Source organism: Sminthopsis crassicaudata, chromosome 3 (genome assembly GCF_048593235.1).
Source record: "Sminthopsis crassicaudata isolate SCR6 chromosome 3, ASM4859323v1, whole genome shotgun sequence".
NCBI lineage: Eukaryota > Metazoa > Chordata > Mammalia > Dasyuromorphia > Dasyuridae > Sminthopsis > Sminthopsis crassicaudata.
In genome coordinates, this window is record NC_133619.1 from 568,987,846 (window position 1) to 569,276,203 (window position 288,358).

The window sequence follows — 288,358 nt, forward strand, 5'->3', positions numbered from 1 at the left end:
AGGCTTTGAGCAAGTGGCCTAATAGTAGACCAAGTAATTGGTGGGGTTTTGTAACAAAATGGGCCCACATTCTCAGGGACACCACCCCTTACGCAACTTTGCAGATTGACTCTGGTTCCCCCTTCTGGATTCCCAATGTCACCACCGTTCCCCATTAGTTCTGAACCTACAAAAGGTAGACTTCTTTTTTCCTATGCCTTCCTCAGTAAAAATGCACTCCCACCTTCTTTTAGCAGTTTTTTGAGAAGTTTTTTCCTAAGCACTACATGCGAACGCTCAAGTTTACACAATTCTAATCCTACATATAATCCCAAATGGGTCCAGGTCTGAGGCCTTTAAAGCAGGTATGCTCTCAAAGGAAAGGCAGAAGACTCAGACAGGTTTGAAGGATTTGACTCGCCGTTGGCCATTATCTCCTGGAGTCCACGACTTAAATCTCCGTGTTGCTTATATAGACTCAGGAGACAAAACATGCGTTGGTGACCTTGTTCTAGGGAAACACACTTTGGAAAAATGCCTGAAGGCCTGCTGAAGGACTTCAAGGCAAAGAAAATAAACCAGAAGGAAGCAAATACAAGCTGACCCCGGTTTGTCTGGGTTAGATGTCAGATTTCTAAACTCTAGGAGATAATCAGATTGTTGAGTTTTCTGATGGGGGAGGATGAGGGAAGGGGACCAGCTTCTTTCTAAAACCCTCCCCCTTTACCAAAAAATTCCTCTTCTTGGTTTCCAGACTCCAAAGAGCCGGTAGATCAACTCCTGCTGCATAGAGGACTTTGGGAGGTCATGAGTGATATTGTTGTTATTGTTATTATTATCTTCTTAAGGTCACATACCTTGCAAAACGGCACACAAGGGAGCTAGATAGAGAGTAAAAGTGGACTGTGACCTTGAAAGAGTCCTGCCCTTGCCCTTGGCTCTCTGTATGAGAAAGGACCACTCCATCTCAGAAGAGGGAAGAAGGGATGTTCCATCTATTATTTCCATCTATAGTTAGGGAAACTGAATAAAGTGGAGGTTTGGGTTGTATTTGAACTCAAGTTTTCCTGACTCCATAGTGACCTTATCTCACAGAAGCAGAACTTGTTATTGATTTTTGTCCCTGATTCTGGAAGAGGACCAGGGCATCAGGGAGGTGATGAGTTGGAGTTAAGGACAGCTGCCTCACTTTCCCCTCCAGAGCCATCTGGGTCCAGCGGCCAGATGTAGATCAGGACGATTGGAAATGGCCTGGACCTTTTTAAGCTTCAACAAATCTCAGTTGGACTGAGGCTTCACCCATTCAGTGATTAAGTCTAGGTAGCAATGGAGACAAAGAATGGCCTCTTTCACCTAGTTTAAAAAAAAAAAAAAGAAAAAAGTAAATAAAAATAAATAAATTTAGGACAAGGAGACCCTGAGGGTTTCTGGCCAAAGCAGAAATGATTGCTATTTACATTCACTGAGTCAGTCAGGATCCAAACAGTGAAAGCTCCCAAGATACCTTGGGGTTTGCTGGCTGGATTTCTTTCTTAAGGTCTCACCTAGTTACCTCTGGGCAGATGCCTGTAGAAATGTCACTCCTTAGGTTTCAGTAAGAAGCTGCCATGGCCTCCTTAACCCTGAGAAACTTGATGTTCCAACTTCTAGGATGTCATTCTCTCTTGTCGTTAATAAGTTTCTTTTGCCCAAGTTTTTATTATATGCAAAATGTATATATCCAGATGCATATCCTTAGAAAATGAGGAAGGTTCTCAGAATATATCTGCCCTCATGGCTCAAGAGGAATTAGCAAGCCTGACTTTGGGATCCCAAACAGTGGAAGAATGCAAGATCTTCAAAAGACAGTGTATATATATACTCATTCCCCAGACCACATTTCTAGATAAGTAGCAGGAGTGCACAAACATAAACAGAAGGAAAACTTCCCATGGTAACTAGATAATCGTTGCCGCTTTCCTCATGCATGAGGATCTTACAAGGGTTTATTCCTCTAGCATGACAGAATTCTGTTTCATGGGTATAATCCTTCTAGAGTAACAGAGTAATCCCTCTCCTCCCCTCCCCCCAGACAACAGATTCTATATCCAGTCTACTAAATATTAGCAAGGGAAATAATTTCCTTCCCTTTTTAATTCACTGGCAATGGTGTTGGTGCAATTGAAATGGCCACAAAGCATCCCCATTTCCTCTTCCTGCTATTTCCACTACTCATGCTTTACTAGTTTTCCCTATTTCCAGTTGGATGCTTAAAGTCAATTTCTTTTTTTCAAATTAAATGTTATTTTTTTTTAATCAAGAAAATTTGTCTTTATTCCTTCCCAGCCTTAGATAGAAAACAACAATAACAATGACACAACCCATACAGAATATGTAGAATCAGGCAAAATAAATTTGCCCCATAGTCAAATCTAAAAATCTATGTCTCGATCTGTATTCTAAGTCCATCACCTCTTTGTCAGGAGGTAGGTAGTTTGTTTCATCAGTCACGATCAGCATTCCTAATATCCAAAACTTGTTTGTCTTTATAATATTATTATGATGATGTAAGTTATTCTCCTGGTTCTCATTTCATTCAGCAATAGTTCATACAAGTCTTAATGTCATATCCAAACTACCAGCAAGGCTATTCTGGTGCAGATGAATTCTCTCTCTTATAGCCACAGACTGATTGATATTCAGGCCTTGTCTTCTCTGATGATTCCAGTGAAAGTTACCATATTAATAATATCTGCTACGTGCAACTTCCATGTGAGATCTCTTTCTCATATTTGCTTTTTCTTTCAATTCAAACACAAGGTCCTGATGCCTTATTCTCTATACACAAACCTTTCCCATTCCACTTATTTCCTATTTACAGAATTCTACCTTTTAGCTCATTGATTGAGTTGGGAATAATAATAATAATTCATATTTAACCATGCTTTAAGGCCTTTGAAGAGGTTTTCTTAACCCAGTTTTATAGATGTGAAATCTGAGACTGAGAAGATTTGTGACTTACCTATAATCACACAGCTAGGAAGTGTTCTTTATACTTTTGGGTCATCACCTTTTGGAGCCTTCTTCTCCCTTTATCTTCTTCCCTGTATAAAGGTTGCTGAATCATAGATTATGTTCCTCCAATGAGAGTTAACTTTTTAAATTGTAGGTTTCACAATTTAAGAAAAAAATGCTTGTCACACAATAAATAATTGCAAACAATTCCCCCTAACAATAAGTATAGGGTATGGCACACGATTTTACTTGATTATATGAATCAACAGGGTGATTTGGTTGTCAGAAAAAACTAATGTGATTTTCTGCTACATGAATGAAAGTATATTGTCCAGAACAAGAGAAATTGTTTTCCTACTCTACTCTAAGCTGATCTGAAGCATTATGTCCAGTTCTGGTCATTTTGTTTTAGTAGAGAAAGAGCTAGGAAGTCATAGCTAAGCAAATTTTGGTTCAATATAAGAAAGAAATCTCTAACAATTAAGCTTTTCAGAGATGGAATGAGCTGCTTTGTGAGTCAAGGAGCTTTTCAAAACTGGAAGTATTCAAACTGAGCCTGGATTATCACTTGCTAAGGAAATTTTAGAGGGGGTCTCTGCATTGGGTACAAGGTGGAAGTGGATGACCACCAACGTTTTTTCTACTTTCAAGATTCATGAGTAGACAAACTCTGGTAGTACTATCTATTGTGGATATCACTGATTTATCATGTGCTGTCCTATATTGTTATTTCTTTTGTGTATTACGTATATAAAGCCTGAATGAACGCTGAGGATTCTAATTCTAAATTTTTCTTTCAGAGATGAGTTTTAGGGCCTAGTGTAGAGTTACATCTTTCCATTAGGGTTCTAGGGTGATCTTAAGAAGTCAAGAGTAGGGAAAGGGAAGGAGGGAAAGACATGATTCTCTAATGAGATTGGTTCAAGCCCCCATCCGATACTATCACAGTCAGCCAACCTTAAATACCTTTTAGAAATGGAGTATTTACTCAGATGGTTTAGTAGTAACAAGTAGTACAAAAACATCCATTCCTAAACTTGACCCACTTAATCATAAATACAATGTTGAGTCCAGGGGAAAGTAGACTTTGAGAGAGCACATGTAACAAAAGGGTAATTTACAATTCCTTATTGCTACAAGTCCTTTTCTTCCATTTTTAGGAATGTCAAGAAAATTCCTTTAACTATAGTGAATCTGTATCTAGTTTGTCCTTTGTTCCCAATGCAGACCCTACCAGCAGCTGATTAGGGGAATACTTCTAGGTCACCAGAGAAAAAATGGAAAGTTCAAATCCTTTGAAGCTTAAAAGTTTTGTAACTTCCCCTCTTCTCCCTCCCCAAAGAGCTTTTGTTTATATATGTTATGTGATATCAATGTTTATTTTATTAGAAATTAAAATATCTTAATATTATTATGAAAGTAGTTTTGACTTCAAAGACTTCTGGGAATTCACTTTATGAATTGTTGCTTTTAGAGTCTTATCGAGATGACTCTGTAAAATATTTCCTTGCTTAGGATTCTTATTATCTACCAAATTTCCCGTCTGTTTAGGTAACTAGCATTATCCTAAAGAAGGGAAATTTTCTGGGGGGAAGAAATTGGCTTTATTTATGTTTTTACATAAAATTTGCCAGGAAAGCAATTTTTTGATACTTGCAAAATCTTCAGATGCAGTTAAATCAAGAGAATAGGAGGCCTAGTTTTGTGAGATTTTGGTTTTTTCTCTTCGTGCTTCTTTCTTTGTTTTCATTTCCTCTTGCTACTTACCACACCCTTCTCTCAGCATTTCCTCTTGCTACTTCTGTAGAATCTTGCTACTTCAGTAGAACTCACTGAAGTTTTGTGGTAAGACCCAGCTGTTACCTGAAGTTTCTTGCTCCTAAGCATTTTACAGATGAGTAAACTGAGGTAAACAGGGTAAGTAACTTGCCCAGGGTCACACAATTAGGAAGTATCTGAGGGTGGATTTCAACTCAGGAAAATGAGTTTTCCTGATTGCAAACCCAATGCTCCATCTACCTAACCCAGAGATCAAAGGACCTGCTATTCATTATCAGTATGAACATGGGCAAGTGGTTTATGTCCCAGAACTTCAGGTACCACACTTATAAATAGAGGAGATGCTCTTTAAATTACCTTCTAGCTCTAAAGTTTTGCTTTTATGGATGCTGATTATGGAAATGATCACAAGTGATAAATATTGAGGTTGCTTGAAACAAGAGTAGGATGCTGCCAGTCAGGGCAAAAACTTCACTTCTAGGAAACCACACATGTTTTCCAAAGAGAAACCCAAATTATAAGACCTCCATTTCACTCTCAGTTAATAAATACCTTTAAAATTTGCTTTCAAGTTCTAAGATTTTTCAGTTTGAAGCAAGTGATTATAAAAAGTGCATATTTTTAAAACATGAAAAGCTGAAAGGATTCCTATTTTAGACTAAATTATGAAGTCCTGACTGATGAAAATCAAAAAAGATAGCAATCATTGGAATGTGTGAGGCAGTGCCAGCTTGGTGCCTACTCAATGTACATCTTCATTTCCTACTGAAGAATTTTAAATTCTAAATTCTTCAGGGGGAAAAATGCCAGGAATGTATGTGTGAGCAGTTGTGAAATATTTTGGAAAAAAAACCCTGATCTTCAAATTTTTGGTAATTCCAAAATCAAAATAGGTAAGGAAGAAAAAAATGTATATTTATGTATGTTTACAACATGCATAATGGAAGCTTTTTTTGATGATCTCTGATAACAGTTGAACAGGATCCTTCCAAAGTCATCTAAGTCAACTCCTTTTTATAAATGAGAAAGACAAAGGTCAGGAAAGTAAATGACTTACCTAAGATCACAAAGATAGTAAATGTAAATAGCAGAGCTGGGCTGGGTATTGAGCTCAAATCCTCTGACTGGTAAATACTATTATTATTACTATCCCCACTTTACAGATGAGGAAACTGAGGCACATGATGTTTGCCTAGAATAAGAAAAGAGGCAGGGTTTGAATAGAAAAATCTTACTATACCATTTTTGGCTTTTGCTAATATGAATGTCATTGTGATGAACTCAATGTATTAAATTAAAAAAAAAAGAATATAAGAGATGCTATATGTAGTTCTCATTTTTCTGTATTTCTATGAAATATATTTTTTCTTACATGGAGAATAAGCTTTAAATGAATATGCACTCATTGCCTTGACTAAGTAGAATTATAATAACTCTCTCTAAAAAATCCTGTGGACACATTTCCCCTCTGCCCTGGGTCTGCATTATTTTGAGGGGAAAGGTTAAATGAACTTTTTACCCTCTGTGTCTCAGAAGACTGCTGTACTTTGCCCTCAAAAGTGAACTCTCTAAGAGTTCTCCAAGCTTTACAATCTCACAGACTATAAGTAAAGATGTTTGAACTGATATATGCTTATTGATATAAATATTTATCTTTATGATATACATAGCTCAATGTCAGATTTATCTTGGTACTTGCTTTTAGTGACTGACTTATTAGGAAGAAAAATTCACAAAGATAAATAGTTCTTGATGGAAGTGCACTGTTGTCTGTATTTAATAAATCAAAATACTAATTTTCCAATCACATCTACCAATTATGCAAAGGATTTTGTTGAAATTTGGCTAGTAAATTTCCATCTTTCATGATGTCAATTAATTGTTCTTGCAAATTAATCCTGAGGTGTTGCATTTTTATGTGTTTAACAAATGGTTTTTAAAGTCACTAAAGTTTTATTTGGAAGATTTTTAAATAGGTTAGAAAATTCTGGTTTTGAGTATTTTTAAAAAGTATATAACTATGAGAGTTTTTATTAAGTGTCACACACATTTTTTGGCAATAAAATCATATGACATAATTTCACATGTGTCTTCTCGGTGGGGGGATGGGGAGGAAGGAAGGAAGAGAATCTGGAACTCAAAGTTTTAAAAACAAATGTAAAAAAATTGTTTTCACATGGAACTTGGAAAAAAATAAAATACACCCTACAACATGTCAGTTTCAATTTTGTTCAACTTAATCTGATGGGCTTAAAGAACCTCTATTTTTAGGGATTTAGAGCATTTTTCACATGGTTTCTGATAGCTTGAATTTCTGCCTCTGTAAAATGCCTGTTTATAACTTTTGACTATTTATCACTTGGGGAATGGTTTTTATTCTTATATAAAATTAGTTCTCTATACAAGGAGATTTCCCTTAGCAATAAAACTCTTATCAGATAAACTCCAAAGAATTGGTAACTGAGGAGGTACTGATCTATACAAATAGATCCAACCAACCACAGTCCCAAAGGATTTATGAGGAAATGTGCAAACTACTATCAGATTAAAAAGTGATATAATCAGATTTCTGGTGCCATATGTGTATGTACTGATATATATGCATATGTGTATGTGTATGTATGTACATATACATTTATAGATATATCATATCTATATATGTATATTATGAACACTGAATCCCTGAATCTATTATTTCTTTGTCAGGAAGTGGATAAGATCAAGTGATCATCTGCTCTTCAGAAATATGGTTGGTCATTATATCAATCAGAATTCTTATGTCTTTCAAAGATGTTTGTCTTTACAAATATTAATGTAATTGAATAAATTGTTTTCTGGTTCTGTTCATCTTGCTCTATGTCAGTTCATGCAAGTCTTCTGAGATTTCTCTTGAAACTATTTCCTTCATCATTTCCTATAAAAGTAGTATTCCATTATATTTTTATATGACAATGTATTGTTGTTTCCTAATTGGTAGTTATATTCTTAGCTTCCAGGTCTTTTTTATCATAAAAAAAACTGCTTTAAGTCTTTCTGTATATATGATCTATTTCATTTTGCTTTAGCTAAATCTTGAAAAAAAGTAAGAGATTTTAAGAGGCAAAAGTAAGGAGAGAGCATTGGAACATGGCGGATGGTCAATGCAAAGTGGCAGACATGTGAGATGGAGGAGGAGCCACAAGAAAACCAGTTTGGCTGGGCCATAGAGCAAAAGAATAAGACTTAATATATAATAACACTGAAATGCTAGTTGGGGCCAAGTTGCCACGGTTTTGAAATGCCAAACAGAAAAGTTTGTATTTGATCTTAGAGTCAATAGGAAATAATAGAAAACTTTATTATGTAAAGGAAAGCCATGTGCTTTGGGATGATCATTCTTAGTTGCTCTGGATATACTATTGATAGATTAGTTTTCCTTGGCTTAACTATTACTATTTTTTCTTTCTTACAAGAGAGAGTCATATTGATAGGGAGTAAGGTACAGAGTTATTGTGAAGTTTAAAAAAAATTAAATAAACAAATCCAAAGCATTAAGAACACTTAAAAAAAATGACCCTTCACCCAGAATAATTTGGAACTTGCCCCACTGGGTCGGTGTTTCAGTAAATCAGTCATCAGGAAATTGGGGGATAGAAATGGCTTTCCAACTAGTCCTACAACCAGCCCAGAAAGTACCAGCACAAAAATTAGAGGCAGTGTGGTGGATAAAGAGCTGGGCCTGGAGGGAAAATTTGGAATAGATGTGAGTGCAAGGGATAATGTTGTAAAAATTACCTATGCATATGTACTATCAAAAAAAGTTATAATTATAATTTTTTTTAAAAATAGAAAGAAAGAAACCAAAACTGAAAGATCTTAAAAAAAAAAAAAAAAAAAGAGCTGGGCCTGGAATCAGGAGGACCTGATTTCACATCTGGCCTGACACTTACCAGCTGTGCTACCTCTGGGAAATCACCTAGCTTCAGTTTCCTTATCTATAAAGTGGGGATAATAACAACATCTTACCTGGAAGGGTTGTTGTGAGAATCAGCTAAGGTAAACATTATAAAGTGCTCAGCACAGTACCTGGCATATAGTAATGTGATATAAATACAATGCTATTACTATTTATTATTATCCTATCATGAGACCATCCTTCCCCATATCTTTATATAGCATATACCTCATTAGGCCTCTGTGTTGTTCTTTTGTACTTTCTTTTCCCCCTAAAAGTCTACCCTTAATATTCACTTTAATCTAATTTCATCTGTGTCGCTTTAACTGGGGAATGAAGTGCAAATTGTCTCTTTGGGGGGATGGCCCTTGTCCCCCCATTCCTCTCAGGTTGGCCCCAAGTTCATTTGCTTGTGTAATCAGCAGCTCCTGCAATTATTGAAGTGATTTAGATTGACCCATAGACAACCCACACCTGTGGCAAAAGCACCTTTTCCTCCCTCCCCCTCAAATGTGGTTTGATTGTGGTTTAAAGAATGGCCCTAGAAAGTACAGCAGTGAATCAGTTGCCTGAAATAGCTGTGTACTTGAATTGACTCTGAGCATGAAGCATTAGCGGCCAGGACTGGGGACAGGGTGCTCCCGGGAAAGAGAAAGTGGAGAAGGCTGGGACATTCAGGACTCAGCCTCAAGAAGTAAAACCTTCCTGCTTTCCACCTTTCTGTGCAGGGCAGGAAAATAAAACTGATTGTTTTAAATCTTTCACATGTCTGTTCAGTCTTGATTTTTTTTCCTCATGCTCTTGTTTACATAATTACAGAGCTGCCCTTGTCAACAGAAATTTAAATATAGTTTACATTTAATATTTTTTTTAAATTAAAATAAGCTGTGGTGAACCAATAGTTGGTTAGGGGAGTTTTCTATCTAGGGGACAATCTTTTGGCTGTGTTCCATTTTCTTACAGCCGGGCTGATTACTCTCCATCTTTCAAGTTTATTACAAAGAGGCATAAGGCTATAATGGGAAAGAGCTCACCAGAATGGGCCAAGCCTGGGATCCTAGAAAGGAGGACTCCATAAAATATCGTAGGGCTAGAGAAACAAGAGACCATGTCCAGAAAACCAGCATAGTAGGGAAGAACAGGCAGACATCAAAAGCCTATGACCAAAGGATCCAAAGTCCAGGAAAGTAGGGTCACCAAAGGCTAAGCTACCAAATGGCATTAACTTTGATCCTAGAACAGAAGGTGTGTTTTCTCTGGCCCTGTTTTATGCTGCCTGCTGGGTTTCAGTGGTTCTTAGTACAATGTGGATCAGAATCAGAAGGAACTCAGAGATCTCTAGGTGAATCCTACTCCTGATTGAGGCAGGGACAGAATTGTTTTTGTTCCCCTTTCTTTGAATAATATTTCCTCCTTAATTATACATAAAAACAATATTTAGCATTCATTTTTAAAAATTTTGAGTTCTAAATTCTCTCTTTTTCTCTCTTCCCTCTTTCCTGAAACAGTAAGCAATTCAATTTGGTACACCTTATATATGGAAGGAAGGAAGGAAGGAAGGAAGGAAGGAAGGAAGGAAGGAAGGAAGGAAGGAAGGAAGGAAGGAAGGAAGGAAGGAAGGAAGGAAGGAAGGAAGGAAGGAAGGAAGGAAGGAAGGAAGGAAGGAAGGAAGGAAGGAAGGAAGGAAGGAAGGAAGGAAGGAAGGAAGGAAGGAAGGAAGGAAGGAAGGAAGGAAGGAAAGAAGGAAGGGGAAAAAAAGAAAAAGAAAGAAAGAGAAAAATAGTATGCTTCCATCTGCATTTAGACTCCATCAATTTTTTTGTCTGGAGGTAGATAGCATGTTTCATAATTTTTTTTAATGTACAACACTTTGAAATTGTGTGTTATGAAATTATGAAATCCTCAAGGATTGTATATCATAACTGGCAATCATTCTTTATATTTGAATAATTTCTCACTTTTCCCAATGTTACATGGAATTAACCATGCTTAAAATCCATCAGTGTCTCTTCATTGCCTTACTAATTTCAAATTCCTGCTGCTTAAGACTCTCCACAATTTGGCACCAAAGTACTTCTATAGATATGTTATACTACGGTCCTCTGGGTCACACTGGGCTTTTTGCCATCCCCTACATAAGCCCTGTGCTTCCTAGTTCTATGCTTTTGCTCCTAATGCATTTTTCCTTGAAATGCTCTCTCCTTACCCCATCTGCTAAATTCCTACTCATCCTCTGAAGCCCAGTTCAAAACAACCAATTTCTATAAAGCCTTTGTTGATCTCCTTTTTCCCTTATAAGATTTCATTATACTTTGCAGCCCTCTTAGGTACTTATTACATATCAGTCTATCTTATGATTACTTATGAATATATCACATTCTCTTCTAGAAAGTAAACATCATGAGGGCAGGAACCATTTTTACCAAAACCTGGAGTCTGGGCCATTGTTTAGCATCATACTCTGCAAACAGCAGGCGTTTAATAAATACTTGCTGCATCTGAATCCATCACCAGTGTAACTGTCCTTGGTCAGGACATGAATACTGAAATTCTCACAACCACCATTGTCATTCATCATTCCAGAAATGAGAGGAATAACAGACCTAGAAAAGAAAAAAGATTTAGGGAAACAAATAAGCAATGCAGACAAACAGCACATTGCTGCCCAAATCAATACATGTTCTAGGTGAATGAATCTATAATTAGTAGCAGCAATAGGAAAAATGAAGAAATTGTTAGAGCATAAGATATAGCTTCAGGTTATGGGCAGAAAAAAATTTTAAAAATTGAATGAGCCAGTCACTTTGTTAGATCTGAGAATATATAACTGTATACATCCTATTTGTTTTGGTAGCTGCAGTCATCCCACTCTATGTCTGAATTCAAAGCAACTCTGAAGTTAATCAGTAAGAGAGCTGGGAGTTTCATCCATGTAAACCAAAATGGTAAGGTTGGTAATAAAGGAAGATTCATCCAATGTTCCAGAATGCAAGGAAGTACATGGCCTATAAAAATAAGGAAATTATGATATTACCTCATTAGAATTCTATTTAACAAGCATTCATTGCGAGTGCTGACTGTGTGGAAAGCACTTTGCCAAGGTCCTGTGGGAGACAGAAAGTTTAGCTGAGATTGAACCCTCGTAGAACTTACATTTTAGCAATAGGGTATGACAAGAACATAAACTTATATATACAACAGTATATGGTAAGTGCACTGGAGAACTGCAAAACAACATGCTAAGTGAAGTTGAAATAGGAGAGGTGAATATAAAAAACAAGAGTTGCAGAAGCTTTGATGATGGGCGTCACTTTGCATAAAGAGCACACAAATATTTGTTGTGACCAGGACGGTGCTTTCAGCCTTCAATTAAATGTTCCAAGTCAAGTTCTTGGAATTTAAGTAGTTGAAAAGCTTTGATCGCCCCAGGAAATTTGAAACATATTTCAAATCCATTAGATAGCCACAAGATGAGAGGCAAAAAAAAAGATATCAACAAGAAAGATTTAAATTACCCAGAATTGGTGGCGTAATAGATAGAAAAAGAGTCTTCTTCCTAAGTTCAAATCTGGTCTCAGACACTTACTATCTGCATGACTCTGTGCAAGTCACTTAACTGTTTTACTTAGTTTCTTCATCTGTAAGATGAATTGGAAAAGGAAATGGCAAATCACTCTAGTATCCTTGCCAAGGAAACCCCAAGTGGGGTCATGAAGAATTAGCCATGATTGAAATTTCTGAACATACACACATGACATTATTATAGAAACCAAGGACAGAAATACGGTATAGGGCATTGGGGTAGAGTTTAGATAATATGCTCATCAACTTGTCCGATTACTCAAGGCATAGCTAACACATTCAGAAGCAATCAGGATAAATGTCCTTTTGATAAAGTAGCTCATATCATTCTCATAATGAAGATAGAAAGAATATGGATTAGATGATAATGCAATCAGAAAGATTCAGAAGTGATCCCATGGCCAGACTCAAGGAGTGTCAACCTGGCAGGAGGTCTCTAATGGAGCATCCCAGATATCTATACTTGACCCTATGCTCTATAACATTTTTATCAATGACTTGGATAAAGGTACAGATGTTATGTTCATCATATTTAACAATGGCACAAAGTTGGGAAGGAAAGCTAACACAATGGATGATAGAATGATAATTTAAAAGGATCTTGACAGGCTAATATTAATTAGAACATTAAATTTTTATTTTTTAAAGTTTTTTTTGCAAGGTAATTGGGGTTAAGTGACTTGCTCAGGTCACACAACTAGTAACTGTTAAAGGTCTGAAGCTGGATTTGAACACAGGTCCTCCTGACTTTAGGGCCAGTGCTCTAACCACTATGCCATCTAATTGCCTCAACATTAAATTTTAATAAGGTGAAATTCAATAGGAATAAATAAATTTCATCTTATACAAGGTACCAAAAAAAAATCAATTCTGCAAATGTAATATGGAATGAGAGACATAGACAGTGGTTGTTCTGAAAAGAATTTGGGGGTTTTAGTGGACTACAAGCATGATGAGACAGCCAAAAAATCCTAATGCAATCTTGAGCTATATTATAGAGGCTTTACTTCCAGGAATAAGTCTCCCCGTTGTCCATAGATTGAGTTCTAAACAACATGGTTTAAGAAGGACTCTGATAGTGCCATACCAATCAAACTCCCAAGAATATATATTTCTTGTATATATTTTGAAAATATAAAGCTTTAATTAAAAAAATAAATAAAAGTATATGTGAACTTAAAAAAAATAAGTGATAAACTAAACAGTGTCGAAAGGGGGGAATTAACAAGAATTCATTCATGGCAAATACAGATCGGTTCAAATTCAGCCTGGATAAAAGAATACTTAAGCAGAACATATTAACTGCTCTCAAGCATGTGAAATTCTTCAAGTATTTCATGTCAGAATGAATTAGATTTGTCCTGTTTCTTTCTGGATAGTAGAAACAGTATCAATGAGTGAAAATTGCAAAAATGTAGATTTAGGATGGATGCCAGAAAAAGAAAGAAAAAAAAAAAGAATTGTCCAGAAGGGAGATGTCTTACCTGGAGAGGTAGTGGGTTTCCCATCCTTGGAAGTCTCCCAAAAGAGCATATTATGGTAGAAATTACTTCATATTTGGGTTATACTAAATGACTGCTGAGATCACTTCCAATTTTCAAATTCTGTGATTTTGTGATTTCATTAATTCAAAAAGATCTTTACAGGTTAGACTGAGAATACTGGATTGAATTTCATTAAATGAAATTGAATCTGTTTTAGTGTAAGGGATAATGATAATAGACAACAGAGAAAAGACAACATTATCTTCTTATCTTTTGATTTGCTTATTTTTAAAATTTTATTTCTAATTTATGAAATAAGTATTTGTGTAATATAGTAGAAAAAGACTGTACATAAAACTGCAAATCTATTATGTACAACTTGTTATTCCTTTTAAATATATGATAAAGATATCATGTAAATTTCTTTTCCCCCCTCTTTTCTGTCTCCTGCTCCAGAGATGGCTACCATGAGACCCAAATATGTACATATGTGTGTGTGTATATGTGCAAAATCATTTGGTATAGATTTCTATTTATCAGTTCTTGCACTGGATACAGAAAACGTTTTCCTTCATATGTCCTTTGTGGTTAATTTGGATATTTATAATTGTCAAGATTCCTTAGTTGTTCAAAGTCATTCTCATACCAATATTGCTGTTTACTGTATACAACATTCTCTTGGTTCTGCTTATTTCACTTTTCATTATTTTGTACAAATCTATCCATGTTTTTCTAAGATCATTGAGCTCATTCTTACTACACAATAGAATTCTATTATAATGATGTACTACAACTTGCTTAGCCAACTAACAGGTTTCCCCCCAGCTTCCAGTTCTTTGCCACCACAAAGAGAGATGCTATAAATATTTTAGAATATAGAATATATAGGTTATTTTCTTTTTTTCTTACTCATCTTTGGAAACAGACCTAATGGGGTATTGCTAGATCAGAGTATAAGCAGTTTAATAAGTCTTTGAACCTAATTCCAGATTGCTCTCCAAAATGGATGATTCAGTTCACAATTCCAGGGGGAAAATTTATAGGAATATCATAGCCATGTGTCAAAACTCATAGATTAAAGAGAAAATTTAAAAAATTAAATATTTCAGAGATACAATCAGGATTTCACAAGATTTAGCAGATTCCATTCTAAAAGATTATAGGTCTTAGATTATTATTTTATATTTTGAAGAGCAAAAAAGCTGATAATGTGAGCAAGAATAATTTACCCAGCAAAGTTGAGTATGATCCTGAGAGGGTCTGAGGGAACAGCCATTTAATGAACTGAATGACTTTCAGATATTTGTAATAAAAAAACTAGAACTCAATGGAAGATTCAACATCCATCTGCTTCTAAAAAAAAAAAAAAACTGATATTGTTTGAATACAGACTGAAGCATATTATTTTTTACTTACTTTTATTCTTTTTATTAATATGGAAATGTTTTACATGATTGCACATTTATAATCTATATCTGATTATTTGCTGTTTCAGGGAACAGGGAAAGTAGGAAAGAATAAAATCTGGAACTCAAAACTTTAAAAACAACATAAAAATTGCTTTAACATATAATTGGGAAATAAGATTTCTATGAAAAAAGATTACATGGCTTCTTTTAAACATAATTAAACTATATAGCTATCTATTGAATGTATCTGCTAAACCTGTGAAAAGTACCTATTGAAGCTAGTGTTACAATAGAAAGAACTCTGATAATATGTAAATGAAAATACCTTCCCAGGATAGGAAAAATATCAGAATGGTAAGAAGTTTTTATACCAAATGAAAGCAAATTGAAAGAACTGGGAATGTTTAGCCCACAAAAGAGAATTGGGATAGGTATGTATTTGAAGGGCCATCATTTGAAGATAACAATTAGATTTGTCCTGCTATGTTCCAGAAAGGAGAATTGGGGGAAATGGGTATTTAATAAGCTAGATCTAACTCAGGCTGGATTCCTGATAGTTTAAGTCTGAAATTAGAGTGAAACATGTCATTTGTAATCCACATAAAACCAAAGGAAATGTTGTTATGTAGTCATATCAGTGGAAGAATGTTTAGAACAGGGAAAGGATTGACATCTATAATAAAGTCTTATTTATTTATTTTACTTTAATTTATTTCTGGGGGGGGGAGGCAATTGGGATTAAGTGACTTGCCCAGGGTCACAAAGCCAGGAAGTGTTAAGTGTCTGAGGCCAAACTTGAACTCAGGTCTTCTTGACTTCAGGGCTGGTGCTCTATCCACTGCACCACTTACCTGCCCCTTTTTATTTTATTTTATTTTATTTATTTATTTGTTCATTTGTCTATTGATTTATTTATGATAAAAGTCTTGAGGAAAACTTCCAAATTTTGCTGGTCTATTGTCTGAAACCTCAGTGACAGGCTCCAACCATACTGTTATGTCCTTACCTAGATGACCTGAGTCACTTACAAAATGAGGACAATTTTAAGGCCTTTTAAGAAAAAGTGGCCCAATTTGGGGGAAAGTAGTTAAAATGGTGTTCTCCTCCCCACTGGGTAGAAAGTTGCAAAGAAATAAATTTAGGCTTGACTTCACAGGAAAATTTCCTAGCAAATAGAGCTGTCCAAAAGTGAAATGAGATGCATTAAATCTTCAAGGTTTTTAAGCAAAGATTGAATTGCATTGAGGGAAAGAAAGTATAAGAATACTAGAAAATAGAAAAAGAGGACTCAAGTTGTGAAGGACATTAAATGCCAAATTGAGGAGTCTATATTTGATTGTAGAGGTAAGAAGGAACCACTGAAATTTATTATGTAGAAGGTCATCATGGTCAAACCTCATCATGGCAGATAAGTGGAAGATGGAATGGTATAGGAAGAGACTTGAGTCAGGGATACCTGGATAATGTTATAGACCAGGTGAGAGATGATGAGAGCCTGTACTAGCTTAGCAGCTGTGGGAGTGATGAGAAGGAGGAATGTTCAAGAGATGTTATAAAGGCAAAGATAGCAGGACTTCACAGGTGACTGGATATAGAGGGCAAGAGGGAATGAGGGATAAAGGATGACAAGAGGTGAAAAGCTAAGTGATTGCAAGCTTTGATAGTAACAGAAAAACTGGAAAGAAGGGAGAATTTGAAGAAAAAGCTAGTCTTCTGTTTGGAACATATCAGGTTTGAGACGTTTATAGAATATCCATTTTGAGATATCCAAAAGGAATTTGAGATTGAGAGAAACAAAGGCTGGAGATATAAATCTGGGGATCATTTGCACGGAGACAATAATCGAACTATAGGAGCTGATGAGATCACTAAATTTAAAGGGAGAAGTCCAGTTTAAAGCCTTAAGAGATACCTGATGAATGGGACTGAGATGGAGCAGGCTGACAGGTAGGAGGAGAACCAGTAAAGAAAATCTAGAGAGGATAAGGAGGAAGATTAGTTGTGACAAAGGCTATAGAGATTGTAGGGATTATTATGTTCAGACACAGATTGAATTAGATCAATCAATCAATAATCATTTAGCTGTCTACTATGTGCTACACATTGTGACAGGTGTTTCAAATACATAACAACACCATCCTCAAAGAGTTATCAGCCTAAACAGTAGGGATGCATATATAAGGCACATATTTCTGATCCAATTGACTAAAACTAGTATCTCCTAGATAGTACTTTATCAAGTTTAATGTTGTTTTATGGCTAAAGTCAGCCGCCTTCTAAAAATTCTGTTGGCCTGAAATGGTGGCCAACTCTAAGATTGTGATTCTATAGGAAAAATGTGTTCTATGTTTGATCTAGGGAATTTAATAAAATGTCTCTCTTATCTCTGAGTAACAAAGGCTTCCCATTCTCTAGAATGGATAGTATTAGCAAGAACTCCATAGGTCCAATAGCAGTCACATCGAGGTCCTTCTCATCCAGGGAAAGCCTGGCACTGAAGCCAGAATTCCCACTGGAACCTTATCTGTGGAGCTCTGACTTTCATACATAAACACTTTGTTGAATGGAGTTGTTCAGCAATAGTGATAAGGTTTTCCATCATCTTTATTATATAGTTATATGTACTCAATTGCTAATTCTTGGACATCCACCTCAAAGCCCCCAACTTAGGAAAAAAATAGATACCCATTAATTAGGGGAATGACTAAACAAATTATGGCTCACCAATGTAAAGAACTCTTATTGTGCTGGAAGAATTGATGAGCATAATGAAAATAGAATCAAGGAAGGACTTACAAGAACTGATGCAAAGTGAAGTAAGCAAAGTCAGGAAACAATATGCACAATGACTATTATGTCTGAGAGACATAATTTCTGGGCAAATACTCATTTTATTAATAATGTTAGCATTAGTGGCACTCTCATATTCCAAAGACCCTCATGGTAGAAGACTCATAGTTTATATCCCCTTGGAAGAGGAAAGGATGGATATTACAATGAGGGGCTAAACTTATTCTAGTAAACTTTGATTATGTCATTTATTTCTAAATTACCTAGCTTGAGGCCATCTATTCAGAGAGCTCAAAAGTGAATAGAAGGTTGGATAGGAGTGACCAAGAGTCAGTAATGTCTTTCAAGAGATTGGACTTTGAAATGAAGACTGTAGAAAAAGGGGAAACTCTGAATCTCCCTAAATCATTAGTTATTAATAATCATTTCTCTCAATATAGCGATATAAAAGTAAATAAGAGCAATCACAAAGCTGTCTAAAATCAGTGTTCTGAAATTGTCAAGAACAAGCGACTCCAAAGAAGAAAGAGCTTTGCTGAAGTAAAAATGGGGATAGGGATATGGGAAAGGATCAGTCCACAGGTATGGAATTTTGCCTTTAACATTAGATTTTTTAATGTAGTGATCATTTTTGCTTCTTACTTTTTGGGTTTTTTTAAAAAAATTCTTTGTTATAAAAAGTGATGTTTTGGAGATAGAAAAATAGAAGAAAATTTAGGAGATATAAAAAGCCCACAATAAAACCATTAAAAATAAATTAAGGTATATACATTTAAATAAGTGTTGGGTCATTTAATAATAACAAATCAGAATCATTTAGTTCAGTCCTATGTTATATAGAAGAAACCCAAGTCCTTTGGGCCTTGAAATTTTACCTTGAATTTAGTCATTTATACAGAAAAAACCTTGCCTGGAATTAATTTTTTTTTAAATTAATTCTGGTTCTAAGTCCTTGGGGGAAAAGACCAAATATCTTTGTCTTATGGGATTTTTAAAAATCTAATTTTAATTATGATCTGCAGTCCTTTCCCCTAGCCTGATAGCAAAATAAAGTGGTTTCTCTAAAATAATGAAAATAGTAGCAAGATGCATCACCATACTTTGGCTTGCAGAGAGAAAAAGCACATCACTTATCATTTGGCTTTAAAAAGCAAAAGGAATACAAGCAATGGAACACCTCACATCACCCATTAATATATTTTCAAGGCTTATTTGAAAGAGTGATGAACTCTGGCAAAGAAGGGACTTAGAGCAATGCAAGAGACAGCCTGCTGCCTTTGGTGGATTACAAATCTTAAACCCATCTACTGCAAGAAAAAAAAGGACATTAGATTCCAAAGGATTCCAGGTTGTTACTGATTTTGATTCTCCCAAAGATTGTACTTTTCCATGCAAAGAAATCTCCCATAAATAGCTAGACAATAATTCCCCAAATACTTTTGTTATGTACCTCATAGGAGGCATAATTTAAGAGATTCATTAGACCAATAAGTCCTTGTTGTTCTTGTTATATTGACCTCTCAAATATTTTCCACTGTTCTCAAGGACTTTTGCACCTGGATTACCTTCTTCCTCTCTATTTCATCCCCATCTCATCATCCATCATCCCCAAAGTCAATCTCCACAGAGATCATCTTTCTTATATCTTAGTCTCCTTAATTTCCTTAGCTTCCTTGTTTTCTCTCCCTTACCCATAGGATAATTACATCTTAGACTTTACCAGCACTTGAAGTTGATCCATTTTTGAAGTATTGAATTATCAAATTCACCTTTCTAACCACAACAACTTTTTTTTCCATCCTTTCCTTTTTTTTATCTGGGCCTCTGAATCATATCCCCAAGGTGTACTCTTAGAAAATTATCTTATTGAAGAAGCAAACTTGACTATTTAAAAAATGCTGTACCAGATAACTGAGCTCTCAGCCACATAGGGAGCTAGCAAGTATTCTACAGGACTTAAGATTCCTACAAAAGGGACATGCACACGCACAACTTATTCTTCCATTTTCTTCTCTGTTGGACACTATAATGAATAAGAGATACAGCCATACTATCTTCCTGCTGCTCCTCTATCTCCACACTAGCCACCAATTTAGGAACAAAGAAACGTTGAAGCACCCCCCCTTCCTGGAAAAGATAATCTACCTGCTTTAGAATGAATCTTGCAACTGATCTGACCTAGCTAAGAACTAGAGGGTTATACTACAAGCATGTACTCTTGTAAAACTGGCCAACTTCTTCACCTTTTGCTTGGACCATCATGCAGAATGAAATTACATTTTTTAAAAACTTTTTTATACCCATAATTTTTGCTTCCAGGACTCTGCTAAACTGCTGGATTCTGTAGTATAGCAACTAGCTCTAGCAGCAACAAATAGCTAGGTAGTGCAGTAAAATAGATCCCCTGGATCTTGAGTCAAAATAAATGTTGGTTCAAATCTGGCCTCAGATACTTCCTAATTGTGTAATCGTGGGGAAGTTGTTTAATTGGACTACTTCAGTTTTCTCAATTGTAAAATGAGCTTAACAATAGTACCTACATGAGTAAGCAACTTAGCCTCTGTTTACCAGTTTCCTCAACTATAAAATGGGAGTCTTATCAGTACCCACCTCATAGGATTATTATGAGGATCAAATGAAATAATATTTGTGGCACAGTGCCTGGCACATAGTGGGCATTTAATAAACGTTTGCTTTTCCCCTTCTTTTCTGCACAATCTTTTAATTTTTAAAAAAATTATTTTATTGCTTAATATTATAATTTTGCCAGTTACATGTACAACAATTTTAATATTTGTTTTTAAAATTCTGAGTTCCAAATTCTCTCCCTTATTCCCTTCCTGCCATGCATTGCTCATTGAAAAGGCACGTGAAGTCATGTAAAATATTTCCATAAAAGTCATTTGTGAAAGAAAACATGGACTTCTGTCCCCCCAAAAAAACTTCAAAATTAAATGTTCTATATTGTATTTAACTTATACTTTAATATATTTAACATGTATTTGTCAACCTACCATCTAGGGGAAGGGGTGGGGGGAAGGAGGGGAAAAGTTGGAACAAAAGGTTTTACAATTGTCAATGCTGAAAAATTACCCATGCATATATCTTGCAAATAAAAAAACTATAATAAAAATAAATAAATATAGTAAAAAAAAAAAGAAATTAAATATATGTTCAATCTGTATTCAGACACAATCAGTTCTTTCTCTGGGTATGGATAGCATTTTTCATCATAAGTCCTTCAGAGTTGTCTTGGATCATTGCACTGCTGAGAAAAGCAAAGTCATTCACAACTGATCATCTTACAATATTGCTGTTAATTTGTACTTAGTACACTTCACTTTGCATGAGCTCATGGAAATCTTTCCAGGTTTTTCTGAGAGTATCCTGCTCATCATTTCTTTTAGCATAATAATATTCCATCATAATCACATATCACAATTTGTTCAGCCATTCCACAATATATGTGTATCCCCTCAATTTCCAATTCTTTGCCCTGAGAAAAGAGCTGCTATAATTTTTTTTGTACATATAGGTCCTTTTCCTTTCTGTTTGTTTTTAATCTTTTTTTTTTTTTTTTTGAGATATATACCTAATAGTGTATTTCTAGGTTAAAGGGCATGCATGGTTTTATAACTCTTTGGGACTAGATCCAAATTGCTCTACAGAATAATTGAATTAGTTCATAACTCTAACAGTCTGCACAATTGCATTTAAAAGTCTTATCACCGGGAGATATAGCTTCCTTTTTTGCAAATATGATCCCTGGATTATTATGCTCATGGTGAGAAGACTTACTTGGGAGCTCTCCTTTCCTCTTTGGCTCTGGATGATAAAGTAGATTTTTGGGATATAAACACACCATTTTGTGCCAGGTTTAGGAAAGCATTTAGGAAAGAACCAATCATAATAAAAATGTTGCTTCTGGAGCCATTGCAGGACAAACACAATTCCTTAGGGAGACCATTTTAACCACACTCTCTTAGGTATGTCTTACAGTCATACTGCTATCATTCCTACCAAGTACGCTAGGTTATTTTATGCTCTGTCTCTCTCCCCCAGAAGACTGACTACACGACCTCAGAAGCCTGCTTTTCAATTAAAGATTTTCTTTTTTCTTTTTTTTTTTTTTTCCTGAGGCTGGGGTTAAGTGACTTGCCCAGGGTCACACAGCTAGGAAGTGTTAAGTGTCTGAGACCAGATTTGAACTCTGGTCCTCCTGAATTCAGGGCTGATGCTCTATCCACTGCCCCACCTCGCTGCCCCCCAACTAAAGATTTTCATCACAGAAGAAAGCCATATACACCCAAAGAGAGGCCTGTGGGAACTGAGTGCAGACCACAACATAGCATTTTCACACTTTCTGTTGATGTTTGCTTACATTTTGTTTTCCTTCTCAGGTTTTTTTTTTTGTCTTTCTAGATTTTTTTTTTTTTGTGCAGCAACATAACTGTATAAATATGTATATTTAACATGCATTGGACTACCTGCCATCTAGGGGATGGGGTGGGGGGAAGGAGGGGAAAATTTGGAACAGAAGATTTTGCAAGGGTCAATGTTGAAAAATTACCCATGCATATGTCTTGTAAATAAAAAGCTTTAATTAAAAAAAAAAAAAAAAGAATTTCATGACAGTCAAGTCAACAAGCATAATTAAGTACCTACTATGTGCCATGTACTATGCTATACTGGAGATACAAAGAAAGGAAAACAAAAACAAGCAAGCAAACAAATAAAACCCAACAGTACCTTTTTTCAAGGAGCTCACAGTCACCTAGGCTATCATAGTATCCACCATGCTTCCATCTCTAACCAGTGGGGTCATTGGGACCTAAAACACAGACCAATCACCTGTTCACCTACCAGCACCAAATTCCATTACAACCCCTGTCTTAATTGTTTCTCTAGTCCCAGTTTTTTAAAACTTCAAACTCAATCTCATTCAATGGTATAGAATGCTCCCTTGTTCTAGCTCTCCCCCACAGATACTTTTTACTCCACATCATACAAGAATAGTCAAAGCTCAAACTCTAGAAATTTTCTAATTATTTTTTTCCCATACTCTTCTTCTTTCTTACAATCTCATTCACATGACTGTTCTTCATTCCAACTGAAACATTTAGACCTAAATATAAGGTCTTGATCTACACTCCTGAATTCATTCTACTTTGAGAAAATTCCTGCCCCTGCCTCTCAAGAACATCACTGGATTTCTCTTAATGTTTTAAATATTTATCTGTGTGCTCCTGCTGCCAGCCATCTGTGTGCAATTAATTACTCTTTGTCCATTTTTTGGGTCTCTATCAACTCCCACAAATTAGGAGGCTCGGATGGTTTCCTACCACAACAGTCTTCCAGGGGTCTTCCTTTAGCTTTAATGATCTTTCTCTAGAGTGACAGTGATGCGGTTCGAGTGATCTCGATTCCTGGTGGTCAAGAGGTTAGTGGCCATAAGAGAGTTGTTAAGAATCCCCTTTAAATCGGTGGCAGGTTTAGAGTGAAAGAATTCACACATTCCTGAATTATTAGTTGCAAAATGAAAGTTTATTGTTGGATAGAAATCAGTTTACCAAGAGACTGACTTCTATAGTGGCAGATCTATGGAAAATGGGGTTTTGCACTGAGAGCGCTTTCTCAATGGGCAGAAGGGTCCTGACAGCTGAGTGAGCTACCTGGGTCCATCTGCTAAGACCTTAGTTGAAGGAAGCTGTTATATGAGTCTTAGTGGGGGCTGGGACAGCCAGGATCTCTTATTAGAAATAACACTTCAAAGGGGTGATTTTTGACCAGGATTTCTAATTGAATCAAAGGCCCTGGCATCCTGGAAAGATAAGTTGTCTAGGAAGGATATGCCCAGGAAGAATCTGAAAGGGCTCACAGAGCAAAAGGAAATACAGTTTCTTAAAGGGACCACAACCTGCTTCAACAGCACTCCAGTTTATGACCTTTGTTTCAGGAAATATAATTCTAAAAGACCTCAGGATTAATCAGGCTTTGTGTCCATTTGGTCTGCTCTGTCCCAGGCAAATCAAGTGAACATTCTTTGCATATAACATGAAAGGAACCATATTCTGGCGTTGTTGGTGGTAGTCTTTCTCATGCTGGACAGTTGGAAGGTCCAACCACAGTGAATTTGCTATGGCCCTATTATGGCCCATCGAAGATCTTTAATGAATCTCTTGTCCAGTGTGAGGGTTTTCAGGTCCTATCCTACCACATTAGCTTTACTGGACTAAATGGTGAGGATTATTACAACGGTATATTGACATGACAAGTCTCACTGTATTTCATCCCATGAGGAATTACAATCTCTGACTGACTCCCAGCTAAATATTCTTTTTTTGCCTTGAGTCCGCCCCTACTTCCTGTCCTTCAGATGGTCATTCAGTTGGGTAGAGACATCAAATAAGACTACCATATCTCTAGGAACTGCCTTGACCAACACTTCTCCTCAAGCCCAGATGGAAACAGTCCAGGAGCCTGAGCCCATCAATAGAAGCTCCCTGCCTACCTCAGACCATAAATCCTGCTCAGCCTCCAAGTCATCCTCCAGGGAACCAGTTCTTGAGGAGCTGCCTCTACTTTGTCAGATGCTTTAGCCCCAGATTATTCATCGGTCACAGCTAGGGAAATCTCAGGGATCAAAGTTCCCAAAATTCTTAGTACCATCAAATGGTCCAACATCAGAACTGGATAGGGCTTTATCAATGGTATTAACATGCTTTGTGGAAGTACCTTTTACACACCAAGGCACACAAGGCCTTTCCATTGACCTGCCTTTGAAATCTATGAGTTTTGTTCCCCATTAGAAACTAAACTCCTTGACAGCAGGAATTGTCTAGTTTTTTATTTTTCCATTTACATCCTCAGTGCTTAGCACAATGCTTGGGGGGAAAAAAGCAATGCTCAATAAATACACATTTATTCATTCATTCATTGCCCAGTTATTCTTTCAAGAGCTTACTGAAGCCCTTTCAAAACATCTCTGACTGATACTACCTCCTGAGCCCATTTGGTGGAACTCATTGATGTAGTCTTGTGATGAGCAGTTTCCCTGTTGGATTCCCAGTGTGGCTATAACTATATCTACTTGTAATGGAGATACTTCCCTGAAATGGGCAAGATTCTGCCTTGAACTGCTGATTGCTCCCCAGCAGGAAGTTTCCTTTCTTTATCAAATAAGCTGATTATTAGAAGGAGGGCCACTCCTTCTAATTTACTTATTACTAGTGCCTGATTTGCCAGAAAAATACAAAACTTTTTAAAATACAATTTTAGTTTCTGGGGATGATGAAAGAGTAGTGTTTGTCTACTCTCCTGATCCTTTAAAGGTTACTGTCAGGTGTTCAGGTTATTTCCACATACTTAGAGCTACCAGAATGACCTGTTTTTAAATCAACACACTAAGAGTGTGACTACAAAATCTTGAATTAACTAGAACAGCCCAGTTGTTCTGTGCACATGATGCCAAAAGACTAGTTAAGCTTTATCATTTGTTATTTTGTTGATCTATATATAGTATGTGTATAAATACATATTATGTATAGTAATAAGAAAAATAACAATAAGTAATTTTCTCCTTTGCTCCTTGAAAAGCCTAGATCTATTTTCAAAGATGAATAGGGAAAAGGGAAAAAAACCCTATATGTTCATAAATATGTATAGTGGCTCCTTTTGTGGTGGCAAAGAACTGGAAATTTCAAGGATGCCCATCAACTGGGGAATGGCCAAATGATCATGATGAAATACTACTTTGCAATAAAAAATAATGAACTCAACGATTATAGAAAAATATGGATAAGTGTACACAAAATGAGCACACCATTGTATACAGTAATGGCAATATTGTTTTAAAAACAATTTTGAATGAAAAAGTCATTTTGACTATTATAAATACCCAAATTAATTACAAAGGATACATAAAGGAAGACCCTAACTGCATCCAGAGAAAGAACTAGTAAGTAAAACTTATGTATGATTTTACATATATGTGCATATATTTGGGTCTAATAGTAGCCATTTCTGTAGTAGGGAGAAGGAAAGGGGAAAAATAAAAAAAAATTATTATGTGATAATTTTATTGTATATTTAAAAGGAATAACAAGTTGTTTATAATAGATTTACAGTGTACTATATTAAGGAAATGTTTGTTTTACTATAAATTAAAAATAAAATAAAAAAGAAGAAGCAAGACAGTGAGCAACCCAATCTTTGAAGCTCATATCTCATTCTATGGAGGATTGTCATCAGTCTGGTACAGGAAGTCAGAACTGAGAAAATTTCACTCACATGTAGAATCAAATGATTTCTAAATTTTCATGAGTTGGTTCTTTTCAAAGCTGCTTAATTATTTGGTTTGAGTATAGTGGATTCTTCAGCAAAGGAGGGCATACAGATTCTGAACAGCTAAAAATTTTCTAGTTTTTCCCTGGATGATGGTATTCTAAATTGGATTTATGCTAGAGAGGATGTAGCGAGAGCAGCAACCACACCCCTGTAAAACTGTATCAGTAGATGGGCTAAAGCAGGTTGAGGGTACCCAACAGTCATCAAACTCAAAGAATTAGGGAGTGTCCATCTCAAATACATGGTCAGAACAAATTGTTCTGCAAAGGTCATCCACTGCCACGCGGGCCATTGCCAATCATCCTACTGTTGTCCTGCCACTGGACTTTGATAACTGTAAGATAGTTTGTGCAACTCTGTCTCACTTAAATACAATTCATTTGCAAGTCATGATATCATCACATAATGCCATTGGTCCTCTTTGAAATGAAGGATAAACAACATATCAGAGTGTAACAGATGAGACATGGAGTTAAAAGTCTCAAAAGGCTTGAGTTTGAGCCCATATTTTGCCATGTAAAGTCATTTTAATCTCATGAGCTACAGATCTGGTTGCTCCAGGAGTTTCATCTGATATAAATCAGTTCTTTCTCCTTTTGGTATTCCTTGACCAAATAGATATCATACAGAAATGTGCTAGAAAAATATTTTAAGTAATCAAAAAGTTCATAAGTATTAAATTAAAATGATGTGTTGATTATTAGACTTCATTATAGGATGTGGAGGAAAAGAAACATTTTCTTTAAAAATAGATTTAAATCATTGAAGCTGGGGGAATTATATATGCAGTAAAATATAATTCAAAAAAGGTAAGCCTGAAGTAGTGGAAGATTTAAATAATGAAAAATTTTCAAAGAAGTATGAATTAATTATTTTCAAGCATATAGGGTAGTACCAACTTGGCTACCTTCTTCTTGGCAACCTTCCTTCTTGTCTCATTTATATTATTGAATTCTTAGCAAACTTTCTATTTACACATAAAGGATAAGTATAAACTTTTCTCAGTCCAGGGTGATCAGAATTATCTTGAATTATGATTTTTTATTTTATTTTTTAAAAATTCTGAATGGAAGAAAACAAGCATTTACATAACAAAATAGAATAGAAAAAAAAGGATTACACATGAAACTACAAAGCTATCATGTACAACTTGCTTTTTCTTTTAAATATATAATAAAGTTATTTCACAAGTTATGATTAATGGAATTGTCAGGCCCTCTATTCACTGATTGCTAAGGTCTTGAAACTGCTGATAACAGGCATAGTTGAGAGAATAGAGAGAGACCTCAGAAGAAGTTATTGGGAAAATATGGATTTTCTTGTGACAGAGTCAAAGATCATTGTCCCAATCAATGGTGTATTTTGAGTCTAACACCTCAAGCAGCTTACAGCACAGTATAACAAACAAGACCTTTTCCAGGGACCTCATACCATAGCTAGCAAAAATAGAGACACGTGGAGAGTCACCCAGGTAACCATTCTCCTCATAGCAACATGATTCTAAGTAGTCCCTCTTTGCTCTCCCTCCTGTAAACACATGCAGCTCTATGGGCCTAATATGTGGATCAGTTTATAGAACAACTCATAGTCCTGAGCTAACTTGACTTTCATAATTCACCACCGGCGTCTTTATAACAAAAAGCTAATGTCCTTCTGCCTTCCTGTTCTCACAGTCAAATGCCCTACTTTCCCAATTGTGGTAATAGTGTCTCCTCTTCCAAGGTCCTTCCTCCCTCGCTCGATTTGATCAATTTTCATTAATTTGATTGTTCAGTGGTCTTCCAATTAAGTCTTCCTCCGATTCCATGGAAATAACCAAGGGTTCCTGAAAGCTATGCAGACAGAGTACAAGCTCTAACACAACCTCTCGTTAGAGGGCAAGGAGATGGACCAGTGGATTTTTCTCCCAAGATTTCCCTCTATAGAGAGTTCAGATTTTCAAGCTAGCTTCATACACTGTCAGCTGCTCTGTTTGGTTTTGAATCCACTAATAAACATGGTCCAGCATCACGTCGCAGACCAGATACCCTCTAGGGTCACTTTCTCTCTCTCTCTCTCTCTCTCTCTCTCTCTCTCTCTCTCTCTCTCTCTCTCTCTCTCTGTCTCTCTCTCTCTCTGTCTCTCTCTCTCTCTCTCTCTCTCTCTCTCTCTCTCTCTGTCTGTCTCTCTCTCTCTCTCTCTCTCTTTTCAAGATATTGTTTCAAGTTTTCAAGATAAAAACCTCTACTTCATTCTACCAATTCTCTCTATGTGTCTCTGTCTTCCCTATTTCTCTCTTTATCTGTCTGGCTTTGTCTCTGTCTCTGTGTTTCTCTTTGTCTCTGTGTGTCTCTTTGTCTCTCTGTATCTCTGTCTCTTTCAGTCTATCTGTCTTTCTGTGTCTCTCTCTGTGCCTCTTCCTCTCTCTGTCTCTCTTATCTCTGTCTCTGTTTAATCTCTGTCTCTGTCTCTCTTCCTCTCTCTTTCGGTCTATCTTTCTCCCTGTCTCTCTCTCTCTGTCTCTCTCTCTGTCTCTGTCTTTTCCTGTCTCCTTGTCTCTGTCTCTCTTCCTCTCTCTATCTCTTTGTCTCTTTCTGCTTGTTTATCTCTCTCTGTCTCTTTCTCTGTCTCTGGTCTTTCTCTGTCTCTGTCTCTCTCTTACACACACACACACACATACACACACACAGAGGCAGTATTAGTTGCCTTCTGTGTGTTGCCTTTCCCTATTAAATTGCAAGCTCTGTGAGGTGTTTATTGTCTACTTTTTGGACTAAAAAGCCAAGTCTCCCTGCATCCAGGGCCATCTCCAGTCCTCCTGATCTAAATGGCCGCTGGACCCAGCTGGCTCTGGAGGAGAAGGAGCACTGGTTCCTTGCCCGGCCCTCCCTCACTTACATTCAACTCACTTGCATGCCATGCTCCCACCTCCCCTATGTCAGGGTCATCTCCGAGCCAAGGGACAAACACCAACAGAGCTGAGAATAGGGGGAAGAGGGGAGGCTGTCCTTTGGTTTCCTCGATCGCACCCAGGAGAACTGGCCCCTCGATTAAGTGTTTCCTGATGGACGCCCCCCTGCCATTGCTGTGCATTGTGGAGGCCAGGGCACTGAGCTGCCTGCAGTGGGTAGTGTCAGCCCTGCAGCCCAGGCTCGGGGCTCCCAGCCCAGTGTTCTGTACCCCTCTTCCAGAGAATCTTTCTCCTTGTCTTTCAAGAACTCGTTTGTGCTGATGGTTACTCCAGGGATTCCCTCTGAACTACAAGATCTTCAGGGCTCGGCCAGAAGCACAGACTGGGTCATAAACTGGCATTTCTTCTCCAGGCTTTTGGACATGAGACAGAGACTTGAATTCAAAAGCCTTCTCTCGTCAGGAGCTTCTCCCCATTCTTGTAAACAATTGTCCTGTTCCCAGAGCCTGCTTCTCAGAGCTGTTATCAGGAGCAAATGAAATAATAATTAGAGAGCACTTAGCCTAGTGCTTGGCACATACTAACTTCCTTTCCAAAACATCCATGTGCCCCCTGGCACTACTGGCTGCAAAGAGCACAGCGTCATGCACCCAGGCCATAGTGATGGCTAACACTACCACTTCTGAGGGGACGGCAGTTGTTCCAACATCTGAACCCGACCCTATTCCTGTCTTCTAAGAGGCCCTTCAGATCTTAACAATTAGCAGCCTGAGCTTCAGGGAATCTAAAGAACGCCAACCATAAGCGAACAACTAATTTATGAAAAGGCCAAGTGTAAAGCAACCTACACTTGAGTGCCAAGTGCCCAGGAGGATGATCTGCTAATCATTGCTTAGGTTCTCGTTTACATTCAACAAGCATGTGCTAAATGTCTACTCTGTGCCAGGAACTGTGGGAGATTCTGAGATACAAGGACAGAAAAATGACCTTTGAATTCTGCTGGGTGGGGAAGGAGAGAGGAATGAGGACAACATCAATGAATAAAGATTCACTAATTACCTACTACTTTGTAGTGGGAATACAAAACCAAATATTTCAAGACACCAGTTTATACTCTACTTGGGGGAGAGAATAACACAAGCACATAGATAAGTGTTTTTAAAATAGAAAGCCATGGGCGGAGGGAAGAGGAGTTTGGATCAGTTTAGAGTTTGTGAAGAGGGGTAGAGAGATTTGTCTACACGAGTAGATTCGAGATAGATTGTGAAAGATTTTAAATATTAAAGATATTTATATTTTAATCCTAGAGGCAATAAATAGTTACTGAATATTCATAATCAGGAAAGTGACACGGCCAAATCTGAGCTTTTGGAATGTCAATATAGTATCTTGAGTTGAGAGACCAGTTAGGAGAGTGTTACAATATGTCCCATGAGAGGCCATGAGAACCTAAACTAGACTAGTAGCCATGGAACTGGGGAGAAAAAGGGACTGAAGTGAGAGATAATATGGAGGTGGAATCAATCAAATTTGTCATATGGGGGCTGAGAAAGAGTGAAGGGTCAAAGATGACTCAAAGATAGTGAATCTGGGTGACAAAAAGATGAGATTGCCTTTGATAGAAACAGGGATATAAAGAATAGAAGAGGAGGGGAGAGAAGTTGGAAAACAGAGTAGGAAGAAGGCAATAAATTTTGTTTTGTATGTCTTTGAGTTCCAGAGGCCTATGGGCAGAGGTGTGTTGGAGCCATCTCAAACCAATGTTCAAGAGCCATGTTAAATTCTCAGGGTAAATATTACTACCTGAGAAATTGGCAAATGCTACAAATGAAGGCTTGATTTATTGTTTTTTTTTTTTTAATTGTCTAACCTTTAGAAAATGATGGAGAAAATGTTGATCATGCAGACTCAATTTAAAAATACATTATAAGTACTTACTTCCCTGCCCCCTCAGAGAGAACCAGTTGTTAAACATTTATTGGCACACCTATGGGATAAATGGTTAGAGATGTTCAAGGGGTAGTTGGCCAGGCGGAGATGGAGCTCAGGAGGGAAGTGAGAGCTAGATTTATTACTTTGAGAAAATCTGTGTAAAGATGTTAATTGAACCCGTGGGAACTTATGAGATCACCAAGATAGGTAATATAAGGAGAGAAGAGGCCTGGGATAGAGCCCTGGAGTACCACAACGTTTAGGAAGTGGGCATGAATGATGTGCTACCAAAGGTCCTTGAGACTTTATGATAAGAAAAATAAGGGAAGCTGGAAGCAGGAGCATCATGAAAACCTAGGAAGGCAAGGCTTTCTCAAATTTCCATGCATATCTTACTCTTCTACTACTTTTAACATTTACACATTATTTCCCTACCTCTTGTGGACCGTGCATCAGAAGTGACTTTCAAAGTAGTTGCCAAATTTCCTTTGCATCATTCCTCTTGCTGCTGTTGTTATTCAGTGTGTCCCACTCTGTGACCCTATTTGGGATTTTCTTGGTAGAGATACTGGAGTGGTCTGCCATTTCCTTTTCTGGCTCATTTTTTTTTTTTTTTTTTTTACAAAAATTTTATGGTAATTTTCCAGCATTGACAATTGCAAAACCTTTTGTTCCAACTTTTCCCCACCTTCCCCCCACCCCTTCCCCCAGATGGCAGGTTAACCGATACATGTTAAATATGTGAAAGTATAAGTTAAATACATTTAGCCTGTGAAGGAAATCAGAAATGCAGGCGGACAAAAACAGAGGGATTGGGGATTCTATGTAGTGGTTCATAGTCGTCTCCCAGAGTTCTTTCGCTGGGTGTAGCTGGTTCAGTTCATTACTGCTCTATTGGAACTGATTTGGTTCATCTCATTGTTGAATAGGGCCACGTCCATCAGAATTGATCATCTTATAGTACTGTTATTGAAGTATGTAATGATCTTCTGGTCCTGCTCATTTCACTCAGCATCAGTTCATGTAAGTCTCTCCAGACCTTTCTGAAATCACCCTGTTGGTCATTTCTTACAGAACAATAATATTCCATAACATTCATATACCACAATTTATTCAGCCATTCTCCAGTTGATGGGCATCCATCCAGTTTCTGGCCACTACAAAGAGGACTGTCTGGCTCATTTTTAAAGATGAGGAAACTGAGGCAAACAGGGTTAAATGACTTGCCTCGGGTTATACAACAAGTAAGAATGAAGTTTGAACTCAGAAAGATGAGTCTCCCTGATTCTAAGCCTAGTGCTCAATTTATTTCATCATCTAGCTCCTCTTACTTATCCTTTTGTTATCAATGTTCTATTGTATTATAATGTAAGAAGACTGATAACAGATCTATCTACCTATCTCTCTGTCTCTTTCTCTGTCTGTTTATATATGTGTGCCTTTCATTGTAATATTCTTCTCTAAAATTTAATGTTCTCTGGGAGCAGATTTCTTGGGGGGGCTTCTGGGAATTGTTCTAGTGTAAATTTTCTTAGTGTGCTGTTAAGCTAAATGTCTTTTAAAAAAATTGATCATGAACTCTGACTACAGTAAATAAGTAGATGGGGAATTATTAGTTATCATTTCAAGTGCATATGGACCCAGAGAGCAACTTGAGCCTGGGATAGTTGTTTTGGGGGTCTCAGCATGAGATAGGAGTATTCCAGCTGGTCCAATAAAACAAAAATAATGCATTAAAAGCCCTTTATGTAATCAAATAAGAGATATTCCAATATGTCACAAATCAGTAAGGTAGCTCACATTCATAAACTATTTAATTGTGCAATACACTGTGAAAATGTTGGTAGTTTTTATTACTAGTTCACATATATTTAGTTCTTAGCATGGTGATGTAATGGTTCTCTAGTTTACACATAATCAGTATGCTGTAATGATGTAATTGTAATAGGGTATTTAAGGGCTGAGAGGACTGGAAATGAGACATTCCATCTTTGACCATCATGGTGGTGGTTCTTCTGCCTTCGTCACTTCTCCACCTAAAGACCAAAGCCCATCTGAAGGAACCCCAAAAAGCTAGCCTGAACATTACATATCTGTATATAAATACATACACATACATACATGCATATACAAGTATGTCCATGCTTAATTGTAGCCTGCTTGGGGGAGATTGTGGGGAGAAAAGTGGGGAAAAAGGAATAAAATAAAAAATGGACAGAGAGAACAAAAAAAAACCTACAAGGAAGCAAAGATGGACAGTTATGAATACAATGTCCTTTATTATTATATATGCTTTCTTGAAATGGAAATTTATTGCTAAATATTTCAAATCCTCTCTTATATTCTGCTAGGCACATTACAATTTTTTCTATCTCCTTTTTTTCTTATTTTGCATTTAAATTTTAAATAAATAATTAATTAAAAACAATAGTGCTACAAATTTAAGAATAAAAACCAATATTTGCATATTGCTTTAAGATTTGTAAAGTGCTTATGTGTATGTGTGTGTATATGCACACACACACACACACACACACACACATATATATTTGTAAAGTGCTTTCACTTGATCTTCATAAAACCCTCTGAATATGAGGAGGGGCTGTCATTCCCACCTCGTATAAGAATTCCCTTTACCAAAACATCATACAGCAACTCTTTCAATAGACAAGACCTAGGGAGATTTCCAAGGTAAAAGGAGGCAATGACTTGTTCAGGAGTCATGGAAATGGCATTTAGCCCTTCTTGACTATAACCCCAATATTCTATATTTTGTACTAGGCTCTTCTGTAAGATAGTATGACAGACATCATTATTATTTCCATCTTACAGATGAGGAAACTGAGGCTCAGAAAGATCAAGTGGTGTGTCCATTTTCACAAGCTGATAAACACAAAAGGCACAATTCTAAGCCAGTTCTTCCTGACTAAATCCAGCCTCCTAGGCACTATGCCAATTAGAAATAGTCTGTGAATTTAATCTCTCCTAAAATCTCACTTTCTATAAGAAGCCTTTCCCAGTCTCCCTTAATGCTAGGGATTCCCCTTTGATATTACCTATAATTTTTTCGGTATATATCTTTAATGCACAGAGTCTGCCTGTTGTCTCTCCTATTAGGTTGTGAGCTCCTATAGGGCTTTCCTTTTCCCCTTCCTCCCTATGCCCCCCTTATATCCCTAGAGTTGAATACAATGCCTAGAATATTAGAGATGTTTACAACAACAAAACTCGGTTCTGCACATATATATTGTACCTAGGATATACTATAAGATATTTAATATGTATGGCAATGCCTGCCATCTAGGGGAGGGGGTGGAGGGAAGGAGGGGAAAAATTCGGAACAGAAGCGAGTGCAAGGGATAATGTTGTAAAAAATTACCCATGCATATGTACTGTAAAAAAATTATAATTATAAAATTAATTTTAAAAAAGAATATTAGAGATGTTTAATAAATGCTAATTGACTTGACTCATTTTCAATGTGTCTAAATGAACACAACTCCATATTAACATTTTGTCCAAGGACAGAATTGTTTTGGAAGTTGCATGAAGGAAAATGTTATTAAATTATAGTCATTTAAAAATAAATTTTTACTGATAGAACTGAGAAGCCACATTATAGGCAAACATGCACATGTTCTCCTGTAGGAATGTAATCAGTTGTCTTTAAATTGCATCAGTTCTCTTTTACAAAGCACTGGGGAGGAAGAATTCCGTAGAGGCACAATTATTTTATTAGATTTTTTGAAAATGCTCACGATAGCAAGAAATCTCTGTTAAAGTAATGAGTAAATTATTATCAAAGTCATTGAACGGTTCAGTTTGTTGTAATATATTACTGCCCCTGGCAAACTGGCTCCATGTTATCAGTACAGCCTCATCCCCTCCTGCCTACAGGGAAATGGCCTGTAGGAAGGAAATGGAATCTGTGTTCCTACAATCACCATTCCCCGGCATATTACAGCCTGTGCTGACAACTTGAAGAGTACTTACTGTTAGAGTGCTTTAGCATCCCTCTTACTGGAGGCAGAGAAATTATAGGAAGAAAGCTGTAGGTGACTCACCTCTATATATCCAGGGCACAAGAGAAATAAAGGAGTATTCATTCCTAAGCCTTAATGCTGAAATTTACTACAGACTGCTATTTTAAATAATTTAAATAAATTTGGTGAGAAGTGGGGGCCTGCACCACAGATCATTCAGAACAATTCTGATATTGTTTGCCTTGAGAAGCATGATGTTTTGGGCAACAGGTTTCCCTTCCTAATTACACTCTAGTTAGACTAATATTAAAACTATTCTGCCTTCTCTAAGCACACACCAGCTGCAACCTATGTAGCAAGGGAAATCAGTTGGGGATTAAAGTATTTATTTGTTCTGGATAATCCACAAACTGGATAATTCAGAAGTGGATAATTAAAGAGTTGATGATAGCTATATTTTCCTGGATTAACAAATTTAGGTACAATAATATTTCTCTTCCCTTCCAACTGGACTTCAATACAGGGCCCAAAATTGGTCACGTAGGAGCACATGCATATAAGCCCTATTATAACCTCTTCTTAGGAAAAAAATATGATAAACTCATTTACATTAAGGTATAAATAACTGATAAGGCTTAATAAAAGTGTCCTCATGATAGTATTTGCATTTTAATGGAAGATGAAATCCTTAGAGAATGCATCTCCAATGTTTTAATTTCAGGCATCAGCAAGCCAGAGAGAGAGATTTGGGGTGTGGGGGTGTGTGTTTGGAGGTGGGAGTCAGGGGAGCCTTCCCCTGGCCTTGAAATCACACCATAAGGGCAGCTGTTTACTCTGCCTACTCACAAGGCCGGCTCTGCTTCAAGCTGTGGCTTTCTTTTCAATAATGCTTCCATGTCTTTTCCTTCTTGAGCAAAATTTTTCAGAAGATTGAATGAAGTTAATGGCCCCTAAAAAAATCATGAACAAATGTCTTGCTTTGAGGAAAATTAGGATTAGGTAAGCATACTTTACCACATGGTGATGTTCCATTAAAATACTTCACATTAGGGGAATAGCTGACAGTTAAAATGGTCATAACTACCCCTCCCCATCCTAACCCCCCCAAAAAATCATAGGGAGAAAAGATGTGAGGATTTGGCAGTCTGTTTTGTTAAACAAAATGTTTCCTGAAAATTAGGGTTTAATCAAGTTTGGACAGGCCTGCCTTTGAAAGGGTTCCAGATTTTTTTTTTTTTTTTTTTTTAGGCTCTTCTGCCCCTTTTCATATTGTTTGCCATCAACTCTCCCTGCACAGAGGTTTTGAACTGAATCATCAACTTTTCTTTTTCAAGTATATTAAATTAGACTACAGCCTGAAACCAAACATTTGTTCTCACAAGCATTTTTTCCCCATGTCATCTATAGTAATGAAAACCAGAAATTCAGTAAGCAAGGCCTCATCTCCAACAAAGCAGGCATTTGAAGGCTGTCTAGGTCTGCACTTTTGCTGTCCTATGATTTGGTCAAATAATTTAAATCATTTGATTCCTTTCTTTTGGGCTTGAGGAATTACACTAATATTAGAAAAGACTAAATCACAAAGGAATAAATAGTAAAAGTTTTTAATAATTTAGTCCCCGATTATCCTATTTTTCAATTAAAAAATATTAAAAACAATTTCTCCTTGTGGTATTGGTTAACGTACATGACAATTAATTTCAAGGTCATACATGTCATGATGTTCTTTTGATATAATCTGTTTAGATCAAACCTCTTTCCTCAGAGGAAGGAAAGTGTATAGAGGTAGTCCAACTGATGAGTCCATTAATATAGTCAAAAGAATTCTACCAACCTTTTATCTAACCTTCGTGATTAGTGTATTCAAGATATTTGAAGTTCCCTTATCCTAGATTGGTGAATTAAACACTAACATTAGAAAAGACTAAATTACAAAGGCATTAATAAAAAAAAAACAAAACTTTTTGACAATTTAGTCTCAATTTTTCAGTTTAAAAAAAAGTTAATAATAATTTCTCCCTCTGGTCGGTTAGTGTATATGACCATTTCTTGAATTTCAGGGTCTTAGTTGATACACCTTTGATATAGTCTGGTTAGCTCAAACCTCTTTCCCCAGAGGAAGGAAAGGGGAAGGAGTAGATAGAGGAAGCACAATTGATGAGTCCATCAATATATAGTCAAAGGAATTTTACCAACCCTTTGTCTATCTTTATCTAACCTTCACGATTAGTGTATTCAAAGGTACCCAGAGTTCCCTTACTCTAGATGGGTGAATTATTAAGGACCTCCACCTTTTTATCTACTGGTGTATAAAACACCAAAGACCAGAGAGAATTTGGAGATAAATTAAAAAACTTTCTGCTTCTCTGAGGATGGGCTGTTGCTCTGATTTTAACTCTGTCCTTTTATGGATGTGTATCCTTTCATTGGTCTAAAGGTTGCATGAGTTGGATTAATCTTTCAAATCTCATGGCTCCATTAGCTTACTCTAGGAAAACTTCTCCCTTTCTTCTTGCTGCCAGTTATTTCCGATTGTTCCAGACCTCCATGTTTTGTTAAAACAAACATCTAATTAAAGTAATAAAAGCCATAATAAACAAGTTATCAACGAAGGCCATCATCACTTCTCTTTCACCCATTTATACAACTGCAATCTTAAATTTCACAACCTAAGGCACCTCATTCTGTTCCAAATAACAGCATTGATGGGAATAGTCAAGGTTTGGAAGACTCACTGATCTTTATTTCAGAGAATACACAACATCAACACAATGTGAGAATTCTGTCTGCTCATAAAGACTCCATCCCTGAGCATTCCTGATCCATTTCTGCTCCTAGCACAACTCTAGATTCAGCTCTGCTCCTCTTATCTCTTGCTGCATTCATTGCTTGCATTTGGATTTTCCTCATATCTTATATAAATGAAAGACAATAGGCAGAAGAGTTTTAGTTCTCATCTCCATTTTTATCTCTATATTCGTATTCAAAATTCAAAATAGAGTAATTTTAATGATCTCACACTCATGGGCATGAACCCTTCAAATTTCTCACCCTAATTTCTTCTATCATCCCACACAAGTGAGAATATGCTCATAGCCTTGGAGTTTTTACACCTGGAGGAATGTTATATTATTACTACATTTTCATCAATCCATACAAGTCTTCCCAAGATTCCCTAAAACATTTTTTTCATCATTTCTTATGGCACAATAGTACACCATTAAATTCAATTGCCATAATTTGTTAGCCATCCCCAACTGATGAGAAAGATTTTAGTATTCAGTTCTTTTTCTTTTTTCCTTTTAATCCCCTCTTTAGGATCAACCTTCCAAAGGAGAAGCTTCCTTTACTTATTAGTATTCCTTCCCTAGTATTACCCTTCTTCTAAATCCCACCCTTCCCTATCTCAAACTCTGGGTGCTTGTTCAATTCTCCTTTGTCCAATTCAAATAAGAGTCAAGCTTATCTGACTGATGCCTAATCCTTCCACACACCCTCCTTTGTTTGTGTACTTTTCTTTCACACCCCAATTTTGAGAAATAATAAATTCTATCCCATTCTTATGTTCTATGTTACTATGTTCTTTTCACTCTCCTTTTTGAGTAAACTAAGGGGAGCAGTGGATAGAACTCTGGGTCCGGCATTTGGAAGACTTTAAACTTACTGGTTGTGTGACCTTGAGCAAATCACTTAACTATTTGCCTCAGTTTCCCCAAATGTAAAATGGGGATAATAACAGTACCTACTTGGTTGGGTTGTTGAGAGAATCAAAAGAGATAAAGTGTAGAGTACAGTGCCTGACTTAAGGGATATGATATAAACAGTTAATTTCTGTGAATTTCAGGGTCTTACTTGATACACCTTCGATATAGTCTGGTTAGCTCAAACCTCTTTCCCCAGAAGAAGGAAAGGGGAAGGAGTAGATAGAGTTAGCACAATTAATGAGTCCATTCAATATAGGCAAAGGAATTTTACCAACCCTTTTGCCTATCTTTATCTAATCTTCATGATTAGTGTATTCAAAGGTACTCTAGATTGGTGAATTATTTAGGATCTCCATCTTTTTATCTACGGGTGTATAAAGCACCAAAGACCCTAACCCATTCTGGAGTACTCCAAATCAGCCGATTGTCTGAAGAGATAGCCCAAACTGGTTATGCATAAAGCCTCATTTCCGTAACCAGACCAAAATAAAGACCCCAAAGTGGCAGTGAGACCGACAAACATTTCTCCTCATATCTTTTTGGGGACAAGTGAATGCAGTTTATTGATCTTTACTGGGTCTGTTTGGAAAGTGGGAGGTTTGTCTTCATTTAGCTAAAAGTTCAGTATCATTTTTAAAGATGTCTTCCAGGATTATTTTATCCAGTTTTTTCCAATTCTTTTCATTATGTATAGGCATGGCATTTCACTATAGTCTATAAATAATCATCTTCATTTATCCTTTATTTCTGACATAATTCTCAGTATCCCCACCTATTTCTACTAAGAAATTTTTTTTATTAATTTTATAATTATAAAATTTTTGACAGTATATATGCATGAGTAATTTTTTATAACAATATCCCTTGTATTCATTTTTCCAAATTTTCCCCTCCCTCCCTTTACTCCCTCCCCTAGATAAAAGGCAATCATGGGATTTTACATGTGTTACAGTATAACCTAGATACAATATATGTGTGTAAATCCAATTTTCTTGTTGCACGTTAAGTATTGGATTCCAAAGGTATAAGTAACTTGGGTAGATAGACAATAGTGCTAACAATTTACATTCACTTCCCAGTGTTCCTTCTCTGGGTGTAGTTGTTTCTGTCCATCGTTGATCAACTGGAAGTGAGTTGGATTTTCTTTATGTTGAAGATATCCACTTCCATCAGAATACATCTTCATACAACATTGTTGTTGAAGTGTACAGTGATCTTCTGGTTCTGCTCATTTCACTCAGCATCAGTTGATGTAAGTCTCTCCAAGTCTCTCTGTATTTCTCCAGTTGGTCATTTCTTACAGAATAATATTCCATAACATTCATATACCATAATTTACCCAACCATTCTCCAATTGATGGGCATCCATTCATTTTCCAGTTTCTAGCCACTACGAAAAAAGCTGCCACAAACATTTTGGCACATACAGGTCCCTTTCCCTTCTTTAGTAGTTCCTTGGGATATAAGCACAATATCTACTATTAAATTGAAACCCATTGAACTTCATTGAACTTCAAAGGGTATATTGGTTTATTTTGGAGGGTTTTAGTAAATACTTTATTGAATTTCTTTATCTTTACATCTTCTGCAATAGATATTGGTGCATAGGCTGCCATTATTTTCATGGTTATCTTTTTGCCAAAAATAAACAAATAGGGAAAATCATGTGGACTGCAATATGAAATGACCAAATGTTCCCAAGATATGATCTTTCTTATTGTCTTTGGATATGTGATAAAAACCAACTCTCCCAATTTCCATATTTTCCCTTTTAAGAAATATTCATGTCATCTTTCTCTTTTGCTAAAACTTTTCTTTTTCTTCTAGTTTTGACATTAGGCCAAATGTCAAGATTGTTATATAACTTGCCTTAGAGGTGAAGATACTTTAAAACTGACTTTGATTTTCAAGCAGGAAGAAGGATCTTAGGACCTTGGTAGGCAGAAAGAAAAGACTTGAAAAACAAGTTGGAAATTCAGCAGCTGTTGAGAGATGGGCTATGGGAGCCTGTCAAAAGAATTAGACTAACCTGGTAGCAGAAATAGGAGTGATGGCTCCTGAAGCTCTGAATATTTAGAGCTGGCCCAATCATTGAAGCCACTTTGACTTTTTTTCCTCTGCAAGATCCTACGAAGTTCCTGGATACACAGTAAGTACTTAATAAATGCTTATTGTTTGATTGATATATAGGCTGATCTGGTGATTGGATGAAAAAGTCATACCTCTTAGTACATATATAAAAATTATAGTCCAGTGGCAATTTCAGCTAATTGATGGACAAGTCTAGTATTTAACATTTCAGTTGAGAGGTAATTGCTCTTTAGAACTCTCCCCTGCCCCCATACCAATCATTCTTTAAAAAATTAATTTATTTATAATATACATTGCTTTATGAATCATATTGGAAGAGAAAAATCAGAACAAAAGGGAGAGAAAAAAAAAACAGAAAAAAAAAGTGATCATAGCATGTGTTGATTTACATTCAATCTCCATAATTCTTTTTCTGGATGTTGATGGCATTTTCTATCCAAAGTCCATTGGGATTGCCTGGGATGACTGAAACACTGAGAAAAAACAAGCCTTTCATAGCTGATCAGAGCACAGTCTTGCTGTTATTGTGTACAATGTATTCCTGGTTCTGCTTCACTCAGCATCAGTTCATGTAAATCTTTCCAAACTTTTCTAAAATCAGCTTGTTCATCAATTTTACATAATAATAATATTCCATTGCCTTCATATACCTTAGCTTATTCAACCATTCCCCAATTAATGGGCATCCACTCAGTTTCCAATTCTTTGTTACCACAAAAAGAGCTGCCACAAAGATTTCTGAATATATGAGTCTTTTCCCTCCTTTATGATTTCCTTGGGATATAAACTCAGTAGTGGCACTGATGAGTCAAAGGGTGTGAACAGTTTTATAGTCATTTGGCATAGTTCCAGATTGCTCCCCAGAATGGTTGGATCATTTTACAACTCCACCAAAAATGCATTAATGTCTTAATTTTTCTTCATCCTCTTCAATATTTTATCATTGTCTTTTCCTGTCATCAGCCAGTTTGAGACGTGTGAGATGATACCTCAGAGCTGTTTTAATTTACATTTCTCTAGTCAATAATGATTTAGAGCATTTTTTTTCCCTGAGGCTGGGTTAAGTGACTTGCCCAGGGTCACACAGTTAGGAAGTGTTAAGTGTCTGAGACCAGATTTAAATTTGGATCCTCCTGAATTCAAGGCTGGTGCTCTATCCATAGAGCATTTTTTATATGACTATAAGTGGCTTTAATTTCATCATCTGAAAATTGTCTGTTCATATCTTTTGACCACTTATCAAGTGGGAAATGACTTGTATTCTTTTAAATTTGACACAGTTCTTTATATATTTTAGAAATAAGATCTTTATCAGAAATAGTGGCTGTGAAGATTTTTTCCCAGCTTTGTATTTCCCTTTTAATCTTGTTTCTGTTGGTTTGGTTTGTGCAAAAACTTAATTAAATGTAATCAAATTTTTTTGCTTTCATAATGTTCTCTAGTTCTTATTTGGTCATAAATTCCTCCTTTCTCCAAAGTCCCTTGCTCTCCTAATTTATTTATGGTATCATCCTTTATACCCGAATCATGCACCTATTTTGACCTTATTTGACAAATTATTAAGCATATTATAAAATAAACTGAAAGTAGGAGTCAAGGTAGGTGGATTAGGATACACTGAGGACACATTGGCAAAAAAGACAAAAAGAAATATAGAAATAAAGCTATCCAAGAAAAGAAGCAGCTTCAGGAAGTATAACCTCTTGTGGCAAAGAGAAAGGCCCACTATTTACTGTACAAGAGTATGGAGCCCAGAAGACAGTTATATATATATAAGGGGAACTTCACAAAGACTTTATAATAAAATACCTCAAGGAAAAAAACTTCCAGAAATCAAAAGTTATGAGTTACCCTTTGTCACAGGACCTATACCTCTCTATAATCACAGTTTAAATTTTAGTTCATTCTTCCCATATATCTTGAAGCAGAAAGTATCCCATAATTAATTTTTTTTTGGGGGGGGGTGAGTGAGGAAGGAAAAATAAAATTGTAACAATTTTTCCTACTCTACCAGCCTAAAAAATACCTTTGCCAAAAAAACTAATTGAATTTGGTTGGCCAATTGATTAATAAAGAGTACACTAGTGGGGGTTCATGAGTGATGGAACTAGATATTCAGATTTTTAAGGTTACCATCAAACCCTGAATAGTTGTAGTTAGCTACAAGCTGGGAATTGGACTCACCAAGAGTAGGAGTTGGGGGAAGTAGCCTCAGCAAAGATGCTATTTTTCCTCCTTCTGGTTAGCCAAATATACTAGCTTGTTTGTTTTGTATCTTGCTTTCAAATTAGATATAATTTAGTGACATAAAAAACCATATTGAATTGAAGAAATGCTAAGCTCTATGTGTATTTTATTGGGAGAAAGCATTCCTTATTTTAAGAAGTCAAAAAGTTTGGTCCTTAAGAGGTGAACCGGGGGACTAGGTCAAAATTGGAGCATGATACTAGTCTGTATAAATCTGTCATATAAATTCAGAATTCATATATCATTGAAATAAATTACAAGCTAGTGATAGTAGAAGGTTCTGAAGAAATAAGAGTAGATAAATTTTTAACTGATTCATCACTATTTGTAACATATAGTATCTAAACCACTCTTCCAAGGAGAAGGATGAAAACACTGTTTATACAAAGGAGGTCATTTTTTTCCTCTCCCTCAACTCACTAGCTCCACTTGTTGCCTGAAGATATAATTCATTTCCTCTAGTATTATGTAAAGTACAAAGTATCACAAAGATTTCATGTCTAAGGTACTGGCTCAATTAAAATATAGTGATAGTCTAAAACCTGTGTAATTGTTATCACCTTATATCTTCTTTTCATTTCTCTATCACTATCACTGCCAGAGTAGAACAGGTGCCACAGTACTGAGGACCATTTTGCATTTTGATAAAGACATTATTACCAAGTGGCCAGACTACTTCTAAGCTTTTGTTTTCAGTTAATCTGGCCCATAAAAAACTGATTCATCAAAAGTATATAGGTTTATGATATGCTATCATGTAGAATAGATCTTATCTGAATTAAATTTTTACTAGCTTTATTGCTTCATATACATATGTATTTATCTTATAATGTAAATCCTGAATTAAACAGTAATATAATTTCATATCTTTTTATAAAATTCTATAATTCAAAATTTTCTTTATGTCATATTGGTACCTAATTCTGTCTACCTCATTCTTATCCAAATATTCTAGTTTATTCCACTGAATTTTTATTACAGAATGTCCCCAAAGTCTTAGTTTCAAGCTAATAAAGCTTATAATTATTTAGCTATTAAAGTTTAAAAACCATACTAAGACTTTGAAGACATTCTTTCTACATAATATCAATTTTTTTGTGAAGATTTTTTTTTCACATAATGGCCTTTGGTTTCTTTAAGTCTTTTAGATCTAAATTTAAAGGTTAAGCATGTTTTGAGGAAGAATAACTAATTTAATCTTAAACTTTTTTGATTTATAGCATCTCAATAATGCACAGCTAAGTCTCACCAGTCATTCATATAAAGAGAGATATCATGGAATATATTCATATTTCATGATGGTCAAAGTAGGCTAGAAACTAGATTACTCTGTTTTTCCAAATGGTTTAATTTGGTGGGACAAATTGTTTGGATAGTTCAAATAAATTAGTGTCTGGCAACTCTCTAAAAACAATTTGAAGATTTCTTATTTGCTTCCCCCACTCTCCCTTATTTCTCTTTTTGAGAAAAGCTTACTCCTACTTACTGCCATATATTTTACCTTGCATACACATAGAATGACTTCCTTTAGAAACTGAGATTAAATCCAAGAACTAGTCCTTTTTTTTTTTTTTTGAAATTACTTCAGTTAAGGTTTCTTTTTGGAAAAAGTTCTTCCAAACTGAATAATAACAAAGGGTTTGTAACTCCACCAGAACAAAACATTTTGAAGACGTATGTAAATGGAAAGCTTATAAAGACTTTTATTTTTCTTTGTTTTTAAAAACAAAGTTTAAGTAGTTTTATGACATCCCTGGAGACTAGATTTCAAAGGAAAGTTTCAACATGCCCCCTTAGCTTTTATCATTACCATTAGAACACAGGAAGGATAAAGCCTTTTAGCAGCAATTGAGAGTAATTTATTGTATGTATATGCTTGTCTATGATTTATATTCTGCTTGTTTGCAACAAGGATTTGAGGTGGCTTACTGAATTAAATGTAATTTAAAACAGGACAGTTAAAAATAAAAACAGAAGAAGCATCAGTTAAGAATTGAGAAATAGATGTTATCTGGCACCTGGGATGAGTTAGTTTCTGAAGTTGAATTATTGTATTTAGCTCTGAGTTTCCTGAGATGAAGAAGGGAAGGATAGGAGAAAGAAGTAGAAGAAATTTAGGAATCAAGAATAGAAAGTATAGAAGTGATCACATTTTTAAAAATCCCTAAGATACAAATGTCCAGTACTTTAAAAAGATAAAAAACAAAAACAAAACCCTCTTCATTGTAAAAATAAATTACAATGGAGTAATATGAATCCTCTTAGCTGTTGTCAGCTGGAAAAAATAAAATATAGCATAATGAAATTAAACTGAACTAAAGAGGAGAGATTTGAATGGTAGGATTTCTGGTGAGTTCTTTTCCTTGGTGTACTCTTAAAAAAACAAAAAACAAAAAAAAAACTTTTTAATGGCCTTGGTGATAAAAATGTGAAGTTCTAAATAAAGTATAATGAAAGGAAATGAATGGGCAGCAAAAAGACTTATGGGTTAGAAACTGACAGGAGAGATATATGTGTGGTACACCAACCAAGCAAACAAAAGCATTTTTCAGAGGTCCCTGTAAAATCCTTATTGGAGAGTTCTTCTGGAATAGTACTAAACTAGTTGTTTCATTTTATTGTATTCTCATTGTTTCTTCCAAGAATAACTTGCCTAAAAATTGAGCTTCCTGTTGTTTTCCTTCTTCATATAGCAAAAATAAATTCTAAGATGATGGGACCAAACTTAAGAAACACTGAGAGATCAATTTTAATGAAAATAGATTTGCTATCTTGCCATAATCCAAAGCATGGGGAACTACAGAGACCAAATAGGAAATTATCCCTAACTCTCCTAATCTCATTATATGGAAGCTAGGAATGGGATTTTTGGCAATCTTTTACATTACAACAAAATATTACCATTGTGAAATGTGCCTTATAGTATTCCTATTTAATGGGGTTTGGTCTCTAGTCTTGATGAAGTATGGTGCAGGGCAGGGAGTTGTGGGAACCCCCTTCTGGCAGTGCAGGTCCTTCATAAATGAATTTACAAACCTGAAAAGTTAAACTGGCAAAAGAAGTTTATCATTAAAGATCTAGCAGAGAAATCCTCTGGCAGAGGTTTCTAGCAGAGAAATCCTGACAGAGAAGTGAATAAGGTATTGTTAAGGACAGGTGAGAGAGATAAAGAGGGAGTAACACTGAAAGAGAATGTCATTTCAGCAAGCAGAGGGGAGCTATGTCAAGGGGAGAGAGACGTTCCTTGGCATGGCATGTTAGGTCCTCTGCAAGGGATTGAGTTGAAGGAAGCTGGTTTTATGGGCAGCTTTTGGTGTGTCTGGGAGCAATTTGAGCTGGAATCAGAATAGAGAATATTGGAATTGAATTAGTATCTCTAGACTAATCTCCAACTCAAGAGAGTTGCATAGAAATCTGATCTCCAGCTCAGGCTAAGTAGGAGTCATCCTGGACTAAACTAGTCCCACCCAGATAACAGAATGAAACCATTTTCTCTTGCTTCCCTGGAGCGGGTCTCTCAGGGGAGAGCTTCTCTGAGAGAGTTCCCAAGCTTTCCCCCCAAAATCTGAGAGAGAGTTTCAGGCCTCCCCTCCACCGTCTCAGGAACTGTTTAAATCATGAAGGATCTAGGAAGGAGACATAGGGTATAAGAATAGAAGGAGAAGACAATGATCATTACTTAATAATCTAATATAGAAGATGATAGGACTAATGGAGAGGGATTGGGAAGGTGAGATGTCTTCTCAGGTGAAGTATTTTCAATGAATGAAGCTTTACTAAATACTTAGTATGTGTCAAGTACTATACTAAGCCCTAGAGATATATAAAAACAGGCAAGCATTTCTGTTCCTCAAAAAACTTATATTCTAAAAGAGGAAGACAACACTTAAAGGAGATCCAGAATGGAAAGGGGGTGGGGAGAGTGCAGGCAGCTTGGTGAGGAATTAGGAAGTGATGTAGTAGCCTGAGTCTAAGTAAGACAAAGTAAAAGCTCACTTATCAAAGACCAGCATTCTAAAAGCAGAATCCAAGTGCCCATGGTAAGAAGAGGGCCAGTTTTAGAATATTATTTTAGAAGTAAACTATTACTGACAATTAAACAAGATAACCCCCATGAAAGGCAAGAAAGATTTCCTCTGAGATATGAAAAAGCTTGTCAAAATAATGAATAAACAGATTAATAAATTTGGGAAGATTCAGGTAGGGGAGTGGAAAGAAAGAAAGAAAGAGAGAAAGGAAAGAAGGAAGGAAGGAAGAGAAAGAAAGAGAGAGAGAAAAATAAAGAAAGAAAGAAAAAAAGAAAGAGAAAAAAGGAGGGAAGGAAAGAAAGGAGGAAAGAATGAAGGAAGGAAAAGACCAGTTCCAATTGGGCTCCAGTGGTGCAGGTCTATTCACATTAAGTTGTTTGCTTTTCATTCTTGAAGAATACCATGACATCTGGGAGGTGATGCCATGAAAAACAAGTGAATTGGATTTAAGTGAGGGTGGGATGTGCAAAGCCACTAGCTTCACTTTCTCCTCCAGAGTCATCTGGGTCTAATAGCAAGATATAGATCAGGACAACTAGAGATAACTATTGCCATAGTTCAAGTGGGAGGTGATGAGAGTCTATCAGGGTGGTAAGGGAAAAGGAAGACACCAGCAACTTTGGTAATCAGAGAAATGATTCTTGAGCTTTTTCTTTTCCTTGAAGGAAACTAGGCATTCTGAGAAGTGAGGAAACAGTATGTTCCACGCATGGGGGAAGTCTTGTGCAAAGGCGGTAGAGAGAGGAAGGTGGAATTTCATAAGGAAAAAGCAACAAGTAAGCCAGTTTAGCTGAAACATAAAATATAAAGAAGAAAAGTAATCAGTTCTAAGTCTTGAAACCTAGGCTAGTACCAGATTGTGAAGAGTTTTAAATGCCAAGCAGAAGAATTTGTATACCCACACAAAAGGGCTTCCTGACCTCTGAATACCCATTCCAACTCCATCTGGCCATTCTCTCAAGCCACTTACAAAACTCACAGAGGGGGCTTTGCTCCCAGCTGATTACCCCATCCTCCCCATCTCTTTTCAGCTACACTTCTACCTGATTCCCTTGAAAAACTTCACCTGTAAATTCATATAAACAATGACAAACTATCTGAACTTATCCTTCAATGATTAACATACTTTCATCTCATCATAACCTCCCTACTCCAGCCCCCCAATGTCATAGTTCAAATACCTTCTTGGTCTTCTACTGACTGCTCCCTTGTCTCCCTCAACCCAAACCCACAAAGATCCCACTCTAAAGCTACCTGTCCCTTCCACTGTGCTCTTTGGAACGCCTGTTCCATGTAAGCAGCAAATTTGCTTTCATCTTAAATTTTTTCCTTTCTCACTTAGACCTGGCTAACTCCTGATGACACAAGTTCCATGGCCACCCTTTATGGCACTCATGGCACTTTTACTAATATTTCTTGTCTCATTGGTTATAAAAGGAGAATTAGAGTAATTCATCCTTGTTATTGCTTCCAATCTCTCCCTCTCTCACCATCACTCAGTAACCTCTAGTCCTCTGAGGGTCATTCAATGCACATTTGTCACCAAGCAAGATTCTTCTGGCTCTTGTCTATTGATTCTAGGACACCCCTTCTTTCCTCTATGAATTCAGTGTCTGGTTCACAGTCTTTCCTCCCCAACTCCAGTTTCTTAGTAGGTGACTTAAATGTGTATGGATGTATGTGTATTTGTATATATATATCCTAAGTTAACATATATGTGTATACATACATATTACATTCCATCCTGTCTTTACCAGCAGATTGCCCCCTTTTTATCAAAACATATATCTGTATGTATAGTTCCTTAACTTGTTCATGTCCCATAACCTACTTATTTACCCTATCTTTGCTACACGAAGTATGGGTCATACTTTTGATTTTGTCATTACACACAATGTGCACTTCCATGAACATCATGAACTCTGAAATTCCATTATGTGACCATAATCTATTTTCAGCCTTGCAACCCCATACCTATTCTTCGTGCTCCAATTTTGCCATCCCCCAGTTCTGTCCCAGGCCTTCACTTATTACATTCTCCTTTCTTCCCTGACTCCTTGGTGAACCAACTTAATTCCATACTATCTTTTCCTCAGTTTCTTTAACTCCCTATCTTAACACAGATCTTTCTCTGCCAAGGCTTGGCTTGCTCCTACTGCTCTGCCTTCATTCCTTCTCATATGTTAGTAAATAAAGATGGAGAAAAATGATGAAACCATGTTGAGTGGGTCTACTACAAATTTTGTTACATATGTCCAAAGTGCTATAAAACTGTTTATGCCCTTTGATCCAGCAGCACTACTACTTGTTATGTATCCCAAAGAAACCATAAAAAATGGAAAAGGATCTACATATACAAAAATATTTACAGCAGCTCTTATTATGGTGGCAAAGAATTATAAATTGCAGGGATGCCTATAATTGGGGAATGCCTGAACAAGTTGTGGCATATGGATGTAATGGAATACTCCTGTTCTATAAAAAATGATGAGCAGGCAGATTTCAGAAAAATCTTGAAAGATTTATGTGACTAGATGTTGAGTGAAATGAGCAGAACCAGAAAAACATAACAAGATTATGTGATGATCAATTGTGTGGACTTGTCTTTGATCATTGTATTGCTGAGAAAAGCTAATTTCAATAGATTTGGAAAGGAAAATGCCATCTGCATCTAGAAAGAGAACTATGGAGACTGAGTGTAGACTCATTTTTACTGAGCATATTATTTTTATTTTTTTGCTTCACCCACATATCCTTTATCATTCTCAGTCTTTCACTTATCTTACGTATCTCCTTGTCTATTGGCTGCTTCCCTATTGCTTACAAACAAGTCTCATAAAAAATCTCTCATCCTCAAAAATTCCTTATTTGATCCATCCATCATTTCTAGCTATCACCCTATGTCCCTTCTCACTTTTGTGGCTAACCTTGAGAGATTATCCTTTCCTCTCACTCCCTTCTAAGCTCTCTACCATTTGGCATCCAATCTCATTATTCAACTGAAATGGCTCTCTCCAAAGTTACCAATGATACCTTAGGTACTAAATTTAATGGCCTATTCTCCATCTTCAATCTTTGTGACTTCTCTATAGTCCTTGACATTGTCAATCCACCACTTTCTTCTTGATACTCTTCTTTCTCTAGGTTTTCTTGACATAGCTTTTTCCTAGTTTTTCTTCTACCTGTCAGACTGCTCCTTCTCACTTTCTTTTACTAAATCTGCATTCAGATCATGCCCTGTAATATTGAGTATCTCCTGAGATGCTCTTCTTTGCCCTTTATGTTTTTCTACTTGATAACCTCAGAGATTAGATTATTGCCTTTATGTAGATGATTGCTTTAATTTCTCTTTACTTCCTTAACATCTCCAACTGTCTGTTGTATCTTTTGAAGTGAATCTTTTTTTTTTTTTTTTTTTCCCTGAGGCTGGGGTTAAGTGATTTGCCCAGGGTCACACAGCTAGGAAGTGTTAAGTGTCTGAGACCAAATTTGAACTCCAGTCCTCCTGAATTCAAGGCTGGTGCTCTATCCACTGCGCCACCTAGCTGCCCCTGAAGTGAATCTTAAATTCAACATATCCAAAATATTTCCCCCAAAATTCTGACCTCTTTCTAACATTTTTATTGCTCTTAAGGGTATCACTATTCTCCCAATCATCCAGACTTACAACCTTGGTATCATGCTTGACTTCTCATTCTCCTTCACCCTTCCATATCCAATCAGTTGCCATGACCAGCCTTTATTTTTACCTTGGTATATCTCTTATACATTCACCCTTCTCTCCTCTGGCCCTGCCACATTCTTGATGCTGATCCTCAAGATTTCTTGCCTGGACTATTACAATGGCCTGCTAATTGTTCTATCTGCCACAAGTCTCTTTCCACTCCAGTCAATCAATCAATAGACATTTATGAAGCACCTACTATGTGCCACACACTGTGCCAAGGACGTTCTCTACCCAGATGTCAAATAAATCTTAAAATACAGATATGATCCTTTCCCTCTTCCTCCACACCCCTACTCTCACCCCACAGTTAACTCCATTGGCTTCCTTTTGCTTCTAGGATCAAATAAAAATACATCTGTCTGGTTTTAAAAGTCCCCTGTAACCTAGCCCCTTTCTACCTTTCTAATCTTCTTATTTATTATGTCACTCTATAATCTCTGTGTACTAGCCAGTGACATTGGCTTCCTTGCTATTTCTTGAATCAGAAACTGTCTCTGGATTCTGGGCATTTTCACTGATTAAACCCCATGCCTTCTCTCACTTCTCATTTCTAACTCTTAGTTTTTGTGACTTCTCTCTAGTTTCACCTGAAGTCCCACTGTCTTCAAGAAGCCTTCCCAGACCTACTTAATCTTAGTTTTTTTCTCTGAGATTATCTTCAAATCATCTTCTAGTATCCTGCTTGTATTTACTTGTTTTTGTAATATTTCTCCCATTAACTGTGTGATTCTTGAAAGCAGGGATTGTTTTTTTTGCCTTTTTTTGTATCCTCAGCACTTAACATAGTGTCTGACACATAAGAGGATTTTAATAAATGCTTGTTGACTAGCTAATCCTAGAAGCAAGTGGGAACCAATGGAGCTTCTTGAGTAAGATAATAACATGGCCAGACTTGAGTCTCAGGAATATATCACATTGGCAGCTTGGGAAAATATGTGGAAGACAGATTTGAGGAAGACAGAGCAATTAGGTTATTACAACAGTTCAGGCAAGAGGTGATGAGGGCTTTAAAGAGGGTGGTTGCCGTAGGAGAGAAACATGTGAGAAATATAGTGGAAGTAGAATCCACAAGCTTTGGAAAATGATTGGCCATTGAGAAGAAAGAGGATGAGGAAGTGAAAATTATTGCTAAATTCTGAAAGTTAGCAGTAACCATAAATATGGTGGCTTCCCATAAAAAAATGGCACCATACTTAAAGGGATAACAATGAAAGGATAAGTCTGATAGAAGACTTTCTAGTTACTAGTAATGACTTTCAATAAGAATTAATTGGTCAAAAGAACTGTATTGAGAATCTACTATGCGCAAGGCTCTGCTAATTGGATAAGACCTCTATGAGTCTCAGCTTCTTCTTATGTAAAATGGACTATGTGGCTTTTGAGGTCATTCATTCCTGGATCCTTTGATACTCTGGTACTTATACTGCTTCCCTTCCAGGGCTTTTCTAATGACAAAATGAAATCATGACAAATTTTGAGGGGCAGCTGTGAAGTCAAATGTCTTTGATGCATACTGGCTGTGTGACCTTGGGCAAACTACTCAATCCCTCAGGTTTTTGGACCAGAGGTTTTAAACACCCCATGAATATAACTGGAAAACTACTGAGTGCAGTGGAACCAAATTAAAAGATGGTTGGAAAGTATTTTACAAAATAAATAAAAGTACAACAGCACACAGATAATGTTAATATGTATTTTTCTAAGATAATATACACTTACAGAGATCCAGTTGAATAATTTAATGGCCCCTGGGCAAATCTCTAAAACTAATAAGTGCAAAAAAGTTCCCTATTGGTAGAAGGATAGTCTATGCCAATGAAATCATGGTTCCAGATCTTATTTCTTTTTTTTTTTTTGCTGGGGCAATTGGGGTTAAGTGACTTGCCCAGGGTCACAAAGCTAAGATGTTTTAAGTGTTTGAGGTCAAATTTGAACTCAGGTCCTCCTGACGTCAGGGTTGGTGCTCTATACACTGTGCCACCTAGCTGTTCCTCCAGTCCCTATTTCTACATAAATTTTAACTATTATTATTATTGTCAACTCTTTTTCTGCCATTTCCTGTATTCTCTTCTTTAGACACTGAAGTCAGCCCAGTGGAATAAGGCCTTGAATGTGAAACACTTGAGTTCAAATCTAGTCTCAGACACTTAATAGCTGTATGACCCTAAGCAAGTCACTTAAACTCTGACTCAGTTTCCTCAGCTGTAAAATGGGGATAATAATGTGTACCTCCCAGGGTTATTATGAGGATCAGCTGAGATATTTGTAAAGTACTTGGTACATAGTAGATACTATTTAAATGCTGGGTATTACTATTGTTATTGTTAAAATTAGCTTTTGAGAAATCTTATTCATGAAAGCAAGAAATCTTTTAAGATTACCTTTGAAATGTTGCAGATCTGGCATTTGCTACTAGTTTACTCTTGCTATTGGGAACTCCAATATTTAGAAACTCTAAATTCTCTACTCCTAATATATTTCCTCAAATTTCTAGCAAAAAAATAAACTTTCTAGCTCTTTCATTTTGTGCCAATATAAAAAAAATTTTTTTTCTTAAGTATTTAATCCTTTGCCTTATGACATAAATCTTCTAGCTCTTAAGCACTGGAAATGAAAATGTATACAATCTTAGAAGTTCAAATAATCCTTTAAGGATTTAGTGGGAAAGATCAATATTAAAAGTATGCAATTTGTATTATCAATAATATCTTTGACTTTCTTTTTAGGTCTTCAAATTATTTTGCTCTCCATCTGCCCTCTGCTTTTTAAAATTTTTTTTTGACAAGGCAATCCTTTTTATTCCGTGTTTGGTGCTTGGTTCCTTCTTTCAGGCACTGAATAGTAGTTGAAAAAAGAGAATAATACTGAGCTTTTCTAGTACAAAAGCACCTTTTTTTTATGGCATGTGCTGTTGCTAAAGGAAATTAACCTGGTTTTAACCAATTTCACTCAAAGGAAGGCTTCTTTAATAAAGGACATTTATATGGGATTACTCTTCTAGCACTGAGAAATGCTGCTGGACTCAAGGAGCTGGAGCTCCTAGTCCCACCCAGGCCTATAACTGCTCAAGACCTATGCAGGTGGTCTGGACCAGATTCAATCACCAAATATGTATTACTATGTGTCGGATGCAGTACTAAGCAGTGGGGTAAAAGAAACAAAAGACAGACCCTGCTTCTCAAGGAGTCTAATGGGGGAGAGACAAGAAGCAAATATATTCAACCAAGCTCTATGCAGGTGAATTGGATATACTGAGTGAAGACCTCTCATAAGAATGTGGCCTCCATCTATGCCCTAATTATAACTTGGGACTTTGCAATAATAACAAGTCGTACTATAAACCAAAGCTGTAGATGTTTGATTATCTTAAACATACATTTCCCTCCAGTTCCCCTGCCCTTTTTACCACAATTAGTATTAAGTTCCTAAAATGGCAAAGTGTGTCATTAGCTAGTCTTTGTCTCTAGGTGGATTTTTTTTTTTTTTTGTCTCTGGGTAGATTTTTAGACTCTGGGTAGATTTCTGAGTTTTATATTGTAAGCCTGGACTCCCCAGCCAAGGGGGGGAAAAGTCAGAAGTGGGGTGGGGGCTTCTGTGTTAGAGTCTATATAATCCTATGTTTTGCAGGTTGTGATTTGCACTCCTATACTGACACTGCTGTTGCTGGGACCTGCCCTTTCTTGCAAGATCATAATAAATCCTTTTTGCTTTTTACCTTGAAAGTCTCTGATTTTAATTTGGGAAAGGGTTGCTGTCCCACATGCAGGTATAGGACAGAAACAGCAAATGGTATATAAACAAATTCTCTTTAGTTTCAAGATTAAAGAATCAAATTTATTAAATTAAGTCAGAATTAGCTAGAAACCTCTAGATTTGGAAGCAGAGAAGCAGATACCTTGTTAAAGCTGTCCTGAGAAATAAAGCCTATTGTCCAAGAAATAATATCTAGGGACTAGATAACTACATGATTCTTCTGAGACTCAAAATGTGCTGATTGAATATGTATTGAAGATGGGTTATTAGAATACAAGGAGACTTGATTTTAGTTATATTTGTTTTCTTGGTTACTTTGGAGACATGTAAATCTCCCTTCTCAGAATTAATCCATTTTGAAACTTCTAAGTAGTTTGATCTTTACCTGATTTTTGTAATTATGCCATTTTGGGAATTGTAAGAAAAACTTTATTGAATTGTTTGAACCTAACCCTGTGTGACAAGGAAACTAGATCATCTCTATTTGTTATGTGGAGATTCTCTGGACCAGAAACTCAGATCTAAAGATTGATGCAAGTGTTCTTATCTGAAAATTGGTACCATTCTGATCAAGCAATCATTGTTTTTGAAGCCCCCTCCTAGTCCTTCTGACTACTCCCACTTCTGCCAAATTTGTGGGTGTGGACTCCTGGATCATCGGAAGAAAGCCCCTGCTCCTGAGTAGATGGCAGAACCCTTTGGAGACCTCAAAGTTCATTTAGTATGGACCCAGAAGCAGCTGATATCTAAATGACACAGCTGTCCCATGATTCCTAAAGAAAGCTGAGTACACTGTCCTAGGTTTTATTTTTCCATTTCCCTTCTGTTTACCAAGGCCCTAATTCTGTTGGCATTTTCTCCCTCTGCATTCTTAGCCCCTCTCTCTTTTCTGCTTGCAAACAAACAATGGCTAGCAATAATACATGGACACACACTTCCCATAGATTCCCCCCCCTCAAGGAATTGACCTCCTGGGATAACAATGCTCATTCTAACCAAACTTATCCCTCGTGGCATTTTGGCTTATACCTGCCTTTCCTTACTGGCCAAAATGGTAGGGATTCTTTCAGGTCCTCTCTCTTTGACCTAAAAGGGAAAATTTCAAGATATTAGGGAACACCCAGTTTTGCAGACTTAAAGCCCAGCAAGCAGACTGTGCCCTGAGCTTGACATAACAACAATCCTTTGCACTCACCCTTTCTAAATCCCATCCTCTGTTAAAATCATATAATTGTTGTATTGCTTTGACTAGCCTACTCTGTTCAGCTTTAGCCATCCACAGTTTAGAGGCTGGTTCCATCAGGATAACATGAGGAAATAATTAACACTAAAGATTACATTATGATTAAGGGGTTGGGAAAGGCTTTCCTGTAGAAGATGGGATTTTAGGGGGAACTTAAAGGAAGCCAGGAGACAAAGATGAGAAAGAAGAATCTCCTGGAATAGGGGGCACAGACTGAGAAAAAACCTAAAGCTAAGATATGATGTGTCTTGGTTGTGGAACTACAAGGAGTTCAGTGTCACTGGATTGAAGAATCATAGTGGGGAGTGGGAACATAAGATGTAAAAAAGTGTAGAATGGTCTTAAAACATGAAGATAGTGCTTTAAGGTTTGCAAAGCATTTTATAGATATTAGCTCATTTGATCTTCATATTTAATAATATTAATAACTAACATTTATATAGTACTTACATTATTTTTTTTTGCTTATTTATTTTTTAAATAGTGCTTACTTTATGCCAGGAGTGCCTTACACTTATATTTCACTTAAGTGTTTTACACTTATCTCATTTGATCCTCACAAAATCCTATGTGCTACATGCTATCATCATCCCCATTTTACAGATGAAGAAACTGAGAAGTTAATTGACTTGCCCAAAGTTACCCATCTAATAAGTATCTGAGGCTAAATTCAAACTTAGATCTTCCTGACTCCATGTATAACACTCTATCCATCAGACCATCCATCTAACCCCTAGGTAATTTTTCACTTTCATAGGTCGCATTCTATACTTTTATGTATTTAATCAAACATTATTTACTATACAAGTGTTAACAGCTACAATAATTATATGATTTTGGAAAAGATTCTGAGCAGATTAAAATATGGATCTTCATAGATGGGCTAAGAATTAAGTCATATAATGAATAAGGATTGGCAGTAGGAAAGCATGTAGTATATTCCAAAAATGATGATGGTGATATGTTCTTACCCAGATATTGGGGTAGGGGAATGAAAAGATAAAAGTAGTCCTATTTATTGTTAGTAATTATGGTTTTCTTTTTTTAAAGATGTCCAGGATTTACCTCCAGGTAGGAAGCACCAAACCCTGAGCCAGTGACTCAGAATCTTGAATTTAGAATTATGAGTGGATTCTATAGCTAGAAGAAAGTAAAAGTATTTGATGTTAATTAGTCTTAGTACACTAAGGCTAATTATCAGTTTAGCTCTGTCAATGAGTTGAAAGATGGAGCAGGGGCATAGCTGTGGCCCAAGTTCATAGAGAGAGGCTTTTATCAGCAGACAGGTTGTGCAGGTTGTACAGGGACAGAGGTTGGAGTCAGGAAGACCTGATTTCAGATTATATCTGATACATTTAACTAGCTGTATTATGGCCCTAGGCAAACCACTTAAATCTGTCCTCCTCAGTTTCTTCATTTGTAAAATGAGGATAATAATAGCATATACCTCCCAGGGCTGTTATAGGGATCAAATAAGTTAACAGACGTAAATCACTTTGCAAACCTCAAAGTGCTCTATAAATTACAGCTCTTATTATTTCTTGTTGTTCAGTCACTAAATTTTTTTCTACTCATGTCCAGCTCTTTGTGACCCCATTTGGCATTTTCTTGGCAAAAATGCTAGAGTGGTTAACCTTTTTTTTTTTTTTTCCTTCAGCTCATTTTACAGATGAGGACATTGAACAAATAGTAAAGTGATTTGCAAAGGGTCATATGGCTAGTAAGTGTCTGAATCCAGATTTAAACTCAGGAAGAGTAGTCTTCTTGAATCCACAAGTCCAGTCCTCTATGCACCTTTTTTAGAAGAAGTTATTTTGTGATCATCTTGGGATTGCCTAGGGGGACAGGCAGAAGCCCAGAAAGTGAAGATGGAAGAGATTTCACTATTAAGAACCAGAATAGTTCATTAAATTTGCTGTAGCTGAAGCAAACTGTACCTGAACAAAAAGTCCTACTACAATATACATGATAAGCAGTCTTCCAATCTTTTGATGAGTAGCTAGCTTATTTTAGAGGGCTGGACTTGGAAACAGGAAAATCAACAATTGAATCTTGCTTCAAACACTTACTAGCTGTGTAACCCTGTATAAGACACTTAACCTTTCTGTGCTGTGACAGTTTCCTCATCTGTAAAATGAGAAAAACAACACTTTCTAGAGCTGTTAAGAGAATCAGATGAGTTAATATAGGTAAAGTGCTTTACAAATCATAAAATGCTCCACAAAGGCTAGGACTGTTGTTATGTTAACCTCAGAGCACAATTTGTTTGCTGGGCCTTAGCCCTGGAAAACGGGATTTCTCCTAATATTTTGACAATATTATTTATTTCAATCATTCCCATAAGGGGAAATGCAGGGCTTTATGAAGCAACACTTACTTTCATATCATTCCAATTGTTAAGCTTTTCCTTTCCTTGAAACTAAGTCTTCCTCAGGGAAAGGGACCTGTATGTGCCAAAATATTTGTGGCAGCTCTTTTTGCTGTAGCTAGAAACTGGAAGTTGAATGGATGTCCATCAATTGGAGAATGGTTGGGTAAATTATGGTATATGAAGGTTATGGAATATTATTGCTCTGTAAGAAATGACCAGCAGGAGGAATACAGAGAGGCTTGGAGAGACTTACATCAACTGATGCTGAGTGAAATGAGCAGAACCAGAAGATCGCTGTACTCTTCAATGCTGTATGAAGAGGTATTCTGATGGAAGTGGATATCTTCAACATAAAGAAGATCCAACTCACTTCCAGTTGATCAATGATGGACAGAAATAACTACACCCAGAGAAGGAACACTGGGAAGTGAATGTAAATTGTTAGCACTATTGTCTATCTACCCAGGTTACTTATACCTTCGGAATCTAATACTTAATGTGCAACAAAAAAAATGGTATTTACACACATATATTGTATCTAGGTTTTATTGTAACACATGTAAAATGTATGGGATTGCCTTTTATCTAGGGGAGGGAGTAAAGGGAGGGGGGGGATAATTTGGAAAAATGAATACAAGGGATAATATTGTAAAAAAAAATTACTCATGCATATATACTGTGGGAAAAATATTCTAAATAATAAAAGAAAAAGAAACTAAGCCTTCCTCTTTGCCACTCTTTTCCTCTTAGTTACCTTCCAGGGCCAAGCAGAGTGTCTCCCTGCTTTCTAATCCCACTTCCATCTGTATTTGGTACCCTTCTAAATATTGAAAACAACCGTCATATCCCCCCCCCTCAGTTTTGTCTTATCCTAGCTAAAAACCTCTAGTTCTTCCAAATGAGTCTTATATAAAATGAAATTGAAGATTTTTATAGTTCTGGTAGTCTTACCATTTCCAGCTTATCCACATACACAATACTCCAGATATGCTCTGATTGATGTTTCATATTAAACTTGTAAGCCCCAGACTCCCTTATATTTTTTTCACATGAACTGATATCTAATCTTGACTTCTTTATTTTGTAGTTATGAAGTAGGTTTTTTAAAAAATGCAAATGTTACACTTTAGATTACTCTCTAGTATATATGATCATATTAGATTTGGCACACTACTATATCATATCAAGATCTTTTTAGATCCCAGAGTGTTAGTTATCCCTCCTAAATTTTTTGTTACCTGCTAATTATATCATGTAAGTTTTTATCAAAACCATTGATAAAATTGCTAACTAGGAAGTGATTAGCTACTTAAATATATAATGTCTAATTACAAGACTCTTTTAGGATTCTTGAGACTGAAACTATTTTCATGATAACACTAAGACATTTTAATTTAAAATATGGTAATTATTAAATTATTTGGAGAAGGGAATGGCAAACAACTTCTTTGCCAAGAAAATTCTATGGACAGAAAGGTTCACGAAATCATGAAGGGTCAGACATGACAGAACAAATGAACAAAATATTAGAATGATACTGACATGATATATCAAAGAATCCTATTTAAGCATGTTAATATACTATTAGGTAACATCTACATAAATAAAAGCTCTTGCTGGGTAGGAGAATTTTTAAGAGTATAAAGATCCTAAGACCAAAAAGTCTGAGAATTGTCACTGATCTAGCCCATATCTTTTCATCTTGCCAACATGAATAACATGAGAGGCTTTGTTGAAATGCATCATTAAAATCTAGGTAAGCTCTATCTCTAGAGCATTCTCTTGATCTCTCAGTCTAGTAATTCTGTCAAAAAAGGAAATGAGGTCATTCTGGCATGACCTGCTCTTAATGAAGCTATGTTGGCTCTTTGAGATCAACACTTCCATTTCTGATGGTCAGTACACATCCCTTTAATAATATATTCTAAAATGTTCCCTAGAATCTCTAAGTCAAGCTCATCGACTTAAGTTTTTAGATAGCACTGCTTTCTCTTTTTTGAAACCAGCACATTTGTTTCACTCCAATCTCACTGTATTTCTCCCACTTTACCATTTTTTCAAAGGTTGCTGAGAATAGTTTAACAATTGTATCTAACAATTCTTCCAATATTCTGAAATATAATGAATGCCTAGGTTTGTATCACAAATTCCAAGACTGAATGCTCACATTCTTCGAAGATTCCCACTTGTCTACTCTAGCAATCAGTCTCTCCTAGTTGTAAGAAAGATTGTTTCTGGTTTTGCTTCCATTGATTTTAACCTATCCTGAAGGGAAAAAAGAGCAAGAGAGTAGTTGCCAGGAGATCAGAGGTTAGAGATATCTAGATGAGGGTGAAGAAAGAACGTCAGGCATGGAATCTGGAGGCAACTAGTTCTGGATTCAGATAGGAAAGTATTTTCCTAGAAAGGAGTCAAAAGAGAGGACATGAAGGACTTCTAAAGACTAGAAGTCCAGGTAAAAAATTCCACGGAAAATACAGATCAGGATTAGGTACCATGGAGGTAAATTGTCTGGGTTCTACAACTTCCATAATTGAGGATATCCTGGACAGCCAAATTAATGGCAAGGAAATTAAAAATGAATTAATGTAAATTGTAACATGGTTGGAGATTGCCTGTGCCACTCTTTCAGGGTAGCTTTATCTATAGGAAGTTGAAGTTAGGAGACTATTAACAAACAGAAAGGAGAAAAATGGGATTTCAAGGCCCAGGGAGGATCATGGACTTGGAAGGTAGGGTTATAGATAAGATAAGTCACTTGTGGAGTTGTGTTTGAAAAAGAAAAAGAAGACAATTAATTAGGACTAGATATCCTCAAATTTAGTCCATTGGGACTAAGATGATTAATACAGAGTCAAGAACTTTCATTCTTTGTTCTTCTAATCCAAAGGACTTTCAGGAATAACCATAAAAACTGGGTGGCACCAGTCAATCAATCATCAAGCATTTACTGAATGCTAAACTTGTACCAGGTACAAAGTGCCAGGAATACGAAGGAAAAAGAAAAATCTACCCTCCCTTAAGGAGGTTATATTCTAAACAACTACATTCAATTTTGTGTGTTGCAAAGTGACTGTACCCTGTTGTCATGCTAGAGAATTAGAGAGATTGAAGGGAAATTAGCTTTAACTTTCCTGAACATGTAGGAAATCTGTACTTGAGTATAGGTATAGAAAACTCATAGGTACATAGATGCAGAGAAAAAAGGAATCCCAAGGTCCATCTGATTTAATATTCTCATTGAACAGATGAAAGCAGAGATATAGGGAAACTAAGTGACTCGACCAACATTACACAGTAATTAAATGTCACAGACTAGCTTTAAACACAGGTCTTCTCCCTCCAGCGTCAAGCTCTTTAACCTATACCATTTAGTCATTTACATTCCTTTCCTTGGTATTTTTCTGTTTTGTGATAGTGATGTTATTGAGATGGGAGATACCCCATCTAAGGTTCCCAGGTCAGTGTGGCAGGTACAGTGAAAGAAATTGAAAACTCAGTTCGTCTCCAAGTTGAGGGGCAAAGATTAATTTCACTGCTAGACAGCTGGCTAAAATTCCAAGGGAATTTAGCAAAGAGCCAAAAGCAAGAAGATAATTTTATTGAAAAGAAAAACAAAGATTAGGTCCAAGTCACTGATATGTTAATTTTGTGGCTAAGAAGTAAAATTGAGTAGTGGTAGGGGTGGGGTTGCACCCATTATTGAATTCTGGTAGATTGAACTGAGGCGGAGCTACTTCCATCCTTGAATTCTATGGCTTAGTGACCCTACTGGTTGTTCTGCCAGCATAATTAGTGGCATTCCCCAGGCTGGGTAGCCTTAAGAGTTCTCACAGTCTCCCTATGAGCCATACCTCATTCATATGACTAATAAGGCTGTGGTATTGTTTAGTCATTTTTCAGTTGTCTGGTTTTTTTTTGAGACTCCGTTTGGTATTTTCTTGCCAAAGATAATGGGGCTAGTTTGCCATTTCCCTCTCCAGCTCATTTTACAGATGAGAAAACTGTGGTAAGTGAAGTGATTTGCCCAGGGTCACACAGGTAGGTAGTATCTGAGGCTAGATTTGAGCTCAGGAATATGCATCTTCTTGACTTCAGGCCCCACACTCTGTCCACTAAGCCACTTAGCTGCCTTAGTAAGATATTAAATAAGATGTCTAGTAAGATGCTAATATGCTATTCTTATCTGAAAAAAAGCCCAGAAGCCCTGCTAAGGGTTTATTTGCCCACTGCTGCCCACTTGGTTTTGACATTACTAGCTTCATGTTCCTAGGGGCACACCTTTGGGTTGGAGTGCTTTCACCTTCCGTCTGAATGTAATCTTTAGCCATGAGATTGTAAACTGAAAGACAGGGACTTTCTTTTTCTTATTTCCATCACTCTAGCACTAATAGGTACTAAACACACCTGTACTGTATTTTACTGTATGGGAGCTCAATCTCAATCTATGTTGGATACTTATCTACTCAAAACAACCCAGATGAACCTGAGATTCATTATAAAATAGAAATAGGTCTGATCTAGGAAGACAGAAAAGGAAGGTTTAGTTTCCTTAATCAATCCATAAAAACTTTTACAATTTAGGGAACTTATATCTTTTTTATCTTGTAAAGTACTCCCTTACATGTTTCCACCTAAGTAAATTTCCTGAATTTGCTGTTAAATGGTTCAGAGGGAAGAGGGGACATCTTCCAGTTTGACAGTTCTCTTCCTTCTTTTCCCCAGACCTTAAAGGAAAGAAAGTTATGGAAAGTGATAATGAAAGAAAGGAACCCAGGAAAGGGCTGTTTTCTTTTTTGGGGGGGTGGGGGAGTGCTATAAAATTGAGTTGGTATAAGTGAAAGAGACGGGGCACCACCCCTTCCCGACGCACTTTTTCCAAGGCCAAGTGCCACCTGGTATCACATTTATAATATTATGCTATCTATACATTAAGCCTAATCTTCTAATGGTAAAATGACCTAAAAGTAGCAGATGTTAACTCTAGACACTGGAAGACAACCACATAAAAAAATGAGGTGTCATTAATAGAAAGGAAGGCTAATGCTAGACATACTGAAATGTACTTCAATGTACATTTCAGTATGTATTTCAAATACTTTACGAGTTATATAATCTTATATGGGGTTTGCCTTAGTTATCAACTAAACCATTGGTCAGATAATTAGTGGCATTCCCCAGGCTGGGTAGCCTTAAGAGTTCTCACAGTCTCCCTATGAGCCAACCACAGGTGACAGCTTTTAGCACCTCTCTTCCCAACATTGTATATAGTATATATTTCTGTATATAGTGAAAATAGTATTAAAATTGAAATAAACAATAAGGATGAATACTGAACAAGAAAATGAGTGATTGAACTTCTCAAACAACATACTCCAGGGAAGCAATATTGGAAGGGAGCAAACAGAAGAGATAATTGGGAAAATTTCAAGAGGTGAGTGATAGACAGAAATCCAATCCAACCGAGTATTGTTATTCAACCCTTTTGTCTATTACGTCATCTGTCTCTACCATCTAACCTTTCCCGAACCTTCCTTTCTTTGTCGTTCTAATTAATCACTTAAGCAAGAACTGCAGTAAAAGAATACTTGCATGTATACAATGGCCTCCCTAGGCTGGGAGTTCCAGAGCCTTCTCCCTCTTTCTACATCTAGAGTGCGGCGGGACAAGTAAATAAATATAGGTTATTTAAAAGAGTCAAGGAGAGGAAATACAATTATGGTTCACATTTGCCTTATGCTTTACAGGGTTAAAATAATTTTGTTGGAGAAGTAGGTGACAAAGCTCTTTATTTTAAAAGTCCTATGTAAATGTCAGCCGCTTCTGTTGCCCACGCAGGCTGACTTGCTCCATCCAGGTCCATTGCAACTGACTAAGGAAGTGCAACCACTTCCATTTTCTCACCAAGGTGCCCTGTCTAAATTCAAATGTCGAAACGTTAATAAACACGACTGGGAAGAGATGCAAGGTGGATTTCCAGCAACCAAAGTTTATCTAGCTCCCTTAGCTGTAACATCACCTCCTTCCCCCACCTGCTTCTTCCTTTTCTTGCGTTCCAATTAATCAGTTAATTAGGCGCATGACAGCCCTGGGCCCAGCTCTTACGGCGTAAGCTAGGTGAGCTGAATCAAAACTGGAAAGATGAAGGCGGAAACGGGAATTCCGCAGCGTAACTAATATCCTCACTCCCTCCCTACTCAGTAAAGTGGGCCTCTTTCCCTCCTCTCCTCGCCCCCACCAAGTCGGTTCCCGAAGTTGGCTTCCGCGCAGAAACCTTTGCGACAGCGAAGCCACGACACCGGAGACCCACACCGTAGGGATAGTCAGCGTAGCAGCAAGAATGCAGCACGGCAAGGCAGTACCCGGCCCCACATTACTGAAACTACAAATCCCAAGATGCAATTCGGTCACCGCCCCTTCTCCGCTAGTCCGAGACCGCGAGCACTCTAGGAATGTTCTCGTGCGCGCGCCTCCGGCGCACTGCGTCTAGCTAGCTCCAATTTCTTGGGGCGCCGATTGCTTCCGGCCCTTTCAGTTTCTTCCTATAATAGGGAGGGAGGAGTAGGCGGTGCCATAGGCTAGCATATCTTTTGCCTGAGCTCGGGAATACGCGTGTTCTTTCCACTGGAGGATAAAAAGGGCGGGGCCTGGAAGTTCCATTTGGAAAGCAGAGGAGTGAAAGAGAGGCGACATGGGAGGAGAAATGAGAGGGCATGCGCAGTTAGGGAAGCTGAGAGGAGACTTGAGCAGAAGGGAAGCCGTACAAAAGACGCCTGCGCACGAGGCTCCAGTTTTCTGGCTAGCAGATCCCGGTCCAATTTACCGGAAATGATGTTAATCACCCGTAATCCCGGGGCCCACGCTCCTCCCCCAGTCCATGGGCCCCGCCCTCGAGGGATGGCCCTTTCTCTTTTCCCTCCTCCCTCTCTCCCCCTCCCTTCTCTTGCTCTCCCGTTTGTCCCCTCCCCTCCTTTCCCTTTGGCTGTTGTGGCGCCTCGGACCGCCGCTGTCGCTGTCGCCGCCGGGCCCGCCAGCGCCACTGAGTTATCCCGGAGCCCAGCCGGGATATGACCTGTGTCTGCCGCTATTCCAGTCCCGCCGGCCCGCGCCCGTGTTGCAATCTCGAGCCCGCATCCGCGGGGCTGCGCATTCCAGAGTCTTCAGGTGTCCCTGCGCGGGCCCCGCAGCTGCTGCTGCGGTGCCCCCCAGCCTGCCCCCTCCTCCCATGGCGGCGGAGATCCAGCCCAAGGCGCTGACCCGCAAGCCGATCCTGCTGCAGCGGGTGGAGGGGTCCCAGGACGTGGTGAACATGGCAGTCCTTGTGCCCAAGGAGGAGGGAGTCATCAGCGTCTCCGAGGACAGGTACGGGACCCCGCGGGGATACCCCGGGTGGGCTGGGGAGCGCCGAGCCGGCGCAGGCTTTTCTTCTCCTGACACTCCCCCTCCGCGTCTCGCCTCGGGCGCTTTTGTTCTTGGGCTTCTACTTTTTTCACTCTTTCCTGGGGTCTCCCTCATCTCCTCACAGCGTGCATCTCCTAGCGCTCCGTGTGGCTTCTGCCGAGCAACGTCGCGCGCCGCCTCCTTGGGCTGCGTGTGTCTTGGACCGGCCGCTCGAGGCCGGGCACTCCCCCCAGGATGCCAGCCTCTCCGCCTCTCGGTGTCCCTGGGATAGGCCCCCAGCCGATGGCAGGATGGGGAAGAGGCTGCTGTCTAGACTTGGGTCCGCTTTGGGAGTGTCCGCACCTGTGCCGGCCCGCGTTGCTGATGCTGCCTTTGGGGCACCGCCCGGCAGGTGCCCGAAAGACGCGCTGAACTGCCCAATGGAGAGAACGAAAGTGGAGGCTACTTTGCAGTTGCAGCGTTTTCTGCCGGAATCCTCGGGCAATCTTCTTTCCCTCTGTCCACCATTCTTAGTAAATTTTGAAGTGGCACTCGGTAAACTTAAATTTTGGTTACTTCATTCTGAAAACGTTGCAAACCATTAATTTTACAAAATAATGTGGAGGGTTTCTTCACTCTTCCATCCTCTTCTCCTCCTCCCCCTCTTTGTCCCTTTTTTACTTTCAATGGGGAAGTGCCTAGAACATACAGAGAACCAAAAAACAACATCCCTATAAATAGCTTTAGAGTTCTCTCTTGCTGGCTTATTTGCTTGTAATTGCATACTGCTCGATTTGCAGAAGTGGAGTTGATGCGCAGACAAATAGCATATCAAATAAGCACAAACAGCTGACTAGGTTAGTTTCTAAAAGAATGCTGTTTGGATAGTTATCAAGATCAAAATTTAATTATAGTAGCTTATCATATATATCAATGGATATTTGAGCAGTTAATATAAAACTACTGGACAGTTTAAATATTAGGATACTATGTATTCGCTGTACAATATGTTTTATTAATAAGTAGGAAGAACGCCTTTGCAGATCCACTTGCACTGTTATTTGATTCAGTGAAGGAAGTGCTGGAAGGGGGGCTAAGTCATTATGTGTTTAGCATTGTTTATTTTCAGGTCCCAACTCAGCTTGCTGTGTCCCCTTTATAAATGCTTCTTGGCTTTTCAATAAATCATTGATTAAGTTCTTTATCATATCAGATGAACTACTTGTTCCAAAAGAAACCTGATCCATTTCCTCTGCAGTGTGATGGGACACAATGTAAATATACACCTCTGTCTGAACCTGGCAAGCAGTCTGCAATGAAATTCACTGTCCTAATTTAATATGGGTTTGTGGTAACTTTCCAAAATTTTTGAAGAAACTCTTTAATCTTTCTATAGAAGTAAAATTCCATTATTACAGTGGTGTTCCAAATTGTTTTATTATGTTAAAATGTTTTTCTAAGCGAACTGTTGGGAATGGGACTTTTTACTAGTCTGTAGATACTTGGAGAGGAAAAGTAGCTCATTTCAGCTTCTAATTAATAAATAATGAAAAATTTTTAGACTTTAAGAAAAAGAGAAAGATGACAAAACCTTCCCCTTATGTGTTAGACACTTTACTAAGCTTGGAATAAGACAAAACCAGCTCACAGTCAAATGAGAGAGACAACATGCAAGCAATTATTTTTAGGAACAAGATAGATACTGGATAAAATGGAGGTAATCTTAGAGAGAAGGCACTAATATTAAAGGGAGATAAAAAGTCTGTTTGCAAAGATGAGATTTTAACTCAGACTTAAAGTAGGAAATCCAGAAGGCAGTTTAGAAAGGAGTCCCTATTGAGTCCAAGAACCTGGGTTAGACTTTGCTACTCATGTGACTGGGAAACTGACAATCTCTTCACTTTTCTCTGTATAGTGAAGAGTTGAACTAATTGGTTTTCAAAACTTTTTCCAGTTCTGAATCCTTTGAGAATACTCAACTTTATTGGGGGAAGGGGGAGGGAGATTGAACCTTTGAAGTGATCTTCCCCCTCTCCACAATAAGGAAACTCCCATTACCCAGAGACCAGAATTTTTAGTTCCAAACCTTGTTTTTGTTCAGTCATTTTCTTACTCTCCCTACTTCATTTTTCTTGGCAGAGATTCTGGAGTAGTATCTCCTTCTCCAGTTCTTTTTACAGATGAGGAAACAGAGGCAAATAAAGTTAAGTGACTTGTCCAGGCTCACAATTCTAGTAAGTGTCCGAGGCCACATTTGAACTCTGGTCTTCCTGACTGACTGCAGGCCCTGAGTTCTATCCACTGCAGCACCTAAGGGCCTCATTTTCCCTGACTTCAATTAATATATAGAAAATATGAAGCCCAAAGAGATTGTGATGTGACTAAAGTTGTACAGCTAGTTGATGGCAGAGCTGGGACTCAGTTTACTTTCACTTCCAATCTAGTGTTCTTTCTCCTATATCATACTGCATCTTTAAATTTGTTTAGGATGTTTGAGGTGAGGAAATGGGAAAGGCTATGAAGGATTCTTGTTTATGCAGGACAAATCAATTCTTTGATGTTCTCCTATAGCTTAGTTTCTTTTTCCACTTCTGAGATACAAGTTTTACATTAGTTATTTAATTATAGAAAATAACTATTAGATGAACAGGGATCAGAGAACAGGTCTGTCTTTATACAGAATGAGTGTAACTAGAAATGTAACGCATAGCCAAGTTTTTGGTTGTCTTTGTCTTTTGTCTTTGAAACTTATGCATCAGTTTGTTTGTTTGTTGGTTGGTTTGGTAATGCTTTAATTGTGATAGGATTTATTCTATTTCTACTTTTCAAATACTTATTTGTATTGCCAGAATAATAATTGAGGCTGATAGCTGGCTCCTAGGAGTCAGGAAGACCAGTGTTTAAACCTAGCCTCAGATACTTCCTGGCTGTATGACCCTGGGTAAATTACTTAATGTGTGTCTTTCTCAGTTTCCTCCTCTGTAAATAAATTACTCTTTTGGAATAAGCCAGTTGACTCACAGGTTTGTTAAAAGATCAATTGAAATAATATTGAGAGAGCACTGAGTACAGTACCTAGCCTTTATAAATGTTTAAATGCTAGCTGTTAGTATTAATAGCTAACATAGCTTGTAGAGCACTTTACAGAAAACTCATTTTGATCTCACCATAATCCTGATAAGGAAGCTATTATTATTATCATCATCGCTCTCTTCTAGAGAGAATAAGAGGCAGACAGAGGTTAAGTGGCATGCCCAAGGTCACTAAGCTAGGAACAGGCAGAGGCTGGATCTTAACCCAGTTTCTCCTGCCTTTAGTTCTAATGGGCTCTGTCCATTGCAACCCCTAACTGCTTATAATCAAAAGTAGGAAGGAGTTATTTGTACTAAGATAATTTTGAAGGTTCTTTTCAGTTTTAAACTTCTGGCTTTATTCAGATTTTTTCCTTTTTGATGGAGGAACAGATGGATGTAATTTCATTGATTTGGAAATTTACCAGTGCAGATCCCAAGCCTAGCAGTTAATTGACTTGCTTTTGGTTATGCAGTTAATATATACTCCAGGTAGTTAGAGAACCCAGGCTTTCTAGACTCCAACACTAACCCTCTATCCACCAAATAACATTCCTCTACTAAGTTACATTGTCCCCCTCTCTTACTCTGCATTTAAGACACACAACCTGGTGGTCCCAATGGGGTTAGGATGGGATAGTGAGTTCTGTGAAATGGTCCCATAGATTCAAACTGGAACTCTTCAAAGACATAATTATATAACAGAGTAATTATAGGTAACTACTTCATAGGATTTATTATTTCCCCTAATTGGGAGCTACTTGTAGCATTCATTCACTCAATTGAATGAAATTTAGTTATTTTTTTGTTTGCCTTAGGAAGAGTCATATCAGATATTTTCTTTGATTGTAGGCAAAAATTTCCCTATAATTTATGATTTCTTTGCCTTTTACTGCAAAGACTGGAGAATGTTTCTTAAAAGTAATATGGAAATTGAATAGAGTCAAATTAATTTTTGAATATTTTTAGTCTTTTAATGATTTAACATAAATGAAATATCAGCTATGTTCAAAATTCAACAACTGACATACCCAGAAATAGTTATCAAGAGAAAAGGTTTATAAGTAAGTTGTAACCACAACTAGTTTTAAATCTTCAAAGATTAAATGTACTCTTACAAATGTTAAAATCCATATCCTTATGCTCTATTCAGAAAGCATGGCAACTGGTGTATGCCAGTAATCTGCCTGAAAGCATCTGTATGTCTTTTAAAGTTAGAATAGTTTTTTGTTTAAAAAAAAAATATTACTGGGAAAACTGATCAGAGGTTACTAAATTAAACACTTAGCTTAACCTGAAGTGGCCTAAAGAAGTGACTCCCAAAGAAATCGCAAAGTCATCAACTTCAGTTATGTAAGGAAACCAAATACTGTCTAATACCACAAGAATTTAGATCTCCCCAATCAGGATATGAAGATCCGGATATTGCACCACATTGGAAAGCGTAGTGCCAATGCTGACTCTTTTGGAGTTGGTAATATTTATCTAGTCAAAACCACTGAATTTCATTTTCCCTCATCTCTTCCTACCCCATTCTTTTTGCATTTTTCTGGAAACTTCCATTAGGATGGAAATTTAGGTATAATCATAGTTTTCTTTTCTTTTTGTGACTGGCCCAGGGTCACACAGCTAGGAAGTGTTAAATGTCTCATGATGGATTTGAACTTAGGTCCTCCTGATTTCAGGGCTGGTATGCTATCTACTATGCCATCTAACTGCCCCAGTTTTGGTTGTATTTTTTCCAAAGCTGAAAAGGGGAGATGAGATCACCTAGACTAATAGCCTTTTTCTTCCTGCTACATGATTGAATCATAAAAGAAACTACCAGTTTTTGCATATACATTTTCTGTAGGATATCTATCATACCTTGCACTTTCCTTATTTTTATTATTTTATTACAACTTTTCAGATGGCTCTAAATGATCATCTTCAATAATTCAGACAAACTAATAACATTTAGAAATCAACAATTTAATTGTGATTTGAGATTCCTATTAATAATTATAATTACTAATGGTTATTTAAGATTTCTATTTTCTTTAAACTGTGATTGGGGGATTGATGTGGCATTGAACTACATTATTACATTATATTATAGTACATACATGTTAAGAGAAAACTGGGTGCCAAGCCACTTTTTTTTCTCAATTTCACAGTTGGAAGAGACTAGAGAAGAGGCAACCTTTAAAAAAAAAAAAAAACTGCAAAAATTCCAAGAGTGCCCTGACTGGCAGAAATTCTCTAATAGGAAAAAAAAAAATCACATAGTTTCATTTATAATTTTATTTTCCTTTTGTTTAGGAAAGAGGTATCAAATATCTAGGTTTAATATCATTTAGGTAAGAATCTGAAAAGTATCTTTTGTGAAAAACACTTTAACAAATTAAAATCAAGACATTATACTCAATTATGGTACTTGTGAGGGAGTCTCTTATTTTCCTGTCCATCCTTTATTTAGGATAGTGGTTTTTAACCTTTTGTGTGAACCTTTCTCAGAATTTTGTTTTTAAATGCACAAAATACAATCTTGATCACAAAGAAAACCATGTGTTGCAAAATGTTTAGCAAAATATTTTCTTTTTTATTATAGCTTTTAATTTACAAGATATGTGCATAGGTAGTTTTTCATCATTGATAATTGCAAAACCCTTTGTTCCAACTTTTCCCCTTCTTCCCCCCACCCCCTCCCCCAGATGGCAGGTTGACCAATACATGTTAAATATGTTAAATACAATATATGTATATATATCAAAATAGTTATTTTGTTGTACAAAAAGAATCGGACTTTGAAATAGTGTACCATTAGTCCGTGAAGGAAATTAAAAATGCAGATGGACAAAAATAGAGGGACTGGGAATTCTATGTAGTGATTCAGTCATCTCCCAGAGTTCTTTCTCTGGGTGTAGCTGGTTCAGTTCATTACTGCTCTATTGGAATTGATTTGGTTCATCTCATTGTTAAAGAGGGCCACATCCATCAGAATTGATCATCATATAGTATTGTTGTAGAAGTGTATAATGATCTGCTGGTCCTGCTCATTTCACTCAGCATCAGTTCATGTAAGTGACTTCAGGCCTTTCTGAAATCATCCTGCTGGTCATTTTTTAAAAAATTTTATACATTTTTCATTTTTCTTTTCCATTTTCTATTTTTTTTTTTAATTTCTTTCTTTCTTTTTTTTCCCTGCGAATTGGGGTTACACAGCTAAGAAGTGTTATGTCTGAGACCACATTTGAACTTGGGTCCTCCTGAATTCAAGGCTGATGCTCTATCCACTGTGCCACCTAGCTGCCCCCCTGTATTTCTTACAGAATAATAATATTCCATAATATTCATATACCACAATTTATTCAGCCATTCTCCAGTTGATGAGCATCCACTTGGTTTCCAGTTTCTAGCTACTACAAAGAGGGCTGCCACAAACATTTTGGCACATACAGGTCCCTTTCCCTTCTTTAGTATTTCTTTGGGATATAATCCCAATAGAAACACTGTTGGATCAAAGGGTATGCACAATTTGATAACTTTTTGAGCATAGTTCCAACTGCTCTCCAGAATGGTTGGATTCTTTCACAACTCCACCAACAATGTATCAGTGTCCTTGCTTTCCCACATCCCCTCCAACATTCTGCATTACCTTTCCCTGTCATTCTAGCCAGTCTGACAGGTATGTAGTAGTAAAATATTTCCTTTTTAAAATTTTTACAGACGCCAATTTAAGAGCCTCAGATTTGGGACATGTTTACCCACAGAATTACTTAGTGATTCCATCTTCTTGAAGAAGACAGTCTTGATTCACACTAACCAACTCCTCAAATCCTGCTATTCATAGAAATACATCTGTGAGAATTCAGATATTAAAAAATATGCTGAATCACCATCATCTTTTAGAGAAATTGAAATCAAATAGCTATTCTGATGTGCTGCAATGATATTTATTTATTGGTGGCTTAGCTTTACAAAGGTATTTGTTTAGTATGGGAGCCCAGCACCTAGTTAAACTGGACTTACAACATTCTTAAGACTTGTCAGTTTTTAGATAATGTCTTTGGATTCCAATCTATAATAATTTGACTACAGGTGGAAAGTGTTGAATACATTCAATATCCATAGTTCTTTTTCTGGATGCAGATGGTGTATTCTTTCCAAAGTTTATTGGATCATTGAATACCACTAAGAAGAACTAAATCTTTCATAGTTGATCATAGCACATTATTGCTGTTACTGTGTACAATGTATTCCTAGTTCTACTTATTTCACTCAGCATTAGTTTATGAAAATCTTTTCAGGTCTTTGTAAAATCAACCAGTTGTGTGCTTGGTCTAAGACACTTTAAAAATATATATAGATACGTTTATTAATAATGAATAGGTATTTGTTAATGATATATTTTAATAGCCAAATTATTTGGATCTTTTTCATTCTACTCTCTCCTACATTTGCTTTCCTTTTATTAAAATTCCAAGAATCAGCTTAAAGCAGGCATTAAAAAGCAAAAACTAAAACTCTTGACTCTTTAGTAAATCTTTTTTTTGGGGGGGAGGAGTGAAGTGGGGTGAGGCAATTGAGATTAAGTGAATTACCTAGAGTTACACAGCCAGGAAGTGTTAAAATGTCTGTGGCTAAACTTGAATTCAGATCCTGACTTCAGGGTTGATACTCTATCCACTGTATCATTTAGCTATCCCTTCTTTGGTAAATCTTAAAATTAAACTCATTTAAAAAACAAACAAAATCCAGCCCTGGTCAGGAAAAATGCCTTTATATGAAGAAGTTAAAAGGACTTGTCTTATTCCCAGGAAGAAAATAGAAGATGGTGTACTTAAACTTTGAAGTGAAAGAATGGCACTTCTAGCTAAATCTTTTTACCTCATGGCTCCCACAGGTACTTATCAAGCAGGGGTTCTGATTCAGGAGTCTGTGAACTTAGTAAATTTTTTTTGGAAACTATCAGTATAATTAATTTTCTTTGTAACCTTCTGTATATGATTTCATGCATTTAAAAATAGTATTTTGAGAAGTAGTCTATAGGCTTCCCCAGACTTAGAAAGGCATTCAGAGCACAGAAAAAGATTTAAGAACTTTCCCTTTAGAGATGAATAAGCTGTGTTCTGTTGCTACTGCTTTGCATCCTCAAGACCTTGCTGGCAGTTCTGCCTTTTCTTGAATGTCTTTATCCATATCATTTGCTCCTCCCATCTCAAACTTGGAATTTAGTGGTCCTACTGTCGGGATGAGGACTAGAAAGGAAACTCATTGTTCTCTGCCCACTGCTCTGACTACTTCTATCCTCAGGAAAGGAGACAAGGCTGGTAAATCAGTTTGTGAGGCTAGAGAATGACTTGAAAATTTTGATTTTCCATATTGTCTTATAGCAGTTACCATATTTAACACTATCAGTGTAAATGACTACTATAGTGCAGAGACAGAGAAATTCTGCCCACAAGTCAGGTCCAGCTCTTTGTTTAAAGGTCACATAATTTGCAGGAGAACAGACTACTTGACTGATGGAACTATGTCTGAGGTTGCCAAGTACAATTTGTTTCTTAAACTTCTTTGATTTCGTTCCCCACCCCCTCTCTCCTTCCTACCAACTCCAAGACAGTATCTGTAAATGAATTTAGTCTTTTGTCTCTTCCATCAAATGAAATATTGGTAAAAGCTTATCCCTTTGTTCCTTTTCCCAACTTCTACCTGTAGATTATTTCTGTTCATCTCTTTTTATATGTGTCTCTGCATTTTTCTTAGCATTTTGCTCCTGAGAACTTGTTTTTATTTTCTCTTTATTCTTTTTTCTTGCACTTTCTGCTTGCCTTTCTTCTATATTTGTTCATATTAAAAAGCATCCTTTTGTATTTAATTGTATTAAATTTGTATTTAATTGGATGGAATTTTTAATATTCCCAGTAACTACTTTAAAGAGTGGATAGGTATACATTTTATTTCTTTAGGTAAACTATTTATTTACAAACAAAATTTCATAAATATACATTAGCTTGCTTTTTAGATTTAGGATGCTCTTGAGTTTTTTTTTTTTTTTTTCTGACAATGAATGTGAATGATTGAGAGGAAGGACAACCACTAAATGATGCCTGGAATATGAAGACATTGGAACAGTGGTGGCTCTCAAGGAATCCTCTCCTCCTCTAGAGGACAAGACAGTACATAGACAAGTAAATAAAAATATACACCAAGAAAATAGAAGATAATTTTGGAGTTAATAAGCATTGATAATGTAAATGCAAAGAATGAGACTCCCTACTCACAAAGACTTTGTATTTTAGAGGAAAAAAAAGTACACATATAAATATATACAGGATAAGTATAAAGAGAATAAATACAAAGTTGGCAAATAGAACTAACAACTCAACCACTGGGGAAATCTGTCAGAGGCTCTTCTAGGAAGGTACATTTGAACAGGAGCATTGTAGAGAGCTGGGGGATTTTAAGAGGCAGATGGAAGATGGGAGAGACAACTCTATTTAAAAGATGAGGAAACTGAGGCACAATCTACTGTCTGAGTCTGGATTTGAACTTATCTTGCTAACTTTAGAATTGGGGATCTATCCACTGCTCTATCAAATGCTAAAACAAACAAACAAAAAACATTTAAGGACCTCCTCCCTATCTTTACTATATACTACTTGAGTGTAGGCAACTCTGGCCTTGTTTCCTTATCTTTAAAAGGGAACATTTGGATTAAATGATCAATAAGGCTTGTTTTAGCTCAGAATCTTATGATTATATGATCTTATGATCATGTGAATTGGCTGAGTTTCTTTCAGTAGGTGCTGAGTTCACCCAAAGACATTATTTTATGGGAAAATTGGAAATCATTTCTTGGGAGTGATTGAGATAATAGAAAGCAAACAGATTAACATGAAGATAATTATAACTGTTATCAATAAAAAATAGAGAAAAAACAAATTAAAGCAATTCTTCAGCTTCTACCTCATGTTGATCAGTTTGGAAAAAGATGATAAAAAGGAAATGACAGCAAGTGTTGGAGGGGCTTCAAGAGAACTGGTGCTTTAAAATGTACCATTGGCAAAGCTGTCAATTAGTTCAACTGTTCTGGAAAACAATTTGGAATTGTGCCTCAAAAGTAACTAATCCACAAGTGTCTTTTGACCCTATATCCTCACTATTAGAACTGTATTCACCAAAAGATCAAAGAAAAAAGAATTAAGATGTATAAAAAATATTTATAATAGCTTTTTTGTAGTGACAAAGAAATAGAAATTAAAGGGATACCCATCAATTTGGAATAGCTAAATGAATTAGGTTATATTAATATAATAGAATATTGTGTGATCAGAAATGATAAGAGATGGGTTTAGAGAAAACTGGGTGGATATTTATGAACTGATACAGAGGGAAGCAATTTGATAATGATCACATGTAATTCATGAAGACTGATGATAACCCATGCTATCCATCTCCTATTAGAGAGATGATACATCAAGATGCAGAATGAAACACATTTTTTGGGGACATGAACAATACAAGAATTTGTTTTGCTTGATTAGACATATTTGTTTTTCTTTTTGATGGGGGAGATACAAGGGCCAGAAAATAAATTCTTATTAGTTGAAATAAGATAATTTTAGTTGGGTCAAGTAACTGGTAAAAATAGAGAACTTAACAAGATCTTCCAAGCTAGGTATACATATACAAAATGAAGGTGGAGACTAGCAAGGAATAGTTTGGAAAGCATGTTTTAGAATCAGGTATTGGAAAGGGATAAAGCTCGTAGACTAATTAACAGTATTAGTGTCTGCCAGAAGAGAATTGGAAGCTGGTTCTTAGTAGTCATTGACATAAAAAATGAAATTGTCTTTGCCTAAGAAGAAAGCCAGTAGTTATAGGTAGAAGATGAGTTACCAGATTAACAGATTAGTTAGAATAAAGGCTAAAAATAAATGACAAGGTAAGAGAGCTTGAAGAGAAGCAAAAAGATCTTCCCTGATTATAGCAGATCTAGCCTGACTAAATTTCTTAAAAGTTAGTAAATAGACAAAAATAAGGGCATTTATCTAGCAGTGATTAAAACTGGTAATCATACTGAGGGCACTAAAAGAGCCCCCTATTTCCTGAAATTGTTGCACCCTGTCCACATTTACTCTTAATCTTTGCTTGGCCAGAATACGAAATAAACAATTTTCTAAACCTCTCCCTTCCCTAATTCCTTTTTTTTTTTTTTTTTTAAAGCTTTTTATTTTCAAAACATATGCATAGATACTGTTCTACATTCACCCTTGCAAAATCTTTTGTTCCAAATTTTTCTCCTTCCCTTCCCCCCCACCCCTTCCCCTAGAGAGCAAATAATCCAATATATATTAAACATGTACAATTCATCTGTACATATTTCCACAATTATCATGCTGCCCAAGAAAAATCAAATCAAAAAGGAAAGAAAATGAGAAAGAAAACAAAATGTAAGCAAACAACCAAAAAAGTGTAAATACTATGTTATGCTCCACACTCAATCTCCACAGTCCTCTCTCTGTGTGTAGATGGCTCTCTCCATCACAAGACCATTGGAACTGACCTGAATCACCTCATTGTTGAAAAAAGCCATGTCTGTCAGAGTTGATCATCACATAATCTTGTTGCTGTGTACAATGATCTCTTGGTTCTATTCAATTCACTTAGCATCAGTTCATATAAGTCTCTCCAGGCTTTTCTGAAATCATCCTGATAGATTCTTATAGAACAATATATTCCATAACATTCATATCCCATAACTTATTCAGCCATTCTCCAACTGATGGGCATCCACTCAATTTCCAGTTTCTTGCCATTATGAAAAGGACTGCTACAATAATTTTGTATGTGTGAGTCCTTTCTCTTTTTTATGGTTTTTTGGCATATAAGCCCAGTAGAAACACTCCTGGAACAAAGGTTATACACAGTTTGATAGCCATTTGGGCAGAGCACCATATTGTTCTTCAGAATAGTTTGATTAGTTCACAACTCCACCAACAATATATTAATGTCCCAGTTTTCCCCCATTCCCTTCCCTAATTCTTAAGCAAAGCATTTTATATACAGTAGAAACTTAAAAAAATATTGATTGACTTGAAACCTAGCCATAAGGAAACCCAAAAACCACATTAGACTCTCAGGTTTACTTCATATAAAAATTAAGCTCTTGTACAATTCCCCCCCCCCCCCCCTGAAGCTGCGGTTAAGTGACTTGCCCAGGGTCACACAGCTAGGAAGTGTTAAGTGTCTGAGATCAGATTTGAACTCGGGTCCTCCTGAATTCAGGGCTGGTGCTCTATCCACTGCGCCACCTAGTTGCCCCTCTCTTATGCAAATTTGAAGGAAATTAATAGAAGACCATGAATTATTGAAGAGAACCTATACCTACCTAAAAAGGGCTTGGCAGAAGATCCAGCTAAGTCAGATCATCTTAAGGACATTTTTTGCAGATGCAAGAAGGGATATCAAATACAATGATAAATACGACAGATTTGCTTGTAGTTTTTTAATGATCAGCATTAATTGGTGATGATAGTGCATCAGTACGTTTTAACTTCCCCAATGTAGCATGTGAGGAAGTACCATTGTTTCATTCAGTGCTAGAGGCACTCTGAGATCAGTTTTCAAAATTTTTCAGAGGAAGGTTTCATAAGAATAGAAACATTTACAAATGCTTCTCCTCCCCCCCTCAAACAAACCCAACCAAACAACAACAGAAAATATTAATTACCATTAAGCATGCCTCATTAATCTTTATAAAATCTTTATGAGAATAGCCTAAAAATGTAAGGTTGGTCAAATTAAAGAATCTTTAAAACTATCTTTAGCCAAATTATAAAAAACTGACAAATGCAACTTTGATAATAACTTTGTTCAGTGATCTACGGAGTATTAATACAAAATGAAGTGCCAAACTGGGAGTCATATATTCTCCTAACATGTTTGCCATTGTCATGGAAGATAACTAGAAAAAAGAAAGATTCCTCCTTGATGTTAGTTATCTAACCATTAAAGGTTATCAAAAGATATCCCCTGTTTATACATGACTTTGTATTGATCAAATTGAACCTCAGTATATTACAAAAACCCCTATGGTATGTACAACAAGGTGAAAGAATTAGTTTTAACTCTATACTGATATCAAAAGTGGATTGGAAATGGCTTATTGCTTAAATTATAATATGCAACTCTGGGGGATCCCATTAAGATAAATCTCTGTATGTGTGTGTTTTTGTATGTATGTGTTTGTTATGTCACTAGGAATTGAAAATAAGGAATATACTGAGATAAGATATGCTTTTGAGAATTGGGGTCTTCTCTTATGTTCAAGATGGTATAGCTGGCCTATCATTCTGAATATGTTGGTACAGATTACTCACAAGGGCAGCAGCATTAGTGACTGTAGAGCAAGGGCCTCCAGCATTCCCTTCCTATCTTACCCTAGTCTGAAATGGCCTTTTATTGGGTTTTTCCTGGGATTCCTCTTCCCCTCTTTCCCAGACTTTTTTTTTTTTTTTTTTTTTTTGGATACTTTACCTCATACCAGAGTTCATTATACAAGTCAGACATTATGTAAAAAAAAAAAAAAAAAAAAAAAAAAAAAAGATGAGAATATCATTGCATCAATGCAGGAGTTATAGGCAAATGGTCATATGAGAAAATATTAATTTGCAGGGTTGGAACAACTTTGTAAATACTGTTTCTCCAGCAATATGTTTATGTTGATTGAGTAAGGAAGTGATAATAAAATGACAGCAAAAACTGGGGTTGTAGAATAGGAGGGTGAACAGAATTTTCAACTTTTTTGACAGTTTGTGGTTTTCTCTACTTCTCCAAACTGTTCATATAATAGTTATTATGTTCAGATATCCATTTATGTTTTATTGCTTTGTGTTCTAATTGGCACAATTGCTACTACTCTTGAGTATTAAAATGTGGGCATGCAGATATTACCACACATCATTTAAGGAGAAACAGAAAACCCTGGAGTTTGAAATATTTCCTCACCATTGGTGGGCAACTGTCTTCGAATCCCACAGTATAGTTAATGGAATCTTTGTCTCTGTCTTGCAGTTAAGTTTGTGAGCACAGCCCTTTTCTCATCTTGTTTCTATAAGGCCTGCCTTGGACCTAGTAGGCCTTTCTAAGGTTTCTTGGCACCCAAATTGAACCTTGTATTTGGGAGGTAGAAAGACCTACTTCTTTAAAAGTTGCCACTGACAAAAGTGACTTGGTCAGGTTTTGAGGCAGGTTGATGATTCAAAGGCAGTAATGTGACAGTTTTGTTTAGATTGGAAATCACAAAGCTTAGATTCCCATTTTAGCATTATCACTTAGTAGCCTTTACTTTACCTCTGTCCATATCTTATCAAATGAGGATTAAAAAAACACAGCTGAGTGGAAACTTTGGTTTGTTTTAAACTACATTGTAACTTAAAGTGCTATCTAAATGTGAATTATTTTTGAAATAAGCAGTCATCACAAATTGTCCTCAAAAACACTGGTGTAAGCAAATGTCTACGTGCTGGGGCAGCAGGACTCGTTTGAGCTGTGTCTGACTCTTTTTGGCCCCATTTGGGGTTGTCTTGGCAGAGATACTAGGATGGTTTGCCATTTTCTTCTCCACATGATTTTTACAGATGAAGAAACAGGGTAAATGACTTGCTATGGGTTATACAGCTAGTCAGTGTCTGAGTTGGATTTCGCACTCTAGGTCCAGCATCTTGTCTACTATAATGGCACCTGCCTGTGCCATTACTATAAGTATGCTGTACTTAAGTTTCTGCTGTTGAGAAGGAGGAGGTAGTTTCAGCCTGTTCAGGCCAACCTGTTTGTGAGTCATACAACTCCCAGGACAAGACTTCATTGGTTTTTAAAACTATAACAACTAAACCTTTTTAGGACTTGTGTGTGTGCATGAATCTGTATAATAGACTAGCTTGGGCCAATCTCTAGAGTTGTCTGCTCCTATCTTTACGTTCCAGTAGGATCTAAACATTTTGGATTTCTAGTACTGTCCTTCACAAGTCCTCACTGATTTATTCTCCACTAACCATCATACTGCCAGATTCAACTCATTTATTAAAAAAAATATTTACTAAACAGGTAGAGAGCAAGGATGTACAGTAGTATCTGGGGAATAGGTTTATACTTTAAGCACAAATGTCATTGAGCACATGTGAAGAAAACAAGTGTCAAAGGGGTACCTTGCAAATCTTGGTTACTGGCAGTCTCCCTGCCCCCCCCCCCTTTTTAATAGAATATTCATGAAGTTTCCAGAAGTAGCTTGGTGACCCAGTTGTTAGAGCCCTATGTTAGGGTTTTTAACTCTCCCTAACTAATGCTAATCTGTCCTTATTCTTAGGCCTATCAGAGAAAAATCTGGTAAATATACTATCAATAATGTCAATCTCACCACTGTTTTGAGGTCCTCAGAATCCTCCGGCTACTATCTCATATGGAATTAGTTGAAGCATAACAGAGCACCCAAGAGTTTAAATGAACAAACTTAGATTTTATTCCCATAAATCACATCTACTCTATGATCTCCTGCACATACCTTAGTAGCCACCTCCCAGTCCAGTCTCCAGGTGGTAAGAGGGGGAAAAAAGGGAAGAGAAAAAGGGAGGAGCTCTTTTTGTCCAGAGCTTAAATAGGGTCAATGAGGTCACAGACACAAGCCAATCAACGATGAAGGTTACATCTGGAGCTTGAGACTTCAGAGAGAGATCTAGGTTCCCGACATGGGTGGAGGTCCCACCCACCAAGGAAGACCCTAAGTACTCAACTCTTAAGCATGGGGATGTTTATGGGGATAAAGACCATTGGTCTACTTACATCTCAATTGCACTTGCTTGACCTTTCTTTGGACCCTTACAGCCCTGGACCTGGAATCGGGGAAATAGATCTGAGTTCTCCCTTGACCTCAGACACTTACTAGTTGGATTACACCGACAAGTCATTTAACTTCTGCCTGGGTTCCTCATCTTTAAAATGAGGATAATAATAGTTCTGTCCCCCAGAATCTTTGTGAGATCATTCATCCAACAAATGTTTTGAGTACCTGTTACTTGCCAGACGATGTGCTAAGTGCTAGGGATACAAAAAGAGGCTAAAGTAAGTCCTTGACTTCACTGAGCTCACTAGCTGTTAAGAAATCAAAAGAAGGGTTTGTAAAGCACTTATTTAGCACAATGTCTGGCAAGTTTTAGGAACTTCATTATGCTCCTTGCCTTCCCTATCAGGTATAGTTCTGTGCTGAGCCTTGAGAGTTGGGAGAGTCTAATTGGATTTGAAACCAGAGAAACTCCCTGGAATGGACTTCCTTTTCTTTTTTTTCCCCCTTATTTTTTCTTTCTAATAAACCTTGTGACTACTCATTTTGAATTTTTAGGATTTTTTTTGGGCCTGCAGAAGAATACCAACTTTCAGTGAGTTTGTCCAATTAAACTCTTATATTTAGAACAATTTGTTCATCTCCTAGGATCTGTGAGTGCAATACTGAGTGTACTTTATGACTAGTATTGTTTTTGAAAAAACAATTTTGATTCTGAACTTAATTTTTAAAAAAAGCATTTCCATATACAAGCAAAACATAAAAGGATTTTATATGAAACCATGAACTTCCATTTCATGTCACTTGTTTTTTAGACTATATAATAAATTCTTTACATTTCTTTCAAAACTTTCTTGATTGTTTTTTTCCTCTAACGTCTGTTAAAAAAATGTTACAGTGGTTCTTAATTTTTATTTAATTTTTTTTGGACATAACTTTATAGCAAGGATTTTCTCATTAAAGGCTTACTTTTGGTCATGAAATATCCTACTAACCTGCCACTTGAGAAGTAATAAATAAGTGTTCAGGCCAGACAGTTTGGTATTCTTCTCAATTGTCTTTAACAGCCAGAGGCCCAGATGTTCCTTTACTAGATGTTTGAGAACATAGATCACAGGTCATAATAGAGAGGCAGTTTTGTTATAAAAGGTGTCATTAGTAACTAACTGGGTGTGTTACATAGTTTCATGCATCCTGACCAATGTTCCCAGAAGAATTTGGCAAAGGTGGACATACCTAAGCTCAGGCATGTTATACTAAACATGACAGTTTTGCAATAATTCCTTTAAACCCAAAACTTCCAGTAGACTCTCTCTTTATTTAGGCTTTGGACTTGTGTGTTGCAGTCAGGATGGTCATGAAACACTGATAGTTTTACTACCTAGACCAATAGGGAAAGATTCAATTTTTTGTGTGGTTATTTCTCAGTCAAGTCATGTTTGATTCTTTGACCCCATTTGGAGTTTTCTTAGTAGAGATTCTGGACTAGTTTGCCATTTCCTTCTCTAGCTCATTTTACAGGTGAGGAAACTGAGGCAAATTGAGTTAAGTCACTTATCCAGAGTCATATATTAGGAAATATCTGAAGCCAGTTTTGAATTTAGGAAGATAAGCCTTCTTCATTCCAGGAGCAACACTTTTATCTACTGGGCAACTTAGCCTAACCCATTCAAATATAAATATTCTTTTTTGTTGTTGTTATTGCTGAGGCACTTGGGATTAAGTGACTTGCCCAAGGTTACACAGCTAGGAAGTGTTAAGTGTCTAGATTTGAACTCAGGTCTTCTTGACTTTAAGGCTGGTTCTCTATCCACTACACCACCTAGCTGCCCCTGCCCCATTCATATATATAAAGAACAGAAGAAAAGGATTGTATAAGAAACTGAAAACTTATGCACAGATTATTTTGTTTGAGTTTTTTGTTTGTTTTAAATGGTTAGGCAGCCAAGTATATAGAAAGTGGATGCTGGAATTAGGAAGGCCCAAATTCAAATCTACAAAAGAAAAAAAACTTAGCACTTACTTCCCAGGGTTGCTGTGAAAATCAAATGAGATAATAATTGTAAAGCACTTAAGCTAATGTTCTTAACACATAGAAAGTACCATGTAAATGCTAGTAATTATTAAGTTAAGTTGAACAAGGTAGTCATCACATTTTATTTGTGTCTGCTTCCATTCCTCTTTTTGTTTTCGATGAATTTTTAGAAAATGATATCTCTTTTCCCCATATTTTTCACTACCTTTTTTGCCTCAGTTTCTTTTGAAAAAATGAGCTGGAGAAGAAAATGACAAACAAGGTGAACTCCAAATAGGGTTACAAAGAGTTTAACACAACTGAACAACTGTTCTTAGATTCAGATGAAATAATGTATATGAAATGCTATATGAAAGTCAAAGGATTTTTTGTTGGTTAATTTTTATCTAGTTCTTAAACTTCTCTACAGATATAGGTTCCCAGCTTCTTAAACTGTTGCTCACAACTCCAAATGGGGTTCTCAACTGAATTGGAGAATCCTAAAAATATAATTTATTATCAGTAAATGTTTGTATATCTATTTTATAGACTTATATGCCAGGAACACACAAAATTTTCTCAGGCCAAAAGGGTTTGGTTTGCAAGTGGAGAAAAAGTTTAGGAAGACCTGAATTAGTTTACAGTTTGTAGTCTTATCAACTGTCTGGGGCTCTGAAAGATAGAGACTTATTCCAGATCTGGGGACTCTCTGTTCAGTCAGTACTTACACCCAGGGCTGCTTTTCTGCCCCTTAATCCATGCTGCCTCCTCATGGTAGCATTGTATTATATTAATCCCTTTCTCTCCCCCTCTCTGTCTCCCATAGGAGATTACAGAAATACTTGGTGGCTAGTTTTGGGGAAATTCTTATGAGTTTATATCCAAAGTTTTCCAATGAATGTGAATATCCTGGTTGTATTCATGGTATGAACTGTGCAGTAGGGTCAATCAACTCATTCATCAATCAGTAAACATTAAGTGCTTATTGGGTGCCAGGCATTGTGTTAAATAAGATCTGGGGGTACAAAAAGGGGCAAAGGACTGTTCCAACTCTCAAGGAGCTTACAGTCTAATGAAAATACTTCTGTCAGTTCTTCCCTTCTGTTTTATGGAGCTATTTTTAGGTGGAAGAGTTACTTAATTGCCTAATTATTATATTATCCTACTCCAGTTTGGGGATTTGTGATTTCTGACAGGAAGCTTGTGTTTCATTTACTGAAGTATGCTAACTCAGCAGGTGCCACTAGTTAGAGAGCTTTTCTATAGATCCCTTTATTTATTTATTTTACAACAGAGGCAATTGGGGCTAAGTGCCTTGCCCAGGGTCACACAGCTAGGAAGTGTTAAGTGTCTGAGGCCAGATTTGAACTCCGGTCCTCTTGACTTCAAAGCTGGTGCTCTATCCACTGAGCCACTTAGCTGCCTCTAGATCCCTTTATTACTGATCATTGAGCTGTCCTAAGTAGGGGAAATAATATGCAGATAGATATCCCCTAGAAAAACATAGGGAGATTAAACTAGAAGAAATGAAGAATGTTGAAGACATGAAAATTTAAGCAGAGCTTATCTAGAAGAAAGAAAAGTAGAGAGAGAGTTGGTCACCTCCTGACCAACAGATAAAAGACTAATATGCTGAATGGGACACATTTTTGAACATAGTTATTATGAGTGTGTGTGTGTGTGTGTGTGTGTGTGTATATGTATGTATGTATGTATATATATGTATGTATGTATGTATGTGTTAAATATTTGGTATTTGAAAATAAAATTTAATTTTAAAAAGGGAGTGAGGAAGGAGGTTAATGACTAGGAAATTAATTTCTATTCTTCTACTATATAATGGCCTTGCTATAATGGAGAAAAGACCAGGCTGCAGGAATCTAAGCCAGGTGCCAGCCCCAGCTCGACCACTGTTAGTAGGGTGACCTTGGGAAAAAAAAAAGTCACTGGAGTGTCCAAGCTTGACATTCCTCAGAGAATTCCAAAGTATTTGAATGAGAAGGGATTGAATACTTTGATAGATCCTTGATCTCATCCAGGAGGGCTATTCTCTCCTTTATTCGATTTCAACCTGCTTGAGTTCATCCACATCTTTTTTATTCTGTTTTATTTTTGTCCTTGTCCTTCACTAAATCCTTCAAAGAGGATCCACTCAGACCTCTGGTTTCCTTCCTCTGGATCTTTGTAAATATTCCATAGACAGTTCAGAGGAGAAACTGTAGCTGGATATATAAATATGGATAGACATGCTAATTAAACCCATGAGATCCCTAGTGTCAAAATATCCAGGAGAGAGTTCTAGGAGTGGAAAAAGAAAGGGTCCTAGGACAGAACTTTGTGGAATATCTGCCACGAAGAGACATGATATAGATGATGAACTAGCAGAGGAAACTGGGGGAAAAAAAAAAAAGGAGAGCGGGGTGTCACAGAAATTATAGGGGATAGAATATCTAGGTGGTGGTGTCAAATGCAATAGACATGTTGAGAAAGTTGAGGACTGAGAAAGGATCATCACAGAATTTCAGTTAAGAGATTATTAGTTGTTTTGAAGAAAGCAGCTTCAGTTGACAATGGCATCAGAAACCGGAAACTGATTTGAGTGAATGAGAAGAGAGGAAATGATGGTAAGTATAGGTGGTTTTCTCAAGAAGTTTGGAAAAGGGAGGGAGAGGCATAGGATATCAGCTTGAGAAATTGTGGTTCCAGGGAAATTCAATTATTAAGAATTGGGGAGACTAGGGACATCTTGATGGTATGGTGGATAGAACACCAGCCCTGGAGTCAGGAGGACCTGAGCTCAGATCTAGCCTCAGACACTTAACTAACTATTAAGTAAGTGTTATCCTGGGTGAGTCACTTAACCCTGATTGCATCCAAAAAAAGAAAACATTTGGGAGACTTGGGGATGCTTGAAGATCAAAAATACAGGAAGAGAGGTGAAAAAAGAGCAGGTCCACCATTTTGTCAGATTCTTGGGAAGATGGAGAGAGTTAGATATTATGTGAAGGAGTTTTGAGTTGAAGAGATTGGGAGAAGATAAGTTCGTGTTAAATGGCTTCTTTTTCCCCAAAAGACAAGGTCCTCAGAATGGTGGATGGAGGTAGGATCCTTAAGAAGGGAGGAGGTGTGAAATAGCTTCAGATTGAGAATCATTTTCGGAAGACTAAAGGAATTGTTTTACTATAGTGTGAGCCCAATTTTGAAGTTGGATTACATGCATTTATAATATAATATAATAATAGTTAGCACAATTGTGTTACTTCCTCTAAAGTTCAACAGTATATATAGGAGCAAAAAGGCATATGATGGAGTAAACTAAGGTTGAGGTTGGCAACAGATGACAAGAATAAGACAAGGGGGAATAGAAGTCATCATTGAGTTGAAATAGCCAATAATAGTCAAGATTAGAAAGAGGAAACTGAAATGAAGGGTGGAGAAGTTGGAGGTTCTTCTCATAGGAAATTTTTATGTAAATGTTAAAGCTTTCTAGTATAGGGGCAGGAACTGGGGAGGAGAGGAAGATGGCAAAGCAGATTTTGGATTCCTTGAGAAAGAAGGGAGAATGACTTGTGGGCAGGTATACTACAGGCCAAATACCTGAAGACATATCTTGTCCCTATAAGTCTTTTCCAAGTTAAACTACCTCCAGTTCCTTCAGGCAATTCTTAACTGGCATGAACTTGGAGATCTTGTTACCCTCCTTTAAATGCTCTCCAGCTTGGCAACAATAAACATTTATTAAGCTTTAGTATATGCTAGGTGAAGTTAGGTTTTAGGGATACAAAAACAAAATAAGCAGGTTCTGACTTCTCAAGCAAATGCACACATAAAAAACTCTTTACATAGCTTAATTAGCTCCAATAGCTTGGTGAAATAAGGAGACAAGGAAAATGAAATCTATTCTTATTCTTATTGTACATATGAGAAAACTGGCTTAGAGAGTTTAAGAAACTTAATCATAGCTTCATAGCTAGTAAATAGAGGAAGAATTTAAACTCATCTCTTCTTAATTACAAATCCAGTTCTATATCCAGTCTATAATGCCCATAAGAAAGAATATATTTAATCACTAAGGGGATGGAAAATGCATTAAGGACATGGTGACATACTAGCCCTTAAGAAAGCAGATCTAAATTCCAAGGGATTGGTCAGGAAGAAATGAACATTAAGCATCTACTATGTGTCAGGCACTTTGCTAAATGGCTTTATAAATATCCCATTGATCTTCACATCAATCCTGCAAGGTAGTTGCTATATTTTCACCAGGTTACAGTTGAAGAAACTGAAGTAAACAGGTTAAGTAACTTGCCCAGGCTTACACTAGTATTCGAAGCTGAATTTGAGCTCATCTTCTTGACTGCAGATTTTTTATTCACTATGCTTGCTTCCTAGCTGCCTCTAGGGTGGGAGACCCTGGACAAAGGCATCAAAATATCTTTTAACTAGTGGTCTTCTAGGGAGAGGGAATTCATTACTACCGGAGACAGCCCAGTTCTCTTTTGGATAGTTAGTTTTTCTTTATATCATTTAAATTCCTTATAACTTATATGTATTGCTTTAATTCAAATAAATGGTATTTTAACTCTATCTCACTTACTACAGCATTGCTTTAGAGGACTGTGGGTAGACTAAGTAAGGGCTATCCTGACTGTGAGAAATTCTTTCCCATGGAAAACCATTTTGCTTCTAGGCTTTCATCATAGTGGAAATAGATTATATAGATTAATTAACCTGTTCATATATTATCTTTTCCCAGAATATTCCAACCATAACCCAGTTACTCTATCCCACTGACTCAACTTTACTACAAGTCATTTGTCTTTTCACTCTGAACCATCTCATTTATCTTTTTGTCTTCTCAATCCAACATGAGAAATGATAAAATGTCCCCTTTTTGCCCAGCTCAGCTCAGAGAAGAGCTTGTCTACGGCAACAGGTTATTGAATTTATAATCTGAAAAGTACAGAGTTATTGGGCCATTAATTGGTACAAGTATTTGAAGTTGATACTAAAACACCACCTTTTGCTTAACCTTAACAAATTACAGAGAAAATTGAATTGGGGGAAGAGGGGGGAAATGTCTCAACTTATTTAAAAAACTCATTAGTTTGATTGGGAAACATACCTTCCCCCTAATTTAATTAATAGAGAATATTCCTTTGTACCAACAGCATAATCTAAAAATCAGTGTAATTAATTTTAGACAATAGAGAAAAATTGGGTGGGTAAATAAAGATAATATTCATATTAGTCATTCACCATAACTAGAGTCTAATAATCTTCTCTAACTCAGTTATGCTTGAAAATTAAGAATATCCCCCTTTCATCAGGAACTAGCTTGTGATAATCGAAATAACCCTTTTTTCTTTTGTAACAAAACATGACTTACTCGTGTCAGCCAATCTTCAGTAGGAAAGCCATAATTTGCTAGTAGATATACATACATTTGTGGTAAGACAAAAGGTAACTTTATGTTTTTTGGCTTAAAAAAAAAAAACACATTATTGTCACATCATTACAATGTCAGTAATCAGAGCAAGGAAGGATATTTTTTTCCCCTCTTGCTTACTGTCACTTTGCATAATCATCCTATTTTTCTCCCCAAATACATTTTTGCGTGAGTTTGGAATTTTAGGAATAACAAAGTATATCTAAATGACTATGTAATTATTACTCATCCCTTAGACTCTGGAATTTGACCCCATTTCTCCATTTATCTGGCTATAACCCTAATTTGATTTCTCATTCCTTCTTACTGGGAAGTAAATACTGAAGTAGCCTCCTTGGAGTCAATCCCTTCTTTTCAATTCATCCATCCCCTCTCTGATTCATCTATCCCCTTACACAGCTGCCAAAGTAATTTTCCTAAAATACAGATTTGACCATTTTCATTCACCTTATTAAAAATCTCCATCAGATCCTCTATAACAAAATATAAAATTCTCAACCTGGCATTAAAAACCCTTTACCATCTGGATCTTACAAACTTTTTGAGACTCATTTCACAATACTGCTCTATAAACACCATATGTTACAGCTAAACTAGCCTGCTAGCTGCTTCCTGAGCTCAGCATTCTATCCAGAATCTTTATGGTGTTTCTCAGGTCTTCCCCTCCCACCTTACCCCCACTAGCCTCTACCTCTAGACTATATTCTGCCTTCACTTCTGACTCTTAGTTCCTTTTCCTTAGTTTCCTTTAGTTCCTGGCTCAGCTCCAGTGGTGCTTAATAAATTGAGTGGTGCCATTTACTGAAAGCAGCAAGGTGTCAAGCTGAATAGACCCGTGGCCGAAAGTCAGGAATATGAGTCTTCCTGATTTCAACTCTGGCCACAGACACTTAACTAGCTGTGTGATTCTGCGCACGTTATTTAACCCGTTTGCTCATCTGTAAGATGAGCTGGAGAAGGAAATGACAAACTACTTCAGGATTTCAGCTGGCATCATGAAGAATCTAACATGATTGCAAAGACTGAACCAACAACTTTCTTAACTAAGATTTCTTGATTCCCCATTTACAGTGTCCTCTCCTCCCTAAAATTACCTTTTAAACTGATTTTCACACACACACACATGCACAGATCCTCTTCTTTCCCTCCCACAGAGGGAAGTTAGAACTTATATCAAAGTTAGAAACTTAAACCCAGTGCTTCCTAATTTTCTGATGTCAAGGGCAACTGTGCCATGCTGTCTCCTGAGTTGGTAGAGAAAGCTTCTTTCACCAGATGTTCTCCACACATATAAAATTTCAAGCCCAGAAAAGGATAAACTGAGTAAAATAATAACATCTTGAATGTCCCTTCTGGCTCCAAAATTTTATGGTTTTAATTTTGTTTGTTTTTTGAGAGAAGGGAGGCACTGTGCAAATAGAATTGCATTTTTTTGGCCATTCTTCCCAAACTAATCTGGCCTTCAGAAAGAGGGTTGGAACATTAATGGCTTATATGTAGAGACTGTACTATACTGAATCATCTGAGTGATTTTCATCAAGCAGTTGTGGTGCCTCATTCAATGGAAATGGCTCCATCTCTGTGACTAAGCAAAGGCATAGAAATGTCTGCGGGGTGTACATACTGCAAAGTGTCTCCACTGTATGGGATGCCTCCTTTTTCTCATAAGTGACTTTAGTGTTTTCTAGGTAGTGGGGATCTGGAGAGTAAACAGTTTTTAAATGGGAAAGTTAAGGATTGAGTAATGAAGTTTATTTGCAATATAGTACACATTTTTTGAAAAATATTGGGGTTGAAGAAATAGTTTTAATACCAAACAATTCTTGCATATTTGTGTTTGTAAATAGAATATTTTATTTTGTTTTTGTAAATAGACTGACACCCATAGAGCTTTAATTGAATAGCTTTGAGAGGTAATGTGGTACTTTTGGGAAGAACCCTGGCCTTGGCTGGAATCAGAAGTCCTCATCTGAGTCTTAATGCTGTTAGGCTCTGTGAGTAATCCACTTATTGGTCAGTTAGGAGAAAAATACTGTTAATCTTAAAACTTTATAGAAATGTGATAGTTATAATATAAGTTTTAATGAACAAAGCCTGTGTTTATGAAGGCCTGTGGTACAGTGTGGGGAAGAAAACCTCACGTGATTTGAAGCCAAAGAATTTGACTTTAATTCTTGGCTGTGCCGTTTGCCAGTTGTATAACTTTAGGCAACACTTAACCTCTCTGGGAATCAGTTTCCTCATCTGTAAAATTAGATTGAGCTAGGTGACCTCTAAACTCCTTCCAGCTCTGTCTGTGATTCCATGAACATTTAAAAGGGCATTGCTTCATCATTGCTCACCTATCCCTGTCTTATATTATACCTTCTTGTGACCCACCCAAGCAGCATTGCACAACTAGCCTGGCAAAGTACATCTACTGCCATGTGACAACAGCAGGAAAATGTTTCTCAGTTTGGAAGAGACCATTGTTGTTGCATGGGGCAGGAGAAACAGTGTGTGTAGGTGGCATGTAGGAAAAATATTGGGTAAATGTGAAATATCAAATATCTGAGAGGACTTGGAATAAGAATTAGAAATTAGTGTGATACAGTGGAAAAACCATACGGATATAAAATCCAACTCTGATATTATCTGTATTTTGGGGCAAGTAATGTCAGATTAGTTGACTGCAGAGAATGATTTTTTTGTGGTGAATGTGAGTGGGTATTAAAAAACTTTTTTTTTTAAGACAGACTTTATTAATGTCTTTCTAAGTCTGTCACCTAGATTTTCTCTTATATTTTCTATTCCCCCTCCCAGAGAGCTGTTATAAGTAACAAAGAATTTTTTAAAAAGAAAAAAAAAAAGAGGAAGAAGGGGAAAATAAGGCAAAATCTTTCAACATACTGAAAAAACAAACAGACCCTGCTCTTGATAGCAGTCTGCCCCAGTAGACTGTAATGTCTCATTTCTCTTTTGGGACCAAGTTTCTTTACAGTTTTGCATCATTCAATCTCAGTTATTTTGTTGTTGTTCTTTCCATTTTCATTGTTATAGGCATTATGTTATACTGTTTTTCTGGCTGCTTACTTCACTTAACATTGTTTCATGAAATTTCTAAGGTGTATTTTTGTAGCTAGAACCACAATGACAGATGCTTGATTAATTCAGTATAACTGATTTTTCCCCCAACTTTGAGCTTTTACTGATAGTTATCATCTGTCTTTTTTTTTTTTTTCCATTTTACAGATGGACAGAATGAATGAGGAAAAAATAATCTAATCTCTGTATAACTGGTTATTTATCCTCCCCCATGAGAATATGGTTCATTCATGAGACTAAGACACTACCACAAAATAGCAAGCCATCTTCATGCTGGATGTTATAGTGTTTAAGATAGAAAAAAATTCTTTACAATGGCTTTATCCTTGACTTTTCTGGTGCATGTTCTGTTTCCTAACTGCTGTTAGATTTGCATAAGGGACTTATTTAGTTATAGATATTAATGCTTTTGCAGGTATGTCCTTCATTGTCATATGCAGTCATGGCAAACGGAAAAGTTGGTATGCCTTTTGGCATTCACCTTGAAGTGGAACAAAATTAACAGAGAAGAATCTGGTTCCCTTTATGCTTTGCATAAGGGACACATGGAGCATGGAGCACATGACTGGCTACAAAAGATCATTTTCCATTCACATGGTTTCCATTTTGGTGAAAATGAAATAAAAAGGATACAAATACACTTAATTGATATGGGATTGTAAACAGATATTGTAAATATTTCTTTTTGATTTGAGCAATGTTCATCACGCAGATACTTGACTTTAGAAACATTTATTAAAATGTATCTTGGCTGGAAAGTGTGCCAGTGCCATATGTATATGTACTGAAAAGTTATTATGAAAGGTTATTAAAACATAGATCTTTCCTACTCCATTACCTTCTTTATGTTGTGTATATAAACCTGTTATCATGGTTACCATAGACTGCTTTTCTGTTTTTGCTTCTTTGGAATTTTATTTTTCTTTGGAAGAGGGAGTATAATTTTTTAAAAAAATTATTCCATTCTTGAATTCATTGAGATCTGGGAAATTTTCTGACATTTATGAGTCACTTGTCCTTCAATGCAGTATTCCATATTTTAACTACAATATTACTATTACCACCACTGTTTTTTGCTATTATATTTGCAAAGCACTTTGTATTTTGTATTTCTCTTTACAACAATTCAGTGAGACAGGTACTAACAGTCTTCTCTCCTTTGAAGAAACAATCTTAAGAAAGATCAAGTTACTTTGGTCAGTATCACACAGTTAGTAAACTAGATTTGGACCTGAGTCCAACCCTTTCTCTAAGACACCATTACACTCCAGCAACAATACCTTTGTACCTTGCATTTATTTAATGCTATAGATTTCAAAGCTCTTTCAAACATAACGTTATCCATTATCTTGTTGTATTTTCACCTCAGCCCTGTTAAAGTGATGAGAGATAGGAAAGGGGGAACCCGGTTTTAGTTGGCGCAAAGATCGTGATAGCGCAGTGTCCCCTGTAAATGAATTTACAGGCCCGAGAACCTAGATTGATAAAAAAGGTTTATTGTAGAAATTTGGAAGTAAAGTCAAAGGTAGAAAGACACCAGGGCCAAAGGTGGTCGCTGGGTGGACAGGAACCTTTACATGGCCGGAAGGATACCATGTTTGGGGGAAAGAGCTCCTACAAAGAGAGAGCTCCAGCTTGGCTCTTTTATACCTAAAAGGAACTTGTGGGCGATTCCCCAAGTTCTTGGCGGGCTTTTCAGATAAGGAAGAAACTGTGGGGGGTTGGGGAAATCTGAGCAGATAGTAGAAGCTGAAAAACCAAAGCCGGCTGGGCCCGGATATTCAAAAAGGTGCTTTTTGACCAGGATTTGTGAATCAAAGGTCAGCCATGGGGGTTGGGAAATCAGAAAGGAAATCTTAAAGGGACCTCAACCCCCATCAAAAGCTAGGGAACCCCCAGTTTAGAGATTAAGCAGTTGAGGCTCAGAACTAGGTAATTTTCTTCATGTCACATAGTCAGGAAGAATTGGAAATACTAGATCTAAATACCAAATTTCTTGATTTCTAGTTGCATTCTCTCTCTATGACACTGCCTCTCTATTTTATAGATTAAGAAAGAGATAAAGTGATTTGGCTAGTCACCTATGTGAGTGTTGTTGCTGGGGTTCAACCCTAGATCAGTAATTGTTTCACTCTTCTCTAGTTTTATTTTAGTTAATTAAATTGTTATTTCTATGTCTATAGACCTAAGGAAGTAATGAAAATTATTCTTCAGATTCTTAATAAAAGAGGGGAAATGTACTGAAAGTTTCTTCAGTTTGTCTTTATCCCTTAACTGAATATTGCTTTTGTAATTTGATTAATGTCATTGTTTCCATTAAGACTAATTATAGGCCTGTGACTGAAAAATAGGGCTTTCTTGTCTCTAGGGCATCCCCACCCCAAAGTTATTATTATGTGGTTTTTCATTCTCCCTTCTTTCTCTCTCTCTCTCTCTCTCTCTCTCTCTCTATCTCATCTTTCTTCAAACATTCTTGCCTTTTCTGCTTTTTTCTAGCTCCTATCTTTCCCATTTCTTGATCTCTCTCTTTTTTTTTTTTTTTTTAATTTCCAAACTATTTCTTCTGGTGAGAAGGATTGATGCAGTAATAATCCTTAGAATTCAATACGATCATCTACTTATCTGACTCAAGATGAGTCTGAGATTGAAGGGTAGGATGCTGATGCCCCTTGTCTCCTTACCTGTCCTTTACAATTACAGATAACGACAAAACTGAATCACACCAAGAATCCTTGGAGCAAAGTAGACAAATGATTCTTTTTTACTTAGTTTTCTTCCTAAAACTCAGGGAGGCATACTATACCAAATAAAAGTAATTGCATATCTATAGGACTTCTGTAGGGAAGTTCTCAACTCTGTGGGTGTCTCAAAACTAGACTCAAACTTGCAAGTTGATGACTTTGATAAATTAATGAATTACTGGTGTGGGTAGTCCTTAGCCCCCCCCCCCCAAAAAAAAATTCACATGATGGTCAAACAATAGGGAAGTAATGATAATGATTTTTTAGAAAGTCACATGAGTCCTTTTTCTTCTTTGTTCTATTTCTCATGGAAATACCCTTTGAGTTCTAAGCTTCCTTTTCACCTCTAAAAAGAATCTTGTTCTGCCTGATAATTGTCTGTAACTCGATGCTGAGATTAGCACAGGTGGCAGTTGGGTGTTGTTGATTACAAAGATCTCCTGAATTGTGTGAGTGAATGGATGAACTTACATTTGAAGATGGGGGCCAAGGACTTCCTGTTTCCTTTTGGCTTGGATTGCTGAGAGTAATGCCCGTGGCCTTCACAGGAGCACAGTTTTTCGTTAGGGGACATGGCAGTTAAAATCAATGAATCAATCAATCAATAAATGAATGAATAAATAAATAAACAAACAATACCTGGAGGCTGGTTGAACCATGTTCATTTGACTATTTTATTTTGAGCTGTTGTCTGCTGCCTGAGAAATTAGTGGGGATTGGGTATTTTAAAAGTTTCTTTTTTCACTAGCCTGTAAACTTCTTACAGAATATGGTGATTAATCCAAATTAATTGGGGTGGGGTGGAGGAGAGAACTGTACAGAATATTTAAAAGTAAATGCTATCAAAATAGCATGTCATACTTGACTTGGAATTTGCTTTTTTGGAACCCTTAAGGAAGATACTTTTATAAATAAATAAGAGCGCATCAATTGTTTATTATCAATTATGTTTCCCCCCACATCCCATTACATGGGGATGACTGGAAAGATTGCTTTTAAGTATTTGAAACTTTTTTTCCACTCTCTTCTTCAAACCTGCAGTAGGAAGTGGCTAATTAAGCAAAGGTTAAATTTTATTTCAGCTGAACTTCATGAATAAAGGCAGAATTAAAGAGGTTCTATTGTTTTTAGTAATAAATTCTTCTATCTTACCAGCAGTGATTCATTTGATGCTAATGAGCAACAGGAATCTGGGAAGAGATTAACTAATAAAGTAGGTTATTGCTTTGGTTTTGACTTTAATATAGTGATGTGGGATTTAATTATGTAGAATCCTCATCTTGATTTCTTTTCAGTATAGCTTAATGTTTTAGCTCTTGGATCTGTTTACAAGGACTAATATATATGGTTGTATCGTATGTCTTTTACTTTTCTAGCAATAAAACAAATAATTGTCATTGATACATATGGAGAAGCTTGAGTATTATAAAGGAAGAAAAGCTGTTCATGTATTTAGGTCCATTTTTCTGCTTGGTGTTGAACCTGTCATAATTCTTTTTTTAATTTTTAATTTTTAAAATTTTTAAAATTTTGTTTTTTATTAATTTTTATAATTATAACCTTTTCTTTGACAATACATATGCATAGGTAATTTTTTTTTTTTTTTTACATTATACCTTGTACTCCCTTCTGTTTCAAGTTTTTCCCCTCCTTCCCTCCATCCCTTCCCCTAGATGGCAGGCATTCCCATACATATTAAATATCTTATAGTATATCCTAGGTACAATATAAATGTGTAGGACCGAATTTTGTTGTTGTTGTTGCAAATATTCTGAAGGTCAAAATAATCTGGGAAGAGAAACAAAACAAAACAAAACAAAAAAAAAACAATGCTCACAGTTTACACTCATTTCCCAGTGTTCCTTTTCTGGATGTAGTTGATTCTGTCCATCATTGATCAATTGGAATTGGATTAGCTCTTCTCTATGTTGAAGATATCCACTTCCATCAGAATATATCCTCATACAGTATCATTGTTGAAGTGTATAATGATCCCCTAGTTCTGCTCGTTTCACTCAGCATCAGTTGATATAAATCTCTCCAAGCCTCTCTGTATTTCTCCTGTTGGTCATTTCTTACAGAACAATAATATTCCATAACCTTCATATACCATAATTTACCCAACCATTCTCCAATTGATGGACATCCATTCATCTTCCAGCTTCTAGCCACTATGAAAAGAGCTGCCACAAACATTTGGGCACATACAGATCCCTTTCCCTTCTTTAGTATTTCCTTGGGATATAAGCCCAGTAGTAGCACTGCTGGGTCAAAGGGTATGCACAGTTTGATAACTTTTTGGGCATAATTCCAGATTGCTCTCCAGAATGGTTGGATTCTTTCACAACTCCACCAACAATGCATCAGTGTCCCAGTTTTCCCACATCCCCTCCAACATTCATCATTATTAGTTCCTGTCGTCTTAGCCAATCTGATATCTCAGGGTGTAATGATATCTCAGAGTTGTCTTAATTTGCATTTCTCTGATCAATAGTGATTTGGAACACTTTCATATGAGTGGAAATAGTTTTAATTTCATCATCTGAAAATTGTCTATTCATATCCTTTGATCATTTATCAATTGGAGAATGGCTTGATTTCTTATAAATTAAAGTCAATTCTCTGTATATTTTGGAGATGAGGCCTTTATCAGAACCTTTAACTGTAAAAATGTTTTCTCAATTTGTTACTTCCCTTCTAATCGTGTTTGCATTAGTTTTGTTTGTGTAGAAACTTTTTAATTTGGTGTAATCAAAATTTTCTATTTTGTGATCAATAATGATCTCTAGTTCTCCTTTGGACACAAATTCCTTCCTCCACAAGTCTGAGAGGTAAACCATCCCATGTTCCTCCAATTTATTTATGATTTCATTCTTTATGCCTAAATCTTGGACCCATTTTGATCTTATCTTAGTATGTGATGTTAAATGTGGGTCCATGCCTAGTTTCTGCCATACTAATTTCCAGTTTTCCCAGCAGTTTTTGTCAAATAATGAATTCTTATCCCAAAAGTTGGGATCTTTGGGTTTGTCAAACACTAGATTGCTATTTTTATTAATTATCTTGCCCTGTGAACCTAACCTATGCCACTGATCATTTAGTCTATTTCTTAGCCAATACCAAATGGTTTTGGTGACTGTTGCTTTATAATATAGTTCTAGATCAGGTACAGGTAAGACCACCTTCACTTAATTTTTTTTTCATTACTTCCCTTGAAATTCTCGACTTTTTGTTCTTTCATATGAATTCTGTTGTTATTTTTTTCTAGTCATTAAAATAGTTTCTTGGGAGTCTGATTGGTATAGCACTAAATGAATAGATAAGTTTAGGGAGTATTGTCATCTTAATTATATTCGCTCGGCCTATTCAAGAGCACTGAATGTCTTTCCAATTATTTAAATCTGACTTTATTTTTGTGGCAAGTGTTTTGTAATTTTGCTCATATAATTCCTGACTCTCCTTTGGTAGATGGATTCCCAAATATTTTATACTATCGACCGTTATTTTGAATGGAATTTCTCTTTGTATCTCTTGCTGTTGAATTGTGTTGGTAATGTATAAAAATGCTGAGGATTTATGTGGATTTATTTTGTATCCTGCAATTTTGCTAAAATTCTGAATTATTTCTAACAGCTTTTTAGCAGAGTCTTTGGTGTTCTCTAAGTATACCATCATGTCATCGAACCTGTAATAATTCAAGAACAGTAGTTTCTGCTAAGTGGTAGAAAACTGTATTTGGAGTTATATCTGCCATGTGGACTAGTTTAGTTTTTCTTTAAAAAGTTTTCTTAAAAAAAAAGTTTTCTTTAAAACTTTAAATGTCTTAATTCATTCAGGGGACCAAGACTCCAACTAAAGATATAGTTTCCTAATGGGCATAGTGCAAAAGTCAGCATATAAGGAGCCAGGAGCTGCTTCCTGCACCAGTCTGGCCAGAGGACCACGCTGGTCACCAAAAAGACGGGGAAGCTCGCTGAATCTATGCGGCATCTTTAATAAAGATTCTTCCCCTATTATGACTAAGTAAACTTCCAACTGTTGGATGTATTTCATTTGATGCTAATTCCAAACGAAATACCAGAGGAGCCTGATTCAGGCCTAGCCTTCAACAATCTCCAGTCTGTGTTTTGACGAGCATAGTTTTACTGCTGTAGGAATATGTATGGTCGTTAGAATTTGGAATGTTGCTTAAGTGAATTTGGAAATACCCCTTTTGCACAATTCAGAGAAGTCAAGGCTTGCTGTATCCAAAGCTACTCTGATAATGTCACTAGGCTGAACATTGCATTTTGGCAGTGTTTCCTTTGCTGTCAGCAGTTTCTCATCCCAAGCATCTGTGTGAGAAGTGTGCTAAGTAGATGCTTTGGTTCCTGTCACTGGGAGCAGTATTTAAAAAAAAAACAAAAAACCTCATAAGGTAAATAATTTATATACATATATATATATATATATATATATATATATATATATATATATATATATATATATATATATATATATATATATATATATCTCCATCCATCCCATAGCTCCTGCCCTCTAGAAATTTACATTACATGTAAAAAGATACTAATCTTAAAAAAGTGTTTTTCAATGGCAGGTAGTGATTGGCATAAATTTAAAAATTTCAAACTCTCATAATACTTAGAATAAGAGAATTCATTGATTTCTAGCAAACTGAGAAAAATTACCAGGACTTGTGTCTCTACATTGTTCTCATAATCTTGACTGCAACAGGTTGCCCACAGAAGGACTTAGACCCCAGGAAGATGGGAAGCTTGCCAAAACAAGTGCCTCAATACTGCCTAGCACTCCTCCTCATAACTTTTAAAGAGTATTAGATGAAGTGGTGCTGAGTCAAGAATGTAATCCAGCAATGGAGATTTGAGCAGACCCATCTAATGGCATAAGACAAAAAGGTTGTGGTGCCCTTTGTATGTTCTTAAAAGTGACATTGTGGAAATGAAGCATTTACCTTATGTGGAATTAATGGAAAACAATCCTTTAGTTTGCTTCATGTAAAACTTGGAATGTATTTTCCCCCCAAACAATGAAAACCTGGAGCAAAGGTTTCAGATTAACCTCCTTTCTGAAGGTATTTAGAAACTGAAGTATTTCTACTTTGGCTAACATTTGTCTGGCTGAAGGCCCCCTCTTTTGTCTTATACCCAGAAATAAAGATGGTGATCGTTGTCAGTGAAATTGGCAAATAGCAAACAGACTAGAGAATTCTGCAATCTTCCCTTCTTCCCCCTTTCTTTAGACTGAAAAAAAAAATCTACTATCTTGTCTCTTCTTGTGGGAGATGATAAATACATTATTTGGCTCTGTAGTTTAAATGCAGAGGATATAACCAGTCAGCAATGTGGGAAGCTTTTATGTATTATAAACTGATTAAAAATCATATCCTCCCAGAATTCTCTTCTTATTTTTGAATCTTAGATTTCAGTTTAGATGGAGGCAGAGGTGAGGGGTATATCTGTAATGGTGTAAACACTCAATTTCAGTACTGCAGATCATTTTGGTAGGTTCATAAAATTCTCTCCCAATTTTCCCTCCCTTTTGAAAAACATCTGATTAACTAGATAAAAAACTTTTTTTTTTGGTATTATGAATTGGATATTGATAGTAGCTAGCATTTTTAGCATTTTATATTGCTTCAAGGTTACCAGTAATGGTTAAAAACATTTCCTTTGGTCCTTACAACTCTGTAATGTGGATGCATTTTGGTATAAAGGAGGGGAAATACTAATGTCATTGATATCAAGAGTTCAGCCAAAATGAAACGGGTTCCTGTTAAATGCAGGTAAGTGCAGAAAGAAGCCAAGCATAGGCTAATGTCAGAATCCTGAGTGAGTGTCTTACGATATATTACAAAAATAAATGTGGAATTATATTGAATTGAATCAAAACAAGAGGATAAATCTGAGATGAGTTCTCAGAAAAGTAAGTCAGAATTTTCAGACGAAGAAATTGAAACTATTTCTAGCTACATGAAAGATGCTCCAAGTCATTATTAATCAAAAATACAAATTAAGACAATTCTGAGATACCATTACACACCTGTCAGATTGGCTAGAATGACAGGGAAAAATAATACGGAATGTTGGAGGGGGTATGGGAAAACAGGGACACTGATACATTGTTGGTGGAGTTGTGAAAGAATCCAACCATTCTGGAGAGCAATTTGTAACTATGCTCAAAAAGTTATCAAACTGTGCATATCCTTTGATCCAGCAGTGCTACTACTGGGCTTATATCCATCCCAAATAATGTTTGTGGCAGCCCTCTTTGTAGTGGCCAGAAACTGGAAACTGAGTGGATGCCCATCAATTGGAGAATGGCTGAATAAATTGTGGTATATGAATGTTATGGAATATTATTGTTCTGTAAGAAATGACCAACAGGGTGATTTCAGAAAGGTCTGGAGAGACTTACATGAACTGATGCTGAGTGAAATGAGCAGGAACAAGAGATCATTATATACTTTAACAACAATACTGTATGATGATCAATTCTGAGAGAGGAGGCTCTCTCCAATAATGAGATGAACCAAATCAGCTCCAGCTACACCCAGCGAAAGAATTCTGGGAGATGACTATGAACCACTACATAGAATTCCCAATCCCTCTATTTTTGTCAGCTGCATTTTTTATTTCCTTCACAGGCTAATTGCACACTATTTCAAAGTCCGATTCTTTTTGTACAACAAAATAACTGTTTGGACATGTATACATATATTGTATTTAATTTGTACTTTAACATATTTAACGTGTATTGCTCAACTGCCAGCTGGGGGAGGGTGTGGGGGGAAAGGGGAAAAATTGGAACAAAAGGTTTTGCAATTGTCAATGCTGAAAAATTACCTATGCGTATATCTTGTAAATAAAAAGCTATAATAATAATAAAAAAGAAAAATGTAAATAAAAAAAAAAGCAAGTCAGAAGGAAAACCATAGATCCAACTGCATTTTACTTGCTTTTTCTTAAACAAGTTTGATTAAGCATTTTTATTGTAATGACTGATATGTATGCTGATGTTACTCTCTGGTTTGAAGATGACTTTGAGGTCTCAAGGATTTCAATAAGCAATCGGATCCTAAGTTTTCATTTGAATAACGGCCTAGTGAAGATTTGTATGTGTCCTGTCAGATGACTAGCTTAACCAAGGTTGGAGAGACTCTTTTTTAGGGAGTAAAATGTCAGGTGATACGTTTCTTTTGTCCAGAACACCCTCATAAAGGTGCCTTACAGTAAGTAGTAAAGAAATTGAAGCCCAAATCAATACATGACTTGTTTGGAGTCCCCTAATCAGAAAATGTTAAAGCATTGGTAAAGCTATGTAGTACACTCCATAATCCCAGCACTTGGGGATGCTGAAGCTGGTGGGTTTCTTGAACTTTAGAATTCTGAGTTGCAATAGGCTAATCAGTCAATGTATTGATACCTGTGTGGTAAATACTGTGGCTGAAGGTGGAGAAAGTGGAAACCAAGTTACCTAAGGAGGGATAAACTAGCTCAGGTCAGAGGGATTTGACCTCTGAGTGGCCTCTGCACTTCTACACTGGACAAGATAGAGAGAACTACTCTACCATCCTTAAACTGAATGAGCTAGAATAGTTGATCTCTTTGGCCCTTTCAGGTTTGATTTTTATGGCTGCCAATTCTATCTAATCAAGCGTTGTTTAGTTGTTGGTTGGTGAACTCATGTGGGATTTTCATGGCAGAGATACTACTGTGATCTGCCATTTCCTTCTCCAGTTCATTTTATAGGTAAGGAAACTGAGGCAAATAGAGTTAAGTGACTTGCTCAGGGTCTGTCAGAGGCCATATTTGAATCTAGGAAGATGTCTTCTTGATTCCAGACCCAATATTTTATATCCACTGCTCCCCAACTGCCCCAAGGTAAGCATTACCATTCACCATCCCCTCCCCCACCAAACCCCCAACAAAACAAAAATAAGGACACAAGGTCATTGTTCTGTTCTGTATACTATGTAAGTAGCTGTAGTGTTCCAAATGTTTGCTTGAATAATATATAAACTAAGCACACAGTTGTCTGATATTTGTCTGGATTCATATTTAAGTTTGATAGAAGACAGTAATGATAATAAAGCTTTAAGGTCTCAGAAGAAATGTTGTAATCAGTGTGGCTTTTGGGATTCCCTTCTATTGAATCCTCTTAAGTAATAGTCATCATTGCCATATCAATGTCCATCTTATGATCAAATTACATTAATTAAGCCCAGATTTTGCCAAATGTCACAAGAGCCTTTTTAAACTTGGAATTTCCGTTGGGAAAGCAAGAGGAATATAATACTATCATATATTTTGATCAGTGCTTTCATTTGCATTATGGGTACTTCCCTATACAGTACAGCTTTAGAGTTAAATAAATTTTTGAGATTATTTGAGGGTATTAGTTTCCTTAGGCTCAACTTATACAAAAAGATGCTGTTGTAGAACTTGAGCCAATTTTTTGCTTTATTTTCCCTGACTTGCTTTGTTGGAATGATGTTAGGATCTGCCTGCTCAGTAAAACCTATGGCTTAGCAATTAATGTTATCTTACTGTTTCATTACTTTTCAGCCAGATTGCAAATGCCTTTTCATTCAGGGACTAGAACCTGTGTGGCTAATAAAATGTCATTTTTTAGTAACATTGGTAATGTACTATTATTAAACTAATTTTGTGAAATGTTGCTGTTAAGAACCTTTAGTTTTCTCCAGCCAGGTGGTTCAGTGGATAAAGTATAGAGAACTGAGTTCAAAGGTAACCTCAGACACAGGCTGGTTTTGTGGCCTTGACAAGTCATTTAACCTCTGTTTGCCTTAAAACACTAAAAGAGGAAATGGCAATTTCTTTTGCCAAGAAAACCCATGGACAATATTGCTGTGCTGTGGTCTGCAGGGTCATTGAGTTACTACCGAAGAACAGCAATTATGAAAAATTCTCCCATTAATAGTTAAAATATTAGACAGGATATACACTTATTTCATGATCTTCAGTATTCACGCTCTCCCCTACTCCCTTCCCCTTCCCCAGAGTTGCTTAGTTAACCTATAAATAGGTTCCTTTGAAAAGTATAATGCCTTTGAACATTTCTCCTTTTTTCATAACCCTCTCAAAGAAAAGAACAGGATCATATACAAGATGACAGATATTATCTACAGTGTTTGTTGTGACAGTTGTTCAACATTTATTATTTGTATGTTAATTTGTGCTTTAAAATCTCTATACAAGGTTTGTGTTTAGAAAGAATAATGTATAGGTGTTACACAAGTTCTTTGATGGAGAAAACCTTCCTGAATTATTTGACTTATAATTCAGTCCCAATCCCTGTGCCTCATTCTCTTTCTTTTTCCTAGATAGCCCATTTTGGCAAATGAGACAGACTTAGGTTTAGATCTGAGGGATTGATCTGGAAGAGCTGATCACAGAAGCATCTCCTATTTTTCTCTCCCTTTGCTTCATAGATACCACCCTGTTACATGATTAGACTTTTACCTCTCAAAGCATTCTTCCATTATCAGTTTCTTCCATTATTCCCAAGCATTAATAGATATCCTTTTCCTAAGTGACAAATACAGGGAAAAGAAATGGAATCAGTGTCAGATTTTATATTCCAGGGCTCAGAGATTATTACAGATAGCGACTGCAGTCATGAAATTAAAAGATGTTGCTCCTTGGAAGGAAAACTGTGGCAAATCTGGATGGCATACTAAAAAGCAGAGACGTCACCTTGCTAACATAAGTCTGTTAGTCATAGCTGTTGTTTTTCTAGGAGCAATGTGTGACTGGGAGAGCTGGGTTGTAAGGATAGCTGAGAGCCACAGAATGTTGGCTCATTCAGAAACACAGGATGTTTTAGAAGATTTGGGAGTTCCTTGCACAGCAAGGAGTTCAAATCAGTAAGTATTTAATTCAGATTATTCATTGGAAGATCAAATGCTGAAGCTTAAATCCATTGGCCACATAATGAGAAGGTTGGACTCACTGGAAAACATCCTGATGTTGGAGAAGATTGAGGACAAAAGGATAAGGGAACAATGGAGCATGAGAAAGATAGAGAGTGCATGGAAATAATGAACATGAGCTTGGACAGACTTTGGGAAATAGTAGAAGATAGAATGACTTGGTGTGCGATGTTCTACAGGCTCACAAAGAAACAACTGAATAAATGAACAATAGAAGCCTAAGGAAGTAGTTCTTAGAGATGATCCTTGATTGCAGTCAAAATATGGTGACTGAGAAATCGTTATTTGTTGTATAATTGTTTTCCTATGTGAAATTTTTTAAAATCATATTTGGGGTTTTCTTGGCAGGAATACTGGAGTGGTTTGCCATTTCCTTCTCTGGCTCCTTTAACAGATGAGGAACTGGGACAAAAAGGGTTAAGTGACCTGACCAAGGTAACACAGCTAGGAAATGTATGAGAAAGATGACTCTTTCTGACTCCAGGCATGTAACTCTTTCTACTGAGCTACCTGGCTGCTTTAGCCCTTCACTAATAACCATTAATTCACTACCATACCTATGGATGTGTCTTATAGCAGTTGGGGGGTAACCCTGAATTCTCTGCCAGAGTTTGCACTGTTTGTTGTCTAGGGCACAATTATCAAGCATGAAATCCAAAACACTCTCACGTGCTGTCTGAGCCAGATTAAAATAAGATTGAAGAATATTCAACAAAATAAATAAAGATGCAATAAAACTTAGGTAGTATTACATTTTAAACTAACTCAATATGTGACTCATAGGGATCCTTGTATATAGGTCAGTTTGTATTTGACACCACTGATCTAGGGTAGTGTGTCCTTGAATTCTTTCCTTTTTTTAAAAAATTAACAATTTATTTATTTACAAAGCATATGCATGGGTAATTTTTCCACATTGACTGTCGCAAAACCTTTTGTTTCAAATTTTCCCCACCTTCCCTTCACCCCCTTCCCTAGCTGGCAGGTAGTCCAATACATGTTACATATGTTGAAATACATGTTAAATCCAATATATGTTTACATATTTATATAGTTATCTTGCTGCACAAGAAAAATCAGATCAAGAAGGAAGGAAAAGAAAAACTTAGAAAGAAAATAATGCAAGCAAATAACAGAGAGAATGAAAATGCTATGTTGTGGTCTACACTCTGTTCCCATGATTCTCCCTCTGTGTGTAAATGGCTCTCTTCATCACTGAACAATTGGAACTGATTTGAATCATCTCATTGTTGAAGAGGGTCATGTCCATCAAAAATGAGCATATAGTCTTGTTGTTATCGTGTATAATCTCCCAGTTCTGCTCATTTCACTTAGCATCAGTTCATGTAGGTTTCTCTAGGCTTCTCTCCTAAATTGTTTTTACACTACTAAGATGTTTTAAGTGTGGTAAATATCAAATATATAGCCTACATTGACAAGCTCATGGCAGGGAGAGGTGGCTTTTTTAATAGTATTAAGGAGTCCCAAGACCAGAATATTTGAAATCACAGTCGCTATCTGGAGTTCTTTTCTATCTTACAATGCTGGATAGACTTTAAATATCAGTGGTATACATGTTTGTTGTCTCGGAGCCAGCCTAATTATCTAAGAATGGCTCACAAACTAATAGATGGTTTCATTTCTGTCTACAACTTAGGAAGCCTGTCTATTTCAGCCACAATGATGATATCATAGATTTTTCAAAGTGTTGACCCAGAACTAGAAGTTGGGATTGCTTTTAGCATCTACTGTACCTCTTGCCCACCTTTGAATTATGACAAGTTTTGAAGTAGAACAGATGTTTCATGAAGCAGAAAAATTATTGGCTCTGTTCTCTCATACCAAAAAAAGCCACATGTGGAGAATAGTGCAACTCTGTTCTGTGAAACATTTATGTGCTGAACAGAAGTGGCTTGTGCTGAGGTTATCTGAACACACTAATTTTAACAGAGGTCAGAAAGCAGAGAGTAACAAGATGGTAAGCAGCAATATCTCTTAGTGGGCCTTGAAAGCTAAATATTGATTGTATTTGGATTTGAGCTGAAGTGCATACATAAGGAAATGTAAAGAGAGGTAAAAAAAATGCCCTTCTCTGAAGATAGAAATTTTAAAAAATAATAAATAGGGTTATCAGCATTTTATATCCTTTGCCAGCCTATAAAAGAATAGCAACAATTTAGAGAAATTTGCAATGAAGAATATACTTTATAGTTTTCATACTCACACATGTAAATATAAAGCAAGCTACCCAGGAATGTGTGTGTGTGTGTGTTGTGTGTTGTGTGTGTGTCTGTGTGTGTGTTAGAGGGGAACTTAGGATCAGGAAGTATTGTTCCTGGAGTGTCTTATGGGAATAGTGACTGTGCATATTTGAGGAAGAGTTGGTGCTGAAACATAAGGAACAGGAAGTCCTTTTGGCCCTAGGCCAATCAATCGTTAGCTACCTTAGATGGGCAAGGGAGATTAATGTTCTGGCATACATGATCCAAGGATTGACAATGCTTTGAAATGGGAAGAAAAGCTCAAATGGACACATCATTTAAGAGGGCTCTGGCTGGCTAAAATCAGGTTTCTCTCCTGCCTTCCCTTTTCTTGTTAACCATATTGTTATCTGTTAGGATTCTTACAAGGTGCTAAGTCACTGGAATGTATAGAGACAATAATTATCCAGTTTAGCATGGTTCAGAATGATTGATTTGACCTTACAAGGAGATATTATGGGCCAGAACTTGAAACAAGGTACTGAGTGGAATTGAGGAGACAATGGCTAGATCTAATTTAGTATTGATTTAATCCTACAACAAATAATGGTTTTCTAGTGATATAATGATTGGTGTGCAGCATATAAGCAAGAAGCTCTCAGGGCCAAAGAGAACTTCGGGAGATTCAGAGTTAGGATTCAATCAAGGAGATTCACAAGTCGGGCAGAAAGAAGAAAGACAGAGAAATGGTGGCAGGAGAACACTGAAACCAAGATCTAGAAGGCCTCCAGAAAACTAGCCAAGCCCCAAGTGAAGGAGATAAGATTTGGAAAGAGACAGTAAAGGACTTCAACTCCTGACTACATTTGGGATTATTGAACTGAACTGAAACTAAGGCTGCCTCCAGAAGCTCCCCAAGGGATCTGCTCCCAGAGAAAGATTATAATTACATCACAGTTATCTTCTTGGTCACCAGGCTTGAAACCTTGTAGTCATTTTTAATTGCCTTTTACCTCCATTGAGTCTGTCATCAAGTCCTTCCTTCCTCTTTTCATCTCCATTTCCCCAGGTCCTCAAAAACTTATTGAATCTGATCTCTGCCTCTAATTTCTTATGTTGCCCAGTGCTGCTAATTCATGAAAGAATCAATGTCTTTATTAAGATGCTGGGGGACCAAGGATCAGTAAATGAAGCTGGCTTTGCCTTCAAAGGGCCTCCTCTCTAAGAGAGGACAAGGAGAAGAGAAAGAAGTAGAAAGAAATGGGAACGAGAGAGAGGTTTGGAGAACAGAGATATTACAGGAGCCCTATCATAGCCTAGTAGTGTGACCCTGGGGGAAAACCTTTTTCTCAGCTTATTAGATGCCCCATTGTAAGGATCAAATGAGACCACATAAATAGCAGTTCTTTGGAAACAAAAGGATCAAATGAGACCACATATATGGCAGTCCTTTGGAAACAATCTTATAAGGCAGTATCTTCCTTTTTTAAAAAAAGTACTAATCAGCTAGGTGGCTCAGTGGATAGAGCACCAGCTCTGAAATCTGGAGGAACTGAGTTCAAATCTGTCTCAGACACTTAACACTTCCTAGCTGTGTGACCCTGGGCAAGTCACTTAACCCCAAGTGCCTCAGGGAGAAAACTACTAATTATATAACTGTCACACAGAGATATCCATGGACTCCCTGTATGAGGTTCAGGATCATTAACATCAGACTCAATGCCTAAAGGAAGCTAAGGGGTAGAGAATGTTGTGCCTAGAGACTTGAAGACCCCAGTTCTAATCCAGCCTCAGGCACTGATTAGCTGTGTGATACTGGACATTGTTCAACCTCTGTCTATCTCAGTTTCTTTAATTGTAAAATGGCAATAATAATACCACCTCTTTCCCAGGGAGGTTGTGAGGACAAAATACGATATTTGAAAACGCATAGCACTTAGTACACAATGCTTGTCATATAGTAAGCATTAATAAAGTTTGTTTCCTTCCTTTACAATCTGATCTGAAGCTGAAGGAGTTTTGTGAAGAATAGTAGGAGAGAAAGTTGGCAAGGTTTACTACAGTGACCTTTTCCTCTTATAAATTCTCATGGGCTTTATTTTATGCACACTCATTTGGCATGTATTATGACATCTGTGATATTTTTGTCATGTTGTTATTTAAGTCTTTTATTTTTCCCATGTGTTCATTATAACTTTCCCCAACAGGAACTTCTTTCAGACTGGATTCTTTGTATCTAGCCTTTTAGTTAATGTTTGGTGGCTGATTATAGAATTTTCTTTTGAAATACAGATACATGGAAAAGAACCCACATGCGCAAAAATGTTTGTAGCAGCCCTTTTTTGTAGTGGTGAGACATTGGAAACTGATTGAAGCATTCTCTATTTTTCTCTATCTCCATTTTTGTTACTTATTCAACAAATAATTTATTGAGTGTAATATATTGTGAGAGATACAAAACATAAACATAGCCCAAGACTATATATAATGTAGTTGGGGAAAGAAGGTGCCCTCTAAGACTGCCTCTAATTGAAAGAGGTAGTTTAGAATTTTGAACTTATTTGTTAAGTTTCAAATTGTCCTGGGACTATAATAGAGTTTAGGTTGAGGAGAAATTAGGAAGATTTTGGTGATAGTGGCATTGGGCCCTGAGATACCTGGAGCTCCGGGGTAACTGTACTTTTCCCCCATCTCCTTTTGTCTTCCCCCAGTTACTTCTTGGTTCTAAGCTCTAGTTATTCCTTTTCTTTTTTTCCAGAAGTCTTAGGAGATTATCTTTCTTTCTTCTCTTTTATTTCCATAACATTACTTTCACCCAAGGTTTTTCTCCTTCTAGAACCTTCTGTGAAAGAGAATGAAATTTCAAAACTTTTTCCTGTTATTGTGTCCTTGAAGGAAGTACAAGGCCCAGGAAATGACCAATGGGTAAATATTCTTCTTCTGATATTCCCCTTTCCTCCCGTCTTCCCTTTTCAACCTTTTTCGTTCTGGGAAAAAAAAAAATGGCAATGGGTCTTTGAGGTACAAAAAGGAACAGAAGTATGATTGATCTGCTTTTCAAAGGGTAATCATACTGTTGCCAGTCTGGGCTCCAGTATTTTTGTCACACTGATTGGATCTTAGGGTGAAGCATAAGTGTCAAGCCAGTGGACACCCACTGTATGCCAGGCACAGTGGTAAATGTTGGTGTATAAAGAAAGTCCCCAAACAGTAACTACTCTCAAGGAGTTCAAAATCTAATGGGGAGGAAGACAATATGCAAATGACTATGTACAAATTATAGACAGAATAAACTGAAGGTAGACTCAAAGAAGGTATTTCAAGTCTTCTTGGGGTACTGGAGGAATGATTTTATGGCATGTTGAATTAGACATTTTCATATTTTGGCACTGTCAGCTCCAGGTGGGTTGGCTTCTGTCTGCTTAAGAATTGGAATAACTCACTGGGTATGACAGTGAGATTGTGTATGGTATTTTCTGATTTTGGTGGTCCTGCTTTATGGTCTTCCAGTGTAGTCAGTTGTCAGTTATATATCCCTGTGATGATAGACATTTGGGAAGATTATCTGATTTTAGTCAACAGTTTTGGGTTGCGACTATTTGGATTAGAAAATTTGTAATACATATAGAACATGGTATCTTGTACATGTACACCCTGTGTACTTAGAAGAATAAATGGAAAAGGAAATGAAGTCTATAATTAGCTAGGTAGTTCAGTGTAAGGAGCCTTTAAATGGGCTGCACCACAGCGCATCATTGAGACCCGGAAGTAATTTCTGTGGATATTAGGACTGCCCTTGGGCGGGATCCTGGCCATATTGAGATAGCTTCGTAATGGGTGACTCTCTTGCTGATTGGCTGTGTGTGTGACCTCACAGGCCCTATGTAAGCCCACTGCAGGCAGCAATCGCTCTCTTTAATTTGGCGTTCTTCACCCTGGCTTCCTAGCCTGGGTGGCCAAGCCAAGATGGATAGCCAAAAGAGGTAAGGGTTTTGGTAGTGAACACGTGGGTCTTCTGACCAGGTGTTCACTCGGGAACCAACAAGTCAGGGCATCAGTTAGGGCATTATGTGAGTAGGTATAATAAAGGCTTTTAAGATTACACGTGGTTGTTCTTGAGTGCGCTACCGGTTATTAAGCTATAGATTCAAGAGATTGTGGCCAGAGACCTTAGAAGGCCTCAGAGGAGGCGAGCCGGGTAGAGCTCACACTGCAAAGGACAGTGGTCAAAGGTACTCTGGTGGGTCTAGGACAGACTAGTAATTGTAACTGCCAGGAGAGCACGTTACAGTTCAGCAGTTGTGAAGCATTTCTCCCCTTTGGAGAAATTTCTGAAGGAAGGATTTTGTTTCCTGTCTGAGCAAATCATATTGTTCAGGACAGTCACATGGCATAATGGATAAAGCAGCAGCCCTGGAGTCATGAAGTCCTGAGTTCAAGTGCAGCCTTAGACACTTGACACTTATTAGCTTTTTGATCCTGCCCCTTCCTCCCCTCCACTCCCTGCAAGTCACTTAACCCCCCTTGCCAAAAAAAAAAAAAAAAAAAAAATCCCATAAAAGTCATATCTTTTGTAATTTTCCCTAGCAAAGGGAAAAGAAGAGAAACAGCAGGAAATTTTTCTTTAACCTATAAGACAAAATGGGAGTGGATCATGTCAGGAAGATGTTTGGGAGATAAGCGCTTCTCCACACAATGAATTTGAAGTCATCATCCTATTTCTGGGGTTGTGAGGTTCAATATCTACAAGAAAGAGAACATTAATTGAATTGAATTAATTGAAGTTGTATTTCCCACATTCAGTCCCAGTGCCACCTCCCCTCTTCACTACCATAAAGAAACTTTTTCTTAGCACAACATCAAACCCATCACCTGAAGAAATTCGTAGAGATTAACTCTGTTCTTCTGACTCCATGCAAGAATCAGCTAACATAGATGTCCAGTTTTCCTGCCAAGCTGAAAAAACATAACTTCTTTCACATCCCCTTTCCTCTCATTGTCTCATTCCCCTTCTTTTCAAGTATAATTTTTTATGTGGCCTATATGAGACTGTATGTGGGTAACTGAGCCTATATGGTCAAGAAAAAATTAACAGATTGACTTATTTAAATATTAGAATCCATGGTTCAGAAGCTGAAAATGATCAAAAGAATCTTTTGATAGTTATTTCTACTGAGCTACTACTCCTTTCTTTTAAAATAAGTATGTAAAAGCCAGGATTGGAAGTCATAAGCAAGTCCCTTTCCCCCAAAAAAACCAACTTCCAACTATGAATTAACATTTAAACATTTGGCTACATAGTGACAGTTTGATAGGCAGCTATAATTAACTTCTCTCCATTTTTCTTGGTCAGTGCTAGGTTATTGTTAATTTTTTAAGTCTAGTTGTCATGGACAAAAGGGTTCTTCTTGCTTCAGTGGTTCCTTCCCTGTAAACAGGTTCCTTGAATATACATTTTGAATTCACAATAAAGTTCTCCAGAGAAATACACCACATCATTCTGGTGAAGCTCTTTTATAACCGATCTCATTTTTTATTGGCAGAGTGAAGAAGGCTGGGGGATGGTGGTAAGCTTTGTTATTTTGAATAAATATGACAGGGAAAGGAATATGTTTGCTGGTGCACCAAAGTTTTAAACCTTAAGAATTTAAACATTTTCTTCCATTTTTAGTCAGTCACACTTAATATAATGGTTCCAAGGTGATGTAAAAACATGTAAGAACAAAGTGCATTTCCCAGAGCCCATGGAAAAGTCAGCCTGTGTAATGAACATTTGAATTGAAGGTTTTGGGTTCTTCTCCCTTTAGTGAACTGGAAACAACATGGGAAGGAAATGCCAAGGTTATCATTAACTTTTTTTTATTTTTTTAAGGGAAATGTTTCTTGTAAACAGCAGAGTATTACAATTTTTATATCATGATAACATTGTGAATCAAGGTGCTTGATGTGAATTTTATTAGAGAAACACACATATATACATACACACACATGGAGATATATGTGTGTGTATGTATACACATACACACATATACGTGGATAAATACACACACACACACACACACAACTCCCTGATATACATGTTATAACTGTTAAAGGATGAGAAAATTGGGCAAGGAAAAACATAAATTGTGCTTGTTTTTGAAGAATTTTTATAATTGTAATAATAAAATTCAACATTTTAATAGTATTGTCATGTCACAAATGAAAAAACTGACGTTCAGAGGCTAAGTAACTTGCCAGAGTCCCACAGTTAGTAAATGTCAAAGATGGCATTTTGTTTGACCCTGGTCTTCCTTACCCCAAATTAGGCACTCTTATTGGCCATGCCAGGATGCCTCTCTGGATCCTTTAAATAAAAGGGCAAATGTTAATTCGATTATTTGGTACTGTGATGAAATCAGGCCGCAAACAGTAATCTGGTGGTGTCAATGTGTCCAGTGTGCTAGCCATAACTTGAAAGTGTAGAATTATAGCATAAATAATAGGATTTTAGAGCTAAAAGGGACCTTTTAGGGAGCTAGTAATAGAAAGGTCACATGACTTGCTTGAGGTTAGGCAGCTAGTTATTGACAAAGCCAGGATTATCCCTGGTCTCCTGACTCCCAGTCAAGTAGCTAGCTTTTAAAAAATGAAAATAAAAATTCATAAGGAAAAGGGATCCAGGTACCTTATTTTTGCACATGCCCCTTTTCTGCTTCTGCTTTCATTTTCCTCTTTGAGAGGTAGAAGTTTTTGCCCGTACCATGTTAACTTTCTCAACAGTTTTTCTAAAAATTAAACTGCAGTTACTATCTGTGACCCTCCTACAAGTGGGAAAAAACTCTTTCTTCTTTCCCAATCTTGAATACCCTTAAAGCATGATCTGTTTTGTATTAGAGGTATTTATATATGCGATTTATTATAAGCTATTTGAGGTCAGGGCTGTGGTTGTTAAACTCTTTTTGTATTTTTAGGCTCTTATCACGTCCTTGCACATAGTAGATATTTAATAAATGAAATTTGATTCTGAAGACCAGTTTCATAAATGCTTAACCTTTTAGTGTCTATCTGTTATTACTCTTGTTTTTATAATTTTATTAGAATAATAGTAATAATAAATAATGGTATAATTTTTATAACATTTTAATAATTTAAAAACAATTATATTTACATTTTAATTTTTAAAAATTAAAAAAAAAAGTTTTATTATCTAAGAATAGAAATGCCATCTTTCTTTTGTTTTTGATTGTGTCCAGTAATTTGGACTAACTGAAGCCTCATGTCAGTGCTCTTTCCACATGTCACTAGCTGCCCCTTCATTTAACTCTGTCATCACATATTTATTATAAGCCCATTATGTCCCAGGCATTGTGGGAAGTACTGGTGATACCAAGGCAAAGGACCACCCTTGCTTTCAAGGACCTCCTGGTCTATCAGGGGAGACCACAGGCATACAAGTTGTTTGGACAGTTTATATGAAGGATCAAATGGGGGAGGTGAGCACAAAGATGAAGAGGATTGCTTCTTGCAGAAGACAGGACGTTAGATGAGGACTGAAGGAAACCAGAGAAGCCAGAAGTGAGAGAAATGATTATTTCTCTTATATTAATAGTCAAGTAATGAATTAGGACCAGGATTGTTTACCTTTCTATTTTATCATTCAGAAATCAGCTCCTTTTTTTATTCAGAATTTATTTATTCTGAAGAATGTAGTTGCTAATAGGATTGGATTTTCTCCTCAATCTTGTTGAAAACACAACAAAGTGGGAGAGACTATTGTGTTCTATTTGGGCTAGGGGGTGGAGGTGAATATCCTTTGTTTAGATTGATTTAGGACTAAGGTGATCTGGGAATAAAAGTGACATCATCAAACTCCCCGAGCCCCTCATTAGAATAGGTCTGCCTCTCATAATATTCATTCTTCTCATTAATTATTAACCAGAGTTGATTGCCACCTGTCTGAGAGAACCCACTCTTCGAAGGGTACATACATAAGCTTCAGGAAGCTGCTACAATCCCTCTGTGGTTCAGGTGAGATGGCCAAATGGACAGCTATTTTATTAATTATTCTCTAGCCATGATTAATAAAATGATCGATCACCAGAAATTATGTCTCATGAGCTTTTTATATATCATAGGAGAGAGTTCCAGGTGTGTTGAACAGCCAGTGAAGAGTGCCTGGGAATAATGACTTATCTGAAAAACAAAGAAGGATGTTAGTATCACTGAGTACTATAGAAGTAAGATCCCTAAGACCAGGAATTGTTTTTTATATTTGTATCCCCAGCTTCTAGCTTAGTGCCTGATATGGAATACTTGCTTTAACAGATATTTATTGATTGATTGGATAGAGGAGAGTAAATTGAATGAGGTATAAGAAAACTGGAAAGGTAGGAAGATCTCAAGTTATGAAAGATGGTAAAAGCCAAATAGGATTTTATATTTGGTCTTCGGAAGGTGAAATAAGGAGGCACAAGAATATTGAATGGGGTGGGCTGGTGACATGGTCAACCCTACCTTTTAGGGATAAACTAAGTTCTACCTAGAACAAACTTTGTTGGTGCTAGGGAAGAAGTCAACATCAGGGGGTGATACATAAGTCAGTACTACCTGTTCAGTTGTTTTCTCTTCCCAGAGATTAAACTTTATATAGCAAGAGGTATGTGTTGTTTTTGGTGTGAGAAATGAATCTCCACTTGTTCTCTGGGGTCTGTCATTTCCCCCATATCATATGATTCAGAATGTTGGCTATGAGAAGATGAGTGTTTTGGCCACATGAAATTTTTTCAACATGAAAGAATCCTAGTCTGCTTCAGTGGCTTTTCAATGTCACACAATGAAATCATAGATTAAAATATTATCATTACCCAGAAGATGAACCCTTAAATTAACCTTAAATTTTGTAATTAAAATATACTGCAGGATCAAATTTAATATCACTGTTACTCAGCTTGTCAGAGGGAGAAAATGAATATTTCCTATGAATGTTGATAAATTGGTATTAGGTGATGTAATGATAATAAGTAAAATTTTTATAGTGCATTAAAGTTTGTAAAGTACTTTACTAATCTCATTAAATCTTCATAAAAATTCTGAGAGGTAGGTGCCAGATGAGGAAACTGAGGCAGACAATGATTCATTAGGTTCATATAGCTACTTAAATTTGATGTTAATTTTCAGTTGTTTTCTGTCATGTCCAACACTTTTTTATTATTGCAGATTTTTATTCTTTTCATAAGATATTTTTATGATTATCATCAAAACCCACAAAAATTTCAGTATACAAAGAAAACCCCTCCAAAATTGTCTGAACTCACAAACTATTGTTATTGACCTTTGCCCATCAAAAGATATCATGCAATAAATAGCATGTAGAAATTATAGTATGTTCCTGTTTTAAATGGAATAGCATACTTTGTTCAGAGTTGAAAATTGTCATTAATTCCATTTTCACAAGAATGATTTATCAATTGTTTCTATTTTTATTTATTATTATTTTTGCTAAGGCAATTGGGGTTAAGTGTCTTACCCAGGGTTACACAAGTAGGAAGTGTTAAGTGTCTGAGGTCAAATTTGAATTCAGGTCCTCCTGACTTCAGGGTTGGTGCTCCATTCACTGCACCAACTAGTTGCCCCCCTATCAATTGTTTCTATCGAGAGAGGGGAGCAGAAACATCCATAATTCTAAATGAACTGTCATAGAATCATTCCTGGCTTTTTGTTTTGGATTTTTTCCCCCACCGTTTCTGGATGATGATGTTTGAATAAAATAGTGAAGCTCCACCTGACAGAATGAACTGGTAAATGCTCTACTTTCTTCATCTTGCCCTCTTATTTGCTTTTTCCCTACCCCTCTTAGGGCAGAAAAATCAAGTGGCCGCAAACCTGGTTCAAGATTTACTCTTTTTTTTTTTCCTCACTTTTTTTAAAAATTAATTTTATAATTATAATTTTTTTTGACAGTACATATGCATGGGTAATTTTTTTTTTTTTAACAACATTATCCCTTGTTTTCACTTTTCCAAATTTTCCTCTTCCTCCCTTTACTCCCTCCCCTAGATGACAGGCAATCCCATACATGTTAAATGTGTTACAGTATATCCTAGATACAATATATGTGTGTAAAACTAAATTTCTTGTTGCACGGTGAGAATTGGATTCCGAAGGTATAAATAACCTGGGTAGAAAGACAATAGTGCAAACATTTTATACTCGTTTCCCAGTGTTCCTTTTCTGGGTGTAACTGATTCTGTCCATTATTGATCAACTGGAACTGAATTAGATCTTCTTTATGTTGAAGATGTCCACTTCCATCAGAATGTGTCTTCATACAGTATCGTTGTTGAAATGTATAGTGATCTCCTGGTTCTGTTCATTTCACTCAGCATCAGTTGATGTAAGTCTCTACAAGCCTCTCTGTATTCTTTCTGCTGGTCATTTCTTACAGAACAATAATATTCCATAACCTTCATATACCATAATTTACCCAACCATTCTCCAATTGATGGACATCCATTCATCTTTCAGCTTCTAGCCACTATGAAAAGGGCTGCCACAAACATTTTGGCACATACAGCTCCCTTTCCCTTCCTTAGTATTTCCTTGAGATATAAGCCCAGGAGTAGCACTGCTGGGTCAAAGGGCATGCACAGTTTGATAACTTTTTGGGTATAATTCCAGATTGCTCTCCAGAATGGCTGGATTCTTTCACAACTCCGCCAACAATGCATCAGTGTCCCAGTTTTCCCACATCCCCTCCAACATTCATCGTTATTTGTTCCTGTCATCTTAGCCAATCTGACAGGTGTGTAGTGGTATCTCAGAGTTGTCTTAATTTATACTTCTCTGATCAGTAGTGATTTGGAACACTCTTTCATATGAGTGGATATAGTTTCAATTTCATTATCTGAGAATTGTCTGTTCATATCTTTTGACCATTTATCCATTGGAAAATGGTTTGATTTCTTATAAATTAGAGTCAGTTCTCTATATATTTTGGAGATGAAGCCTTTATCAAAATCTTTAACTGTAAAAATGTTTTCCCAATTTGTTACTTTCCTTCTAATCTTGTTTGCATTAGTTTTGTTTGTATAAAAACTTTTTAATTTGATGTAATCAAAATCTTCTATTTTGTGATCAATAATGATCTCTAGTTCTCCTCTGGTCATAAATTCCTTCCTCCTCCACAGGTCTGAGAGGTAGATTATTCTCTGTTCCTCTAATCTATTTATGATCTCATTCAAGATTTACTCACTTTCAGTGAAGTTATTAAATGTTTTTATTTTTTCTGAAGGGATTGAAAATGTTAACAAAATAACTGTTTACTTGGGGTAAGCTGTCGATTGTGAGTTGAGATACAAAGCAAATGTAGATTTACTCTTTGAAAGATAAAGCTGCTGCAAATTCAGTGGTAGTTTATCTATGGTTTCTGTAACCCAGGAGAAAGATTGAGATTTAGAAGGAATCAAATTGGCAGTTTGGAGTTGTGGGCTGGGGGCAATTTACTTAACTCAATTGTTGCCTCTAAGTTGTTTTTCTGAAAAATGAAAAAGTAACATTTGCATTAATTATCTCATCAAGTTGCTATGAAGACCAGTGTAATAATAATAGTACATGCAGAGTGCTTTGCAAATCATGAAGAACCATATACATTACATATACATGTAATATTTCTGAACAGTCATTTGGAGTTGACAGATCTATAGCTAGCTTATCTTCGGCTACCTCCAATGAAATCTAAATTTCTTTAGTGTGGTAATTATTTTTTACACTTTTTTTTTTTTTTTTTAAATTTTTATTTTATTTTATAATTATAACATTTTTTGACAGTACATATGCATGGGTAATTTTTTACAACATTATCCCTTGCACTTACTTCTATTCAGATTTTTTCCCTTCCTCCCCCAAACCACTCCCCCAGATGGCAAGCAGTCTTATATATGTTAAATATATTACAGTATAATTTAGATACAATATATGTGTGTAGAACCGAATTTTTTGTTGCACAGGAAGAATTGGATTCAGAAGGTAAAAATAACAGTTTACATTCATTTCCCATTGTTCCTTTTCTGGATGTAGCTGGTTCTTTCCATCATTAATCAATTGGAATTGGATTAGCTCTTCTCTATGTTGAAGAAATCCACTTCCATCAGCATACATCCTCGTACAGTATCATTGTTGAAGTGTATAATGATCTTCTGGTTCTGCTCGTTTCACTCAGCATCAGTTGATGTAAGTCTCTCCAAGCCTCTCTGTATTTCTCCTGTTGGTCATTTCTTATAGAACAATAATATTCCATAACATTCATATACCATAGTTTACCCAACCATTCTCCAATTGATGGACATCCATTCATCTTCCAGCTTCTAGCCACTATGAAAAGGGCTGCCACAAACATTTTGGCACATACAGGACCCTTTCCCTTCTCTAGTAGTTCCTTGGGGTATAAGCCCAGTAGTAGTATGGCTGGGTCAAAGGGTATGCACATTTTGATAACTTTTTGGGCATAATTCCAGATTGCTCTCCAGAATGGTTGGATTCTTTCACAACTCCACCAACAATGCATCAGTGTCCCAGTTTTCCCACAGCCCCTCCAACATTCATCGTTATTTGTTCCTGTCATCTTAGCCAATCTGACAGGTGTGTAATGATACCTCAGAGTTGTCTTAATTTGCATTTCTCTGATCAATAGTGATTTGGAACACTCTTTCATATGAGTGGAAATAGTTTTAATTTCATCATCTGAAAATTGTCTGTTCATATCCTTTGACCATTTATCAATTGGAGAATGGCTTGATTTCTTATAGATTAAAGTCAATTCTCTGTATATTTTGGAGATGAGGCCTTTATCAGAACCTTTAACTGTAAAAATTTTTTCCCAATTTGTTACTTCCCTTCTAATCTTGTTTGCATTAGTTTTGTTTGTGCAGAAACTCTTTAATTTGGTGTAATCAAAATGTTCTATTTTGTGATCAATAATGGTCTCTAGTTCTCCCTTGGACACAAACTCCTTCCTCCTCCACAAGTCTGAGAGGTAAACCATCCCATGTTCCTCCAATTTATTTATGATTTCGTTCTTTATGCCTAAATCTTGGACCCATTTTGATCTAATCTTAGTATGTGGTGTTAAATGTGGGTCCATGCCTAGTTTCTGCCATACTAATTTCCAGTTTTCCCAGCAGTTTTTGTCAAATAATGAATTCTTATCCCAAAATTTGGGATCTTTGGGTTTGTCAAAGATTAGATTGCTATTTTTATTCACTATCTTGTCCTGTGAACCTAACCTATGCCACTGATCAACTAATCTATTTCTTAGCCAATACCAAATGGTTTTGGTGACTGTTGCTTTATAGTATAGCTTTAAATCAGGTACACTTAGACCACCTTCCTCTGACTTTTTTTTCATTAGTTCCCTTGCAATTCTCGACCTTTTATTCTTCCATATGAATTTTGTTGTTATTTTTTCTAGGTCATTAAAATAGTTTCTTGGGAGTCTGATTGGTATAGCACTAAATAAATAGATTAGTTTGGGGAGTATTGTCATCTTTATTATATTCGCTCGGCCTATCCAAGAACATTGAATGTCTTTCCAATTATTTAAATCTGACTTTATTTTTGTGGCAAGTGTTTTGTAATTTTGCTCATATAATTCCTGACTCTCCTTTGGTAGATATATTCCCAAATATTTGATACTATCGACTGTTATTTTGAATGGAATTTCTCTTTGTATCTCTTGCTGTTGGATTGTGTTGGTAATGTATAAAAATCCTGAGGATTTATGTGGATTTATTTTGTATCCTGCGACTTTGCTAAAATTCTGAATTATTTCTAATAGCTTTTTAGCAGAGTCTTTGGGGTTCTCTAAGTATACCATCATGTCATCTGCGAAAAGTGACAATTTGATTTCTTCATTTCCTACTCTAATTCCTTGGATCTCTTTCTCGGCTCTTATTGCCAAGGCTAGAGTTTCTAGTACTATATTGAATAGTAATGGTGATAGTGGGCAACCTTGTTTCACTCCTGATCTAACAGGGAAAGGTTCTAGTTTATCACCATTACATATGATGTTTACTGAAGGTTTTAAATATATGCTCCTTATTATTTTAAGGAATAGTCCATTTATTCCTATACTCTCAAGCGTTTTTAGTAGGAATGGATGTTGGATTTTATCAAATGCCTTTTCTGCATCTATTGAGATGATCATATGGTTTTTATTAATTTGATTATTAATATGGTCAATTATACTAATAGTTTTCCTAATATTAAACCAGCCCTGCATTCCTGGTATAAATCCCACTTGGTCATAGTGTATTATTCTGGGGATGATTTTCTGAAGTCTATTTGCTAATATCTTATTTAAGATTTTAGCATCAATATTCATTAAGGAAATTGGTCTATAGTTTTCTTTCTCAGTTTTCGATCTACCTGGTTTAAGTATCAGTACCATGTCTGTGTCATAGAAGGAATTTGGTAGGACTCCTTCAATCCCTATTTTTTCAAATAGTTTACATAGCATTGGAGTTAGTTGTTCTTTAAATGTTTGGTAGAATTCACCTGTAAATCCATCTGGTCCTGGGGACTTTTTCTTAGGAAGTTGGTTAATAGCTTGGTCTATTTCTTTTTCTGAGATGGGACTATTTAGACTACTTACTTCTTCCTCTGTTAATCCGGGCAAGCTATATTTTTGAAGGTATTCTTCCATTTCATTTAAGTTATCAAATTTATCGGCATAAAGTTGAGCAAAGTAGCTCCTAACTATTGTTCTAATTTCCTCTTCATTAGTGGTGAGTTCACCCTTTTCATTTTCAAGACTATCAATTTGCTTTTTCTCTTTCCTTTTTTTAATCAGGTTTACTAAGGGTTTGTCTATTTTGTTGGTTTTTTCATAAAACCAACTCTTAGTTTTATTAATTAATTCAATAGTTTTTTTACTTTCAATTTTATTAATCTCACCTTTTATTTTTTGAATTTCAAGTTTTGTGTTTGTCTGGGGGTTTTTAATTTGTTCCTTTTCTAGCAATTTTAGTTGTAAACCCAATTCGTTGGCCCTCTCTTTCTCTATTTTATGCAAGTAGGCCTGTAGAGATATAAAACTTCCCCTAATTACTGCTTTGGCTGTATCCCACACATTTTGGTATGATGTCTCATTATTGTCATTTTCTTGGGTGAAGTTATTAATTATGTCTATGATTTGCTGTTTTACCCAATCATTCTTTAGTATAAGATTATTTAGTTTCCAATTATTTTTTGGTCTATTTTCCCCTGTCTTTTTATTAAATGTTATTTTGATTGCATTATGGTCTGAAAAGGATGCATTTACTATTTCTGCCTTACTGCATTTGATTTTGAGGTTTTTATGCCCTAGTATATGATCAATTTTTGTATAGGTTCCATGAACTGCTGAGAAGAAAGTATATTCCTTTCTGTCTCCATTTAGCTTTCGCCAAAGATCTATCATATCAAACTTTTCTAGTATTCTATTTACCTCTTTGACTTCTTTCTTATTTATTTTGTGGTTTGATTTATCTAATTCTGATAGTGCAAGGTTGAGATCTCCCGCTATTATAGTTTTGCTATCTATTTCCTCTTGCAGCTCTCTTAATTTCTCTTTTAAGAATTTAGATGCTGCACCACTTGGTGCATACATGTTTAATATTGATAGGGCTTCACTATTGATGCTTCCCTTTAGCAGGATATAATGCCCTTCCTTATCTCTTTTAATTAGATCAATTTTTGTTTTTGCTTGATCTGAGATGAGGATGGCTACTCCTGCTTTTTTGGTTTTGCCTGAAGCATAATAGATTCTGCTCCACCCTTTTACTTTTAGTTTGAATGTCTCATCCTGTTTCAGGTGTGTTTCCTGTAAACAACATATAGTAGGATTCTGACTTTTAATCCAGTCTGCTAACTGCTTCCTCTTTATGAGGCAGTTTGCCCCATTCACATTTATGGTTAGAAGGACTAATTCTATATTGCTTGCCATCCTATTAACCCCTGCTTATGCTTTTCCCCTTTCCTTCCCTTTTACCCTCCTATCCAGTATTAAACTGGTAAACACCACTTGCTTTTCACAGCCCTCCCTTTTTAGGATCCCTCCCCCACCTTAAAGATCCTCCCCTTATTTTATCCCTTTTCCTCGAAATTACTGTATTCCCTTCCCCTTAGCTTACTCCTTCCCTTTCACTTTTCAATGAAGTGGAAGAAGTTTCACCATAAATCGAATATGTCTATTGATACACGCTATGTTCATCTCCCTCCTTTCTTTCTCTCAGATATAATAGGTTACCTTTGCCTCTTCATGAGATGTAGTACCACCACTTTATACTTTTTTATGATATAATCTCCTTTCCACCTCTAGTTTCTAAGACAAATTGTACATATGTTCTTTACATATTTTTTTGACAGAAGTATAGTTCTCAAGATTCTTTTTACCTTTTTTAGAAGTCTCTTGAGTTCTGTATTTGAAGATTAAACCTTTTATGTAGGTCTGGTTTTTTCATCAAAAATAGATGGAATTCATTTATTTCGTTAAATGTCCATCTTCTTCCCTGGAAAATGATGCTCATTCTTGCTGGGTAAGTCACTCTTGGCTGCATACCAAGTTCCTTAGCCTTTCGGAATATCATGTTCCAGGCCCTGCGTTCTTTTAATGTGGACGCTGCTAGATCCTGTGTTATCCTTATTGTGGATCCTCCATATCTGAATTGTTTTTTTCTAGCAGCTTCCAATATCTTTTCCTTTGTCTGATGGTTCTTGAACTTGGCCACTATATTTCTTGGCGTTTTGATTTTAGGGTCCCTTTCAGTAGGTGATCGATGAATTTTCTCAATGTCTATTTTACCCTCTGTTTCCAAAACGTCTGGGCAGTTCTCTTTTATAATTTCCTCGAAAATGGTGTCCAAGCTCTTTTTTTCCTCCCATTTTTCAGGGAGTCCGATTATTCTCAAATTGTCTCTCCTGGATCTGTTTTCCAGGTCTGTTGTCTTTCTGGTAAGGTACTTGACAGTCTTTTCAATTGTCTCATTTCTCTGGTTTTGCTTGACTCCCTCTTGGTTTCTCCTTGAGTCATTCATTTCTACTTGTTCCAGTCTAATTTTCAATGATGTATTTTCTTCACTCACTTTTTTTATATCTTTTTGTAATTGTCCAATTGAGTTTTTATCTTCTATGGAATTTTTTTCCATTGTATTTTTTAGAGAGCTGATTTCTTTTTCCAGCTCTCTAATCCTGTTTTCCTTGGAGTTGTTTACCTTTTCCAGCTCACTAATCTTGTTTCTCAATGATTTGATTTCTTTATCCACTCTGTCTTTGAATGCATGGGATGACTTCTCCAGGCTCTCTTGCCAAGCTTCCCTTTCCTTTTCCCATTTCTCCTCCAGCTCTCTTGTGAGAGCCTTTTTGATTTCCTCTATGAGGTTCTTTTGTATTGAGGAGCAGCTTATATCCCTCCCAGGGGATACATCTGGGGACAGTCTGTTCCTAGTCTCCTCAGCATTTGAAGTCTGCTCCCTCTCCACACAGAAGCTGTCAATGGTTAGAGCCCTTTTGAATTTTTTGTTCATTTTGTCAGAGTAGGAATCAAAGAAAACAAACTGACAAGAGAAACAATTGGTCTGTTTTGCGGGGGATGGGGCTGGATGGTATTAATGGGCTTCCTCTACAGACTGGGGGTAGGGCAGCAGAGAGCCACTAACAGAACAGCAATGACTGTACTGAGTCTGCGCTCTGAGGCTCCAAGAACGCACCGAGTCAGTCCAGGTGGGGGTTGGGGGTGGCCGGGCTCTGAGAGACGCTGGCTTTCTGGGGTTTTAATCTTCACCTCCAGTGTTTACACCCTCTCCACCGCTCCTGGCTTGCTGCCAAGACGGAGCATCCACACTGGGGCAAAAGCCCTTTCACAGAAACTGCAGAGATCACACCCCTCCCCCTCCGGTCTGAGCTGTGTGAGCTGCCTGTCTTGCTCTGGCTGTCTGCCCTCAGTCTGCGCCCAGTCTGATTGACCCTCCCCCGAACAAACACAGACCTTTTCTGGCGACTTTCAAGGATGTCTTCTCTTGGTGATAATTTGTGGATTTCTTTCTGGGTCAAGCATTAAGTCAGAGGCTTGTCATGAAGTAAGTTCTGAGAGAAAACGAGGAGCTCAAGCAGCTGTCTGCCTCCACGCCGCCATCTTGGCCGGAAGTCACACTTTTTTTGTATACTTTTATAATCAAGCCTTCCTCAAACCCTTTCAATTCTAATACCTTTCCTCTGTTATTTACTTCCTATTTATTCTGTACATAGTGTGCTATGTAAGTACTTGTTTCCTTTGTTGTCTTTCCCATTAGGAGATAAGTTCCTTGAGGGCAGGGACTGGGGCAAAGCTTGGCACATAGTAGGCACGAACTCAATATTGATTGACAACATTATAATCTCATCATTATAGCTTGGAAAGCTTTAAAAAGTTAATTTTCATTTTAATATGACGGACTAAGCATAGTTAAAGATGTATAGTTTATGAAGGAAATAATCTTTTTAAAGTTCCAAAATTTGGCTTTCAGAATATGGCTGTGATGTTAGAAATCATGGGAAAATTTTAAATTGCCTTCCTGGCAGTTACAATTACTAGTCTGTCCTAGGCCCAACAGAGTACCTTTGACCACTGACCTTTGCAGTGTCAACTCTACCCGGCTTGCCTCCTCTGAGGCCTTCAAAGGTCTCTGGCCACGATCTCTTGAGTCTATAGCTTAATAACCAGTAGCACACTTAAGAACAGCCACGTGTAATCTTAAAAGCCTTTATTATACCTACTCACATAATGCCCTGACTTGTTGGTTCCCTAGTGAAGTCAGAAGACCCACGTGTTCACTACCAAAATCCTTACCTCTTTCAGCTATCCATCTCGGCTTAGCCACCCAGGCTAGGGAGCCAGGGTAAAGAGCGCCAGGTTAAAGAGAGCGACTGCTGTCTTATATTAGTTTTATATTAGCATGCATTTAAACTGTTAAAAATGAGGTATAAGGTTAAAAAACTTTAGTTTCACTACTTTATAAGTTTATAAGAATTATATATTATAGTTTGAGAATAATTTGTACCTTTATTCAATTTCACCTCTTGTTTACCTATAGGAGGACAAAGAGGTTTATTTTTAAAAAGCATGTCTAGAATTTGTACCTTAAGGTTTGCTTGTTATATCTGCCTAATATCCTAGACTGTCTATGCAAGAGCTCAGAAATTGACCTTTAGGATCATTTAGTCTGGTCTCTTCTCCCTCACCCCTATGAGTGCTTAAAGAATACAAATCAGTTCTCTTGATCCCTAGTTTCATATCTCTTTGGCAATGCATTCTAATGTTATTCTGGAGGTGTCATTGGTGTCTCTTTGAGTCACTAGAAGTAGGTAGTAATGAATTATTCTTACAATTCTTGGGAAGTTTTAGGTCATGTCTTGGATATGTGTCCTAGGGAGATAAGGGATCTCTTGTTATCATATCAACTGGGTTTGTGGTTCTGTTTTAAATTATGTCCTGGTGTGCTAAATCATATCACTAAATACACTTTCTGATCTCTAGTCCTAGCCAGCTTTTCGTAGTCCTTTCACAGGTGCATCAGCTCTGAAACTGCTTAGAACTCACGATAGCAAAACCACTGGGAAGAACAAGGATCTTTTGGCAGCTGAGTCAGATCATAGCTGGATGATTGGTTTATGGTCCCTGAGACAATACTGGTTTTTCGGTCATTCAAAATGAATTTTGCTTTTGTCTTTTCTTTGTCTATCTCCCTTTCTTGCTTTCAAATGTTTTATGGACACCCTTCTCCTCTGGGAATCTGTTGTTTCCCTCTGCTTCTCCTTTAAGTGTTGAAAGTGAAGTGTTCCCCAAGCCACTCAGTCTTCCTCTTTTCTAAATGTATATTTCCAGTTCTCTTAGGGCTCCAAGCTCTCATTGTCTTTCATTCTTACCTTCCCTTTCCCTTCTCCCCATCTACCAGTAAATTTCACTAGTGGTATTAATTTATTTCCCTAATTCTTAGTAAGAATTAGAATTAGTAAATGTACATGACTGATAGTCCTTTCTTCTTTCCCGGTTCAGGATCATTTGCTTATTAACTCAAATGAGTCTCTAAATTGGTAACATTTCAAACTCTGTCTCCTTTCCTTCACCAATTTTCTATCTACATTTTAAGGCTTTTAGGATTATCTAGATAAATCATCCTGGAGTAAAAAAGCCCTGGTTGACTGGGGAGTTTTTTCCTAAAGGGCACAATAGCTATTTTCTTCCTGGATAACACTCTTCTTCCAGAACACCTCCAGATGTCCTCAGAAATGCATTACTTGATTTGGGCTCTTTTAGCCACTCTTTCTAAGTCCAAACTCCTTTTGCTCTCCCTCATTTGACAATGTGTGCATGAGAAGCAAAGTTCCAAAGGTGGAGTTGACCCAAGGCTGAGGTTTGCCGGGGTGTAATCCAAGATATGATTCAAGAGAAAACAATACAAGCGTTGAATTTGTTTACCAAAGAGTCAGGATGGAAGAAAAAGCAGGGAGAGATACTTGAGAAAGAATTGAGGGGTCAAGGAAATTGATCTCTTAGTGAGGATGAAGAACAGAATTAAATAAGGGAACTCTTGAACATGGAGGGGGTACAGTTATGGGGGATGGCAAAATATAAAGTTTGATCTTTTTGTGTGGCTTTGGTGGGGTAGTGAAATTGTTCATAGAGGGAGAGGAGGTTGAAGAATTGAATGATTAGGGTATTTGAAGGAGAATCAAATATATAGGTTGATGTAGGGCAGGAGTGGGGAGAAAGCCAGGTTTTGAACTCATTGAGGGAGAAAGAGAAGTGACCTGAAATTCTAGATAATAGCTACCCGATTTTTGATTGGGTAGCATGAACCTTAAAGGATAGGGAAATTGGAAGTGGAGACCAAGGACCATTGCAACTGTTCTCTTCCTCAATCAGTGAGTGGACACCAGGGAATGAATGAAGGTCCAATTAATCCTAGAAAGAGTGAGTAGGCAAGCTGTGTCCTTTAAGGGAAAATTTCAGCGATGGTTAAGGAATTTCTTCAACTAACATAGGTTGGTATCTTCTCAGAGCACCGGTAGGTGACAGATTTACTTAGGGCATACAGCCAATGCCTGTCAGAAGTAGAATATGAGCCCAAGTCTTCTGACTTTGAGGCTGGTTCTCTCCACCAGGTAGCACTGCCTCTTAGCAATTAAGTATATCATTAAATGTCAAATAAACTTTGCAAATGTAAAATCTAATCCTATAACCTGATTTCCATGGTTTTTATATGTGACTCATCTGTCTTCTAGAATTATTAGACAGAAATGTTTTTGGATAGCTACACAATGATTTATTTAAATTTTTTTTTTAATTGGAATGAACATCTTGAGAGAATGCTCACTATAAAACTAGAGGAAAAATAAATGGCTAAATAAAAGCTTCACTTATTTATTAATTCATTTATTTGCCATAATATACTTGCTAAGTAGGAAAGAAAAGTATAAAAAAGTTTTTAAAAAAATTTTCTGCAAAGATTAAAACCAGATTCTGGTTACCAGAACATTAGAACATACTGGTTCAGTTCTTTGAAGTTTTGTACATTTGTGGTCTCCATAGTTAGTGACCTCTTTCTTGGATTATTTTAAAAGAGCTTTGAAAAGAGCCAAATATCCTACCCCACCTTTGTGCTAAAATTTCAGCAAAGAATTAATATTTATTCTGTTTTATTATTTGCATTCTTTTAGGGAACAGGAAAAGACATTTAAAAAAGGAAGAAAAAGTTGGAACTGCTATCTTAGTAACAAGCTTATAACAACACAGTTCCATAGGACAATACCACACTATGGAGAATACAGGGCTCCTGTATTGGGATTCTAAGGAGCATACAACTATCTTTGTTCTTGTATGTACTGCAACTGCTTGTACTTGTGTGTACTTGTGTGTAGTGCAACTTGGTGGCTAGTGTAAAATATGGCCTGGGGCACTAGTTCTAATGTGTCCCCTATTTCCCAGCTTAGATTACTAAGAAATACTGTGTCATGTGTGAACATGACCTATATCATCTAGACTCAATATTTTTTAAATGAATCTCCTTTTGTTTCAGAAAATTCAAGGTTAAAAATAAGTTCTCAAGGTATTCAGGGACATAAATGAAAATAACAATATTGAAATGAAAAATTTCAAAATTAAATATATAATATTTTATAACTTGGGATTTAGTTATGTGTTCAGTAGATATTTCAGAATTTTAAATTGACAATTCTAATGACTATGTTATAGCAGTGCTTGAATATTTTGACAATACATTGTTCTAAAAGAGTTATAGATTTAGAAAATTAATAGATTAAGAAAAAAAATTAAAAATAAGTAAATTAAGCCAGCTATATCATACCTATAGTGAATCACAGAAATGCTGGTTTCATCCACACACTAGAAAGGAGGGGAAGATCTAGTTTGGGATTGTGAAGTTTGTTTTTTGTTTTTGTTTTTTTCCTTTGGTAATCATCTGCAAGCTTAATTATAAACCATTGAAATTATAAATTTTATATAGCTGAATCTTGTTGGTACAGTGATTTTCATATGTTCTCTTTAAAACACAGCATGTATATCACACACACACACACACACACACACACACACACACACACCATCAAAACAAATTTTAATACTCTGAAGTTTCAGCCTGGACTCTGAAAGTTTAGTCTTTTTCTAGTCCCGTCCCCCTCCTTGCCCCACTTTTTTTTTTTTTTTTTTGTAGTTATAACTGGCAAATTTCATGACTGTATTTGGAAAATCCAGGGGAAATATTTAGCAATGAATGAACTTGCAGCTATTAAAAAGTTCTACATAAATGCTTCTTCTTCATCAATATATTATTATTAATGTCTAGTTTTATTTCCACTGCTATGCTATATAGGAAAGGGTAAAATGCATAAGTAAAGATGAAACTGATGCTTAAAAACAAAGTGTCACTTTATTAAGGACATTGGACAAAAACAAGTATAAAGAAATCAGGTGTAATCATATAGTAGTGTATGTATATATAGCCATATGCATATGTTTATATACACATAATGCATACTGTGCCAATTGTAATCAGGGACTACATTAAATCTCAATTTGATGACTTAATATTTTTATTTGAAGATTTATTATTGTCCTTTCTCACACCTCTAATGAAAAAGCATGGCCCAACCAATTAAAATGCAGTAGGAAAAGGGTAGTTATTTGCATGTTTGAGAGTATTGCAAGTTTGAGAGAGTGGCAAATAGTTGAGTTGGTTTACTATGTTTATAAAGCTTAAGTATAATCAAAAACCCAAGGTATTGAAATGTTTAAAACTCATACTTGTTCTCAGTCCACTGATTGCTCTGTTCCCATAGCTGTGAACAAAAGTTTTTCTTGATTTATGATTCAGCAAAGTTGTTCAAAGATTGCTTGTCTAAAATTACTGAGTTATTAATTTTTTCACATCCAGGAAATGAAAAAATTGTACAAAAGGTGCTTGAGGAAATATTTTGTGCAGCTTAATTCCCAGGGGAATAGGTCCCTCAGGCAAAGAAAATGTCAGTCTTTCTTATTTAAGGAAAAAAAGTCAGCTTTTAAAATCATACTTGTTATTGCCCTATCACTCTCTTGCAAATCTACAAGTTCTTTGTGGGAATTACCAAAGATTGCTTTGGAGTACTGTTTCTCAAACTATGTCCTATGGAACTCAGACTTCTTTCAATAAATAATCCAAAGTAATTGATGAAGGAAAAAAGTTATTAAAAGAGAAATACAAACAGCAAATATGGTCACTTTTCCTGTCTATGTAAAGTTACATACAGTGCTCCTCTTAAGAAACACTTGACAGACCAATATTCTCTCCTTCCATTCCCATCTCCCAAACGAACTGTCATGTTGCAGCCAAACCATCTTACGTAGTATTTTCTTGGCATCTCATTGCAATTCCCACTGTCATGCCTTTGAATATGCTGTTACCTAGACTGAGAATACTCTCCTCTCTAAACTGCACTGCTTGAACTCTATACCTCCTTTAAAGTTTCAGTTTTTATTACCTTCTTGTAAAGAGCTTTCCTCATTTATTACATATACACAATGAGATTTTCTCATTTATTACATATCCCCCTCCCAAATTATTTTGCATTTATATATGAAGCATATATAGCATTGATATATATATATATATATGAAATATACATATATAGTTATATCTATAGCTTTGAGATTATATATGAAATATATGTCAATAGTATTGAGATATATAATTTTTATTTATATGTATGTATATGTAGATTTAGATATATAGTATATAGTCGATACTCACCAAAAGTAATGTGTTATAAAAGAATGAGTGCAGAACCTAATTGGTGACTGATTTCCTCATAAATGAAAAGCCTTCCAGTTGCTCCTATTTGTGGATTACATTGTGGTGATTGCATCATGTGCTGCCTGCAACCTTGAATGTCCCCTTGGATGATATCCATAACTATTCATAAAAGTTTGACCCATATACAGACAGGAAAAACCTTGTGAATGAGAAATGGCAGTTGTACAGATTATGACATGCAGTCCAATGGGCAGCCTATAGAACTCATCTGAGTATCATTTGCTCAGCCACTACAAGTAAAGAATGATGGGGGCCAGAATTAAATACAAGGAGCAGAATGGGCTACACTGCCTTTGGAAAATAGCAGAGTTCATTAAATGACCCTAACCTTCCCTCTGAAATAAAGACCCCTAAAAAAATGCAAATATTCTACTACTACTGCTGCTGTTGCTTTATATTTGTGAGTCATGGAATACTACTAAAAGTTGGTATTACTACTAAAGTGATGGAGAAGCACCTGACAGGTGCTCTAGCATATCAAAAGTTGAAAAGGAAATTATGCTAATTATTTAGCAAGAATGAGGGATAACCAATGGAAACCCCACCTGCTCTACTGGTATACTTTGATTTCAGGAGCAAGTGGGGGGGCCTTTCCTTGGAAACTGGGGAGACCTCCTGTAGTGAACATGAATGAAAACATGGGCAGGAATAATTGGTCAACCACATCAATGAGATTTCCTTTCCATATACATACTTACTTAAGTCTGCTATTATTTTTTCCCCAGTAAAGTGTATGTTTCTTGAGGGCAAGAAATGAGGAAGCTAGAGATAGTTATAAGGAGACTTTAACTCTTGAAGAATGTTATAGATGTTGGTTCATTTTTGTAATGTTTGTTGATCAGCTCAAGAATGTTTATATGTGATGGGTTTATTCCACTGCTGGGTTTATTCCAAAGCAATTCCAGTAACTGCAAGTAAAACATCTTTACATTTGTTTCCATAGCTTGATTTGGTTTTTTTAAATGGGCTTCCAGGAGATGAGAAACTTGGTGGATTTCATGGATGACCTGTTTGGGCAGAGATAAAAACAGTAATGACAAGATCATCCTCAGTGCTACGTTCTTAGTGTGTCTAAGGGTGGTGGATCCAAATGAATTAATTCATATTTGCCAGAGTGTCCTAGAGGTTATATAGTAGTACTTGGTTTGAGAGCCTTGAACCAGAATCCTCTTATTTCTTTACCCACCCGTCCAAGTTAAACAGAGCCATTTCTATTTCATCTATTGGAATCCATTCAGCATATAGAGATTTGTGGTACAAAAAGACTTGACACATTTATTTCATGTTGTGTAAGTGGGGATAAACCTCAGCTTCCATTCTAGGATACTTATACTTTTCCCCCCTGAGTTTCTACATCATTTCTTATAGAAGAGATAATTTTCTTTTTTAGAAAAAAAATACCATTAAAAACATATATCATGAAACATTCACGGACATATTACTTAAGTTTGTACATTGGTTGGAAAACTCTCTAGGGATTGTCCTCCAATAGAACAACTTAAACTCATGTTATTTTTGCAGTGAATGATCTGTTGGGAAAATACTTGAAAATTTCAGGATCTCAAACTTTGGGGTAGGAGTTCCCCAAAAGTAATTTCATTGGTAACAAAAATAACAGTTGTCCCCAAAGAAAAAAGACTCATTGCTATAGCAACTAATGAGGGTTGCATCATCCTAGGACAGATTTTTTAAAGCCTGAATTTCAACATGGGTAAACGCCCCTGTCTTTCTTTATTCAGTAGCTTAGCAACCTGTGGTATCCTATTTGCCTCCACCCCCAGTCTCCTCTTCTCTCAGAAAAGTGACCTATATAGATAGCTTTTTGGTACATAGCACAAAGGTACAGAGTATTTTTTAGTTTCACTGATGGCTTGTCTCTCAGGCCATTCATATACCTATAGGCTGTCCTGGGAGAGATGGAACTGATTGACCTATAGGATGGCTTGGTCCCAGTGATTCTTTGAGATTATGCCAAGCTGCAGAGAATGTTGGCTTTAGTTTTCTTTATTGGGGAGTAGAGGCGTCTGTGGAGGTATTTCATTTGTTATTTGTAGCCCTGAATTGGGACCATAGCAATAGGGTAAAACAGAATTGGCCCTACTCCAAGCTCAGACTTCAGGCTGGACTAATTCTGTAAGGTAACTTACTAGCCAATCAAGAATAAATTCAGTTCAGAAATCATTTGTTGGACACTTATTCTTTATTCTGGTTACCAAGAAAAATAACCTGCTTGCCTTCAAGGAAATTGAGCATGCAAATAAGTATGTGTGGAAAAAAAATGTGCTGGGGCAAAAAAGAATGACAGATAATGTATTTTTGAGAAAATGCTACATTTTAGGGTAAGGATTTAATTTTCCCAGAAGAGGCTAGGAGAGAAGGATTTTATATGCTTGAAGTAGCGCTTGGCCATATCTGACCAGGCTCATATGTCCCATCATTCTTTTCAGGTTAACATTTATCAAACATCTGTTTATGTGCTATATTATCCTAGGTGTCCAAAATACAAAAACAAAAATGCAACCATCTTTGCCCTCGTGGATTTTACTTTCTATTTATTAGAAGACACGTCATTGTCCATAAATAAATGAGGAAGATTGAAGCTAGAGACATCACTAAAAGCTGAGGGATGAAAGGAAGGCTCCAAGAATAGTCTTTCATAGAAAATAAGGATTTTCAAAATTTTCTTCCTAGAGAAGGAATTACACATGTACATGCTCAGAGAACAGGAGTTGAAGATGCTAGTTTGGGGAATAACTGCAATTTGACTGGAACAGAGAGTTTATGAAAGGTGGCTCCCAGATTTGGGAGAGCTTTAACTGCCAAACTGAGTGGGTATTTTATTCTTTAAGGGAAGCCATTCAAGAATTTTGAGCAAGGGAATGATATCAAACCTGTTTTGATAACTTTGTGGAGAGTAGATTGAGAAGGAGAAAAACTGGAAACCAGGAGAATAGCTAGATGATGTGTTTGTTGTAGTAGTCCAGGTAAGAGAGGATGGGCTCTGGAGTTAGAAGGTAACTGAGTGGAGAGAAAATGCATCTGGCAGCAGTTTTGTGTTGCCCAATGGAGTTTGTGCTGTGTATGGTACACTCAGGAAAAGATAAATGGAAGAGACTTGGTTAGAAGAGATTTGGATAAATAGTTTTGCTTAGATATAGATAGAGATCTGGGAATTTCCAGCACAGAGATGTTCCTTGAATATACGTGAATGCATAGAATCTTCAAGAGGGTTGGGTTTTTTTGTTTTGTTTTGTTTTGTTTTTTGTTTTTTGTTTTGTTTTGTTTTTTGGGTTTGTTTCTTTTTTTTTTTTTTTTTTCTTTTTTTTTTTTTTTACTAGGCACTTGGGGTTAAGTGCTCAGGGTCATATGGCTAGTAAATATTAAGTGTTTGAGGTTGAATTTGAATTCAGGTCCTTCTGATTCTAGGCTGGTGTTTTATCCACAGTAGTTCAAGAGAGATTTTGCAGAAGGTAACAGAAGTACATTTGGGATAGGATAAGAGGACAGGATATGGATGGTGATGAAGCAGAGAATTCTTTGATGGAGCAGAGAGGAGCTGTCAACTCAAAAAAGGTCAAAAAGCATGAGGTTGGTATAAAAACAAAATGTCAGTAAAATTTCTTAACAAATAAAACAAGGGACAGTCTAATTTGTGTGATATGTGGGCACACCATGTCAAGTGTTTATTACAACCTCAGGGATGGGATAGTGAGAGAATATGAGCTATAATAAGTGAGTTTCACAGCTCTTTGGGCCCTGCTTATTCTTCTATAAAATGAGAAAAATGAGTTAGATAATTGTTCAGCTCCCTTCCACCTTCAGGATTTTAGGATTCTATGGAATCATGATGGCAGAGATTAAAATCACCACAAGGAATAGAGTTAGCATTAGAGCTAGTGTTAAGAAAAATAAGGAGGAGGAAATGTTTTTCCTTATGCCTTAGTCCATGTTAAAGACATTTCCTGAAACTGCCGTCATATCCAATCCCAATCCTTGTAAGACATCATTGGTTTGAAATACAAGCTTGCTTATACATTTCATATGAATATTAAATTAAAATTAAATGGGTCATCAAATCAGATGTAGAAAGGAAACTTAGAATTAATTTTGATGCCCTGATTTTTTTACAGTTGAGGAAACTGAGACTCAAGAAGTTTAACTGATTTGTCTGAGGTCATATAACTAGTTACTGGCAGAGTTAAGACTTGTGCTTAGGTTTCTTAGCTTCCAGTCCAGTGGCAGTTCTAGTAAAGCAAACTGAGACTCAGAACACTTTTCTAGTCTTGGTTTTTTGTTTGTTTTTTCCATGCAAAAGTACTGTATCAAGTTGTGAACATAGAATTAATTCCCTTGCTTTATAGTCATAGGTGATTGCAGAGGAGGACAGTTAATTACACTGTGTATGCCATAAGGAAAGACTCTCCTTCTTATCATTAGTTTGTTTTAAAATATTTTAATTTTAAAGGAATAAAAGGCTTGAGTTTTGCACCCATTTTTGGTTTTGTTTTGTTTTGTTTTTTTCTTTTCTTACTGACATGTTCAGTTGAATACACTAGGAAATTTCTGGGAATTACTGGTATGAAAAATAGTAATAATCCTAAAGGGGTTAGCACAATTTCAGGTCTGCCCTAAAGATGGGAAGAAAGAAACTGAAAACCTGTTTGCCCAAACAGTGATTTGAGTGTATTATATGCCACTACGTTACATAGGATGACTGGATGAATTAATGGTGTCCTTGAAGAGCCCTGCCCTTAGACAGAGAGAATAGGGAAACAGGAAGGGGGTGGAGTGTCTGATAGAGTGATCCTGAAGGACTGTTTTAGCTAAGCTTGCAGAGGACCAACCTACATTGGCTATTGATCGGTAGTCTCATTTAGGTAGGGCTGAGTCAGACTCTGAGATCTCCAGTTTTTAGACTTGATTCACTACTTTCTTAGTCTTATGTTTAGTGCAGTGACCTCTACTGGCTAAAATTTGGTCATCTGTCACAGTGACACTATTTGATTATTAAAAAGCTTAGTGATAAGAGAATTAATTAATATTGAGGTATGGGATGAGGAGTGGAGGGTGGAGTCCAAACCCAAATTTCTCTTGGAAAATATTCTGAATGAATGGCATTTAAATTTAGATTTTTTTTGGAAAAATCTTGTTAGCCAAACAATGTTTGATTGTAGATTTGAAACTACTCACCATCTACCTTCCTTACCTGACTTTTTCTTTAAGACATGTTATTGATGGTTTTTTGTTTATATATCATTATTGTCTCTGTACATTCTCTGTGCCCTTCTCTCACACCCCAACTCTTTGCTCTCTTATGACAAAGAAAACCAATTTGGAAAAAATAATGGCTGTAGTGATTGGGTCTGACTGTATATGCCACATTGCCATTTTAAGGCCACCTAAGGTCACTTGGACACCTTTCTCTCCTATCCTCTTCCTTTCCTCTCTAATTTTCTAATTACTCAAGGGTTCACCACAGCTTCTTTTTAAAAATCTTTTCATTTATAATAAAATCTCTTTATAAGCTTCTTGACAATGAAGACAGACTAAGTACAATTTTATCTTAATTTTTTTCCCCTCAGTCATTTGGGGTTAAGTGACTTGCTCAGGGTCACTCAGCGAGGAAGTGTCTGAGATCATATTTGAACTCAGGTCTTTCTGCCTTCAGGGCTGGTGCTCTATCTACTACACCACCTGGCTGCCTCTTTATCTTAAATTTAAAAGCCTATATACTGCTTTTAAAATGGTAGTCTGATATATTTGGAATATTAAAAAAGGAATATTATAACTGATTTTTATCTTAGTAGACATTTGATCTAGACATTTTAGAGATTTAAATCTAAAATTTCAGTAAGAGTATGCTTTAGTATTTAGAAAAGTTACAATTTTTAAAATCTTATAGAATTGGAGAGTGTTAGAACTGGAAGAGACCATCTTATCCTTACCAAAAGATAAGAACATTTAGTAAGAGAATTTACAAAAAGTCATTTTATTGTTTGAATATATGCTCTCTCAGGTCACTGATTTCAGCTTTTAGATGACCAAAAGCAAAGGTTTAGGTTTTTGAACTTTTATAAACTAAAGTAAGGTGCTATCTGTATATAGTGGCAATGATAGTTATCTCAATTTTGAAAAAGTTCTTAAATATATTTTTCAAAAATTTTAATAATACAGTATGGAAAGCATTTTACATAAATGTAACTTATAATAAATAGTACTCAGAGGTACTGGGTTCAGAACTTGCCTTCCTGTGAAATCCTGGCCAAGTCACATTTATTGTTTTCTGTCTATAAAATGTGGAGTCTGAACTAATTGACCTCTGAGGTCCATCTCTTCTAGCTTCAGATTTGTTTGTTATCCTCTAATTCTGTGATCATAGGAACAGATGCCTCCAGGCCACAGAGCTTCTTTTTCTCTGATTTCTAACGTGGTCTCAGAAAGCATTCTCTCTGGTGAGGTGCTCTTCATACTTCCTTCTCAGTAGTTCATGAACTTCTCTGCCCACTCTCTAACCCATTTTTCCTGACTCCTTGTATTTTATGCACATGGCTTTCATGTGTGCTGTCTTATTTCAGTGGGATGCTAGAGAATCACTGTTTACCATATGGATTCCATTATACCTATTGGCATAATGTGACTGCAGCCACAAAAGCAAAACCTTGCCATGTAGAGGGTGTGTGTTGTGTGTACACTATTTGCCCCAAATTACACAAGAGGTTTGACTCTAGGATGGTCACCAGTTCTAAAATTCATTCTTATTTAATGTCAATGTCCTTTTCTAGAACAGTTCGGGTATGGCTGAAGAGAGACAATGGACAGTACTGGCCAAGCATTTACCATGCAATGCCTTGTAAGTATCTTTAATTTTCTCATTTCTAAGAATGTCACAGCCATTTTCTTCTGCTTTCCTCTTGGACAAGGAAGAATGGGTAATGGGAGTAATTATCATGTAAAAGTACAATATTGGATAGTTTGAGGTTTTGAAACACTCAGTATGTAAAGTACATAAATCATGATTTTAGGTTTGACTACCCAAAAGCTTCTGACTAATGTAAATGGAAGGATAGCTGTGAAATATAGTCTCTGATTACAGTAGGCCTTTCCACCTTTGCTTAACTTTATATTAATTGCTTCTCTTCACTGTTCAGAAACTTGTCCCACCATTACACTTATGAGAGAAAATTTTCCTTAGATTATTATTACATCAGTCAACCAAAGACAAAACATGTAACCTTTAGCTTTTATTTCTATACAAGATTTTGTCACGACTGAAAAGTGACAATTTTAGAGCCTGTCTTGTTCCCCTAAAAGAGAAATTTATCCAGGAAATATTTTCTTGCTTTGAAAAATTGTTGTTTTCCATAGTCCCCACAGTGAAACAAAATTGGCATAATGGAAAAGGTACTGGATCCAGAGTCAGGAAAACCTGAGTTCAAATGCAGCCTAGGACATTTATTTAGCTGTGTAACCCTTGGGCAAGTGACTAGACCTCTGCCTCAGTTTCCTTATATGTAAAATGGGGACAATAGCATCTATGTCCCAGGGTTAGTGTGAGGACTAAATGAAATAGGTATTAATTGTAAAATGCAATGGACATAGTAAGTAATAAATATTAGCTATTATTATCATTAGTGGTAATGGTATGCTGTAGTTTTAACAGTGTGAAATCTTTTACAAAATGCAATCAAAATCAAATCTGTTCTGAACCTTGAATTTCTGGGGCTTATGGTTCTGGCAAAGAAAGAAAAAGTAATTTTTAAAAATAATGGTTGTAATTTTTATTATTTATGAATATATTAAAAAAAGATATGTTTTAATGAGGTATGTCAGCAAAGTACTTTGAAAGCATTCTGTTTTTAAAATTCCTTATTAAACACTTAGGAAGTTTCTTGGTTTTAAAAAATATTGCTAATTATATAAAAGAAATGAAGCCTGGCAGACCTCTTCACCCTTATCAAAAATAGGCCTTTTTAAAAAAATTAGTCAGGGAGCAGCTAGGTGGCGCAGTGGATAGAGCACCAGCCCTGAATTCAGGAGGACCCGAGTTCAAATCTGGTCTCAGACACTTAACACTTCCTAGCTGTATGACTCTGGGCAAGTCACTTAACCCCAGCGGGCGGGGGGGGGGGGGGGGGGGGGAGAGGGCGGAATTAGGCCTCTTTTCTAAATTAAAAGAGTAGTTCTATTCTTTGATTATTTTTCATGCATTAATATGAATGAGGATAAAGGTGAAAGAATGAGGATAGGGGTGAGGAAGGGTTCCTTAAAAAAGAAAAACTAAAGCATTTGGGTGAATTGCAAGCCCAATGTGAGTTGTACAAAGTTAATGGGAGCTTTACCTGTGTTCTGCCTAGAATGAAGGATGTGGCAGTCCTTCTGTATTCTGTCCTGGTGAGAGCATATTGGGAGGGTTCTGTCCAAGTCTGGTTGATACCTCTAAGAAGAGTCATTGAACTGAGGAGGTCAATTCTCTCCTTCAGCTTTCCCATTTGTGGACATCTTTATCCATAGGGGACCATGGTATATAGGGCCTTTATTTGGGAAGACAGCCTGCTGTACAAGAAAAAACCCTGAACCAAGAAGTTTTTAAAATCTTGTGATCAAGATCTCATTGAGCTGGGCACCCTTTAAAGATTCTGTGACTATGTTTCTCTCTTTCTCATATACCCACACCCCTTCCCCCACACACCCCTGTTACCACTTCAGTGTACATTATATAACATTGAAAACCCAACATCTCTATTCTGATTTACATCAGTTAGAAATTGGACCATTAATCGCAGAAGGATATAAGTATGGCTTAACTTGAAAGAGTGGGAAATGTCTTACTGTCACAAAAGAAAAGAGAATGTTTCCTGCCAGGTAGTCAGTCAGAAACTATCCTCTGATTTTCAGAAATAGGGAGAAGTTTGTTATTTTATGACTCTACTATAATTAACTTTGTAACCCTTCCATATAAAACATATTCTAAGTATTATCATTGACTTTTTGGAGCACTCACTCCTTTCCTGTCATTATAGTATCTGGTTAGTATAAAAAAGTAACAGACTTGGTCACATATAAATATAAAGAGTCAGTCTATAGTGAGGTGATATTCTTAAATACAAATGAAATCAAGAAAGATATTTTCCATACATATTTACAAACTAGCTTATTTTGTGTATTTTTTGGTTCTTTAAAATGTCTTTTAGATTTTATGTTTGTCATCACTCAAGTAGGAGAGTAGATATTTTATGGGATTTGAAAATTTGAAAGAGCAGGAGAGGGGAAGGAGGAGCAGAGAAAGAAAAGGCAGAGGTATGAGTTTCTGGGGTTTAGGATCACAGAAGAGATTCATAAATAAGAATAAGCTAAAGTGGTAGGAAGAAAGAGAGACAGAGAGAGAGGGAGAGGGAGGGAGGGAGGAGAGAGAGGGGAGAGAGAGAGAAGGAAGGATGGGAGAGAGGGCAAAGAGAGAACAGACAGATGGTGATCAAAAGGCAAACTCTCCTTGAAGTTCTCAATCTACATCTTTTGGTTATCATCTGCTCTTTTGCATTTGGAAAAGAAAGGAACTTGACATGGCTCTGTCATCTTCCCTTTGGTCTTAAGCTGATAGTGACTTCAGTATTAAAGAATCCTGGTGCCAGGGGAAAGTTCTAGTCCTATCTTTTCCCAACTCTGATTTTAAGGAAAGTTCAGTGTTTTCCCAAGTATTTGTGAAGGCAGAGTGGCAAAATGAGTAGAGACTTGACCTCAGAATTAGGCATATCTGCCTCTCATGTATCTTGGTGGTATGACTCTGGGCAAGTCATTTAACTTTACCTAAACAAAGACCATACATTGCACAATAGTTACAGATCATCTTTGGTGGAGGTAGTTGCCTCTCCAGGAGGTTAGTGATTTTTGAGGACAAGAATTATCTTGCATCTTTTTACATAGTAAGTGCTTAATAAATGCTTAATGACTTACTAATTATTAACTGGCTGCTAGGACATAAGCATTTTTTGAGCACCCATTATGTGCCAGTGCATTACAAGTATTTCCTTATTTGATCCTCAAAGTGACCCTACCTTGATTGGTAGTAGTACTAGTTCTCTTTTACATTTGAGGAAACTGAGATCGATAGAGGTTAAATTTCTGGCTCAGAGTCACAGACCCAACAAGGGCCTGAGAGTGGATTTGAATTCAGGTCTTCCTGGTCCATGCCCTTGAATCCATTGAACTATTTGGCTGTTTTTTCTCTAAAACTCTGCCCCTCCCCCAAACAGATTAGACCAGAATTGGAGATGATTTCGTCTGCGCTTTCATTCCTTCTCACCCAGGAGAGTATATGGAACTGAGAACTGGACCGGGACCTGCCTAAAGACACTTAGGCAGCTTTGAGGTGGATTGCCTATGGAAGCACTGGTTTCAGGCTTTCTACAAACTTGTTTGTAGCTGACCACTGAGCCAAAACACATGGAAAGTGTGGTTTTCCTTATTGCTGACATGGGTGACTGATACTGTGTTTGCAGTTTAGGCAAACAAGGTGATCCATCCCCAACATCTGTGGAGAAACGTGTTATTGGCAGGGAGGACTCAGAACTTCTTACTAATACTTTGACCAAAAGGAAAAACCCCCTGTAACCTCAAATACCTGCTGCTCTCCAGGATCAGGCTTAAGTTTGAAATTTCACCCTTCTTTTTCTTTGTCCACCTCTATGCATGGTAGTCACTAAGAGGTTTAAGAAAGCATCATGTAAACGAGGGAGGGGGTGAAATGGTTAGAAAATCATAGGGTCTATTTAGTTCTGGGCCTTTCATTTGGAACTTAATTGTAGAACTTGCTTTGTATCCTATGTGCTTATGTATGTTTCTGCACAGCACTAGACCCTATCAGATGATACAAAGACATTGTCAGAAGCAGGCACAAACGGGGCCTTTGCCCATATTTTAAATACACCCACACATAACTACAACTATGGGTCTTTTTCCTCTTTTCTAATTGCTTTTCAGGGAAGAAAGAGAAGATAAAGGTGAGGACTAAGTGTGGGACATCATTGATATAATAAAATTTATCAAGAAATATATATTCTATATAGAAGATTAGAAGATGCAAGGAGATTTGGAGAAGAGAGTCCTTAGGCCTGAGAATTCAGAAACTAGAATTACTGATTTTCACTTTGGCTGCTGACTTGATGGAGAAGCCACTTAATTTCTCTGTCTTGTTTCTAATATGTAAAATGGCCTGAATTTTGTGAAAATATTATAGGAATACAACTTCATCAAACTTTAGGGCTCAGTATCCTCAATATATTACTTGAATAGAGTGAAGTACTTCATTTCTTAACACATAATAGTGCATGTCATTATTATTACTGACACTGGCACAGAATTATTATACATAATTGTTGCATTTGTTTCATTCAGGGCTTTGGGCAGTTACCTCCTCACAATGGGCATATCACTATATTACTCCAATTGAGGATGTTGAAGATTAGAATGATTACTTTTGACAACATGATAATAACAATACTTGCCTCCCAAGATTATTGTGAAGATTAAATGAGATAATTAATATTTGTAAAGTGCTTAGCACTTTCCCTAGCATACAGTAGGTTCTATATAAGTGCCAGCTATTTTAATAATAATAATGGTTAAAGCTGTTTCTTACTAACTGTAAAGTTCTTGTCATCATCCATAGAACAACATACACTGAGTAACACTGTTTCTTGGTTCTATGTGTAGCACAACTCCATTTTATGCCCTTAGGACCTTGACCAACACCACCATGATTCTTGGCCTGTATTGCTTCTCTCAGCCACCTTACCTCTTTGAAAGTTTTTTCAGATAATTGAGGCAAAGAAGGTTGGTTCAATGAAGTGAAATTCATGTACATCAGTAGTATCTTGTCTAGTGGAAATCCCAGACTTTTGGCTGTCATGTTGTTGGCATGTAATCTAGCTCTTGAGTCATTACACAGAGCTTTTCCTCTTTTATGTTTCACCATGGTTTTGGTGTTAATGAGACCTTCAGAGCAGAGCATCTGTTTCTGCAGTAGTCTTCCAGGATGGTCATGAATGTTGAATTTTTACTTGTTTAGTTCTGCTACCCTTCTTTGGCAAGCTAACCAGGCACTGGTCAGAAAATGTTAGCTGATTGTCAATCAAACCTTTGCCCCATATAAGGTCTTTGAACTTCTCAGTTATAACATATAACATAAGTTAAGAAGTCTTTTATATATGTATATGTTGCCAATCTTGCTGTCATCCAAACTCTTTTTTGGTTACTGCATCTTGTTTCTGGTGGCTGTCATTCTCTTAATCAAAGACTGTTCCTGTATCTTTCAAAATGGCATCCGTAATTCTGATAGAAGGCTTTCTTATACTCGAACAGCCAATAGTGGTGCATGGTGAGTGTTAAGACAACTTTGAATTTCTTGCCTTATTGTTTTTGTACCTCTTTTGTCATTTACACTCAAATAAGATCATTCAGTGACTTAGCAGCATAGTTTCTCATAGATTTGTGTTAATAACCACAAATCCTAAAATAGTTATACCATAGGGCTTCAAGCTGTTTGTGTTTGTGTGTACTTTCTCATAAGCACTGTATCTCATAGGTGAAGCTGCCTACCAAAAAATGTAGCCTTCTTAAGGCAAATGCTCCCACTCTACTTAGAGAAGGTGACTTTTTAATTATTCAAGGAAGTCATAGGGGGTTTGGGGCCATTGCTATTAATAGATCTCTACATAACTGTGGAGAGTCTCTCTCTAGTCTGGAGAATGAAGACCTGCAAGTCATTTGGAATTATTCATTTTGTTAAAATAAAATTCAAATAAAATTTTAAGGGGGTCTTTGGTTATTGGCATTGTAATATTACTCCATAGAGTTTCTCCTTTATTTGATACAGGTGTTATTTATTGTGCTATCCTATGTGAGAACTGGCTAGTCTTTCTTCCATTATTTAAGTCGAGCAGTTTTTTATTTAAGCAATATCATAGCTAATCAACTAGATGGCAAAGGAGGGAAAGACACATAGAGGGAAGTAAGATGGACAGTCACTGAATAAATGCCTTTCCCCAAATAAGTATGAAATCATTGCCAAATCAGAAGAATTTGCTTCTTAATACTGTGTTCATTTATATATAGTCTAATTTTTTATTTTTTATTTTTTTTTAGAATCAGTTTAAGGATACTTTAAAATTCCTTAAGTAGGTGTTAATCTTTTGTGATTTACATTTCAAATAATTTAGAACTCCCTGCTGACAGTGAGTCTGAATTAAAACAAAAGAAGATTCAGAATTTCAGAAAACGGCACAATATATTGAATGTAGATGAAAGATTTTTTATTACTTCCTGGCAATTTAAATGCTAAACATAGGCATATTTAATAAGGTAAATAGTGGGCTTTATGCTTCCAGCCGGTGTTCCCTTGACAAGCCATTGTGAGTAAAATAAAAGTCTGGGAATTAAGTGTTTGTTCCAGGGAGGTTATTACCCTTTTCAGGATGCAAGCAGCGACCTGGCATCACAACACTCTAACACTTAACTTCAGCAGGATGAACCTTTTAACCTCAGGTATTTTTGGCCTCTTAAATACTGCTGTTTAAGTTTTAAAATTCCAACCAAAACATTTCACAAGGAAGATCAATTCTTCTCGCCAAATATGGCTTTTAGTATTGTAAAGCCATCAGATGGGATTGAAACCAACTGTCCTACAGCACATGAAACTTCTGTTTATCTATTTGCAATTCAATGGGTCAGGAAAGACAGAATAAATTAGTCTTAAAATGAAAGAAGTGTCTATATAATTAGTACAAATTGGGATTTTTCCCCTTCTACTCTCAGGCTCAATCAAGGTGTGTTGAAAATATATTGTCAGGTACTTTGAGTGTGGGAAGTTTTCTAGGTAAGAGGAGAGTCCCTTGAAGTACTCATGGAAAAAACAATTATTTGAAAAGTGTCTTTAAAATATAACCCAGCTACAAACAGCTAGTCCCCCTCTGATCTGTTTAATTATTGATTTTCTGTTGGATGTGTTCTGCCTTTCAATTCATCATTGTCCCTGCCTTATATCCCCTCAAATTTTTCCTTTCTGAATTACATGTTCATTAGGGTAAATTACATTGCAGTGAGTTTTCCTTATTTCAACCTTCATTAAACTTTAGGTCTTAGTACCAGCACTCAGTTGCAAAAAGATTCCATTGGAGTTGTGGGATTACTTAATTTTATGCAATGTGTTAAATTTTCAGAAATGGAACTTTGACAACCCATTGGCACTCAGAGTCCCACTGCTCCAGAGTCCTGTTCTGTTACCCATTCCCCACAGCCTTGTTCAAATTCCTATTCCATCTTTTATACTTTTCATTATCTCACTCTCCTGAACCTCTGCCAAATTCAATTCTTGCTACTCTCATCACTCTGACTGAGAAAGGTGGTGAGATAAATCTGTATTCAGCTAGCACAGAAAATAACTTCCTCTGTTGTTAACCCCTATTTCCTCAAGAGTCTGGGAAGTTTTTCAATATGTTACTCAAAGAACTCAGGTAAAGTTAGAGAAAGCATAAACAGCAGGACTGAGATAGACTCAGTACCATGCAACTCTATGAGTGAACACATTTTTCCAGTGCGATTAACAATTTAAGATAGTTCTAGATTTTCTCATCTTGTACTTTTCCTTCCAGATGGAGCACATAGCTAGAATTTGATATTTTGGAAGCCAGGAGAAATCCAGCAATCACATTCCAATTTCATATTTTCCTGTCAAGTACTATGTCCAAACTCTTTTGGATGCCAGTTTTAAGAGGGCAGAGTAGGAATTTTCTTTTACATTTTAAAGTTTTAGTGTGGATAATTATTTATTATATTATAAATTCTTTCATTCACCAACCTCTTTGGCAGAGTTCTTAGTTACTCATGAAATGCCATCTTTTAAACTTTGGGGTGGCAGTTATAGGTAGCTCTAGTAAGATCACTTTGCTAAATCTCTTGTGAGATTAGCATATCTTGCTATCTGATCTTCATCATCTCTGTCACTTCCTCTCATCTTTCCAGAATACTTTTGCCCCTTTGGTAATTGGTGTGCCTGAATTTTGGCTTCGTAGTGTGGGTCTCATATGGCTGCCCACACTCATGATTAGTTTCCAGAGATAACTTTTGCTACTCATTTTCTAATTATTAGTGCCAGAAGTAGCTCTGTCAGTTGGAGAACAAAGAATAAACAACATTAATAAGTACATCCAGTATACCAGGCAGCCACTGTGCTAAGTACTAGGGGTACAAAGAAAGGCTCTCAAGGAGCTCCCAGTCCAGTAGGGGAGAGAAGAACAAAAAAATGTACAAACAAGATGTGTATGCAAAGATAAATTGGAGCTAATCAATAGAGGGAGAACACTAGCATTAAAGGTGCTCAGGAAAGGCTTCTTGTAGAAGGATTTCAACTGTGTTTTGCAGGAAGCCAGAAAGCAAAGAAGATGAGGGAACTATATTCCACACGTGGGGGATTGTCAGAGAAAATGTTCCTGGAATTGCAAGGAAGCCAACATCACTGAAAGAAAGGCGGGAGATAGGAGATAGGAGAAGACTGGAAGGGCTTTAAAAGCCCATCAGAAGATTTCATTCTCAGTAATAAGGAGACAGTAGACTTGATTGGATAGAGGAGTAATAGAAATGTTTTCAGGAAGATCACTTTGAAGATTGAGTAGAGGGAAGGGCTTGGGACAGAGAAGCCAGCAAGGCTGTTGAGAGGATGAGGGTCCACCTAGGGCTGGAGGCCCAGTCCGAAGAGAGATGTTAGGTAGATAGAAATGACAGTACATGGCCAGAAATTGGAGTCAGGATTCTGAGTCAGAGTCACTGGGAGGAGGATGGATGAACTTCATCTTATTGCCAATATCAGATTATAACCTACATGATGTGCCTCTGATGGTGCTAAAACAGGTATTAGGGACATTGGTGGGGCAATATGGAATGGTTGCCAAAAGTAACCTAGTGTAGATGGCAGAGGGTTCAGGAATCAAAGGATCCTTGTTCTGACATGGTTTACACGTGTGATATTTGGGTGAATTGCTCTCTGAGTCTCAGTTTATTCACCTGTAAAATAAAAGGATTATACAGGATGATCTTTAAGATTCCTCTAGCTCTAACTCTTAATCATCTGACTTGTCTGTTAGGAATATTGTCCCCATTGTCTTGCCCAAAATGTCTGAAATTGTAATTTGGCTCAATCCTATGAATCAAGACATTCTACCTCTAAAAGCTTCTGTTTAAATCTAAATATAATACCTTGGAAGAAAAATCCTTTAAGTCATTTACTCTCAGCTATGACGTTTATAGCAAGCTTCTATATTAGAAAAACAGGGAGCTGGTTCTTGAGATGCTGGTGCACAGAAATAGGGCACTATTGTTGGAAAAAAGGATAAGTGGCCTCAAAGTAAGGAACACGTGTTCAGATTCTGCTTCTAGTGAATATTGGCTTGTGATCCTGGGCAAATCACTCAACCAAGTGCTGAAAGAAGTGCCAGCCTGCACTGATAAAGGGAGTGCTGGTAAAGGGAGTTGCCAGTGTGGTCTTAGGTCCAGTTCCCATGTCTGTCCTTAGAAGGCAGAGTAAGATGAATTTCTTTCTAGTAGATAGAATGCTAGACTAGAAGATGACATAGTTTTAAATAATGCTTCTGATACTTTTTGTGAAAAGTTGTAAATTAATTTCTTTAATCTTCAGGCAGCTCTTTCAGGTTTATCTACTAGGTTAAAGATAGATATAAATTTTCAGTTTTTCAGGGACCCTTACATTGATTAAGAGAAAATCATGGTTGGTTGGGCTTTCACATTTGAGGACTCTAGTCAACAATAGAGCAATATGAGGGCACTACTCACTTGGTATTTACTATGTGCCAGGCACTGTGGTAAGTACTTTTAACAAATATTATCTCACAACAACCCTGGAAAGTAGGTGCTATTATTATCAGCATTTTATAGTTGAGAAGACAGAGATTAAATGACTTATTTAGAGTCATCTTCCTATTAAATGTCAGAGATTAAATGACTTATTTAGAGTCATCTTCCTATTAAATGTCTGAGGTTCAATTTGAATTTGAACCTTCAGTGCTGTACCTTCCTATGTCAATAGTAAAAGGAGTAGAGGACATAAGGCAGTACCAAGATAGATTTTGCCATCTTAGCAAAATTTGCTTAATATTTATTTATTTTTTTTTTTTTAAAGAAAGTTGGACTTTCCTGGGCCGGCCTGACTGATACTAAAATAGGCTTTTTGTAGCCAGCATGCCCTTGTCAAAGACCCTAAAGCAATGCTAACTTCCCAATGATTCTGCTCTCAGAATGAGCCAGCCTTCAAATCCAAGGCTCCACCTGAGAATGATTTCCATTATACGCCATGGAGCAGACTTCTGTCTGGACACCCACCTCTTATTGATTCAGGATCTCCCAGAGATATTTTAGGTATTTTAGCTGTTGACCAGAAGACCCTCAGGGAAAGGAGACACTCAGTGCCATCAGAACACCTCTGTGCTGGGGATTGGAGAGAGAAAAGGCAGGAAGAAGAGTAGGACCTTCCTGAGGGCCAAAAAAACCTTCTATCTTCAGGATTCTTTCTTCACATTGGTTAACCAATACAGAACAGCTGTCATAAGGAAACCACCTCAGCCAGGAGGAGCTTCATCTCCTAGATAGGCAGAGGTGTTAAGAGATTGTAGTGTTATGGGGTGGGGACAGAGTGAGGTGAGCCTAGGCACTCTGTGCACCATGGGGAAAAAAAAAAGACTTCCTTCCACTGGTCTTGTAGCTGTGAGAATCAACTTAGAGGAGTGACCTCTATCTTCCAGAGTATTAATGGGTCTAGAGAGTTTGCATATGTATAGTAAAATTTCAAAATGTGCAAATGTGAGTTTATGTTGAAATTACATCAACAAATAGAATATGTTGAAATTATTTCAACACAATTTGTAGGATAAAGATGCTTACTTGAAATATTGCTTCAGCTTTTCAGCATATTGCCTGTGGTCATCCAGTTATAATTAATGTTTCATAAGAAGATGTCTTGACTTTGCTAGGGTCATTGACCAGTTAAGTTTTTTTTTTTGTTTTTTTTTTTCCCCCTGAGGCTGGGGTTAAGTGACTTGCCCAGGGTCACACAGCTAGGAAGTGTTAAGTGTCAGAGGCCAAATTTGAACTCTGGTCCTCCTGAATTCAGGGCTGGTGCTCTATCCACTGCACCACCTAGCTGCCCCTTAAGTTTTTGTTTAAATGATATTTTTTTTTGTCTTTAATTTCTGTATTCCTGTAAGTTTTCTATAAATCAATGACCAGATGACCAGAATCAGGGGGAAAAAAGCAATTAAAGCATTCAAAAGATCGTGTTTCTTGACTGAAGCAATTCTTGCAGAAGAACTGGAAGTACTTTGTAGAGTAAAAATGAAGAACTCGGGGGCAGCTAGGTGATACAGTCTGGACACCTGAGCTCAAATATAGCCTCAAACTCTTACCATGGGCAAATCACTTAACTCAGTTGCTTTCCCCAAAATTGAAAACCTGATTGAGGCAATTTGTTAAATATGCCATAAGGCTAAGGATTAGGTTTGGATTTCAGTCTGGATTTCCTCGAAATTTTAATCTGAGAGTTTATGTAAATCATCTGTGAAATGGAATAAAAGTATTATTTGATGTTGCTGCTGCTCCCTATCTCCTGAGGTGCTCTGATGATAATGATCATAATGGCGCTTTCTTTAAATTACATAATTCTTAGAAGATATTCAGGATATTAGAATTGTAATATCCTAGGAAGCAGATATAAATAAGTGGATAGGTGTACACACACACACACACACACACACAGAGGTATGTGTATCAGAAATAGTTTAGTTACATAGTAAACAGTAGCTGACTTACCTATATTTTATCAGCAAAAATAATTAGATTCAGATTTACTGCAACTTTATTATGGACTCAGGCATAGACCATTTTCCTAATGCTCAGTTGAGTATAGTTGGTACTAAACAGAGTCTCTAGCCACGTAGAATCATTTTTCCCCCCAAGGCCTTGACTGCTGTTATTGGAACTTTTGTTCCATTGTGTTTCTGAAACTATTCAGCAAGCTACCCTGAGTACTGCTTTCAGCTCCTCAGTCCGAACTGTTCCTATTTCCAGAAAAAAATGTTAGGAGAATGAAAAAGGCATAAAATCTGGATTTCTTTACTGTTAAGGGCATGGAAGTATAGCAATATCTCTCTTGTTTTGTTTTGTTTTTTCATTCCAAACATATTTATGTTTAAGACTGGATCAGGTAGAAAGGAGTGTAATGAGAGGGCTTAAAAGATGATTATTGAGCAGAATTTAACAAGAAGAGAAGAGGACAGTGTTTATTTACAATGTTGATAGAAAGCAGAGAGAAAAATCCATGTTCTAGTTTCCCAGATCCCTTGAAACTTCCCCAGGTTGAGAAACAAGAGTTCATTGAAAGAATAAAGGAATAGAATTCGCAATATCCAAATATGCTAATTTTGTTTTGTTGTGACTGGAGACTGAATGAATTGTACTTTAGGAAAATGTCAAATTTTTCTTTTCTTTTTTTATGAAAAAAAAAATTCCCTTGTAGAGTTAGGCACCCCAGAATCCATGAAAATCATAGATTTGTTAACATCATCAACATGTTCATTTTTTTCAGCTCCATGTTCATGCATGTCTTTTAACCCGGAAACAAGAAGACTGTCCATAGGTCTAGACAATGGTACAATCTCAGTAAGTACATATAAATAAGATTTCTAGTTGTACTACTTCCCTTCCTATGAAGTATATACTATATATTTATTGTGATGGGAATTATTTATTAGGTTTCCCCCTTCCCCCTTCAAATTAACTTTAATTTTCCTGCTTATGAAACTGGAAATTGCAGTGCAGCAAATTGTAGTTCAGAAGGGTATTGTGTGTGTAGGCTAAGTTGTAATCAGTCTTTCTTTAAATGCTGGCTAGGTTTCAACTTGACTTACTCACCATGTACTTGCTAGTTAGGATTAGGGGCATTATTAGGCAAATGAGTGAACTGCATGAATCTGTATATTAGTTAGAGCAAGCTGTGAGCATAGCAGCTTTGATCAGATTGTTAATCATGGTGTCATAAGCTTTTCCCCCACCAGCAACTGAATGCAAGGCAAATTTCTCCCTTAGATCTGCATGTCTGATCTTGACTTTGAGTTCTCCTCCTTTCCCTCCTTCTTTTTGCTTTTCTTTGCCTCTCAACTCCCTAAGGACTTTAAATACACAACCGTTTGCATAGAAATCACAGAAACTTGGTTCTCTGTACCATTCAGGAGGAATACTTGGCTAGTTCATAGTTTTGTGGAAACTCTGAAAAGTTACATATAAAAATCAAGATAAACATCTGTGAAAGTATACCAAGTAGCTAAACTCCATTCCATAAAAAATAGGTAGTAGATTTAGATAAGTAGTAAAAATATTTCATTTAGTATTCAGAACATGCGGTTGCAAGACACTTTAGAAAATTGGGAATATCCCCTAGATTTTGTTGATGTAGCAGGATATATCTCAGCAATCAACAGTTATTTAAAGTTATGTAGGATGGGTTCTTTTGGATTGTAAAGATTATCAGTCTGGTCCTCAACAAGCTTTTATAACTAAGACATTTTTCAAAACTCAGCTATTGATGACAGGAATTCTTGTCTGTTTCAAGCCTCTACAGGACTTCCTTCTCCCTCTCTCCCCCCACCTCAGGGATAGTAATTGGATTTTTGAAAAGAAATGCTTACTAGAAAGGAAACATTTTTTTAAAAAAAGGTGTGAATTCAGCATGAGACTTAAAACACTTTTATAGTGATTACTGTCAAAGAAAGAATTATTTATATAACATATAGATAGATTCTACCATTCAAGCCAATATAGAAGAAAAGTGGATTGCTGATGATGAAATGAACCTTGAAAGCAAGGGAAGTCAGCAGAATTGTTGGTGAAAAGAGACTCTTAGCCATTAGATAAAAATGGAGAAAACATACCTCCTTCACCCCCTTTTAAGTGGTACTGTCAGCAAATTGCTCTTATTATACATAACAAGTATTCAATCAATTGATTTTGATCTACTAGTCAGTTTTTAAGACAGGTCTGTAACCAACTTGAAACCATCAGCCTAATGAATTACTTAATCAAGTATTTATTAAGCTCCTACTGTGTGCCAGGTCTATTGCTAAGTACCCAAATACAAAGACAAAAGCAAAACTATTTCTACCCTCACTTTACATTTCATCACAGAAGAAAACATACATATAAGTTTTTCTCTAACAAATACCTGTTGAGAAAGGGGGCAGATGGAAGGCTGTGTGTTGGGAACATTCAGAAAAACTGGCTTGGCTAGATCCAAAAGCACATCAAGAAGAATTGTATGTAAAAAAGACTCAAGAGATAAATTTCATCCTTCCTTGTAGCCTGTCAGCATTTTCTGTAGTTCATGGAAATATGAATACAGTGCTAAGTCTACTTTTATTCACCTCAAAGGAATGGAAACTAGCCCTTATGAAAAAGATTTGGCTCCTTTAGCAAATTTTCCCCTAAAAATAACTCATTTGTATTGCTGAAGAATTTACATCACCACACCTTTTCTCTACTATGTAATTATAACACCAATGGCTCATTGCCTTATTTAAATTTCATAATTTGTTGCTGTTCACTAATTATTGGGTACCTACAATGTCAGGCTCTAAAAAAGCATAGTTAGTACTCACAAATGTCTGCTTTCTGGGAGTTTAACTTTCTAAAAGATCTGCACATATTAAGGAGTTGATTCTTTTTAAAGGACATCTATACTCTGTTCCATAAATATGGTACATAGAGGTAAATAACCACTCCTTATTTCATTTACAACAAAGAAATTAAAATAATTTTTCCCTTTAAACAAAGGAAAGGCTTCCATGACATTAATTTCAATTCACTTTTTTTTTTTTTTTTTTTTTACTCTTTGAATAGCTGTTTGTGTTTAAATAGATCAAGGTTCTAAAGAGAACAAGAGAACTTCAGTAGTGTTTCTAATCTTCCCATATCTGTGATGGTTTTTGAGATCGTTTTCGGGTTCTGGTTGTTGTGCCACAGTGTCCCTCTAATTGCCTCAGTTTCCCTAAATTGTCCTGCCTTAGTTTTCCTGAATTATTCTGCTTCAATCCCCATGGTTGCAACCCCCCTTTGTGACCATTAGGACTAAGATAATTAGGACTATAGCTGGCCACTCTGACATTCCAAAAGAGAAAACTCCAGATGTCCTATCTCAGATACCTAGTTGGCATCCTCTATCTCTATGTTCAGACTTCCTGTCTCCTAAATTAATCCTAAATTATCGAGAATTTATGGTTCTACCCCCCCACCCTGTTAGAACTAGATTGATGATCTGTCCTTAGAAATTCCTGCCATTTACCAATGCTCAGACTCCACCCCCTGTCAAGTACATATATTTCATTGGAAACTCACATTCCTTGCTGCTGCTGAATGCTTTGACACAACAGCCCTGTGACAAAAGTGGATCCTTTGGTTCCAGAAAAATCTCTCCCTCTCAGAAATACAAATAAAATATTAAAAACTCTCAAATCTCTATCTTGCCTCAGTTTCTCTGGCATTACGTGGTAAGGCTAAGCTTGACATTATTTGGGGGCCTATTATAAACTTCCAGAATTGTCCATTTTTGTAATCTGCCTTTTCACTGGTATCTATCAGAGTATGAGTAGGGGAAAAAAAGGAATAAAAAAATCAAAGCTGTTTTTCATCATCCCTGATGAAGGGTTTAATAGTATATTTGTAGATTTCATTCATTTGGTTCAATATTCTGGTTTGTAATTACTAGGAAGTTATCTGTCACAAATATGTATTTAGTTTTACCAAAATTTACTAACAGACCTTTGATCTTGCTCGGAAAATTTCAGAATTGGGTAACTTTTCCAAGGGAAGCAAGTTTTTCCAGGAGCTTATCCATCATTACATTTCAGAAATATTTTCAGAATCTTTTACTACTGAAAGCTAATAATGATTCTAGTAGTTCATTTTCATGTCAAAGCTGTTTCTCTTTATTATATCTATTTTAGGCCGCCTAACAATGAACATATTATTGAGTGCCCACTTTATACAAACATCATCCTAGGTTTCGTGGGGCATAAAAGAAGTTCACTTCTTCTCTAAGTGAACTATTTAGTTTGTGCCACTATTTTAATGTTCCACATGTTCTTGTCTTGTCTTCCAATTAGACTTCAAACTATGTTCTAGACTTTAAAGTATTTTTGTGGCAATCACTATCTGAGAAATTGGTTTTCACATTGATAAATTTCATGAACTAATTGGAGAGATAAGGCATGAACATGTGAAAAATTAGATAGTAATAAACATGAACATCAGGCACATGAGATGTCATACAACAATACACAATTAAGTGCTTAATGAGTAGTGGTAATAAAAATGATAACCCATATTTATCCAAGACTAATTGCAATCCAATAAATTAGGTGAATTAGCAGAAGTATTTTTATCTTCATTGTACATATGAGGATTCTTTATACTTTATTAGTCATGTGATTTCTGTAGCTTCCATTTTGTGAAGGAACAATTGTCTAGCTGCTTTTATTCTTCTCTCTGTCCTTGGCTGATTTTTTTTTTTTCCCCCTGAGGCTGGGGTTAAGTGACTTGCCCAGGGTCACCCAGCTAGGAAGTGTTAAGTGTCTGAGATCAGATTTGAACTTGGGTCCTCCTGAATTCAAGGCTGGTGCTCTATCCACTGCACCACCTAGCTGCCCCCCTCGGCTGATTTTCCAGTCTTTAGAATCATCCTCCCTTACAGGTACTTTCATCTACCACCCATTCCTCCTCTATCTCTAAGCTCTTCCTTTTGTTTTATCTTTTCCCCACTAAAATGTAAGCTCCTTGAGGTCAGACTTTTTTTTTTAATTGTGTCCTCAGTGCTTAGCATAAATTTTTTGCACATTCTAATATAGCAAATATTACTTATTATAAAGTGCTTGTTTCCTTCTTTCCTAATGGACTTTTGTCCTAGGAACAATAAGGAGCTATTGAAAATTTAAAGAAGGAAAGTGATTAATTGGTAGCTAATGAGTAAAAGTGAATTGGAAAGTATAAAAAGAAGGGAGAATAATTGGAAGCTGTTGTACTCTGATAAGGGCCTTAATATTTATAATGAGTAGAGGAAAATAGAACTAAATGTATATTAGATACAGATTTTTAAAAGGCTAGAATGAAAGAATCTTCCAAACTTGGGAGGATAGACAGTAATGAAAAAATAATAAAAAAATTTTGTGGCAGAGATAGAGGGGTAAGAAGTGATCAGAATAGTAAAAATCAAAAGAAGCCATATTGAAGGACATTTTTGTCTGAAGTTGCTGAGACATCTGGGAGAATGAAAGCTAAGAAAGAGCCCCTGGATTTGATTAGGAGATTATTCAAAGACTCAAGAGAATCATTTTAGGAATATAATGGAGGAATTCCCTCCTTATTTTTGCATCAGACTAAATGACTTTTAAAGTCCCTTTTAGTTCTAATATTTCAACACCTATTAGATCACAAACTTCAGTGGAGCCCTGGGTACAGAAACTAGGCTTTGAAGGTAATTTCCCTTGGACTTAAGTACCACAGTTGTCCATGATTTTATCAATTTGGGGAACACTCTCCAGTGATACAAATCACCACTATTCCATATCTTCGTTGGTAGTGTTCAAGAGCTGCTGTAGTCAAAAGCATTAGTGACTTGATGGTCAACCTTCTGGTGGTCCTCAAGGAGCAAATATACAGTCTGTTGGTAGGTATGTATTAGAAACCTTTCAACTTGGTAAGATCTACTACATACCAAAGTCAGATTATATTTTAAAGTTATATCCTTTAATAAACCAGGCTTATCTTTATCCCTTGATGAAATATGGATATAGGACTTTAGTGGAAGAATGAAAGCCATTGACAGAAAGAGAACTAATGTATAAATTTGTTTTGAAAGAATATAGGTGTTTATTATAGTTCATTTGTGCCCATAACAGTATAACCAAATTGAAATATCTATTAATATTTAGGAATTTTGCTCCTTCATTCTAATATCCAAAAGACTGGATGAAGAGGACTTTAATGAATTAAAAAAAGAGTTTAATACAAATAAAGGCATCATGTGAAATTTGAAATGCTCCAGTATCATCCATTTCTTTCTTTTCCTATTAGTAGTCATCTTATGGGATGTCTATCAGCTGTTTGCATTCAGTATTACATAGTCAAAATTTCAAATTCTCTGTATGCTATCAACTGATGGAAGAGCTATCATAAAACTAGGTTATTGCTTTGCCAAATAAAAAATAATTAAAGAATTTTGGCCTACATATCAGTTGTAGGATTTACTTAGTTATTTCTCCTCTATGTGAGAAGAAATGATGTTGCTCTTGAGTAGGAGTCTAATATAGGGGAAAGTATACAGGAATACCTCTGAAATTATGTACATCAAATCCAAAACTACCACCATAAATCATATATTTCAATAAAATGAGTCACATGAATTTGGGGTTTCCCAATACATATAAAAGTTATGGTGTAGTATTCTTTAGTCTATTAATATGTGCTATAAGTGTTATGGCTAAAAAATCCCTCTATAATAATATTCTTTGGGGTGGAAGGTGAGGCAATTGGGATTAAATGATTTGCCCTAAATTAAGCTCTAAGACTGGATTTGAATTCTGATATTCCTGGCTCCAGGGTTGATTGCTCTATATCTTGCAGCACTCAGCTGCCCCTACATGTCTTATTTTAGAAATAGTTTATTGCTAAAGAAAAAATGTTAACCATCATCTGAGCCTCCAATGAGTCATAATCTTTTTGCTGGTGTAGGGTCTTGCCTTGGTGTTGATGGCTGCTTGACTGATCAAGACAATTTCTAAAAACAAGATAGTAAAGAAGGAAATTTACCATAGAAATTGACTCTTCACAAAAGATTTCTTTGCGGCATGGGATGCTGTTTCATAGCATTCTATACACAGTATAACTTCTTTGAAAATTGGAGTCAGCCCCCTCAAACCCTGCTGATACTTTATCAACGAAGTTTATTAACTAATAATTCTTTAATATTGTTGTGTCTCAGGAAATAGAAGCTCAAGGAATGGGAGAGAGACAGGAGTGAACGGTCAGTGAAGTGGTCAGAACACATACAACATTTATTTATATGAGCACAGTTTGTGGTGCCCCAAAACAGTTACAATAATGACATCAAAGATCAGAGATCACTGATCACCATAACAAGCATAATAATAATGAAAAAATTTGAAATATCATGAGAATTACTAAAATGTGACACAGGCAAAGTTAGAGTATGTGCTGTGGGGAAAATGACACTAATAGACTTGCTCCATGCAGAGTTGCCACAAACCAAACCAAACCCCAAAACAAACCACAATAACGCAAAGCACCATAGAAGGAATTATGCCTCTATTTGATTAGGACTCTGAACACCTGGTTTCGTATCATGGGTCTGTCCTTAACTTAGTTCCATGACCCAACCTAATGCCTTATTTTCTAGGTTTGTTGGGTCCTATCTGTAGAGATGAAGAATTCAGGAAAGATGTTGTTCTAAATCTTAGGATTTTGTGAACCCAATTCACCTAGCTAATTGATATTGAAACAAATATGAGAAATAGTTCTCATATATTTTTAGCTTTATATACTTTCCTTTAGTTTTTTGTTTTTTTTTTTTTTTTTTTTTTGGTGTGAAGAAAACTTCAGGGGTAATGTGTAAGTTCATTTATTCTAATCATACAATTGAGAAAATACTGAATACCCCAGTAATGAAAAACACAACATAGCTTTTTCATCATAGGCAGTTTCAGAAGAGAAAAACAATTTAGTAAAACTTAATTTACACATCATAAGAAGTTTGCTATTATATTTAATGCTCCATTCTCATAGTCCTCTCTTCTCTATAAAGAAGGGAAATACCTTTTCATCTCTTTTTTGAGGTGACACTTGGCCATTATAATTTGATAGCATCCAAGCATGATTACTTTGATCATGGGTATTGTTTTCCTGATTCTATTTACGTCACTTTATGTCTTCATCAGGTCATGTCTTCCCATTATTCTAAATAGTCATTATATTTAGTCATCATTTCTTACAGCGCAGCAACCTTCTATTATATTACTACAACTTGTTTAGCCATTCTCTAATGTAGGAGCACTTATTGGTTCCTTGTTTGCTATAAGTATTCTTTTGTGTATGGATGCATTGCTTTTTATCATTGTCTTCCTTCAGGTATAAACCTAGTAGCATAATGTCCAGGTCAAAGAGAGGGTATTTTAATCACTTTTTGCTGCATGTTTCCAAATTATAACAGACAATTTCTTAGATCCTAATTATTGTCTGTTTTGGAATAAAATGTAGGGTATCAGGATAGAGTTCCAGATTTAGAACTTCACTGAATAAGGAAGAGTGTATTTTAATCAAAATAATAGATAAATATTTATTGTGTGTTCTGTGTGCCAGGCACTGTGCTAAAGCAAGTTCCAGGGATCCAAATACAATTTCTGACTTCAAGGAGTTTACTATATAATGGGAGAAAACAACATACAAAAGGAATCTTCCAAAATGGGAGAAGGGATCCAATTGAGGGGGCATGGTAAAAAGTTGGTTTGTTGTTGTTATGTCTGACTCTGTGACTCCATTTGAAGTTTTCTTGGTTAAGATACAGGAATTTTTATTGTTGTTGTTTTGCCATTTCCTTCTCCAAATCATTTTTATGGATGAGGAACTGAGGCAAACAGGATTGTCCACATGTCTACTCTATCTACTTCACTGTAGAGAGTACCTGTCCCTGGACAAGTCGTAGAAGCCCAAAGTAGTGTAGCCGAGTGAAAATTAGATGTCTGGACCTAGCCTCCTCCTTAAATGGAGGTTTGGAGTTCATAACCCATACTCTATGAAGTAGAATACCTAGGCTAATGGGATCTTGTAGGTTGATGAAGTTATTCTAATCATGAGCTTTCCCAGATCATGATGGGAAAGTCAGAGACATCCTACCTTGCTACTAGGCCCTTCTGGCTGGTTTATATAGTGAATAGAATGAATAGTGTATTTGGAAATTGATCAGTCACATTTTGATTCCAACAAGAAAATTAGAGCTCGATTAGAACATAAAGATGTGAAAGAAACGTAAATAAAGTCTGCAAAGAGAGTTTGGAGCCAGATGGTGGAGTGGTGGAACTCTGTCTTCCCAGAAATCAGCCGGAGTCAGGATCACTAAACATCTTTATTCTTGATCTTTTACAGTCAAGGTCAGGGGATTAAATCTAGCAATCTCCACACATACCTTCCTCCAATGCAGAGAGAGAGAAAAAGAGAGAGAGAGAGAGAGAGAGAGAGAGAGAGAGAGAGAGAGAGAGAGAGAGAGAGAGAGAGAGAGAGAGAGAGAGAGAGAGAGAGAGAGAGTTGGATGAGGCTATATAGGTTCATTTTCTACATGAAAAATGAAGAAAACTCAACAAGTCACCATCCAGTATTGAGGAACTCACTAAGACAATACCTTTTTTAATTCCAATGATTAGGAAGTTATTCTTTTGATCATAGAGACTTTCTATTAATATTGAATCAAGGGGCAGCTAGGTGGCCCAGTGGATAGAGCACCAGCCTTGAATTCAAGAGGACCCAAGTTCAAATCTGATCTCAGACACTTAACACTTCCTAGCTGTGTGACTCTGGGCAAGTCACTTAACCCCAGCCTCAGGGGAAAAAAAAATAGTGAATCAAGATCTCTGTCATTATAATTTCTATATATTAGTCCTGGTTCTATCCTTTGAGATCAAAATGCATCTAAATTTTTTTTTTTTTTTTAAACAGAGAAAACCCTCAGACATTTGAAAACTGTGATCACATTTCCCACTTAGGTTTATTATTTATTTCAACTGATTTGGTTTTAAGACCATTGGCCTTCCTACCTACTTTCCTCTGAATAGATTTCACTTTGTCTTTCCTAAAAAATGGGACAGTAGTCCAAGTGTGATCTGATCAGTGAAGAACTTAGTAAACAAGTATTTCTTTATTATGTGTATTTATTCCTATTAACACCAAATTTAATTAGCTCTTTTGGCAGAGTGGTAAAAGGACTGGGTTTGGAGTTGGTTTTTAGTTCCATCTCTGCTACATTATAATCATGTCATTTTCACCAAGTCACTTTATTACCCTGAATCTCAATTTCTTTTATTGGTAAAATGGAGAAAAACACCTTAATACTCCATACCTCTTAATAAATCTATTATGAGAGTCAAATAAGATATATGAAGTACTTTATAACTCATAAAGCACTATATAAGTTAAGGATATTCTTATTGCTTTTCTTATTTATTGCTTTAAAAAAGTATTTAATTCATCAGAGTAAACAAGATATCTCTTGAGCATCTGAGAGGTGATAGGTGAAATATAGTGAGTATTATTATAGAGTCCAAGCTGTTGACAAGTATTTATATTAAATACTCATGAAGTGCTGAACATTGGAGATAAAAAGAAAGGTAAAATCTCTCCTCAAAGAACTCACAATTTAATAGAGGAAAAAACTTAGAAGCAAAGATATATCCACTCCCCACAATTTGATCAGCGAATTCCCATTTAGTTCCCAAATTTTTTTGCCTGGGAACAGCTATAAATATTTTTGTATTTAATAGGACTTTTTCTTCTTTCATTGATCTTTTGTGATAGGCTTAGCAGTGGTATAGTTGGGGTCAAATGACATATAATGTTAGTAACTTTTTGTGCATAACTCCAAATTGTTTTCCATTCACAACTCCAGTGATGTCACTGGCATCAGTGTGTCTTCTTTCCTATAATTTCTCCAGCATGAAGCTTTCTTAATCTTCATCAAGATAAAATGTGAGACTGTTCTGGAAATCAATCATCCATTTGCTAATCTACTTTGATTCATGCTTGTCATATAGTATCAATCGCTCATGGGTAGGCCAACCTAATATAATAAAAATGACTTGTCTATCTAAATTAATCTACTTATTCAGTACCATACCAATCAAATTGCCAAAAAATTATTTTATAGAACTAGAAACATAACAGAATTCACCTGGAAGAAGAAAAGATCAAGAATATCAAGTAAATTAATGAAAAAAATACAAAGGAATCAGACCTAAACTATATTATAAAGCAGCAGACATCAAAACCATTTGGTACTGACTAAGAAATAAGAGTGGTGGACCAGTGGAATAGGCTAGGTTAGACACAATAGTCAATGACTATAGTAATCTATTGTTTGATAAACCCAAAGACTCGACCTTCTGGGATAAGAACTCACTTTTGGACAAAAATTGCTGAGAAAATTGGAAAATAGTACAGCAGAAAGTAGGCATAGATATAGTAGAAAGATTTTTCAGTCAGGAGTGAGAAAATCAATGCTTTTATCCAGGCTCTGACATTAACTAGAAGTGTGACTTTGTGCAGTCTTTTAATTTTTGTAGATATCACTTATTTTTAAAATGAGGGGGTTTAGTCTCCAAAACCTCTTTCAGTTCTAAAATTCTAATAACAAACAAACAAAAAAAACTAATTAATGCATTAGAAACCATCTCATTCCACAATTAAGACCAGTTGTTGCCAATTATAACAATGAATTTGAATCTTTTCAGCAGGCACTTTTCATTGTTCAGATTGTTTTTTCCAAAAGCATTTTTTAAAGCACTTTTATCTGTTTAAAAAATGAGTACTAGTGACTAGTCATTGTGTACTGATGTCTCATTTGTTTTGAGATAGCTGAATTTTTACTGTTTAACAATGTAATTTCAACTATGCTGTCTCTTTCAATGACCAAAAGAGATATAGAACAACATCATGGAATGGAAAGGACTGGACTGGAATAGGGTCAAGGAAAGGAGACAGGAAAGGAGAAAGAAAAATAGTTTCTATGGAAATTAGGTAAGTAAACAAACAGATAGGTTATGCTTATTTATACACATCTTTTCTCCCTGATAGAATATAAAATCCATGAAAGCATTGACTATTTTGTCAGTATATTCTCAGTGTCTGGCACATAATAGACATTTAGATGCTTATTGATTGATTAATATAGTTAACAAGAACTGAAGTTACTACTGGAGTAGTAAGAATAGAAAGGAAGAGACAAAAATGGAGTAAGAATCTAGGGTACTTGGCATTTCTGATTGGATGTTTTATAGACTCAATGCTGTCCCTTCAGCTTTAGACTTTGTGCAGGATGTTCCCAGTTTGTTAAAACAATATTTTGTATTCTGTTTTCCTCAAAACCTAAGATTCCATGAGGACACCTAAGGGTTTCCTTTAAGAAAAACTATTTTAGGCTAGGTAAATACAATATGCAAATCAATTTACTTTGCTATCTCTATACAATGTTTTTAATCAGCTGGTGTGTGCTAGCATTGGAGATTGACTGGTCAGGTTCAATCCCTTAACTCAAAAATGTGTTTCTTACTCCTCTAAAAATTAATCATTGAATGTATCCAGTAATTTTTCCAGTATTAGCTCATTATCATTTCCAGTATTAGATCATTATCAGTATCTATAGTGTTTTTGTGTGTGTGTGTGTGTGTGTGTGTGTGTGTGTGTGTTGGGGAGGGGGGGTTGTTATAATATCCAGAATAGATAATTGTATAAAATCTAGGAATTTAGAGCAAAAAGGAATCTAATTCATTAAAACTAAAATGCTGACTGAAATATACATGCAGGAGTCTATTTCAAATACTTAATACATAAGAAATGTAAATAAAATGATCAAGTTTTCTTCTAGTGGTTCTCATGTAGACAATATGTTATGTTATTCAGAATAAAAATACATGCCATTCCATGGTTCTGGCAAAATTATAATGGCTCCTAAGAATGAAATAGTGAATTTTTGGAGAATATTCTGTAATTCTAGCAGAGAAAATATAATCAAATGAAATAATATTCTCCTCTACTAGCTTATGCAAGTAAAGAGGAAAATAAAAATTCTTTTGAAGTGATTATGAGCTGTGTAAAATATAGGACTGATCACATTCAGTATAGTTCTCAATCTCAATAACATGGAGCACCATATTTCTCACAAAGTTGTTGGTAATACGGTTAAATGGTGGATAAAATTGACCTCAAAAGTCAACATCAGAAAATTTTTAAATAGCCTTGTTAATTGTGATATCCCTGATAAATTAAAAAAAAAAAAAAAGGATTCAATTGAAAAGACTACTGAAAAACAAAAGAAAGTATGTTTTGTTGCTGCAAAAAAGTCTGAGAAATATTTTACCTTTAGATTGAAAGACCAAACAAATGGTGGCAGTGTATAAATCCAGATTGCCTTATTTCATCTTTACCCCTTTCTTTTCCCTTGGGACAAATATGATTGTATTAATAAACCTGAAGACAACCACTTGCACATGCTGGAAGTCATAATAACTATTGATATTGATGGTGATGTTATTTCTTTTACAATCTATGGTGTGGTATTTGTTGTGTTGCTTTAGGGAATGGAAAATAGGTAAAGTTTTTTAAGAGTCAATAAATAATATGTTTAGATCTATAAATTTGACAATTCTCTAATGATTAGCCCTAGCATCTTGCCACTAGAATGTTCTCACTACAGGAGTTCTCATCATCTGTTTGATTATTCAGAATGGCATTTGAGAGAATTATTCTCCAAATGGTTGGATTTGTGTCAGTATTTTTCCTATGGGGTAACTCTTTTAGAATGCTGAAAGTTGGGATGCCAACATAGATTTATGGAATCATAACTTTTTCCTGAGGTGATATCCATGATCAAGTTTTATGCACCCAGTCAAACTTATTCAGGAAGGGATTTAAACTGTGTAAATAATGAGATTCTAGGAATCACTGATTTTTGTTCATTCTTACATTTTGCCCAGTGTTCTCCAAGAAATGTCCTTCATCTTACTATAAAGTGTTATTTCTTTATCCCAGAAAGGTTAATTGCCATCTGTTATTACTTTTAGCTAATTAATTGGTATTTTGTGATAAGTGCTTCTCTGTTCTGGGTCCTATGAATCAAATTGGTTCAAAATTTCACTGGAAATTTCTCCTGCAGTGTAGCATTTGGGATCAGTTCTTTTAGAATTTATATCCTAAGTATCTCTTTAGTTATCTAACCAAAAATCATCAGAGTTGTCAGGCTACAAATATCAAAGGGCACTATATATGCCTCTTTAGTACGTGGAGAAAATGCATTCAATTGTGAAGTAGCCAGCTGGAGATGTCTTTATTATCACCAGGAGGATGAACAGTCAGTGATGAATTCTTTGGTCATAGTACCTCATCAATCATAGAAAAACTTTAAAAGTATCCCCAAGTCCTAAGTAATCTTCTACTCCATAGTGAAATGGTACAGAGGGAAGCAGAAGGTGCTTTAAGAATCACATCATTTTTTTAGGTCATCTATACCATTAACTGTCTGTACTCTGAGTATAAGGTCTTTGAAAACTGAATCATATTAATATGGATAAGCTCATAATAAATGAAAACAAAAATACATATGGAAGTTGCAAGTGAAAGGAAGGATGACTCACAGAGATGAGAGACAAACAAGAAGACTCAATAAGATGACTTTTTGTCATTCCTGCTTCCATAGGCAATAAGACATGCCATCTTGCCACTTGTGAGCACAGGCACTTGACAGACCACTCAAAGTAATTACAATTTGTACACCAACATGAAGAAGATCTAAAAAAATCCATGAAGAACTTGACAAGATTTTCTAAGCCTAGCTAACATAGATTTTGATATGTTGTGACCTCATTGTGAAGATGGCAGAGAATAATGAAAAGATAGGAAAAGAAATGGAAAGATATGGAAGAGAATGGAAGAATATGTTATATGGAAATATGGCTTTTGTTTACTTGTTCAGGTGTGTCCAACTCTTCTTGACCCCATTTGAGATTCTCTTGACAAAGACACTGGAGTGGTTTGACTTTTCCTTCTCTAGCTTGTTTTTCAAATGAGGGGACTAAGGCAATCAGAGTGAAGTGACTTGCCCAAGGTCATCCAGCCAGTAAGAGTCTAAGGCCTGATGTGAATTCAAGAAGATGAGTGTACTTCACTCAGCCTGGTACTCTATCTGTTGCACCACTCAGCTTTCTGTGGTTAGAGTATAATAAAGAAAAAAGAACTTTATAGACTACTCAGAAGCCTTATACCTACATGTTATGATTACTTTTTTAAAGTCAAAGTTGCTGGATATTCAGAAGACTAAATAATAATATAAAAGTGAAATTGATTCTCTCTAAACAGATAGGAATTGATTGGTTACTTTTATGGGGAAAATGTTAGGATAAATCATTTATATGTAGGCAGAACATCAATCCAAAGCAGTGGTTAAAATCAAAACCAAATTAGAATGAAGGCCAATAAGAACATGTTGCAAACAATTACAAATGAAATCTCAGAACCAGATGAATTACTGATGTCAAAGAAGGGGAGGAAACAGTGGAAGATGGTCATGCTATTGACCTTGATTGCCATTATTTCCTGTAGAATTTAATTGTTGTAAAAGCATTCCCAGAATATAGAAAGTGAAAGAGTCCCAACTGGCCTTGGCTAGCAAATGCTTGATTTCCTTGCTGGCCAGGGAAACGTGATAGTCAAATACAACACAAATTTAGAAGATAAGCATGATTGCTGCATGTTGACAATGGAAGATTGTGAACATTACCCCCCAGAAAGCAGTAGAAAAACATTGGAGTCAAAGGCAAGTCAGCACAGACTTAAGATCTAACCATTCTTGTCATCTCACTTGCTTTATACCCATGTACCGGGCAGGAGCCATAAAAAGTTGAAAAAGCAAGCAGATTTGTCAAGCATTTTTGTTGTCATTTATTTCCATCATCACTAGCTACGGAACTGTTTACATTTGCACTTTTAAAATACAGCACAAGTAACAGTGGCCCCTTAAAAAGACAAAGTCAGAAAGAATGATTGGCCCCAACTAAATACACTTAGAAGGAATCCTTTCTGGAAGCAGCTGTAATTTTTTTTAAATAAAGCTTTTTATTTTTAGAATATATGCATGGATAATTTGACAATGTTGACCCTTTCATAGCTGTGTTTCAAGTTTTCTCTTCCTTCCCCTTACCCCTTTCCCTAGATGGCAAGCAATTCAATGTATGTTAAACATGTTAAAATATAAGTTAAATCCAATATTATAAACATATTTGTACAATTCTCTTGCTGTACAAGAGAAATCAGATCAAAAATAGAAAGGGAATGAATAAGAAAACAAAATATAAGCAAACAACAAAAAAGAGGGAGAACTTTATGTTGTGGTCCAGACTCGGTTCCCACAGTCCCTTGTCTGGGTGTAGATGGCTCCCTTTATCACAAGATCATTGTAACTAGCAGCTGTAATTTTTAAAAGCCTTGAGGAATTCTTTTCAAAAACGTCTCAGGAAGAGACAATTATCAAAAGTTTGATAACAAACAATAACTGGCATTTTCATTGGTTGTCCCCTGAATCATAATATCATCTACCTACTTGAATTTCTGTGAGGATAAAGTAAAACACTATTTGTAAAAAGTTTTGCAAAGTTTAAAAGTGTTGTGTATAAATGTTAGTTATTATAAATTTCTTTCAGTAGTGCAAAGTGAAACTCAGGTGTGCCACTATTCTAGTTCAGGCCCTTCTTACCTTATGCTTGGGGCATTGCAGTGGCCTGCTGGTGAGGCTGCCTGCCTCTTGTCTCTCCCAACTTCAGTCTGCCCTTCATTCAGCCCCTAAATGATTTTTCTAAAGCACAGGTATAGACCCATTCAATAAACACTAATGACTTCCTATCTCTTCCAGGATCAAATAAAATATTCCATTTGGTATTCAAAACCCTTCATAACCTACCCCTTTCCTTCCCTTTGAGTTTGCTGACACCTTACTCTCCCACCACATACTTTTCAGTCCATTGATGACGACCTGGTTATTTCTAGAATTTGACACTCCAGTTCTCAGCTTTGGGCATTTGGTTATTCTTCCTTCTCATCTCCAATTGTTTCTTCCAGGGTCTTCCCTGCCTTTCTTCAAGTCTCAGCTAAAATCTCACCTTCTACAGAAAGCCTTTCTCAATCCTTTTTTGTTTTTAGTAAATGGAATAAAACAAGCATTTCCATAACATAGTACAATTAAAAAACTGATTGTCCATGAAACTGCAAATCTATGTACCACTTGCTATTCCTTTCAAATATAAAACAAAATTATCATGCAAATTTTTTTTCTTCCTTCCGTCCCCCAGGTGGCTACCGTTAGACAGCTACCAATAGGTAGCTGTGTTTGTGTGTGTGTGTATGTACTACTCTACATTTACTTTTATTTATTAGTTCTTTCTTTGGATGCACATATCTTTCTTCATATGTCTTTTAACTACTTCCCTTATTAACATCTCTGATCAGTCTTATTTGTACATAGTTTGTATATGTTGTCTTATTAGGTTAAAAGCTTCTTGAGAGCAGGGTCTTCCTTTTGCCTTTCTGTGTATCCCTAGCCCTTAGTCCAGTGTTTGCACATAGTAGGAATTTTAAAATTTTTATTGAATTTCAAAAAATTTTCATAGACAGGTACAGAATAGATAGAAAATGATCTCAGAGAGGAAATGCCTAGTGCCTAAAAGGAAAGGTCCCATTTGGGAAGGTTGGCTTTTTTGTTGTTATTGTTGTCTTAACTTTTTTACCTTATATATGGAATAAAGGCACCCACTTACTCACTAAATCTCTTGGTCAGAATGTTGCATGAATCCACTTATAAAGTTTACAAAGCAGGCTCACTGCTATGATTGCCAAGTTTTTTGACATCCTTAAGCACTCTCCAAGGTTGAGACATTCTTTTGGGTTATATTACCATTGTTTTCTAGCATTGGTTAGAGCATACTACCTCAAAATTCCTTCCTCAATGCTCCTTGTTTGACAGATGCTGAATCATTTAGCAGTTGCCTATTACTGGCATATATGGTAACTTACATGCCAGTCTGCCTAAAGGGCCCTGGTAAAGTCTGAAATGTGACTTGTGGCCATTTATGAGGCTTGAGTACAATAAACAGACTCTGCCAAATGAGCTGATTTTGATTTTTTCAAATGCTGCCCAGTAAGTTTCATTGCTCTCTATTCTACATAATTCAAGGCATTCATTGACTTAATATGTTATACTTACAATAAAATTTGTCCTCTGAATTTCTCAACATTTGAATAACAATTATTATATGAATTTAGGCAGATCCCAAATGGAGTCAGGAAGTCCTGGATTCAAATTGGGTATCAGGCACTTAGTAGTTATGTGACTGGATAAGTAACTAGATATGTGACTCTGGGCAAATCACTTTACCCTATTTACCTCAATTTCTTCATCTGTAAAATGATATAGAGCAAGAAATGATAAACCATTCTGACATTATGGCCAAAAAAGCCCCAAAATGTGGTCATGAAGAGTTAACTCAACTGAAATGACTGAACATTTGTAAATGGATTGATTTCCTTTTATAGATATTTGTTCTATGTGAGATTCTGTGGCTTATATGTAATAAACACAGGAATCCATTAATTCTGTTCTCTTGCAGCATCTAATATATCTGAAATTAGATTCTAACTTTGATCTTTTGCACATCTCATCAGCTTAGACATTGAGTTATCATGGATTCTAAATCTACCATATATAGTAGGGAGAGAGAAAGCCAATACATTTAAAGAATTCTTTTTTGGTATCAAAAACATACACTTGCTCTTCAACCAGTGAATCACAAGCTACCATACAGCAGGGAGTAGGAAAGACTTCTTGTAAAAGGTAGAATTTTAGCTAGTATTGAAGTAAGCCAGAAGACAGCGAGAAGTGAGAACATTCCAAGTATGGGAGTATCAGAAGGATTGCCATTGAAAATGTTTGGATTTCAGCAGTATCTCTACTGGGCATGTGTCCCAAAAGAGAGAAAGGGGCCCACATGTGCAAAAATGTTTTGTGGCAGCCTCTTTGTAGTGGCCAGAAACTAGAAACTGAGTGGATGCCCATCAGTTGGAGAATGGCTGAATAAGTTATGGTATATGAATATTATGGAATATTATTGTTCTACAAGAGACGACCAGCAGTATGATTTCAGAAAGGCCTGGAGAAACTGACATGAACGATGTGAAGTTAAGTGAAGCTAAGTGAAGTGAACAAAACCAGGAGATCATTGTACATGACAAAAACAAGATTTAGTGATAACCAATTCTCATGGATATGGCTTTTTTCAACAGCAAGGTGGTTGAGGTCAGTTCCAACAAACTTATGATAGAGCTATCTGCATCCAGACAGAGGATTCTGGGGATTGAGTGTGGATCACAACATAGTATTTTCACCCTTTTTATTGTTGTTTGCTTGCATTTTGTTTTCCTTTTTGATCCAATTTTTCTTGTGCAGCAAGATACTTGTGGAAATCTGTATAGAAAAATTGCACATGTTTAACATATTGGATTACTTTCTGCCTTGGAGAGGGGGTAGGGGGAAAGAAGGGAAAAAAATCTGGAATACAAGGTTTTGCAAGGATGAATTTTGAAAGTGATCTATACACATGTTTTCAAAATAACAAACTTTAATAATAAAAAGGAAAAAGAAAATGTGGATGTAAGGAACAGTAAAAAGGGTGGGTTAAAGAATCCCTAAGAAGGAATACAGCATAAGAAAAATACTGGAAAGAAGTTATAATGAAATTTAAATGCCAAATACGGTTTTATATTTGATCCTGGGAGTGACAGGGAGCCTGAAAGGAGGATGGACTGGAGTGAGGAGAGGCAGGCAGACCCACTAAGAGGTTATTGTGATAGTCCAGGCTTAAGATGCACCAAGGTGTTGGCGGTATCAGAGAAGAGAAGAGGCCAATGTGAGCCATATTAGGAAGATAATATCATTAGGCCACAGAAACAGATCAGATGTATTGGGGGTTGTGAGACAGTGAGAAATTGAGAATGACACCTGGGTCACTGGGAGAATGTTGATGTCCTTAACTGTAGTAGAGATATCTGGAAAGGTGTTGATATATTTTAATATTATGTGTTGACATATTTTGTGATATTTTAAATATTATATATTATAATAACAGCATATAATATGAAATATAATTACTATGATATATAACCAAATATTACATGTAATTTAAATAATAATATAATTTAAATGTTTAATTATTGCAGTTATAGTAACTATTGCTAACTGTATATAATTGATTTCCTTCATAATTCTACATATTTTATGCATTTAAAAACATTATTCAGAGAAGGATTCACCATACTGCCAGGAGAATCTATGAATGTTGTGATCCCCTGTTCAAAAAAGATTTGATAGAAATCTCAGATATGGTTTTCTTAGCTTAAACTCTATTGACTCCCTAAAATAGATTTATTTAATTACTTAATTTTGTTATTCTTATTTTGCAGGAATTTATTTTATCTGAAGATTACAACAAGATGACCCCTGTGAAAAGCTACCAAGGTAGGATTGCTATGTCCTTCTAACTAGATCTGAAAAGAAAACATTTCTTGAAGCTTTTAATGGGCAGCTTTATGTAAGGAGTTGACAAAGTTAACTATAGTTAAGATTGCTGGGTTTTGTGTGCATGTGCTTTTTTTTTTTTTTTTTTTTTTTTTTTCCCCCCTCCTCTCCCTTATGTGGACATTTTAAATTGCAGAAATATTTAATTGACTTCAGTTCCTTTCCAACTTTCATAAGGTCTTAAGGTCCAGAAAACATGCCAAGTAGATAAAATAATATGAAAGCTGCTTGGGGAGGAGGGTCTACCCCCAAGAACTCCACAATTTGGTAAAACTGCAGTATATGATGAGATTTCTGAATTGGCAGAAAAATAGATGGTTAGATGTTGACTTGGTCTTTCCTTAAAGTATAAGTTATTAAGGAATTACCAGAGAATCTCAAATCTACCATAACCTTCAAGAAAGTCAAGAAAACTAATTACAACTCTTGACATTTCTTTGGCCTTTAGCTTTGGCAGTATCCCATTTGAACTTCTGCTGGAAAGGCTACTATGTATATAATGTGATTAACTAATTACATTGGAAAATGTACATGGAAAATTTAGTGATGATAAAAATAATAATATCAAAACTTTTACCTTGTAGTCATCTAACTGAGGCAGCATAATATAGTGGAAAAAGCCATAATTTTGGAGCCTTAAACTTAGAGACCAAGTTAGAGTACCAGATGTGCCATTTATTTCGTTTATGACCATAGACAAGTCACATAATCTCTAGTGACCTCAGTTGTCTTAATTTGTAAAATCAAGGGGTTAGATTGTCACTTTTGAGGTCCCATGCAGCTCTTAATCTATGATTGTATTAAAATACCTGATAACCATGAATGTATGGAATATTATTGTTCTGTAAGAAATGACCAGCAGGAAGAATACAGAGAGACTTACATCAACTGATGCTGAATGAAACGAGCAGAACCAGAAGATCACTGTACACTTCAACAACAATACTGTATGAGGATGTATTCTGATGGAAGTGGAAATCTTCAACATAGAGAAGAGCTAATCCAATTCCAATTGATCAATGATGGACAGAAACAACTACACTCAGAGAAGGAACACTGGGAAATGAGTGTGGACTACTTGCATTTTTGTTTTTCTTCCCAGGTTATTTTTACCTTCTGAATCCAATTCTTCCTGTGCAACAAGAAATTCGGTTCTGCACATATATGTTGTATCTAGGATATACTATAACATATTGCCATGTAGGGGAGGGGGTGGAGGGAAGGAGGGGAAAATTCGGAACAGAAGTGATGAGTACAAGGGATAATGTTGTAAAAAAAATTACCCATGCATATGTACTGTCAAAAAAAATTATAATTATAAAATTAATTTTTAAAAATTAAATACCTGATACCATCAGAAAGCCTAAGATTTGCCCACAAACAATGGGACGTGATTGTTAAGAAAAGCTGATGAAATTTTGTTCTGGTAAGAGTTAATAATATTCCGTGTAGCTAAGTTCCTACCAGCAATAGAAGAAAGAAATTTTATACTAAGTTGATTCCCTATTCTTCAGCCATGCTCATTTTGGAGGGAGAAAATACTGCCAGCTTCCCCTCATACCTTGTTACTTTTTCCTTCAAGAGGTCTTAGATTCTTTCATTATCCACCACTAAGAAAAGAATGGTGATGGCCGTCTCATCCATCTTAGCTTTTCTTTTTCATATGTAGCACCTTTCTCACCATGACTAGGGGATAGAGAAGTAAAGCAAAGAAGTAAGCAGGTGATCAAACTCCCCTATTTTCCTTCACCAGTGACCACTGAGTTGGGTTACCTTGGAGATTGCAAGAGCTTACTCTGTTTTGAATTAGAATAACAGTTATATAAGAGTGCTGAGTTTGTGGGGTTGAGCCTGAAGTTAGAAGTTCAGCTTTCATTCATATTGATACATTTCTTTTTTCTAGTCCAAAGATTGTATCCTAATCTAATCTTATCATGGGGGAGAGTCATTCAGTCTATAACTATATATTTTGATATGTAAATTTTGGATGGGGTGTATGTATTCACGTATAGCTATCTAAATAGATATGACATCACTGTGGAAGAACTGTTGCTCTTACATCTGTCTTGTCTGTCTGTTTTACAAGGACAACATCATAAGCATAATCATATGCAGGCAGTCACTGAGGCTCTGCTCTGAAACCCACTTTTCACAACTTTAGGGGTGGAATGATCATTTTTTTAAAGTGGTAGCATGTTCCAGTCTCCTTTGATCAAGTTTTGCACTGTTTATCTTATAAGAAATTCATCCTCTTAGATCTCAGTTGGGGCTGGTCATGATGGTCATATATTTTTCATATTCTAGTATCATTAAAATTATGTGAGTTGTATTAAAGATATGGTTTAGATAAGCTCTGAGAAAAAGCTGTTTATTTGGGGTGGAGGGCAGAGGGAGGTGGTGTTAGAGAAACAGTTTCTGCCTCAAGACCAGAGTTCAACTCCATCATGATGTGACCTGGCCCCATGACTTTGGGCAAGTCATTAACCTCTCCAGGGGCCTTGGGTAATTCTGCAGAGGAGTTGTCAGTTTGCATCTCTGAGGATGGGGAGCAGGTCTCTTCACTAGAAGCACAGCATACAGATCTGAACCAGTATAAAAAACCAGGCTATTAAAAGACATGTGAGGTCTGACAGAAAGAGCTTTATTAATAATATGTAAGTTAAGCTTTTTGGATATCATTAATTAATCAATAAACATTTATTAAGCACTTACCTTGATCCAGGTACTGTGTTCAACTAAGAAGAAGCCTCACTTATCACCTTTGTTATTATTAAACTAAACAAATCAGCTGTACCCTCTTCATTTGTCCAGATATTTTGTCAGGCTATGATTGTCATTCATTTAAGACCCAAAGTTACTTTTTTCGCTTATTGACAGTCCAGAATACTTCAGGTGGTGTTTCACTGATAGTTTTATCAGTTTCTGCTGGGTGGTGGCAGAGAGAATGGTACATTCCTCTTTTTTTAAAAAATTATAGTTTTCATTTATCAGATATATGCATGGGTAATTTTACAGTATTGACGATTGCCAGACCTTTTGTTCCAGTTTTTCCCCTCCTTTTTCACCCCCCTCCCCCCACCAAGATGGCAGGTTGACCAGTACATATTAACTATGTTTAAGTATAAATTAAATACAATATAGGTACATTCCTCTTGAAATGTTTATCTCTTTTCCCTGGTCTTCTGATTTTTCCACCCCTTACTTAGCATGACAAATAGGTCTGTTGTTTTTCAGCTCATCAGAGCAGGGTAACAATGGTCCTGTTTGTTCTGGAGATGGAGTGGGTGCTGAGCACGGGACAGGACAAACACTTCACCTGGCACTGCTCAGAGAGTGGACAGCGCCTGGGAGGTTACCGCACCAGCTCTGGACCCTCCGGCCTGCAGTATCCTTGATTATATCTCCAGCTTTTGTCTCATGTTTTTTCCATCCTCGAATAAGTTTAAGATGTCTGGGTTCAAAAGTTTTTCTTGTTGAGTTACCCTGTTGGAATGGGAAGCTCAAGTCATCATGGGTATGTGGGTGGATATGGACCAAATTGAAATAATAGTTTATGGTCTGCAGCAGCCTAAGATGCATAATAAATGAGAGATGAAATAGAGACTGAGCATCCTATACTATAGCTTAGTCATATTCTGTCAAGTCCACAATCTGAAAGCAAAGTCAAGAAATCCACTCCAAGAATATAGAAAAGGGAAATGCAAAGAACTCCCAAATGCAGCCTTTGATTTTTTTTTTTCTTTCAGTGGCAATTATCAGTAGATAACAAACTAAGGCTTCTGAACAACATTGTTAGTAGGAGAGGAACAATAAACCTAATGAGAGCAGGTTACCAGTCAAACTTAGTAATGTCCCAAGTTTCATTGCCAGCTGTAGGATGAAAACATACTATGCCTTCTTGAGTAACCTAAGAATCATGTAATGCTACCCAGCCTTCATTAGATCTAACAATCTAACAAGGTTTGTGGGTTGATGGAAAAACTTAGCACTTAGTGCAGTCATCTGCAAAGAATAAATGCTAATTGATTATTTGTTGACCTAGTCTGCCTTTCTGAGGCAAATACAACCTTTGCATGATCAGGTAAAGATGGTAATAAGGTGATCACAGATTCTTGGGTTTAGAAGGGATTTTGAGATACTGATTTGAAAAATGTTTTCCCCACTCTTCAACCTTCTTTAGTTTTACATTTCATTTTATTCAACCAAACAATAGACCTTTGCCCTGGTTCCTCATCTCTACTTTTACTTTTTCAAGACACTCTTCATAGCACTCCTAAACTAATGGGCATTTGGGGGCAGGGGGAGAGGGAGGCAATGGGGTTAAGTAACTTGCACAAGGTCACACAAGTAGTAAATGTCAAGTGTCTGAGGCTGGATTTGAAGTTTTCTCAACTCAAACTTTTAGAGATTGATTCCCTGTCAAATCAGACTATTTAGCCTAGTTTTCAAGGTCCTCCATAAACTTGTTACTTATCTACCTGCCTATCCATATCTCATGAATACTCTGTGTTCCCATTGTAATATATTAATTCTCCCCTGGACATACCTCACCTTGTAATTTTCCAGCATTGTGTTTTTCTTTGCTTACATTGTTCCCTGTGTCATGGATGATAAAACTCTTTACCTTAGAAGAAACTCATCTTTTTTCCAGCCCCTGTCTCAGTGCCTAGCTTAAGTGTTGATTCATGAGATTTTTAGGTTACTCTTAATAATTCTCCGTGGTTTGTTTTCCTGCCTCACCTTTTGAATTCCCACCAATTCTTTGAAGTCCAGTTCTGGGGACAATTCTCCATCAGTCTCTCTCTAATTCTTCTTCCTACCTCTGTCATGCTTATTATTCCCTCAGAATTCATTAAGAAAAAAAAATTGTTTGCCTTTCCGATAACTCTGTAACATATAATTGTGTATTGATATAATTGTTGTGGTGTATATTTGTCCTAATTCCTCACTAGACTCCAGGAAAGCTAGGATAATGTCATTCCTAGGTTTTGTATCTCCCTCCTATTGCCTTACACAGTACTTTGTAACCTAGAAGGCACTTGATAAATTCTGTTTGCTTTAACAAGCAGTTAGTGTAGACAGAGTACTGTGTTGGGCAGTGGGAGAAGATCAAGAGTTCAAATGGGAGATGGTCCCTGTGGAGCTGAAACTTGTAGGGACACATGACATAGTCACAGTAACTGTATTGCTGTATTCTATGTAGGTATAAATACCATAGAAGTGAGCAGAGAGAAAGATAAATTTGCAAAGTCAGAAAGAAAAAAGTGGTGGACACTTCTAGCTTTCAGAATCTCGTATCCATATATGGGACTGAGACTTGAAAAATGTATGAAGTCATATGTTCCGTGATCCCCAGCAGTCAGATCATCTGCTTGGCAGTCTTCACAGATGGGTGTCAGGAGCCGGAGCCCTCCCCTCTTGTCTAGATGAGCCAACTCCCTTTAGAAGCTGTCGATTTCATTCTCATTTTCTGCTCCTCATCACAGCTATGCTTTTGGAGAGATTTACCAAAAAAGGAAGGGGGTCACTGAAAGAAATTGAGTCAAATTAGCATGAAATCAGATGGCAGCTTAATAATTATCTTCATAAAATTTTAAGATGTACTCTGCACTTAAGCTCTAATAATTGCACTTATTCAGGCTGTCAGTGTTCAGTGTTATCTGATATGTTATTACTGTGACATTGATCTTATAAAAAAGATTTTATAGGCTAGTTCTCTAGCCCAGCATAACAAAATTCATTTTCAAGGCTTCAGAATTAAGGGAAACAAATTCCTAATCAGTAGCCCTCATTCACAGAGCAAGCTTTTAAAAGCCTGAATGAAAAGGTATTCCACTCCAATCCACAGAATGATCACAAATGGGATGAGAGGACCTGAGTCTGCCCAAAATGTTTTAGGCTGGTCAACCACTTCAAGTAGCTCTTTCCTATACACTGCATTTTATGTGCATTATTGCTCCCATTTTCGGGCAAGGGAGGCTAGAAGTTAGAGAGAAAATCAACCTATTTTGGAGGAGGCAGCACCTCTGGTTAAAAGGAGCCACCAAACATGGCCTTTGACAGAAGTCAGTCAGTTCAAGAGTTTGGACTTTAGCCCAAGATTTTTTTAAGCAACTGCTCTTGACACCTGCCTTTGAGGAAGTAGCAGCTGCGCTCACTTTTCAGTTCAGTTTAATAAGAATAAGTGCCCAACGTAGACAAAAGGCTGTGCTAAGCACAGGCTGGATTTTGAAATTTAAATAAGCATTATTCTTGCTTTTGTGGAACTCACAGGATGTAAGGGGAGAAACTTATAGAAAGATGTGTAGTTGAGACAGCTAGGTCTCACTGTGGCAAGAGTGGAAAATGGAATCAAAAAGACCCAAGTTAAAATCCAGCCTCAGACACTAGGTCTGTGACTTTGGGCAAGTAACATTTACTTGCCTCAGTTTCCTCATTTGTAAAATGGTAATAACAATATTATGTTGTGAGGATAAAATGAGATGATCTTTGTAAAGTAAAGTAAAGCAAAGCACAATGCTGGGCACATAGCAGGCACTATGTAAATTCTTATTCTCCCCCTAACTCAGTTCAAAAGAATATGATGGTGCCTCCTATTTTCTGATCAGTAATGAGACATTATATGATTGCTTTTTCTCTCCTCTCTGCAAATGATTTTCCACTACAGATTTCCAGTTAATATTTCCCAAACATAAAACTATGTCCCTTCCCAACTCAAACATCTTGAAAAGATACCTCTTTCTTTTAGGATAAAAGATAATGATCTTCATCTTGTCACTTAAAGCTTCTGCCGTCTGGTCACCACTGATCTTTCTAGACTTGTGAAGCCTCTCCTGACCCCTCCCCATTCCCTTAAGCCCCAACTGTTGGTTCTCTCTCTCTTTCCTCAAGTTACCTAGTACTTACTTATCTGTCTGCGTGTTTTTTCTCCCAAATCAAATGAAAGCTGCTTGAGGACAAGAGCTAGGTTTTTGCCTTTCTGTATCCTCAGTAACTGGTATCTAGAAAGTACTTTAAATTGAATGGCATATATCAAGCCCAGAAAAAAAAGATAGACTTCTGTGCAAAAGTACATGAAGAAAAGATGTAAGGTCTCCTTTATCTAATTGTCACAGTTCAGTTTTTGTCAACACCTTTCTCAGAGGTGACAACACCCTCTTACACCACCATTTATTATAACTACAACATAATTTTACAAAGTCTTGCCTCTTCTCTGCATGTGCAAAGAACCCTGGGGTTTCAACTTCTTTGTTAATTTATGGCTCAGCTAAATCCAGCCAACAGAGTGGTGGTAATGGTCATGGAAATGACCGTGAACTGCGCAAACACTCCTGAAAAGAAAGAGTGCCTGACCTCAGCTAACTCCTCTTTGCTGGCTCAGAATTTGGAGCCCTAGTGGCAGCCCAGCACCTGGAAACATATTTAGCCAACACTAAATACCAGCAGCTTGACGGTTTGTGCTTTAGCCAGAGAAATCTCCACCAGTAACCAACTGACTTTTCTTATTCCAGAATGTTTTTGTTTTTTTCTTTTTCTAGATAATGACTAGATAACTGGTACAGACTGCAAATAATAGGCAGCCCAGATAGGAATGAAATTTCAATACACATCCCATTTAAAAATACACATAATCAAATTTCCATCTTCCCAATTCTTAACATGATTTTCTTACTATTTTGTTTTGTCTTTTGATTTACTTATTGACTTATTTATTCATCTATCCATTCATGCATTCATTCACGCATTAATTTGTGTAATTATATTTCATTGGAAGAAAGGGGAGAAAATAAGGGTGGAAATTCCTGAATGGTATGGTTAAGAGATTTATTTTTAAAAAGGAGAAGTAGGTAGATTTTCGGTTTAATAAGTGGCTATTAAGTGTCTACTATGTGCCAGGTACTATGCTTAGTTGGTACTATGAATGTTGCTATTAATTCATTTCAGTCATATCCAACTCTTCCATGACCCCCTTTGTGGTTTTCCTGGCAAAAATACTGGAGTGGTTTTTCATTTTCTCTTCTGGCACATTTTACAGATGAGGAAACTGAGGCAAACAGGGTAAAGTGACACCCTAGGTTCACACAGTAAACATCTGAGGTTGAAGAGGAATATTCTTGAATTTGGGCTGGGCACTCTTATTTACTGTGCCATCTAACTACATTTGGCACTTTGAAACAGACAGAAAGGAAAGAGTCCCTGCCCTCTTTTTTTTTCATTTTTGGTTAAAAATTTTGAGTTCCAAATCCTCTGTTCCTCCCTCCCTTGTTACCTCCTTGAGAAGACAAGCAGTTTGATAGAGGTTATACATGTGCAATCCTGCCAAACATATTTCCATATTAGTCATCTTGTGAAACAATACCCATCCTGCCACCAAAAAAGAAAAACAAAGTTGTTTGTTTTTTTTTTTTAATGTATGCATCAATCAGCATTCATAGTCCATCATTTCTTTCTTTACAGAAGGGTAGCATTTTTCATCATTAAGTACTTCAGAATTGTCTTTTGACTATTGTATTGCTGAGAATGCCTCAGCAATTGATCATATTGTTGTGATTTTATATATATGTGTGTGTGTGTGTATAATATTCTTTTGATCCTCCTCACTTCACTTTGTATCAGTTCTTATAAGTCTTTTTTAGTTTTTTTTTTTAAATCCTCCTGCTCATCATTTTTTAATAGCACAATCATGTACCATAGCTTATTCAGCCATTTCCCAATTGATTGGCATCCACTACGTTTCTAATTTCTTGCCATTATAAAAAACAGCTGCTAACTGTCCTTTCCTTCTTTTATGATCTCTTTGGGATACAGACCCAGTGGTGACACTGCTGGATCAAAAATACTGGTATCCACCATTTGATTGCCCTTTGGGTATAGTTCCCATTCTTCAGAATGATTGAATCAATTTCCAGCCCTAACAATGATGCATTAGAGTCTCAGTTTTCCCATATCTCCTCCAACATTTGTCATTTTCCTTTTCTGTCATATTAGCCAATCTGAAGGGGTATAGGTGGTATCCCAGCATTTTAATTTGCATTTCTGTGAAAAATAATAATTTAGAACATTTTTTCATATGACTATTTGTGGCTTTGATCACTTCATCTGAAAGCTGCCTTTTCTTATCCTTCAACTATTTATTACTTGGAAAAAAACTTATATTGATAAATCTTTGACTCAGTCTTCTCTTCAGTAGATTTTTGTGCTTCTTCCATTTGACCTTTTCTGTTTCTTAATGTGTTTTTTCTTTTATATGCTGCTTTTACCAAGCTGTTAACGCTTTTATTTTCTTGTATCCTAGTTTTTCCTCTATTGCTCTTATTTGGTTTTTGAAATCCTTTTTGCGCTTTTTAGGACTAAGACTAATTCCTAACTATTTTTGAGGCTTTGGATGTAACAGTTTTTACTTTATTGTCTTCTCCTGAGTTTATGTTTTGATGTCCCTGTTACTATAATAATTTTCTATGGTTGCATTCTTTTTTTTGCTATGGTGGTTGTTTTTTGCTCATTTTCCAGCCTGTTTCTTGATTTTTAATTTTATGTTAAAGTTAGGCTCTACTCCCAGGTCACTGTCCTAGGCCTCAGGTTCTTTTGTACAGCTGTTTTTTCAGAGCTAGGTCTGGAAGTCTGCAAGTTTTTTCAAGGTCAAATGATCTAAGGAAAGTTATGTTTACTGCTATCCTGGTCTGTGAGCTACCATAAGCTCTCTTTTTTTTCATTCTTAATGAAAAGTTACTACTTAAAGGAGTTTACATTCTGTTGGGGATAAACAAGGTTGTCTCATATAAAGAAATAAGTACAAAGCTCAATAATGAACTTTATATTTTGCCTGCCTATTATTGTTCTGTATACAATACCCTTTTTTTCTGCTTCACTTCACATTTGAAAAATCACATTAAAGCATAGTTGTCAACTCACTTAGCCAGATTTCCAGGTTACCCAAACCATTCTGCTATTTAGAGAGACTGACATCTATGCTTTATTTTGATGAAGTTATAGTCCAAATATTTGTTTGACTCTCTAACAGATGATTCCAGAAAAGTCTGGGCCTGTAATTAGACAGGTGTTGAACAAATTTTCAGCATATCAGTCCATAAGACAGGATGTGAAATTTCTCCTCCATCATATTTGATCTCCAGCCCATTTCTTACAGGAAAAGGTCCAATAGGCACTTATTGGAATTATGTGGATTTCTGCATATCCAGATTGTAGCTCGTCCCAATCAATCTTAGATATATAGTTGTATTAATTTAGCCTTATAACAAAGAAATTTTGTATGTCTTTTAATGAATTTTATTATCAGCCTTCCTTTCAGGAAGGTTATTAGGAATCATATCGAGCCTGTATGTTCTTATCATAGTTATCTAGATAAATTATAAGGTAGTTCTTTCTAACTTAAATGTTGTTCTACTTCTAGTTGATAATCTGTAAAAAGCATGTAAACACTTCAGTGTGCTGTCTTTCTTATGATTTTTAAGAATTAAAAGAATTTGTTTTCTTCCTTTCCATCCATTCATCTGTTCTTGATAAAAGTCCCTTAATGTTTCAAACCAGATTTGATGTTGATACCCGGCATGTATTTGTTGGTGATCATTCAGGACAAGTTACAATCCTCAAACTGGAGCAAGAAAACTGCAGCCTTGTCACAACAATCAAAGGACATACAGGTAGATGTGAGAGAAAAGTCATCAAAATTACTGCAAAACCATACTGAGATTGCAGAACACAAGCCTATGATGAAAGCAAAGAGGGTGTATATGTGTGGGTGTGTGTAAAAATAATATTCCATAGTCTTTGTATGTGTATGCTGATTTCAGACAGCTTCAATAGAATAAATGTTAGCATTTTTCTATAGTAGTAACAATATGAGACATCAGTCTGTTTGGAAAATGATAAATTATTTAGTTTTTTGTTTTGTTTTTTCCATTATTTTGTTTTAAGGAAAGCTTATTTTGGCAGACATTAGTAAGACATTGTTTGAAACTGTGACAATAGCCCAAATCTGGAAACCTGTAGAGAGGTGATGGGAGGATACAACTGTTTACACTGTCCCTTTATCCTCACTTCACATTTAATGGACATCCAGTTTAGTTGGCCTGTGTGATATAATATATATAAATGAAACAAAGTTTCATCATTTTTAACTAAGCTATTTTAAATTTAAGTTCTTAATTAGTTTAGCTTTTATAAGCTTTGGGCTTGAAAATATGACCAGTCTCTATATCTACATCATACCCATGCAATCTGTCTAGCATTATGTAGCCAAGCCCATAATTAAGCTGTTAGATAAATTGTTATTCCTAGTTTTTATAATTATTTCATAGTTGTTATATGCACACCACAGAACATTATTATTATTAGGTGTTTCTGTGGTACTAAAGACCCATTTGGTCACCATTTCCATTCTTGGCCAACTTTTCCATTTGCATTTTTGGAAATGGATTTCTGTGTCTAACTTTGTTAACCTGTTAGATGATTAATCCACTGACTCACTAATTGCTTCAGATCAAGGAGAAAGGTCCCTAGAGAAAGTAGGTGAGGATGGAGACTTGGAATGAGACTGAGAAGAAAGAGATTGATGGGATCTAGAACTACTAGGAACCCTCAGAGTCATCTCTAGCTCTTCCTTTTCCAGATAAGGAAAACTGATGCTCTAGGAGATTAAATGATTTGGCCAAAATCACAATATCTGAAACAGAATTTGAACCTGAAGTCTCCTGCCCCCCAGAGTAGGCCCTCTTTCTACTGTTCTAGTCTGTCCTTTTGTGTGAAAAGAGGGGAGTGCTCCTATTGATCAGATAATATTGCTTTAGGCATATGAACAGATATGTATGTAGGATAGAGAGCTTAATGAGGTCACCAATGGCATCAAGTTGTATTGCAAGAACCATGATGTCATGATTCTTTATTTTATATTATCTTGACCATATTAAGAATAGTCTAAATATTCAAGAATAAGTGATAATATTTTGCATATTTCTTTTACTATGGTGTTATCTAGTAAAAACAAAAGATTTCCCTAAAAGCACCGTAGTGTAGTGAAAAAAGCCCTGATTGGGTGTTGTTTTTTTTGAGGAAAGTAGGGAGTTTCTCTCAGCCTTAGTTTCCTCTTCTGGAAAGTAAATGTTAAGATTGTGTTCTAAGTAGTCTCTGGCTTTAATTTTTCTATTCCTACCTTTAAAAGCTATGACTATAAGGAAGTTCTCCTCTGCCCAATAACACCTCTTCCATTATTCACCCCCAACTCCAAGGCAAACAAAGGCCAATAATAATCTCTTTTTAACTTTCACTTGAGGAGGGAGGGGGTGATCCCAGTTTCTTTAACCTTTCCTCATAATTGATATAAAGCAAGTACAGGAAGGAAAAGTTGGGTTTCCCTTTTGGGAGTGTTTGAAGAAAGATGGTTGGGTTTTTTTTTTATCTTTTTAATGTTTGTCATAATCCTGTTAAAATATCTTTAGACCTAAGTTGAGTGTAAAGTTTTTTAAGAACAAAGAATAGGGTAGTTAAGACAATAGCCTACTCTTCTGGTTGGGTCAGGGTCATGTTTCAGCTGCTGCTTTGATTATTTAATCTGTCTCTTACAAGATCCGGCCTAGACCTAGCACTTTCTGTTCTGTGTTGCTGCCAGCAGCAGCCAGCAGATCTCTGCAGTTGTTCTGTAAACCATGACTGGCCCCTTCATTGCCTAGATGGTAAGTCTGGGCTAGTGTGATTGGATTTATATCCTGTTTTTTTTCCCTCAGAGTTGACAGTAACTCTCTTTTTTTCTAACATCTCAATGTGGTAGGCAGGGAAGGAGGCAGAGCCCATCATTAACCCACCTGTAACAGGTCTTTAGGGTCATGTTATCATTATTATTTCTCTAATACTAGTTAGTTATGGCTTTGAATCTAGACCACAGGAAGCCAACAAGGCCTACTTATGTCCACAACTCCTTTGACAATCCCAAACTAACCCTCTCATCTCTGATAAAAGATGCAAAATTGAACCAATTTTGCATTCCCCAACCACTTCAAATTAATATTCCTGTTAGTACAACCCTAAGATTATGTTTGATTAGGGATCTGTAGGGCACTTTCCATCAAAGAATGAGCCACTTCATAGAAGGATCAGGGTCATCCCTACAAGTGACTAGGAACCCATTGATTCAGGATTGAAACCATCTTTGGGGGAAAAAACCATGTGTGTGTGTGTATAAAATGAATGAAACAGCCATTTGAGTCACTATAGTAATCTTTGTTGTAGTTTAGACTACTTCACTGGTGCCATGATTCTTGGATAGATTTTTTTTTATTAAAAAACAAAATAAAACTTGAATTAATGGAGAAGTGCCCTAAGTATCCCTTGAATCTTTATGCCTAAAAGGCAAAAGCATAACATTTAAACTCCCCAGAGACATGGAACTAACTGGTTTTATGTTCTTATGCTCCCTCTGCTGGTTCCATTTTTTTGGTAGGTACAGGAACATGTTTTAGGGCTATGCAGACTTCTTTGAGACTTTTGTATGAACCAAAGATATCTTCTACCAGAGCTATCACTTTGATCTAAAAGGATATTGAGGAGAAAAAGGCAGACTTTGACAAGCCTTGCTTAATTAATATCTTTTTTTGCTTCTAAAATTGCCATGTTTAGAATAAGCAAATTGGACTTCTTGGAGAAAAAATGTTCTTAAAACCTTATCAAGGCAGCCCTATTTTAATATATGTTAAAAGAAAATTTGAAGTTTTAAGTTGTGACTTGTTATAACATCTATTGAAATACTCATACACAAAACAGAAACATATGAGGCTAAAAAAGACATCGTAACATCGTATACCACATTTCCATTCCAGGGAGCCTTTTCAGTGAAGCAAAATTAAATGGGCATTTTTAGTTTTGTTAATACAAAAGTGAACCTTTAGTTAGATGAACAGATTTTATCCAGAATCATCTGGGAATATTCTCAAGCTTTATAGTACATTCATGCTCTTAACATGGAATAGAAAATAGATCCTGGGGGATCAGGTGTTTTACCGGAAGGAACATGGAGGTTGAGAGACATAAGGTCTCATTCTTTTCTCTCCCTAGCTATTGCTATAGTCCAGGCAGGCAGTGATGAGGGCCAATCCAACCTGGTAGCAGTGAAAAGGATGCAGAGGTAAAATTGACTGGCCTTAGCAACAGTTTAGATGTAGAAGGAGGAGAGAGAATGAGGAGTTGAGAATGATAGTTAGGTGGTGGGTCTTGAGGACTGGCGTTTGGTGGTGCCCTCAATAGTAATAGAGAATTTTGGAAAGGGAATTGCCTAAGGGAGGGAGAAGATAAGGCATTCTGATTTGGATGTGTTGGGTTTTAGATACTTAGTAGACGGGAGGAAGTCAGCAGAGAGGTAGAACTAGATAAGTAGATTTGAGAATTATCAGAATAGGGATGATAATGGAGTCCTTGAGAATCAATGAAATTACCAACATAGGAAGTAAAAATCCTCTCTTAATATGTTTCTATATCAGGAGTTTTTCACCTGGTCTCTGTGAACTTTTTTTTTTTTTTTTTAAATTTATGTTTCAGTATTATTGATTTCCTTTGTAGTCCTCTGCATTTAAAAGCATTCTGAGGAAGGCTTTGTAGCCATCACCAGAAGATTCCATGACCCAAAACAGGTTCAGAAACCCTGTAATAATATGAATAGTGCAGTTCTGAAGAGAAAGTTTGGAGTAATTACTGTGGAAATTATGATAGTCACAGAGAGGAAGAAGTGATTTCTGTGCAGCAGTGAGGGCCTTTTTGAGTTTTGATAACATAAATTTGTAGTGAACTCATCCATCATACTGTGAGATTGTTCAGGATTATTCAGAAGTGAGTACCAGTAGAGGTAGAAGTAATTAAGGATGTATGCTTGGCAAGGTATAAATGGCAAGAGATAGGCCTAGAATCTTGTTGTGACAAATGTACTTTGAGGGCTATTTAAGTGAGTTATTGTTGTTCTGGTTGTGGACTATTCCAGTTATTTCTGGAAATAACACATGGGGGAGGGAAAAGAGTCAAAGATGAAATATGTAAAAAAAATTTTTAATGAGATGTCATAATTCTAAAAAGATTTAAAATCAGTAATGTAGTCAGTACGAGGATGTGGGTTACTTTTTCAAAGTTATTTTACTACATGATCATATAAATTATAATATCAGAAAGAAAAAACTTCCAATTTGCATGATTTATAAGAAAGCACGCAGATTGATTATTTGTTTGATATAAGAAGAGAAGGGTCCCATTTGTAGAAATGAAATTTTGTATTTGGGATTTTGAAAGAAGAGTAGATATTGCAGTTTATTGTTTTTATGATAAAGTATGATAAAAATATTAACGTGTGTGTAAACAAATCTGAGGGGGATAAGATACATAATTTTTGTTAATGTAGTCTTTTAAGAAAGATTTTAAATTTTGAATTTGAAGAGAAATGTATATTTAGAAGTTAATTTGAGAGATCAGGAGAGTTGAAAAAAAGACTGATGATAATTTGTACTAAATTGTTGAGGAAATAGAATACTGTGAGAGAGACAACAGGCTTAATAAATTAACTAGATGAATTGGAGAAAATGATACAGAAACAATGACAAGCATAGACTGGTGATATTCAAAAGTTATTCATTACAAGAATATTTTCAGTCACTTGGCATTTTTGTACATAGATTGATAGGTAGATACAGACAGACAGATTTTGAGTCTTAAAAAAATGAGAACATTGTAAACTTTTTAAAAATATATGCTAATTGGGACAGCTAGGTGGCACAGTGGGTAGAGTACCAGCCCTGAAGTCAAGAGGACTCCAATTCAAATCTAGTCTCATCTCAGACACTTAACATTTCCTAGCTATGTGATCCTGGACAAGTAACTTAAGCCAATTGCCTCTGCAAAAAAAAAAAAATAAAAAATAAATGTATATATATGCTAATTATTGAAAAACCATGAAAGAGGAATTCATCAATTACAGATAAGGAAGGAATAATTTTGGGAGGGGGTTATGTATGTATAGACACACACAGAGATGTTCCCATCTTTTTTAAAAAAAAATTCTTTTGAGACAAACACAAAACAATTTTTATTCTCTCTTGTTGTTTCTTTAGAAACAACAGTAGTTCATAAAGCAAGATAAGAAGTCTTCTGGAAAATGTGTTACAACAGCTATCAGAGATGCTACTTATGCAACATCTAGGCAGTTGGAAGGTACAGTGGGTAGAGTTCTTGGCCTGGAGTCAGGAGTCAGTCCTCTTCCTGAGTCCAAGTCCTGCCTCAGACACTTCCTAGCTTTTTGATCCTGGCAAGTCACTTCAGCCATTTGCCTCAGTTTCCTTATCTGTAAAATGAACTGGAGAAGGAAATGGCAAACTGCTCCGGTATCTTTGCCAAGAAAATATCAAAAGGGATCACATCAAGTAGGATTCATACCAGGAATGCAGGGCTGGTTTAATATTAGGAAAACTATTAGTATAATTGACCATATTAATAATCAAATTAATAAAAACCATATGATCATCTCAATAGATGCAGAAAAAGCATTTGACAAAACCCAACATCCATTCCTACTAAAAACTCTTGAGAGTATAGGAATAAATGGATTATTCCTTAGAATATTCAGGAGCATATATTTAAGACCGTCAGTAAGCATAATATACAATAGAAATAAACTGCAACCTTTCCCAGTAAGATCAGGAGTGAAACAAGGTTGCCCACCATCACCATTACTATTCAATATAGTACTAGAAACGCTAGCCTCGGCAATAAGAGCCGAGAAAGAGATTTAAGGAATTAGAGTAGGAAATGAGGAAATCAAACTATCACTCTTTGCAGATGACATGATGGTATACTTAGAGAACCCCAAAGACTCTGCTAAAAAGCTATTAGAAATAATTCAGAATTTTAGCAAAGTGGCAGGATACAAAATAAATCCACATAAATCCTCAGCATTTTTATACATCACCAACAAAACACAACAGCAAGAGATACAAAGAGAAATTCCATTCCAAACAAATGTTGAGAGTATAAAGTATTTGGGAATCCATCTACCAAAGAATAGTCAGGAATTATATGAGAAAAATTACAAAACACTTGCCAAAAAAAAAAAAAAATGTCAGATTTAAATAATTGGAAAGACATTCAGTGCTCTTGGATAGGCCGAGCGAATATAATAAAGATGACAATACTCCCCAAATTAATCTATTTATTTAGTGCTATACCAATCAGACTCCCAAGAAACTATTTTAATGACCTAGAAAAAATAACAACAAAATTCATATGGAAGAATAAAAGGTCGAGAATTGCAAGGGAACTAATGAAAAAAAAGTCAGAGGAAGGTGGTCTAAGTGTACCTGATCTAAAGCTATATTATATAGCAGCAGTCACCAAAACCATTTGGTATTGGCTAAGAAATAGACCGGTAGATCAGTGGAACAGATTAGATACAAAGGACAAAAAAGGGTACATCTATAGCAATCTAATCTTTGACAAACCCAACGATACCAACATTAGGGACAAAAATTCATTATTCGGAAAAAACTGTTGGGAAAACTGGAAATTAGTATGGCAGAAATTAGATATGGACCCACACTTAACACCATATACCAAGATAAGATCAAAATGGGTCCATGATTTAGGCATAAAGAGTGAGATAATAAATAGATTAGAGGAACAGAGAATAGTCTACCTCTCAGACCTGTGGAGGAGGAAGGAATTTATGACCAGAGGAGAACTAGAGATCATTATTGATCACAAAATAGAAGATTTTGATTACATCAAACTAAAAAGTTTCTGTACAAACAATACTAATGCAAACAAGATTAGAAGGGAAGTAACAAATTGGGAAAATATTTTTAAAAGTAAAGGTTCTGACAAAGGTCTCATTTCCAAAATATATAGAGAACTGACCCTGATTTATAGGAAACCAAACCATTCTCCAATTGATAAATGGTCAAGGGATATGAACAGACAATTCTCAGATGACGAAATTGAAACTATATCCACTCACATGAAAGAGTGTTCCAAATCACTATTGATCAGAGAAATGCAAATTAAGACAACTCTGAGATACCACTACACACCTGTCAGATTGGCTAAGATGACAGGAACAAATAATGATGAATGTTGGAGGGGATGTGGGAAAACTGGGACACTGATACATTGTTGGTGGAGTTGTGAAAGAATCCAGCCATTCTGGAGAGCAATTTGGAACTATGCCCAAAAAGTTGTCAAACTGTGCATACCCTTTGACCCAGCATTGCTGTTATTAGGATTATATCCCAAAGAAATACTAAAGAGTGGAAAGGGACCTGTATGTGCCAGAATGTTTGTGGCAGCTCTTTTTGTTGTAGCTAGAATCTGAAAGATGAATGGATGTCCATCAATTGGAGAATGGTTGGGTAAATTGTGGTATATGAAGGTTATGGAATATTATTGCTCTGTAAGAAATGACCAGCAGGAGGAATACAGAGAGGCTTGGAGAGACTGACATCAACTGATGCTGAGTGAAATGAATAGAACCAGAAGATCTCTGTACACTTCAATGTTGTATGAAGATGTATTCTGATGGAAGTGGAAATCTTCAACATAAAGAAGATCCACCTCACTTCCAGTTGATCAATGATGGACAGAAATAACTACACCCAGAGAAGGAACACTGGGAAGTGAATGTAAATTGTTAGCACTACTGTCTATCTACCCAGGTTACTTATACCTTCGGAAGCTAATAATTAATGTGCAACAAGAAAATGGTATTTACACACATATATTGTATCTAGGTTATATTGTAACACATGTAAAATGTATGGGATTACCTGTCACCGGGGGGAGGGAGGGAGGGGATAATTTGGAAAAATGAATTTAAAAAAAAAAAAAAAAAAGGATCACAGAGAATCAAACATGACTGAAAAATGACTAAACAACTAGTATAGCACCTATTTTGTGCCGTGCATTGTGCTAAGTACTTTATAATTATTTCATTTGATTTTCATGGCAAGCCTAAGAGGTGGGTGCCATGATTATCCTCGTTTTACACATGAGAAAATTGAGGCAGAGATTAAGGGATTGCCTAGGGTCACACAGCTAGTGAGGAGCTAGTGAGCTAGCTGTATTTGAATCCAGATCTTTGTGATTTCAAGTCCAGCACTGTCTCTGTTGCTATACCAGCTTGTTCTTGTATTATAAAAGACACTGCTGTTTGCGGTGCACTTGCAGCTTTACTTACTACCTTCCATGGTAGGACAATAAAGCAAAGGATCTGGGGAATCTTTTTCATTACTCAATTTTACCAGGGATATACAGAGTCTGTCAGGCTTCCCCTTCATCAGTTAGGTTCTGGGAAACTTCATTTTCTCACTGTATGTGTGTATATAGCCTTGTCTTTCCTCTTGTAGGTGGGGTGACAGCCTTATGCTGGGACCCAGTCCATCGGGTGCTATTTTCTGGCAGTTCTGATCACTCGGTCATTATGTGGGACATTGGTGGAAGAAAAGGAACAGCAATAGAGCTCCAAGGACACAAGTAAGTCAGGGGGGCCCTGACCCAGGTGCTCCCACTGTCCCTACTATTCTTGCTATTGCCACTGCATGTTTCTTTTACAGAAGAAATGTCAGAAGACTCTTAATTGGAAAGTACAACTTCCCAGATGTACCTAGTGGTTTTTTTAAAAAAGGCAAGTAGGTTCTTACCTTCAGGGAGTATCCACTCTAATGGCTCAGCCAATGTGCTATCAACTAGGTACAACTGAGACATCTTAACATGAAAGAAGAGGTGGGGAGGAAGCTTAGCCTGTTTATTAAGTTGAAGAGTCTGTTGAAGAAATAAAATAGGTTTAACAAGAGCAAAAGAAGTCATCTGGGAACAGTTGTCAGGAAGAAGGAATATATGTAACTTATTACTCTTGAAAATAAAATGGCTACTTTGTTGATGCATAATGTACTGTTCATTGGTAGGATATCAAGGTGTTTTTTGTTTGTTTGTTTTTTTTGTTTTGTTTTGTTTTGTTTTGTTGTTGTTTTTTTTCCTTAAATGTTTTCCCAAGTCCTTTCAAAATATGCATTATTTCATTTGATTCTCACATCCCTGGGAGGGATGTCTATTTTTCAAAAGAGTATATGTAGACTTAAAGAGGTGGTAAGCAACAAGAATATATGTTCCCAAGAGTCAGACTTACACCTCACTCTTGACAGCCTTTGTTCAGTGTTCTACCACCACCTTCTGTACTACAAGCCCTGGTTTGCCTAGTCTGCACCTTCCATAAGTCTTGTCATGGAATTAAAGGATGACACTTAGAAGAGACCTCAAAGACCATCTCATCCAATCTTCAGATGAGGAAACAGCCTCATAGAATTGAAGAGGTTCACAATTTGTCATACAAGTTGTGATTATCCTAGGCAGGATTTGGATTCCTCTGACTCCAGAGCCTCTGCTCTTGCTAGTATAATACTGCCTCCTAATAAGATATAATTTGCCTTACTATTTGTACATCTTTCTGATTGTCAAAAAGTTGAATCAGAAAATTCCTTGATACATTATGAAAGATGCAATATCACAATATGAATGACCCTGGATTTAATGCTTACTGTGGTATTTAATGCTATTAAATTGGCTATTGTATATTTTGGTTAGAATAAAATAGTTTTTGAAAGCCTCATATTGAAGGAATGGTAACTATTAAGACCACTCGCTTAATTTCCTAAGAGCATAAATAACAATCCTTTTTTACTTTTCTTGTTTTTAATTCAAGGATAATTTTCAGAAATCAAAAATCGAATTATCTGTCTTAGTTGCTATTATAGAAATTTCATCATTGTATCAAGTTGATTTAGGCACTAGTGAAGACAGAATTTGATTAGTGTTAAAATACTTTTAAGTTCAAGTAAAACCATATGCAAAAATGTACTTCTGTGATATTAATTGCAATCATAATATATCTGTGCATTCATTCTTCTGCCACAAATGGGGAAACATACTGATTGCACCGTGGGAGGAGAAGCAAAAAAAAAAAAGAAGAAGAAGAAGGTCCCTCTGTTTCTGGCTATTTTTGTCTAATGTATTAGTTATTTTGTCAAAGCATCTGATAGGGTTATAGAAATACTTCACTAGACATTTACCAAAATTTGTCAAATTCAGCAACTCTAATGTATGCATCAAATTCCATTCCTACAAAACACTGATATTTTCTTAATTAGTTTTAGGTTAACAATCTCTTATACTTTGTAGCTATTCTTCCTAATCTTAATTCCTTTAATTTTATTAAATGGTATCTTAATTTAAAACAAATAAAAATAATTATAGCTTAACCAAAAAGTTATTCTTTTTTCTTTTCTACTCTTCATGAGAAAAATAATCTTAAAAGGATGTTAATAAACTCTGGAGAAATGGTCATTCTCCCTTTTGTACCGAGAAGCAAGACTTGAAGATAGTGTGAAAATAAGAGCAATCTCATTCGGTCTCAATATTAATAACAAAGGAATAAGGAAAAATATCAATAACCATAAGACATAGAATTATAAGTTTCTTTTTTATTATTAATCTTCTTAAAAGTTATGTCACTGGAGTTTGATGTCAGATTTGGGGAAGTAAGTTATCATTGAGGATGAAATTGAGAACTCTTATTGCCATAATACTGAATCACCTCTACTTATGCCAAATTGAGGGTTAGGGTTATCTGCTGTGACTGGTGGTATATAACCAGTGGTTGAGAAACACTGTCATTGGTATTCACTACTGATGTACACTAAACAGAATGATTTATTCCCACACTCCAAGACTATGTGACTTGTTTGGGACTTTAGGTTCAAATTTAATCTTGCCTTGGTCTATAGCAGGAAAAGTTTTTAATTAGTTTAGTTTTTAATTATTTTAATACAGTTTGTTTCCTTTCAGTCCTATATATTTTATTTCATAAATCTAAAATTTTTATTTCAAAAGGGGGCTTTACTAGAGGGCCAGAGGAGTGTTGAACATACAAAAAGGTTAAAAACTGCTTTTGAGTACCTTGAGGATCTCCACATCAATTCTTGAATCCCCTAGAAGTCTAGAGACCTCCCTAATATTAGATTGCTTATAGAGTGACTAAGCCCCTAAAGACTTTAGAACTGTTTTGGTTAGGAATTAGATTAACTATTCACTAGATTCTTTTTTTTTTTTTTCACTTAAGAGAAAAGTTTAATTATATCAATAAATCATACCTATCATATGAAAATATCTCCCCATAGCTTCAGAACCTAACTGTACTCTTTTTTAAAATTAATTTTACAATTATAACATTTTTTTTGACAGTACATATGCATAGGTAATTTTTTTTTACAACATTATCCCTTGTACTCCCTTCTGTTCTGAATTTGTCCCCTCCTTCCCTCCACCCCTTCCCCTAGATGGCAGGCATTCCCATATATATTAAATATCTTATATTATATCCTAAGTACAATATATATGTGCAGAACCGAATTTTGTTGTTGTTGTTGTTGCAAAGGAAGAATTGGATTCAGAAGGTAAAAATAGTCTGGGGAGAAAAAAACAAAAAATGCTAACAGTTTACACTCATTTCCCAGTGTTCCTTATCTGGGTGTAGCTGATTCTGTCCATCATTGATCAAAAAGGAATTCGATTAGCTCTTCTCTATGTTGAAGATATCCAATTCCATCAGAGTACATCCTCATAAAGTATCATTGTTGAAGTGTATAATGATCTCCTAATTCTGCTCGTTTCACTTAGCATCAGTTGATGTAAGTCTCTCCAAGCCTCTGTATTCCTCCTGTTGGTCATTTCTTACAGAATAATAATATTCCATAACATTCATATACCACAATTTACTCAATTATTCTCCAATTGATGGACATCCATTCATTTTCCAGTTTCTAGCCACTACAAAAAGGGCTGCCACAAACATTTTGGCACATACAGGTCCCTTTCCCTTCTTTAGTATTTCCTTGGGATATAAGCCCAGTAGTAGCACTGCTGGGTCAAAGGGTATGTACATTTTGATAACTTTTTGGGCATAATTCCAGATTGCTCTCCAGAATGGTTGGATTCTTTCACAACTCCACCAACAATGCATCAGTGTCCCAGTTTTCCCACAGCCCCTCCAACATTCATCATTATTTGTTCCTGTCATCTTAGCCAATCTGACAGGTGTGTAGTGGTATCTCAGAGTTGTCTTAATTTGCATCTCTCAATAGTGATTTGGAACACTTTCATATGAGTGGAAATAGTTTCAATTTCATCCTTTGAGAATTGTCTGTTCATATCCTTTGACCATTTATCAATTGGAGAATGGCTTGATTTCTTATTAATTAAAGTCAATTGACTCTGTATATTTTAGAGATGAGGCCTTTATCAGAACCTTTAACTGTAAAATATTCACTAGATTCTTAATAGGTTGCTTGCACCTAATACCTGAGAATTAAGAGGAAATTATCCTTCTCCCAGATCCTAGTCTTTTTTTGGAAGGAAGATTCAGACCCTTTTTTTTCCTTCTTTCAGAAGGAACTCCTTATTGTTTGCCTATGGGGCTGATGGCAAAAGTTCCCCACTTGGGGTAGCACCCCTAGGAGCTGGTAGATCCTCATGATTGTATGAAATGGACTTTATGCTTTTAAATTGCCTAATAAATAAAAGGCGTTCCTCTGTGAGATAATAGCCATTGTGTTGGGGATAGCTAGGTGATGCAATGAATAGAGAGCCCACTGCCAGACTCCTCTTCCTGAGTACAGATCTGGCCTCAGATTCTTCCTAGCTATGTAACCCTGGACAGGTTACAACACTGCCTCAGTTTCCCCATCTGTAAAATGAGCTGGAAAAGGAAATGGCAAACTATTGCAGTACCTCTGTCAGGAAAACCCCAAACCGGGTCACAAAGAATCAGACACGACTGAAAAACGAGTGAACAAAAGCCACTGTATTGAGATGTTCTCTGTAATGGGAGCCTGCTGTGATATCACTTGGCCTTACAGGGAAAGATAGAAGGAATATTTCAGTTCCTTATAACCTTTCATCTATAGAACTAGAGAAGTTGACCAAGAGGAAGCCTGCTTTACTCCTAAGGTCTTTTACTTGTAAGTAAAGAAGTCCCAATACAACTTTATTACAAAGTGAGGTATTCAGGCAACTGACTGAGGCTTGGCCTATGAACTCTACCTTTATTTATTAGCAGTCACTGCATCATGGTGCTGTCAGATGTACATTTGTCATGTGGTGGCTGTATTTTGCTGCTAGTTAGGAATGTCAAAGCAATTCCTTCCATATTTTGTGTTGGTTTTATTTTACCTTTTGTGTATATGAGGGTGATTTTAACAAATGAATTGTGATCTTTGTAACTAAATCATAGGAAGCTTATAAACAGACCTGCTCTGCCTAGTGCAGCTTCCTTTTTGCTTTCGGAACACCTGTGTAGAGCCATTATCTGCCCTGAGGTCATGGATCATTAATGTTGAAATCTGGTTAGATAGATAAGAAAGTGGAAACATCCTCATCCAGTAGCAATGATCAGAAACAGTCAATAGCCCACTCTAACAATAGCTAAGTTAATTTTCTGCCCCCAAAATGAGATTACTAGTTATTTGAGATTAGCTTCAGTGGTCACAAATAAGAACTGGAGCTGGGAACAAACAATTATGTGCTTACTGGTTATAAAACTGGTTGGTTTTCCTGAAATCACCTCATCTCTGCTTTGGCACACTAACCATCCTTCCAGGCCCTATTCAGTGCCCATATCATGATTTCCATTGCTAGAAGTGATTTCTCCCCCTTTTCATATGATCCTATTAAATTTTTTATACCTTTATATGCTTGTCCTATTCCAGTTTTTAGTCTGTCTGTTCATGTATTACCAACAAGAATGTCAATAAACATTTATTAAAAGCTTTCTATGTGCCAGGCATTGTGCTAGTAAGTACTGGGGATACAAATATATAGAGAAAGGCAAAAATTTTCTGATTTCAAGAAACTCACTTCTGGAGGAAACAAAAATGTGAATTAAATGAAATCCTAGAGGTAAGGAATTAGTGGAAAGGGGCACCAGGAGAGGTCTCTTGTAGAAAGTAGGATTTGACATGAATTTTAAAGAAAATCTGGGAAACAAAGAAGTGTGTACATGAAGGACAAAAGCCAGGTACTATTTATTTTTGCCTCTCTTGGGCCTTGCACAAAATATTGAACATAGTAGGTACTTAATATTAGGTGCTTAATAAATGTATGTTGAACAAAATGAAAGTTTCTATTTCAAGGCCTTAGTCTGTTAATAATACTTTTTCTTTGACAGTGACAAAGTCCAAGCTCTCTCCTATGCTCCACATACTCGACAGCTCATCTCTTGTGGAGGAGATGGTGGCATTGTGGTCTGGAACATGGATGTCCAGAGGCAAGAGGTAGGTTTCCAGTAGCAACTCCTTGAACAGTAGGGAAATTTGAGCCACACAAACCAAAGTTACACTGAGGCAACCCTGTAATTTTTCATGATTAAGCCTATAAAATATAATGTTATGATGGGTATCAAAATTAAGTCAGCAGGTAGAGGGAAATCTCATCATTCATTACCCTTTAGGAATGGAGGAGCCAGGGTGTGGAATTAATTAATGCTGCAATAGAGCAGAGAGATTTCAAAAGAACTCTGATTTTCTTGACTAAGAGATTTCATCACTTAGGGCCTGTTTTTCCCACTAGCAATAAAAGTGTTCATAGGGAAAACTAAATATCTATTTAAGGTAATTAATCTTTTATGCAGTGTAAAGGCATTCTACCAAATAGAATGTTCAAATATTTTATGTCATTGAGGAAAATTATGATGTTATTTAGAGAAATGTTTGGTATTTGAGAAATATCATTTCAGAAAGTTAAACTATTTGATCCTTTTGATCAGGAAAAAAATCACTGAGATAGTTTTCAAAATCACTAAATTCTTAAACTTCCATTTGAGTGGTCATATATTAAACTCATCCCCAATAGGCATTTTTGGGGGATTTTGATAGGTCATTTTTAAGTAGTAAGCAATAGCACTCTTTTCAAATGACAGTTTTGGGAGGGAAAAATATCTTTTGGTTTTATAGTTATTTTTCCACCAAATTTACTGTGATAGGAACTTTGTAATGACCATTTTCTCATTTTCTCTAGGATAAAATGATCCTAGAAGAATTAGCCATTACATTTGTAATCTTGTCATTGTAATTTGTTTCCTTACTATATGCACAAAAGACATAGGAAGAGAGCTACACTTAGACAACAGAGACAGCCCAATGACTATAGCCTCCATATTCCATTCCCATTTTGAAAGAGTTGCTGTTATTTTTGGAAATGTAATACCTTTTAAGTTTCACTTAAATGCTTAAGAAAATTATAGCTTTATTTGTTCAATTCGTTAATCCATAGGAGTTCTATTAGTAACTAATTAAAAGTCAGCATTATTGTTATATAGTGAAAAATTGTAAAATTTTTCTTCTTGAAAAATCTCTCTGAACAATGCAAAAGATAAGAATGGTCCATAGAAAGACAAGCAGACTTTGTTGACAGAACTATGGATTGGTACAATTATTCTAGCAAGCATTTCAGAAATGTGCAAAGCGACTATAGTGTTCCTAATGTTTGATCCAGAGATTCTTTTGATCAACATTCCTTTTCCTTTTGAGAAATCACTAACAAAAGGAAGGTTTCACACACTGCAAAATAATTATAGTATCCCTTTTTGTGGTAGTAAAGAAGTGGAAACAAAGATATGGGGAAAAGACTAAACAAATTGTAAGACAATAATGTAACAATATTACTATTCTATAAGGAACAATCATTGTGATAAGACAGAGAAGAATAGAAAGACTTATATGAACAGATACTAAGTGAAGTAAGTGGAGCCAGGAAAACCATATATATATATAAAATGACCATAAAAGTGTTAAAAGGAAAATGAATGTTGTAAAACTGTAAAGAGCAAGAAATATATGGCTGTATCTCCTCCCCTTGTACTTTTTATAGAAATGAGGGTCTAGAGATGCAGAACATTGCATAAAAGATTTTCTTTAGGTGTGTTTGCTAGGTTATGCTAGATTTTTTTTCTCATTTTAAAAAAATGGCTCTTTGGAGGGAAGGATGAGTTAAAATACAAGTGGAAATCTAGGCCATAAAAACAAAAGATATCATTGATACTTATATCCTCTACTAAAATCAAAATATCTGTTAACAGAAAAGTGAGGTATTGAGTTGTATTATACACAAGGGACCTCATGTTCAAATCCTGCTTTTCCACTTTTTGCCTGTTGGACTTAAATCTATTTAAACTCTTTGGACTTCATTTTTCTCCTCTATAAAATAAAGAGGCTAGACTCAGTAATGTGCAAAATGGTTTCTACTTTTAGTTCTGTGAGCCTGTGATCCTCAGTAAGAGTATTTCTAGTGTATATGTTCCTCCATCCTGAACAAGATTGGCACTATTAGTAGCTTAATTAACTGCTTGATCATCTTTTGTAGTGTGACCTATTTTCATATAGAAATGATCAGACTTACTGTGTAAGTACCTTTCTTTACTGCTTTTCAATACCTGCTTTATTATTGTAAAATCCAACATTTTCTCTCCATTTATGGTACAGAATTATAGATTGACTTTGGTAACATCGAAGCCACAACCTTGATTTAAAGTTAATTATTAGGTTTCCATTAGCTAATTTAACTCCTATAGCAAATAAAATTTTTTATATCAGAGACCCCTTGGCAACTCTAGAAAAACTTAGAATACGATGTGTGTTGTGTATGTGAGTATGTGTGTCTGTTGTGTTTTAATTCATAAGTGAAAGAGATGCTAAATTCCAATAAGAAGGTAGAGAAAATAGAGATGTTATTTTTTTTCCAGTAATAACAGCTAGCACTTAAACAGCATTTTATGGCTTGCCAAAATGCTTTACAATATTACCTTATTTGGTCCTCACTTCACTTCTAGGTAGTAGGTGTGCTGTTATTATCTCTTTTTTATAGATGAGGGAACTGAAAGAGATTGAATTGCCAGTACTGGGGGAGGAGGCAAAGAAAAGGGAGGGGGAGAGACAGAGAGGAGGGGGGAAGGAAGGGGAGGGCTATGCTTTAAAAAGTATAGCCAATATCTTGTGCTGAGTAACTAACTTTGACTTGGATAAATTAGATGCAATAATTAAAGGAGGCAGTATCAGATCTAGTATAAAAATTCAAGAAAGATCCATTCCTTTTCTCTCAAAGCTTTTTTCACCAATCTCTTCTGAAAGACTATAACTCTACATCAATATATTAGAGCTAGAAGAAGCTTCTCTAAGTGTATCATTTTTAAAATCTCTAATGTCTACTCCTATCCTCTGTGAAAAGTGGCCCTTAGGCACCTAGGAAATGCCATGACAGAGGGTCATTTTTTGCAGCTGCTGGTTGGTCTAGGTGGCCACCAAATTCCCTTCTCTAACAGTTTAGTAAAATAATCATTTCTAGGTTGGAATTCACAATCTTATATCCAAAATATTTTTCAGTCACACTTTGCTGCTTTCTAGATATTCTATATACATCATGTGAAAATACATCTAAATTTTTTATCTTATTGAGGAAAAAAAAAATCTGCTACCTGTTCCTCATTTTGAAATCTATTCACAGACTTCAAGTTAAGAGTCCCTGACTTAGAGGTTTCTAGAAATGGGGAACATTGGGCTTCAAATAGAATTTGTATTTCATGTTGTCACCTCCATGACATGGTCATGGTCCTCTTCAAGAATAAAAGACAAACAACAACGATGACAGATTAGTAGGATCCAAAAGTCCATAATCAAATCTTTTCATGTGCAAAGACCTGAAGACAAGAATGAACTTGATCTAATCTCTCATAGTAAATATAACATGACTTCTTTATATATACCAAATAAAAATTTTTTAAAAATAGACATTTCTGGTATTTTTTGGATTTAAATTTTCTTTAAAAAAAAAAATCACAGCCTGGAAAAGTCAATCCTTGGGGGGGGAATGTTATTTTAAACTAAAACCTTCATAAATATTATTTCAGCAGATTAGTCCAGTCTGTCTTTAGTACTGACATCAGACATGTGGACAAGAGACCAAATAGAATCTTGGCCCTTTTCTGTTTCTAGTCAGATAGATGGATCTCCGGCCCTTACTTTCATTTGCCAATGTTTCAAATTCCCTATGATTATGGATCTCAGTCCCTTTGCTAAATGATGAGCTGTGTTGGGCTGGACATATCCAGAATATGAATAATAACTTATTTCCCTAACAACTCTGTGCAAATTAAAGCGGAATGACTACAATTAAAATGAGCAGGCTTTATAGATACATCATCAATATTTAAGCATATCATCATGGATTGTTGAGAATAAAGTCTAACCAGATTATTTTTTAGTTTTTTTATTTTCAAAATTAAGATAGTTTTCAACATTCACTCTTGCAAAACCTTGTGTTCCAAATTTTTTCTCCCTCCCACATCTTCCCCCAGAACAGTAAGCAATCCAGTATATGTTAAACAAATGCAATTCTTCTAAACATATTTCCACAATTATCATGTGGCACAAGAAAAATCAGATCAAGAAAAGAAAAAAATGAGAAAGAAAACAAAAAACAAGGAAACAACAACAAAAAAGGAAATACTGTGTTGTGATCCATACTCAATCCCAACAGTCCTCTTATCTGAATGCAGATGGCTCTCTCCATCATAAGACTAGTGGAACTGTCCCACATCCATCAGAATTGATCATCTTATAATCTTGTTGCCTTGTATAATGATCTGGTTCTATTCATTTCACTTAGCATCAGTTCATATAAGTCTCTCCAGACCTCTCTGAAATCATCCTGCTGGTCATTTCTTATAGAATAATAATATTCATATACCATAACTTGTTCAGACATTCTCCAACTGACGGTCATCCACTCAGTTTCCAGTTCCTTGTCACTACGAAAAGAGCTGCCACAAAGAAAATCCAACCATCTTAATCACGTTTAAGGAAGTTAAGAGATGAGATCATTTTTTTCAAGTTTTGTTGATGCCTTTTGGTTTTTATACCATAATTATTTCCAGTTACATTCCCCTGCTATATAGAACTCTGCCTTGTAGCAAAATCATCAGCTAACTTGGCTACTCCAAAGGAGGTTATTTTGAACAAAGACTTTTTTCTCTGGTCTGCAGTTTCATTTCTTAATCAGTAAAATGGAAAAACTGAAGGATTGCATAGCTAAATACTCTCAACCTTAGAGAGGCAAAATCTCAAATAATCACAGCTCCTATTTGCTAATAACTGAGTTGTTTGTAGTGTGCTCATGGAGTTGGGATGGGAGAAACTTTTGTAGGCCGCCTACTTTTTTTTTTTTTTTTGCACCAGTATTTCAAGATATGTAGTATGAGATAAGATAAATGGATCAGAATGATATAAGAAGACCAATGAAGCTAGTTTTTTGTTTTTGTTGTTATTAATTTGGGAATAGACTAGTCAATTAAGCAAAAAAGTACTTGTAACTTTTAATCAGCAACATTATGAGCACATCTGAGTTCTGTTTCCTCAATATAGATGTTGTCTTTACTTAACCAGAGACAGCACAACATAGTGGATAGAGAGTTAGTCTGTCAAGCCTGGTGTTCCAAGGTTCAAATATCCCGTGTCTGACCCATTCTGTCTGCATAATATAGGGCAAACATTCTGATCTCTTAGGTTTTAAGCCAGTTGGAGTCAGACTCAAATAGAAATGGATTCTAGATATATGCTGGCTTTTAAAAACCACAAATTAGCATCTTTTTTTTTTTTTTTTTAACTTATTCCATTAAACATTTCCCAATTATGTTTTAATCCCCTGAATGCAAAGCCTCTGTTCCTATGGAAACTCTCTATAGTTTTAAGTTTTTCAAAGAAGACTGCATTGGTAGAAGGTGTTTTCCTTATCTGGGAGTACCTGATATCTTTGAAACCCTAGGCCCAGACCCCATAATTTTCCTATTTACTTTACTGATTATCTTATTTCCCCAATTCCACTTCCTCCCAAAAGAGTATGAATTTGAAGATGGCATTTTGTCTTATATATACTCACATAGCATCAATGCTTATGCATCACTGAATCTTTATCAGTTACAACCATTTGAATGTTGTATGGCCTCTCTTTGTGTTTTTTGTTGACAAGACTCCTGAATGGTTGGACAGTGATTCCTGTCAAAAATGTGACCAGCCTTTCTTCTGGAACTTCAAGCAAATGTGGGACAGTAAAAAAATTGGCTTGAGACAGGTTAGTTCATTGAACACTTCACACACATTCTCTCTCTCTCTCTCTCTCTCTCTCTCATATAATTTACCATATAGAAGTTACTTTGTAACTACATTTAATTCCACTTTTGCCTGTTAAAGTTTATTCTTACATAATCAGTTTTAGAAAAATGTAGTTGCTTACATACTTGGTCTCCCACTCTCTTAACATAAAGCATTTTATCTGGTCCTTTCTTTGGCAGTTTCTTTCTGCTTTGAAATGTACTTGTCCAATGCCATATGGCTTAATCTTCCTTTTTTAATATAATAAGGTCTTGAAGGACAAAGATCAATTATATTCTCCTTAATGCCTTGCTTATTGCAAAAACTTAACTTTTTGATGAATTCCAGAGATGTCTACTAAATTGAAAAGTATAGAAAGCAATCACTTTTATACCGCACTGAGATTTGTGCAAACAATGTTCATTTCCCCTTTTCATCTTTTCTTCTTAATTTCACTTCTCAAGTTTTTACTCATAGCATAGGAGATGCAGCTTCATGCTGATTCCTCTGATTCCCAGAATGTTGTAATGGAGAAATTTTAAGACAATCAAATTGTCTTCACCTATAGGAACTGGGTGCCAACAGATATCAGCTGATGGACTCCAGCTAGATTGCTTTCCCATGTTTCTATCAGTATCATGGGCCATTTCAGGGATGAGTCTTTCTCCTTTTGAGCCTTGCTGACCATCCATGATTCTGGCAGGTGGTGGGTAGGCCCTGGCTCAGGGAGTTGTGGTGGTCATATTGAATGTCTCTGTATCTTGTTTCTTTTTCCAGCACCATTGTAGGAAGTGTGGGAAAGCTGTCTGTGGCAAATGTAGCTCCAAGCGTTCCTCCATCCCACTGATGGGCTTTGAATTTGAAGTGAGAGTCTGTGACAGCTGTCATGAGTCCATCACAGATGAAGAGTAAGTCTCAATGGCATATTGTATAACTCAAATAAAAAGAACAAATGTGGGAGCTGCAGTTAATTGAAAGCCCAAAGTTGTGTCTGTTTGTCTTCATAGCAGCCAGTTTAGAAGGTGTAACCCAGCCTTATAATGTTATCTCACCCTCCTCTACAACCAGGCAATCTGCTTATGAAGCTTCCTCCCTTTCCCCCTTTATTTCAGTTCAACTAGTAGAAACTGTAGGAGTTTTGCATTTGTATGATTTAAATGTTATTCTCTGATTGAAGTCTTATGGACGGTTTGCCATGACAGAAAAAATGCTTAGGTGTCTGTCCTATGATGTCTTATACCTTGTTGTAATTTGTCTGCAAGGGAAGGAGATGTGAATCTTTTTCTTGACCAACATGTGAATTTCACTGGAACCATAAGATTAGAAATAGATTTAATTTTTTAAGAGGTGCTGCTTACTCTTCACCTCGGTAGACTGATACTATTTAGCCAGCTATTCAGATTATCTGGCCTTATTTTGCTTCCCCTTAGCTACACTGTATACACTAGGTAATTAGTCTAGTGACTTCGGACCGCCCTAACATTTGAGCTACCTTCAATTTAAGGTTGCCTAATTTAAAAAAATTAAAAGCACATTTATCATGTTGTAAATCATTCTGCCTTACCATGAATCCCATTTAATGCTTTTTTTTCCCCCCTCATGAATATTTTTAAAAGAAACAATCTAAATTAATACCTCATTCCCTAGGCCCTCTTTCTCCACTCTTACTGCTCAGCATCTTGGAAAGTCAAAAATCACTTGATATAGGAGATATACTATAAATTGCATGATATTTTATGGGTACTCTTAAGAGTTGATTATGTAAAAGAAACTTGTAGTGAGTGCTTTACAAATGAAAAATCCTTTTGTAATGCAAATAATCAACCCTAATTGATCTGCTTTCCAAGATCTGGTTTTCACTTATCAATCAGGTACATGATAAAGCCTTTCTCTAATAATTCCATTTTTAAAAAGCCAGATTTAAATTTTTTTTTTTTAGCAGTTCTGGCCATTTATTATCTTCCCTTCCATTCATCTTTTTATGATGAAATGAATAAACTGATTTTTGCTTTAGTGTGGCATTTTTTTTTCTCGTGATTGAATGTTACAGATGGAAGCAAATGTGGATCTCCTTAGCCCAACCCCCTTCTTTTACAGTTGAGACCCATTTTATGGCCCAGAAAAAGAAGTAATGAAGGCAAGTCACTTGTCCTGGGTACTATGTATTGTTGCTGATAAGAATGTTGCCTAACCCTCAGCTTTCCTGTCTCACATTCTGCAGCTATTTAAAACTTGCTATTTGAGGTAATGGTGAAGAAATCTTTCCTAAAGTCTCTATCATGCCCATCTTGACATGTCTTCTCTTTTTTTTCCTATGGTAAAGAATAAGAGATCACTATTCAAGTTATATTTACATTTTGTAATGCTTGTTGATGCTGGCTTTTTTTTGCCTTTATCCCTAAGACTTAACAAAGTACCTAGTATGTGGTAAGCACTTAAGAAACGTTTATTAACACATGAATCTGCCTCTTTAAGAAATAAATGACTCTTGCATAGTGAAGAGATATGAAGATGGCCCTCTATTTTCTATATGCAGGGTGGTCCTTGCAATACTTTTGAACTGGGCAAATGAGTGATAAACCTGAGTACAATTGTTAAATATCTGAGTGGAATTAAGACCAAATGAGTGAAGGTATTTCCCAAGTGGCAGTGAATCTTAGGAGGTATTCTGAGGATACCACAGTCACTCAATCATAGCAGCAAATGTCAGACTTCATGTGGTTTTGTAAAATGCCATCATTTTGCAGTAGAAACTTTTTCTGCTCCTTTTCAAGACACACTCTCCTGGATATTAATGTTTTATCATATGTGTTTTCCATTGTATTTTAACAAAGTTAAATAAGTTCTAGTTGGTTTTGAAATGTTGAAAGATTTATATAGTAAAAACAAAAAGGGCAATAGTATTAATACTATGAATGGATACTAGAAATTACAGAAAGATATTAATATTAACACTATTAGTAGATAATAGGTATTTAGGATACTTTCCTTATCCAGACCTCAAGAGGAGAGATGAATCACTAAAATGGTGATCATTCAGCCTCTGCCACTTCCTTAGTCCCAGGGACCTAGATCAGACTGATAGGAAGGACCAAGATTAAAACATCCTTAGGCGTTGTTACTTAGATCTCAACAGGTTATCCTCGCTTTCAACAAATAGTCACTAAGCAGCCTCTGCTAGACAACCTCTAGTTGGGGGAAATCAGCTCCCCATTATTCTCTTGGGTAGTTCCAGTTAATAAAAATATCTTCTTTATATCAAGCCTAAATTTGTCTTTCTCCAATTTCTGCCCAGTGTTCTACCCAGTGTTCTACCTTCAGTGACCCTGGTACCAAATCTAAGCTCTCTTCCATAGAACTTCCATTCAGATACTTGGTTAACAGCTATTATTCATACTTCCCCTTAACCTTTTTCAAATGAAATATCCACATTTTTTTCAGGCAGTTTTCATGTGGCATGATTTCAAGCCATATCACTTTTTAAATTGTTCTCCTAAACAATCTTCAATTTTTCATTGTTCTGCTATTGATAACTGAATCGCAGCTCTGACTTTTATTAGTTAGGTGACTATTAATAAGATGACTAAGTTCTTTGAACCACTTCTCTAATATTTAAGATAAGGATGACATGTGCACTATCTATCTTGTTATTCTGAAGAGAACACTTTTTAAATTGTAAAATGCAACCTAAAAGTATTATTATTAATAGCTTTAATAATATATCTACATAAATACAGACTTTCTTACAGAAGTTTACCAATATAAAAAGGCCCAAAACTTTCATTCAGCATACACTTTGTTTTCCTTTCTAAGCAGAGAAATATGACAGCAAAGGACTGAAAATACATGTACATGAAAATATTGAAAAAAAATTCTCCATAACACAAAGAAATGAAGATGCTGAGATCACTCAGAATAGTGTAATTACCACTCCATCCTACCCCTAAAACTCCTACCCCAGCCAGACTGTCAGAAATTAATAACTATGGATATCTACTTTGTTATCTTTTTTAAAAAATCTGGATACGATTCTATTTTCACTTTTATGTGTTTTTTTCTTTTGCAAACTGTCATATGGCATACCAGTATGGAGATAGGATTTACATGATTGCACATATATAACCTATATCAAATTGTTTACCTGTAGACGGCAGGAACTTTGGAGTAGTATACTTGAAACAAGATGTTAACTCAGTGGAATTGATGAGATGATTGTTCTCTAGTTCACGTATATACTTAATACTTAGCATTGTGATATAATGGTTCTCCAAGTCACACATAATCAGTATGCTGTAATGATATAATTACAATAAAGTTTATAAGGTCTAAGAAGGATTGGAAGATAGACATTCTAACTTTGGCCAGCCTCCTGGTGGCTCTCGTGCCTCCTGCACTAAGATCAAGACTGGGCCAGAATAAAGAATCTAGACTCTATTTTTGACCATTCTCATGGTATCTATTCTGCTGAGACCAAGGCCTGTGTAAAGGAGCTCCAGAAAGCTAGCCTGTACATTACATTTACCATCTTAAGAAAGGAAGAGAAAAATTTGGAATTCAAAATTCTATTTAAGAAAATGTATGTTAAATATTGTCTTTACATGTAATTGGAAAAAATAAATACTATTTTAAAAAAATCTTTTCAAAGGATATTCTTGAAGAAAATATATGCAGGCAAGAGGCAGGTTTTCATAAATGATTTTCCATAGATGACACATTACTCGTTGATAGAAAAGCAGCTACCAAAACATGCTGTATTTATTGTTGGCTGGTTATTTTTTAAGTACATCCTCTCTTTCCAACAAAGAATTTGTATTAGATACAGCCACAGAAATCACTTTGTTCAGTGATGCTCTCAACATCAAATGAGACACAAAAATAGGAAGGTGTGTGCTCATCAAAAGTTTCCATCATTGTAAGATAGAATTTAACCTCTATAAGGGCAGTTATTGTTTTATCCTTTGTATTGATTGATATTTCTAGCACCTATCATTGCCAGACATATAGAAGAAATTTATAAATGCTTGTTACTTAATTGTTGTGTAATATATCTTCCAAATGGATGAGAAGTGGGATTCCATGTCATTCCTAAAATGAAGCCCTTGAAAAGCTTCTGAAATATTTGTGCATGACATCATGCTAATTGTGCACAGCCTCATAATGTAAGACCTTTTAGGGGTAACTAGGTGGTATAGTGGATGAAATACCTGGCTTAGTTTTAGCAAGAATTGAATTCAAGTCTGTCCTCAGACACACTATTTATGTGAACCTAGACACTTAATTGCCTCAGTTTCCATATCTATAAAATGGGAATAAAAATAGCATCTCTTTCCCAAGGTTGTCAAGAGGATCAATTAAGATAGTAATTGTGAAGTGCTTAACAGAGTATGAGGCATATAGTAAGTGCTATATAATGTTAGTGGTAGTTTTTCTTTTCAGTGGGATCTATAACTATTACAAAAACCTAAAAATCTACACCAAATGGATAAATATTTTCCCTTATTTAAACTATAACCTTTAGTTAACAAATCAACATTTATTAAAGTGTCTACTGTGAATCAGATACTGTGATAAGCACTGGGGATACAAAAATGGGAAGGAGAAAAAGATAATTCTTGTCCTCAAGAAGCTTACAATATAATGGGGGAAAACAACACTTTTCAGAAAGCTGAGATTCAGGAGGAAGAGGAAAATAGGCATAGTGAGAAAGTCCCTTTGGGAGCATGGTAAAAAATCAAATAAGATCCATAGTAGTGCAGCCAAGGGAGAAATAAGAGATTTCTAGTCTAAATACCTTCCTTAAATAGAGGTCTTGAGTTCATGCCCCTGTCTTCCACTCAGAGAGAATAGTAATTAGCGTATTTAATAGAAAGCCCAAAATTAATACAGCTTGGTTAGCCCATGTAGGTGGAATGTACTTGAATGGAAAGAAGAGAATTGGGAAATTGGAGAGCATTTGAAATAATGTTTACCTACTTTTCCCCCTCTCTTCTCTCTGCCCTCTCCCCCCCCACACACACACACCCCAAAACCCTTTTTAACATTAATATTCTTCCTTGCTGCTAAATGGCTAAAAACACTAAACACTAGAGTCCCTAAAGAATCAGATTTTTGGATGACCTAGAGGGTAATGAGAAGTCATATGAAAAATATTACCATTGATTACTTGCTGTAAAAATGGCATTAAGGTATTATCTAGAAAATATATGATCAGAAAAATAGGTTGGTTAGGTAACAAGGATAAGGTGTCATGTAAAATAAGTAATTAAATATTTACTTTGTGCCAGGCACAAGTATCATAAAGTCAAGTCAGATCTTCTGATTAACTGCTATGGCCTTCTGAAAGTAGGACTGATGCAGGTAACTAACAATGAGATCCAAATTTCTTCTTAACTATGCTTATAATATGTGTTTATATATGTATATATAAACACATGCATATATACATATCTTTTGTAAATGTGTATGTGCATACACACACACACACATACATATGTTTTTGTTTTTGTTTTTTCCTTTTACTTCCAGACGTGCACCCACAGCTACCTTCCATGACAGTAAACATAATATTGTTCATGTACATTTTGATGCAACTAGAGGTTGGTTATTGACTTGTGGGACAGACAAAGTCATTAAGGTAAGAGATCATTGTGTGTCACATTTATTTATTTTTATGTTAAATTTTTCCCTCTTTCATTTTGAGATAATATGGTAGACTTTGAGCAGTATCTATGATTTGTGAGACAATATTTTTCACATGTACTTTGTCTTAGTAGTGGTGGTGAGCTTTAGGAATTTCAATTTTGCCCTCCAGGAGTTTATATTTTGCTTGGGGAGATAGTATGCACATGTAACAAGGCAAATCACGAAGTGTAGTTCTATGAGGTCATTGTCACATGATAAATGGAGAGTTGGCCACAGAGCAAGGAAGACCTGAGTCTTCTTTCTGATATTTTGTTGTATTACCCTGAAACAGATCACTTAACCTCTCAGTGTTCTAGGCAGGAAGTGCCAAACTTACTATTTAAAACTCCAAAGTGACCCTGAACCAGATTAAAATGTAATTGGGAAATATTTCTCAAGAATAAATAGAAATGGAGTAGCTAGGTAGTGCAGTAGATAGAGTAATAGCCCTGAATTCAGGAGAACCTGAGTTCAAATGTGGCCTCAAACATTTAACACTTCCTAGCTATGTGACCCTGAGCAAGTAACTTAACCTCAATTGCCTCAGCAAAAAAAAAAAAAAAAAAAAAAAAGAATAGAAATAAAATACAACAGAAATAATGTCAATCTGTGGTTTTCTCTGTTACTATGGGGCCAGTATCTATTTGATTTTGATTCCACTGCTTTAAGCTTTCTCAGAGAATAAGTTCCAGAGAAGGTGTCAACCTGTGTTAGTGGAAAGGAATTTCCTAACCCTGGAATTCCTTAGCCAGCAAAATCATCGGTCCAGTAGCATTCATCCAGTATATAAAAAAAAAAATAAAAAATATAAGGAGACCCTAGAGTCCTGCCCTGTTATATATGTACCACCTGTCTTTATGCAAGTCACCTCATATACTCCAGCAACTCAAAGAAAAAGAAGAATGGTGGGTATTAATTTGTGTTAGTGGGATCAATTCCTCCCCAGGCACCCCCTAAGTGGATGAAATAACAAACATCAAAATAAGTACGTTAACATTTTAAGGGGAAGTAACATCACTATGGATTGGCCTGCTTGTGATTAAGATCATAGACAAACCATTGATATGACAAAATGAGATAACAGCACTCAGTGGATTAGTTTTTCAAATCATTGAATACAGTTGTTGAATCAGCTAAAAAGGATAATTTTCCCCTCACCTTTCTATCTCTTCTAATCACCAATATAGAATATATTTGAATGAATTGTCCAAATTCAACAAATGAGGAGAAAGCATTAAATGTGATTTTTTTTTTTTTAAAGGAAGGTACTAAATTACTAGACTAGAGATGATTGGCAGGAAATTCTATTTGGGTATTCAAATAGACAATGGGTAAATTTTATTCTCTAGAAAAAAAGTAGGAATTGTACCAATTCTTGAAGGAAAGGATAATGATAAGGTGTCTCTTTACCATGAAAACATTTATTCAATCAAAAAGCTAGTGTTTGAAATTTTTGAACGGTGGCTACTTCCCCATTCTACCCAGAGAGACAGTAGCCATATAGCAGCATGATTTGAAGTCAAGGTAGAACACTTAGTATTAGCTGTATGCCAGTGGAGATGCCAACATGTGAGTCTAAGTTTCCTCATCTCTAGAGGCAGCCTGGTAGCACAGTGGATAGAGCACCCAGGCCTGCAGTCAGGAAGACTCAGACATTGATCATTTGTGTGATCCTGGGCAAGTCACTTAACCCTATTTCCCCCTCTTTCCTCATCTATAAAATGTGCTGAGAAGGAAATGGCAAACCATTCTCGTATCTTTGCCAAGAAAACTCCAAATGGGGTCACCAAGGGGTTGGGCACAGCTGAAATGTGACTTAACCACAACAAATAAATTATTAACCTTTAAAATAGCAATTATAGTACCTTGTGCTACATGCCTCATAAGATTGTTGTGGGAGACGGTGAGTTAATAGAATTATTGGTTTAAATAACAGCAATCCAGTAAAAGTATTTTATTGTCCTAGGGGCTTCCCAGGCCCTAAAAGCAGAGCAGTTCCCATCTTTAAAGAACTAATGGGTTGCTCATTTATATCATCCCTCTACCATTTTTCCTGAGAATCAAAAGATTCACGGATATGGTCATGGATAACAGCATTGGAGAATTCTTGAAATGATGGGACCTAATCTGAGTTCAAATCTGGCCTCAAACACTTGGCATTTACTAGCTGTATGACTGGAAAAGTCAATTAACCCTCATTGTCTAAACTTCTATTTTTGGTCATGTTCTTTTCTTGCACCAAACTGATTGTGGAAGAAAACAAATCTTGTGATTTGTTCCTAGTTGATTGAGAATTATATTTTTGTAGTTTGATTTAGTTTTTAAATGTAAAGGCCTAGAGGAAGCAAAAGAATTTAGACTTAACATAAGAACACACAAGTAGGGAAACTGAGTTCAGAAAAATAAAATGACTGGCTTAAGAATATCTAGCTAATACATTGTTAGAATTCAAACCCAGATCATCTTATTGTAAGTCCATTGTTCTCTCCAACTTACCATTCTGCTTTTTTTTTTTTTTTTTTTTTTTTTTTTTTTTTTGAGGAGGGATGGAGGGTGGAAGGGGTAGGAAGTACAGGATTAAATTCTTAGAAAGTTTTATTATTCAGATATTAATAAAATTTATTGATGTATTAATATAAAATATAATATTGCAAAGCTTTTAGAAGACTGCCTGGCACATAGTTAATATACTATATAAATGTTAGCTGTTATTACTGTTATATAAACATGTCACATAAATTAAATATTTCAAATAACTCTGTAAAACTGTAGTTTATTACATAAGATCTCTTTTTCTTCTTTTTGACAGTTGTGGGATATGACACCAGTTGTATCATGATGGTGTTTTCCAGAACTCAAAAAACAGTATTTCTGGAAGCAACGGTCACTCTAAATTGTTGAGGAAGATAAAAGTAAAGCTGAGTATCGTGGGCAGTAAGAGAGAGACTAAAGAATCAAGTTAGTTTTTAAGCCATCTGCCAGTATGGGGCAAACACTAGTAAGGAGACTCTTATTTCAACTTGTTCACACAATAGAAAAAAATATTTTTTTAAGCAAATGGTTTGTACAATCTGGCCATGCTACATTGTTCTGAGTTTTGTCTGGGGGGAAAAATCATGTGGGTTGGATGTTTAGTTTTTCATTTTTCAACACTTCCTTGTTCTTGCTGCTTTGTATTGAGGAAGTGAGGGAGGTGTCTTTTCAGGGTTGGGTGTGGTCTTTGTTGCTCCTCCTCTTTCCCACCCCCAAGTTATATCCTACCACATACTCAGCATCACTTTTACCTCACCAGAACGAATGTATTTAAAGCTATTTATTGTTGTTATTTCTGGGTTCATCCCCAATTCAGCGGAGACATCTGTGAAGATTGACTGACTTTTTGAAGGAACTAAGCAGCAGTGCTTTCGTCCATCCAGTCTTTATCTAATAGAAATCAACCTCTGGTTTCCTGGACCACAGAAAAAAAATGGGAGTTTTTCCTGCATTCCCCCTGCTTCTCCTAAAAATAATGGTTAAGCTGCTCCACAGCTATCTAAAAGATGTCCAAGAAGTAATTACAGTTGAGAACATCTCCCATGAGCACCTGTGTTCATCTGGACTCAGCTGGAACCGCACAAGCTATTTTAAAGGAAATTTTAGTGACAGGCCTCTCTCAGGTTTCACCAAAACACATGTTTGTAAAAGCAAATGTCTCTTAGTTATGTGTTACTTAGGAACTTAAATGCATTCATCTGTATAAATTTTTAATTAAGTTTCTTCTTTTTTCTTCCCTATTCAAACTATGCATTAAGAAAAAAAATTAATAGAATTGATTCAGATACCCTGCATACTTAAATGATGTATCCCTTGAGACACTTGGTATGGTAGAAATCTGCATTCTCCTGCTATTTTCCTTTTGGAAAGAACTAACTGTTTAAATGAAATGTAAAATAATGCTTTTTAAAGAGAACCAAAATGGCCTGCCTGTTATGGTGTGGGTTTTTGGTTTTTTTCTTTTTTCTTTTTTAAACTTTCATTTTGAACCATAAAAGAAATGGAATAAAACCTGACCAGGGAAAATTGTCAGCTCTCCTAGACGTGAAAAGGAGAACCAATGCCTTTCCTTCCTATAGAGCTTTAAAAACTTGCTTGTTTCTTATCTAGAAAATTTACTTTTTTATTCTCTTTTAGGGAGAACTTCATTTCCACCATACTCTTATTTCCACGATACCTTGTACATATCTAAGTTTGGGAACTTTTTTCAAAAGACATTTGGGGGTTGGAGGGAAATAGAAAATGTCTCTTTTAATTTTCTTCTTTCTAGAAAGCATAAAGTCTTGTGGTACAACAGACTTATTTTTATCATTTATTTTTCCACTCTTTGGTTTTCTGGCTAGTGATTAGCATCAAACTAGAAAACCAGGCCTTCATAATGGCAAACTCTGCTTCCTGGTTCAGTGACCTCTTCAATAATTTGGTGGTGGTTATGATAGTCCAAGAGGCCTTGGGAAAATAACACTGTTCATTGCCTTATTAAATTGAAAATTTATTCCTGTAAGCAAGAAACTTTAACAAAGTACTAGGATAGTATTCCCAGGTTACTATAACTCAAATCCCTCACATTCCCTCAAAAGTATACATAGGACAAAAATATTCTAAAGAACATAATCACTTAACATTTGTTTTTATCTCCCCCAAATTCTCTCCTTGCTATAAGTAGCTGCTATAATCACTGTTTTGAATGTCTTCTGCATGTCTGTCTCATTCTAATTTTTATAATGTTACAATTTTTAAAATATTCAAATGTTTGTAGTCTGTCTATATGTATAATATATGCTTGGATCTCATTACCTTATTACTAATAAAAATTTCTAAGTACTGAAAGGTAGAAGGGATCCACAGAAATGAATAGGCTTCTAGCTCCATTTTGCCTTCTTCCTCTTCACATTTTAGCCAGTACAAAAAAGAGAACTATAGTATTAAGGAATTGATGGAGCAAGTGCCCATCAGGCCTATGCACACATTTTCCAATTGAGCCAAAATCTCACTGGACAAATACTTGCACTCCTCTAGAATCAATCACACGTGATTCTTTTAGCTTACTGGCATTTGACTCAAACGTGATTTCTCTGCATGGATGTCTATATTCAAAAGCCTTTAATAAGTTTTTTCAATATACCATATTTCTATCCAAGCCCAAAGATTTGCTCATAGTTTAAATTCAGTCAAGGCATTCTCAAGTTTCATAAGTGGTAGAAGTTTTGCTTTTAAACAAAACAAAACAACAACAAAAAACAAAAACAAAAAACTATTGTGATGTTTCTAAGCGTTCACTGAATTTTTTTTTTCCCTTCTCTTGTCTGCATGTCCTTAAGGTCATTTGGATTCAGCAAACAGAGTTTAGCCATATGAAGTGGTTATCTTGGAAACTCTGTGAATGCCTTAATTTAAAAATTGTGTTTCTATACTGTTTTCTGGCAACTAATATAGAGAAAATTCTCTGTTTGTGCCATGTTTCTCCATTAGACACTATCTGAAAGTGAAAATTTCTGTCAGAATTGGAAGCAGGCATCAGCCTCTTGCTTTCTCCGTGAAGACTTTGCCTATTTCTCTTAAGCTTCCTTTTCAGTTATTGTCATTTGGCTTGCCTTTATACTTGTTCCTCTTGGGAGCTGAAAGTTTTACCCAAACTGGATATTTTTTGAAAACAGGAAATTATGATGATTTCACAGAATTTTTAGAGTGGCCATCCAGTCCAAGTCATACCCAAAAAGGAGTTACTATAACAACATAAAATTTTGTGATCTTTCCCTCCCTCTCCCTTTCCCTCTTTTCTCTCTTTCTCCCTCCTTCCTTCTCTCTCCCTCCCTCTCTCTCACATTCACACATACTGACCTAATAAGTACTCATCCCTTTCTTTCATTTACTTCTTAGAAATTATCATCATAAGCTGTAGCAACTCTACCATAATAGTAAAAAAAAAAATTAGTTACACATAAAGCAAAATTTAAAAGTTTATTTTGTTTTTTTGCCTGAGCAACCAGTCTTTCTGATTGGCTTTTAAAATTACATTCTCTTTTCCCGTAATATTCTTAAATGAATCTTTGAATATCAGAACTGGAAAGGACCTTAAGAGGTCATCTTCTGAGAAGCCCCACCCTCAAGCAAAGTGTAGATCAGTCATGTCAGACAGACCAATAATGAGTGTTCTTTGGCTGAGGTAGGGGAGCCTGATGGATAGGGAAGGGATGGGGGTAGGGGATACAGCAGGAGACCTCTGGGGGAATTGTTAATTCCTGGAAACTTTTAATTTAGCGGACTGTGAATATCACCTGGAATAACAAACTCTGGAGTGATTTGGAAGTCTCTAACCAAGCCACCAGTGGGTAAGAAGTATTATACTATTAGGTTCTGAGTTCTTTTCCACAAAGTATATTTGATATGCCTTTCTGTCACCACCTCTGGTCAAGAGCCAACAGTTGGTGAATTTAGAATAATAGGGTATTTGTTGCAGGTCTGCATATTACCTTGTCAAATGCCTCAGCACCAGAAAGTCAGGATTAAGAGAGGGAATTCAGGTGAACACAAGTATATCTGTCATATTATTTTTCTGATGACTGAATGTGAAGAGCCCATTCCAATGGGCTTTTCTTGGCAGATATCTTCCTATTCAACTAACACCTCCGTTCTTTTGAAGCCTCAGGTTTTTTTTTTTTTTTTTTTTTTTGCTAGAGCTCATTTTGTTAGTTTTCCTAATTTTGCCTAAGAGAAGTAAATTAATTAGATATCAGTGTTCATCAGATGAGATTTCCCTGATTTGTATCACATCGTAGTCTTTTTAAAGATAGAAAGACTGAACCTGTGATTCCATTCATACAGGGAACTCCCAAGTGAGGACAGACAATATTTTTACAACACAACTTATAGGCTTGGAAAGTTGCCTAGAGAATTTGAAAGGTAGAGTGATTTATCCAATGTCATACCGCTGTCATGAGCACGGGCAATATTTGAATCCTGGTCTCCCTAACGCTGAGGTTTGCTGTCTACTCACTGTCACAATTGCCTTTCATTTGTATATAAATAAATGGTTTTGTCACAAAGGTTTACATCCTAAAATACTGGAAATTAATTCTTTTTGCCAACAGTTTACATTTCTCATGCAGACCTAACAAATTTTTCATTTTTGTCTCCTTTATGGTAGTTTGTGGGGTGTGTGTGTACGCCCATATGCAAGTGCCCATGTTTTCTTTAAAGAGTGAAAGCAAGCAAGGATTCAGCAGCCTGAATGGGAGAAACAAGAATAAAATTAACTCTTAAAAATTATTTGCCCATTTAATTTACAGTCTTACATAGTGTAAAGTGCCGAAAAATACAGCATCTTCCAAAAGGGTTAGGCACTTTTAATCTCCAAAAGCTTAAAAATGCACTAAAGACTTTTGGGATATCCTGTATATTCCTGGAACACTATACATTTTTACTATTAGAATACTGATTTTTAGGGAGTTAAGAGAATAATAAGAAGAAACATTGCTCCCAATGTTTTGTCTTTGAAAGAGATTTAGTTGATCACTCATAGCATTCCAGTTGAAAGCTCTCTTCTTCTCATCTCAGGGCTTCCTTTTCTTTGTAAATGCCTGAAATTGTTAGCTTGAAATAGCCTCTAACTCTAAATGGCTTAACTCATTATTTACTAAGTATTGGGTATTCTCAGAGTTCCTAAACTAGTACATAGGATGGCTATAGAACACTACCTTCTACCTGCATTGGTCCTTGAGAACTTTACCTATTAAGTTCAAATTGGTCTTTAGAATCTGTCCACCATTCCCTCCTTCATCCTGGGAGCACCCTCAAGACACTGCTACCTATTTGTATTCCAAGACCTTTGGGAGAGTCAAGGCTGCAAGCTTGCTGGAGAGAACAAGAGGGCATAGCTCTTTACAATCCAATTCTGTCAAACTACACATGGCCTTATGTTAATTTCTAACGATATGCTGTATCTACCACAGCTAAGTCTTTTGGTACGTATGCCAGCAGCTTGAAGCATACCATCTTTAGAACATTTTCAGAGAGGGAATTAGACGAACCCTGAGTGTAATCACACAAGTCAAGGCAAATTATGGTCCTTTTTTTCCCTAGAGAGATAGAGACAGAAAAGTTTGGTATGGCTATTGGGAAATTTGGCCCTGCAGGGCTTCCAAAATACCATTTTTTGCCTTTATTATCAACACAGCCCTCATTCCATTTTGGCTAAAGACTAACTTTGCCTTCTATTTCTAATGCTTAAAGTATTTTATGACTATATAGTATAAAGTCATCTTCATTTTTAAACCTCATCTCAGCCTTGCAGAGAACTCAAAACTTAACAAACCATGGAATTGTTTTTTAACATCACTGTTTTCTACCATGGCTATTCAAAATTAGTACAATCAGTAGAATTCATGTTCATCACTGGGCTTATAAGCCAGCCAATACCAACTAGGCAAGTGATTATCTGCAAGGCTTAAGCCAGATAAACGAGAGAAGACCACTCTCCCTTAGTTTCCTCTATCAAATTCCAAGAAAGCAGAGTCTATTTTTTTATGTATACCTACATGGATATTTTATTACGGAAAGGTGAGATAATGAGGATGGTGAAGATCTTCCAAGTATTTCTTTTTGTTCATCTTCCTCATCACCTTCCATCTTGTATCATACCTTTTTGTGTAAGTCTTATTGTGTTCCTTTCCATTAGGTAAGTTCCTTGAGTTCAGAGACTTTTGTTGTATATGTCCCCAGCACTTAGCACAGTGCCTTTTATATTGGAGAAAACAAATGTTTTGTTAATTTGGGTCAGAATCATGAGCAAATTAGACTTGCTTAGGGAAAAAAGATTGAAATTGCATATTGATTTGATCATATTAGAAACAAGGAAGCTTATATAACTCAGAATCAGGTCTTAACACTAGATTTTTTTTCCTTCTAATTAAAGATTAGGGAGCTATTACTAATATAAAAGGGAAAATGGTTTGCTTATATTTGCATTTAAATCTTTTGTTATTAAATGACAAAAGCACTTTGTGGCACTAGAACATACCAACATGATGTATGGACCAAAACACTTGTTTCTTTTAACCATTACATCTTCAGTTATGTTTTATGTTATTGATATTACATGTTTAAGAATATATTTTAGTGTATTATTGTCATTTTGCAAAAGAAAAATGTTATTAAAAGTTCAAAACTTATATATACTGTACAACTTGGAAAGTACTTGGCCTGCTTCTGACTTGCTGTATTCAAGAACATGGCACCTACTTTTCTGTATTACTCCATCAGCCTCTGTGGTGCAGATCTGTAATTGGTTGCAATATCCCTATTTTATTTAGGCTCCTCTTTTAAAATGAGGAAGTTCTCTATGAATTTCAGTGTAAAAATGTAATAAACATGAAAGTTGGAGCGAATCTCTTGAATGTTGGTCTACTTTTAAATCCTCTATCTACCCTTTGCTCTGGATATGGGAATGAAATACTTTTTTTTTTTTTTAAGTTCTCAGAAACCAGATCTTACCATCTGCTTGGAGATAGTCATTGTAACATTATCTTCAGGAAATCTCTGTTCCACCACAATGTGATAGAATGATAAAAATTAAAATTTCTTAAGTTAAATACTATATATCTAATAAGTTAAATGCTACATAATGGCATGGTGGTTTTCCTTCTACTCCCTTTTCCTCTGTCCTCTGCCATGTATCTCAAATGTATATTTGTTCATTAAATGATGTAATGGACTCATTGAAAAGAAGTCTCCATGGTTCTAAAATAAACTTGTATGAAACCTTCCTTTATCCTTAATCCTGTACTTGTATTGCGGTTGAAGTTATGAGCATGGGCTATACCATGAAACACTTGGGTGTTGTTCTTGATAACTCTTTGGAAATTGGTACTTTCAGAGGGACAGCTATGGCAGAAGTATATAATTGAAGTGAGATTGAACCAGGTCAGCAGAGTTCTGTAACAGGAGGTTCTAGAGGTCAAGATGGTGTTCTTCCTCTAGTCCAGAGGGATAAGATCATGACAAACATGTTCTTTGTCTTTTCTTTATTTACCCATTAACTGATAAATCTTAGCAAAAAAGGATGGGCTCAAAAAACCTGTATTTGAAATCTGAGTTTAAACTCTGGATAGCAGTTTCCTCATCTGAAACTAAGGGCCATGAGCTAATAGTCTAAAGTTCATTTCTATGAACTGATGTCTGAGAATCTGCCAAGCATACATAAATTGTGATAGCAATACAAGCATAAATAAGCACTTGGCATATAAATAAATACCCACTTAATAAATGCTTCTCCCTTCTCCTAACCCACACAAATTTATATAATCTGTGGGAAAAGAAATTAATGCACTGAGACATTGCTATAGACCCTTAGAGCTAGAAGTTAGCTCAAGATGCTTTAGGCCAGATTTTTTTTTTTTTTTTTGAAGGCAATCAGGGTTAAATAATTTGTCTAAGGATACACGGCTAATAAATGTCTGAGGCCAGATTTGAACTCTCATAGTTGTGACTCCAGGGCTAGTGTTCTACTTTACTGCCCCCAAATCATCTTTTAAAGTATGAATCCCATCTGAATTATTTCTGGAAAGTAGTCATCCTTTCTCTTCATCCTTCCTTGATTATTCTGATGGGAAACTCTCTAGTTCACAAGGTGATTTAAGATTGAAAAGCTAGCCATAAATCCCAGAAGATCTGTATTCTAGTTCTGCCTCTGACTTACAGCAAGTCAATTTTTTAAAAACATTTTTCCCCCACCGATATTTACTTTTATCAGATTTTGATTTCAATTCTTTTTTCCCCTCCCAAGATGTACAATTATATTAAACATTTCCACATTAGTCATAACAGAAGACTCGGAACAAAAGGGAAAAGCCATGAAAAAAAAATCAAAATAGTATTATACCTCAATCTGCATTCAGACTCCATTGTTTTTTCTCTGAATGTGAATAGAATTTTCCATCATGAGTCTTGGAATTATTCTGGATCATTGCATTGCTAAGAAGAGCCAAGTCTGTCATAGTTGATCATCTCACAATGTTGGAGTTACTGTCTCCTTCCTCTCCTCTGAACTTCTGAAGCACTTTTGGCCAGAGACTTGAAACGTGAGAATCTAATACCATTTGATTTATCCACAAGTCTGGCACAATGTTCTGGTTCTGCTCACCTCACTCAGCATCAGTTCATGTAAATCTTCCCAGGTTTGTCTGAAATCTGCCTGTCATTTCTTATAAAACAAGAGTATTCCATTACCTTCATATACCACAATTTGTTCAGTCATTTCCCAGTTGATAGGCTTCCCTCAATTTTCCAAATCTTTACCATCACAAAAAGTCAGTTTTAGGCTCTGAGGGCTCTCAGTATCCCTGGCTTTAACACCCACATTCAAAGCCCACATTCTTTAGGAGATCTACCTTTCTCCCTTTCAGATGACTCTGTATGGCTGAGTCTAAGCCAACTTATTTGTATGTTTCCCTATTAGAATGATGGTCCTAAAAGCTTTGTTTTTCCTGTTTTGTTTTGCCTTTCTTTGCATCCAAAACGCATAGAATAATGCTTGGCATATAGTATCAGTACTTAATAAATATCTGCTTATTGACTGAATAAGCAACCCTGTAATTTAAAGGCTGTTTTCTCACCTGGGAATTCTCCATTAACATTATTTAATTATAATTACATATAAATATAATTAAAAATAGCTTTTTTATCATTCATAATAGTTTGCATTTACATAGTGCTTTAAGATTTGCAAAGGGATTTACATGCATTGTTTCAATGGAACCTTATGTAATGAGTGTACTTTAGCTCACTCTTAAAGAGTCAGGAATGCTACATTTGCCCCTCAGTTCTAAGGTATCCTCAGGGCGTTTTTCTTCAGTCATAGTTTAAGTCACCCCTGGCTAGGTTCCCCTTGCTGTTAGATGGCAGCATCCCAATTCCATTTAACATCAATTATCCTTTTTTCTCAGTAATCTTATTTTTCCAATTATGTGTAAAGATAGCTTTCAACATTGTTTTTGTTAGATTTTGAATTCCGAAATTTTTTTCTATCTCTCCTCAAGACAGATTATGGTATATAGATTAAATATGTACAATCATTTTAAACATTTCCATATTAGTTATGTTGTGAAAGAAAAATTAGAATAAAAGAAAAATTAATTAAAAAGCAAACCAAAGAAAGGTAAAAAAAAAAAAATAGTATCTTTCAATCCATATTGAGCTTCCAAAATTGTCACTCTGGATACAGATGTCATTTTCTATCCCAAATCTATCAAAATTGTCCTAGATCAATGTGTTGCTAAGTCTATCGTATTTGATCATCACATAATCTTGCTATTATTATGTACAATATTTTGGTTTGGCTTACTTCATTCAGCATAAGAATATAGAAGTCAAGATTTTTCTGAAACCTGCCTGCTCATCATTTCTTATAAAACAATAATAGTATTCCATTACCTTCATATACCATAACTTATTCAAGCCATTCCCCAATTGATGGGCAGCTACTCCATTTTTAATTCCTTGCCACTGAAAAAAGAGCTATTACAAACATTTTTGCACATGTGGGTCCTTACTCCTCTATTATGATCTCTTTGGGATACAGACCCAGTCGTGACACTGCTGGATCAAAGGGTTCATCAATTATTTTTTACAAAAAGATTCATTTTGAAGTTATATCAAGATAAATATTTTTCTCTAACACTTCAGGGACACTCTCCCTTATTCAACCTTAGTCATTAGACAGAATAAACTCGCTCTTAACACAGTTCCTTCATGACATTGGCCCACTGAGTTTATGTCCTCATGTGTTCTGACTACTCAGTCTCAACTATCCTGCTCCAGTGCCTTCACTCAGAACAGAAAAGAGGTGAGAAAAGTGTGATTTCGAAACATTAAGTGATTTAACTTGCCCAGGGTCAGGGTTTTCCCAGGTTTTCCTAAATTCAAGTCTGGAATTCTAGTCAGTATTTCTCTGCTGCTGCTTCTACTATATTACACAACCTCTTTCTCATCCTTTTGTTATTTATACTTAGTGATTGTTGAATAGGAAAGCATAAATACCAATTGTCAAATAAGGTGACTAGAGAATAGAATTATTGTCAACTAAAAATCTAATGCCAGTGAATCTTTCCTTGATTTCCCTGAGTCCCTGGTTGTAGTTTTTTGTTTGTTGTTGTTTTAATTTATAAAATAGAAGAGATATTTGCTAGTTCCCTCCATTAGTTTACACTTATGTAAAGACTTGTGAGTTTATAATCTGATTGAAATAAAAGTCCATGGGAACTTTATGGTGATTATGGACATTATGGATCCCTTAATTGGGAGAAAGATCACTTCAAGAGTAGTCTTGTTACTTCATTAAGTAAACTAAACTCTTTGTTCCTGAGGTCAGATTGTCTATGAGATAATAGGTTATCACTGAAAGTACAAGTCTACCCATAACTGAGTTTCATATGCCAAGGAAGCCGTTGAGAAGAAAAATACTCCAAAATACTAACAAAAGCACTTTTGGCAATAGCTAATAATTTGAAACAAAGTCAATGCCCATCATTTGGGCAACAAATTGCAGTGCATGAATGTAATGGAATATTACTGTGCTTATGAGATAATGTGTGTGATGAAAACAGTAGAAGTATGGAAAGTTTTATGTGAATTGAGTAAAGCAAAACCAAAAAATCAATATACACAGTAATTACAACAGTATAAATGGAAATAAAACTGGCACACTAAAAATAGGTAAATATAACAATTATAATGATCATCAAGCAGGACAAATGCAGAGATCTGAGAAGATATCCCCAACCTACATTTTTTTTTTAATCAAAGTGTGAGGTTCACATTGCATATGTTTTTGGACTTTTCCAACATACTGATAAGTTATGCTTTATTTCCTCTCCAAAAATACTATTTTACACATGAGATGGCTCTGTTGAAGCAGAAAAGGAAAGACAGGGGAGGGATACATGGAATACTGTGATGATATTTTTAAAAAACCAAAATATTAATAACATTTTTTTGAAGTAAGGGTTTGACTTTCTAGTTCCAAAATATGACTTTAAATAATAATAATTTTAAAAAACCCCAAAACTTTATCTTTGTTATTCTTGGGTCTGGTCATTTCTGGGGAGAATCACTATGATGTTTACTTAAATATTTCTAAATTACAGAAAAAGTAGAAAGATCAAAAGTCTATTGATGAGGTTTAGAATTGGGGTACCCAAATGAAATTAGGATTTAATTGTCTAGTGTCAGGTTTGGGATACAGGGAGTCAAATAGAGCTCCCTTGCAACCCCTTTGGATTCGGGGTTCTTCTTGCTTCTTGAATTGATAATGCATCAGGTAGGAGGGGCTGGGAATCAAAAAGGAATAAATCAATCTGAAAGGACTAGTTTCTTAAAGGGACCACAACCCCACATCATCTAAGGTGTACTTGAAGTTTTAGCCCAGCTAGGACACCTTGCTGAGAAATGAATGGCTTGGAATACTGGTCTCCAAAATAATAGCTGCTTCTGGAAGAAGAGGTTGAGTTTCTAAAATGGGGAAGAATCCCATCGGAACCCCTAATCTACTTTTATTCTTGACTTTTGTCTTGATTTTAACCTTTTCCTACCTTGGGCTTTTATAAAAGTATCTCTCCTGGCCTGCTGATAAGATTGTATTGTTTCATTCAATCCCAGGATAAGCATGCCATTGTAAGAAAATTATTGCCCTTTGTGAAGTCTGTTCTTGGGTCATGTTAAAGGGCGAATTCATTTTCATGAAATGAGGATTTTGTGGTACCATATAAAAAAGTATGGAGCAGTGGAGTTGTTTACTTAAAGAGCCGCAAAGTATTCCAAGGAGTAGTATAATCCTTTGATTAAGTGAAAATTGATGGTTCTGACTGCTAAATTTTTCAGGATAAATTCAGTCAACACTTGCTTCTCCCTGACTCCAATCCTATCAGATTCCTCTACATTTTGTCTAGGGTTTTTTATGTAAAAATAATTTGTATTCATATTTCATAAATTTATCATGAATTTTTCATTTTATTTTGATCATAATATTCTATAGAAGAATATAAATATTTACCACTTTTTCCTATTTTTCATTTCCCATTAAGATTTCTTACTTCCTTTCCCAGTCCATATGACTTTAAAAAAAACACTCACTTTATAGTTTAATATTCCTTTAGAGAAAATGTATTAAAAGGAAAAGCTTAAAACTGCAAGTGATTCTGACCAAGATGACACGATGGCTAGAGTGCTGTGTGAGGAGTCAGAAAGAATTGAATTCAAATGTGACCTCAAAAGTATATTAACCTATGCTAAGAACAAATTAATTAAACTTTTATCTACCTTAGTTTTTTCAACTGTAAAATGGGGATAATAATCATACCTACAAGGTTGTTGTGAGGAAAAAATGAGATAATAGTTGTAAAGTGCTTAGCCCAATGTCTTAACCCATATTAAGTGCTTAATAAACACTTGTCTCTTCTCCCCCCACTCAGTACTTTTATAGTGGCAGCTTATTAAGTGCTCTATTTACTATCTTGCCTTTCCCAAGAGAGAACTTTGTATTTATTTTCTTACCCCTAATATCACAGTCTTAGGAGCTGTGGACTGTATGATTTCACTGCTACTCATTTGGCTTATTAAACATCAGAAGATTCATGTAGACTTATCTCCATCTTCTACTAAGAATCTCTGCTCAACAAACAGAAAAAAGAGAGATCCTCCTACATTACACAGAGACTATTAACATATATTGTTGGTGTTGTAAAATAGTATGGCTGGCTTAAAAAAGTGGAAATCCTGAGTCATCCATTCAGAGAAAGCTGGAGGAGTTGATTAAAAGCAACTTAGTCACATATTCCTCTATTGTTAAAAAGCAAAGGAGAGTCAGAGGGAGAAGTTTCAGAAGATAGGGCAAGATTGAACAGTGTGTTGTGTGCTTGAAAAAATGAGAAGGCATTAGACAAAGTCAATCTAACAAAACTAGTTTAAATTGTAAAGTGATGTTAATGTAGAATTTAAACATTGGTCTGGGGTCATAAAGATCTAAAAATAAGTTTAAATTAAGTTAAAACAGTTATCACAGTCAACTTAGAGAGTGACAGACACTCTTTAAATTTTTTTTTCTATTTTTGTTTTCTACTATATTAGGGTATTTGTGTGTCTTTATACTTAATATGAATGCTCTTTCACAATGTATATTGTTATTAATATATAGCATATTTATATGAAATACAATGTAAATATTTAAAAAAAAAAAACACATAAAAACAAACACCATCATTAGTTAGGGCAGAAGATGAATTGGTTAAGAAATCCTTTCAAGAACTAAATGAAATTCTGAATTTAATCAACATTTTCAGAGATTTGATGATTTTCTGGAAAAAGTAAAAAGTGGTTTAAAAAATGGAGAGAAATATATAAGAAAACTCAGTTCAGGACTGATGCTGAGTGAAATGAGCAGGACCAGGAGATCGTTGCATACTTCAACAACAATACTATATGATGATCACTTCTGATGGATGAGGCCATTTTCAACAATGAAATGAACCAAATCAGTTCTAATAGAGCAGTAATGAACTGAACCAGCTACACCCAGCGAAGGAACTCTGGGAGATGATTATGAACCACTACATAGAATTCCTAGTCCCTCTAATTTTGTCCACCTGCATTTTGGATTTCCTTCACAGGCTAATTGTACACTTATCTCAAAGTCCAATTCTTTTGTACAACAAAACAACTGTTTGGACATGTATACATATATTGTATTTAATTTATACTTTAACAAATGTAACATGTATTGGTCAAACTGCCATCTGTGGGGGTGGGGGGGAAAGAGGAGAAAAATTAGAACAAAAGGATTGTCTGTCAATTGTCAGTGTTGTAAAATTACCCATGCATATATCTGGTAAATAAAAACTATTAGTGAAAAAAAAAAAGAAAGAAAGAAAACTCAATTCAGAGAAAAAGAATAAAGGAGACTGAAGACTTCTAAAAAGCACAGAACCCTCACATGTCTATATACTAAGAACCTTCTTTAAGAAAAAAATTAGTATCAGACATTAGGATCACTAAATACACCTTAAGGAATAAATGAGATTTTGTCTTAACTAATAGGAAGAAACTTGTTTGTGTTATAGCTGTTATCTTGAAATAAGCTATTTGTATTCAGTGAGATTGGAAAAATGTTAATACTATGACCCAAAGTAATTTTTAAAAATAATGCTAATCCCATTTTCAAAATGAAAAATGAGAAAATGATATCACAACATCATTATCACAAAGCTGCTTAAATAATTAAACATCAAAAATGGGAAGTGGTCAGCAGAAATGACATTGACAGCAACTATAATAATTTTATCCATACTATTAAGCAATGTAAATTAATTGCTGCAGAAAGGAGACCAAAAAGTCCAGAAAGAGCCTTAGTCAGCACTTAATTTATTTGCTACACAAAGAGAAACAACTATGAAAGACAGCACTAGTTTAGAATATTAACATGTTTGCAAAATCTTATGAAGGATGATTGGTGATTATGATCAATATCTCAAAGCAATGTGGAAAAAATTTTAAAAGCTTGGAAAGATATCTTAGTAAGCAAATTCATCCCAAATGCATTCAAAGATAAAAATGAAAGGAGGACTGGAAATAAGAAAAATGGAAAAGATTTGCAAAAATAATTACAAACAAATTATTTTTCTACCAAGGATAATGGAACCAATATACTTAAACCTTAAAATCCCATTCTATAATGTGCAGATAAAGGAACTACAAATGATATAAAAACAAAATAAAAAGGAAAACAAAGAAAAAGTAGCCATATTAAGAGGACTAAGTATATGTAGAGGAGATCCATGCTGGAGGTAATGCAATTGTGAAGAAATTGAGCAAATGATATATAAGGTATCTGAAAGACGGAAAAAATACCAGAGGTATGGGGAAAAAAAAAATCTCAGAACTTATGACTCAGTCACTCAACAAACATGTATTAAGCCCTGCCTAGGTGCCAGGTATTGTTCTAAGCAGTAAGGATACAAAGAAAAGGATAAAAAAACAATCCATCCCTTTCACATAAAAAATGGTGGAGACAACATCCAAATAGCTGTGTGACACGATATATAGATATTCATAGATATATATATATATGTGTGTATGTGCATATATATTTATATAAAATTCAAGGTAACCTCAAATTGAAGACATTTAGCATTAATTTGGATTGAAAGGCTTCTTACAGAAGGTTGAATTTTTGATGAGACTTAAAAAAAGGCAGGGCCCAGGAGTTAGAAATGAAAAAGGAGGACATTTCAGGCTTTGAGGATAGACAACTAGAGGACTGATTCCTATGCATGAAATTAGGAGGTAGAATTTTTCATATGTGGAATTGTCAAGATAATAGGAGTCACTCTTTTCCAGAGCTAAGGCTCAACAAACTGTACCCCTAACCTCACATAACCACAATCCTTTGCACTCACTCCCTGGATAATCTCACCCTCTGGCAAAATCACCTAATTTTTCTATTACCTTAAACAACCCCAGGTGTTTTCTAAGCTTGGATAAGTTGGGACAAGAGAGCCCATGTTCCAGTCATGAATCTCAACTATGAATCCAATGTGCTACATTGTTGTTGTTACCATCATTGCCAGGGTTACATCTCACTACTACTTAGCCACAAATGTAAGTATTGAGATCTCTGCACGCTGCCTTGGTTCCCCACCACCACCACCAGGAGAGGGACCCCGGGACTTGTGTCCTTGCTTGTGCATTTTCCTCACTTTGAAATTAAACTTCTGTTTGATCCCCGAGTCTCCTAACTCAAACCTGCCCTGTGGAGCTCCAGTCACCCACAGTTTAGAGGCTGGTTCTGGCCAGTTGAAAGAACTTATTGAGAACAGTGTCATTGGATCACAGTGTCATTGGAAGATAATAAAATTTAAAAATACTAAAAAGGAGCCAGGTTAAGAAGGGCTTCTAAGACCAAAGATTTTATCCTGGAAATAGTAGGGATCCACCGAAGTTTATTTAATGGGGTGGTCCTGGGGAGTGGCATGGTCAGATCTGAATTTTAGGAACATCACTTTGGCAATGAAACGATGGTTGTTGTTTGTCCTTTGTTTTCAGAGGTCCAAGACTTGAGGGAGTTAATGACATGACTTATAAGTGAACTAGATTCAAGTGAGGGAGGGCTGTGCGAGGTCATCTGCCTCATTTTCCTTCCAGGGACATCTAGGTTCAGCAGCCAAATATTAATCAGGATGACTGGAAATGGACCTGGATGCAATGGAGACTTTGGCTTTTTAAAGCTAGGGTCTTCAACAGGTCTCAATTTGACTGACGCAACACCCATTCAGTGATTAAGGCTTTTGAGGCAAAGAATCTCCTTTTTCATGTAGTCCAAAAAAAAAAAAATCTAGCTAAATAAATAATCGATTGGTGTGGGTAAAGACCAACAAGAAAATTATTAGAGTAATCCCAATAAGAGTTAATAAGGGTCAGCTCCAGGATGGGAATAGTTTCAAAGGAGAGAAGCAGACATATATGAGAGATGCTGAAAAAGAATCAAAAGTACTTGACAACATTGGATATAGGGAGTCAGAAAGTGAAGAATCAAGGATGACATTGAAATTACAAACCTTAGTGACTAGGGAGAATAGTGCTGTTCTAATTTGTAGCGGGAAAGTTTGGAAGAGCAGCGTTGGGAGGGGAGATAAATTTGGTTTTGAACATGTTGAGTTTAAGATGTATACAGAACATCCAACTTGAGATAGATGTCCAGCAGGAGGTGAAGATGGGAATGTAAAGTGGTTAGGTCTGGATAAATTGAAATAAGAATCATCTGCATAGAGATGATTATTGAATACATGGGAGCTGATGCCATCACCAAGTGAAAGAATACAAGAGATGAGAACCTATGCAGAACCTGGGAGAACATTTATGATTTTTCCTTTTTTTAAAATAGTATTTTATTTTTCCAAATACGTGCAGATAGTTTCCAACATTCACCTTTTTAAAACCTTGTGTTCCATTTTTTTCTCCCTTCCCCAAGACAACAAATAATTCAATATAAGTTAAACATATATAATTCTTCTAAACATATTTGCATATTGAAACATCAGATCAAAAGGAAAAAAAACAAGCAAATAAACATCAACAAAAGGTGAAAATAATGTGTTTTGGTTTACATTCAGTCATCCATTTCTCTGGATGTGGATGGCTCTTTCCACCTCATTGTTGAAAAGAATCCATTACAGTTGATCATTACATAATCTTGTTACTGTGCACAATGTTGTATTGGTTTCACTCATCATCAGTTCATGTAAGTCTTTCCAGGCTTTTCTAAAATCATCCTGCTCATCATTTTTTTTTAAATATAGATATAAATATAAAATAGATATATAAATATAGTATTTATGATTAATGAATTCAATCTAAAAGAAATCCAGCAAAGGAGATTGAGAAATGATCAGATCAGGGGAAGAATCAAAAGAGAAAACCTAGAGGGAAGAAAATATCAGGAGAATCAGAAAAAAAAAGGTGATCAACTGTATTGAAGTTCAGAGGGCAAAAGAAGGGTGTAAATTGAGAAAGGACCATTCAATTTGTCTATTAAGAGATCACTAGGAACTTTGGGGAGAGCATTTTCAATTGAATGATGAAGTCAGTAGCTACACTACAGAATTAAAGAGAATTAAGAGAAAGAAAATAGAGATCCTGATTGTAGATTAATTATAAATACTAAAAAAGGACAAGCAAGAAAGATCAATAACAATCAATTACATGCCTTGACTCCTACTACTACAAAATTTGATGAGAATAAATTGTGGGCATCCTCTACAAGAGTATTAACAGGGTATAGACTTTTGCAATGATATTCAACGATGGGCTGCATCTTTACTAAAATTACCCAAAAATATAAAGAATAAAAAATCCATTGTGTACTCATCGCTTCTTGATAGTGAATAATATTGTTACAAGAAAATGTCATTTTACAAACTCTTTTACATTAAGGCTTTTCCTATCCATACATCAAAATAGTTCAAGATTCCTCAAAGAGGAACATAAATACAACATAAACAACTTCATTGAAAAATCCTCCAATACAAGGCATAACATGAGAAGACATAATGCTCAACATTTTTAAACTTTATTTTTACCACTATGATGGAAAATATACAACACAAATGCCAGATCAAAAATAGAATTTCTTTTGAATGCTCCTATTTCCAAATGACATAGCACTGAAGAGTGCTGAGTTTTGGTCTGCCTAGCCATGCAGGAAAACTCAAGTGGTTGATGAATATTTATTTTCTAGATTGTATTATGCATTTGGATAGTTGTTCTACAGAGTTGGACAATATATTACTGGGTCTGTATTCCAAAGAGATCTTAAAAGAGAAAAAGTGCAAAAATGTTTGTGGCCGTCTTTTTTGTAGTAGCAAGGAATTGGAAATTGAATGGATTGCTCATCACTTGGGGAATGGAATATTATTGTTCTGTAAGAAATAATCGGCAGGATGATTTCAGAAAGACCTGGAAAGACTTATATGAACTGATGCTGAGTGAAATGAGCAGAACCAAGAGAACATTGTACACAGTAACTGTAACATGATGTGATAATCAGTTCTGATGGACTTGACTCATTTCAACAAGAAGGTGATTCAAGTCAGTTCCAATAGATGGAGAGAGCCATCTGCATTCAGAAAGAGAACTAAGGCGACTGAATGTGGTTCAAAGCATAGTATTTTCACCTTTTTGTTGTTATTGTTTGCTTGGTTTTTTCCCTCATGTTTTTCTCCTTTGATCTGGTTTTTCTTATGCTGCCTAATGAATATGCAAATATTTTTAGAAGAATTGTACCTGCTTAATCTATTTCAGATTGCTGTCTTGGTGAGGGAGGTGAGGGGGAGAGAGGGAGAAAAATTTGGAAAACAAGGTTTTGCAAACATTAATATTAAAAACTATTTTTTCATGTATTTGGAAAAATAAAATACTTTTTTGAAGTTTTATTTATTTAAGTTTTTATTTCAATTTAGGATATTTTTATATAAATTAAGTTTAAAATGAAGCACAAAAATCTAAATAATTGTTTTGGTTTTTTTTTTTTTTCCAAAGCCAGGGAGAAGTATTAAAGTATTTAAAAAATACTTAAATTAATATTGACTTTAAAATAAAATATTATTAAAAAAACAAAACAAAATAAAAATGCATATCACATGAAGGCTAATGAAGGACCTCAGATGTAAAAGGTATCCCCAAGAATGAGGAATGCCAAGTAGAAAGTCAAGATGTTCCACTCATAGAAACTGCTAGACCTAAGAATAGAATAGAATCAAAAAGATTTAAGTTCAAATAGGTATCATACACCTTCAAGCTGTGTGCCCTTGGATAAGTCATTTAACCCATTTGCCTCAGTTTTCTCAACTATAAAATGGGAACAATAGTAGCACCTATATCACAGTGTTGTTAAGAGGAGCAAATGAGATAATATTTGTAAAATGCTTAGCATAATGTCTGGTACATGTTATACAAATTTTAGTAATTATTATTACATAAACTATTATATTACATAGAATATTACATATTCTCTCATTTTTATGAATGTCATTTATCCTCTTACTATATGCAATACTAAATATTATTATTATTATTAATTTTTTTTTTTTTTTTTTTTTTTGCTGAGGCAGTTGGGGTTAAATGACTTGTCCAGGTCATACAGGAAGCATTAATTGTCTGAGGTCAAATTTGAACTCAGGTCCTCCTGATTTCAGGACTAGTGCTCTATCCACTGAGATGCTCCGACATAATATATTATACATAGAGGACATATATATCCTCTCACTACTGAGAAACATTAAAGAAGGTCTCCAGCATGTTGGGTGAATCCCCCGTGGCGCACTTAAGGGAGGATGCTGATAAATGTCCCAGAATGAGTAGAGCTGAATGGTTTGTGATTTGCATATTGGAAGGAAAAGATCCATTCATTTGAATACATAAAATATTGAAAGGAGGAGATGATGTTTCTGTGGGAATTTCTTTGGAAAGCTTTCCTTTTCTAAATTGTTGGGCTCCCTGTGATACCAACCACAAAACTTCTAATGATACAGGTAGAAAGTAAATGTGTGACCTGGAACAAGACTTAAAACAGAATTTTTAAGATATAACCTGACCACAGAACTCCTTACTAAAATCATCATCATCATAGCTAAAATTTCTAAAGTTCCTAATTATGTGCCAGGCACAGCACTAAATTTACAGTTATATCATTTTGTCCTCAAAAGCACGCTGGGAGATGGGGGCTATTATTCTCCCCATTTTACAGATGGGGAAATTGAGTCAAGCATCACTTAAGTGGTTTGACTACACAGCTAGTTAAGTGTCTAAAATGAACTTAGTACTAAGAGTCTCCAGTTCATTTAAAACCCTTCTCCTCCCTGCTTTTTAGTACCCAAAATGAGAAAGAATTATCACCATCTAAAAATCAATGTCTGTTCTGGGCTACCCAGTGTAGGGTTTAGAAGTAATTCATATTGAATAAAGAAAAATTGTGATGGAGGCCATCGTGGCCTTGTTCTGACGGACTGAAGGGAGTAGGGGAGGGCGGACGAAATGCTTCTGAGACGTTCCGATGGGCTGCAAAGAGAGGAACATACGACGTGATTTTGGTCTTCTGGGAAAACAAACCGAAGCCAGCTGGCCAAACTGACCCACACAGCCATGGGGAAATTGGGGTTTTATTTGTCTGAGAGCTTGGAGCAGACTACGGGGTGGAGTCACAAACAGTGGCTGGCTTGTACATCACAGCAACAACAGCTGGCCAGGCTGTGAATTCCCCACTCACAAACAAGCTGCTCCACAAAGTTATTTGGAAGTCAGCTACTTTGGGCGCAGAAATATATTTTACCAAGGAAGTAATGTCATGAACAGCATTTAGATTCCTAAACTGATCCATGAAAACTAAAAGCTTATTATTTAACTGATGATATAATTGAATCTCATTTGAACCATGCATACTGGGGAAACTGCATGAAAAAATACACTGTCCAGGATGGCAGTCTGTCAAAATGAGTCTAGTGGTATGTAACTTTTGGATAAGTAACACAGATACATAATGAGGTAAGCCCAGAATGGATTAGCTAGAGAAAAACAGGATGAATTGTATTTGGGATATTAACATGTTTTCAATAATCCTAAACTGCTTGTCTCTAATTCTCCTAATTTTTCCAATAATACAATCTGAATGTAACTTCAGAAGAACAAAGTTACTGAAAGGACAATGAAAAGACACAAGAGAGGTAAAAGCAGATTACAGCATGTTCTTGGTGATGGAGCACAAGCCATTGTCAAGGATGAACCTGCTTAAAAAGAAAGAGAAAGAGATAATGGACAAACAGGAGCAATGTGTTGCTACCCTCTCCATCTTTACACTACCACTACCACCAAATTCTAGGTGTGATGGGTATATCCTCTAATGAGGATTTATAATGAAAATAAACAAAAATCATATAAGATTAAAAAGGGTGGAAAGATCATAATTTTTCCAATGGAATGCATAATTCTAACAGTGAAATCAGGGATTGTTCAAATTATCATGTGGTTTGATACCATAAGCAAATTAGGAGAGCAAGGGATAGTTTACCTATCAGATCTTTGGAGAAGGGAGGAATTTATAGCCAAAGAAGATCTAAAGAACATTGTGAAATACAAATGGATAATTTTGATTACATTAAATTAAAAAGCTTTTGACAAACAAAACCACTACAGCCAAAATTACAATAGAAAGCTGGGAAAATTTTTTTACAGATACTGTTTTGGATAAAGTTCTCATTTTGAAAATATATAAAGAACTGAGTCAAATTTGTAAGAATACAAGTCATTCCCCAGTTGATAAATGATTAAAATATATGAACAGACAATTTTCAGATGAAGAAGATAAAGCTATTTATAGTCATGAAAAACTGCTCTAAATCACTATTAGAGAAATGCAAATTAAGACAACATAGAGATACCACTTTATACCAATCAGATTGATTGATAATAAATGTTGGAGGGGATGTGGGAAAACTGGGATGCTAATGCATTGTTGGTGGAGTTGTGAAATGATCCAATCATTCTGGAGAGCAAATTGACCCTCCAGATCAGCCCACTTCACTTTTGGATAGGAAGTTGGGCTAGTCAGCTGTCCCTTACATTGCTCCTAAATCTTCTTTTCACATTTTACCTGTTGTTCCTAATTTGGTCTTCTGGGCCAAGCAGAATGTGTCTGAGCCCTCTTTCCTACTTTAAGCCTTGTCTTTCTCATTCGGTCATCTTAGTGCCCTAGCCACATTCTTTTCTGCCTCTTTCCCATTCTCTTCTGACCTGCCCATTTCCTAGATTTCCTCTTATTTGAAATCTTCCTTGCTTGGGAATCTCTAGGCTAGAAACAGTTGTGAAATCTCTTGAAGCTCTCTGTCGGTAGCCTCAGAGATGGGAAATTGGATGAAAAACCTGAGTGAGACTCCACTTTCCCTATCTCACCTGTTTCCTTAGCCACCTTGATGCATAAGGAGGTATCAGACCCAAGAGCCCCTTGACCATGGAACTTGATGTGCCAAAGTGTTGGAAGCAGCCTCTTGTGGTATCATAAAGACTATTGGGATAAGGCTGTCTGATAACATCCTTGCTCATTCTCCTTTCCATTTTGCCATTGTACACTGTAGGTATAAATCCCAATCACAGAATAAGGGGTCACTGTGCTGCCTTAGAGGGTACAGTTGTTGTCTACAGTCTACTCCCAAGCCATGTGAAGAAAAAAGGTATTTATCTTAATATGCTTAGAAACCAACACAGGATAATAGGATTTAAAACTGGAAAGGACTGAAGAGATAATCCAGTCCAGTGAAGGATGCTGAGAGACTTAAAAGGACTTGTTCATGATCATACAGGAAATAGTCTTAACATAGAATTCTTGACTCATTATATCCAGATTCAAACCATAGCATATGAACACTCACTTCCTCAGAGGAAAGAATGTGACTTATAGCTATTTGTCTTCAGTAAGCTTACCAATATAATTCCCACTTGTTACTATAGGATTCCTCCTACATCAGCAGGTCTCCCTCTTCCCTTCCCCCTCTCTTTCTCTCCCTCCTTCTCTTTCCTTCCCTCCCTCCTTCTCTCTCTCTCTCTCTCTCTGAAACAGAGAGGGGAGACAGAGGGAGAGTTGAAAAAGATGACAGAGATAAAGATAGAGAGAGAAACAGAAAGGAGACAGAGAAAGAGAACAAGAGAGAGACAGAAAAAGAAAGAGAGTGTGACAGAGAGAAAGAGACAGAGGGACAGAGAGAGAGAGACAGTGAGATAGAGACAGAGAGAGAGAGACAGAGAGAGAGAGAGGGGGGGGAGGGAGGGAGGAAAAACACACAGAAGGAGGAGGAAGAGAGGAAGAAGAAAATGAAATAACTTTAATTGGGGAAAAGTACATGTGCATATGAGGGATATGGGGGGAGGGAAGGCGTCAACTTTATTTCTAAGAGTCTGAGTATGTGCATGTGCACACAATCAACCTTATTTGAGTTCCATCAAATGTGCTCTCAGACTGCAGGTTATTGGCATTCAGTATCTGAAGCTGGTGCCTCCTGAGGAGACAGCTAGCTCTCTGCAGTGAATTAAGTAGAAACTTAAAAACAAGAACAGGGTCAAAGGAAGCATTCAAAGGTAATATAAAAACATCACCTAAGAGCCCCTTCTTCACAGAACTCTAGACAGCATTTCATTCATCCTCTGCAAGATACAAGATAAACTTGTGAGTTTTTAATTAAATTCAATTTATTTAATCTTAAGAGCCCAGAAGGATACTGGCTCTTTCAGCTAAGTAGGTAATAGAAGACATCCATTGAAGGGGAATTGGTTCAAGAGATCTCCTTAAAAGAATTTCATGCAGGTTTGTTTCCAATTCCAAATGCTTTGGGTAGCTATAGGTACCTGACAGTTTTCTTCAATTCTTCTGATTAAATCAAGGAAAAGCATCAGTTGGATGTTAATGGACTTTAACAATCTCTTCCCCAGCTCTAACCTCACCTTCTTGTCCAATCTTTCAGTCATGTCTTACTTTTCATGACTCCATTTGGAGTTTTCTCAGAAAAGATACTGGAATGGTTTGCCATTTCCTTTTCCTGTCCATTTTACAAATGAGGAAACTGAGGCAGAAAGGGGTAAATGACACCCAAGGATATACAGCTAATTAGTATCTGAGGCCAGATTTCAACTCAGAAAGATGAGTTTTTCTGACTCCAGGCCCAGTGCTGAGTAACTTTTACTGTTAACCATCCAAAGTTGGAAAGCATTTTGTAAACCTTTTAGCGCTACCAAAGTGATTTTCAAAATCCTAAATTCCTTCTAATACTTGCTTCATTCATGACATGCATTGGATCACTTAAGTTCAAGCTTTGAGGATCATGAGGCAAAATGCATTCATTATGTTCCAAAATCTTTGACTGCAAATGTTCTAGTTCTCTTCACCACCTATAATTCCAGACTTTGTTATGTTTTTAATATTATTAATAATTAATAAAAACAATTAACAATAATTATTAATAATAAAAACAATAAGCTAGCATTGATGTCGTGCCTTAATGTTTACAAAATACTTTAAAATATATCTCATTTTATCCTCATAAGAACCCTGAGAGGTTAGTGCTATTTTTATCCCCAATTTACAGAAAAGGAAACTGAGACACAAATTCAGTGATTTGCCAATTGATCCCACAGCTACTAAGCAGGATTTGAAGCATGGTCTTCTAGGCTCCTAGGTCTAGCTCTATCCACTAGCTGGCAGATGTTTTTTATCTGTTCTTTCAAGTGGAGCAGCTGGAAAAGATGGCACAGGCCTAAACTGCAGCAAATCTCCTCTACTGGTTTTTTTTTTGTTTTTTTTTTTTAATAGACAGGAAAGATCATCTAAAATACAATTTAGGGAATATTGTTATAACAAGTGCTAATAATATTGGGCCTCACAAATCTCAGACTCAAGGCAGCCAGTTGGGCCTACACCAGATTATAATTTAATTTTTAACTTAAAAAAAAAATTTGTCTTTATATTCCTGGTACTTGACAGTGTATTGAACAGAGTAGATCTTTTCTAAAAAAATTATCAATTTGAATTGAACTGAACTGAATTTAGAAATTGTAATTAATTCTTAGAAAGGGAATAATATAGGACAAAGTTTGTCAAACTTTCCCAGTTCATGATAGATACCTATAATGTCTCAGTAATTTTTTCATAGCACCCCTAAACCAAAAGAAATACCTAACAGTTCTACTATTAAGTAGTTAAATCCAATTAACTTGATAAGTATTTCTATCCTAGCAACTTAGTAGCTATTTGAAAAAAAATACGCATAAATTGAAAGAAGAAAAAAAATTAATTCCTAATTAGCCACAATTATTTACTAATGAGATGTCTACTAGTTGGACATTCCACAATTTCTCAAACCTTGGAATCAGATTAAACAATGCCATCCTCATTTCTTGTTTTGTGTTGATTTTCCTACAAGTTTTCGTTTGTTTGTTTTATCACAGAAGCCACTGGAAACCCAGTTCCCAAAAATATAATGTTGAAATTACCAAAACACAAGCAAACAAAAACATATATCAAACATTTGAGAATATTATCAGAAATGTAGCACATCTAATGTTGAGACTATGAAGATCCTTACGCCAATAGCTCATATAGCATTCAACAAACATTGTGCATCATGATTTCACTTGAAAATTTTAAATATCCTCTGAATTCACTGTGCAAAAAACACAAAGAGTTTTTAGTCCTCCTGCTCTGCTAGTTATTACCTATACGTAGCCCACATATTTGGTACCCCCCAAATTTTTAGGATTTTAAGGATTAAAACTACACTGACTTTTGAGACACTCTCCTTAACTCTTGAGAGTTCTTAGCTCCTACACGCACTGAGTTGGGTCCCTAGAGGGCATTTCCTTATGGGGATTCGGGATTCTAGGGGTACCCCCCTAAAGGGTTAGGAGTGTTTTTCTAATACTATCAGCTCAAAGCCCCAACTTGGCTGGCAAAAGTTCCAATTGCTACATGCAAGTTTCCAATTTGGCAGCCAATCAAAAGAACCTATTAGAACAATCATAGAACAGCTGCACGTATTATAAGATCTACATGTGGGTTTGTATTAGATCGTGCTCTACATACTTATAATGATCGGGCTTTCCTTGGACAGCCCTCCATGGCATAGTAATCTTCCCTTTGCTGGGTCTCGGTTTCCTTATCTCTAAAATGATCGTTTTGGACAGGATGATATCTAAGAGCTTTTCCAGATGTTTATGAAACTTCTTTCATACTGTTTGTAAAACTAGCAGTCACTCTCTGCATTTTCACTGTGTTTTGTCATGCTCCTAAAATCATTTTTCAAATATTCAATCAATCTCAGTGCATGTGAGTCCCAGAGAACTAACCAAACCTTTCATTACAGAAGTGGAATTGGAAATGGAAGCACAGAGGAATTTCACTATGCCAAAAGACAGATTTTGTGTATGTGTGCTGTTTTGGGAGGTAAGGAGAAAAGCAAAGCAAGGATAGCCGTATGAAAAGAAAAATGGAATCAAAATGGAACTCCCCCCTCCAATTGTTCAATTAAGGTCTCATCATCTATAAAATAAGGAGCGATAGACTAGATAATCTTTCATATCCTCTAAATTCTCAGGTCTCTGTATGTGCCCAGTATTCAGAAAAGGAAAGAGAATGAAAATAGCTAAGAATAGAAATACAAGATAAATGATAAGATGGTAAGAGAGCACTTAACTGTCTTCACTGAGCTCTGGTGAAGAAACTACATACTTAACAAATGGGATTGCTGAATCGTCCTTAGTGATTTTTTAAAATATGCAGAAAGTCCAACCAAGATGTTGAGTAGGAGGGGGCCGTACAACCCGATTTCTCTCACAGCCACTCAAAGATCTAAGAAGCTCGTTAGTTATTATAAAATTTAAGGAGAAATCATTGTAGTCTGAGAACATAAATTCAGACCATGGGTAAGTGATCAGGTCAGAAACTGCAGAGCAGAGGTGGACATAGGCTGTAGACTTAACCTTGGGTTTCGGGCAGCAATCCAAGGTTTCTCAGAGGGGATAATATCACAGATTTATCTCTTCACCACCTCCCTACCCCCAGCAGCCAGTCAGGATTTCCTAGAGCAGATCCTGGGCTCAGCAAAGAACATAGACAGCTAAAGAAGGAACTTGGAAAGTAGTGGGAAGTTTCCTAAGTGGATCACAGGCTTAGCCTGAACAGAGAGCAGAACCTTGGATCCTGTGCCCAGCTCTGGGCTAAAAACAGAACTGGGGCATCAGCATGCCCAGAGTATATTGTGGGCCAAGCCCAAGTACAGGTTAGCAAGCAGTACCAGTCTCCTAGAAGGGGTAAGAGCCTTCGTATTAAAAGAGGGGAGGGTTGGAATAAGAAGCCCTTATTCTGGAAGGCAAAGGACTTTGTATTATAACCAAGAATACCCTACCCAGCAAAATTATGTTGATCCTTCAGGGGAAAAATGGAGATTTAATTAGAGAATTTTCACAGATTCCTGATGAAAAGAACAAAATTAAATAAAAAATTTGATATTTAAATATAAGACTCAAGGACATAAAAAGAAAACATGAAAAAGAAATCATAAGGGACTTAATAAGGTTAAAATGTTTATATTTCCATATGGAAAGATAGATAGATAGATATATTCCTAAGAACTTTATCATTAATAGGGAAGTTAGAAGGAATCTATATAAACAGGGAGCATGGGTAGCAGAATGGATTAGAAACCTGGATCCAACAAGTGTGTTTCAAAAGAAATACACTTGAAACAGAAAACATACACAGAGGCAAAATAAGGGACTGGAGCAGAATTTATTATACTTGAACTGAGGTTAAAAAAAAGAAGGGGTAGAATCATGATTTCTGACAAGACAAAAGCAAAAAATAGACTTAATTAAAATAGATAATTAGGAAAACTACTTTTGCTAAAAGATACCAATGAAGTAATAGCAATATTAAAACATATGTGCACCAAATGGCATAGTATCTAAATCCTTAAAGGAAAAGTTAAATGAAATATAAAAGAACATAGTGGGGGCCTCAACTTTCCCCTCTCACAACCAGAAAAATCTAACTATAAGTTAAATTTTAAAAAGTTAAGGAGATGAACAGAATTTAGAAAAGTTAGCTATGATAGATCTCTAGAGAAAATGAATGGAATAAAAAGGAATTTTTTTTTCTCAGTTATATATGGTACTTGCACAAAAAAATGATCATTTATTAGGGCATAAAAACTTCATAAACAAATTTAAGAAAGCCAATTATTTATTAAATGCACTCTTTTCAGGCCATAAATACAATAAAATTATAATCAATAAAGGGCTTTAGAGGCATAGTTTAAAAATTAGTTGAAACTAAATTATCTAACCTTAAAGAATGTCAGAACTAAAGAACAGACCATAGAAACAACCAATAATTTCAGTAAGATAATAACAAAAATGAGACAACATACCAAAATTTGTATGCAGCCAAAACAGTATTTAGAGAAAATTTTATATCCCTAAATGTTTATGTCAAAGAGAAAAATGTTTATGTCAGAGAGAGAGAGAGAGAGAGAGAGAGAGAGAGAGAGAGAGAGAGAGAGAGCAGATCAATGAATTGGGCATGCAATTAAAAAAAACTAGTAAAAAATTAGAAAAAGAACAAATTTAAAAATAAAAATAAAAATCCTGAAAATCAAAAAACAGATGAAAGTTAAAGCCAATGAGCTAATAAATACAACTAGGAACTTGTTTTATGAAAGAAAAAAACCCAATAGAATAGAAAAATCATTGGTTAATTTGATTTTTAAAAAAGAAGAAAACTAAATTATTCATTCAAATCATTTAAAACTGAAGAGGATGAATACACTATCAATGAAAATGAAATTAAAATAATTATTAGGAGCTATTTTGCCCAATTACATGCCAGTAAATTTGACAAATGAAATAGATGAATGTTTACAGAAGTATAATTGCCCAGATTAACAGATGAGGAAGTATAATAATTAAGTAACTCTATGTTAGAAAAAGAAATTGACCAAGTCATCAATGAGCTCACTAAGAAAAATCTCCAGGATCAAATGGATTTACAAGTGAATTCTACCAAACAATTAAAGAACAATTAATCCCAATACTATGTAAACTATTTAGAAAAATAGGACAAGGAATCCTATCAAATTTCTTTTATGATACCAAAACCAGGGAGAGCAAAAACAGAGAAAGAAAATTATGGACCAATATCCTTGATGTTTATCAATGCAAAATTTTTAAATAAAACACTGGAAAAGAGATTATAGCAACATATCACAAAACAAAAGGGTACTTCAAACAAACCATCAGCACAATTGACCATATCAATAACAAAAACCATAAAAATCATATGATTATCTCAATAGGTGCAAAAAAGGCCTTTGACAAAATGCAACACCCATTCGTATTTTTAAAAAATAGAAAGCAAAGTAATAAATGGAACTTTTCTTAAAATGATAAGAAGTATCTATCTAAAACCAAAAACAAGAATTATCTGTGATAGAGATAAATTAGAAACTTTCCCAATAGGATTAAGACTGAAGCAAGGATTATCTATTATGACCATTATATTGTTCAATGTTGAATTAGAAAGGCTAACTATGACAATTAGACAAAAAATAGAAATAGAAGGAATGAGATTTCAGACAATGAGGAAACAGAACTATCACTCTTTGCAGATGATATGATGGCATATTTATAGAATTATAGAGAATCAACTAAAAGATTAGGTGAAATGACTAACAACTTTAACAGTGTTGAAGGCTAGGAATCATCAGCATTTCTATTATACACTTGATATATTGCTTACCTTGCCAATGGTGAGGCAAAGGGAAGAAGAGAATTTAGAACTTAGAATTTTTTTTAAATGTATGTATGTTAAAAATAAATTTTTAAAGGGTTAAAAAAACTACCAAATTTGCACCAAGCAAGGAGAGATACCTAATACAAGAGATAGCAGAGTCAGCATTAAAATTCTTGATTAGCTAAAATAATAGGCTAAAGCTATATCTGAAAGGATGAAATGTAAAGTCGAAGGACTTTACTAGGTTAAAAAAATTTGCTTAAGTATGGGATGGTGAATGTGGGACTAAATAAAAGCTCATGTATAAAAGATCTGGTTTTTTTGTTTGTTTATATGTTTGTTTTAGAAGATATCAAGCTCAACTTAAGTTCCCAGTATGACATGACTTACAAAAAGTAATCAGCTTCCATCAATAAAACTAATACCCTCCCTAATCTCTTTGTGACTTCCCTGACTTCCTACAAGTCCCAGCTAAAATCCCACTTTATATAAAGAGCCTTTTCCACTCTTTAATTCTGGTGCCTTCTCTCTGTTGATTCCATTTAATTTATAAAGCATAAATAATGCTTTATACATAATATCTTATGTAATTATAATTATGTGTAATTATATAAGATATTATATAAAATGCATAAATCTTATTTGTACATGGCTTTTTGTATATCGTCTTTCCTTTTAGATTGTAAATTCTTTGAGGTCTGGGACTGTCTTTTACTTTTCTTTGTAACCCTAATTCTTTGCACACTGCCCAGCACATAGTGAATACTTAACAAATGTCATTTTAGGAAAGCAATTTATAAGCTTGAGAGTGTCCCTAAGGGGATGATGAAGCTAGTTAACTCAAAACTACATTACATAAGGATTAGTTGAAGTAATTACTTACTTTTAACTGTAACTATTAACTATTTAGTTAGTTAGCAATTTATACTTTTGTAAATATTCATTTATTTTAATTAAATTGCCAAATTTATTGGCATATAATTGGGCAAAATAGCTCCTAATAATTAATTTAATTTCATTTTTATTGGTAGTGTATTCATCCTATTTTGAATGATTTGAATGAATATGATTTTTTTACTTCAGAAATTTTTAAATATGTTACATATATGTATGTGTGAAAAAAATATATATATGTATATATATAATTACTTATGGTGAAGTAAAGTAGTTGAAACTTTTAACCTTAAAGTAGTAAGTATGAAATGAGAGTACTTTTACTGGGTGGAAATTTAAGTAACACCAGGATGGTTACTTTCTGCCTTAAAACACTTAAAATTCATCATTGCATGGTCTAAAAAATCTTAGAATTAGAAATCCATTTTTGGTTACTTACTGCAAATAATTCCATGGCTTGCAATTGTCACTAGGATCAAAAATAAATATCCACTGTTTGCATTAAGGCCCTTCATGACCTGGATCCAATATAATTTTCCAGATTCTTTTTACCTCTCTTCATGCCCTCTACAATTTAGTCAATCTGGCCTTCCTACTGATCCTTCCTCTCAGATACCCAGATTCCCAAGATATCTTCTGTACCTAGAATTCCCTCCCTTTTCAATTTTGCCTCATAGAAAAACAAATTTCCTTTACTCTCTACTAGCAAAACAGTAGCAATCTTTCTTTTTTTTTTTAATTTAAATTTTAAAATATTTTTAGCAATTTTTTGAACCCCCAAGATGCTACTGCCCACACAATTTATCTAATATATATCTAACATATCTGCCTATCATTCCATCTATTTACCATTCTATCTATCTTTACCTACCCCCCCCATTGGTTTTCTGTAATAATGTAATAATATAAATAATGTAAACTCCTTCAGAACAGGCATTATTTCACATTTCTTTGTATTTCTCATGTCTGTGATATAAGTACCTAATAAATAATTTTTGATTGATTGAAAGGGTGAGAATCTCATTCATACATGTTATTTCTTTTTTTTATTATAGCTTTTTATTTACAAGATATATACATGGGTATCAGCATTGACAATTGCAAAACCTTTTATTCCAATTTTTCCCCTCCTTCCCCGCACACTCTCCCCCAAATGGCAGGTAGACCAATACATGTTAAATACAATATATCATACATTTTATTTCAATCAGATCTCCTAATGCATTCAGGCGATGGTGGTAAGGGAACTTGAGTTTTGAGGAAGAGAAAAGGGAGGGAGATAACTGGGAGTACTGGACCTCTGGAGAGAAGTGGGCTGAAGCAGAGTTTTGCTCCTTCAGAATAAGGCCTAGAGTTAGCCCCACTCTAATAATAAAAATCCACCTTGTGTCATAATGAAAATAGCATCCAGTATGGACCAACAGGAGCCTAGTTTAAGCCCTGGTTCTTGTACTTACAAGACTGTTGGTTAGCCAGTCTCAGAACTTCAGTTTCCTATCTGTAAAAAGGGTTTACAATACTCTAGAATAGTCATTTCCAGTTGGAACAGAAGGTTTTGCAAGGGTCAGTGTTAAAAAATTACCCATGCATATGTTTGTAAATAAAAAGCTATTAAAAAAAAGAATAGTCATTTTCTATAGTTGTTGTATGAGTCAAATGAAATAATGCTGGGAAAAACTCGAACCCAGACTAGCTCATGGCTCCCTCTCTGCACTCAGACTGACAATATCCCTACCCTTAACTCTTCCAGTGGGCGAGTTCTTTCCTGCAACCCCAACTTAGGGGTCCACACCCACTCTGTCCATTTCAAACTAGACCAACTCATGACTCCTTCCTTCTACCATCTTCCATTTTCCTTACCCTATTCCCTCCAAATCCCTGTTTATTTGTTGTCTTCCCCATTTGCATAGCAAGTTTTTTGAAGGCAGGAATTGTCTTTCTTTTCACTTACATTTGTATCCCCAGCAGTTAGTTGTATCCCCTAGTAAATGCTTTATCTATCAATCCACAGCTGTGCTTTGAGATCAAAAAGTACAGATAATGGTAGCTACTATTATTATAACTTGGAGTAATCATATTTTTAGATTCATATAATGCTTTTTTTCCCCAAAGAAAACATACTAGTATAAGTAAGAGACTTAGAAGTGGATTTTATATTGAATTGTCCTCTAAATATGTCAACAGTGACTTTTATTACAAGGGAACATGACTCAAAGCAAATGTCTCTATATAAGCTAATTAAGAAGGGATGTAAAACTGTGTCAAGTCAGGACAATGTGAAAGGAGGGATGCTGAATATACAGCAAGTGTTGCATAAGTCATTTTTTTTCACCCCACCCCTCAAAATGTTTAGTGCCCTCTTGGGATAGCATAGATCTGTTTATTGTAGCAGCACTTTGGACTACAACTGATTTTCTGTAGCCTGAGTATTAATTATCATCTTGTGATAAAGGGAGTTTAAGTTTTTTGTCTTAGGGAAGCTAATTGAAAAGTCTATTAAGAGCAATTAAAAGTCCCTGAACTTATATAACCCAGCTATTGCACATGCCCTGGATTCTCAAAAATTTTTGATACCATTCACCAAAATAGATACTCCCTTAACCTCAAGAAGTACATGCTGTCACAAAATAAATATCAGACTAGGAAGGGCCCGTGGTGTTTATAAGATGTAGAGCTGATCACAGATTCAGAGATTCCAACCTTCTCACTTTGTAAAGAGGAGGCCTGGAAAAGGGAGGCTTTCATAAGGTAACAAATAATCTAATATCCCCCCCCAAAGAAAACATACTGATATGAGTAAGAGACTTATTGATTGTCCACTAAATGTGTCAACAGTGACTTATTACAAGGGAACATGACTGACTCACAGCAAATCTCTAAAAGCTATCTAAGTGTCAAGTTTCCAAGAATTCTAAGAATGTGAATGTAACTGAGGGCTTTGTTAAAAAAAGAACATTTATCTTTCAGCCCTTTTTTATTCTCCCTTCCTTATTTCAGCCTCTGTTTACCTATCCTCATTTCTATATTCTTTGATTTTACATCTCTGTAACCCAGCAGTGATTGGCTGCTGTAGAAACCCTGGTACCCATCCATCATCCAGAGTCCCAGGATGGCTCTGAAACTTTCTGCCATTTGTCTAAGAATGTGTTTGATTCTCTCACCTAGCTCAGCTTCCTTGAGGAAGAATATACCAGACTCTATGCTTCTTGAAAGCAAGGCTATATCTTTTTTCATTTTTGTCTCTCTCAAGCTTATCATAGGACCTTCTAGAGAGTAGGCATTTAGCAGATGTTTGTAGAATGAATGGATCAATTAATTGTGGAGGGAGGGAGGGAAGAAAGGAGGAAAAGGAATGAATTTTCCAAAGGTATCTGGTGATACAGAAAGCAGATTAGCTTGGGTACTGGTTCAGAAATACAAAAGTATTAAACTTGGAGTGTTGCTAAAGGCTGTGTTTCAATAGTCTGAAAACACCCATCATCTTCCAGGCAGGTAAGCTCTCGTCGGTGGAAGGTGGTATTCATTCTCTTCTATGGATTCACTTATTAAATGTGCCCTATGTGTCAGTAGTGCAAAGGTTGTGAGGGTGGGTGGCTTAGGGGCTTGTGGGATACTTGTTAGGGATGCTGTAGAGGGGCTTTCTGTCCAGGAAAGTCTTAAATTCAGTGATCTTTGAGAAAATGGGCTGCCAGAAAGTGTCCAGTAGAACCAAAGTCTGAACAGGCAGCTCTGGACAGCGCAGTGTGTTCCACTGTCTTTCCAGCTCAGATTGTGGAGAAGGAAGGCTTTGGGAGAAATATTGCCCACTCCCCCCCCCCCTTCCTCCTCTCTTTCCTTTTCCCTCTTCCCCTGCCTTTTCCCTGTGCAACTGTAAGAAAGTCTTTGTGCCCTAGACTACAGAAAGATTTGTTCAAAATAGGCCCCACTGGAGAAATGTCTCTTTATCTTATGCCATCCACAATTATCGTGGGTAAATTTATTAGAGGATCCCAGGATGTGGCTCTAGAGAGGAATTTAGAATTCACCTAATCTAGATTAGTTAACTCACCCAGAAAAATATATAGATCCAAAAGAAACCCAAAGGGCAAAAAAGAAGAGGGGAAAATAGTATCAAAGACAAGGTTTGCCTCCTTCACTACCTTTCTACTCCAGCCAGAGTGATTCTGGTACAAAGGCACTGTGGGACAAATGCATTTCTCTCTATGCCTTTCTCTCCTTGTAAGTACCATTTTCTACCTAAATGATTTACTTTCAAGGGGGTATGGGAAAACAACAATGAAACAATAAACTGCCTATTAATATTGCTTTTCCTGTATTGTGATCTACTGATCGTCAGTCAACTAGCATTAATGAAGCTCCTGATAAGTTCCAGGATAAAAAGTGAGACCAAAACACAATGGATACTCCCAAGGATTTCACAAGTAACATTCTACAAGTTATAATGCCATGATTTTGTGTCATAGATTCATGGCATGAGTGATCCAAGTTCCTTTTAGGATATTTTCTTAGATACTTTTACTATTTTTTTTAATTAAAGCTTTTTTATTTTTAAAACATATGCATGGATAATTTTTCAACATTGACCCTTGCATAGCCTTGTGCTCCAAGTTTTCCCTTACTTCCTTCCACTCCCTCCCCTAGATTGCAAGCAATTCAATATACATGTTAAAATATGTTAAATCCATTATATGTAAACATATCTTGCTGCACAAGAAAAATCAGATCAAAAGTAAATGAGTAAGAAAACAAAATGCAAGCGAACAACAACAAAAATAGTGAAAATGCTATGTTGTGATCCATACTCAGTTCCCACAGGCCTCTCTCTGGGTGCAGATGGTTCTCTTCATCACAAGATCATCGTACAGGGCAACAAGAAGATTATAGGACCATCAATTCTGATGAATGAGACTCTTTTCAACAATAAGATGATTGATGCCAGTTCCAATGATCTCCTGGTTCTGCTCATTTCATTTAGCATCAGATGCTTTTTACTAAGGACACCTGAGAATATTCTACATAAAACTGTCACTTTTTCATTTTTGTTAGTACATTATTCAAAAGTCTATGAAGAAGAACATTTTATGGAAATGTGACTGGGGCTAGACGAAGGCAAGCCGGTACTCTTGATCGTGCTAGGAGGCATATATAAGCTTATTCCATTAAGGGCTACATTTCCCATGAGACCACAGGTCCCAGGAGAGAAACCCGATTGCAGACAGGTTGAGATTTTGAGTTTCTATATTGCATTTTATTGGTGACACACAGAATACCATCACAATAAGGAGATAGAGGAGAAAGTAGAAGCCGATTCATGCAGAGGAAATGACCTTGGGTTCAGGATGATGGCAGGACTTAGGGAGAATAATGGCTTTAGCTTGTTCCTGAGACTCCATTAAGCAAGAAGACATGAATGGTGAGAGGATGATTGAGTGGTGCAATTGTTGGAGCCCTGGATCTGCTATCCAGAAGACCAGAGTTCAAATATAGCCACATTTAAGCCGCTGTCGTTTAACTCTTTTTGCCTCAGTTTCCTCAACTGTAAAATGAGATTAATAATAATACTTGCTGGGTTGTTGTGGAGATCAGTGAAATAATACATGGCACAATGGAAATATTATCTATTATTAGGGACTGTCAGATGCCAATATATGCAGTCTTCAAGTAAAGATATGCTCACTGAAGGCCATGCTTACCTAATTGTGAAGGAAGAAAAAGAGAGAGGGAGAGAAGTATAGAGAAAGAGGGAGAAAGTCATATAGAGACAGCACAGATAGACAGAAACATAAGCAGAAAAACCAAAACAGACAGAGGTTCTCGCCCATTTCAGAACCTTGTGTCTCAGAGACACTATTTTCCCAGACTACTCTGGTGGGAAATAAGGAGCATACACCCCTCTGAGAATGGGTGTGTTCCCTATTTTGCTTTAGTCCGATTACATGTTTTACTCTAAAAATGCATGTTCTTTCCTGGGTCTGCTAACTGGTGCAAAATCAGCTCAGATGATTTTCTAAGTTCCCATCCGAGAGATACAAGAGCATCTGTATAAATCACACACTGACTCCAGGAGCGACGTGATCCAGAGCTGAGGTTCCATGGAGCCTTGTCAGGCTACAGAAAAACTGAGGGAAATTAATTAGAAATCCTTGAACAAGAACATGTAAATCCCTAGAACAGGGGAAAGATACCTGTGATTTTACCGAAATAGGATGAAGAAATGATCTCTGCAAATGAAGATCAGTACTGTCCTCAGACACAAATCTTATAGTCACCAGGAAAGTGATTTGTTCAGAATCACATAGCCTCTAAGTGTCAGAGGTCACCCCAGCTCCCAGGTAGGCTCCTTGTCCACTATATCGTTGTTCTCTGTGGGGTATCACAATATAAAGTGCATCACTTCTGGGTCAAGTCTCCCTCAAGTAACACCTTCTATTAGCTGATCTCTGCTGCACTTGAAAAGGGACCGCCCTCCCCCATTTTTACTTCTTTACCATTGCCACCTACCTTGCCAGCCAATTTGTGGCCGGTTTTTGAGTTTCCTTCGTGTTGTGCAAATTCTACCAATAAATTAAGATGGAAAATAGTCTTTAAAAGTTTTCCTTGTATGGCAAAAGTCAAAATTTCCCTAATGATAAAGCACAGCTCTGCCTCTCTCACTGTCTCTTTATCTGTCTCTATCTGTCTTTCTGTTTTGGTGTCTCTCTGTCTCTCTCCCCTTTCCCTCCTTCCCTCCCTTTTCCTCTCTCTCTCTGACTCTGTCTCTATGTCTGTCTCTCTCTATCTCTTACTCTCTCTCTGACTCTGTCTCTATGTCTGTCTCTCTCTATCTCTTACTCTCTGTCTGTCTCTGTCTGTCTCTGTCTGTCTCTGTCTGTCTCTGTCTGTCTCTGTCTGTCTCTCTCTATTTGTCTCTGTCTGTCTCTCTCTATTTGTCTCTGTCTGTCTCTCTCTATTTGTCTCTGTCTGTCTCTCTCTATTTGTCTCTGTCTCTGTCTCTCTATTTCTTTCTGTCTCTGTTTCTCTCTGTGTCTATCTCAGTTTTAGACTGTCTTTGAAAGGGTGAAAAATGAGATTAAATGATTTTATAAATACACTGCTCAGCTGGAATGGGATAAAGCTACCGTCCAATATATCACACATTGATTCCAATAGTTCAGGTGAGTATAGACTTGAGTAGAATACAGAAAGAATGAGGCAAAAAAAATAGAAACATTTCAAACAGAATACTAAATGATTCCAATAGCAATCTCATAAATCCATAAAGGAAGCAAAGAGAGAAAAGCTGGTTACACACACATCTCGATAGGCTTCATAAAGGAGTCTGGACTCTAACTGAGGCCTGGAAGCATGGGAAGGACTTAGAAAATGGAGAGGCCTGGAAGGTTCCAGGAAGAACAGCATGAGCAAAGGAGCAGAGATAGGGGATTCAAATGCAAAGAATACAGCTTGACTGGAGTGGAGAGTCCATGAGAAGGACTGGTAGGAAATAAACAGAGCCTGAGGAGAGGTTGGGGAGAGCAAAGTAAATTTTTCAAGAGGCAGGGGCAAGTGATGCAATGATGCTTAAAGAAAATTCAGGATTAGTGCTATTTTTTTTTCCTGAGGCTGGGTTTAGTGACTTGCCCAGGGTCACACAGCTAGGAAGTGTTAAGTGCCTGAGGTCAAATTTGAACTCAAGTCCTCCCGGACTTCAGGGCCAGTGTTCTAACCACTGCTCCCCCGGCTGCCTCAGGAGATTTCAGTATATCATGGATTGGCATAAAAAATTAAGTGGGAATTTTGCAGAAGTTGCAGATGATATTTAAGGCCACAATCAACACAGAAAAAGTTTAGAAACTCAGAAATGCATAAAATATATGTATAGTATTGTATGATATCAATCCAAATTTAACAATAAAGTATTAGTAAAACCCCATAAAGGAAAAAAGAAATAATTTATATTTCTTCTCTGGTATCAAGAGAAGGCAAAAATATTTTACATGGGTTTTCCAGACCACAGAGGGAGGTGAGGAAGGGACGGGTGCCTGACCCTTAACCCCACATTGTGGAAGGATAATTATGGATAGTAATATAAGTTATGGCAAAATTGCAAACAAAATAAAAGAAAATATACCTAACATTATCCTATAACATATTAAGACTAAATCAGCCAATCTTTTGATTGAGGATTCTGGGGGCACTTAATCAATTTATCATTTATCATCATACTTGAGAAGCTTGGGTGTATTGGCCAATAGAGGTGGCTAGTATATAGAACACCAAGAAAATTTAATGTTAACATCCTTCTTTCAAACTAACAAAACCAAAAAAGAACAAAAACAAAATCAAATTTCTTCTTACTACCTACACAGTAGAGCTAAGGAACTATTGTCTGACTTACTAAATTCTATTAATTAATGGTGCAAATGTCTCAGAGGCCACAGAAGCAGTGTCCTCTAGATCACTGAGGCAGTAAGAGTGGCTAAGCTGGGGAAGAGAGTTTTTAATCTCTTAAAGTTCAGGCAAATGGCAATGGCCAGGAGAACACTTAGCCAGCCCTCCCCTCCCTCCCTTCTGTTTCTGCTCTTCGGGGAATCTTAAGGCAACAGGATTATAACAAATAAAATGTGAGTGATTTCAACAGTTACATAGACAGCAGCAACCAAATAGAATCATTCCTATTCTGTTCATCACTTCGGCTGCTTTTGGCACTTAACAAAACCACTAAGAATCAGGGTTTGCTCCCAACCAGGACTCAGGATATAGATATATAATATATATCTGTAAAATGACCATAATGATGACATCACCTGTGCAAAGTGCTTTGCAAGCCTTATATGAAAAAATATCTATTCTTTTAATTTTTTTAATATTTTATTTAATTCATTTATTTATTTTTCTTGAGGCAATTGGGGTTGTGACTTGCCCAGAGTCACACAGCTAGGGAGTGTTAAGTGTCTGAGACCATTTGAACTCAGGTCCTCCTGACTTCAGGGCTGATGCTTTAACTACTACATTACCTAGCTGCCCCTTATTCTTTTAAAGATTAACTTATTACTTCTTAGTGGAGATATCCTTGGGTAAGGACCTTGTTCTACCCAATAGTCACACATTTAACCATCTGCCTTCAAAATAGTCTTCCCTCCACACTCCCAGGTTTCTAGCATCTGGGGACAATATCTCTCCTGCCAACTGTGATCTTCCTTAGGATGGAAAATGCCATCCACATCCAAAGAGAGAACTATGGAGCCTGAATGTGGATCAAAGCATAGTATTTTAATCTTTGTTTATTTGCTTTTTATCTCTCGTGTTTCTTTTTCCTTTTGGTCTGTTTTCTTCTTGTACAACATGACAAATTTGGAAATGTTTAAAAGAATTGCATGTTTAATCTATATCAGATTGCTTGCTGTTTGGGGAAGGAGAGAGGTAAGGGAGGGAGGGAGAAAAATTTGGAACACAAAGTCTTACAAAAATGAGTGTTGGAAACTATCTTTATGTATATTTGGAAAAATAAAATGCTATTGAGGAAAAAAATTAAAAATAATTGCATATTTTTTAAAAGATGTGGTCTTCTAATTCACCCTTAAAATAGGAACCATAAGAGTCTGACTCAGCTGTGTTTAGATAGCAGAGCCTTTTGTAGTAAGAAGCATTTCTTGAGAGTAAACTGAATCTTAGCAAAAAGAAAATGGTCCATCACCCATTACGTGACTTCCAACTTTGGTAATATGTTTCATATTAAAAAGGCAATAAATTCCAAGTAATGGAACAATTTGTGAGGATCCAAAGGCCTTTGTCTTGTTTTGTGAACGACCTCATTTCATCCTTTCTTCTTCTCCCTATCTGTGAATCTGAGACCAGAGAAGCTGCTCCACATTCTGATGGGCAGGCCTTGCTGTAGCCTGAGCTATGCCTTCCATTCCAGCCACAAAGACACTTGGGTTCAAATTCCACCTCTGGGCCTTGCTAGCTGTGTAGCTTTGCACAAGATCTCAGTTTCTGCACTTGAAAAATAAGAGATTTGGATTCCATGGCCTCTAAGACCCCCTGTAGCTCTAGAATTATGATTCTACAGAAAACAGCCAATAATTGGAATAATCAGGCTTCCCTTGTCTGAAGGGAAGATTAGCAATGTGTTCCTAAACTAATTAGAAAATAAGATGCGAAGGGGTAGTCAGTGTCAACATGCCCAATAATCAACCATAGTCCATAGTTCAGAGTGATCCAGAAATTTAAAACTTATTCTCCCCAAGGTTTATCTCACGTTCTCTTGTCCCTATCCTAGACAAAGAGTCCCAAACCTCCTTCTTCAGTATTACTGAGTATATCCTTTAAATACCCACAGGGGAGTCCTGCCTGCTATAACAAGCCTTTCAAGGCCTACACAAAGGTATAATATTATATAGGCAGGCCTTTGGCAAATTTCTAGTGGTGATAAATCTCCTAGAACAGGGTGCTGGAGAGAATATAATATTGAGAATGACAACAGGACAGATTATAGTAGAATTGATAATAATATCTAACATTTATATAGCACTTACTATGTGTCAGGTACCATGTTAAGTCTTTTACCATCACTGTCACATTTGATAACAGCTCATTATTTTTTTTAAAGCTCTTTATTTTCAAAACATATGCATAGATTGTTTTCAACATCCACCCTTACAAAACCTTGTGTTTCATTTTTTTCCCTCCCTCCCTTCCCCTCATCTTCTCCTCTAGATAGCAAATAATTTAATATATGTTAAATGTGTGCAATTCTTCTACACATATTTCCACAATTGTCATGTTGTATAAGAAAAATCAGATCAAAAAGGGAAAAAATTAGAAAGAAAACAAAAAGCAAGCAATAAACAACAAAAAGAAATACTATGTTGTGCTCTACACTCAGCCCACAGTCTCTCTCTGAGTACAGATGACTCTCTTCATCACAAGACCATTGGAACTGACCTCAAACAGCTCACTATTTTATTACCCTTGTATATTTATCAAACGCTTTTCTCACAATCACTTTGGGAGATATGTAGTGTATTATTCTCCTCCTTTTATAGATGAGGGAAATGCAGTCTTGCTGGGGTTTCACAGGCCTCCTGATTCTGAGTGCTGTGCTGCTAAACAGATATGGATGACACCATCATTCACCCAAGTTCCTCATGTTTAAAACCAAGAGACCTTTTTTTTCCTTCATCCAGCTGCCTTCTGGACTCCATTATGCTTCCCACCAAATTCTTCATCCTGAAACTCCCTGTAGCCCCAGAATTCACAACGTCCTCTCTCTAATTGATATTTATTCTCAGAATATCCACTGTAAAAGATCATCTGGTTCAGCCATCTCTTTCCATTATGATCACACTCCCTTTTCAGCTATTTTTTTTTTTGCCTTAGGACAGTAAGCTCCAAGAGGGTAGGGGTTTTATCTTTTTGCTTGTTTTTGAATTCCCAACACTTAGTTAATACTTAATAAATGCTTATTGACTGACTGACCTTTACTATCTGAAATACAACTATGTCCAGTTAATTCTAATTCTTCCACATTTCTCATATTCATTGCCTCCTCCTTATTCTCACTGACACCATGCCTGATTCAAGCCTTGGTGACGACCTATCCCAACCAGTGTATTAAGTTCCTAACAGATTATTTTTACACCTCCAATCCATCTTTCATGTCAAAAATCAGACTCTTTTTTTTCCATATGCATAGAAGCTCAGCCAGTCGAGCATGAGACTCTTAATCTCAGGGTTGTGGGTTCGAGCCCCATATTGGGCGCCAATTGTAATGTGCTGTCATCTCCAGAAGCTGCTGATTGCTCTCTGGGAGGAGATCTGCTGTGTCAACTCAAATCTCTCGGACAGATTCTTCTTCCTGTAGAGAACCGTTGTCTCCAGACAGTTGCTGTTAACTGTCGTCCAGAGAAGTGACTTCCCTTCCTGCAGAGAGCCGCATCAAGCCTGGTCTAAAGCAGAGACTAACTTTTTCTTCCAGAGCTGCCCTCTTTATCCTCCCAGAGAATGGGCGTGGGATAATGCAAGGGCTTCTGGGAAGAAGTACTTCAACCAATGAGCTTGCTCCTCCTAAGCATGCAAGCTCTTCTCCAGGAAAGGCCGGAACTAGAGAATTGTCAAGTACCGACTTAGCACTTAGTAAAAACCCAATATCTCATTATCTCATTAGTACTTAGTAAGAACCTAACACATAGATCTGGCCAAGTTACTACTATACTAAAAAGTCATCAATGATTATTTGTTAGCTACCAAAGTTCTAACTCCTTTGTCACACAAGACCCTCTTCAATCTGGTGCCCTGTTACTTTTTCTTACCTTATCCCAGCCCTGAAGAGAAAGGTCCATTCATCTCCAAGATTAAGGCAAAGCAGGAGATGATGGGAAGCTAAAGCTGAAGGGATATAAAGTATAGAATTGAGGAGAAGAACCTCTCAAAGATGGTCTCAGTTTTTTTTAGTGAAATGTGAAGTGAGGCCCTCTGTGGAAAGGATCGGGGATGGTAGTGAGCTGGATAGGTTGAGAAGAGAAAAAGAGGTTTGGTATAGTTGCTGTGAGAACTATTATAATAGGCTTAGAGGAAATAATAGTTGTATTGATGAGCAAGAGTCCAGGTGAGGATAGATAACCAACTTATATTATTATGTTATATTATAACCAATTATTAGCATTCATTCAGGGGAATGGAAATGGGAACAGAGAAGGTAACCATCTTCTCTGTATAAATAACTCAAAATCTAAAAGATATTCTAAAGATGAGTGAATTATCTAAAGAGTTGAGTTTTTATAAGGAAAAAAGTGAGAGCAAATCCATGGGTAATGACTTGGGAAAGGGGTGGAGTGGTTGAATATTGAAAGACAACACTGTGGTATGGAAAGATAAAGGCTGTAGGCACAGTGGTCCTCAAACTTTTTAAATAGAGGCCAGTTCACTTTTCCTCAGACTGTTGGAGGGTCGGACTATAGTAAAACCAAAAGCTCACACTCTGTCTCTGCCCCTCAGCCCATTTGACATAACCTGGAGCATAAACATCCTCAAGGCCGCTGCATCCGGCCCAAGGGCCGTAGTTTGGGAAGTAAAGCATAGTGAGACCTAGAAGAAGAGAAAACTCTAGTCAGAGAGAGGGATTTCAGAGTTATGGACTATGAAGGGAGTAGATGAAGGGAAGTCGTGTGGAAAAAAGGAGGAACAGCATTCAAGGCATGAGGGACTGCCTGTGCAAAGTCACAGAGATGGGAGACACGGTGTCTCATATAGGTAACTTGAGGGATCAGGTAGAGAATAGAGTGTGTCCTTTAGAGAGGGCTCAAAATACCAACCACCTCTTCAATTGCCACCAGCTGTTATGGTTGATTTCTTTTTCCTCTTACCTTCTCCCTCCCCCCCAAGTCCTTTCCTCCTTTCAGCTTATGTGTGTACTCCCCTTGTACACCAGAAACTCCTTGAGGACAGGACTGACTTTCTTTTTCTCATCTGTATTCCTAACACTTAGCACAATACCTGTCACTTGGTAGGTGACAGCTTATCCAAGTACACAAAGACTTCTCCTCTGCAGAATAGGCTAATGAGAATCATTTGTTCCAATGGCCCTGAAAGTGGTTAAAGCAGGCACTGGGGAGTGCTTAGAGCTTTGTCAGACCTTGAAGATGTCAAGGTTATCTGCTGCATCCCAAACCATCATCCACAGTCATTCTGACTTTTGTCTTGCCACTGTCCTTCAGTGACTCTGGAAGAGAGAATGAGGCTGACAACTTTTGCGCAACTCTGATTATTTAAATCTAATTCATAAGAAAGTCAAGACATCACTCCGTGTCATTGGTCCGCTTCAAAAACAAAGGGCAAACAACATCATATATGATAATTAAAACTGCAGATGGCCCAAAGATCCATGAGAAGTCACATAGGAGAGGCGAGTAGCCTGCAGGATACTGCTAGAGGCGAGAAAAAGGTAGTATAAAAAACAAGGGATTGTGTCTGTGGCCAGAAAAGGAAGTTGGCTAACCGTAATGATAGCACAGGATAAGATGTAGTCTGAAAGCTGCATCCATGAAATGTTAAAAAGCCTTGAAAAAGCCGGTTGGGAGGCTCCTAACAGTGATGTGTGGGGCAGGTGCAAGACCCCCTTTCCCAAATTAACTAATCAGAGACATCTTCGGGTACAAAGAGAAAGCATTTATTTAATCCCTGCAGGGAGAGGCCCAAGCACACCTGGGAGACATCCTAACTCCCACCATGTGGTCATGGAACCTGACCAGCCAGAAGCAGAACACCCAGTTAAATGGGAAAAGACCCACTTTTCATTGAATAAACTAAATGGAAATAACCACCTTAACCAATGTTATCTGCTTCCTGTGGGTTACATTACTTCCTGCTGGCGTGAATTCTGGAGGGTTTGACCTTTAGAGACCAGGTGACTCCCTGAAACCCAGGGCTCAAGACTGGGAATAGGGATCATGTGACTTTCAGAAAACTGAGCCCCAAACCTCATCTTCCTGCTCTGGATATAGGGGTCATGTGACTTAGGCCTAATCTCAATACTAAGAAAACTTCATCCAATCAGTTCCTTTCAGTGATTTGTGGTCAAGCATGGAGGAGAATCATACAAGCTGAGAAGATGGAGATAGGTTGTGATAAGCTCATATGGCTGCAGAGAGCATATTGATAAGATTGTGGTTTGTATACATGAGGTATGCTGGACCAGCTCAAGATCTGATGATGCTTCTTAGTCTTAATCACCTCCAGTCTCTACTTTAATCCCTTCCTCTTCTTCTGCCTTTTTTTTCCCCCCCTGAGGCAATTGAGTTAAGAAACTTGCCCAGGATCACCCAGCTAGGAAGTGTCTGAGGTCAAATTTGAACTCGGGTCCTCCTGACTTCAGTTCTGGTGCTCTATCCACTGTGCCCCCTAGCTTCCCCTTCTGTCTTTTGCTCTAGAAATTCTAGATGAAGGAATTAGAATCAAAACAATATTCTCATTGTTTCTAGAAAGGTCATGTTAATCCACTTCAAATCAGTCCACTAAGCCTCGCATTGACTTCCCATACCAAAATACACTCATTTTTAAAAAACCCACTTTCCTCTGTATTTAGTCTCATCTTCTTAGATTGCTGGGTTCCAATGTGCAATGTACAATGCCCTCTAGCCTATAGTAAGGCCTTAATAAAGTCTTTTTTACTCACTTTTATTGAAGTCATGACTACCTGTGGTGAAGGCAGCAACAGATAAACCACACAACTAATTAGCGTCAAAGCCAAAGCTAGAACTTCTATCTCCTACATCTTATTGCAATGCTCCATTTTATTTCACCTTTAAGACATATGAAAAGGTATCAAAACTTCTATAGGATAAAAGTCTAAATTCAGGTCTAGCTTCAAGGAAATATATTTACATCTGGTTTTGAGCTAATTGTCAAAAAATCTGCTAAGTTTTTTGATTGATTTTTTTTTTCAAGCAGTCAACTCCTCCTTTTCCTTAAAAGTCTATGAATCTTTTGTAAGAAATAAATAAAACAACAACTACAACAAAAACTTGAACTTACCCAGTGTATGGGCAACAAATTTCTTTTCAAATTCATCTTCTAAACATTCCTTTTTATTTATTATTCAACCAGAACTGTTCATCTGGAAAGTACAGTTCTTTTTTAAATGAAAAATACAGACCAACCCATCTGAGACATCTTCTCATAGACAGCCTATGATTAGCGTGTCCTAGGATGAACATTATAGATGTTTCCGTCCATCTCAACAGAGGAAGAAGAACAATGAATTTAAAGTACAATTCAGTTTAATTCAATAAAAATTTATTAAGCATTTTTTACATTATTTGAGTTCAAATCCCAGCTTTTTCATATCAATAGATTTTATATTAGTTACTTTGTGGATTGCAGTTACTTTAGTTACTTTTTGGGCAAGTCATTTTTCTTCTCTGGGCCTCAGTTTTGTTTTAAGTAGATTTGGGGGATGAAATAGGGTGCTCTCTAAAGTCTCTTTAAATTCTAAATCCTAAAATAAACATAAAATGGGATTTGGGGAGAGAGGATGCATACTTGTGATTTCAAACTCTCCATTAAGAGTTAACATGGTGGTGGCAAGGAATTAGAAACTGAATGGATATCCATCAATTGGGAAATAGATGAATTGGAGAATGGGATATGAATATAATGGAATACTCTTATTCTATAAAAAATAATGAGCAGGCTGATTTTCAGAAAAGCCTGGAAAGACTTACATGAACTAATGCTGAGTAAAGAGAACAGAATCAGGAAAACATTGTACACAGCAATAACAATATTGTGTGATCAACTAAGATGGATTTAACTCTTCTCAGCAATATGGTGATTCAAGACTCCAATAGACTTGGGATTGAAAATGCTATTGGCATCTGGAGAAAGAAATATGGATTGATGTATACTATTTTCACTTAAAAAATTTTTTATTCTCATGGTTTTTCTCTTTTGGTCTGATTTTTCTTTCATAATGTTGATTAATATGGAAATATGTTTAAAAGAATTGTACATGTATAACTTAATATTGGGAAAGGAGGAACTAAGGAAGGGAGGGAGAAAAAAATCTGGAACTCAAAATCTTAAAAAAACGAATGTTGAAAGCTGTCTTTACATGTATTTGGAAAAAAATACTATTAACTAAAAAAAAAAAAAAGAAATAAAAAAAACTATGTTCATTAAATTAGCAAAAACTTTAAAAATTAAAAAAAAAATAGCATGGAAAGTAGATCTGAATTCAAATCCCAGCTTGACCACTTACAACATGTATGACATGAGCATGTTACTTACCTGACTCAGTAGGTTGGACATGACAACAACTGAACATCCCTTTCAGTTCCAAATCTCTGATCCTGATGCAGTTTATCTGAGATTACAATCTCAGTAAGCCACTAGGGGCAGAAGAAGTCATTTTGCCTGTGATCACCCAGCCAGTTTATCAAAGTCAGGACTTGAATTCTAACCTGCCTAAATTTCAAGACTAATGCTCCAGGTACCAATGTCAGAATGATTATTCCAGCTCTGATGAACTGTTTATACTCAACAAAAAAAAAAAAGCAAGAGCAAGTGTGTAACTCCTTACAACAATTCTCTGGAGCACGTGGTATTAAGGGGCAAGTCAATTCTCCCAGAGCCTCCACAGCTGTGAATCATAGCATCTGAATGAGTTGCAAGGCAGCCTTTGCCGACACAGGTGTTGAGGACTGGGAATGAGATAAATTGGAGGCAGAGGGAAGAGGTCACACAAGGCAATAGTCTCTCAGTCAGAACAGTAACTGCCTCTCAGTCTCCTTGTATCATCCTCTCACAAGAGGAGATCCATTTTGGGTTGGATCTCCAGCAGTCACTGTCAGGTGGCTCTCTTGTATTCCAATAATATGGCCCTTAGCCTTGGCTTGACCTGTTTGGCCGAGTCACTCCCTGCTGGAGAACTTGCTCTTGGGATGACCAAACAAGGATGTTATCCATTCTTGATAAGAAGTTCCAACACTCATAGTGAGAAATGATGTTGTTGCTCACTAAGTGTTTCAAAAAAAACCTTCCAAAAAGACCTGGGGAGCACCTAGGCCTTTATTTTCTTGTGAATCGAAGTGGACAGAACCACACAAAGTTGTCAGCCTCAGTCTCTCTTCCAGTCACTGAAGGCCAACGGAAAGACAAAAGTCAGGATGATTATAATGGCCTGGGATGCAGTGGATGAATTTAGTGTCTTTGATGTCTGACAAAGCTCTAAGTGCTCCACGGCGTCCGCTTCCACCACCTTTGTAGCCCATTGGAACAAATTATTCTCATCTGATGGGATTCTTCACATGCTTGGGTAGACACCAACCCACCCTAACTTACCAATAAGCTTGAGATCTGTCAATTACTCTCATTCTGGTTTAATTCATCTTCCCCAAAGGGTGTACACATAGCCTCTGGGAATGCTACGGCTTCTTGGAGCCACAGGTGAAAGCTGACCACCAAAAGTAGATGAGCAGCCCCAAAAAGGGCTTGCATATCCTCCCTGCAAAAATGCTAGTCCTCCCTTAATACCCCATACAGCCCCAGGGAGGGATCACCATCATGGTCCTCATTCTACAGTCATAGAGTGATGCTTTTTTCTGTTCCTATCAGTCTAGAGATTAGAAGGTACCATCTCTTCTCTTTGACTTGCAATCATAGGAACAATCTTATAAGTAGCATTCAAAAGATACCTGTAGAAGACATGCTTTTGGCTAAGATTATATAACTATGATTATAGAAGTATGATTACATATTCATTCATTTATTCACTTGTTCATTTTTTTGGTAAATATTTATCAAGAGGCTATTATGTTGAAGGCATTGTACTGAATCATAAGTAGGGTATAAATACTAATAAAAAAATGTCCTTCGGCTCTATGGAGTTTACTATCTAATTAGGGAAATAAGCTAGATAACACAATAGATAAATCATTGACTGGAAAGATCTGAGATCAAATCTGACCTCAGATACTTACTGGCTGTATGACTCAGGGCCCGTCACTCATAATCAATCAATAAGTATTTATAACCTTTCTACTGTAAGCCAGGCACTATGCTGGGTACTTGGAATACAAATACAAAGATTGAACCAATTTCTTCTCAAGAAGCCTACATTTACCTACTCAATAAACTCCAACTGCTACCTATTGCCTCTAGAATCAAATGCAAGTTCCTCTGTTTAAATGATGAGTTTAATAAATATCAAATAGATTTTTTTTTTTGTAAAAAAAAAAATGAGCTGGAAAAGGAAATGGCAAACACTCCAGTATCTTGCCAAGAAAACTCTAAATGGAGTCATGAAGAATCAGATACCAGAAAACACCTGAATAACAAGAACAAAATAAAGGGAACAGAGTATTAGGAAAGAGCAAGGCATGAACAGTACCATGTGGTACAGAAAAATCAGAGGATTTGTCTGCCTTTTGGACATTTTAGGCTAGATAACCCATGGTTATCTCAAACTTTTCACACCCAAAGCAAGACTCCTGGAACACCCAAACCCTTCCTTCTTCTGACTGTCCCTATTTCTTTGGAGGATGTTACCATCTTTCCAGTAAACCAGGTTCACAACTTTGTTGTCATTTTCAACTCCACACACTCACTCATCCCAAGCATCCCTTCAGTTGCCCAATCTTGTGGTTTCTATTTCCAATACATCCTTCCTATCCTTCCTCTTTTCTTTATCCACACAGCCTCATATACAGCTCAGTTTCTTATCATCTCTCGCCTAGATTATTATAATAGTTACCTAACTGGTTTTCTACCCTTGAGTCACCCCCCAGCTCCAGTCCATTTTTCACACAGTTGGTAGAGTAATTTTCCTAAAGTAAATGGGCATGCTAACCATGCCATTCACTCACAATCAATCAATAAGTATTTATAACCTTTCTCCTGTAAGCCAGGCACTGTGCTGGGTACTTGGAATACAAATACAAAGAATGAACCAATTTCTTCTCAAGAAGCCTACATTTTCCTACTCAATAAACTCCAACAGCTACCTATTGCCTCTACATTCAAATGCAAGTTCCTCTGTTTAACTTTTAAAACCTTTCACCATCTTGCCCTTTATATACACTTTTTATTGACTTGTTTATGTGCTCTCTCCAGCTCTCTCTCCACCCAGAAGAAAGTAAGCATTTTGAAGACATTTTGTACTTCTATCCAAAGATTTTAGCATAGTAACCTATTCATAGTAAGTGCTTAATGAAAGTTTATCTGTTGAATTGGATGCTTTTTACTAAGTCTAAATTACTAAATCTAAATTGTCATTGATCTTTTAAAAAGCTTGGAGAATCAAAATAATACTGTAGGAAAAGAAAAGAACAGGTATCCTAATTGTGACCCCCCCACCCACCCAAAAAAAAGATGATGGAATCTACAAGCCAAAAGCCTACAAGCTTGATTTAAATTTCTTTTATTATTGTTTTGATTTTACTTTTTAAATAGTATTTTATTTTTCCAAATACATGCAAAGATAGTTTTCAACATTCACTTCTCTCTTTCTTTTTTCTTTCTTTTTTCTTTCTTCTTTCTTTCTTTCTTTCTTTCTTTCTTTCTTTCTTTCTTTCTTTCTTTCTTTCTTTCTTTCTTTTTTCTTTCTTTCTTTCTTTCTTTCTTTCTTTCTTTCTTTCTTTCTTTCTTTCTTTCTTTCTTTCTTTCTTTCTTTCTTTCTTTCTTTCTTTCTTTCTTTCTTTCTTTCTTTCTTTCTTTCTTTCTTCCTTCCTTCCTTCCTTCCTTCCTTCCTTCCTTCCTTCCTTCCTTCCTTCCTTCCTTCCTTTCTATCTTTCTTTTTCAACATTCACTTTTGCAAAATCTTGTGTTCCAATTTTTTCTCTCTCTGTTCCCCTCTCCACCTTTCCCAAGATAACAAGCAATCTGATACAGGTCAAATGGGCAATTTTTCTAAACATATTTTCATATTCATCATGCTACACAAGAAAAATTAGATCAAAAATGAAAAAAGAAAAATACAAATAACAAAAAAAGGTGAAAATACTATGCTTTGATCCACATTTAGTCTCCATAGTTTTCTCTCTGAATGCAGATGACTCATTCCATCACATTGACTTAAATTTCTTTCTTTCTTTCTTTCATTTTTTTTTACAAATTTTTAATAATAATCTTTTATTTTCAAAATACATACAAAGATAGTTTTGAACATTCACCCTTGCAAACCTTGTATTCCAAAAAAATTTTCCCTCCCTTCCCCCCATCCCCTTTACCTAGACAGCATGTAATCCAAAATAGGTTTAAAATGGGCAATTTTTAAAACATATTTCCACATTTATCATATTGCACAAGAAAGATCAGATCAAAAAGGAAATAAAATGAGAAAGAAAAAAAAAAGAAAGCAACTAACAACAAAAGTGAAAATACTATGTTGTGATCCACATTCAGTCCCTATAGTTCTCTTACTGGATACAAATGGCTCTGTCCATGACAAGTGTATTGGAATTTGCCTGAATCACCTCATTGTTGAAAAGAATCATGACTTAAATTTCTTGCAAAATTCTGGAAAGTGATAATAATTGTTTGTGAACCTTAGAAAAAGTTTGTCACCAAGAAAGAAGTTAAATGGTTAAAACCACTAAGAACCAGGATGGATATTTAAAAAAAAAAAAAAAAACAAGTTATGTTTGAGTAGACTAATTCCACTTTCTTTTTTGAAATATAGAGAAGGGAATAAGTATTTATTAAGTTCCCATTATTTGCAAGATGCTGTGCTAGGTGCTTTACAAATATTACCTTATTTGATGCTCAGAAAAATTCTGGGAGGTAGATGGTATTTCAATTCCTATCTTATAGAGAAGGAAATTGAAGCAGATAAAAATTAAATGGCTTGTCCAGGATCACACAGTTTGTAAGTTCAAAGGCCAGATTTGAACTCAGGTCATCCTAATTCTAAAACCAGCACTCTATCTAGTAGGTCTCTTAGAAGCCTCTTAGCAGGATAACAAGAGTAGGTAGACTGGTCTATTTGGAAAATATTCCCAGTAAATTCCACCTACTTTAGGTTTCAGCAAAGATTTGACAAAATACACCATTGATATTTTTGTGGGCAAAGAAGATGAAATATGAACTACATATTATCATATAGTCAAGCCCAAAGAATAGCTATTAATGAGATCATTGCCATCTTGGAGAGAGGTCTTCTATGGATTATCCCTGAGATCTGTTCTTGTCCCTGTGATATTTAATTAGCTTTTAAAAAAAAATCAATGATAAAGCCTTAGATTGTATGCTTATCAAAAGTGCAGATAGCATGAAGTCAGTGTTCCTAGTATTTTGAATTATAAAGTGAAGATACAAAAAGACCTTAGGGTAAAACACTGGGCCAAATCAGATAACATGAAATTTAATAAGGATTAATATTTAGTCCTACCCTTTGGTTGGGGACCCAGAACACTGGGCCTAGAATGAAGTAGATCAGAGTTCAAATCCAGCTGTAGACCCTTAGTAGCTATGTGACCCTTGACAAGTCATTTAACCCTGCTTGCCTCAGTTTCTTTATCTATAAAAGGATCAGGAGAAGGAAATGGCAAACCACTCCAGCCCTTTGCCAAGAAAACCTCAAATAGAGTTATGAAGAGTCAGAAATGATTGAAAAAAACTGAACAGCACACTTGGGTTAAAAGATCAACCTTAAAAGTACAAGATGAAGGCAGTAAGGAAAGAAAATAGTTTGTGTGGAAAAGACATGAGGCTTTAGTAGATTCCAAGTACAATGAATTAACAGGGTGACGCAGCAGTCAAAAAATGCTATTATAGTCTCAGAATATATTAAAAAGTCAGGGAAAGGCAAAGACAGAGAGAAATAGAGACAGAGACAGACAGAACAGAGATGACAAAGAGTGAGACAGAAACAGAGATGGAGAACAGAGAGAAAGAGAGAAAAAGAGAGACAGGAAAAAAAGAGAGACAGAGAGAGAGGGAGGAAGAGAGAGAGGAAGAAGGGAGGAAGAGAGACACAGAGATGAGTCAGATAGAAAGACAGAAAAACAGAGAGAGAGAGAGAGAGAGAGAGAGAGAGAGAGAGGGGAAGAGAGAGAGGAAGAAGGGAGGAAGAGAGACACAGAGATGAGTCAGATAGAAAGACAGAAAAACAGAGAGAGAGAGAGAGAGAGAGAGAGAGAGAGAGAGAGAGAGAGAGAGAGAGAGAGAGAGAGAGAGAGAGAGAGAGAGAGAGAGAGAAAGAGAGAGAGAGAGAGAGAGAGACCAGATAGACAGAGGGGCAGAGAAAGAGAAAAAAAGAGAGACAGACAGACATAGAGAGAAACAGAGAGGGAGGGAAGGAGAGAAGGAGGGAAAGATGGAAGGAGGGAGTGAGGGAGAAAGGGCTAGGGAAAAGAGAGAAGAAAATAAACTTTTATTAAGTGGCACTAGAACAATGGGGGATCATACAAGGAATGGGTTTGATTTTCCTGGATTTGCCCAATGGAGATCCAAGTATGTTTGGGTAAGAGAGTAACCAAGCTTCTTTCCAGCTTTGAATAGGAATATAGAGCCAATAATGCAAAGCCTCTTAAACTCTCCAGGAAAAAGTAAATTGAATCTGTTATTAAAATACTCATTCACTCATGACATGACTTTCTTTTATTATTTAGTCATGTCTGACTTTTTGTTGTCTCATTTGGGTTTTTTTTGGCAAAGTACTAGAGTGATTTACCATTTCCAGCTTATTTTACAAATGAGGAAACTGAGGCTGTTTGCAAGCAGGTAAACAAAATAAAATATCTGAGACTAGATTTCAACTCAGGTTTTCCTGCTTCTAGGTCTGGCTCTCTATCCAATGAGCCACCTAGCTGCCCATGATTTCTTTTGGACCTGGTTAATTTCCATGGGACCATGGACCTGACACACATCAATGATTTAAGTGTCAACATTCAATGTAGATCTGTAATTTAATAATTTCTTATGAAAAACAAATGCTACAGCTAGATAATGATTTTCATATGGAATTGGGGGAAATGTCAAGGAAAGAGACTGAATCCCATTTGGGAAAATGCATAATGAATTTTCATTGATCCCATTGTAAAAAGTTCTAAGTCAGGGCAGCAGAAATCCAGTAACAATATTTTCTTGAGCGTTTGCATGTGCAAAAAAACTGGAATACCCACAGGAGAATTAAAATCATAAATAACCCAGAACCCAACGAAAGGGGACATGGAAGCTAGATGGCGCAAAGGCTGGTGCCTGAACTTGGAAATGGAAAGAGCTGAGAATGAATCCTGCCTTGGGCATTCACCAGCTGTGTGATCATGGGAGCTCTTAGCTGCAGTTTCCTTATCTGTGAAATGAGGGATTTGGAATGATATTGCTAAGGTTCCTTCTGGCTCTAAAGCTGTGATCCTATGGGCAGGCTGTTGGGTGCAAATTGGTATGCATGAAGCGGTATAAATGATATTGATATTGTTCTGTAAGAAATGACCAGCAGGATGATTTCAGAAAGGCCTGGAGAGACTTACATGAACTGATGCTGAGTGAAATGAGCAGGACCAGGAGATCATTATACACGGCAACAAGACTATATACGACAATCAATTCTGATGGACGAGGCTCTCTCCAACAATGAGATGAACCAAATCAATTATAATAGAGCAGTAATGAACTGAACCAGCTACACCCGGCGAAAAAACTCTGGGAGATGACTATGAACCACTACATAGAATTCCCAATCCCTCCATTTTTATCCGTCTGCATTTTTTATTTCCTTCACAGGCTAAATGTACGTTATTTCAAAGTCTGATTCTTTTTGTTCAGCAAAACAACTGTTTGGACATGTATACATATATTGTATTTGGCTTATGCTTTCACATATTTGGCATGTATTGGTCAACCTGCCATCTGGGGGTGGGATGGGGGGAAGGAGGGGAAAGATTGGGGCAGGGGTTTTTGCAGTTGTCAATGCTAGAAGCTTGCCTGTGCATGGAATTTTTGTAAAAATAAAAAAAAATTTTAAAATAAATAAAAATAAAATAAATTATATCGAAAAGAACACATAATGATTATGACGTAAACTTGTTGTGTAACCAGAAACTTGTGTTTTTGGAAATGAGGAATCCTGAGGTACCATGGGATTTCTGAGATACTTTAAAAAAATAATAGAAAGTTCTCCAATACTGGGGATAGGTCATCTACAGTGCACAGATGAAAAAACAGATCCAAGAACTATATAAGAGGAGAAGGTGGGAGGAAGGGTTTCAATATGGAGGCTGTCCCCAGACCAATGAAAACATGACTCCTTCAAAGTTTCAAAATAAGTTTTAGAGCATAGTTATCCAAAGCATTTCCCTTAACGCCTACTCAGGAAACCAAGAGGTGAATCAAAGCAATATATTGAAGTTCCCTATTCCTTTAACCAAATAATTAAACTTATGCATTTAGAAAATCTAAGGATAAAAGCTGTAATGTACAATGACAAACACTAAAATATATATACATATAATAAATAGTAATTTTTATTAATATAATCAATCTTAACATTAATGGATATGGAAATATGTGCAAGGCATATATATTCAAACAAGGGATACAAAGCATATTTAGATTCATAAACATACAAAATATAAAGCTTTTTTCCCCTTAAATTCTTCTTCTTTTTTTTTTTTTTTTTTTTTTTTTTTTTTTTTTTTTTGGTAAAACCTCCAGATCTTCTTGATTTTAAACATATCCACAATAATCAATTGCAGCAGGGTTCTAAATTTACTTGTCCCAGGACAAGATTAGTTACATGCCTCTTTTAAGATTCAAGGGGTGTATCGAGTTGGAGGTGGTTCATCCCCTGTTATCAGCTCAAGTCTCTACTCTAGCACATTCTCAATCTGGCTAATCATCAATAATTAATGCCTCCTCTTATTTGACCAATTAACATCAATCATTTTTATAAAGGAATTTTTTACTGTGAAGACATAGAAAGAATGGAAGTTTCATTTTCCCCAAACCATGAATGGGAGTCATACTCTCCAATTACCTCAGTTCCTGAAAATAGCTTCCACTGCATTCATCCCACTAAGTTTACTATCAAATGTGGGATAGCTTTTGGATGGATGAATCCACACACCTGCAACTTCTGGGCTAAATTAAATATACCATTTTTCATGAGCTTGATTGCCACCTCTTCCATCCACAAATCCCAACAGAGAGTCCACCTTCCAGATCTGTTAGCTCACCAACTTTTCAAAATTCCCAAGGTCTAAAATGTCTCCAACACACACACACACACACACACACACACACACACACACACACACACACACACACACACACACACACCTGAAGCCCATATTTATAAGTGCCCCAGAAGGAGATTGTGGGGAGTTCTCACAGCACTATCTCTTTCCCCCCAGCAGCATTCAGTTAGAAAAGAGAAAAAATGAAATTTCTATTGGTCACTTAGAGCCTTTTGAACTGGGTATAATAGACATTTAATAAGTACCTCCTCTTTTTTCTCCAATTCCCCTCAAAAAGCACTTAATAATATTGCTGATTTGATTTGACTTCCAAACCAATATTAGAGACATGCTCATCAATCCCCTTTTAACACAACAATTAATAGGGAAGAAGTGTGGTGCTTTGGAAAAAATGTTGAATTTGAGGCTCAGAAGATGTGTTCAAATCCTGTAACTGTAACACTTACTACCTGTCGTAAGCAAATAATTTAATTGTTGCAAATAATTTAATTTTCTTAAACTTTAGTTTATTCCACTGTAAAATGAGGAGGTTGGTCTGGATGGCATCCAAAATACTTAATACTTTTTGATGGATTTATTATTTACCAGTTCAGCACTCTTTCAACTACAGGACACTGCTTTTCCAAATAACTTTTAAGTGCTTAAGAAATGTGAAAATGGAAGTAAATGATTAATTAGTATGGCTGACATTCACATAGCCCTTTATGGTTTACACAGTGTTTTACATTGATTATCTCATTGAATTACCACAACAAGTCACAAGATAAATCCTACAAGTATTATCATCCCCTTTTGCAGAAGAAGGAAGAGAGGTTCAGAGAAATTAAATTAGTTACCCATGATCCTACAGCTAGTAAGAGTTAGTGGCAGGATTTAAGTGTGGGTTTCTCTTCATTGCAGCTCTCCTGGCTCCCTGAATCTCCTCTATCCCAATCTCCAAGCTTTGGGTCTCCTTGTATATCATAATAAACTTACATTTGGCACAATTTTATGTTTATCTGCCTCTAAGGGATAGGGTGAGTACTGATTAGGGCTTTGCACTTTAAAAATTGCCAAACACAGCTAAGGATGGGTGAAAGCCAGCATCAGATGAGAGACTCAGATGCGTAAGGTTACCAATCATGGTCTAATCCACGGCAAATCTGTTGGAATATTCATTTGTGGTGGTGTCTAATCTTTGGCAAACTCTAAGCCTCCTTACCTGACTTTGATTTTGATACCCTCCCCTTTTTGTTCACACATGCAAACATTCACACATAAGCAAAAAAGTCATGTGCAGCTTGGTTTTAAAAACTTAAATGAATTAAGTTCAAAAAGTTAAGTTTAAGTTTTAAAATTTTAACTTTAAAAAAATTAAATGAATTAAAATTATTTTTTGTGCAGAAAATTCTGTGATATTTCTTGAGATACTTAAAAACACCTGGAATGTTAGAAAATCACAGTAAAGAAGAAATTCTTAGACTGAGGTTTTTAACATGGTCTGTGAATTAAAAAACAAAAACAAAAACAACATCAACAAAAAACTTTGATAATTGTTTTTTTTTTTTTTTTTCCCCAAAAATAGCTAGGTAGTGCAATGGATTGAGTGCCACGCTTGAAATCAGGAAAATTTAATTCCCTTGAGTTCAGATCTGGCCTCAGAAAATTATTAACTGAGTAAGCCTGGGCAAATCACTTAACCCGTTTGCCTCATCTGTAAAATGAGTTGGAGAAGAAAATGGCAAACTACTCCAGCATCTTTGGCAATAAAACTTCAAATGGGATTATGAAGAATCATACATAACTGAAAAATGACTCAAAAACAAAACTGGTTTTTTAAATGAGTTTCCTTTGTAATCCTCATATTTTGTTTTCTGCATTCAAAAGCATTATTCTGAGATGAAATCCATAAGTTTCATCCATCTATGGAAGGGACCCAGCGGGGGAAAAAATGATTAAGAACCTCTATATCAAACAAATAATCTCAGGGAATTAGAGAAAACACAATTTTGTAAAAATGAGACAATCGTCTATTTCACTTTGGTGGAAAAGAAATAGCCAGAAATGGCCCAGGAGTCAAGTCCAGGACCCTGTTATGGATGAAAAGAGAATAAAACTTAGAAACAGGGAAATATGTTCAAAGCCTCTGCTGCTGCTGCTGCCATGTATCATAAAACTCTGCACTACAATTCCTTATGGGTCTGTTATCCTAACTTTGCCAACCCTGGTGCATCTTGAAATGCCAGTATAGTTACTGAATTTGAACAAAACTCTGTTATGTGATAGTCCAAACAAATGTTATAATGAAGCTTGGATCAGCATTGTGTCGGACCAGCCAGATGTAACATTTCTTCCCTGGGTTAGTATGATTGTGGGTTTCACAATCAGTCATTATAAAGCAATGGGGTGGGACCTTAAGGCCTGTATCCCAGGGTTATTATTAAGTATGTGGAGGCACCTTGAGAAATACAAATTAATTTGTAATTCATAAGATAGTTTTCATTTAATGTTGATCTGTTTACATTTTCTCAATATATCTTCGAGAACCTTCCCCCAATCTCTTCCAAAGAGAGTAAGCTCATTTCAAATTTCTGTATCTTTGGCTTTTTAAAGTTTTATTAAACTGTGGTTGGTGACCTTAAAGGCCCTTAGAAAATATTATATTAAGTATAGCATTTAAAATTTGGGGCGTCTACTTTTTTTTTTAAACCAAGAATCATAGAAGGAGATAAAAGTATCATTTGTTGAGGGATTACAACAAAACCTAGTAGCTAGTGACAATATTAGGACAGGACCAGGGCCAGGAGCATAAACTAGGTTCATCAGATGCTCCAATGCAGAGGCAATTTGAAGGGGAAAGCCTGTAGACTCAGAGCAGTTCCAATTACAAACCTCATGGGAATTAGGGGATGCTGCTAAGCAATACCCCCTATCATGCAGGCAGGTAGAGTAAAAGGTTTTATGGAAGGTTTATGCCTAACAATAGACTTTGCACTGGTGACAAAATAATATCTAATATATAACATTTATATAGAGGCAGGTAGGTGGATAGAGGGGATATCAGCTGATAATTCAAATCTGAACTCAAACACTTCCTAGCTGTGTGATCCTGGTTAAGTCACTTAACTCTGGTTGCCTCAGTTTCCTCATATGTAAAATGAGCTGAAGAAGAAAATGGCAAGCCATTCTAGTGTCTTTACCAAGAAAACCCCAAATGGGATCATGAAGAATTGGACATCACTGAAGTGACATGTTGCATTTACTTTGTGCTAGACACTATGCTAAGAGCTTTGCAATTATTACCTCATTTTATCCTTACATCAATCCCAGGAGATAGGCGCTTTTTCATCTCTATTTTACAGATGAGGAAACTGACACATTACTAATAATGCTCTGATCCTACAAGAAAGAACCTATTGAGAAAATGTCTTTTTTTTTTTTTTTTTTTTTTTTTTTTTTGGAACTGGCATATTCTTTACTCCATGCCGGTTGCATTTGACCCCACCAGCCTCCATGGAAGAAAAGGAACACAAAGGAAAAATCTTGGCAAAAGAATTCCAATCTGTATCTTCACTTTGAGCTTTACAGCCAAAGGCTTACAAGCTAAGAAAGCCTTCCCATCGAAGCTTTTGCCCATATTGAGTCAGGAATTTATATCATCTGATACTTAAAATAGGAAGATTTCCAGTGGCCACCTACTATCCTAAAACCAGTCTTTGGAGTGCAATCATCAAGGACTGGATCTGGAAGCTTTTGAAAGAATACCCCAGGCCTTGTTTCCTCCTACTAATTCCCTTGAAATTTTCTGTCTGAGATGATAAGAATCAGTCCATAAATTGAGACTTCCCAAGGTTTGATGGTATGTTTCTCTCTACCTGATAGGCCTTCCACAATCCTTTTGAAATGGCAGACACAGAGGTGCATTTAGACAGTGTTTTGAATTTGCAGTCAAAGAATCTGGCTTCAGATCCCACTAATCACCTGGATGGCCTGGGGCAAATTATTTCTTAAGAACTCAGTTTCCTAAGCTATAAAAATGAAGTGGGTAGATGAAAGACCAATATTCTACCTGTGTTTTTGTAAGACTGAGTCATAGGAAATTAATCCCTAAAGAATTAACAGTGAGAATCACTGAGAGGACAATGGCAAGGCAAAGGGAGGTGATGTTTAGCTATAAGGGAGCATGAAGAAAACTTGGAATGAAGGATACCATTTAAGAAATGTAGAGATGAAAAGCGCAATGGGAGGGCCTCTTCTCAACATCAAGAGAAAGTAGAGAAAGACTTAAGCACCTTGGGTGAGCTCCCTGTGGGTAAACTATTGGGGGGACCATAGACAAATAACCCAGGATGGGAAGGTATAGACAGAGTGATCTGCAGCACTGATGGGAATAACCCAGCTGGGATTCCTCTGATCCCTCTGAAAGGAGATGGCCTCTAAGGTCCCTCTCATCTCTTGCTTTGATACTTATCTTTCTATAAGTTCAATTAACAATTTTTAAAAGTCAGAATTGGTATAGAAAAATGTTTCATTCTATGGCATATAGGAAGGAAGGAAGGAAGGAAGGAAGGAAGGAAGGAAGGAAGGAAGGAAGGAAGGAAGGAAGGAAGGAAGGAAGGAAGGAAGGAAGGAAGGAAGGAAGGAAGGAAGGAAGGAAGGAAGGAAGGAAGGAAGGAAGGAAGGAAGGAGAGGAAAGAAGAAAGAAACTTTTGTTAAGTGGCACTGTGCCAGGCACGGCTAAGTACTTTATAAATATGATTTGATCCTCACAATCATTGACCCTGGAAGGTCAGTGTTATTACCCACATTTCATGAAACTAAGTTAGACAGAAATTAAATGACTTGTCCAGAATCACATAGCTACTAAAGTTATATTTTATCTCAGTTCTTCCTGACCCCAGGACCAGTACTCTAACCATATATACCAAATTACCTGGTTGTTCTCCTCTCCTCCTAAACCTTAACCTGTTTTCTACCCAGTAAAGAGAGATGCTCCCAATAAGATCGGGGTGAAACAACATTGCCCACTATCACCATTACTATCCAGTATTGTATTAGAAATGTTAGCTTTAGCAATAAAAGATGAAAAGGAAATTAAAGGAATTAGAGTAGGTAATTAGGAAACCAAATTATCACTCTTTGCAGATGATATGATGGTATACTTAGAGAATCAACTAAAAAACTACTAGAAACAATTCACAACTTTAGCAAAATTGCAGCAAATTATTGCTATGGTAGTTACCCATTGCAATGGGAAGGTTAGGGAAGACAGAAGAAGAGGGAACTCAGGTTTCATCATACATCACCAGAGCTGGTAACAAGACAAATAAGCTTGATGTATAGAGTGTGCTTTGGATTAAGCTGATGGGAGGATATTTGAATACATATAGCTGATGGAATCATGGAGAAGAATGGCATAATTTGCAGTCCTTAAAAACAGGAAGAACAGGTAAGCAAACATAAAGAAGGTGGGAAGCAGGTGGAGAGATCCTTCCTTGTACTCTGCAGGTGTCAGAAACAATAGAGTACTAACTTTGTAGCAGATGGTTTGAATCCCACCTCAGATATAAGCTGTGGAACTCTGAGAAAGCCACTGCATCTCCATGCTGGTTAGCTCTATGGTCCATAGTTTCCATAGTCCATAGGAGCTGGTTAGTTCCATAATCCATAGTTTCCCTATCTGTAAAATGAGGGGGCTGACTGGATGGAGTATAGCTGTAATCTGGGGGTGGGTGGGGGAAACCTTTTTAGGATTTCTGAACTGCAATGGGCTAAGTTGATCTGATATTTGCACTTTCAGCATTATTGTGGTTAGCACTTAGGAGAGAAGAGCTATCAGGTTGTCCAAAGAGGGGTGACCTGGCCAGGATGGAAATAATAAAGATGACAACTTCCATGTTCAGGGGGACAGCCTGAGAGTATCCTGTATACTTTTATCCTGGTTAACACAGGAATAAATACAACAAAAGGATTGGATTTGATGATCTAAAGTTCTTTTCTAGCTATAATTCTATGATCCTATTGTAGCATCCTTTGGGGTTGCCAAGGAGATAGAGCGGAAGTCACAGAGATGCCTGCTGATCAGTACTGAAACCTCAGTATGCTCAGACCCTCCAACAAACAGGTCAAAACTGTATCTGAAAGGTTTGCTTCTCTCCTATTGGAAGGAAGGAGAGAGTACATAAGCCCCTGGGAGGTAAACTGTGAGCAAGAATGAGAGGGATGTGAGTGAGTATGCTAAGGGGAACAGGTAATAGTAATAGCTGCCAGGGCCTCCAAAGCTGATCTGGGGCAGGAAAGCAGCCACCTCCACCAAGGGTGCCATGGCTTGAGAGAGGTATCCACTCAGGAACAAAGGGAAGAGGATGCAGTGACACCATCTGACCAGAAGCCATCAAACACAGAGCACCATATACCCTGTGCTAATAAGATGCATCTGGTGGTTCTACTCTTGCATCCTTGGCTTTCCTTCCTTCTTCACTATCTTATTTCCCCAATCTTTGTTCTTGAAGAGTTTGTTTTGCTTTCTATTTCTTGTTTTTTATTGTATTTCCCCATTGAGTTTTTAAAAATTCAGTTCCTCTAAGGCAATATGGTCACTTATCACATAAGAATTTGCATGTGTTCCCGGGGTGAAGGAAGATAAGAATGAGGACAGTGTTGATAAAATACATAGGAGGAAAAGGTAGATTTTAAGTGGAGATTGGACCGAGGTTGTCTAATTGCTGGAACATCCCCCATTGGGAGTGTGAGCTAAATAAAAAAGATCTTTAAAAACTGATTCATATTTTAAAAATCATTTTTCCAAAGCTAGGATGAACAAGTGAATACATGCCTATTTTGTTATCATTTCAGTAATATCCAATTTTTTGTGATCTCATCTGAGGTTTTCTTGGCAAAGATGCTGGAGTAGTTTACTATTTCCTTCTCCATCTCATCTTAAAGATGGGGAAACTGAGGCAAACAGGGGGAAAGGATTTGCCTAGGATCACACAATTAGTAAGCATCTTAGATCGCATTTGAACTCAGGAAAATTAGACTTTCTGACTCCAGATTTGGCACTCTTTCCACTGCATCCCTTTAGCTGCCCCTACTTAGACCTATCCAGACCAGACCTAAACACAAATACATAATCAGAAACCCTGGTGGAGGAGGTTTCTGAGTTTGCCTTAATAACTCCTTTTTAAAAAATCATTCTTTTCAAGGAAATTTTGAAAGAAAAATCATTCCCCACAAGGAACACAGCTAAGGTATTTATTAGAGAGAAAGAAAGTCATACCTAAAAGAAAGAAAAAAAAAAAAACTAGGAGAGGGTGAAGGTCAGCCAAGAAAGAATAACTCATTTGGCTCAAGAGCAAAGCATCTTTTATCACCTCTCCTCTCTCTACCATGAACATGAATGGAGGGAAAGGTTTCTCCTTCCCTGGCTTTTGCCATTACTTTTGGATTATGGCACTGACTCAGGAAAGCTTCTCTTAAGATATAAAAGTGATTTTGTTGGTAGTAGGATGTAATAGATTCATTCTACAAAACCCATTGTCACTTCATCACTAATTTGTTTATCAGACTAATAGCCAGCTCTTCACATGAAACAGGGAACATTATGTCTGAGCTACACTCAAAAGTGGGTGGGAAGGAATCAGACTCAACTTTATAAATCAAACCATATTTTTAGTTTTCTCACCCAAGCTCCTTGGAAAATATGTGTCGCCCAAACCAAAGCAACCTCTGATACAGGCAAATCTCCAGTCTGCTCAGAGCTTGAAGCCTGAAATTGGTATTCCTGTTGCATCCTGTCATAGCAGAAGGAAAAGTTATCAACCCCAGACAGCCAGCTTTCAGTCTTAAAGCAAATGACAGCAGACAGCCTGGGCAAGTCCCAGACATTAGACAAAGATTTAAAGACCCTCCCTCCTTGAATCCTTTTTCCCTTCTTCTCCCCCTTCACAGACTACTAATATTCATTGCCTTTTCCTTCTCATGATATGAGAAAAAAACATGATCATTCACACCTTATGAAAAGTGAAAGGAAAAAAATTGCTTTTAAAGTTCTATCTGTAGTAAAAAAACATAAAAAAAAAAAAAACCCTTCTGCAACATAAGTAAAATATTCCATTCTAAGGCTGTGTGTGTGTGTGTGTGTGTGTGTGTGTGTGTGTGAGTGTGGGTGGATGCATTTTCTCTTTGACCAAAAGCCAAACAATAACTTTGGGAAGCCCTGGGAGAGAAAATATTGATTGCCCCATCTCATATTGCCCCCCCCAACCCTGAACAATTAGTAGATCACAACTCATAGGGGAGATATTGGGGCTGAGGGATGCAGGGCAAAGAAGCAGCTGCAGAGAGTAGAAAACACAGTAGTAAGGAAGAAAGAAAAGCAGGGAAAATTGGCAGCTTTTAAGGGGGGTGGGGACCCAGAGAGCCAAAGTTTCCTGGTGAAAGTGCATTCCCAGGGCTCATCAAAGAATAAACAGCAACCCTATTAGAGGGTATGGTGAGAACTTGAAACTCAGCACATGTGACTTTTCTCAGTTGTGAGGAAGAAGGGCCTCAAGGCAAAACTGCTGTTCCCCCCCCAAAGTAGTAGGATGCCAGAAAACTTTGTCAGATATGGAAAAACTCATGTCTCAGAGAAATAAAGTATAGAAGAATGTACAGGTTTAACATATATTGAATTACTTGTCATCCAGAGGAAGAGGTAGGGGGAAGGGAGGTAAAAAACTTAGAACACAAGATTTTGTAAGGATGAATGTTGAAAATTATCCATGTCTATATTTTGAAAATAAAAAGCTTTAATTAAAAAAGATTTTATTTTCATTTAAAAAATAAAAATCTTATTGATATTAATTACTTTTTACATTTATTTTTAAAGTGAATCTTTTAATTTTTTGTTTTATTTTTTCCCATTTCATGTAAATATAATTTTCAGCATTGTGTGTTTTTTTTTATAAGATTTTGAGTTAAAGAATATTTTAAATGAAAACTGCTATCCATCTTATTTGGTTTGCGCAGGAATTGATGGCCAAGGGGGGCAAGATTCTGATCTTTCAGGGGCTTAAGCACTGTGGGGAGTAAATGGACAAAAGCTGGCACTCCCACCCTCCACAGAAGGAGGTGCAGGGAGCCCAGGAATCTCCATTTGTTAAGTATAATAGCCTCAGCAGCCCCAGAGAGCTTCTGCTCTCAGGCATCTTCTCCAGCAGTGCCTGAGAAGTCTCTCAAGCCACAGCCGGCTGAGTAATGTTATGTCCAACTCAACAGTTAAAAATCACCACAATGGGGCTTTTGCTTTCGGATGTCGCTTCCAGCACAGAAACACAAAACAGCAGCAAACGAGAATTGATGGAGTTAGGAAGGCTCCAATCTTTTTAAAGGAGTTAATAAAGGAGAGGAGAAACATCAAGCAGAGAGAAGATAAAGCATCCCATTCACCTGATTACCACCGGCCCCTTCCACATCACTCCTAGCTTCTTCAGCTGTCCTGGCTTGGGGCAAACCAGGTAAACTGTGCCACCTGGTGGAATTCGACAAGATAGAGACCTTCTGATAATGGCAGGCTCCAGCAGGGTGAGGAGTCGAGGTGGTCTCTTGTCTCAAATGCAGAATTGTGGGCTTGAAACAGATAATCTGGGTTGAGTTTTTAAGGCTATCCAAATCTACTGGAATTGGTCTGCTTGGCCCTTGATGGCAGGACCAGGCAGGACAGGTATAAGCTACAAAGAGGCAGGTTTCAGCCCCCTGAAAGGGAAAATTCTCAAACAGCAGTTCAAAAGTGGAACAGGCTACTTTGTTTCCTATTTTTGAGGCAATTGGGGTTAAGGATCACAGGGCTAGTAAGTGTTAAGTGTCTGAGGCTACATTTGAACTCAAATCCTCCTGACTTCATAACTGGTGAGATTATCCACTTTCTCATCTAGCTGCTTTTGGAAGGGGCTACTTTGGAGGTAGTAGGAAGTATAGTATAGTGGAAATGTGACTGGATTTGGAGTCAGAAGATTCAAATCCTGACTTTGCCACTATGTGACACTGGGCAAGTCAAACTCTCCGGTGCAGAAGACTGAGAGCAGGGGAATTAGAAAGAATTGAATTCATATTCATCCTCAGATATTTGGACCCTGGACAATTCACTTAACTTCTGTATGCTTTGTATGCAAAATGGGCATCATAATAATAGCACCCACCTTCCAGGGTTATTGGGAGGAAAAGCTAATACTTGTTAAGGATTTTGTAAACCATAAAGCACTATATGTGTAGTTATTGTCATTATCATTATCATCACCATCATCACCATAATTATCATTACCACCACCATTATCATCATCCTTCTGTAAAATGAGGATTGGATTAGTCTATAAGGTTCCTTCCAGCTCTAAATATATGGTTCTATGAACCTTCTCAATAGGTCTTCAAAGACCTGATGAGATGTCATAGAGGGGGAATGGGGCAGCTAAATGGCACAATCCAAGGGACTCTGACCCTAAAGTCAGCCTGAGTTAAAATCCAGTCTCAAACATTTACTAGTTGTGTGATCCTGGGCACATCACTTAATCCTGTTTGCCTCAGTTTCCTTGCCTGTAAAATGAGCTGGAGAAGGAAATGGCAAGCCATGCTAGTATCTTTAGCAAGAAAACCCCAAATGGATCAAGGAGAATTAGAAATAACTCAAAAGCAAACAAAAGAAGGGAATGGACAAAGTACTAGGAAGTCAATAAGAAGATGGGTATAAATCCAACTCAGACATTTAATAACTGCATGAACCATAACAAACCAATTTAATCTCACACTGACTCATTTTCCTTCTTTATAAAACTGAGACAGTAATACTACTCTTAGCACTTACCTCACAGAGTTGTTGTGATGGTCAAATGAGATAATAAATGAATGTAAAGAACATTGAAAGTGTTAGAAGGGCTTTATAAGTATTTATATTATTATGACATATATCAGATGACCTTAATAACTCTTTTGTTGTTGTTCAGTCATGTCTGACTCTTTATGACCCCATTTAGGGTATTCTTGACAAAGATACTAAAATTGTTTTGCCATTTCCTTCTGTGGCTCATCTTACAGGTAAGGAAACAGAGGCAAAAAAGGTTAAGTGACTTGCCCAGAGTCACAATGAGTGTCTGAAGCCAGATTTTAATTCAGAAAGATGAGCCTTCCTGACTCCAGACCTGAACCACTTAAAGAAATTGGATTAGATATTCCCTAACATTCATTCTAGCTCTGAATTCCTTGATCCTCTCTGACTACTTTTGGTGCAGTGGAAAGAACTCAGGGTTGGAACGCAGAGCACGTTGATTCAAGTCTCAGCCCTGACACTTGCTACTTATGTGATGTTAAATTAATCAAGAGTATTTATAACCTCAATTTATTTATCTTTAAAATGAGAGGCCTGAACCAGATTGTGAAGTCTAATCTATGAGAATAAATATATACATACTTAATCCAGTTTACTTCATTAACTTGGGTCTGCCTCTTTGTGTCAGAAACTTCTTTTGGCTCCGGATAGAAGCTACTCTCTGAGTCCTTGACAGCAGTTTCTAATGTGCTGCCTTTTCTCCTTCTTCCCAACATCTCAAAGTGTTCCCAAAAGAAGCTCAAAATGGACTCAGCTGGAGAAACCCAAGAGTGATTATTTTTTTCCTTTTTTCCATCATGGTCATAAATTTCTGCAGTTCAGAGGGACAGTAGATCATGGGATCATTGATTTAAACCTGGAAAACACTTCAGAGCTTGACCAATCTAACCCCCTCATTTCTGCAGACTAGGAAAGTGAGACCCAGAGCAGATAACTGATTCTTTCTCAAAGTCATGTGAATTATTATTATTTTTTTAACCCAGGGTTTAGGATAGAAAGCCAGGTCCTGGACTCCAAAGCATTCTTTCAAGAATGGTACTTTCTCTCATAATCAAACAATCAACAGACATTTATTAAGCTTTTACTATTAAGGTTTTCTCTTAAAGAAGATGGACTTTTGAAAACTTCAGGGACATTGTTTTTAAGAATTAGTTCTGGAATAAAGATAACACATCTTTTAACCAGAATGCCACTGTGATCATACCACTTTGGGATGATATCCAATCATTAATACCTGATTGTTTCATCTCCACAAAAAGTACCTGGGTAATGCTTGGAAGAGTTTTTCATCAAGTAGAGTAAAATTAGCATTTCCAGGGATCTAAGAAGTAATACTAGGAAATGTGCCACAGTGGATAGCACCCCAGGCCTAGAATGAGGAATCCTGAGTTCAAATCCAACCACAGCGACTTACTAGCTGAGTGATCCTGGACAAGTCAATAAACCCTGTTTACCTCAATCATTTCATTGATACAATGAGCTGGAGAAGTCAACGACAAACCATTCCAATAGCTTTGTCAAGAAAACCCCAAATGGGGTCATGAAGAATCCCACATGACTGAACAACAACAAAAAAAAAAAAAAAAAAAAAAAAAGGGTAATGCTAAAGAATCAATGCCATGGGTGGGAGAGAAGCACTGTTTCAGACCATTCACAGAATCAGTTGAAGGATCCCCAGTGCTTAGCCAGCCCAACCTGCTACCTAAGTGCTTTCACAGGACCCAGTAGGCAATGTCAAATTTCTCCGAGAAACTCACTACCTCCCAGGCCATTCAGTTTCCCTTTTGTACAGCTATAATTATTAGGAAATTTCCCCCTTGTACAAGGGCACAGTGTTCAGATTACAGTGAATGAAAGGGATGATGAAAAACAGGAATGTGCCTGGTTATTCTTGATGGTGCTGACAAGTCTGGGCTGTTTATATCCAAGGCATTACACCTCCTGTACTCAAAACACTACTTCTTAAATGAGAGAGACAGAGAGAGAAGAAAGAAAGAGAGATAAGGGGAAAGAGAGAGAGACAGACAGAGACTCACACAAAGATACAGAGACAGAGAGAGACAGAAATAGGGACTGAGACAGAGGTGAACAGAAAGAGATACAAAGAGAGAAAGGGAAAGAGACAGAGAAAGAGAGGGAAATAAAGACAGAGATAGAGGAAAAGACAGAGAGGAACACACAGACAGAAAGACAGAGACACAAAGGACACAGAGAGAGATAGACTGAAAGACAGAGAGACACAGAGACAGAGACAGACAGACAGAGACACAGAGAGGCAGACAGAAAGAGACACAAAGGACACAGAGAGAGATAGACTGAGAGACAGAGAGACACACAGAGACAGAGACAGACAGAGATACAGAGAGACAGACAGACAGAGACACAAAGGAGACAGAGAGATAGACTGAGAGACAGAGAGACACACAGAGACAGAGACAGACAGAGACACAGAGAGGCAGACACAGAGAGGCAGACAGAAAGACAGAGACACAAAGGACACAGAGAGATTGAGAGACAGAGAGACACACAGAGACAGAGACAGAGACAGACAGACAGAGACACAAAGGACACAGAGAGAGATAGACTGAGAGACAGAGACACACACAGAGACAGAAACAGACAGAGACAGAGAAACAGGGACTGAGACAAATAAAGACAGAGAGAAAGATACAAAGAGAGAGAGAGACGGAAAGAGACAGAGACAGAGATACAGAGAGGCAGACAGACAGACAGAGACACAGAGAGGCAGACAGACAGAGACACAGAGAGGCAGACAGACAGACAGAGACACAGAGAGAGAGGCAGACAGAGACACAGAGAGGCAGACAGACAGACAGAGACACAGAGAGAGAGGCAGACAGAGACACAGAGAGGCAGACAGACAGAGACACAGAGAGGCAGACAGACAGAGACACAGAGAGGCAGACAGACAGAGACACAGAGAGGCAGACAGACAGAGACACAGAGAGAGAGGCAGACAGAGACACAGAGAGGCAGACAGACAGAGACACAGAGAGGCAGACAGACAGAGACACAGAGAGGCAGACAGACAGAGACACAGAGGGAGAGGCAGACAGACAGACAGAGACACAGAGAGAGAGGCAGACAGACAGACAGAGACACAGAGAGAGAGGCAGACAGAGACACAGAGAGGCAGACAGACAGAGACACAGAGAGGCAGACAGACAGAGACACAGAGAGGCAGACAGAGACACAGAGAGAGAGGCAGACAGAGACACAGAGAGGCAGACAGACAGAGACACAGAGAGGCAGACAGACAGAGACACAGAGAGGCAGACAGACAGAGACACAGAGAGGCAGACAGACAGAGACACAGAGAGGCAGACAGACAGAGACACAGAGAGAGAGGCAGACAGAGACACAGAGAGGCAGACAGACAGAGACACAGAGAGGCAGACAGACAGAGACACAGAGAGGCAGACAGACAGAGACACAGAGGGAGAGGCAGACAGACAGACAGAGACACAGAGAGAGAGGCAGACAGACAGACAGAGACACAGAGAGACAGACAGACAGAGACACAGAGAGGCAGACAGACAGAGACACAGAGAGAGAGGCAGACAGACAGACAGAGACACAGAGAGGCAGACAGACAGAGACACAGAGAGGCAGACAGACAGACAGAGACACAGAGAGAGAGGGGCAGACAGACAGACAGACACAGAGGGAGAAGGGACAGTATCCGGTTGTAGATTTTCTTTCTCTGGGCAGCCCTGGCTAGCACTTATTCCAAGGCCTCAGACGGAGGAACCGACGGAAAGCCTGGGACAGCAGTGAGGGGAAGGAGGTGAAAGGCTAGAAATGAGAACTATGGCCACCATGGTTAGCTAACACAGCTTGGTGGCCCAGGCAGGAAATCTGCACTAAGCGGGGAGCTCAAGGGCTTGGAATTCAGGACGAGTGATAGCCGAAGCCCAAACCCGGCGTGTCCAAAGGCAGGCTTGGCCGGCGGGCAGCTCACCGCGGAAAGGGGGGTGAACTTTACATAAGCAGAGCTGCACGGGGCTAGCGAGGGAGCTGCACATGCTCGTTCCCAAGGAAGCCAAGGAGCGTTTGGGCTGAGCGGAGCGGAAGGGGGAGGGGAGGGGAAGATCACTCCCACCTTACATAAGCCCCACGGGGAGAACAAGTCAAGGACAAAGAATCTCTCCCACTCGGGCGTCTCTTTTGTTCACGTCTCTGGGCTGGGGGTTTGTGATGAAGCTGCCATAGGAACGCCTGGAAGTCGCACAGGGAGCCGTAGAGCCCCAGTCTGCGCTCACAAAGGCGCCAACAGCCCCGAACCGCCTTCCCCTCCTTCGCCCTCGCCGGGAGAGCCACTTGTTACTTGGCACTCCGGCTCCTGCCGGGGCAGGGCAGGGCCGGGCTCGCGGGCGGGAGGGGCAGCTTAGAGGGGCAGCCCCGGATCTGGAGACAGAAAGACGAGGGTTCAAATACTATTGATCATAATAGCAGTGAGACCCTGAGCAGGTCACTTAATAGCAGCAGATGGCATTTATCCAGCGCTTTAAGCTACATGTGCCCAATCACCGCAAGAGGGTATTGCTAGGCTCCTTTAGGAAACTGAGGCTTCGGGAGTTAGATTGCCCGGGATCCCGCACCCGCCACCTAGTCGCAGTAACCTCTCCGGGACTGTTTCTGCTCTCCTGGTCTAGCTTTCGGATCCGACGAAATCCTCCACCCCTGCCACTCCCTCCCAAGCGACCGATCCCCACAGCTGGTGCACCCGGCAGCCTCACTCCCCACTCTGGCTTGGGGGTTCCCCGACCTCCTTCCCTGCCGTGTCCGGCACTACTGTTGCTGCCGGAGGCAGGGGGGGGGTATGATGGTACCAGCTGTGTCTCTGGGTACGTTTTGGGGGCACTCTGGGAGGAATCACTGATCCCAGGCCTGGGGGTGCCGAGACGGGGGCGGCAGCAGCAGCAGCAGCACACAGCGGGTGGGCTGCCTGACAGCTCCTCCGCCTCCCTCCCGCATCCCACCGGAGCAGCCCATTACATCACTGCACATTATATAAAACGCTTAGCTTCCCCGCCGTGTTTTTCCGAAGGGAGAGGAAGCCAGACGGTCAGGGACAAGCCGCGTGCGCCAGGTTCAGCTTCGTCCGCTCTCCTCCATCTTAGGGAGCTCCTTGACCACTGCAGCCCTGGACGCGAAAGTTCCAAGCGCTAGTCGTCCCCTCCAAAAAGGCACCCCCCCCCCCAAAGTGCTCCGTGCCGGCCACATCCCGATCGACTTCCATTTCAATGAGTAAATACAGCGAGCTCTTCCTTTACTCCGACACAGGAGCACCAGGAGCAGTTCAAACATCTTTAATCTCAGATTAGTAGCTGTGTGACCTTTGGCCAGTCTTATTACATAGTAGAACATCAGTTTCCTCATCTGTAAAATGGAAATTATACCTGTGCCACCCTGCCTCTTAGGGGCGTGGTGAGCTTCAAACGACATTAATACAAAACATTATTATATATGATTGTCTCTATATGATTGTCAACTAAAACGAATTTACTAAATGTTAGATGTTATGGTATGGTAAGCAAGGATGAACCTATATAAGGACAGTTTATGGGTTGAAATTTGGTTGCACTGAAAATCACTGGCATGAGGTGTTGTTGTTTTTTTTTTTTAATTACACTTTTTGTTGTTGAGGCAGTTGGGGTTAAATGACTTGTTCCAGGGTCACACAGCTAGGAAGTGTTAAGTGTCTGAGACCAGATTCGAACTCGGGTCCTCCTGAATTCAGGGCTGGTGCTCTCTCCACTGCGCCACCCAGCTGCCCCTACACAGATATTTTTATGACAGTGTTATTTGGGATGAGGCATTTTGCCGTGTATTTAATAAGTCATATTAATATTAGTGCAGGAGTTCTCAAGCCAGGAGTGTCCACAGACTAAGCCATGAGTTAGTAGGTAGAATTCAGAATTGAGAAACTCGAATAGGAAAAAAAAAAAAAAAAAAGACATTTATTTCCACTAATGTTCAGTTTCCTTGGTAATTCCATGTATTTTATGCAATTAAGAACATTATTCTGAAAAGGGCTTCAGCAGCCTGCCAAAGGGGTCTCTGCCATTAAAAAGGTGAAGAATGCTGGTATAGGGAGGAGTCCTCCAGACTTCTCTCCAGGGGATACCATAGTTCATTCACATCAACCCCCTCTCACCCAGACACTGTTATGGAAACTGAAATCTGGTGGGGATCATTTCAGGTTTACAGAGGCTGACCAATTAAGTAAATTTAGTAGCTAATAATCAAGATGTTCCTTTCTCTTTCAGTAGGCTGCTGATTACTTCAAAATAACCTTTGAAATCTGGGTACAAGGCGACTGCAAAGTTCATTGTTCACATTTTCGATAGGATATACTACAAGAAGTTTTGAGCAACAAATGGCATTTAAAAAATCCCCTGGCACTTTAGCATTGTATGCATCTTATTTTGTCTGGGGGAACATATAGGGTTTCCCCAGAAGATCTGTGTCTCTGACAGTGTCTGCCTTACATAATGCCTTGCCCATAATCAGCCTTCTTTGGAGTCGGGAATATCTGAATTCAAATCCAGCCTCAGACAATTACTAAGCCATGTGATCCTAAGGCAAATCACCTAACCATTTATCTCAATTTCCTAATCTGTAAAATGGGGGTCTTCCAGGTTTGTTGTGAGATTAAAAGAGATAATTGTAAAATGCTTATGTAGTGTCTGGCACATAATAAGTGCTATAGAAAAGTTATTATTGTAGCGAGCTGTCGTCTCCAGAAGCTGCCGATCGCTCTCTGGGAGGAGATCTGCTGTGTCAACTCAAATCTCTTGGACAGATTCTTCTTCCTGTAGTGAACCGTTGTCTCCAAGCAGTTGCTGTTAACTCTTGTCCAGAGAAGTGACTTCCCTTCCTGCAGAGAGCCCCGTCAGGCCTGATGTAAGGCAGAGACTTCTTCTTGAATCCTGGCTCTGAATCTCTTCCAGCTCTTGTCCTTCCCCAGGCAGACTGCTCTCCAGGCCCAATGTTGCCTCTTTTATCCTCCCAGAGAATGGGCGTGGGATAATGCAAGGGCTTCTGGGAAGAACCACTTCAACCAATGAGCTTGCTTCTTCTAGGATTCCTAAGGTGTAAACTCCCTTTACAGGTCTGAGCCAGAGAACTGTCAGGTCAACCTGAGTTCTCACCTAGTAATCCTAACATATTATCATGATGTTTTGTTTCAATAACTCCTCAATGAAGAGTGCTAACCTGAGTTGATTGTGACTGAAGAAGGATCTAGGATCAATCAATATACACCTGTCACACACTCCTCCAGCTTCTTATCCTATATATGATAGGTAGGGCCATGGGCCTCTGTGCTGACACAGTCATTATGCTCATTCAGAATGGATAGGACAAGGAATCTGGAGAATGAGCATGTGTGTATAAGGTCTTATTCTAACACCTATTAACCTCAGTTTCTTCATCAGTCCATGGGGTTAATATTACATAATAACAGCTAATATTTATATGTGGCTTATTATGTGACAGTACTGTGCTAAGAGCTTTACAAATATTATTTACAATCAATCAGTAATCATTAATACTTTACAATTATTAATCAATAAATATAAGGCAATCCTTGATTGATATTGATTAATAATCATTATTTAATTATTCACTATTTTAATTAATAATTATAAAGCAATCATTTGCCATTAGTAATTAACTGTTAATACTCAAAGTTTATAATTAATAATTATCAAGCAATCACTTGTTATTACTGATTAATAATCATTAATGGATACTTTACAATTATTATCTCATTTGATCCTCATAACAACCATGGGAGATAAGTATCATTAGTATTCCTATTTTGTAGAGGAGGAAACTGAGGCTAGCAGAGCTTAGTAAGTGTCTGAGGTCAGATTTGAACTTAGAAATTCCTGACTCCATATATGGCCATCTAGCTGCTCCTTACATCTCCCTAAGGATTGTTGTCAAAAAAATACATTTAAACTTTAAAGTGTTAAAAAAGTGTAAGCTCAGATTATTAGCAACTAAGGACCTGTCCCCTGCTCCCAGCTTATCTAGAACACGCTAGAATTCCTTTTCTTATATTAACTGCAAAATAAACAATCTCTGGACTTTATCAATGATAACAGACTAAAGGGTAAAGGGTAAATCTGGAATAAGGCGTGACATATGAATGTTTTGTAGGGGGCTTGGTTATACATACAGTATAAGCAAATGCCTGGTAAATGAAAATCCATCTTTTTAAAATTTTTGTTTTATTTTTTTAAAAACATGACAATTCAAGGAGCATTTATTGCGTTAAATAGGTTTTAGCACAGCTAGAATCTCTCTGTGTGGGGGGGGGAATAAAAAAAAAAAAAGAAAAGAAACCTATGATACAGAAGTATGCCCTCAAGGAGCTATTGTCTCACTGGAAGGACTAATCACACATATCCCTGAAACAATTCCAGAACTAAATTAGATGTCTTTGAATAAGTCCCAAGGTACATGGTCTAGCCTGTAAGTGCTTAAAGAAAGAATCAATATGGCCTCAAATAATGGACATTTCCTATGGATAGAAAACTGATAAAATATTTGTGTGTCCCACTTTAAGCAAAAAAGTGTTTCTGTTCTTGATGGTTTTGCTATTCTTGTACCCCCCAGTACTTAACACAATGTCTGGGCCATAGTAAGCATTTAATGTTGGTTGATTGATCTATTGTCAATTTCTGATATCAGTTTTGACCAGATTTCATGAGAATATAGACAACCTAAAAAAATAAAAGATTCATCCTTTTGGCCTCTTTAACAATCAACACACATGATGGGAAAAGATGGCTCCCTTTGGTACCCACAAATGCTTCATTGACAACATGGAGCACAGCACAATTTTCTCCTGCAAAGTTGTCATGGCAACACCAGCTGCTTGTGAGATCATTGAAGATGGGGTCATAATGGCAATGCTGTTATATGTTTTACTTAGTATAAGCCCCTTATTCAGTCAGTAAGAGAATTAACCATAATTTCATAGGCAATCAGGCATCATTAGTCCTGGGTACTTAGTACACAAAGGGTGTGTAAGAAAAAGTGAAAGGAGCAAAAAAAGGAGGAGGGGAGAAAGAGAATGGAATAGAAGGGAAACAGGGAAAAGGAGGAGGAGGAGGAGGAGGAGGAGGAGGAGGAGGAGGAGGAGGAGGAGGAGGAGGAGGAGGAGGAGGAGGAGGAGGAGAAAGAAGGAGCTGTATGTGTTGCCTTGAGTAATTCTGTGACTATAATATGCAAATAAATTCACAAGTTCTCCCC

The 288,358-nt window shown here is 36.6% G+C and overlaps 1 protein-coding gene across 2 annotated transcripts; it reads left to right on the forward strand.

Annotated features, from left to right (window-relative positions):
- Nucleotides 1-65,098: 65,098 nt before the first annotated feature.
- WDFY2 (WD repeat and FYVE domain containing 2) lies at nt 65,099-211,844 on the forward strand. Of its 2 annotated transcripts, XM_074304788.1 has the most exons (12): nt 65,117-65,628; nt 138,147-138,214; nt 151,007-151,080; nt 170,746-170,800; nt 174,095-174,245; nt 181,409-181,521; nt 190,240-190,366; nt 196,110-196,215; nt 201,959-202,060; nt 202,858-202,988; nt 208,606-208,714; nt 211,571-211,844. In XM_074304788.1, exons 1-12 carry the CDS (start codon nt 65,144-65,146, stop codon nt 211,598-211,600), a joined length of 1,551 nt encoding a protein of 516 aa, XP_074160889.1. In that variant the 5' UTR covers nt 65,117-65,143; the 3' UTR covers nt 211,601-211,844. The 2 variants fall into 2 exon arrangements, with proteins under 2 accessions (XP_074160890.1, XP_074160889.1); XM_074304789.1 differs by lacking the exons at nt 174,095-174,245; nt 181,409-181,521 and having other exon boundaries at nt 65,099-65,628.
- The last annotated feature ends 76,514 nt before the right edge of the window (nt 211,845-288,358 follow it).

Excerpts from the sequence above, each read along its gene's own strand:
- WDFY2 (XM_074304788.1), top strand. The coding sequence starts at position 65,144 with ATGGGCCCCGCCCTCGAGGGATGGCCCTTTCTCTTTTCCCTCCTCCCT. Across the intron at positions 151,081-170,745 it reads TAGACAATGGTACAATCTCA|GAATTTATTTTATCTGAAGA; the intron begins GTAAGTACATAT and ends CTTATTTTGCAG. Across the intron at positions 208,715-211,570 it reads GGACAGACAAAGTCATTAAG|TTGTGGGATATGACACCAGT; the intron begins GTAAGAGATCAT and ends TCTTTTTGACAG.